At 39.1% G+C, this 280,102-nt stretch overlaps 8 protein-coding genes across 9 annotated transcripts; 5 read left to right on the top strand and 3 right to left on the bottom strand.

Annotated features, from left to right (window-relative positions):
- Nucleotides 1-1,306: 1,306 nt before the first annotated feature.
- Nucleotides 1,307-36,854, top strand: nlrc5 (NLR family, CARD domain containing 5). Its single transcript, XM_084733515.1, has 53 exons — nucleotides 1,307-1,648; nucleotides 3,380-3,472; nucleotides 4,566-4,751; nucleotides 4,911-5,065; nucleotides 6,534-6,665; nucleotides 7,275-7,590; nucleotides 8,777-9,257; nucleotides 10,743-10,896; nucleotides 11,939-12,069; nucleotides 14,055-14,286; nucleotides 14,398-14,639; nucleotides 16,736-16,819; nucleotides 17,002-17,085; nucleotides 17,217-17,300; nucleotides 17,396-17,485; nucleotides 17,730-17,780; nucleotides 17,921-17,950; nucleotides 18,182-18,265; nucleotides 19,289-19,372; nucleotides 19,494-19,583; nucleotides 19,906-19,986; nucleotides 20,463-20,546; nucleotides 22,010-22,093; nucleotides 22,520-22,609; nucleotides 22,879-22,956; nucleotides 23,087-23,170; nucleotides 23,279-23,362; nucleotides 23,921-24,013; nucleotides 24,177-24,236; nucleotides 24,665-24,748; nucleotides 24,889-24,972; nucleotides 25,771-25,860; nucleotides 26,032-26,088; nucleotides 26,624-26,698; nucleotides 27,027-27,110; nucleotides 27,286-27,372; nucleotides 27,516-27,575; nucleotides 27,836-27,883; nucleotides 28,241-28,324; nucleotides 28,434-28,517; nucleotides 28,617-28,694; nucleotides 29,420-29,494; nucleotides 29,645-29,728; nucleotides 29,876-29,959; nucleotides 31,079-31,165; nucleotides 31,273-31,356; nucleotides 32,392-32,475; nucleotides 33,515-33,598; nucleotides 33,697-33,780; nucleotides 33,864-33,941; nucleotides 34,231-34,314; nucleotides 35,620-35,703; nucleotides 35,927-36,854. The coding sequence occupies exons 1-53, from the start codon at nucleotides 1,318-1,320 to the stop codon at nucleotides 36,006-36,008; spliced, it is 5,781 nt and encodes a 1,926-aa protein (XP_084589641.1). The 5' UTR covers nucleotides 1,307-1,317; the 3' UTR covers nucleotides 36,009-36,854.
- A 2,769-nt stretch (nucleotides 36,855-39,623) lies between these two features.
- On the top strand, nucleotides 39,624-97,089 carry cpne2 (copine II). The gene is made up of 16 exons (XM_084733788.1): nucleotides 39,624-39,838; nucleotides 44,060-44,260; nucleotides 53,702-53,881; nucleotides 55,252-55,326; nucleotides 55,623-55,694; nucleotides 56,352-56,435; nucleotides 56,669-56,758; nucleotides 57,162-57,260; nucleotides 58,854-58,940; nucleotides 61,815-61,874; nucleotides 72,440-72,573; nucleotides 73,417-73,471; nucleotides 73,994-74,045; nucleotides 78,331-78,464; nucleotides 90,947-91,183; nucleotides 95,691-97,089. Exons 2-16 carry the CDS (start codon nucleotides 44,084-44,086, stop codon nucleotides 95,796-95,798), a joined length of 1,644 nt encoding a protein of 547 aa, XP_084589914.1. The 5' UTR covers nucleotides 39,624-39,838; nucleotides 44,060-44,083; the 3' UTR covers nucleotides 95,799-97,089.
- A 4,644-nt stretch (nucleotides 97,090-101,733) lies between these two features.
- psme3ip1 (proteasome activator subunit 3 interacting protein 1) lies at nucleotides 101,734-111,984 on the bottom strand. Its single transcript, XM_084734471.1, has 6 exons — nucleotides 111,848-111,984; nucleotides 111,639-111,737; nucleotides 109,858-109,979; nucleotides 106,373-106,512; nucleotides 105,635-105,717; nucleotides 101,734-102,897 (listed from the first exon to the last, which is right to left on the bottom strand). Exons 1-6 carry the CDS (start codon nucleotides 111,972-111,974, stop codon nucleotides 102,635-102,637), a joined length of 834 nt encoding a protein of 277 aa, XP_084590597.1. The 5' UTR covers nucleotides 111,975-111,984; the 3' UTR covers nucleotides 101,734-102,634.
- A 5,932-nt stretch (nucleotides 111,985-117,916) lies between these two features.
- On the top strand, nucleotides 117,917-128,655 carry LOC146316050 (cytochrome P450 2F2-like). Its single transcript, XM_084733916.1, has 11 exons — nucleotides 117,917-118,147; nucleotides 119,417-119,579; nucleotides 121,341-121,493; nucleotides 121,744-121,904; nucleotides 122,224-122,292; nucleotides 122,400-122,504; nucleotides 122,676-122,814; nucleotides 123,761-123,846; nucleotides 126,502-126,603; nucleotides 127,379-127,520; nucleotides 127,629-128,655. The coding sequence occupies exons 1-11, from the start codon at nucleotides 117,986-117,988 to the stop codon at nucleotides 127,814-127,816; spliced, it is 1,470 nt and encodes a 489-aa protein (XP_084590042.1). The 5' UTR covers nucleotides 117,917-117,985; the 3' UTR covers nucleotides 127,817-128,655.
- Nucleotides 128,656-130,657: 2,002 nt separating this feature from the next.
- Nucleotides 130,658-135,242, bottom strand: LOC146316049 (N-terminal EF-hand calcium-binding protein 2-like). Its single transcript, XM_084734022.1, has 2 exons — nucleotides 134,899-135,242; nucleotides 130,658-130,690 (listed from the first exon to the last, which is right to left on the bottom strand). The coding sequence occupies exons 1-2, from the start codon at nucleotides 135,223-135,225 to the stop codon at nucleotides 130,658-130,660; spliced, it is 360 nt and encodes a 119-aa protein (XP_084590148.1). The 5' UTR covers nucleotides 135,226-135,242.
- Nucleotides 135,243-136,235: 993 nt separating this feature from the next.
- On the bottom strand, nucleotides 136,236-219,823 carry LOC146316048 (hydrocephalus-inducing protein homolog). The gene is made up of 92 exons (XM_084734021.1): nucleotides 219,745-219,823; nucleotides 219,269-219,374; nucleotides 218,423-218,548; nucleotides 217,091-217,210; nucleotides 215,263-215,397; nucleotides 212,595-212,794; nucleotides 212,118-212,242; nucleotides 207,814-208,015; nucleotides 207,162-207,354; nucleotides 206,192-206,291; nucleotides 204,654-204,772; nucleotides 203,274-203,497; nucleotides 203,026-203,093; nucleotides 202,573-202,814; nucleotides 201,925-202,025; nucleotides 201,063-201,198; nucleotides 199,936-200,100; nucleotides 199,530-199,682; nucleotides 195,804-196,042; nucleotides 195,369-195,669; nucleotides 195,105-195,248; nucleotides 194,640-194,783; nucleotides 192,755-192,847; nucleotides 192,098-192,318; nucleotides 190,003-190,153; nucleotides 189,484-189,693; nucleotides 187,927-188,018; nucleotides 187,782-187,845; nucleotides 187,521-187,695; nucleotides 186,864-186,991; nucleotides 185,521-185,648; nucleotides 183,908-184,044; nucleotides 182,932-183,059; nucleotides 182,671-182,784; nucleotides 181,571-181,651; nucleotides 181,239-181,352; nucleotides 180,853-181,092; nucleotides 180,254-180,383; nucleotides 179,689-179,859; nucleotides 178,410-178,583; nucleotides 178,106-178,278; nucleotides 177,800-177,874; nucleotides 177,297-177,480; nucleotides 177,031-177,172; nucleotides 175,721-175,877; nucleotides 175,496-175,589; nucleotides 175,284-175,369; nucleotides 173,492-173,656; nucleotides 172,003-172,203; nucleotides 171,653-171,859; nucleotides 171,138-171,343; nucleotides 170,853-171,035; nucleotides 167,564-167,683; nucleotides 167,323-167,482; nucleotides 166,999-167,171; nucleotides 166,602-166,800; nucleotides 166,246-166,339; nucleotides 165,934-166,027; nucleotides 164,683-164,851; nucleotides 164,386-164,468; nucleotides 163,982-164,125; nucleotides 162,871-162,973; nucleotides 161,863-162,067; nucleotides 161,303-161,541; nucleotides 161,055-161,203; nucleotides 160,716-160,911; nucleotides 160,479-160,584; nucleotides 159,245-159,508; nucleotides 158,096-158,238; nucleotides 157,061-157,261; nucleotides 156,806-156,966; nucleotides 156,620-156,714; nucleotides 156,199-156,427; nucleotides 155,150-155,350; nucleotides 154,922-155,048; nucleotides 153,524-153,689; nucleotides 152,490-152,637; nucleotides 147,666-147,873; nucleotides 147,313-147,534; nucleotides 146,095-146,264; nucleotides 145,743-145,941; nucleotides 143,882-144,034; nucleotides 143,623-143,793; nucleotides 143,246-143,355; nucleotides 142,850-143,072; nucleotides 140,743-140,952; nucleotides 140,421-140,584; nucleotides 139,070-139,220; nucleotides 138,755-138,985; nucleotides 138,444-138,668; nucleotides 137,146-137,427; nucleotides 136,236-136,747 (listed from the first exon to the last, which is right to left on the bottom strand). The coding sequence occupies exons 2-92, from the start codon at nucleotides 219,353-219,355 to the stop codon at nucleotides 136,538-136,540; spliced, it is 14,646 nt and encodes a 4,881-aa protein (XP_084590147.1). The 5' UTR covers nucleotides 219,356-219,374; nucleotides 219,745-219,823; the 3' UTR covers nucleotides 136,236-136,537.
- Nucleotides 219,824-222,009: 2,186 nt separating this feature from the next.
- Nucleotides 222,010-231,502, top strand: LOC146316047 (cytochrome P450 2D15-like). The gene is made up of 11 exons (XM_084733915.1): nucleotides 222,010-222,199; nucleotides 223,283-223,445; nucleotides 224,817-224,981; nucleotides 225,225-225,385; nucleotides 226,154-226,222; nucleotides 227,059-227,163; nucleotides 227,273-227,414; nucleotides 229,606-229,691; nucleotides 230,042-230,143; nucleotides 230,593-230,734; nucleotides 230,831-231,502. The coding sequence occupies exons 1-11, from the start codon at nucleotides 222,038-222,040 to the stop codon at nucleotides 231,007-231,009; spliced, it is 1,476 nt and encodes a 491-aa protein (XP_084590041.1). The 5' UTR covers nucleotides 222,010-222,037; the 3' UTR covers nucleotides 231,010-231,502.
- Nucleotides 231,503-232,513: 1,011 nt separating this feature from the next.
- Nucleotides 232,514-263,259, top strand: hsf4 (heat shock transcription factor 4). Of its 2 annotated transcripts, XM_084734877.1 has the most exons (14): nucleotides 232,514-233,170; nucleotides 237,344-237,452; nucleotides 237,555-237,682; nucleotides 238,714-238,838; nucleotides 242,434-242,475; nucleotides 243,106-243,181; nucleotides 245,985-246,052; nucleotides 247,217-247,316; nucleotides 248,718-248,836; nucleotides 250,168-250,398; nucleotides 250,516-250,633; nucleotides 250,834-250,899; nucleotides 258,927-259,024; nucleotides 260,194-263,259. In XM_084734877.1, the coding sequence occupies exons 1-13, from the start codon at nucleotides 233,045-233,047 to the stop codon at nucleotides 258,984-258,986; spliced, it is 1,368 nt and encodes a 455-aa protein (XP_084591003.1). In that variant the 5' UTR covers nucleotides 232,514-233,044; the 3' UTR covers nucleotides 258,987-259,024; nucleotides 260,194-263,259. The 2 variants fall into 2 exon arrangements, with proteins under 2 accessions (XP_084591003.1, XP_084591004.1); XM_084734878.1 differs by lacking the exon at nucleotides 242,434-242,475 and having other exon boundaries at nucleotides 232,515-233,170.
- The last annotated feature ends 16,843 nt before the right edge of the window (nucleotides 263,260-280,102 follow it).

Below are 280,102 nucleotides of genomic sequence, written 5' to 3'. Positions count from 1 at the left end.
GCAGTGGTGGAAAGAGTACTGAAAATCTGTACTCAAGTACAAGTGCTGCTGCATTACTAAAATATAATTCAATTACAAGTAAATGCACTACTGTTACAAATATACTTAAGTAAAAGTATTATAACTCAGAGTATTAGTAACTTTTAACCGTTGATGTCACAGTCACCTGTTTTTTTCATGAACCAATAGTTGAAACATTAAAAATCATTAATAGTTTATAAAATACAAAACACCTTTTTCTCCTTATTCTATTTTTCCTTCTTTTTTGTTAATTAATTTAAAACAATGTGAAATGAGGTCCAAATTACTGCCATAACTATTGATTAAATATCTATTAATAATGTTAAATCTGGTTACATTTTCATTGATTAATGATTAATCATCAGACTTTTGCTGCTGTAGCGTTTTGTCTTGTTTTTCATTTGTATGTCCTGGTTTTGTCTGGATTGGCTCATTTATGATCAGATCATCTGATTGGCTGCTAAAATGCAGATGAAAGGTTTGAATATTGATTCAAATTTAACTCAGTGCTCAACTATGATTTTAAAAGTAACTAAGTAAATTACATCTTGTAATGCATACTTAAGTCTGAGTAAGAGTACAGACTTGCACATCTGCTCATAAAAATACAAGTACCCAAAAAACCTACTTAATTACAGTAATTTGAGTATTTGTAATTAGTTACTTCCACTCCTGTCGATTAATAGTTGGTTGTTTTAAAATATCAGAAAATGGTGAAAAATGTCAACCAGTGTTTTCTCATTAACATTTAATGTTAGAAAATTGTAACTTTTTTCTTAAAAAGATACTGAAGTCAAGATGATCAAAATAGTTGGTGATTAATTTCATAATCGCTTATGAATAGATTGATGATGATGAATTGATTGATTGTTGCAGCTCTAGATCAAACTAGAGTGTTTGATAGAAGAGTTTTAGTGTTATAAATGAAAATGAACATGTCCATGAACTGGTTGAAGACAAAATAAACATTATTAATGAGGTTCTGTCAAGAAATGAACAACTTTGAATTAATAAATGAGGAGCACTGTTTAGGTCCCGCTCATTAAATTGACTCGTCTACTCTCCTGCATCCACTTGGCTAACGGTGTCTTTCCTTGTGTGATAATGATGTTAATTGACATCAGGTTCATAGTGCTTCTTAAGTTTAAGGAACAATGAGAATTGTGGGTGGCTCCCTAAATTTATGTTGCAGTTTTTTCCTCAGTTAAAGCTGAGGGGTGAGATTCTGTGTGAACTGAACATGTGTGCTTGTGTTTCGTTTTTGCTTGTTTGTGTACCAGCTGATGGAGTCTGACCATGGATGAGGAGGAGGTTGACCCTGATGATGAAAATGTGAAGTCCGTCTTAGCTCAGGAATACTCTGAACTGCTAAACATCCTTAGTGGTCAGACACCCACAGTCATAATGGAGTTGTGCCAAATGATGCCTGGTAATTCTCGGTGGGACATCAACCACCCAGCCCTTTCTGCGGCAGCACTAACAGACACCATCAGAGCCATGTTGGATTACTTCTGCACTTCCCGTGCTGTAGATTGCAGCAACTTCCTGCAGAGCGTGTGTATGTCCTGTGAGAACATCCCCATGCACCTGGAGACAAGGCTCATGTCAGTGGCTTGGTGTGCAGACAGTGAGTAAAATGATGTTATAGATGTTGACAGGTGATGCAAGTCCTTGGCTGAAAGCTTTATACTCAGTGTTTTCAGTTTTTAATTTCATACAAATACATCACATATGATTCTTGTACACATATCTCATGGTTTAAGAAAAAGGATAGCTCAGTGTGTCAATACAAAGCAGGACTGAAAACACTGTGAAAAACACACAGGGCTAACATAAAGTTTGGGGTCATATTTCTTGATCGGTTGAAAGTGAAATGTGTTTTTTTTGTCTGTCTGTGGGAAGTACCTGTTATTACATCATTTTTGCATTGTGGTGCAACCACACAGTGAACAGAGCTGCAGCAGTTTGCTGCCCTGTGAAATTCAACAGTGATGCATTTGCACTTTGTCTTATTAACAAATTAAGAGCACAGTCCAAAAAAATGTAAATGCGAATAGAACAAATTGAGATATTCTGTTACTTTTGCAGAACATTTCTGCACTGTGCTTTGTTTAAACCATGACCTCTGCACAGTTCCAAACCAGAAAGGGTTGATTGCTAAATTTGTCAGACACTGTATATGATGAGCTTAAATGTTAGGGTCCATTTTTGCTGTACAGTTTTTCACCGTGGAGCATGTCAACATGTGAACTTCTAGGTTTTTTATTTAATGCTTCTGTCAAAAGTTTTCTTGGTTCATCAGTGAAATGTTTTATTTTAATTTGGAAAGAAAAACATGCTGTGTGCATTTGTCACCAGTGTTGAATCACCTCTTAATTATGATAGCCATTCAATATTTTTGATTACCATGTTTATTTTTGCATTACTTATTTCTAAGCCACACAGCAGGCTACAGTATTATAAATATTATCAGTTTCTTGGACTGCAATTCATAAAATATTTTCAATCATTCCTGGTGGCAACCTTCTTATTTACAGTCCTTACTGCCATAAAACCATAGATGCTGTGCATTTTGTTATGTTCACTGTATGGAGTGGAATAATGAATAAGTGATACTCGCTCACTCATGCTAGTAAAAAAAACTATCTTTGTGCAGGTCTGGCTAACAGTATGACTTTCTGACTAATTGTTCAGCAGATGCCATACTGTCCCCCGCCACAGAACCAGTTTCTCTGAAAAACACAGGTAGTTAACATTTGTCTCTTAACGCTGCCTGACTGTGAGTGTGAGAATTGTGTGTATGTGTCCATGTAAATAGGATTATATATATTTTGCTTATGTCAGGCTGCACTGGCATGGATAAATAGACATTCAGTCTGCACTACTCACTCAGTTATTGTTCATACTGTGCTTCTGCTGTGTATTTAAATATTGCGCACACTCAATGCAGTGCAATGCAAGCAATACAAAGTAAGGCTAGCCATCCAGTGGTCTGCTTTTAGATGAAATGTGTTTCTTTATTTGGGATTTGTTTCAATATCATTATTTACTTTATGGTAAAGGACCTCTCAGGTAGTCTCATTGACAAAGGACTGAGGAGAATTGAAAGTGAAAGATAGCTGTGTAGAGAAGCTGCAGCTATGATCAGCATGTCATGAGTAAATCTTATGATTTTTCTCTTTTGTTTCATTTTGGGAATCCCCAGAATCTCCAGACAATTTAGAAACTAAAAGTAAGGGGCTAAAAATAGTATCCATCTTATGCAAAATTCTGGTCTGTTGATAGCATTAGTCTTTTTGGATCTTATTCAGTATTTTTATGTGCTGTATGTTTTTTTTTTTTTTTTTTTGCACTGTAGATGCAAAAAAAGAAAATTCCACTGCTAGTGTAACGGATGAGAAGTCGTCATCACTGCCCTCAGATCAGCAGCTCGTCAAACGCCCACGGATTGGTAAAACATGCACAGAACACTTCAACCATGTTACATTGCAGCAACATTCACATGCATAAACCAGCCTGGCAAATGGCCATTCACTGGTTAAAGTCCATGGATTTATCAAGGGAACTGGATACACTGTGGCAGGGTCAGCTTTGCTGGCAATTTGTCTTACTGGCAATTCTAGTGGTGAACAAAAAATATCCTGCACCCAAAAAAGGACTGTCCTTTTGCTGTAGCTGTAGAACTGTTAGCAAGACATGTCAAAAAGCTCACAAGGGCATATGTTACTTTTTGTGATGTGATTTTTTAAAACTTCTGCAGACTTGTTGTGTTTGACATTTCAGTTTAAAACATATGTCATGAGTTATATGAAAGAAACCAGGAAGAGTTAAAATATTTTTGGTATACATGCTGGTTAAGCACCTGTCACTGGAGCAATTGGGATCCTATCTTAAAACACTGTATCCAGTTCTCATAATCCACCTTCTGACAGCTACCAAAATCAAGATCTAACCATCAAGTTGTAAACTGACTTTACACACACAATAAAACCAAAAGTGAAATGAGAAGTTTTCATTCCACAGTGATGTTTTTAACTGGGGGAGTAAACCAGGCATGTGAGCCATGTTTCTTTTACTGGGGATTACATTACCAGGGTAAACGCACTTCTCATGTTTAGTGCTGAACCAAAACAACATTACTTGAATAACTTAGAAACAACTCTCTGTGCCTGTAGTATAAATGTCCCACATCTGATTTATTTTTATATAGGGTGTGAATATTTTGTATCTCATGAGTTATTTTGTTAACCAGACATGTACACATACATTTTTTCATACCTAATAATCCTGTTTCTTGTACTGTGTGTTTTCTAAAGGTTGTATCTTTGTGTGTGTCATTACAAAACATCAACAGAAAAAGAAATTGTATGTTGAAGTTGCAGTTTAGTGTTAAAATTACTGTCTGACCCTGCAGGGTGTAGCCCTTTAAAAACTGATCTGTCATTTACTTGCATCTTTCAGCTTTGTCCCTCCCCAAGAAATACAATTTTCTCTGCAGAGAATCTGCAGTTTTTTATTTGTGTTTTACTGTCTTCTACCCACAGACTACTGGGAGCAGTATCTTCCTGCTGTGGTGAATTTACTGCTGAGGAGGTGGGAGCGACTCAGTGAGCACCTAGTGAGAGAGGTCGCGCTGGAGAATGTGTGGGTCGGCCTAAGAACAGCAAAAAGAGGCAGGGACAGACCTGATCAAACCCCATTATCAGGAGACAGAGGGGGCAGAACCCCAGGTTAGCATGACTTCTGCTCATTATACACCAGGAATTCCCTTAATTTATTTGAAAATCCAACCTTTATTTAAATATGAAATATTTCAAAATACTGTATACATAAGTGTGGTGCATGCACATGAAAAAATACTAAGAAAAGATTTTTTTCATCAAACTCAGAGCCTGATGGGGATTTTGGGTCTATGGAGTCCAAAGTGACATTGGAGACCCTCCTTCAGGGATGTACAGGAAAGGTGACAGTTCTCGTTGGCAAGTCTGGATCAGGAAAAACTCTGCTGATGTCCCGTTTAGGACAGCAGTGGGCACATGGACTTGTAAGTTTACATTTTTCCTCATCATTCAGTAGCTATTAAAAATAGCTGCATTATCAGGGATATTCTGTGCCAATCTGCTGGATTTGTGTCACTGAAAGTAGAACTTGGTCTGCCACTGGCCTTGCATGTACCATGTAAACAGACCTCTGTAACCTGCTCCTCCTCTGCTTGAGGCTAGAGGCTCAAACACCATGCTATCAGCACAACACACCCACATTTCTGAACACACTTGCTGTGGTCCAGTTGCATTGCAGGTAATGTATGTGCCACATTTTGCCTGTGTGGAATGAAAAAATACAAAATTTCTTTGCAGTGCCAAAACTGATAAAGTGCTTTTTCAGTGATAAACAAGCTGACAGTGTGCATCAGAAAGCAAAGCCATCACAGTCTCCTGTAACATCACCCCGGTGCACCCTCTTGGTTTAACACACATTGAAACTTCTGTTTTGTTAATGACGGCAATGAAAACAGGCTGTCTTGTTCAAACTTTTATGTCACTGTAAATACACATTTAAATGTAATTTTGGATCAGACTTGTTGTCATAAAAGAACAGGATCAGGACATACCATACCAAAATGTATCAATTTATGGAAATTTTATCATTGCATCTCTATAACATCATCAGACTGATGGTGGACAAGTATCAGAATTGATGCAGCAGAACCAGCGATTTCATTTTCTTTATTCCATTCATTCTTCTACCACGTCAAAACCTGGCTCCTACATTACCTATAGTGCTACTTGGCCTCTAACAGCTCAATCTGAGATTCAGGTGTGTTATGCTCAAGTGGCTGAAAGATGAACTCAATGTGGAAGTGCCAAAACTGCAGTTCCTCAAAAGTTGCAGTTTTGGTCTCTATAGGTAATTTTCCCCCTTCATGACAATTGTAGGGAGGATGAATTTTTATAAATCTCATTCATTTAAATTATATTAAGGGTTATAGTTCTGCATAATTAAGGTTTGAGTGACTGGTGGGTGCCAGATGGCTAGCTGCTAGGTGTCCTCTTCATTCGGTCGCCTCAGCTACATTCACGCTCTACCTTTAACAAACTATACCCATTTTTGGATTAGCTGGGAGTTACCCAAGTCAGGCACTGCCAACATGGCAACAGCCAGCCACTGTGAGCTTCAAAACAATTCTTCAGAGACTGTGAGTGATGTCACGGACACTCCGTCCACTTATAATTGTCTACAGTTATTCTATTAGTGGCTAATGTAGCCTTAAGCTGCTAACCTTAAGCAGAGACTACCCTAGATGTAGTCTTCAGCCCGACTGATGCTGACATCACTTTAGGCAATGTATCAGATTTCACACTCCTCCAACTGGAGTCACAAAAGGCTTTGTACAGTTTTTTTCCCCTTTAAGTTTACCCTCTCTGCTGAGTTTATTCTCTCATTTTATCTTTATTTTTGTCTCTCCCTCCCTCTCTCTGTTTCCATCTCATTGTCTCTCTCTTATCATCCAGGGCCCTATCCCTTCATCCTTCCTGTTTGTCCTGCTAGAGTTTCGTCAGCTCAACTTGGTGTCCTGCCCTCTCTCCCTGTCTGAGCTGCTATTCCGACACTACCTCCCCCCAAAAGGTGGTGATCATGTAAAGGTATGCAGTTTAGCATAGCAATTCTAGAATAGTACATTTATAAATCAGGACTTCTCAGATGTTATACTGTAAAGTAGCATTTTAAGCCACCCTGTACTAAAATAACTTCATAGTGGCCTCGGGTTATAAGGGGCTGTACTTACAAAGTTGTGTGGTTGAAAATTTTCTTAAAATTGATCTTAAAAAGGAAAAAAACATAGACTTTCTTAAGCAGAGGAGAAAATAAGAAGTGAGAGCAGTGGAAAAGATTCAGACTGAGTTTTCCAGACTGGTTTGGTTTTAGAAGTGGAGGGAAACAATGAAGTTGGTGGGTCTTAAAGCAAAACAAACAAAACATTGCTATTTTCCAAATGTATATATCTTCATATATGTATAAATATTTATGCACATTATAATAATACATTGAGATGAAATTGGTTGTCATGACTTCTATGCTATTGGTTGTCCATTAGTTGTGCAGGACTCGTTTAGAGACACTTAGGTTCATGATTTTTTGTTAATAAATGTAACAGACAAATCATAGCCACTAGTGTCTGCCCAAAAATACATTACAAATACACTGTTTCAGTTATTCTTATATTGTGCAATATATTGTGTCTTTCTGAGCAGAGAGCCATTGTGGATTACCTCCTTTCCAATCCAGAACAAAGCTGTTGGGTGCTGGATGGCTATGATGAGTTTCACAGCAAACTAACCACTCAAGAGATGCATAGGGGGTCACTGGACCCAGAAAACCCTCTGCCTGTTGCAGACCTCATCTCAGGGTTGTTAAATCGTCAGCTTCTTCCAGGATGTACCGTGGTGGTCACCTGTCGAACACGTGATGTCAGTGATGTGGAAGGCATAGCAGATAAAGTGGGACAGCTGCTGGAGTGGGACTGTCATGAGGTTAAAGAATATGTACACAGCTTCTTTGGAGTAAAAGGTAAAACTATGCTTTTATATTCATATTGTGCTAATTGTTATTCTGCATAGATATAGATCTACATTTGTAGGTTTATGTTCAGCAGTTATTTTATATTGAGGCCAACTGCTTATCTATAGTATTTCCAAGTCCCTGTCAAAAACATAGTTGTATAAAATAGGAATTTAGCCAATCACTGGGAGAACTACACAGCTTCTGAAAGCAGTTTTACATGTGTTATATTGCTTTCTAAAGTTTGTGAAAATAACCCCTAATGATGTCATAGGAAGACTTGAAATTGTTGAGTTGCATTATGGGAAATCCAGTGTTTTTGGAGCGTGAGCCGTATTATAAGAATTTTAAGTCATGAAATCTTGGACTCAGCTGATTTTGACCATGTCAATCATCCAAATTTAAGGACATATTTAAGGGGACGGTTCACCCCAAATCAAAAATACATATTTTGCCCCTGGCCTCTAGCGCTATTTATTAATCTAGATTTTTTTTGGCATTAGTTGTACTGCTAGGGAGATATCGGCTGTAGAGATGTCTGCCTTCTCTCCAGTATAATAACAAGCTGAGTGCCAACTCAAAAAATACATTTGGAAAATTCTAAACCAGTCAGAAAGAAAGTAGATTCTAAAGTAGTTCTGGTAGATTCTACTGCAGAGAGAAAGTAGTTCCTACATGAAACTGCTCACAACAGGGTGTGTGGATTAAAATGTATTTTTTGGTGCTTTGAACACCACAAGCTGAGTGTCTTTTAGTGCTATTATATTGGGGAGAAGGCAGACATCTCTATGGAAAATATTCCCAAAACTCCGCAACTCACACCAAAAAATCTAGATAGATAAATAGCAAAGCAGAAAAATATGTTTTTGATTTTGGGATGAACTCTCCCTTCAAGTGTGCAACACTAAATTTCTAGTGTACCCCTTTAATAAATTTTAGGGTGGCTATTTTTTTTTATATCTCATGCTTAAGTGTCATCATAAACAGTTGATTTTCTTACATTTCTTTGAAATTGACCTTGCAACACCACACACATGTTTTAAGTTATTCTAGCTGATCTCAGTTTGAATTTCATGTGTAAACAGGAATCAGAGCAGGGCCAAAAAAAACTAACAGGCAAAGTAAAAGAAAACATCTGTGTGGATCTACTTTACATTTCTATGAGCTTTAACTAATTTATGTCTCAACTACAAAGGTCACACAACAAACAGAGCTGTTGGGGTGCAGGCAGCGGAACTGTTTCTTTCCAGTCAACACCTCCTTGCCATGTCATCCCTCCCTGCCCTCTGCAACATCTGTTGCATCTGTGTGGAGCACTTACTAGCGGAGGAGAGAGCCGCAGGAAGGGCACAGCTACCGGAAGAAAGAAGAAGTGAGTCAAGGAAAGCAGTGAGAGAAAAAGCACTAAAAGGAGTACAGACGCCAGAAGGAGGAAGAGGAGAGGAGGTCAGTAGAGGAGGGAATCATGCACAGAGTGATGATCAAGGAGGAAGAAGAAGAGGAAGTGCAGACATAATGGATAAAACAAATGGTAGAGCCCTGCTACCTCCAGCACAAGTTGAGATACCCTCCACCCTTACCCAGGTCTACCTCACTGTTCTTGGTGCGTTTCTGAGCCGTGATCCTGATAAAAGAGGAAGGAAAGACACACCACAGACCATGACACTTCAACAGAGGTAGCGGCTGAGTAGAGTACTTAACATATTAACACCATTTCACTACATTGGCACAACATACATAACATAAGGTGAATTATAAATGTGACTGTTGACTGTTAAACACAATCAGTATTTTACACGAAGAGGGAAAACCCAAGAAATATTTATTATTTATATATTTAAAAATGAGAAGAAGGTTTAAAAAAAACACTGGCAAATGTTGCTCTTGTAGTGATATAGTGATAGGCTTATTTCATTTTCTGTTTCAGTTCACTCATATGAATGGTTTACTTGCAAAAGCAGTTTGTCTGTTTTAATGTATTTTCCTAAATCATTATCATCATCATCATTTTTTGTGCATACTCCCAAGGACTGTGTATCAAAAAGTTGTTGGGTTGTGTTTTACATTTTCTTAGATCATTTTTTTATTATGCATTCAGGAACAACGTAATATCAGTCAAACTGATGTTGGAGAACTCATTTTAAGAATGGTATTTATTGTTTTTGCAAATGATCATTGATTATACACTGTCTGGCCAACAAATAACTCACCACCTGGATTGAAGAAAAAGGAAATAGGTCAGAGCCTTCCATTAGATGATTACTATAGTGATTAATATTTTTCAGCTGGTAACAAGTTATTGAACCCTAACTGATACAGTGATGAACTTCTCATTTCTTAAACAACCATGTCAAAAAAATCTTGAATGATCGGAGATCACTTAAAAGTTTAGTGAAATCAAATCATAAAAACTCAACATTAGAACTCACAGTTATGTTTAATAGTGAAAGTAAGAGCATTTCCACACATACAATGTGAAGAGAACTCAAGGGACTCTGTTCCAGAGTGATGGGGCATCAGGGTAAGAAGAGAGGCAGATGAAGTGATGCTCCCATCATGCCTAGTGTCTACTGTACAAGCCTGTGGGGGCAGTGTTATGATCTGGAGTTGCTTCTGTTGATCAGGTTGAGGTTCAGCAACAAAATGAGTTCAGCTCACTACCTGAATATACTGAATGATCAGGTTTTTACATCAATGGATTTTTTTTCCCCTGATGACACGGGCATGTTCCAAGATGACAATGTCAGGATTCATGGGGCTCAAACTGTGAAAGAGTGGTTCAGGGAGCGTGAGACATCATTTTCACACATGGATCGGCCTCCACAGAGTCCAGATGTTAACCTCACTGAGAATCTTTGTGATGTGCTGGAGAAGACTTTACACAGTGACTCTCCCATCATCAATACAAGATCTTGGCAAAAAATACGCAACTCTAAACAGAAATAAATGTTCTGACATTTCTTAAGCTTGTCGAAACAATGCCATGGTGAATGCGTGCCATAATCAAAGCTAAGGGCAGTCCAACGAAATATTAGAGTCTGACTTTTTTTTTGGCCAGGCAGTGTATAATGTAGCATCCCAAAACTGCAAATGTCATTGTTAGTTAAATTTCGATCAGATGCAGATGAATGAATTTGTGAGTTTTCTGTCTCTTTGTGCAGTACTGTGTATATGCTGAGTCAGTATCAGTCTGAGTTGTGTGAGCTGAGTCAGCTGGCCTGGGAAGGCTTAGAGGGCAGTAAGATCCTCTTCATGGAAGAAGACGTTTCTCAGGACGTTTTGAAGCTTTCGATCAGAACGGGGCTCTTCTCACAGGTCAGATATGGTTGTACAGTATGTGAATATTCTCTGCATATCTGTGGGCATCCAGGGTTTCTTACCTCTGTCTGTGTGTGTTTGTTTTGAGGGGGAGTTGGGGGGGTAATGAGATTTTCAGGGGCACCAAATAGTTCAGTTGATACAGCGTGCACCCCATGTACTGAAGCTGAGTCAGCAACAGCCAGGGTTCAATTCTAACCTGAGGCCCTCTGTTGCCTGTAATTCCCCTCTCTCTTTCCCCTTTCTTATCAATGTCTAGCTGCATTATCCACATAATGAAAGCAAAAGTCCAAAACAAAGAATTTTGAACGCTTGTTTGCTTAGCATTAAAAATCTAATTATTACACCAGTATGACAGTATGTGTATTGTTGGTAAAATTGTAACACTTTTCTGCCAAAAATCCAGATAGCATGAATATCTGCATTGTTCTGTTGCATGAAGTCCCATAATCAGTTCCTCTGTGGGCATGGCACAAGTGGCTTTGGTGGTAAAAGGTGTAGGTAAAAGTGATGAGGTTTGAGGTTGGAGTTCTCTGTTGTTTGAAGCTCTGAAATGAGAAGCCCACTTTGACTGCTTTTTTCTCAGTAATAATTCATTCGCTGCAATATTTAAAATCAACTGATTGTTGATGGGGATTTGTGGACTGATTGTCGAAGGTAGAGACATTAATTATTACTTATTATGTGGCCTGGCTCCTTCAAATTAACCTTTGTACCATTCTATAAATAACCACCATTGCCCCCAACCCCCACCCCACCACCATCATCACCTCTTTTCGGATAATATCATAAATCCTTGCAAGTTGCTTAATATATTCACCTCTCTGCTTACACACCATCACACATAAAAACTATGTAATGCTGCTACACGCATCTCTTAACACTTTCATGCTCACAAAATGATAAACTTTTTCACATGCTACATATTACTTTACTCTGACATTGTCACTCTCTGGCCAATTTTATACTGACTTTGTGGCAGATGTCACTGGAAAGTGCGACATAATAAATTGCACGCTTGTTTGTATTTTCCTGCCAGGTGGAGCTCAGATCTGAGGAGGGGATGCTCTTCAACTCCTACTGTTTCATTCATCTAACAGTACAAGAGTTTTTGGCTGCCCTTCGAATCATGACCAGTCAGGATGTTAGTGACGCACAGCTCAAGAAGAGGTAAGGAACTGAAATTAGAGAAGCCAATTGAAACTTGGAACATGGTCTACTGAGCTGATGATGATCAGGTAGGCTCTCTAAAGAAGAAACTGTGGCCACTATTTAACAGCAATCACAATAACCGACACGGTGCTGTGCTTGGAATCAATTATAATTTACTAGAACTGTTTTTACATACATCTTTAGTTTGTGAATGTTAACAGAATTACCAAATTATCAGCCGAACCCTGTACTGGAAAAAGATGTATAAATACAGCGAAGTACTTACAGTACTGTATGACCTAATTTTCTGAATACCATCACCTACTGTAACTTAACACTGCCTCATTTGAATGAAACTCCATCTGTTTCCATCTGTCCACCCATATTTGTGCTTTATGACCTCTGCTGTGCACAAAAGACACAAGGAGACAGTGTGTGCACTGCTACTAAAGTAGAGACCTGTAAGCTAAACTTGGAAAATCATCTTAGTGGAGGAAGTATTCAGATTTTTGCTTAAGTAAAAGTACTAACAAAAAAGTAAACTTGAACTGTTTTGAATTAGACGGCTACTAATGATTATTTTCATTATGGATTAGTCTTCTGATTATTTTCTCAAGTAACAGATTAAGTTGATTGTTTGGTTTATAAAATATCAAAAAATAGTGACACCTCAAAACCCCCCAGGCATCAAAATTATTCAAAATAAATTAGAATAATAAAAAAAAGGGCAAGGAAAATCAGGAAATCCTCACATTTGAGAGGTTGGAACCATTTGGAATCTTTACATAAAAATTTCCTTCAGCAATTTAACAACAAAATAGTTGCTATTCATTATCTGTCAATTAATTAATCAATTGTCTCACCAAGCTGTCAGATAAAAGTAGCGAAGTAGAAGTATAAAGTAGTATGGAAATAAGTACAGTACTTGAGTCAGTGTACTCAGTTACATTCCACCACTGCATCTCATATAAAAAAATAATTATATTCAGCATTAAGTGATCTAAGAGCTTATATATAAGATTAGGTTTCCAAATGTCCCCTAAATCAGTAGCATGTAGGGGTCATGTGAATAATGATATAAGGTGCAAAAGAGTGCTAATTAATCAAATAGAGTTAACACTTCATACCAGGAATAACCCAGCTATGGAAAGACATGAGCCGTGTAAGTTGAGACATGCCCGTCCCATCTTCCGTAAAAGGCATGCAAGCATGTGCTGACATGGGCTCAAAGTGGATGATCCAGTCACAGTAGTGGGGGCTCTGGGGGTCAGTAGAAGGGGTGGGGATGGGGAGAGGTGGGGGCACTGACACTGAGACTTGACACAGCAGGAGGTGAACACCGTCACTAAATAAAAGCTTTCCTGTGTATAGCCGCATTAAAAATCATATTAACAGTTTCTGCCTAATGTTTTCCTTGTAAGGAGAGTGTCTTGCTGTTACTTCACTAGTCAAGTTGAGATATAACTGCCATGCAGCTGGTTTCATTCTCTCTAGCTAGAGACTTTTATTTTATGTCATATCCAGTTAATGTTAAGATTTGCTAACCACAGTAGTGCAGGGGTTTTCCCTGATCAAGCAGGCAGTTAAAAGCATTAACTGTTGTCTGTTGTGCTTGTGTTCTATGTGTGTATTGTGGCAATTCATTACTAAGTGTGTGACATTGAAATCCCACAGTTGTGACGCTAGTAAGCTATGAACTACAGCTATGAAAGTGCCTGTTGACTCATCTGCACAACATCTGTAAAAACAGCAAAACCTCTTAGATTTCTTAGTGAAAACTTTTGGAAACTAAATAGTAGCTTGACAAATAGAGAAATTCCCTTCATGCCATTGTTATGTAATGATCAGTAAGCAGTGTACTGTACAACATATGAGTTATTCTCATTTGGCTGGAGAGGCTAGGAACTGTCCTCTACACACCAATATAATGTAGGCATGTACCTTCATCTCAGTCCAAGTTAAATATTGACTTTTCTCTATCCTCTTCCTCATTGCTCTCTCAGATTCAGTCTGAAAACTCGCTGGACAACCAAGTCAGACCAGAGGACTGTGTTTACTGACTCCCTGCACCTGTTTGTATGTGGCCTGGCCTCCCCAAGCTGCACTGCAGCCTTAGTTGAATTAGCCAGGACTTCAGCTGGAGCAGGAGGCCAACACTGGGTCTTAAAACGACAAGCCCTCGTTTTAAAACTGCTAAAAAACCTGTGTCACAACAACACCCTGACTGGACCAAAGGTAGAATATGAACGGAAGTGAATCCTGATAAATGCTAATGTAATTTAACTGTACTGATTTTTTTCTCTCTGTTTCTTATTTTACTGATACTACCTTCGTACATCCTCTCAGATGTTGGAGCTTTGCCATTGTGTCCAGGAGAGCGAGAACCACCAACTGGCTCAGCAGGTTGTGGGTACAAGACCTACCCTGGAGCTCCGCAACATCCGGCTTTTACCAAATGATATTGATGCACTGGCTTTTGTAGTTAACTCAGTAGGTAATAATGGCGTTGGACTGGACTTTGGAGCATGCTCAATGGAGATGGAGTGTTTAGATGTCCTGCCCAGATGTCAGTGCATTCATTACCTCTGGTGAGTCTACACACGGCATGTGAGGCTAAGAACTATTTTTTATTGCCAGTGGCATGGCTCATTAACCTGGACATGCCAGACTGATTCCCCCTTTTTGATTTTTTTTTTGGTTTTTTTTACAAATGTGAATTACAGTAGTTTGGGATTTCTCAGTTCATTTTTTGTTTCTCTGGTGCACAGACCAAAATACATCTGGATGAATGACACGTGAAAAAAACATGCACTGACATGTGTGAGCAACAGATCCAAGTAGGGATGGGGCTTGGTTCGTTTTCAAGCAGGAAAGAAAATGGCACCCTGGTCACGAACTTTGTCAAATTGCAGCTAAACAGCTCACTAAGATGTGTTTCTGGGAACATTTGAGATGGGAAATAGGCAATGCTGCAACAGAATCTTGATTCATATTTGCATGTGGATATTTCTGAATGGAAGGGTGGGCAGATGTATGTGCCAGAGCAAATGAAGCAAGAGTTTGCAGATTCATCTGGTCACCAGATAGAGGTTCACTTAAGGAGAAATTGAAAACTGAAGCTTTAACACACAGTAATGGTGAGGTGGAAGATGTGGTGTTGATGTGTCAACAATCTGAAAACCAGTGTTTAACACCTGTGTTAAGAGAACAGCAAATGTGGAAAGAGTTGCTACTTTGCCTTTGACATTCCTCAGGTGATGGGACACCTGTCCTGCATATTGTGTAACTGACTGAGGTTCTTTATTTCCTGCTGTGTCCCCATGGTTGGCTGAGTCAGTCTGTAACAAGTAGACCCTCTGTGGACTCGAGGACAAAAAGATGACAGCTAACTAACTAACACCTTTAAGGAATATTTTATTAGACTGACTCAAAAGAGAGTGAACTCCTACCTTCAATGGGGAAAGCATCGAGTCCTGCACAGTAGACTCAGCAGCATACTGTACTTGTGCACAACTGTTCAAGTTATGGATAATAACAGGAACAAGACAGTGGATACCAGCAGCAGGTCCTGTTGCCTCAGAAGCTCTAGAGGCCTCGATGCCTAACATATTGGTCCCAGTGTCAGCATTACACACACCCCATTTACACTTGGTATTAAAATGGCATCTGCTATCCGGACATGTTATCCGGGTAATAAATGACCTGATCTTGCCTTGCGTATGCACCTGGTATTTTTAATACGTTCTTGTTATCCTGATTGACATCAGACATCCTCCAGAACAAGACCTCCAGAGTAACCGCGTCAGTAATTTGAGGTGGAGACAAATCAACCCCAGACTCATTTTAAAAAATCACAAAGTTTTGTGAGTTGTCTAATGAACACACCTTGTTATTTCTTAGCATATATCATTCATTTCTGACCTGTATTGCTGTCATTTTCCATGCAGGTCTTTTGAATAACACATCTTCTGGTGTTTCATGGCACAGAAGAGACACCTCTTTCTGCCTTCTTACGCTCCAAATTTGAATGACAACTTATACTTGTACTTATACTTGTATACCATGTTAGCTAAAAATAAATATCTGTGGCTGCCCCTATAACTCAGTTGGCAGAGTGTGCGCACTATGTGTTGAGGCTGTTAGTCCTCTGCAGTGACTGCCAGTTCGATTCCCGCCTGTGGCCCATTTGCTGCATGTCATCCCCTCTCTCTCTCCCCCTTTCCCGTCATACCTTCAGCTGTCCTATCTGAATAAAGGCAGAAAAATAAAAATAAATATCTGTATCAATGTTATGCTGTGTACAAAAGCCAGCATGTTGTATAGCTGGAGTTTACACCTACCTAAGATCTGAACACAGTGCGAGCCAGACTACCTCCAGATATGGTCAGACAGATCTGATCACATTCTGATCATGAGGGATTTACACCTTGCATTAACATACATTTTTCCATATCTAACTTGTCTGGGTACCAGTTGCATTTTAATACCCAGTATAATTGGGGTCACAGACACAGATGCAGTTATAAGGTCCGATACACACTTTTATTTTCTGTTGGTTTTTTATGTTCTCATTCTTTTGTGTCCCTAACAATCTGACATATTTGGGGGGATGTCTTTGTGTCTTAGCTTATCAAACCTTAAGGCTTGTTGCAAATGATTTTTTTCACTATTTGTTTGTTGTCAGCTTTCGTGGCCGCAAGTATGGTGACAAGTTGGCTGAGAAGTTGTCCTCCATTTTGCCAAAATTCAAAAGCCTGACAAAACTAGAGTAAGTTTCAAATGTGTGCTTTTCCTTTTCCTGCCGCATTTTCTCTCTGTTTCGAAACTCTCTTGAATTCATATCTAGCTCATCAAGAGTGCTGTCAGTGTATTTTTTCTTTATAAGGAATGTAGTACAAGCACTTTAACACCCTTGCAATAGTGGCTGATGTTGTCTTTTGTCTTATCAAGGTTTTGTGGAGCCAGTCTGACTGCCACAGGAGCAGCTAGTTTGGCCTCTGCTCTACAGAACTGTCCAGACATCACTGAAATCAAGTATATCTGCTGCAACATTTTTTGTGTTGTGTTTCTGACTAATTAGAGTGCTGACACCTGATATCTAATATACTGTAATATTTTGGGTGCAGATCTAAAATTTGACACCAAGCTTTTGTTTTGTGTTGCAGTTTGAGTGACAACAATCTGAAAGATGCAGGGATCGAACATATTGCCAATGTTTGTACCAAACTACCAAGACTACACTCAGTGATGTAAGTACATGCTGCTAAATGAGAAGCTATTTTTAAATAAGATTTTGCAAGCATAGTTGCTACAGATTTTGTTTCTGCGTGTGTGCACCTTGCAGGCTGGGTCGAAACAACAGCTCTCTGGCAGCATTGGACTATCTCATCAGGAAAATGTCTTCTTGTTTGAACATACAGCATGTTCATGCAGAGTATGACCACACACGCGCACACATACACAGTTACACCCCAGCGAGGTTACAGTTATCATTATTTTTGCAAGATTTGAGTAACACATAAACCAAACAGTCCCAAGCTCTCTGTTATGGTATCTATGCAAGTTTTGGGCTTATTTTCTGTTTAGTACTTTCAACATTTGACTGCATCATTTCTGCAGCCAAAGTATTTTCACAGTCACATGGAACCTTGAGACTTAGTTTTTGTTTCTTTTTGCAGTGCAATGAAGGAAGTGACCGTTACTTTCACCCAGAACTCTGATTTGAACAGGTGAGTTCAATGTTTAGATATGGTTAATTAGTAAATATAAACCAGCAATTAACTGCACAGTGTGTCTGCGAATAATACTGTCATCAAATGAATTCTGCACACACTGAAAGTCTGTCTTATATATACATTCCCCTCTGCAGCCACAATACTAAGTCTGCACCAACAATTAGGTAAGAAAATAACACTCTTATCGGATGACCACTTTCTAGATCTTAACTCAGAGCCTCTTTCCTTGAAGAACTTTGCTCCTTGTTTGTAGTAAACTGATTCTTAACAGGAACAGCCACAAAATCTATTGACAACAGAGCAGGACTAATTAATTCTCTTTTCACTTATGACGTTTAGCATATTTTTTTTTCCCGTTGATAAGTTTTAATCTCATGGTACCATTTGTTCTCCAGCTTGTTGAACCAGAAATGGAGCCAGCCTGAGATGCAAAAACTTGCAGAGACATTGGCACATTGCCCCACCCTGTCTGTCCTGGAGTAAGTAACCCTAAATAACCTCTTCATAATTAGGAAATCCTCTACCAATGATAAAGCTAGTACATGCCCACCAAGGGACAAGTGTTGAAAATTGGCTTAGTCTATGAACACACTTACAGTACATTGGACACTGCTTATACAACTGTCAGTGTTTTTTCTGGACTTGTTCCTTATAGATAAGCTAATAAACTAAATGTACTCAAGTGCTGTATTTAAAAAACAAATTCAAACTAGTATTTTCAGTACATGCAACTTATACTCCTGCTCCACTACATCTTTTTCTTTCTAGTGAAAAACATGTATCTCCAAATATTTCTGATCATCTGAAGGAATAAGTGTTCCTTTGTGGCTTGAGAAAATTTCCTAAGGGAAATAAACTATTTAAAAGCCCTCTTAGATTAGCTGGAAAATGCACCGTCACAAAGCTGAAAACAGGCTTGTTTCTTGAACTCATGAATGATGGTCCTATTCAGTATGATTCATTGGTGTAGATTAAACTACCCAACATTATATAAAGTAGTTAAAATTAGCTCAACCATAAACATCCTAAAATATCATATATAATAATAAAACACTGACAGGGACCATTTTGCTTTTTTCTTTCAATACCTATTGGTACATTTTTCTGATAATACTTAACATACTTATAGTCAAAGCATTGAATACAGAGTACAATAAAAACTACCAGTTATTGATGTGTGTTCTATACCCTGTCCTGAGTGTTGTTGGCAGAAGTTGATTTATGTGTGACATTACTTCCCCTGTTGTCTGCAGGTGTCACCACAGCTTTTGCATGTTACCATTAGGTGCCAGTCAGCACTATCATTTGTTACTGCTTGATATTCTGTCTGTGTATCATATTGTTAATATACAATATACGTATTGTATATTCATTTAGATCAAATGTTAATAATGTTTTATTATATATTATATCAATGTTACATAATGTGTGTGTGTGTGTGTGCGTGTGTGTGCGTGTGTGCACGTGCCTGTGTGTGTACTATATGTGTTTGTACACCCTAGTCTGTCTGGAGGCCAGTGGGATGTGGAAACTCTGAGGACGCTGACTCAGTTTTTGCCAAAGTTCAATGTCACCAAAAAGACCATGTAAGACTGGATTCATTCCAAACTACCTATTATGAAGCACATGATAGAAAAATGACAGTAATGCTGCAGGTGATATGAACAGCAGCAGATTTTTGACTTTCAGATCTCTTTTCTCTTTCAGTGTGAATGACAGCTGCTCTTCAGTGGAGGGTTTGGTGGTTTTGACTGCTGTGCTTTCTGACTGTCCTGCGTTGAAGGAGCTTCATATCCGGTACAAACCCACCTGCCATGTGCATTACATACTATTAGTGCCCACATGCACACACCATGAAACACACTATACCAAGACATGCATGATTATCATTACTCACATCAGGCAGGACCACTATGTCATTCTTCTACAACGCTCATCACTGTGTAAAACAACCAGATTATATTACTTACCCTAGTTTTCTTTTTTTATTTTACTGTATTCTGAGCAGTCACAAATACTCATAGATTGTTTAGTAATAATGCGCAACATATATTGCTTATTAAATTCTTAAATAGTTGTGCCAACACTGTTCTGTATCTGTATTTTCTTTGTGTGTCAGACTTCAAAGTCCTGTCGAAGTGTCCATAGTGTACTCTGGAGGGAGAGAGCACCCTGGGGATGACAGATCTAAAATTCTCTGGTATGTATAAAATACAAAGCATCCACGTGGAGTAGGGCATGCGATCATTCAAAAAATTATGATACCATTACCAATACCAAAGTGATACCGATACCAGTGGAGTACTTTATACAATACCCTTCTTCAATGGTTCGCCTTTATGAAGACTGGTTTTGGTGATTTGCTTTGAGTACATACAAGTAATAATAGTAATAAATAGTGTATTTATATATATTAGATAGTCATAGTTTTCTATATCTGGGTACCAAAGGGTGAATGCAGGTATCGTTTGACTGTAGAAGTATTGATACTACTTGGTATTGGATTATTTCAATTGATACTTTAAAGGTAGTACTGATACCGAGCCATAACAGGGAGTAACAGTAAACAAAACAAAATTTGAAGTGATGGGGAACTTTATTTTATAACTTTGTACTACTGACTATTGGTATAAATAGTGATGCTGAAGATGATGATGAAAATGTTGCCTCTGTCAGTCTCAGCTGCTGCGGTCTAGTGTCTGCTGATTTGGAGAGAGTATGGAGGAGTTTGGGAACCGTCTCTGGTCTCACTTTGCTGGAGTAAGATACACAAAAACACCATCAAATACAAAACATTTACTAACCTGTAACAGTAACTCAAACACACAATCTCTACCAAACATGTATTGTACACTATACTACTGTATATATGTAGTTGATGCCCAAGTAACTGTCAAGTTAATGGCAACAACGACATGTGGGACTCAAAAATGTTCTACATTTTTAAATTTGTGTTAAAATCTGTTGACTTGGATATTATTCCTTACTGACCTCTCATGTTATGTGCTTACCAGCAGTGGCAAACCATGCATCTACCTCAATTCAGCTGCTTCATTTCTATGCATTGTGTGTATGTAAAACATGGCAGGAGCAGAGCTGCAGGAATCTTACACTGCAGGACAAAAGCAGAATCAGTGTGCGCCATACATGTAGTACATGTAAAAAGGGGATTATCTTGCTGCACATGCTTTCAAATTCTAACATTTGTAGTGAGCGTACTTTATTTTTTACTTTTTTCTTACATATTAAACCAGCGTCACATTCAGGTTAAATTTCAGGCCAGCAGCTGAAATCAACATTCTTGAAATCAGCATCAGAAAAACAAATATATGTGTGTCTAATTTATAGTTACTTTTACTTTTATTGATAATGACCGAAGATGAAGGCAGTATTACCAGCATCAACACTGTACTTCTGCATAGACCATTTTCACGGCAGCCATTTGACATGAAATAGTAGTGTAAACACAGGTGTTGCCAATGATAGTAATTAAGATTCCATTCCATTTAGGTCAAACAGAGTCAGGTTGCTGCTATTGTGCATGTTGGCTGACTGGAAAGGCTATGCTACCCTAAATGGAACAGGACCCTGAACTGTGTTGACCCTACTGCAGTTGTTGCCAAATACCGCTGGGGGGGGTCTAGAGTCACACCATGGGAGAAATATGAAGTGAAAAAATTTGAATGAATATGATTTGTGTAAGAAAAAAAAAACAAGTGCTATCATGCTGACCTTTATTTCACTGAAATTCAAACTAGGTCCTTTTTTATTACTGTTTCTTGTTTATTTGGGTTCCCATTAGCGGTTACAGACTAACAGCTACTATTCCTGCAGTCCACATATTAGTCGCTTCCCTCATTATTGTTAATGATTGATAATAGTTGTGGGGTGAGGGACGTGATTTTTTTCGGCTTCTTAAGGAGGGCATGCTAGAAAAAAATTTGGGAACCATTGCCAACTGCTGCCCTACTATTTCATATCAACATGGGTGTCGTGAAAAGGGTCTATTGGGGAAACGAAAAGTTGTAGCCCTTTAGCAACTTGTAGCTCACATGCACTAATATGCCACAGAACCAAAGAACAGAGAGGCTAGGCCTGCAACACATACATGGGAAGTGTGACTTCATTCTCTGCTAATATTGGTTTGCTGCGTCATTGATGTTCAGAATCCCACATGTAGAAAGTCGGTTTCTACCCATGGTGTTCTCTTTGTCTCTTCTCAGTCTGTCCAGTAACAATTTAGGCAACAAAGGTCTGAGGAAACTGTTGGAGTTCCTGCCTCGTTTGAGTAGCATCCTGGAGATCAAGTAAGATTCACACACAAAGTGATAGCAATAGGATTAATGACACACTAAAAACAATTTTAAAATATGAAAGTTAACCTGTGCTCTTTATATGAAAGTAACACACACCAGTATAAGGTTACATGTTGTGCATTTAATAAGAATGAGTGAACATGCCAGCAGGATTTTCTGTCATGGCTTCTGTACTGAAACAGGAGGAAGTGTTTTAATTGAGAGATGAGACTGTGTTGTGTTAGACAGAGCTGATCTAATCTTGGTTAGTTGGCAAAAGCCAGGGCTGTTATTTTCTCACCAAACAGGTTCCAAAGAAAATGTGTCAATGCTGGCAGCTACTTTGTTTACCCTGGGGCATTATTCAGTACAAATGGCTTATTTAGAGCTAAATGATGTCCTTCCCTCTGGCTTATTGTTTTTGTTTGTGTTTTTCAGTGCCAGAAACAATGGGATTGGCATGGAAGGAGTGATGATGCTGGCTGAGGCTTTGTGTTCCCATAACAACTTAACACAAATTCACATCGGGTACTCCTTGTTTTACATTTTAGGAACTTAATCGTTTTATTAGAGCAGCAACACAGTGGGCACCTGTTTCTCCAACGTGTCGAGCTGCCAGTTAGAACAGCTGATAACTGTTATTTAACGGTTACAATTTTAGTCTGTTTATAAAATACAAGTAAATAAGAAGCGTGTATAGAGATGAAATGACTGGGGAGACACTGGTCTTGTTAACATTAAAGTTGTGTTAAAATGTGCAGATGTGCAGATCTGATAGTGTACTGTTGGTTTTATAGTGATGGAGGCAAGGAGCAGGTGACTCTGAAGTTCTGCCCTGACTTTAGTGATGACAGTCAGCAGCTAAAGATGTTCAGGTAAAGTAAGCCAATAACAAGTTTGAAGAAAAACATACATTTGACATGTGCCTAATTTCAGCTTTCATTAAAATACAAACAGTTTGTACTTTGAAAAGAAAATACAAAAATATCCTCTGTTGTGCTGTAGGATACACAACAGCAGCCTCCTGCCATCTAATGTGACCACACTATGTAGAAGACTGACCAAGTGTCATTCCCACTTGGAGTTAGAGTAAGTTTAATTATTGTGTGTCCGCACAGTATTTTTATTTTTATTGTATTTATATTTCAGGAGTATGACCAAGCAGGTAGACATTAATGTGCTTTTATGTTGTGACAGTTTGTCTCACAGTACACTGAAAGACGAGGCTATTGAGAATCTGCTGAAGGTTCTGCCAAAGATGACATCACTGCAGAGACTCAAGTAAGATGTACACACATGCATGTTGTGTGTTAATTAGAAATTAAACATTAAATAATCATGGTCATGGTTGGCAATATCACCAAATAACCAGATGGAGGAGTTGTATACAAACATGGTAGAAATCTGTGGACAGTTTAAATATTTAATATTGTATTGACATTTATTGTTAGTCATTATGATGGAAAAATATATAAATGATGGCACAATCCAGACATGAGTCCACTTCAGTGACATCATTCTGAAAGGGAAAATATAATGAAGTGTGAACGACTGCCTGACTGGGCATCAGTGCTGAGGCTTTTGATGGAAAAAGCTTTTTTTTCTAACTGTGCTGAGTCTGCTTCACCACACAAAAACACGTTGTCATGCAGAGGAAACTTCACAAAAAATTAGTACAAGTCATTTAGAGCCACGGGACATTTCATATGGAATAATTTATGGAACAAAAATATAAGTGTTTGAACTGTGCTTAAAGATATTAATCCCTGTATTTATTGATCAGTAACCACAGTGATTTGATTACCTTCTCATTGAATTTGAAATCCTCTTCTTTCTCAGCGTCAGCATCACCTCCACAACTGGAGCAGTGATGTTGGTCAGTTGTTTGACTGACCAGTCCGTCAGTCAGCGAGTCACATCAGTGGAGCTCAGGTACTTTCCTGTGATGCATCTGTTGACATGCCACATTTGAAAATCAAAGTTTAATATTTTTCTGTATCCACGCTATCCATTCTGTGGTAGCTACATTCAGTAGGAGTAATTATGATAAATACGTCACTGCAGCAATTTTATCTGCTTTCTATGTTTTCTTCAGGCCTCATACTGAATCCTTCATCCATTTTGACAGTGTGAGAGCGAAACACATCAGATGCAGGTTTGTGATCAGAAATTGACATTTTTCTCTACTGGTATAACTAAAAACAAACTTGGTGGGTGTTTGTTTTGTTAACTGCCCAGTTTGTCACTTGTCCAAGCATTCATTGTACATACAGTATATCAGTATGCCAGTGTTTATGGTTCAGTATGAAAATGATCAGAAAACTCTGCCAACTCTGGCAGAAAGTTCTGTCTACCACAACTGAAGACGTTCCTTGGCAGCACATTTACAATTTCTCAAACAGTAAATAGCACATTCTCCTTCTGTGCTTTTATTTTAGTGTTTGACAGAAAAATACACACGACAACTTTACAGTTTGAGTCACCACAAAAATGCTTCCTAACTTAAAACCCTAATCTTGGTCTGTCTATCTATCTGTCTGTCTGACTGACTGACTGACTGACTGCCTGTCTGACTGCACACAGGTTAACTCATTTTAGCTTGAACAGTCACAACGTGGAAAGATTGCTCGAGATCCTACAGCAGAGTCCCCAGCTGTCTGACTTGGAGTAGGTGCAACCTCGAAACATACACACAAACCACAATCTTATTCATACATAAATGCACACCCACTTGCTGTATAAACATACCACTGCTTATTTATACATTATTGGTGCGGATGCTGAGTCATCCTTTCTTTTCCCTGCAGTTTATCAAGCAACCAACTGGAAGATGAAGGAGTGAGGCGTTTTTTGGCTTCTCTACCAAAGCTTAAAATAACCAGCTGCATCAAGTAAGATACATGTTGTGAAATATATATGTTAGCCATTTTCAGTTCTATATTCAGTTCTGGCAGAACAAAACAAACAGGAAGCAATACTTTTTAGTGGGTGCGCCTGAGGCTGAGTCCTCAGCAGTGGCTTTGGTTCAGTTCCGGTCAGTGGGCCCTTTCTCAGTGTCTTCCCTTCTCCTCCTCTTTCTAAAGGCTAAAACTTCAGGGGAAAAAGTAGAAAAAGGGGAAATTAAGTTTTGTCTTTTTTTTTTTTACTTTTTAGTCCATTTATTTAAAATTCAAGCCTGACCGACATATATTCAGCCAGAATGTTGGCAGATAGTTGCAGTTTAGTGTTTATGTTTTTATTTTTATGCATAATTATTTCATTTGCAGTAAAGTTCACTGTTCCAAATTTAATATAATATATTTATTGCCATCTTTGACTGCAAAGTTAATTGTTCAGCTAAAATATTCTGCTTTACATCATGTCTTTGTCACAACTCTTCAATAACTACATAACAACAACAACTACATAATTACGTAGAAAATGCAAAGGCATGGACAATACCAGTAGCAAAATTTAATTCAACCATATTTTTTTTAGTTATAACACGTGTGCTTTTATTGCTTTGTCATGTAAAAAGATCTTCTGTGAAAAGGTTTTTTTTGTCATGTTTTGTATCAACAACAAACATCACAGTTTGTAGATGCAGTCTCGAAAAATGGCTGACACTGATATAACACACAATATTTGATAATAAATGGGTTAAAAACAGAATAACTCTGCTCTTATCTTAAATGTGTCTCCATCCACAGTTTGAGCAACAATAACCTGACCCAGCATGGGCTGTTGGATGTGGCTAGCACACTGTGTACCTGTGATAACGTTTCTGGTGTGGAAGTCAGGTGAGTCTGGACATTGTGGAAATGACAACGAAGGGCCAAGAGCAGAAAACAAGAGAAGAAAGATGAATAATAAAGATAATAAAGATGAAGAAAAGTGTATGAATTAATGAAGTATTCATTCTTGTCTGTCTTTTTCTTTTTCTTTATGGACTTTCTGATGTCTGGTGCTAGTCTGGGAGCAGAGGAGAAATGTCTCATCTGGTTTGCACAATGTGATAAAACTCTCAGGTAGGACAAGGACTATCCAGATTCACAAAAGTATGATGTAGTAGCATGTCATTGGCTTTCAGTTTGGTGTAGAAGTTAACCTTCCGATGATAACCACATTACCACTGTACCCCTTTGAAGTATAGAACACAGTATGTGTTGTGTTCCTGTGTTCTGAACTTAGATTTTCCTGTGATTTTTTTCATATATTTCTACACATTTTAAACGTCAGTAGTTGAATTTCAGCACAAGATGCAAGCACTGACATAAAAACAGACAGGAAGTGTTAAAGTTCACTGAGCCCAAAACAAGCTTAAAATGTCCTGTATGCCATCATCACACGATGGCACAAGTGATGCTACAAAAGGTTAAAGCAAAGCCATTGTTTGATTTTAGCATTGTTTATAGATGGTTATTGGTCCCTGTCGGTTGTCTAATAACTGAAGTAATTTAAAGGTTTCAGTGCACATTGCATTCAGGTGGTATAAATGTTCTCATGTGCTGAGTTATTCTTTGTTTGTTCTCTCCCTTCTCATCTTTTCTGCCTCTCTGTCAGTGTCAGAGACTGTAGTTTGGAGTGTCACCATCTGGTCAGATTGGCAGAGATCTGTCCCAGCCTGACCAAAGTGGGGTAAGTACATCTCCATCTTTAGACCATTTTATACTGTAGCTCTCACTTAATGAAAAGCTTCTCCATGACTTCAGCTTGTAAATAATTTAAGAAAATGAGTGTTGTATTTTTTTCAATAAAATTTTAAAAAATATATTTGTTATATGTACAATGATATCTAAAAACAGATTTCTGTTGATACATGTTGTATGCAGAACACTGTCAAAAACTAGTGGGTAACTTGGAATATAAAAAACAAAGCTGTTGTTAGTTATTGTATTTTTTATCTTGTCATTTCTTTCTCAGCCATTTAAAAAACATTAATGATCACTCTCTGGTTGGTCAACAGGTTCAAGAACAATTTGCTGCAGCCAGATCAGATTGAAGACTTTGTGAAACTCTTGAAGAGCAGTGAGAGAGGTGTCAGTGTCAGGTGAGAAGGAATACAGTGGATGTAGCATGTCCTGTTGGCTCTGACAGGGGGTTGTCACAACAGTTGTGGGAATCATGTCTGTGTTTCTGTCCAAATAGCTCAAGGAAGTGTGTGTCCAACTGCTGAATTAATATTGTTGAAATACTGAGCTGTATCACACTGTCTTCCTTGTCAGTATTGACGAGTGTTGGATCAGATCTGAGGCAGCTGTTAGTTTGGTGTGTCGCTGTCTGGACCTCAACAGAAACATACACACAATCAAGTGAGATATGCAAATGAACACACACGCCCACACATAGGAAATCTATACTTTCTTTGTAGTGAAACACATTCAAATATTTTCAAACTTTCAGCAAATCATGTCTATTTTTATGTGTAACAGTACTGCACATACTTACTTTGCAGGGTTCACTCCACCATGCTGCATCTGTCTTTGATGAAGTCCACAGAACTGACTTCAGTCAGGTAAAACATTTCAAGTTGACACTGGAAGGCTGTTTTCACATTCATCTGCTAAAGGGGTTTAAAGTGTGTACAGTGTGAAGGATTTTGTGAGTTCACAACTACTTTGGAAGCCAGTCTATACTTTATCAGACAAATTATTATCCAAATTTTTATATATCATAAAATATGTCAGGAGGCGTATCTTAACCATGCAATTAAAATACTCATAAAAAATAAAAGTATTAAATTAATCAAATGTTCATGTGTTTTTGTGTTTTCAGTGATGACTCTGCAAATCCATCTCCATCAATGGCCACAGAGAAAATCAGGTACCTTTTCCTTTAACTGCACTATTCAAAGCATTGTAAAATTAACCTCTAAGTGATACATACAGTAACCATATCACAGTCCTGCTGTTCTACTGGAATAAGAGCAAAGTCATGTTAGCTTGCCATGCAAAAACATACATTTAGTTGGCCCTTATCACAGCATCTCCTGAAAATAAATAAAAAAGATTTACAGTTGAAATGATCACACATATTGACACTTATTAATTCCCTCAACAACCGTGGAGACCAACCTCTCCTCTCCTCTCCTCTCCTCTCCTCTCCTCTCCTCTCCTCTCCTCTCCTCTCCTCTCCTCTCCTCTCCTCTCCTCTCCTCTCCTCTCCTCTCCTCTCCTCCAGCCTTGTGGACTGTGCAGTAGAGGGGAACCAGCTTGCATCTATGATGAGCATCATCCAGAGGTGTCCTTTACTGAAAGAACTAGAGTTAGTACTCTCTGTTTTGTGTATGAATATGATATCCACAGGAGATGTATTTATACAAAACAGAAGAAACAAAGCTATATGAAATCATCTTTGTTAACATTATTCACAGGTTTTCCCACAACAGCCTGGGCCTGGAGGGAACTGAATTTCTCTGTTCTGTTCTGCCCTTGTTGCCAAATCTCACTTCTCTCAGGTGACAGCCTTTTTTTCCCCCACATTTGATACTTTTACTAATGCCTGTGTTAAAGCTGGAGGATGACAAGCATGCTTTGCTTGCTTTGATCTTCTGCAGCATTGGCTCCAAAGACACATGTGTGGTTGAGAAGATCTCAGAGGCCCTGCTGCAGGCTACATCCATTCAGTGCTTGAAGTGAGTGACACTTGTCTGGAGCATTTTCATCAAAGCTTTTATTTCTTTCTGAATTTTTGTCTGTGTACAGTGATCTACTGATATACAGTACTGATGATACTGATTTTTAATTTGGAGAAAGTTGAGCTGTAAAGTCAACAGAAAACCAACATTATCTAAAGTCTCTTTAATGCAGGGTTTGTCTTGAAAGTTTTGAAAATGCTTAATTCTAATGGCAGTGTTTTTAAGGTTAGGGATATGTTTGAATTTGAATACGCTCCTTGAAAAATGCTATCAGTGTAATCTGGTATTTCATCTATAAAATCATTCATGCAAACCAATTTTTTTTTTATATTTGTCTTTCATTTATCATATTTGTCATTCTTTGCAAGAAAAGTCCTCCATCAAAAATAAACAGACATATACATTGATTGCTGTGGGTGTAAAGGAATTCTGTCAATTTAATTTTAAATAAATTAAAGTTATATAAGCAACTCAGATATAATGAAAAAGGCTTGGACATTTTTGTAAGAAACTTGTTCTTTATGGGCAAAGCATCAAAGACTTTTACTTGTTGCCAGCTTGCCGGTTCTGGTCCAGTATTTCATGGCTATTTTTTGCAACGTGAAAAGCATTAAAATAATGTTAGCACTGCGTGGCACTGAATTTTATTTCACAACCAGCACAATAGTTTTGTGTTACATCAATGAATTGAAATGGAACCTTCCTTTTTTTCTCTCTCCCAGTCTATCAGGTCATGTGATTGGAGACAAGGCTGCTCAGATTATGGCCAGAGTGTTACCCCGTCTAAGATCACTGAAGTGAGTATTTAACATTCATCATAATAGTTTTTTTGTGTGTTTTTAATGTAGAATTTACTGAACATGAACTCCAGATATGAACATGTACATACAGTATACATGCAGTCTATGAAATTTAGATAATGTTAACATATGGCTTGTCTTCTCTAGCCTGTCTCATTGTGCGTGGTTAGCAGATGGGTGGCTGCAGTTCATCAAAGCACTAGGAGAGTGTGTCCATCTGGAATGCCTGTGGTAAGACACATGTATGCATGTAAATGAACATATGTGTGCAAAAATGTTTGAATACAAATGGACTGGCTACCATAATGTCTTGAAGCTCTAAGTGTGTGTGTGTGTGTGTGTGTGTGTGTGTGTGTGTGTGTGTGTGTGTACCCCAAGTCTGGACTCTTTTCAGGTGAATGAGGAGAGCACGGTGTGTCTGGCACAATCACTAAGGAATATCAGCTCTATACGCAGTCTCAAGTAAGAAGCACAGTCTGGAATTACAACTTGATACAACCTCATATAAGAGTTATTGGCATAAGACATAAGAATAGTTTATAAAGATTAAACTCTTAGAGACATTTATTTTTATAAAAAAAAATATTCAGAATGCAGCATCTGAAGTTTCCAAGTTAATTTTTTGTTGACTTTAAGCTTATTTAATTAACATTTCAATAACACAAAACCACATCATATCAAAACTCAACAACACAATCTCCAATCAACATCAGACAGAGGGAAGAAAATTAATGATAAAATAAATAGTTGAAGGTGGACTAATACAAAAAGAGAAATAAATACAATAGACTAAGATAAATGAAATAACAGTATTAACATAAAATGTTAAGTAAAAAATTGTGCCCATGTAATAATGTCCATATGTATGTCAACCTCGCGTATTCATGACAGTCGCAACATGAGATGTATCCACTACAGAGGAAATGTCTGTATGTTTACAAATGCACATAAGAGCATGTTGTTGACCTTTCCAAGTGATTTTGAAGGCTAATAAAATATAATGTTGCCTCATTTACTGTAGTCTTACTGTAAGTATTCATTTCCTTGGAGCTAAGCCTGTAAAACTATTTCAAGCAGACATCTTAACTTTTATCCGCTTGAGTCGGTCCAACTCTGTTTACTCACACACGTCTAGCACCGCTCTAATAATCTGATCTATTTATGATATCATGCATTTGCTGACACCGCCTCTGCCAGAACGGCTGCTTTACTGCTCACATTACAACCACTTTGGCTGCAGCTCATCATACCAGCGTGTCAGCAGCTCCACATGAAGCTCATCATAAATACCCCCCCCGCCACTGCTCCCTGTTCTCTCATAGTGCTAAGCTGTAAAATGTTACTCACTGACGAGCGGTGAGGTTGGAACTTTGATGGCAAAGGTCGCTGCTGTTTATGCAGCATATAAATACGTATCATTTTTACATTGATATAAATCCTCTTCACATGAGATGTCAATTCTTCCCCTCACTTAATGGATATCCACTCCTAGATTGGACCCAGTATAACAGTTTCACAGGGGGTGGGACTGCTTGGCTGAACAGTGCATTTAATCATTTGTGCAATTTGTGTGTCTGTCAGGCTTAATAAGATTGGACAATCGAGAGCAAATGATGTGTTGGATCTCCTAGCTGCTATGGAGGGACTCACACGAATGGAGGAGATAGAGTGAGTTTTTCACACATATGTAAAGCATGCTGCCCATAAACCTAATTTTATTCTGTCACACGGTAAAAGAAAGGTTGTCATCAGTGATGTTGGATGTGTTGTTTCAGGTTGGATGGCTGGTTGATGGCTGATAGAGGAATAGAGCTGCTGACCAGACTCCTTCCTGTCTGGACGGAGCTCAAGAGGATCAGGTAAGCAGGAAGCTCCTGTTGGGGGAAAATGGTATATAAACCCTATGATAGGCATTTTCATTACTGCATGGTCTTTTATCAACATGTTATTATTAATGTGCCCCATATCAGAAATGATTAGATACCCATGTTTTCTAGTATCTCGCTGTGCATTTTCTTATTTTATTTACTCAAATGAAATTGTTATCAAATGTTGCTTTGTGTCTTGTGTGAACTATTCAAGCAGCAGTTCTATTAGGGACAGGCAATTATAAAAGCAATGTATAAAATTAATTGCCCTTTCTTTTTCTCAGTGTTTTAATTGATATAATAATTTGCTGCTTTTGCATTTTTTGGTTAACTCAATAGTATAGTTAAAGTGCACCTATATATCATAGGCTTGTCCACTGTGTGGCCGTACTTCTATGACGTGACAATTGCTCAAAAAATACCGGCCATTTTATTAGACTGTCAGCACCTTCTTTATGGGGACCAGCTGTTTCCATTTGGCAGCAGCTTCTTCCTTTCCAAGTTTGGAATTGACAGCCTCAAAGTCTTCTGGCATTCATTACACGACGGTGTTGCTGTAATTATTTATTCATTACATTGCTGTATTGAATATGTTGTCCAGTGTCTTGTGGCTGCAAATTGCTTCATGGGTCCAGATAAATCCTGCATCATATGCAACCCAGCCTCTGTGCAATTAACCAATATAGAGGACAATTGTTTTATATTTTTCGTGGTCACATCTGCATGAGTTTTGATTGAAAGATGTAGTGTATATACTTTTATTTTATTTTTTTTTTTTTTATTTATTACTCAATCACTCTTTTCCTTTCGTTTGATTCTTGAGCTGCTGTAACAAGTGTGGGATCAGTAAAGTTTTATCTATCTTATTATCTTATCTAAAGTCAAGAAGTCCAGAATTTAGTGTCATCCAGTGGTAATATCAAAAAAATCACTGTGGCAAATAGATATGCATGCTGCCTCATACAAAACAAAAATAACTTATTTCACGTTTAATGTTGTCTGTGTGTATATGTATCGCTCTTCCAGTCTTCCCAAAAACCTTATCAACGACCAATCAGGAGACAAGTTACTGGAGGCTTTGAGCTGCTGTAGTCGTCTGGAAGAGCTACAGTAAGGACATGTTGACATTTTTTTATCAATGAAGCACCTTTTAAAATGTAAAGTTCTGTCATGTTTTTATTTACATTTGCACTGCTTGAATGTGAGACTACAGAAGTTGTATTACATCCAAGAGAAGAAAAATGGTGACTGGAGCTCAGTGATTGATTTTCAGCCTTTTGACACTACCGTGTCTTCATCAGAGTAAAAATGGACAAAGACGTAAGGCAAACACATACATTGTCAGCATAGAACTTGTGGACCATTATCATTGGATAACAAGTTGAAGAGGATCTATTGGATCTAAAATCTATTGGATAATGGATCCAAGGCTGCCACAGCCAATGTCCAAATGCCAGACAAATGTACAGAAAGTAAAAGTACAGCATCAAGCAAGTGTAATAAGTTGGGAGAAACAGACATATGGGTTCATTCTGACTTTACAAAGCTACCAACCACCAATACTGTGTCCTGGCTGTCTGCTCTAAGTACTCAGACAACAAATACAGCCACATACTGGGAAATAATAAACCATGAAATCCACATGTTGTCTGCATGCTGAAATGTCTCTGTGGTCTTGTTTGTGTTGGACAAACTAAGATAGCTTTAAAGATTTACATTTCCAAATACAAAACTACAAAAAAAAACCAAAAACAAAAAAACAGAAACTGTGCAGAAAGACCACAGCTCTGCAGTGTCATTGAAACTCTGGGAAATAGTAAAAAGGACTGCCAATCAATCAGTTCCTGTTTTTCCCTTGGAAGTTTGCTGTCCTCAACCTGAGTGGCATCTGTTTCAGCTGCATACAGCTGGACGATGTGCAGAGAACCATGTTTCAACTATATGACTCTTTCATTACTTGTTAAAGACTTCACAGTGTGTTCTCTGCTGGGAAAAATATAGTTTACTAAAGAACTATACTAAAGTACTATTTAAAGAACTGTGTTGATTTTGTATTATTTATTATTATGTTAATTGTAGCTTGTGTACTTTGCTTAAAGAATACAAATCAAAGAACAAGATTAAAACATCTGTCTGTGCTCTCTTCCAGTGTGTCTAGTAACTTTCTGGGTGATCTCACTGCTGCCAGGATGGCTCTTGTTCTGCCATCGCTGACGCAGCTCACTGTGTTAGAGTAAGTCATGCACACATTACAATTTCTTATTGACGTATTACATTTGTCAGATTTGTCCTGAGGTGTATGTGTTTTATGCATATGTGTGTGTTTTCTAGTATTTCTGATAACCACATTGGACGTGAAGGGTCTGTGAGTCTGTCCAAAGCAATAATGTGCATGAAGAAGCTCACCAGGATTCAGTAAGACTCTGAAGCTCTCTGATGGATGAATAGATTTGCTGATTATTAGTTTCATAATCATGAGTTTCTTTTGTTGTTTTCAGTCTGACCTCTGTTGGGACTTCAGCGCTGTGTCCTGTAGCTGCCAGTCTAGCCCACTGTCCCCTCATACAAGATGTGGGGTAAGCCAAAAAATGATTGTTTTTTTATTATTTTTTTATATATATAAAATTGTGAAATTGTATCTTTAAAATGGTATTATAATACAGTAGTATAGCTTGGTAAACATAAGTGTGCTATGTGCAGTTTTCTGGCATTAACATGGTACTGTGCATGTAGAAGTTAAAATACATGAACATATTCCTCTTGCACTTCTGATTTCTAATGTGAGGTTTGTCAAACATGATCTAAATATGAAGAGGGATTGTTTGTTTCATAATACCACACAACTCTCTGTGTGTCTGTCTCTAGTCTGGGGTGGAATAGCTGTGGTGATGAAGTGGCAAAGGAGTTGGCCAGAGTTATGCCTCTCTGTCAGAAGCTGACCAGAATAGAGTGAGTTTGTCAACACACACAGACACAATCACACTTGTCAGTTTTAGTTATTTCCACTTTTTATATGTAAGTATGATTTCATGTGTTGTTTTAAGGTTTGTTTTTCTGCCTGTAGCTATACCATTTATTTCATATTTGTTCATTTTGGCAGTGGTGGATGTAACCAAGTACTTTTATTTAAGTTCTGTACTTCAGTACAGATTTGAAGTACAGGGAAATATTGTACTTTTCACTCCACTATAATTATTTGACAGCTTAACAATTTGAGATTTTTGAAAACAAAACGTAAGAAGAGTTTATAAGATATGAAGTTTTGTTATTAATTAAGCCAACAGTTTCTACAAGTTCATCTGAAACAATCGATTAGTTGATTACACAGAAAACCAATTGATAACTATTTTGATAAACAAAATAGTGCAAAAAATTCAAAATGTTTCTTGGCTCCAGAAAAAGATTTGCTGTTTTTCCTTTTAATATTTTTTATTGATTTTTAATCATCTTGAGGTTTGTACTATTGGTTGGACATAAAAAAAAAACTTTGTGAAGTGTCACTTTTGGCTCTGGATAATTGTGATGGCATTTCTTACTACATTCAGAATTTTCACAATCCAAACAATCAATTGAATGTGTAGAAAATAATCAGCCGATTAATCCATAATAAAATGATCAGTAGTTATTATCCTATACAAAATAGTTCAAAATGAGCTCAACCCAGCCAGGGAGCTGGGGGATCAAACTCAGAACCTTCTTGCTGTGAAGCGGCAGTGCTAGCCACTACACCACCGTGCCGCCCGTGTTTATGATCATCAATTTCATATGTAGGTTGAAACGCAGCCATTAAGTGAAATAAAAACAGCTGTGTAGGAGGCTTAAAACTGGGTGAGGAACAACCAAACTCTGCTACCAAGGTGAGGTTGTGGAGGACAGTTTCACGTCACAGGTCAGACACCATGACAAGACTAAATTGATAAAAATGAACAATAACATTTTATATTTTTGAAAGCATTCTTACTTTACAGCATTTCTTCACACCTGCCTAAAAGTTTTGCACAGCACTGTATATTCACACACTTTTACTGAAGTAACATTTTCAATATGCGACTTGTCTGTATTCTTCATCTGCCACTGCATTTTGGATAGTTTGTGAATGAAAGTAACTTTTTTCCACTTTGTTTAAGTTCTCTACTGCAATCAGTAAAATGTGCTCTGTAAGATTTAGTTTTAATTGAGTTCCTTCTTTAGTTGACTTGTTCAAGACGATCACACTTAAAACACAGTATGTCTGTATATGTTTGTTTCTCCCAGTCTGGAGTCAAACAGTGTGAGTGTCACTGGAGTGGAGGCCTTGGTTCGAGCCTTACAGTCATGTCCTGCTCTGAAGCTCATCAGGTAAACTTGCTGTCATAGTGTCTCTCAGGCATGTTAAGACTGTCGATCTTGTTTCGTGCTGCACTGTCAGCTGATGGCATACTGAATACTTTGTCATTTTGCTTTTTTGACTTCAATTTATAATGCATTTTAAATTCCTGTTTTATATTTCAAGTCAGCTATATTTGGATTTTTTTAAATATATGTAAACATTGAAAATATTACATCTCCCAACACTTTTCAGGCTGTGGAGGAACCAAGTCCCTGTCAGTGAAGCTGAGAGGCTCAGGCTGAAGGACAGGAGGCTGAATTTCTCATCCACCTAATGTGAAATGTATTGCTGGATGGTGGCAGTGAGAAATAATATTCTAGTTCTTCAGTATCTGCAGAGGGAAATCACTCCTACAGTAAAGTTGTACTCTAGACAAAAATGAAAACAAAAAGATTTCCCCTGCAGTAATTAATATCTCCATATGATATTTTGTGTTTAAAAATTTAATCAGTTGTGTGCTGGATGACTGCAGCTGCTGGCATCTCTATTAATATGAAAGGTTAAAAGACCACTATGTGGTCCACTATGGGAGGGAACTCATTTAGATGTTAATAGTGTTTGTATATATAAAAAAAGAGTTCTCATCCCTTTTGGCATTTGCCTAAAGTGTCTTGAGTCCTTTTAATCCTAAGAGCTGCTTGCAAGGCAATGTAAGTACAGATGAATGTCTCAAAGATATTTTTAAGAAAAGGAACATTTTGAGCATATTTAAATGTATAACTATGCACTTATTAGCCCTTAGTTTCATGATGGTGAACTGGCGTAATCAGCTGACGGTGTCCCTTTTTCAGTGGGTTTGGTGATCCTTACATGAGTGTGTTACAGATATTACACCTGAGTGTTGAGCTTTAACTGGTGTGTCACCACCTGTGATATACAGCTGGCACACGTGTCTCTTCTCTGTCATCTATAAAGCTTCTGAACAGGACACATAGACGACCGTTCTTACAGTATATTATACCAATAATGTACGAAAAACATATCTTACTGTTTACTATCAGTAACAAAATGTGTTACTGTATGAATTAAAACTAAAGTCATATAAGGACAAGAAGTACAGTAAACTAATTAAATCTAGAATAGAATTACAATTCAGTACACCTAAAGGTGCCAATTCTGATATTGTAGGAATATTGTACAAGGCTTAAAAAGATTAAGTAAGTGAACTAAAGTGAAATTTATTCATTATTATTTTTTTAATTATATAGTTCTCAGTAGCTTACTAATAACAAAAGACACAAAATGGGTAATAGATGATGTTTGTACACTTGGAAATGGATTTAATTAAATAAGACACTTAAGAAACAAAATAATAATCTGAGACATATTTCTTTATTTTTAACATGACTGACAGTCCGCTTTCCGCCAGCCCACACCACCATGACGCTAGAGGCCATAATGTGAAGGGTTCCTTGTTTTTTTTTAATAAGGTTTCAGGTAATGAAAAGTACAACTGCTTGTATGCAGACGCTGATACACTGAGTCACTTTGCACTGTATTTACTGTATTTACGATTATTAGAGGCCACATGAGTGAAAACACAACAAATCACAAACCCACAGTAAAGGAAGAGTTGAGAGGGAGAAACCTCTCTGCTGTTTGCTCATTTTCGGTTGTGGTCTCTATCCAGTTTGCTTATTTATTTCTGCTGTTATCATGGAAAGAAATCATCAGGCCTTTGTAAGTTATTTATTTGGTTGTAATTCTAATTGAGTGTCAAATTTTTACATAAGTAAATTATAGATGCTAATAATTAGATTGACTCATTGTGTGTATTTTATTGCAGAAGTGGGGAAACACCACATTGAGATCAGTACAGATTGGAGGTTTACTGTGGTCATCTCTCTATTTTCTTGTTGCACTGATAATGTTGATAATAGTAATGTTTTTTATGATGCAAAGCAAAGCAAATGCACCTTATTTCTTCCGCTGTTCCTCTATGCATTTTTTTTTTTTTTTAGCTTTTCTTGTTCATTCAGTTTCATTATAATTTCTACGGAGACTTTGTATTTTAATTCACACAGAGATTTGTTATTGTTCAGTTTTTTAAGTTCCTTGCTCAGGTCGAGATTTGAGTTCTCACTTGACATATTGCTTCTGCCTTTGACATTCATTCCCTCTGACTTGCACTGAGATGTCATTTTTTTAGAATAAAAACGACTACCTTGAGATTTGGGTCTTTCTTTAACAACTTGCCTCTAAATTTAATTCCCTTACTCCCTCAAAACAAATAAAATTTCCATATAGAATAATTTAAGGATATCACATTTACTGTTCACTTATTCTTTTAACATACTCTTTGTCTGCCTCCTCTTATGAATAGAGGTAGAATATAGTCACATACACCTGACATGAAGCCTTGTTTGAATAACAGATAAATCATGCCCAAGGAAAAAATGTAACACTTCCCATGTTTGTGTTTTACATAATAACAACAATTATTACATATTTAGCTGTTTAGTTTCAGTGACATGCCAGTATATCCTTGTGTGTATTTTATAACCCACTTTTATTTCACCCTCACCACTGCCAACAAGAGGAGATGAAATGACAGTTGTGCCTGAAAACAGTTACAGGACTCATTCATTTATGTATACCTAGCACTCCCTTGTGGTTAAAACTGGTGGTGCAAATGTGCAGTTGATCCGTCTGTCCTGTGGTGAGGATTCACAAATGCATATTAAGAAGACATAACATTACCCACAATAATCCTGATGTTTCATGACTGAATCTAAGACCCTATTAATACTGTTTGTCCTCATCATTGTCATTAGACAGTAGTTCCAGCAGTATTATCAAGCTGTTTTCCTAATGTCCATGTGAAAAATTGTAGTGGGTAATGTTAAGTGGCACAAAAACATCTACTCAAGTTCAGTGCAATTTAAAGTACTTTTACTTTGCTGGATTAAGTCCATTTTATACCACTTTCTACTTCTTATATTTTGTTGTTCTCTACTACATGTATTTGGCAGCCATACTTTCTAGTTATTTATAAGAGTTTATATGCAACATATTGGATCGGTTTCTAATCCAATCTTATGGATAAAACTGTCCAATAGTTATTCACTAATTACATTAACTAATGCATGTGTAAAGCTCCGGTGTGTGTCTGTGCATGTGTGTATTTTGGTCCTATATTTATAACTGTGAATATTGAATATCCCCAGTGAGTGAGTGAGTACTTTCTTCTTCTTAGATTCATCAACATAAAATATGAACCATAATCCATAGACCTTTCACAGTATCAGTTTTGATACTGGAAATGGTTGGGTAAACACAGGACCATTAGTATCATTGGTAGTACCAGTGTTTACCTTACTATTTCATAACAATATGGCTGCCATGAAGAAGGTCTATAATAATTCATACTATAACACTGAAAGGGTTAATTCTACTATAAAATAAAGTCTTGAGCTTTTGTTACTTTGAGTACATTTTGATGTTATTACTAGATTTATTAATAATGCTACAAGTTTACAATATGTTAAATATGTGAACACTTCTTCCACCGCCGTCAATATGTTGTAAAGTTATGAACATGGGTCGTGATACCTGTATTAACCACAAGAGAGTGCCAGGGGAACAATACATGTTCCATACAAGATTTTAGAATCCCATATTAATATCACAGATGCGTTGTTGTAATTTAGAGTATAATCAGCAGAAGGCACATAAAATATGCATACATGACTGTCAAGTGTATCCGTATTACGAAAACTATATCTGGACGTTTTTGGTTTTTATTTTATAAATCAAACACTTCAGACGGAAGCGCTTTGCATTCGCTTGACAGTGACGCTTTTATTTTGTAGGTAAACACGCAGTACTTCCGCTCCCAAACTAACCCGGGTAGCTTGATTGGGCTCCGGACATCAGTGGCTCTGAGCAGAGAGAGCAGGATCCAGGTGGTTACGAGGATGATTTACGTTCGCACACTGTTGCGCCTTTCAGGATACTCGGGATAAAAATGTCAACAGTAACTTCAGTTTCCACTCTTTGGTAGAAAAAAAAGCTTTTGGGGATATTATTTCTCCTCACTGTGCGCAGTAATTAAAGAAACTGTCAAGTGAAAAGCGGCGAAGAAGTTGGACGTCATTTACTGAGGTGAGTATGACATCAGTTTTCACACAGTGCTCCTCTTTGACATTCATTTGTAGAAACTGTAACAGTTAGCTGCTGTGTAGTGTTTGCTGTTAGAAGGATATTGAAGGGGCTTAGCTGTCAAAATGACTACAACCAGGTCAGTCTTCTGGTTAGAGAGGTGAAGGAAGGAAGGATGTGGCATTTTGAACCCCCTGCATGCAGGGTGAATATCAAAGGAAGCATACAGAAGTGCGTTTGTGTATGCATGTATGAAATATAGAGTTTCTGTTTTTATCTATTTCGTGTTCAGTTCAACTGGACTACATCTCTTCATAATTGCTGTCTAATCAGTCCTTTCTATTGGCCACTTTGACAATGACAAAGTGGCCAATAGAAATGACTGAAAATTAGACTTAATAGCAGAGCTCACTCTGCTGTTAACAAGTATGAAACAGCCTCCATGCTGCTTTGCACGTCAGTCACACTAAACCTGCCCTCTTTGGCAGCCTTTTCTTCTTTGCTCTGACCTCTTGCACAAAGGTGAGTCAGGTGTGGATGTGCAGTGTGACTGGGTGTTAACATCTTCAGCAGGGTTTGTACAATCAGAGACCTGGACAAGGCTGCCATAATGTGGTTTGGTTGTTTTTTTGTAGAACCCTGTGCATGTGTACCTGTAATTCATGTAAACATATAGTGCTGCTCTGCTCTGCTACACACAGTGTGTGAATGGTCTTTACATAATGGCACACTGAAATGGAGGTGATATGGCCTGAGTAGTAGGTCCAGTTTTTTGCAGCTGCAGTGAATCATTTCCAGCAGCGATGGTACAGCAGGTTATGGCATCAATAGCTTTTGGATTACCATTGGAATTATGTTTTTTTATGCCTGCAGCCTTGAAAGTTGGGTAGCATCCCTTGTTTGTGTTTCTGCCTGATCAAACTAAACACATGATAGAAAACATACCACAGAAAAATAGCAAGGACCACTTGAGCAGTAGAAATATTGTTTTTTCTTTCCTGATGTCAGCTCTATTTATCAAATGACAATTAAAGGCACATTTTATATGATATTCTGCTTTAACAACAGCCCTAGTGCATTGTAACATCATGTATGAATTGTGTAAATAGTATCTGTTAATGGTAGTCTTTAATTTTTATGAGTTCGTCATGGATAAAGGCAGTGTAATGGTTTCTTATGTCATCCATTCATCATCCATGAACAATGAATGATTGAGTAAAAGTGTTTCAGCCAGTCAAAACAAGCTTTTCATTACCTCTGAATGACTGGGTAAATGAATGAAAATATTACACTGGTATTTTCAGTACATCACCACTACCAGTGTGACATCACAGGAGCAGAACAGGAGGAGCACGCTGGTTATGACACATTAGTATCCTAGCAACAGACAGCATCCTTTTAGCTTGCCGCTCTGAGAACAAAACCACCTTTATAGACACAAGGTACTGTGCTGTTTATATTGGTCCTCAGAGCATCTAGGGAATTATTTCAGATGTGACACAAGTTAGTATTGTGAACAACATGTTTACAGCTTGTTCAGACATGTACTTTTTATCACACCCAAAAAGTGTTTATGTGGGTTTATGTGTGTGACTTTTTCCACTTCGTCTTTGAGGCATCTCCATTTTGGTGGGTTTGATCTGGGCTCAGGGCACTATGTGTGTGTGTGGTCTTTGTAATGTTTAATACTGGATAGTACTCATCCTGCATTGTCAGGGCCTCACTTTCTGTGTGTATTAATGCCTTTGTTTAATTTAATTCTTCCTCTGTGAACATTTCCAGTGAAACAGTATCATTAGTCTAATAAAACTGAGCTCTTTAGGGCTGTAAAACCACACATGGCATATTTTAATAATTTTATCGATTATTTGTAAGTACTTAAATATGTACTTTTTACTTGTTTGTTATAGGCTACATGTAAACACAAACAAATTTCAAACTCTTTTTTCAATATTATTTTGTTGTAATCTATCTAAACTCATAATTTCTGTAAGGAAATACACACTTTGTCTAGCAGCAGACAGACACCCAGTATGTTGCTAACATCTTATTTTCTCTCTGCCGAGGTCTTTCTAGTAATTTATGATTTTGTTGGCTGTCAGTGTAAGACACACTTGTTCCTTTAAGTGTTAGAATAACACAGGAGCCCTAATGAGAAACTGCATGTTATCCTGGACAGCAGCCATCACTGTGTGTGTAACCAGGGCTGGGCGATGTCTAAAGGACTAGCATATGGCGATGTACATAGTGAAACATTGCAATGGACGATCATATCAGTGATATAATTTTTATATACTTTCTTTTATATTTTTCATATCTGTGAATGTTGGATAGTAACACAAATTGTGCAGTACTTTATGCTTTTTCCCCTTAAGTAAATCAGAAGCAAGGTGCAATTATAAGAAACCCATAGATCCGTTCTAAGGCACTTTTAAATCATGATGCTATGATGATAGAGGGCTCAGTGGACAGTGACTGTCAGGCATAGTGATGGACAATGGCACTAACTATTGGCTCTGTGTGTAACCTGTGTGTCAACCTACAGTACAATTCATTTCACAGATGAGGTGTACCTCCCGTCTTCAAATTATAGTGATGTATTTATTCATCCAATGTTTATTACATCAGTGTTTGGCAGATACTTGGAGCTGATACTGACCAATTATTAAGGAGGTCCCTCCCTGATCACAGGTTACTAAAACATTTTGTGATAGTTTGCGATATTAAGATCTCATGACTTGTCAACTTGTCTAGTACTAGTTCTCAGTTGTATGGTGACAAATTTCAGCATTGGTGCACTGAAACACAACTTCATTTTGTACATTCTTGGTTCCCAGACAATGTATCCTAGTGACTTTGGTGATTGCCTGACTTTTACTCTAGCATTATTGTATTATATGTTATTTTGAGGGTTGTGCATTTTCATTACGCAATAGCTCTTGATAAAAACATCTGCTCTTGTCCACATGTCCTTATTCAACAAATAGTGACACCTAAAAAAAACAATGTCAAATGGGGCGCAGTAACTGTCATTATTAGCGAGGCAGACCAAACCTAACCATGAGAAAACCTGTAAGGCTTGGAGAAATGGTACACAAGACATATTATTAGTTAATATATTTTTAATCAGTTAAATTATTCACGGTTATTAATAGAGTAACGATTAATCATTAACATCCCTAATTATATATACTATAAGTTTATATTTTGGTTGGTGGTTGGTGAAATGTTTCAACAACTGGATTTTGATACAGATGTTCATGCTCTTTTTGGGATGAATTGTACCAGCTGTGGCAACCCCTTGACTTCTAAATTCATCATTAGGTCAAATTTTTAAATATGTCCAATATAGAGCTGCACCCATTAATCCATTAATTGATCTGTTGATTGAAAGAGAATAATCGATTAATCATTTCAAGTCATTTGTCAAGCAAAAATAACATACAACAACAATAATTTCATGGTTCCATGGTAGCACCAGCTGTTGAACAAATGCTGGTAAAATATCCAAGTGACTGGTAGATTTCTGGTTGGCTAAATTTAAACACTTAGTAGCTGTTTGGCTTGTGGACAAAAAAAATTAGACCCTGGTTCCAGGTTGTCAAATGTGACAATTTCCACTTTTTCTTGGTCTAACATGATTGAGTATTTTAATAATTTAATAACATATTTTTTTTAATTTCTCACTGTTGTGATTTTAAGACTTTATAGAAAAAACAATCGCTTTATTTAGAAATGAATTTGTAGATCAATTGATTTTGATTTTCTTTTTAATTGCAGCCCTTGTACAATAGTCTGACTTATGACAAACTAACTGATATGCTAACACACAAAACTAAGATGTTGAACATTATAAATATTGTACCTGCTAAACATCGATTAAAGCACCACTGTGCCAAGTACAGCCTCAGAGCTGCTAATATGACTGTGGACAATTAGCCTGTGTTTTTAAATATGTGTATTGATCATATTCACAGTGGAGGGCACCTGTTTGGCTTGGCTAGTGGTTTTATCAGTTAACCAAATTATATTTTGTTGTCTTTTCCATGCTCTAGTTTCAGCCACCAGTACTAAGAAGTTGTCCAAATGTTCAAAATGTGTAATTACATTATTAAGATATCCAGAGGCACCTGCACTCAGCCAAGAAACAGCCAGTGTGGGATGGTGTGTGGGCATGTATGAAACTATTGACTCTACTTATTTCTCTGTGTTTCTTTCCTCCAGGGCAATTTGTTGTGACCTCAGACCATGGCCTACACTCTAGGCTCGGCCACCGAGGGCCAGACACGCAGTGTCGCACCTCAGCACTGCGTCACTCGGGTAGAGTTGTCTGTCACTGCCACCAGCCTGCTGGATCGAGATGTAGCCTCTAAGTCTGACCCATTCTGTGTTCTCTTCCATGAAGTGGATGGAAACTGGGTGGAGGTAAGGATGATGGATAGAAGAAAAATAGGTAAAAGGAAATCAGCAGAGGATGAAACTGGCAAATTGGGGAAAAAAGGCTGAACAGAAAAATAATATATTAGTGTTCAGATCATAAAGAGTCAAACCCATTTCTGGTGCTTCTCCATGTTGTGTGTATCAACTTCAGGGAGGTCAAGAGAAGAGGATAAAAGGGAGGCAGAAATAAAAGCCTCAAAGGGAGGATGGAAGTATACCAAGAATAATTTAATATGCTTGCACTACATTATACTTGTTCTTATATGTTTGAAGTGCCTTCAAGGTCATGTTCACCATACTGACTCTTTCAGCAAAGAAAAAGACTTGTTGTGTATGTTACTTTGCAAACAATATAGCTTGTGAACCAGTCCAAACTCGTTATGTCTTGACCATCTGGCATGAGCCCTGGCGTGCTGAGCCCAGTAGGATGTTACAACATTTCAGAGCGTTCTTCCACCGTTGGTCTGGTTCTGTAGACTTCGTTACAGGCACTATAAGGGCTGCCAAGTTTCATAAGTAGGCCTACACTGATGCCATTGAAATTAGAAGCTGGATAAGCTAAGCTAAGTTGGGTAACTGACTGTTAACAGCCTCATTAGCTCAGAGAGCTTTATTTTCCCTCTTCAGTAACTTTTTATTGAATATAATGTCCTGACCTGACAAATGTCCTTGAAGAGACAAGAGAACAGTAGAGAGAAAGTAATGATTACCACTGTGTTAGCATTAAGGCCATCATCTACAGCAGCCCCTTGGAGCCCCCCCTTGTTTGGATCTAAGGAAAGTTGAGCCCCTGCAGCCTGAACACAGACTTTTGTATAAATTGTAGCTTCACACAGGTGCTGGAAAACCTTTAAAACACTTAACTAGTGGTGTTTTCAAGGTTTAAAAAGTATTTGGATTTTGGATAAAATTAGTGAAATTAGTTAATTTAATTTTTAGATAAAAAATAAAATAAGTGAGATATTTGCTGAGCTAGATTCTATAGGAAGGTAATTATTAATTATTAATTGATTAATTGCCAATAAGATTTTAACTGATTAAACATGTATTAATTGATAATTAATCAATAGTCTGAAAATGGCTTTTGTTGCGCCTCATTTGACATTGTTTTGTGTAGCGGAGCCATTGTTGGGTAAAAAAATTAAATGAGGAAAAAAAACAGAAAAAATATGTGTATTATATCTTATTAATTATTAATGATTCATCAACCAATCATTTGTTAGCATTTTCAACTAAGGAGAATGCACAAATTGTGTAACAATAATAGGAAGCCACGTCAACTTAGAGACAAGTAACACATTTTGACATTAATCTCTCTGTCACAAAACATTTAGCATGATGAAGGGTGAAATAATCATTTTGTATAGAAATATGTCATTTACCACAGCTGTAAGATACTGGAAAAGCTTGAAAATGTTTTAAAAGTGCTTGAATTTGATTTTGGAAATGATGTATGAATCCTGAAATTGTGATTTTGAGGACCTCAGATCAGACAAAGACTTGGGGACCTGCTATGATTTCCGGCGCCCCCCTAAGGGGGGGCCCGCACCCCAGGTTGGGAACCAGTGAACTACAGCAATTTACCTACTAGGTCTGCAAGTAGTCACTACATCACAAAGCTTCCTGCCACACCTATTTTGCATGGTTGAGTGAATGTCACTCTGTGGTGTGACTGCTGCTTTAAGCCTGTGATAGACTAACAAACTATCAAGGGTGTAGACCACCTTTAGCATGTGCTGGGACAGGCTCCAGTCCTGACAGCACACAGCACAGGATAATTTGAAACAGAAGATGAGGATCAAAACCAGGATTTATTAGGAAGCGAAAAAAGTGAAAGCAAGCAATGGTAGAATCTATAATCAGATAATACATATACATATAAATAATAGTCCTGCATCAATCATAGGTTGTGTCCAGGCATTTTGTACATTGTGTTCTGTTTTTATTGTTTGCAGCGCTTTCTGCCTCGCTTTAGTTCAATAAACAACATGTAATATGAATGTATGATGTACAGAATTTCCATCATGAAGAAAAAGAAAAACAGGAGCATTAAATTGAAGATGCTCAAGAGGAGCATGGTGATGAAGTTTTGGTGTGTGTAGGCAGCTGCCTCAAGGCTTTTTTGTAGCGAACAGCTGGTCAACAGGGCAAGCTGGCTTTAGTGTATGTGTGCGCGCATGTGCCTGTGTGTGTGTGTAGGCGAGTGCCTCGGGTTGTAGCTAGCTGTCGGTCAGCAGGGCATGTGGCTTCGATGTGAAATTGCCAACGGTTCCTATGGCAACGGGAAGGGAAACAAAAGCTTAATGCTCCTGGAGTGAGGGAATGATGGAGGAGGCGAAATGAGGCCCAAACCTTTTCTCGGATATTATCCACAGCGTGCTGTTTCTCTCACACCCCGGCTTTCTCACTTTCTGTGATCCCCTCCTGTTAGCTTTGTTTTCTCTTTCCTCTGATTGTCTTTCTCATATCTGTCACCAGCCTTCCCCTCACTGTCTCTCTCTCGCTGTCTGTCTGTCTGCTTTAGAGATAGAGGTGTGAGAAGCAACTGGCTCCATCAGGAAGAAAGGGAGAGAAAGGGAGAAAAAGGGTAAGAGTGTGAGAGGAGGTGTGAGAGAAGGAGATGAGAAAAGGGTGGAGGGAAATGGAGGGTGTGGGGAAAATTTGAAAAAAGCGTTGAGAAGAAGAAGAGAGATGGAGGTGAGAACGTGAATGAGCGACAGAAGTGACGCTGAGCAAGTGGTGAATGAAGGCAACGATGATGGAAAAAATGTGATAGAAGCTAAAACTGGTGTTAGAGAGGCTTTAAAGAACATGATAGGCCTACAGAAATATGGATCTCAGCTATGTAAATGACTTGGCACCCAGTTAGCTGACTTACTTGGGCTATTTTCTAAAGTCCTTTGATTTTTTTTTCTCTCTCAACTCCAAATCCCTCAGCACATGTCATGGACACAGATATATGTCTGTAGCACTGCAAGTGAGAACTTACATTCAAGGTGATGCCAAAATAAGTGGGGTTTAAAATCACATCTTTAGCAGTATACTTCTGTTAAAGTACAGTTTTATGTAGCCTTGTAACATCATTTGCAGGATCATTTTTTGTGATACTGAGCCATGTTTTAATGACATTTTTGCTTTATTAAACATATTTAAATGGACAAAGTTAGTATTAGCTGGTGAACATTGTGGAGCATTTAGCTGCTAAAAGGACAGGAGACTTCTCTCCAGGGATGGTTGAAAATGAACCAGACCAAAGAGAGAGTGAGTCCTGGACATGATTCAGTAGATGGACACAGACAGGACTCCAAAAAAATGTTAATGTTGCTTCCTGTCTGCTTGATGTGTAAATGAGCAGTTGTTCGCTAACATGCCCCATATCAGTGTTTTAAAGGCCATAATACGTAAAATGTGTGTTTAAAGGTTGTTGATTTACCCAGGTGCTGCAGGTTTGTTCAAGTGATTCTTTTTTAACAGCAACTTCTCTGATGTCTGAGTCTTTGAAACCACTTGGGCTTGCCTCACTGATTCAACCCCTTAGCATTGAGTTGTTTGGCTGTGGTGTCTCACTCTTTTCTTTCCTTGTCTAGATCATTCTATTCATACTGGTCATTAAGATTTTTTTTTAAATCCCCAAGTGCACACTCAGCTCTAAACTACATACACATTTACCATAGATAGTCACTGAAGTCCTTTCAGACACAGACACACAGTGTGAATTAATAGTGTGAAAATTTCATCAGTTTCATAGTTTTGGGAAATCAGATTACAAACCCTATCAGGCCTTTGAGTTGTCAAACAAGTCTTCAGTCAGGACCAAACAATGCTGAATAATTGCCAATCAACAAACACCCATAAACAATGGAAAAATGTGCCTGGCCTGGGAAAAACACCTGTAGCAAGCTATTGTTGCATCCAGCTGGTTATATTGTTATTTTTACACCACCCCTTTGTATCCCACAGAAAAAAAAACATGTATAACTGATAGTAAATTTGGACAGAAAAAAAGGAGGGCAGACAGACGACAGGGCTCGCAACTCTCAAACACTGACCATGAGACTCACGCAATTAAAACTTTTCACTTTTTCACTGCTCTCACTCACATTCATTTTCTCATGAGAAAAACAAATTTGTAAGTGACGTCTCTCCCTCTTCTCTCGCGCCATGCAGGCAGGCGGGTAGGAGTGAGAGTTGTTTGGGGGGGGGGCTCTGTGTCTCTGTCACTCTGAAACTTTCTCATGATATAACAGAAGAAGAACAGGGATAAAGACAACGCAGGAGGAGAACAAGTTGGGTGGGTAGAGAACATCTACCCTGACTTGGACACAAAGAAGGTGACCCTACCTACCAGTTTGTTCATGACAAAATTCATGACAAAACTGGGGGGGGGGGGCACCAGATATTGTGTTCATAAGAATGGAATGACCCCAAAACATACTGCAATCTCCTGTTCATTCAATTCAATTCAATAATATTTACTTATGTGTAGTGCTGTATACAATATTACATATGCTTTTGCATTAATTACTTTTTCATGAAATGCCACTTTTTAGGACCCACATACTGGCTTTGAGTTAATCCAGGCGAGAGTAGTCATTCACACCATAAGCTATTTAATTAATTTATCAATTTTTGCACATGGATTATTTTGTCTTTTTAGGGCTCGGGCTCAGGTGGGTCAAATGTCTATACATGCCCCTGGAACACAACTCAATCAAATCCTTACATATATTTACATAGGCATATGATAGTGCTAAAAAATAGCTTGCTAATAGCTAGTTGTGTGTGTATGCGTTTGTGTATGCTTGGTTAACTATATTCGTAAGGTCCAAATACTGCAAGCCCACTATACGTGTTAGATCTGACCAGCTTTGTGTCTCCAAAATGCTGGACCCCACAAGCTGAATGAGCTTCTTGAGGGTTACGACTTGGTTTCAGGGTTAGGGTTAGAATTAGGTTTAGATTAGGGTGGGGGTTAGAGTTAGACATTGAGTTGTGATGGGTCAGGTTAGGATAAGGAGCTTTGGAATTCATTTTGTCAATAGTAGAGCCCCATGAATATAATACAAGTAAGTCTCTGTGTGGGTTTGTGTGTGAGTCAGATGTTGTCAAAGAACACGACTGGGTGATTTTCTGGGGGATGATCCCTGGAGACTGTTTAGATTTGGTCTCCTGATTTAAGCTGGAGGTTGGCAAGTATGCTTATGCTTATTCATCACTGACCATGATTATTAACTTGACTTTTCATCTAGAAATGCTTTAAACTTGTGAATTCGGCTGCTGAACTCCAAACGAAATTCCCTGGGGTTGAGGAGTCAAGACGGGTAATGGTGGTGGGAAATGTCATAGACAGTGTACTCATAAAATGCCCTGCCTTCACCCTACCCAATCTCACTCCAAACTAAACTGGAAGTTTGGCAGCCCTGAGAGGATGAAGTGCTACAAGGGTCTGATTCATTTCCAGAGCCGGTCAGCCAGGTTCAAATCCACAGTAGCACAAATATGAGAGATGCACTTCAGCCTGTCGGGCTGCCATGATGCCCCAGTAATATCAGTTTTTAAGCCACAAAGTGCTGCAATTCTTCTCTGCTCTCTTCCCATGCACCGGACAGATGGATAAGTACTGTAAGCACTGTTAGCAAGCTAAAGTTACAACCCTTTTCCCTCTGAAATAGGTCTGCAGGCTCTTTTCAGTTCTTTAGTAATAACAGTGTTTATAGCCAGAGAAATGTAAGATATTTTGGCTAAAAGCATTCATAATGGCATGTAAAAGGTACATGTTTGAGTCTATATAAGTAGTTTTTTGATGGTATACTCAAAAGACACTGAAAACACTGAATCATGTCAAACAACAGCAGAGATCTGCCTTGGTACCGACAGATCGATCGAAAAAGTGATATATATTTTTTCCACTCTGACCCGGTGCAAACAGTCCAGTTGTACAATGGAAGCAATTAAAGAGACAATGCATGGGTATGCAAAGACACTTTACATAACATCCTAGATAAGTGAACAAGAATTAGAACCTACAGTCTATCTGTACTGGAAGAAACAGCACATTGGTGCTTTTAACTAGCTAATGCTAATACTAGCATGCTAACATGCTCACAGTGACAATTCTAATACTGATGTTAATCATCAGCATGCTACCATTGCATTAGTGCATTATCATTAGTATGTTTATCTTATTAACTATCTTAGATTAGTATGTTAGTGTAGTAAGAATTGCTCATTAACAGTAAGTTTTCCAGATATTTGGTCAGAAACCAAAGTTTTGGACGAAGTGAATTCAGAAGAACGTACTGTATTAATCCCCTTGGGGGAAATTAAATTTTGTTTGCTCCATTGTTAATTATTTCACACATGTGTCGGACCATATACGGTACAGACACGGACATGCAATTTGTGGGAGAGGTGGTAAAATGATGGATGCTGTCCAGAATCAGATGCTCTGAGTGATTGAGAGTTCTGTGCCTTGTCCAATCCAAGTCCTTATGGACCAAGCTACTGCTGCCTCAGATAATGGTGCTAAATTAAAAGTCAGGGAATCACCACAATAATTACAAATGTGTGAATGTCTGTACCAAATTTCATGGCAATCCATCCACTAATTTACATGTTATTTCACTTTAAAGCACAACTGTTAACCTTGTTGTGGGCCTAAAGAAAAAGTCAGGAGAATACCAGCAATAAGATTCAACCTCTTGGAGCAACAAGTGTCTGTAGAAAATTTTACAGCAATCTATCTGGTGATTTTGGAATTTTTTTGGTGTGGACCATCATTGTAGACCAGTCAACCAACTGACCAACCAACAGTGCCATCCTTAGTGCCACACCTCTAGTGTGGCTAAGAAGGACCAGTTGGTGTGGGAGTCATCGCCAGCTCTGTAATTGTGTGTGAACTACTTTGAATCAGCTCACCTAAATTTAGCAACACTTATGTCCTAACACTGAAACACCACATTATATTTTATTACCACTGTGATAATATGACAATAAGCAAAGTAAAGTGCTTTATTTAGTACCTGTGAATTAGCAGAAGATCAGATGTAATTTAGTACTAGGCTGTTGACATTTCATGGCAGCCGTCTCCAATGTATCAGTCCACTGACCATTTAAAAATGCCCTTTATATTCACTCTAATTCAAAAGTGGCATATAGTGACCTCATCTAATGGGGGATAAACACACTATGCAGTGTGTTCTGAGTGAGTCACACTTGAGAGTAACATGGCCAGTGAGTATTAGTCATCCAGCCCCCTGGTTTTGAGGATCTAGAGCAAATAACATGGCTCTCAGTGCTCTTACATACACCCACGCACTCTAATATGTCTGTGTGTTGTCCGAGATGTTTTTTGGGGTGATGAGACTTAATCACTTGTAACACCTCATAGTTGGACAGGCGTGGATCAGGTAGTTGAAAATGAGGAGAATTAAGTTTATGGTTAAATGTTAACATCTATAATTCAGTCAGACAGCTCAAGTTTAAGAATGTTTATTGCAGCAGCAGAACAGAGATTTGCATCTAGGCTCTGACCTCATCACTCCTCTCAAGATTTTGTTTACATAGAGATATTGAGGAATGATGAACAAATATCTTGGATCCCCTGTCGGAGCCTGCAGGTGGTTGCTTGGGTGGTGGCAGGGCTGAATGAACAGGCAGTGATGCTGATGCAAGGCAGCAGTGACATTGACCGGTTTTACCAGTTTAAATAGACCACCAGGTTCGAAGGGTGTGTTTGATATGTACTACAGAATGAGAGGGGTGTCATGTGGGATTGCAGTGCAGCTCGAGTTGACTGCCTGAACTAGCTTGCAGGTATTGCTACATTAATCAATAATTTTTCTTTTCATTTTAACGATGCATCAAATGACAAATATAATGTGAGGCACCAGTGCTGAAGTCAAAGTCAGACAACTCTGCAACTTTAGTGAGCCTTTTGGCCTTTTTAGCTCTTTGGTTTGGTTTTACAGTACATTTAGCATTTGGGTCAGTCTCATAATAGGGCATGCTCACCAAAGTGCTTCCAGAGGCAGCAGGCTGCAGTTTCAACTAAAAAGCTCTGACAAACCCACCGAGCATTACCTGCCCAGCACCTATGGCAAGACAGACAAAGTAAGGAAGTTGTTTTAGCATTTGTGTTGCTGAAAATACTGTGGTGCATGGATGTAGTCAGAAAAGTACAGCCATTTGTCTCAGTCTTCTTTCCTCAGCTTTGAATGAGAACTACAGTATTACAGAAAGGGAAGATAGGGAACACTGAAAACAGCTGTGTTACAAATACTGAATTCATTGTTTCATATAGATATCCTTGCATTCATCGTGCATTACTTCACTGTGTAATGGTTTGCAGTTAAACAAAAACAGATGTTTTATTTAAGCATATTATTGCTTGTATTTCATTACTGGTGATAACATAGAGAAAGCAATCCTCCATCCATCCAGTAGAGTGGTAAAAGCAGTGGAGTCAAGGCAGTTAAAGACTAGAATATGTTCATCATCATCCTCAGCTGAGTTGGTATAGAAATGATTGAGAGATGCTGGATGTGGAGGAGTCAGAGATGAGTCTGCACTGACACAATCAGAAACCTGCCTGAAAATAATGGGATGATATAACCAGTCATGTATCCTAAATATAATCACAACCGGAATAAGACTTAGGGTTTACTGGTGGGCATGTAAAGTCAAACAATTTGATATGTACTGTACAGATTCAATTAAATGGCTCATTCTTACACACACTTCCTGTGCAGCTTGATGTTAAAAGTTAAAACTGAAAAAATCATTCTTTTTAGTGACCAGTGTTACTCAGAAAGTGTAATAAGTTACTTTTTACTTATTACTTCTCAAAAAGTAATACTATTACTTTACTTATTAGTTGGCATTAAGAGTAATTAGTTATATTACTTGTTATATTATTATATTACTTCCGTGCCTTGTTTGTGGCCTTGTCATGCTCTAAAGTTGAACTACTGATCCAGTGAACTGTTTCACAAAAAAAAAAAAACTTACATTGTTAGCCGTCCAGATATCAGCTGTGGTAGAAACAGTCTACCTCTCTCAGTGTGGCCTTCAAAGTAGCTTCTACCACTGCATATTCTTTCTTGAGGAGCCAAACAAACTCAAAGTAATAACAATACTTACACCTATAGAAGGTATGCCTTTCTCCCCTTCCCTCATCCTTCATTTAGCTTTTTGGCTAGCAGCTTTGGGTAGCCTGTCCTGACCTGCCACGTGTATACCTCATCAAAAGATAGCTTACCTAGGTCAAAAGGTAATGCAGAGTTACTTGGATTTGTAAGTGTAATATCATTACTATTTTGGAAATTTTAATCCCTTAAACTATTTATTACTGGGTGAAGTAATAATATTACAGCAATAAATTACTGAGTAATGCATTACTGTATCTTCTTGTTTCTTGTCTCTTAGCTTGGCCGCACTGAGACAGCTGTGAACAACTTGAATCCAGTGTTTGGAGTGAAATTTCAGGTGGACTACCACTTTGAGGAGATCCAGAAGCTTCGCTTTGCTATGTTCGATGAAGACAAGTGTGCCACGCAGCTCTACGAACATGACTTCCTGGGAGAATTCATTTGTACACTGGGAGTGGTATGGAATTATTTCTCGCCTTTCATCCAAACTTTGTTCTGTGTTTAACAGGATGATGGAGTATAAATTGCCATAAAAGGTATTGACTTCATGTGTCTTGCCCATCTTTGTTCCATGCTATTGCTGGGTAAAATAAACTCAAGCCAAAAGTCTCTGTCCTAATTCAGTTTATATAGCATTCTCAAAGTTGGGAATACCCTGTTCACAATTTGGAGGAGGTCATGTGACATGACAACACCACATCCACCACAGATATCAGATTTAAAAAAACAAAAAAACATCTTTGGTGTAAAGGTACTTATGGCATTAACTAGCTTACATCTAGCTGATGTTTGTATGGTGAAAATTAACAAGAACACCAATGCTTAACTCAATACAGTGTTGCAGATTAATGTTAATGACTTAGATTATAAACACTGTTTGCAGTTTCCACAAATCTGCTGATTTTTGTTTTGTTGGTCTGGAAGTATGTATTACAATATATATTTTGTATAATTTTGAGTAGCTGCTTGTTATAAAACAATAAGTTATGGAAAACTGAACTTGTAACTAACCAGTTGAGTCACAGACAGCTTCTATTATAAGATGATATTGTAATAAAACATAAATACCAACACAGTCTGACCACTCTCTGTGACTATTAAAATAGTAGATGACCAGCTGATCCCAGAGCTGTAAGGGATAATTATCGGTGCTGTGTAAATAGCGGTCAGTGTATGTCAGACTGCTGTAGAACAAATGCCCCTTTTACACCTGGTATTAAAATGTGATCTATGTCCAGACACCTTATCCAGATTATTGCATGGATTGCATTTAACCAGAATACCTCCAGATGTGGTTTGGCAGATGTCATTACAGTTCAATCAAAGTAGCATTTAGAACTTGCATTAACGTGTTTTCCCTTATTTTACATATCCAGATACAGATCGCATCTTAATATCAGGTGTAAATGGGGTGAAAGTCATTCATTTTCTTCCAGCTCTGTCATTCTTCCACTCAGAATGTTACATTATAAAAGTGGTCAGATATTTGCTAAAATGTAGGCCCAAGGTTGATCAGAAGCAGCAGATGTCAAACTACAAAATGTGACATTCCCAATTCTGGTGTAGTCGGGAAGTTAAATTGCTAAATAATGGAGTTGGAGCGCTTCCTTGTTGGTTAAACGTGTATGATGAATAGCTGAAAATAAGTTAGTGTGGGGACTGGTTAACTTTGAAATTAAACCACAGTGTCTGAACTGAGTTCAGATTATATTTTAGAATGGAATAGGAAACAATAAAGATCTTCGGTGGTTCAAACCTATATTTCTTTGTGTTTTGATTCTCATCTAAATGATTCCTGTCCTGTGTCTCTCTTAAACTGTCCACTAGATTGTGTCCAATAAGAAACTTCACAGACCGTTAATCTTAGCCAATGGGAAGCCAGCTGGCAAAGGATCCATTACAGTAAGAATCAGTACTGTCTTTTAAAAGAACTCTTGCTCTCTGTATCTTGAACTCTTTCTTTCTGCCTGTCCTGTTGCCACACACTAATACACACAGTAATGTTGGTGTTTGCTATAGTGGCTTATTTCCTATTGTTGTTGACGATGATGATAACGATGAAGATGGTACTGAGGCTGCTGTTGTTATTGTTATTGATGGCTGTTGTTGTTGCAGCCCCTCCTGCTGATGTTGATGTAAATGTTAATAGTTGCCAGGATTTTCATTGCAGCTAATGTTGTGTTGTAATGTTATTTTAGATAACAGCTCAGGAGCTGTCTGACAACAGAATCATCACTTTGACCCTGAGTGGGCGAAAACTGGATAAGAAGGTAGGCAGTTAGACCTACACACACACACATACACACACACACACACACACACACACACACACACACACACACACACACACACACACACACACAAGATGCAAATGTAAGCATGCACACACATGCTCAGAGTGCAATAGAGCAACACATACTGCTTTAGGACACACAAGCAAAGCCCACACAGATAACATTTACAGTAAATGTTTTCACACCCTTCACCTTTGTCTGCCAACTAATGGGCTGTCAGCTGCACTGATACTTGGAAATGAAAATCCTGTGGTATTTTTTATTTATTTTTGTAAGAGTTTATTTTGCTGGTCTATGGTGAAGGGAAGAATGACGGTGGGTCAGAAACAGCACAGCTTGAATTGTAATTTGAACTAATGCTGATGTGTGCTTGCTGTGCACCCAGTGGTTAAACCACCAGGATACACACAAAGCAGTAATTGCAGGAGCTTGGAGTATCTTTTAATAAATATGTTAATTAAACAAATTAAAGACTTCGCAATTGAATATGGTGCATGTTTTTTGGACACTGTAAATTAATTAACTATAAGCATTACTGAAATTATTATACATGTGTTGGCTGAGGAAGGAGAGGAAGAAAACGGGATTCTTCCTCAAAAAGACTTGACAGCAAACTCTCTCTGTTCTGTGCAGGACTTTTTTGGGAAGTCAGACCCCTACCTGGAGTTTCACAAACAGGGTGAAGACGGCAAATGGATGTTGGTGCACAGGACAGAGGTGAGTCATCAGTGGGGATTAAAAGCACCTTCATCTAACTGTCATTATTGTCAACCATGAGCTGTCATCGTCAGCAAAACCAGGTCTTACAGAAGGTCATACACTGTAACTTAAACAGTAAGTGTAGGGGCCTGGATGAAACAGATTGCAGCCCCAAATTTAAGTAATTCTACTGCGGCTACAAGTGCATTATATATCTGCTGCTGTGACTATTTCTGTGTCTGTGACTTCAGGTCATAAAGAACACTTTAGATCCTGCGTGGAAACCCTTCACTGTGCCACTCATTTCTCTCTGCAATGGGGATGTGGACAGAAACATTAAGGTTTGTACTTCGAGTTTCATATGTCACAAAACTGGTGTGGGGGAGGGGGATTTCTACTTCATAAAATGTTAGCATTGCAGATTGCCAGTGGAAAGGACAGGACACTGCATGATTATGCACTGGTTAGCATTGCATCAAAGTCATTTGATCATGTTTTTTCAATGCTGTGTTATAATCACGACCTTAGGACTTGTAAAACAGTGTCTTTGAGTCCAAGTTGAAAAAGGTTTACTGTCCATTAAAATATACACATTTTCATAAAAGTTAACATTTTAGAATAGAGAGTGTTTAGTTTACGATCATTTGTGCCCATGTGACACATATGGAGAAGTGTAAAGCGGGTAAGCTAACCACATCATGGAAAAGCTAATGGCATGATGTGATGTGTTCTACACAATGACAGGTCCTGTGTTATGACTATGATAATGATGGCGGCCATGACTTCATAGGAGAGTTTCAAACCACGGTTGCCAAGATGAGTGAAGCCCAGAACTCAGTAGAGGTAAAACATAGTAAACATATATGTGTGTATATATATATACATATATATATATACACACAGTATATATATATATATATATATATATATATATATATATATATATATATATATATATATATATATATATATATATGTATGTATATATATACATATATATATATATATATATGTGTGTGTGTGTGTGTGTGTGTGTGTGTGTGTGTGTGTGTGTATGTACACACATTTGTTAATTATATTGTTGATTGTATTGATTTTGGCTTTCCTGAGTGTATGTTATCTTTTTAGTATAACTTTTTTGTTAATAACAAAAAACAGACTTAAAAACTTTAAAGATGAATATGAAACAGAGGGAAGATGAATAATGACAAAGTAATGGTCATAGCCTGAATTTAAACAATTAAATTATCCATGTCATGTTACACCACAACTGCTGAGGGTTTCAGGTATGAAACAGTCATTTTTTTTAAATCTAAATGGTATTTATCTTACCCTGCACAAAGTAACTTTATCTTTTCGGCATACTGAATTGGCAACAACTCTGCCCCGTACTGGCTAATTTGCAGTTTAAATGCATTCAGTGGCATCTATCAACAATGAAGCCAGAATAATCATGCATAGATTTGTATTGCTGTATTTTTCACACATTATGGCCACTGAGGACTGGTTGTGTCTTAAGACTGAGCTGCTAATGACTGAATTCTACTGAGATTTATTCTTTTCACTTTTGCATTTCTAGTCTGCCAAAGATGTAAGGATGTAGGGATCAGAACACCGTTCATTCATTAGTAACTCTGTGTGTGTTTGCATGTGCATCTGTGTATGAGCAAATGTGTGTGTTCATTTGTGAAACTGCGTGTGTGTGCCAAAGCAGCCTCATGACTTGTTCTCCCACTGAGTCCCTTCATGTGTGGTAATGTTGTGGGGAGAAACGCAAAATAACAAGCAAAAAAAGACGGCGGCAGGATGGAGAGATGTGTAATGGAGAGAGAGAGAGAGAGAGAGAGAGAGTGTGAAAAGAAGGATGAGAAAATGAGAGGCGCTTTTGAGATGTAAAACAGCCTTTAGCTGAGCCCTAGTAACACGACAAGGCATTTAGAGCTACCTGTCATATGAATCACCAGCTGAGTCTGTGTAGTGTGTGTGTGTGTGCATGTCTGAAATGTCTCTTTTGATCAAACACATTTCTGTCTAATGTGTGTGTGTGAGGTGCGTTATGTAAGACTTCTATCTACATCTTCATTACATTAAATCAATTCATAAAGTGTTTTTAATGAACAATATTTAGATGAGTACCAATAAAGACTGCAGACTACACCACTATAAAATAGTTAGCTTATGATACATCTCCAAGTTTGACTGTCAAGTTGTTGTTACTGTAGGCGGTGTGTGGCATACATGCAGATCCAAGTCACAGTCTCTCAGACGTCTGCTCATTTCCCCCCAGCCCTCTGCCACTCTTTCCAACTCTACTGTCATCTCAACTTTTCCCATTATTTTCCCCCTTCTTTGTAATCTTTTTTCTCAATTTCCTCTCTTCTGATACTAATGCTTGTCATCTTTGTGATCTCTGCAATTGTCTTTCTGTCTCTTCAGGTGGAGTTTGACTGCATCAACCCCAAGAAACAGAAGAAAAAGAAGAATTATAAAAACTCTGGAATTATCATTGTCAAGTTATGTAAGGTGAGGCTGGATGGATGGATGGATGGATGGATGGATGGATGGATGGATGGATGGATGGATGGAGGGATGGATGGATGGATGGATGGATGGATGGATGGATGGATGGTGCTTTGGTCTTGTCATTTTTCCAGCAGCATCTATGTTTTCTTCACAATCGTAATCTTTGGTTGTATCTAAAATGTGACCACTGTCACTGTTTTGGACAAACAGGATAAAGTAGATAATAATGATGGTTGAGTTCTCAGTGTTTGACTATAATTAGCCTGGCACATAGACACATAGCACACTATAATAATTAATGTCCACCTGCTCTCTGTTAAGGTTAACATAGGGAAACAACTGATTTCACTTTATAGAATAAACTAAAGAAAATACAATAACAGGGGCAAGAAACCTATGGCTTAAAATACTAACTAGTCTCTGTGATTTAGAAACATATTTCATCATCCCATGCTTTGGTTTACTGGCTTGAAGACGGTTGATTGTTGAGTCTTATTCCTAGGTTGTGAAATACAGATGTTGTGGAAATGTGACTCAACAATCAGCTATCTCACTGACCTGTGATGGGCCAAAGTCAGTAAACTGCTACTCCAGCTTTAAGAAGTCTTAAAGTAAAAGTTCTAGATTTTTTTTGGTGTGAGTTGCAGAGTTTCAGATATCAGCTGTAGAAGTCTGCCTTCACTCCGTTATATTGGAACTACTTTCTTTCTATAGAAATAAAGTCGTTCAGGTAGATTCTACTGCAGAAAAAAGTAGTTCCAACATGAAACTGCTTGCAAGGATTATTGTGAGGAAGTGGGTCATGATTTCTAGAAAGAGATACTGAATTTGTATTTTTTTCAAACCCAGTGCCATTTGGTCCCATTGTATTGAAGAGAAGGCAGACATCTCTATTGCTGATATTACTAAAACTCTGTGACTCACACCAAAATAGTATAGATGGATAAATATTATGCAAAATATAATGTTGTGTTATATAATGTAAATGTTATATAAATTATATATTTTTAATTCTGGGTGAACTGTCCCTTTAAATTTCATTAACTTTAATATTTTTCTTGCCCGCTGAAGGCGGTCTATTATTATCATTATTGTGATCATCATTATTTATTTATTTTTATTATTATAATTATTATTATTATAGTTAAACAAAGTTTTGTATGTGATTATGGGTTGTTGGGAGATACATCTACATCTATATACTACAAGTGAAACTGGTGTGGCAGTGGACTGTGCATGCAACATGCTGTTCAATCCTTTTCTGTGGAGTTTCAGTCAGCACCATCTGACCTGTAGCAAACACTGTTACTACTGCTGGGCAGCTCAGTGCCTCATGTGGCATTGGCAAGTGTTAATTTGAGCAAAACCTTTTTTAACAGGTAAATCTTCCATTCATTTTCTACTACCTTATCAAATATATCACTAGGAATTGTGCCTGTAAAAAAAGTGATATCAATGTCAATAAATACATTCATGCACTTAGGACTTAGCCATACATTAGAGTCTTTCTGTGTGCCAGCTGTAGAACAAAAACAATGAGCTAATAGAAGGTAAAAACTGCAGAGGTACGGAGTTGGATGATACTTTAACTCAGCACTGGAGTGACATTTCATTTGATTCAGTTATGGCTGCAATTACTTTTTTTTTGCTGATTAATTGTTTATTTGTCTTGTCTGTGTTTGAAAATTGTGAAAAATTTTGTTTGATCATATTCCGTTTACAATGATATAAAACAGAGAAAAGCAAATCCACACATTAAATCACATTATTAAAATAGCTGCTGTTTAGCTTTCTGTCAGTTAGTCAGTTGATCAGTTGACTAATTGTTTCAGCTCTTGATTGATTGTTAATATCAAAGATATCACTTAATGCTGGTTTAAGCTACTTCAGAGATCTTTGTTGTTTGATAAAGGTGAATACACATTTTAATTACAATAAGTTATATTCATCAAAATTCTGTGCTAGAACAACAAAATGAACTTACATGTCTGTAAACCAACTCATTCGGTCTCTCCTCATGTCTTGACACCTCATAATGACCCATCTTACACTTGACTCAATGAAATATTTGATTAAACCATTGTGGTTTAGATCAGCTGACACACTTCTAACTGGGCGTTCATAACACCCTCTGAATAACTAATTAGTGCGGCAGCTTTGAGCCCCACAGAGGACACATTAAGCTGGAACATTGAGTCTTCAGATGCCTATTGGAATGACATTAAAGCTCTGTGCATATGATGACAAGCTTTCATAATTGATTCTTTTCCTTCCTTTCCTTCTTCCTCTTTTCATGCGCACAATCATGTTCAAGCCTTTGTACAGGCATGTACACACACATACGCATCCAGCACATGCACAAACCTGCTAATACAGTAATTATATTTGTTGGCTGCCAGCAGGGATTAGACTAATGACAGTAAAATCCATACTAAATATTCATTGTAATTGGAGTGGAAATAGTGTTCAAACATGATAATAATTGGTGCTCCATTGGTGGTATCTGAAAAAACATGGCTGTTTTGTCATTTTAAAACAAATTTTAGGGTTCTGCTTATGAAAAGACAAAAATAATTAATTAATTTTTACAGTGTTCTGTGTTTAGTTAGGTTGTTTACTACATTGACTGTGGTGTAAGAATTAGTCAATAAAATGCTTTCAAAGAACAAACTGGACCAGACACTGCATCCTAAATTAAAAACAAAACAAAAGTCTGTGTTTTTTTCTCATAAAATGATTAAATTGATTTGATCAGATGCAATTTTTAACATTCTGACTCCCCTTTTTCCTCAATAGATCAATACCCTCCTCTTGTTTTGCTGGGTGTAGCTATTTTCCTGAACTGTTTTCTTACTTTGTCCTTTGTGATTCTAGATTACACATGACTACACTTTTCTGGATTACATACTGGGAGGATGCCAGCTCATGTTTACGGTGAGTACAATATTAGCATGCCTGTTTTTCTGCCACTGCAATGATGTGATAATGAGAGACATGTTTTCCCATGCCTTTTCTACAGAAAAACAGATAGAAAACATTCAGATTTTTTATTTTTATCTCCTGGGGTTACAGTTGGATCACAATCATTTACATACAGAGGAAAAGTGTGAGGGACTTTTTATGAAACACTGAAATGTGGGCACATTTGTTGAATTGTGAAAACAGCAGGGCAGAAAGAGAACAGGGGAAAAGCAGCCAAATACAAGAATTGTTTTTTTTTTTTGTTTTTTTCTTAAATCAAAATGAAAATAAAAACGGGTAAAGAAAGGGACAGAGATTTTACCAGAGGGAGGGAGAGAGACGGAGAATCATCGTAGTCTATTTTCGTGTCTTGTTTGGAGAAACTCTTGTGTGTCCCTGGTGATGTCACACCTTTGTGTGTAACTGAGTGAGTGAGAGTCCTGTTTTATAATAGCTGATCTCAAGCACACACACACACACACACACACACACACACACACACATACACACACACACACACACACACACACACAAAGGCACTCAACACATTGAGTTGTTTTTATTATTACCGGGGGTGTTTTTGTCCAACAAATACAACCACCCTGCTGATCAATCTCAGGACTGCTCAGACTGGCTCGCTGTTACTGTAACACACACATGTAAACAAATTATGAAACCACATGCACTCTGGTAAAAATGCAAAGACACATTTACAGTGCATATACAGTGCGCACACACATACACTCTGTGTCAGCTGCAGGATACATATGCACATACACAGTGGCTCTTTTTTCAGCTCTCCATGTCTCAAACAATTTGCCGGCTTTGTGAGCTAGAACCAGGCTCCAGATGTAGCGGGGTTTGTGGCGTTTCCCTTAAAGTGTGTTCTGAGATTAGACACCTGTGCACATTCTTGTTTTTTCATATTTGTCATTGCATTTATGCTCAAAGAATGTATTTGATGTTTTTTTGATGTGAAATTGTAATTGAGTTTTTAATCTCTCTGTTCATTACTAAAGATAAAACCTTCTGGAAGTTTTGAAATTATTAAGCACAAAAACACCAGCATCTCCCCAGATTATTTCACAATACTAAAGCATCATGTTAACACTGAACCATAGCCCCTAAATTGATCCAAAATGGATTTGAATTTCTAAGAAAATACTTGCCAAACATGCCAAAATATATTATCTTTGATTTTTCTTGAATGAACAAGAATTATTTGCACATTGTTTGTAATGGTAGTTTGTAAGTTAATTCAGTGGGTAGAATTTCGAACCGGTAAACACATGACATTGTCTGTGGAAAAAAAAATGAATGGTATATTTCCTTTGGGGGCTGTGGCCAGTTATTTTAACCCTGTCCACCTTGCTGTGGTATTGGAAAACATTGCTATACAGAGATGTCCTTTATAGCATCTTGTATGTTGTATCTGAAGCACTCTCCTTCTTGTAGAAGGTAAAGCTGTGATTATGTGGAGTATATTTCTGGCTCAAGGTCTTCGCCAAGTACAAGAGAGTTGTTGTGCAGAGGTGACTTTACTTGTGTTCTTGTGCAGTCATGCTGCCAGTGTCAGAGGATGTGGTCTGTGTGTCTCCTGGGAGCAGATAGCCGCTAGATCTTTGGTTAAATTCAGGGCATTGTCAAGGAATGCGCATGTGCACGCATGCACACACACACACTCACACACACACACACACACACACACACAGTCAAACTCAAACACAGACAATGACAAGCTTCGCTGTCAGCCTGTTATTTTCACCTTATCTTATTGTTAGAAATTAGGCTTAAAGCAAAGAACATAGTGGTGTTGCTATAGTGATGCTTTGTGCTGTTGATGACAATGTTTGCATCATGATGAAAAAGTAAGGGACAAAAAAAATGCACAAGAGCATGAATAAGAGCATTGAAGCAGATTGGTATATATTAATTAATATTGGTAAATAGGAGCACATTTGTAACTAAGCAGCCAAACAGGTTTGTGTTTGAATAATACAACATTTTGGTTTTACATTTTTCCTTATCATGCTTATAATACTCAGACCGAAAAGCTCTACACTGCAACACAGGAACAATGCTAGCTCTTTTTTTTGTTTTTGGCTTTTATGCCTTTAATTTTTATAGGACAACTGAAGATATGAGAGGAAAGAGGGAGAGACAGTGGGGGAATGACATACAGCAAAGGGCCGTAGGCAGGAGTTGAACCCACAGCTGCTGCAGAGGACTCACAGCTTCAGTATATGGGGCAAATGCTCCACCACTGAGCGACCAGGCCACCCAATGCTTGTTTTTTTTTTTCATGTTTTATACATGAATGTACTGGTGAGGATGCAGACTTTTTTTTCCGCAGACATGTAGCTTTGGAAAATACCATATATACATAAATACATGTTTTAAAATTAATCACAGGGGAAAAAAAATTTCACCTATTACCAACAAAGCAGGACTTGGCTTAGTTAGCTACTTAACTATAGCTAATAAAATTTGCCAGTGACAGATGTCATTTCAGCTGGCAAAATTGACATTCTGCTTAAGTTTGAAACCACCAATTCATTGTTTCAAACATTACTAGAACTTAAAGTGATAGATTTGCCAAACTGGATTTGTTCTCTGCTAGAACAGATGAATTGACAGGCATAGCAACAGTAAGTAAGCAGTTGTCCAAATCCCATTCTGTTTGTCACAAAAATTAACTGTTACAGTAATAGATAATATATACAACATATGAATCACTTGTAGGCTATAATTTTGTAAAATATCGAAGAATATTACTGATGTGTTTTCACTTGTTTATTGCACTGATTAGGCTATTATAAATAACAGATTGTTGATGTCATTTGACCAGTTTAAACCAAATGACCGAGAGTGCAGGTGCCACTGCCAGAGGAATTTGTGATGAAAAAGTTCTAAAAAATGTGTCTGTAGGCTCCTACGGCTTAATGACAATCTGATCTGTTAAAAAGACGTTGTCTAGAATCACAGGACAAAATAAGAAAATGTATCACACCTGTCAGCTGTGCATAATGGTTCATCACCCCCAACTCCCCTGTCCCTAATTTCTTCCATTCTCCTCTGATCATTCTGCAGCCAAATGTCTACTGAAGATGTGTCTAGATAGGAAAATTGTTGTAACTTAAATGGATATTAGACTCCACACCACAACTACAAAGTTGCAGTCCGCTCTTTGCCACCCTCTTGAGTTATAGTGATTTTTAAAAAAATATTTTTATAGTTAAAGTTCTTAGTGTTGACGGCCCTTAACCCTCTGTGTGTAGCTGTGCACTTCCTCTCATCTATGCTCTTGCCAGCTCTTGATGACCAGTTAAAACCAAAGTGGGGAATTGTGACTTATCCAGCTTGATGTGCTTTGAAGCAGTAGGACTCTCTACGTCCATCCTCCCCTCTTTTGGATGGCTGAGGTGAATGAGAACCACTCCCCTACATCATCAGCCAGCAGTCGAGTGCCTCGGTAAAAGGTTGGACAGTTTTGGGAAGCTCTCAGCCATGTTAATATTTCACTGCAGTGTGAGAATCAGGATGTTGCTAAAAAGTCAAACATCCAGTGTGCTGTGTTAAGATAGAAATGTTGCAATTTGTAGAATTTGCAAATGGGTGCTGGTAGTTATTGATTGACCGACTGATTTTCTCTGTCAGGGCCTTGCTCGTTGTAATGAGCAAAATTTCAGTTCGCCTGTTCTAGTGGTGGTGAGATGAGCAAATTTAAGGCAGAATGGGAACTCTTAAATCCTCGCTGCTCTCTCCTAATCTTTTGCCTTTTGTCACAGACCTGCAGCTCTGTCACTGATGCGCAGACACACACACACTCACACACACACACACACACACACACACACACACACACACACACACACCTAATACTGTCTTAACACAGATACTTCTCCTCTCCAGCTTATGAACTCATTTACATACACACACGTGAGCACAAACATATAATATCCTCGTCACACTCTTGCAACAACCGATTTACATGCAAACTCTCAAACCATGACACATACACTCATACGCACACACACACACACATCAGCACACACAAATCCAAACACAGTATCTTCCTCAGACAGACATTTTATCACACATACCTCGGCACTCTGAACAAGATTTAAACTGTAGGTGTGCACACACACATATAATATCTTCAAACATGCACCTTCCCAGCTTATACGTACCGACTGATTTAGACATGCACAAGCACACATAATCTCACACAGAAGCTCAATCATCGCTGATATCTTCTCCTCATGTACACGCTGCCACTTATATTCACAGATTTTACATGCACACAAATACAGTAAAAAGCTGTTGTGTACAAAAACACACTTGCGCAAACACACACGCACGCACGCAGAAAGAGCTGTTTTCTTCTGTGTTCAATCAGACTTAGTATGGCTCTAATCCTAATCTCTAGGAAAGGAAAGTCTCCTCAGGGCTGTGGAAACTGGAGGCAAGAGCAGTATTTCTCTGTTACACACTCCAACACAAGGAGACAGCCTGTGACTGCTGATGGGCTGTTTGTGAAAGACTTATTTCAACTGAATTACGCTATTATTCATATTTTATGTTTGATATCATTCAGTTTTGTATGGAGCGTAGTACTCATGTCCCTGTGGATTCATGGAGAAGACAAACATTTCATGAATCAGAGCACAGACAAGCATCTTCACAGCTTAAGATGTTGATACAGACAATACCAGTGAGGATACATTTCTGTTTTTTCAATTTCCACCTGTTTTATACTTCAGTTTATTTTTTATATGTCATTCTCACAATAGATCTCAGGGCTTTATCATTTTATGCAGTGAAATGAGGCCATGTGACACTGCCAAAATATTAGATTGTGATGTGTTTCTTAATTCCCAAAGCCTGGTGGTATCTGTTGATATTTGAAATTTCTGTTGAAATTACATTAATATTAAGTTCTACTTAAACACACAGTAAGTTATACTACTTTTTATAATATTTTATATTTGGTGTAGTGTATCCTTGTACACTCATACTCACACCCACTTCATTAGGTACACCTTACTAATACTTGGTTGGACCTCTTTTTGCCTTTAGAACTGCCTTAATTCTTCGTGGCATAGATTCAACATTGTGCTGGAAACATTCCTCAGAGATTTTGGTCTCATTGTTGTGTTCAAGAAACACAAATTATCCTGATGGAAGTACCCATCAGAAGATGGGTACACTGTGATCTTTAGATTATTTATTTATTTATTTTTTTTATGTAAAGCTGCATTATGAAACTGGAGGTGTGGGGTTTAAAAGATCTCAACATTAAGTGGGCAGGGAGAGTCTAATGAAAGAAGTTTTGAGATGCATCATAGGAATTGTAGGATGCAGCATTTTTATAGCTTGACAGACAGTGTGCTGGAAAATAAAAGTCAAGATAACTTGACCTGCATTGGTACGTGTGTTTTTTCAATTGATTTTCCTTTCAGAAATGGTTGCGTAAAACTCGTCATAAAAGAAGAAGACATACTTTATTAATCCCTTTAGGGAAACTACATTTTTCACTCTGTTGTAACAGTGGCAACCTGTGCAGCTCTGGTGAACTCCATGCCAAAGAGGGTTAAGGCAGTGCTGGAAAATAATGGTGGCCACACAAAATGTTGACACTTTGGGCCCAATTTGGACATTTTCACCTAGGGGTGTACTCACTTTTGTTGCAGACGGTTTAGACATTAATTGCTGTGTGTTGAGTTATTTTGATGGGACAGTAAATTTACACTGTTATACAAGCTGTACACTGACTACTTTACATTGTATCAAAGTGTCATTTCTTCAGTGTTGTCCCATGAAAAGATATAATTAAATATTTGCAGAAATGTGAGGGGTGTACTCACTTTTGTGAGATACTGTAAATATAGTCAGGTGCCCCAAGCAGGGGTTTGGGTCCTTGCTCAAGGGCAGTGCCCAGGAGGTGAACCTGCACCTCTCCAGCCATCAGTCCACACTCCATACTTTAGTCCAGGCAGGACTTGAACTGGCAGCCCTTTGGTGTCCATGCTTAGTTCTTACGGACTGAGCTACTGCTGCCCCAAGAGCAAATATCGGCCAAAAACAGTAAAAGTCTGGCAGTGGACAACAGTTCCTGGTTATCTCTGTGTATACCTCAGAGAGAAACAGAGAATAACTCCAGAAAATGTTCACACATAGTTATCCATCCAGCCTCCCCTCCATCCATCTTTCTGGCTGTTTAACTGCAAATGAGTCTGAGAGGTCCTGGCGTGAGAATTGGCTGATACTCAACGAGGCACAGCTGAGAAAACTCCAATGTGAATGTCAGTATGTCAATTATTTGACAGTAATTTGGCAGTTGTGGAATCCCTCTAATTTATTCCAGCCACAGACGTTTTCTGCCACATTGCTGCTCTGAAATGTACAGTAATGAGATGCTGCTCTGTCGCCCCCTATTCATTCTAAGTCTGTGCACTTGCTTGTTGGAGCTGAGTGTTTGTCATTTTGTGTTAAGTCTACTTGTGTGTTAGCAATTACTAATAGCTTGGGGCGAGGAATAAGTTGGAAACAGAATGGTGTCATCTCCCACTGTCATCAAATTTGCAGCCATCAGACTAAAAATGTCTGTCACCGGAGAGGGCACTGGAGGAAAAATGCCTTAATAGTTTTTTGGATGATTTTTGCCATCAAGTTGTCAGTTTGGGCATACATATTTTCAGGTTCATATTAAGACAAAATGATACCGGGGCTGAAAAATGAATATCACTGATAACACGCAACAAGAACAGACTTTCCTCCTTAGCAGTGTGCACATCCATGCATGGATTGAGGAGGTTAGGAACAAAGAACATGTTTGCCAATATAAATTTATTTTGTGTTTCATTTGTTAATTCATATTGTCCAAGTACAGAGCTATATAGCCACTGACATTTTAAATGGATGGAGATTTTGTAAACAGCCATTATACAATAGAGCCACAATTTTGCTTGACTTGAAATTGGCTTAAGTTACCTAATATCCTCCCTAATAGAGGTATGCCAAGTTATTTTCAGCATGCTAGCTGCCTGTGGACATCTATAAGAAAATCCTAATGCAATTTCTCATCACTGACTACTAAGGTAAAGGAAAACAACAGTGTAATTTTCAGACCAAATAGCAGGCGTCCTTTCTGAATTCAGGCCTGGGAGTGCTGTTCTGAACTGAAAGCCTTCTAGCTGTGTAGTTGATGTTGAGTATGGATGTTACATAGCAAACACAAGCCGAACAGATGGAAGTTCATACTGTAAGTACATGTGATACTGAGCTCCTTTGGCAAAAGGATGGAGGACAGTTCCATGTCTAAGCAGCTAGTGCTAAAACATTGGAATTCAAGTTTTTATTGGTTTTTGAAAAGGCTAGGTACATGGCATACATATATTATTGTATTCTGCGTGCAGGAACACAAGGCACATTGTTTATATTATGATATAGACTCCAGTAGATAAAGAAAAATGAACAAAGAAACGAATAAAGTCTAGAGGGAAAGAAAAAAACAACAGAGAGGAAACATGTCACACATACATCACTCTACAGGATCATAAAGTCACAGAGCTAGTTCATATTTATTTAGACCTACCTTCCATTGTGAGCGTACATTCAGAAGATGCTATTTCCACCATTGCGTGCATTCTTTGCACTGAAACATTTTCAAAGAAGCAAGCAGCAACAAAGTACTATTTAGCAGATTCTGAACTGTGATAAATTGTCTTCCCACTCAGTGTTTCAATTTCTGCTCTAATCCACAAACTTTTTTCATTTTTTATTGCAACGAACAAATGCTTTCAGCATCAATTTATGTATATATTTCTTTGATAATCAATTAATCAGTTGCTCTGTAAAACAGCTAAATCTATTACAATATATAAAAAATGCCTATTACAATATCCTAGGGCACAAGATGGAATCATTTAAAGCCTTGTTTTATTGACTAACAGTCCTAAAATGAAATTTTACTAGATTGTGAAACCTAGAAAACCAGCAAATTTGCACATTAGAGAACCCAGTACCAAATATTTGGCATTTTCTTTTGATGAAATGAGTAACTGATTATCAAAGTAGTTGCCAGCTAATTTCTTTTGATTAACAAATTCATCAATCAATTAATCGTTGCAGCTGTATTTGACTTTTCTATTTCTACTGTAGATGCTTTTCTATTTGTCATTATTACTGCTTGTTTTGCTATAGAGGTTTATGAAGTGACAATTTGGAAATGATTTGTTCACTTGCCACCCTGAACCAAGAGTAGTACGCTATACAGGGCTTTTTTCACACATATGTTGTTGCAGGATTAACACACATGCTCACACAGATACAAAACACACAATAGCACCCTAATTCTGTCACCCTGCATCTCTGTGTCCGTCACTCCTGCTGCTCCTGCTGCGCTTTATGCTCCATCCTGTGTCTCTGTCTCCTCTAATTCCATTCTTCACGTCATTTGCCCAATTTTCTCTCTTATACTCACACATCCACCACCTTTGCTCTCTCTTCCCGCTTCTCCAGTGTCTTTTTCCTGGGTCGTTGTCCCTATTGAACCAGAACATTGTTGTTTTATAACAGTCCAGACAAAGAGAGAAAAAGAAGGAGATGGTTTAGGCTATCTTTAAGCTGAAAGGAGGGAGGTGGAGTTTCTGGGTCGGGTTCTTGTCAGCCGTTATCCACTGCCTGAGGAAAAGCTTGTCATTCTTAATCTCATATTATGTTAGGCTGTGTGTCTCTGCATGTGTTTGTGTGCCTTATCTGTTTGTGCCTTTGTGCTTTGGGTACATGTGTTCAAAGCATCTGTGTATTCATAGTTGTATATACTGTATGTTATCGCAGTGTCACCCTGTGGTCATCCGAGTTAAAAATATGCCTCTGCAGGGTATCAGGGCTGTTCTGTCTTTTTTAGACACAGCTGCTCTACAGTATTTATTTTATTTGTCCTCAGATGAAGACCTTGTATGTCCAAGAAAGAAGAAAAACAGATGAATTCCTTGGCTTGGTGACCTTGACGCCTTGAAGTTACAATATTTTTAATGTATTTCATGGATTAGGAAAGTTGCTTAGTAGACAAAAGATCATATGCATTTTTTTTTAATTAAGTCAAATCTCAAAATTGCAATCACAAGGTTTGACAGATACAGAGGCTGTAATAACATCAAGGCACAATATTTTGTAACACAAAAAAGCAAGGACAGACATTGTGGAGGTGAAAAATGAATCACTCTATCAACTAAATCATATCAATTGGCATGTGAATGGTGCATTTTTCTTAAAATTAGACTGTCGATGCTTTCTTAGGCCAAGATAATGAGATACTGCAGCTTGGACACTGTTTTAAAAATTTTAAATTACCAGCAGCTCCTGTTTCTCTCTTTTTCTATAGACCTTCACTTCACATTGTGTAATGCTGCTACAATATTATGTGTGTGAACCTTTTGTTGTGTTTACACTGAACACTTAACATTTTAGTTTTCAGTGATTTATCAAGGCATTCTTTTTGCAAATGTAAACGTAGATCATGTAGAGATACATGATGTCCCTTTAAAAGTTAACTAAAGTATAGAGTTTATTTGGCAAAAAGGGCAGGTCTGCAGTTTCTTGGAAAGAGGGGATAGTACAGTCTTCTGTAGCATCACTTTGAGAATCCGGACATAGAAACAGTTAGTTGTACTTACTGCTCTTTTTAAAGGAAAATTGAAGGGTTGCCAGTTCAAGTTCCACATGGACCAAAGTACAGAGTGTGGACTGGTAGCTGGAGAAGTGCCCGTTCACCTCCTGGGCGCTGCTGAGGTGCCCTTGAGCAAGGCACCGAACCTGCTGGGGGCGCCTGACTATATGTATGTGTGCAGCCCCTTTGCTCTGACACCTCTCTCAGATGCATATCTGTATGTCCTTTTTCTGCATGTGTGTGCCTGAGTATGTATGTACAAAAAATTACAACATTGTGAAAAGAATGTAATTTCCCCTCTGGGATTAATAAAGTATGCCTTCTTCTTCTTCTTCTTCTTCTTCTTCTTCTTCTTCTTCTTCTTCTTCTTCTTCTTCTAAAAGATAAACTTAAAGCATTAGTGGTTTCAGTTAAAATCATGGAGGAATTAATGAGAGCAGCATGTATCTCATTAAAAGCTAACATTAAATTCCTCATGTAGGTGATCTACAGTAAAGTTGAACTGAATAACATATCATAACTTACAGCTTGTGTACTTCCCAGGTGAATCCAGAGTAAACTGTGGCACAGAAGGAAAACAATAAAACTGGGCTCCTCTTCCCATTTTTATGTTTACAGAGATTCAACCATTCCTGTTTTTAAAGTTTGCTGCCACTGCCTCTACTCACCTGTTATTCCATTATTGTAGGTGATTCTGCTTTGTTATACTTAGTGGAGAGGGAAATAAAGGAAAGATATCATAACCCACAACAGTTACAGTATCTTGGGCCCAATAAAATCATCATTGTTGTAAAAACACTTCACCTCCAGGCATAACAGGTTTCTAAACTGACCTCTAATCTGTTACTTCTCTGTTTCTCCATAGGTTGGTATAGACTTCACAGCATCTAATGGGAACCCTCGAGAGCCGTCCTCCCTCCACTACATTAACCCACTGGGCAGCAACGAATATCTCGCTGCCATTTTAGCTGTGGGGCAAATTATACAGGACTATGATACGTGAGTATCTAATGCAGCATCGTGGCTGTTGGCCATGTTAAATGGCCAAATGTTATAATCTGCATTCTAAATATAATATTAAGAGATGAGTGAGGTTGGTGATGTTGGAATGTTTTGTTTTTCTAAGGGTGATCACATTAACTGATAGCATGAGATAGACCTGGAACCTCATGAGAAAGACAGTGCTTGGTCTCAAAGAGTGTCTCTACAAACACCAAAGTGACTATTCAAATATTTCAGCCCTGGAATAGAAAGTTAACAGTAACAAAGAAATGGTTTCCCTTCTTTTCATTTCCATGTATGTTGTTCCATGCGACCGTGAGCTTAAAACTGGTTTGTCAGTTCCACAATATCCATCTTAATCCCATCATCTACCCAAGAACCACTGAGCAGAGCTTTAACATGGGTATCAGTGGTGCACGCAAATATCTGTTTTGTCAAAAAGGAGATTATCTGAGTGTAGACCTAGGTTTGTCACTGAAAACGTACTGTAGATTTATACAGGATTTTAGGCATTTTATTTTACATCACAACATCCAAGATAATTTAAGATGGATTTTGTCTGAATAATTGTTTAGGTCATGAAAGTCACTAAATCAGAAACACAATGTGTATAAATTTTTGCCCCACTGAACACAGGGAGAAATGAGAAGCCATTTTACAACATTGCTTAATTTTTCCACCAGCTCTCTGCTTGTTTCTCTGTAAATGTCCTTGAATGTGTTTCTCTGTGAATCAGGTAACCGGATTTCAACTGCTGTCTAAATCCAGCTTTTTGAATTTGGATGAAAAAAAAAAAGGTTAAACTAACGTTCCAATCTGTTGTCATGGTTTCCTCCTCAGCGACAAAATGTTTCCTGCTCTGGGATTTGGAGCCCAACTCCCACCAGACTGGAAGGTATGCGTGTTTGTTGGTGGTGTTGTTGTTGTTGTTATTGTTGTGTGTTTGTGTTTGTGTTTGTGTGTCCTAGACACAGATATGTGAGATCTATGTATATGTGTGTGACAAAGAGAGAGAGAGAGAGAGAGAGAGAGAGAGAGAGAGAGAGAGAAGGGGGGTGGGGGTGTTGTCATATGCAAACTTAGAGTGAAAGCAAACCTACATTACATATACATACTTTATACACACTAACACACATGCACACGCAGACACACAAACACACATGCACACACACAGATAAAACTGTAAGCATTATACATGCATATTCACATGATTACGCAACTGTCAACCCATCTGTGTTGCCATGGCACTGAGCTGATGAAAAGGACAAAGGAGAGAGCAGTGAACAGAGAGAGAAAGAGAGGGTGGGAGGGAGAAAGTGTGGGAGAAATGGACAATATTTCTCAAAAATATTTTACAGTGTAGTGAAGTATCATGAATCACATATCACATTTATTCTCTGCATTCTTGTCTCCTCAGGTGTCACATGAATTTGCTATCAACTTTAACCCCACCAACCCCTTCTGTTCAGGTGAGTTCATCATTGATGTGATTCATGTAGAACATTTTGTTTTTTATTTGGAACATTACAAGCAACCAGGTGACTTTACAAAAATATAATAGATATAGAAATCTACATTTTTGGAGAAACTCACAAAAGCTGAAATTCTAAATAATTTACATTTGATGTTGCCTATTCAAAGGTCAGAGCCTGCTTGTCTCAGTTGAACTTGTGGCTATTCAGAAGGTTAATGTTTTGGCATAAAGCTGATTGGATTGCCCCTAGTAACTGAATTTAAATCCAACAAGTAGAGGTGGAAGTTATAAAGAGTATAGAGAGTACAGTAAAATATGAAGGGATGGTTTCTCTTGTTGTTGTATTTGTATAGTTTTGTACAAAGAATATTCCTTTGAATAAAATATTATTGAAAAAAGAAAGTACACCAGTATAAATTTGGCCTTTTTGTATGAATTTTGATACTGTGGTAGAGCCGCCACTTTGCTTGACCAAAAAGTATGATAATAACTTACAACTAAACGTTAAAAACACAGATACTTGCTGAATTGATGGTTAATGTTTGTTTTTTTATGATCGATTGATTAGTCTGAGTACTGTCCTTCTTTAAAAAGGTCAAGGTTCTGAATCTGAGTGATTGATGCTGCTTAGGCCCTATGTGATGGTGGTTTGGATGTACCTTAGTTGTGAACAGGGGGGACAGCTGAGGGCGCTATTTTGGACCTTAGAAAACTGTTCATTTTTCAGTATTTTCTGACAAGTAGTGGACGGATCAGCTGATTAGGGTTCAGGAAGATGATCAATAGGATTATTGGACAATCTTTGGTCTTAGATTGTAGCCCTTTGTATCTATTTATTTTTTTTATATATATTTCTTCTTTTTGGGTTAATGAAGCAAGTTGACAGCATACACTGAATGTAAATGGCTGTATTTCATACTGTTAAAATGTTAATAAAAATATTGTGGGGGGAAAAAAGCACAGATATTAAAGCTAAGCAAAGTCAAACAGACTGCCAGAACTGGAAAAAAGGCCAGTGTGACTGCCATTATATGATTCAGGTTTAACAATCAGACAAGCACAAAACATGCAACCTGCAAATCTTGTCAAGACACTGGTTATAATGTATGGTTATGGTAATACATGATATATTACCACCTCTTACAGATGAGAAAAAGTTTTGTATTTTTTCTATTTATTATTCCAGTTTTGCTCATTAAATGTTCTTAAAATACCTTTGCAACGTGTGAAATATGCCAGTAATACAGTTAAGATTGCAAAAATAGCTGCCATGCAGTTGTCATACCAGTACTTTACCCTACAGTACACCATTACGTACATTACCATCACATGAATACAATTAAGCTCATTGAACCCACATGAGTATCAGCTTTCCAGTCATACACAATTATGCAATTCCAAAACTGCTGAGGGACCCCAGTATGCAGAAATATCCAAATACACTAGTATGACCATTATTAAGCTGGCATGACATGGTTGGTACCAATGGATTCCTTATGTCATTTAGTTTCATAGGAGACCAGTATTTTCACTCTAGCTTTAAAACTGAGACTTCAACAACCTACAGAAGATGGACAGATGCAAGTATGTCACACACTCACACACACAACCAAGATAAAAAAAAACAAAACTATGTAATGATCACTTAAACTACAAGTGCAATATCTTTTTATTGGCCAATATATATGCATATGCAGAGAAGACAATATTGTACAATGTATCCATCTTCATAGAAACTAATGTGAGTCTGTGACGTTGTATGTGATACTGATACAAATAAACTTGACTTTACTTAACAATTAACAAGAAACAGCTTTATCTGCCTGCTCTTGATGCGTCACTAATGTGCTGACTTGTTTTCTGCTTCAAATTGCATTCCACATATAGCATCAGCTGAAAACACTGTTTCTTATCTATTCTTACTGGTTATAATCTTCTTTGTGGCCTGTGCCCACAAAGCTAGCAAGCTACAATATTGTCTCCAGTGATACTGTCTGGCATATATTGAGGTAGGACTTCACTACAGTTGCAACAGCAAAAAGGTTGCTACCACTGCTTGAAAGATCAAATAAAAGGACATTGGAATAAAGTTCAATGTTCTCTGTAATTATCTGGGTATAATGCTGCATGCCATTGTGATTGCAGGGAAATTAATTGAAAACTACAGGGGAAAAAACTTAAATATCACTGCAATAGAAACTAGAGTATTCTTCAATTTAACAAGAATACAGGGCACCAAGTAAAAAAATAGATGCCATCTCCAGATCATGTGACAGCAGCAGGTGCTGCACTCCTCTTTGAGTGTCTTGCTGAGTCTGAGTAAATAACACTTTCACACTTCACCTACACTTTTACTTAGGGCGTTTGTCTAAATTGGCAGTGTGAACACCAGTGCACGCTATGACACCAAACAGTTGCTCCTGACAATTTAGACCAGTGAATGATCCAGATAAGAGCATTCACATTCATTTTGATTGTGTATAACTCTAAAGAGGTTAAATGCTTGGGACTCCCTACCAGTTAGTCACAGCTGAGGAAGCTTTTCAGATGAGAAGGAACATGTCTTCAAGAATCTACAGCAAGTCACAATTTCTTTGATTGAGCACTTCAAGATAGCATATGATCTGGAAAACTTAGAATCTATAAAAACATTTTTATAGATAACATTTCATTGCCCCACATTTTTGCCATTGAAAAATAAACAGTTTGAGGTTTCCAGCTGTATAGGTTAATAATGTCAGGCTAATATCAACCTAGCTTGGCATGCTGCATTCTAACAATGCACATCTTATAAAACTATTTACAAATAGTTTTTTTTTTAGCTACATTAGCAGCATGGTTCTTGCTCTGGTCAGTGCCAGGCAGTTAGTCAGTTTGTCATTCTGCTTCTTTGGTCCAGACAGAAATGTGAATAATTATAACTTTGATGATCTCCTGACCCTTTCTCTAGCACCACCAGGAGTTTGGCTTGTTTTTTTTTTTGTGAAATGTGACAACTGTTGGATGAATTCCTATGAAATTTGGCAACCACATTCGCGCTCCATCAGGATGACTTGTGACTAAAATTTGTGATCCCCTGAGTTTCCTCTGGCACCAATATTTCAATTTGTCCAATGCTTTGGTTTATGACCAAGTATTTGCAAAACTAATGACATTTCCAGCTGCCTCAACTGTAGACCTATTTTTTGGTTAGTGCTGATTAGCAAATTTTAGAATACTAACATGCTAAACTAATGTGGCAAACATGGTTAACATGAACATCATACTTAGTAAATATTATCATGTTACGGCATAGTAGAGCATCATATTTGTTAGGATGGCTGTAGATTCTTAGTCTTCTTTAAACATGAGTATAAGTCAGTATGTTACTCAGAATAAATACATGCTGTAACTAATGTTTCCTCGTCACCTAGTTCAATTTAAACAGATTTGTAAATTTCAATATCTTGCACCTTGTTTTGATGAAACCCAAAGTTAGAAGTTCTTTTTGTTATGGTGCATTTGGATCTATGAACGCACCATTAGCATTTGAAATGTGTACGATGCAAATGTGTTTATTGACTAATGCAAATGACTTGAGTGCCACCTGCTGAGAACACAACTGTGAGACTCAGAAAGCAATTGTGTAACACATGTTTTAGCCTGACAGAGGCAGGAGGTTATGCTAAATAAGAACATTTATACTCAGCCCTCTGCTGAAAAAGACCTGTGTCAAAACATTAAGTTCTGTGTGCTGCTTCAAAATAGACTCCAAAACACCCGTGTTTTTAAGGTTAGGAGATGAACTACTTCTTGAAAAGGCCACCACGCCCTTTAGTGTACTCTAAAAAGAAAAAAAGAGTTGTGGGGCACAAACCACTGCTATGACTGCTTTAAAAACCTTTTTACATTAAAAGGCAGCCATCCTAACAAGGTGTTACATTTGAGGCTGTTTGTTCTCCTCTATTGTACAGTATTTTGAAATATCTATTATTTTTCTAACATTTTTTACTCTGAAGGTGTGTATTTTTATCAAATTGAGGTGTGAATGAGGAAAACATATATTATGTCAAGAAATAAACATGAAAAATAAACAACTGTGTTTTAGTTGCAATGTTGATTTCCAAGTTCCCTTAAAGACAATAACTGATGAGAAACAATATGTTTTATCAGCTTCTGGCCCTTAGAAAATGGCATGCACAAACACCATCCTCCTCTCTTCAGCCCTCAGCAATTTTAACCTTTAAATTTAAGATGTGTTGGAATTTAAATACTTTCTCTTTGTCTTTCTTTGTGTGTAGGTGTGGAGGGTATTGCCCAGGCTTACTCCGCCTGTCTCCCTCACATTCGTTTCTACGGCCCGACAAACTTTGCTCCAATCATAAACCATGTAGCACGTTTTGCCGCCCAGGCACTTCAACAAGAGAAAGCAGCGGTAGGTGAAATCAACTTACCTTTTTATCTGCCTCTCCCTGTTGTAGGTATTTCTCAGTTGGACCTGTATAATGCAGACAAGAAAGGGGAGACCCGATGGATAAAACAGTACGTAAAACATTTGCAAATACACCGGAAGTATCCCAGTTTAGCTGTGTATTGTCACACACTGCTGCTGACCCTAACCATGACCACTACAAATCGATGCATAAATACCGCCAGCCATTTATCATAATCTGTCAGAACAGCCTCTTCTGTTGGCACACCAGACCGATGAATGAATGGTTTACATGCTCATTTTTCAGACGTATACTAAAAATGCATGTACCCTCTGTGATGCTACTGATGGCTGTCTTAAGGGAATTAGAGAATAATTGGAGGAATGGCCACAAAATTAGGCTTACAAAATAGGCTTCATCATCTGGGGATATTTGATATTGGCATATTTTGTGCCAGTCCCCCTAATATATATGCAGGTCATGACCGAAAAAGGAGCCTCTGAGGAAAATGGTGATCTGCTTGTTAGATATTTAGGTTTGTTATGCTCAAATGGAAAATTTGGCATGTGGGAAAACAGTCAAAGGTCAGTTGGGATTTATGCTCATGGGAATTTATTTGGCTCTATATTTTATATGGGTTTGGACTTTTTCCACTTTTTCATACAGGATGGTAGAAGTGTTTTTTTCTTTGTTTTTACCTGCTGCTTTTTTGATTTGCTGTTATAAATATATTTTATCTTGCTTTAATGCCTATGAGGCCTTTGTGCTTAATTCCTACCTGCCAAACCTACTTTCTTTGGGATTAAAATGAAATTGAAGAGAAAGTTCCTGTGGACTAGATGGTGTAGACTGAACTATTGGACTAATCTGCCAACCAAGAAATCAGCCATGGCAGTTGCTGTTATGTTCTTGGGTACCTTTATGCTGCATTTACTCATAAAGGGGTAAAGTGACAGTTAAGGTTTTTTGAACCGAGGTCAGTGGATTACTTACAGTGGATGGCGTTTGGCACATACCCAGTTTGGTATACAAAGCTAAGTAATGTACTGCTGTGCACAGGATCAGCTGCAAAAAGTATTTTAGCCACCAAAAGTGGCAGTTTAAGTGTATATATTTTGAATATTTTCACCGCTTTACTTTGACATTGGGCATCTGTTATATAAGCTGTTATATTGTGCTCTCCAACGCCACCAGACTCCTTTGACAAAACAGTAATTTTACCTTGCAAGAAGACACAGAAGTTGTGGGGCACTCTGATAACTCACTTGCCTTTTCCCCTACTTTCAGTCTGTACTATCAAATTAAAGCCCCCCCAAAGCCCCCAAAATAATTTAAAAAAAACACAGGAGTAGGTTGTCTTACATGGATAGGGTCAGTGAATCCAAACTAAACCTTTAAAAGACTGAATACAAGAAAAGACATCCACAACTGTGGATCTGTGGAAAAGTAGTTTGATGCCTCAGATTCTTTTTTCACATTTTGTTACAGTATCTCAAACTCTTCTGTTTATTTTTAAAGTTGCATTGTAATTCCTGCTCTTGTTGCTCAAAGACTACTGCTCGTCTCCTTGGCAATGATCTGACAACTGACACATTGTATAATGCTCTCCTTCATTTCATCTCTTTGCAAGAGTCTGTACCTTTCTCAGTGCTCTCTCTCTCTCATCATCTGATACATCACTTGCTTTGTTCTCTGATTTACCTTTAGCCGGCATGGTGCCAAATCAGCATCAGGAGATTCCCATTGTCTACTAGTACTGGACCATTCCCTTTAAGTCTGTCCAGTAATAATTTCCTTGGTTTCTTGATTCCTGTTCTCTGTGGCAGTTTGCTTTCTGTCAGTATATTCATACTTTTTCCTCTGAGGACACTGGGACACCACCCTCTCTTCCTCTCTGCCTCCTGTCACTGCTTCTGTAATCCTTAACCGTTTAGTGCACATTCCCAGCCACAAAAATGTTTGATTATATTGGTTCTCATAATCATTCTATAGAGCAAATTCCAATGAGATAACACAAACATACCACTAAATAATATGAGTAACTCATCAGTAGTAGTAGTAGAAGAGCAGTCAGAAGTGAGGGCCTGTCAGGGGAGTTTATACTCACAATCTCTCTACTCTGTTTAGCAGCTTGATGGCTGTCGGGACAAACAAGTGTGTGCATCTGTTGGCTCGGAGCCCTGGCATGTTGACCAGAGTGTCAGGGAGGAGGGTGACAGACTGGAGTGACAACTTCTGCCCTCTCTTCCTCCATCTCACACCTCTTTTCAGTTGAGACACTGACCAGGCATTTCACACATTTTTGGCCTTAACAGCATAATAGGGAAGCATCCTCCATCTCATTTTCTCCTTTTCTGTGTCACTTTATCTTTAGTTTTCTTCCTCTCCACTCACATTTTTTGACTCTTGTATGGTAGTGGTAAGGCTCGAGGGATGGCACTCTTGGTCAGTCAGTCCATCACTTTTGGTTATCCCAACAACTACTGGATGAATTTCCAGAAAATTTGAGACAGAGAATGATCTTAACGATTATTATGATCCTCCGAGATTTCCACTAGCACTACCGCACTGGTTCACATTTGTGGTTGTTAGGGAAACATTTCAACAACTACTAGATGAATTGCCGTACAGTTTGACACACACATTAATGTTCCCCTCAGGATAAATTGTTATCACTTTGACTTTTCCTCTAGTGCCATAATTTCAGCGTGCTGTATTTCCATGTGGTGAACCACTGGATTTTGTGTGTGAGGCATTAACACATAAAATCCAAATTAAGAAAAAGCCTAAGGCTCAGTCTCACACCCAAGACAGATTTATTTTTTGGTAGCTTTTCTTGGTAGGAAGTGATACAGTATTCCTTTAGCTGTGGTACATAATATAGGAACTGTTAATAGGAATTAACAATAGCAGTGTTGACAAACAAAACAAAAAGGTTGTGTTACCACACAGAAATCAATCAGGTAATATGGAGTCCATGTGGAAAACTTATCAGATGCCAAAATGTTTTTTTTTATTTGTTATTATTGATATCCTTTGATGCTAGATTTGTCCCAGAAAAATGAAAGCCACAATTTGCTCCTCTGTTTCAATGAATGAATGAATGAATACAGTGCCACATGTTACATAGTGCTATGTGTGTATTGGTGTAAACCTAACACACTAAATATCTGGCTTTCAACACACCTGTTTTTCCTTGATTTTGCACAGATTTTTCACCTTGTCTGTGCTTGGCTCGGCTTGAGCTGCTAAGAGACTAGTCACTTCTGTGGCTCTAACACAGCCTCTTAATCAGTCACTTGGGGACCCAAATATGAGTGAGGCTGCAGTGATTAGTATTGTCAAAGGCCCTGGGTCCCAACTTCAGTAAGACCCACGATGGTGCAGCAGGAGAATCATATCAAGCCAGTACATCTGTTTTAATTTCTAATTGCATTTTTCATTTTTTAAATTCTTAGCTAGCAATCCAAAACAAACAGAAGTTATCATTCCATAACAAAAAGAAGCAATCCTTTTAGAAGCAGCAGGCTGTGCGGTTGAAGCTGAAGCTTGTCCCCATCCATTGGTTTGGTTTGTGCACTCCAGTGGTTTGATGGTTTGTTCATATTTCAGGCTGCATGCCTGCACTGCAGCTTAAATAAGACGAGTAGGGACAAAAACAGAAGTCTTGCACATATTGCTGATATCTGTAGGGCAGCTAGACAACAAACAGCCAGACTCAGGTGAGGAATTACATTATTTGTGGGGCTCAGTGTAAAGTTTCCACCGGAATCGTTCATGCAAAAGAAATGTGTAGACGCATGACACTCACTCAGGAGCTTGGGATCTACAAACTTTCAACAAATGGTACATGTCCCCTCTTGTAATCCCCTGGCACATCTCCTGCCTAAATCTGAAGAGAGTGCAGTAGCTGGGTATCATTATGCTCCCACGGTGCTTTTTGTCCCTAATTGTATCCTGTCACCCTGTGAAGAACAAATACATGAGCGAAATGCACAAAGGATTGTACTCTTCTGTGTGGTGTGTGCCAGAATCCCTTTGTTTCTATAAGGAAATGATTGCAGACCCTTTTCTTGTTTCATATTACAGTGAGTTCAAACAGGGGTGGGATATAGGAAGGAGTAACAGACAATGATATTTGACAGACGCAGCAGAAGTACGTGTGGACCACATACTGTAGTTAGACTGGTGTGTGTGTGTGTGTGTGTGTGTGTGTGTGTGTGCGCGCGCGCTGGGGTAAGTGGGCGGGCAGGTTGTAGGCTGCACAAATCGGCTGCTGTTCTGTGCTCAGTGTTCTTGTTTCTCAGATAATGAGAGAACCTGCGACTGCCGACTGTGTGACTGGGTACAAACACACTTCTGCCACTGACAGACACACACATAGGCTACAGGCCAGTGCAGTTTGTGCCTGCCCCAGTGTGTGAGCGACCCTGTCTGTCTGTGTGATAATGATTCTCTAATGAGCGCTGCTGTTAGCACATTAAAGAGACAGGCTTCAGAGCCCTCCCTGCATGTGTGTGCGTCTGCGTGTGTAACATGGAAGTGTGATTTTGTTCCGAGTAAAGTCAGTGTGTGTCCTCACGTTGTCTGTTCTTATTGTAGGGTGACCATTCACATTCTAGTATGCAGAACTGATGTATGTTCTTTGTGAGCGTTTCTGTCTGTATATGATGTGCCTTCTATCAGAAAACGACCAAGAAGCAAGTTCAACAACAGGCTTTTTGAGAGCTCCATCAAACATTAGTGCATTCTTTGCCGAAAGTAACTGTGTAACCATTTCCTATAAACAGTCAATTGTGTTTGTGCAATGTCTTTGAAATTCGCCAGTAAGTCCACATGGGCTTAGGGCTGTCCCATTGTCAAATAGTCAAGTGCATGAAAGTCCTATCACAGACATTTTTTAACATTAAGCATTGTGATGCTGAAAAAAATAGATAAAAAAAAAAAAAATACACCACATTAATAATCTGACCTCTGACCTCTCCGAATATTTCACATTTTCATTCATGCTGACTGCATGGATGGATGAATGAATATCCAGCAAAATGTTTTGCATACAGTATATGAGCAAATAATAAATACAAAATAACTAAATGAGAGTCGGGACTTAACCACCTGTGGTATGTTATTAAACTGGCAGCAGAATTCGTTCTCTGACAAGTGAAATGAGGCGTGTCACAGTTCTGCGTTATTGGTCACCCAGCTCCCATTCCGTAGTTTTCAATATATCCCACCTCCATGCTTCTCTGGCTGCCAGCCACTCCTTCCTCATCAGCCAACTCCCTTCACCTGTGCATGCAGCTGCTTCTCATCTCCAGTCAAGCCAGTATTTAAGCCCATGCTTCTTAGTCACTCATTGCCAGATAGTTCTTCACCACTCATGCAAGACTCACTAGCACTTAATTCTGGACTGATTTCCTGTTGCTGGCTCTGCCTGCCTCTGACCTACCTATCCCGGTAAATGAACCAGCATTCTCTCCTTGACCTTGAGATCTGTTTCTGCATCCTGGGCTCCTGTTCACCTGTGGCTGGTTGGTGTTACCATCCAATGATGATGCTACAGTGTGAGTGTTCCTGTCTGCTTACCTGTGGTTGGCTGTGATCCAGAGACTTTCACTGTGGCATCACACTTGCCTTTGTGTGTGCATCCTGTGAGTACTTACCTGCTGGCCTCTCAAGCCTCTGCCTGTCCTCGGCCTACCTTCTGCCTGTCCCCTATTTGTTTGTCTGCTTGGACTGTGGCTTACCTGGTTCTGGATGCTCTGCTTCCACAATTATGTCTTCTGTCTGCTCTTCTACACTACTGCTGCCTATAGCAGAACTGTACTGTGTGATTAGGCAAACATCACCACCCACTCACCTGTTTCTTGGTCCGGTTCAGCCTGCCGAACCAACCGGGTAATCAGAGACTCTGTGGAGATTCACTGCTGGAATGTTGAACTGTACTTTGTGCTGCTTTACCTGCCCAGCTGTGTACTTAATAAGATAGGCATTAAAGGTCATTACCAATTGTGCCTGGTCTCCTGGGTGCGACAATTGGATCCTACCACCACCCATGACAGTACAATCTGACTAGTCAGGGACCCAGCGCATGTCTTGGATCAAGGGTGTCCTCCAGCAGCACGGGGCGCTGTTGGCCACTCACCTCTGCAGAGGCACATCTGTCGGCAACAGCCCATGAGCAGGCACTACCGATGCTAGCCACCTAGTTCCAGCAGGGAGCAGCAGCCCTGATCCAGCTGGCAGTTGCAGCTACTCCTCCTGCTCCACTGCTCCAGCACCCGCACTGTCAGGAGCTGTACCAGAGCCCCGGGCGGGACCCCGGAGCACTACGCTGGAGATCCTGAGGGTCCAGTATGGTGCAACTGTGGGGTACCGTGGAATGGGAGAGACACAATCGCAGCCTGCTCTTCCTTTCTGGCTTCCTCTGCAAAGCTACAAAAGGTGTTCAGTTTGGTTTGGTGAGTCAAAGGAACCAGAGTATTGCGAACTATGCCATTGACTTTAACACAAGAGCCTGCCTAAGTGACTGGAATTCTGTGGCTCGGTGCAACACCTACCAGAATAGGTTAGTGGAGTATACAAGGGACAAACTGGTTTCTTTTGATTTGCCATCCTCCCTTGATGGATTAATCAAACTGACTTCTAGAGTGGATAGACTTCCAGATGAGGAAGTAGGAGCAACGCAAGAGGGGAGGACAGATTGCTGCCCATCCACCCAGTCACAAGGTTCTCCAGCAGCCACCAGCATCACATCAGGGCCACAGCCAGGGGGTGCTGAATCCATGCAGGTGGGATGCACCATTTCACCAAACTGGATTTGCACAACGCCTACCACTTGGTCCAGATCTGGATCCAGAGGGCGATGAATGGAAGATGGCCTTCAACTGGACAATATGACTATTTGGTAATGCCTTTCGGCTTCACCAACACCCTGGCTGTGTTCATCCTGGGTCACAAGCTGAGCATCTTGTGGTGGTCACTGATTAAGATTTCAATGGCAGTTTTCCCTCTCATGCACTGTTGTGGGTCATTGGTGATCCTGGATAAAGCATATCTTGAAGCTGGTTATCAAGCAGTTCATTTAGAGGTTCAGCATGTAAAGTTTAGGGGGGTCTGTTGGCTGAATGTGGGAGAAATTGAATATACTTTTTGAATGTTTTCTTTTTCCAGACAGCTGCTGGGAGCACTCATATTTTGTACACATGCAGAACAACAACAAAGATTACATCACTGCTGTGAAGCAGACCAGTGTCGTGCTATGTTGCTTGAAATAAGACTATACTTTTCCTTTCTGTACAAGCAACTGTAGAAATAAGAATAATATCAGGATCAAACAAAATTGTTAAATTAGTCTAATTAAATACTGTATGAAAATAAAAATAGATTGTATCCTTCTGTACAGCCTAACCAATTATGTTTTCCATTATAGTTTTTAAAATATAAATATTTCTAGGTTGCCACTTATTCTTGAAGGGTTATGAGGGGCTGGAGCTTATCCCAGCTGACATTAGCTGAGAGGCGGGGTACACCCCGTTCAAGTCACCAGTTCATTGCAGGGCTGGCTGTTGTGACAGTGCTAAGTAAATATGCGTATAAATGGGATAAGTGCCATTTGCAAAGTCCATCTCCAGTCCATGAAAAACATTCCCGCTTATTCCAGTTTATACAGATACAAATTTTTGTACTCAAATAGTTCAGTGGCCCCATGTGCCTTTTATGCATCCATTATGCATAACGTATTGATTACAGCATGCTATGTTACGGCTGACAAAGTGGAGGACCCAAACGCAGGCAATGCAGGAGGCAGAGGAGAGCAGTTCAAAAAGGTATATTTAATCCACACAAGGGTCAACAAAACTTACATGAAACGAGGCAGGTGAATCCCAAAAAACAGGCTAGGAGAAAAAACCCAAAAAATCCATAAACAAGACAACACTAGGGAACACTGGAAAGCACGGAGACCAGGACAAGCGAGCAAGTGAGAGAAACAATGAACCGACAAAGGAAGAGGACAAGACACAGGATTAAATACACTAGGAAGGGGAAGGAAAACAAGACACAGGTGAGGGCAATCAGGAACAGGTGAAAACAATCAGAGATCACAAAGGGAGGGAACACAGACAAAGACAGGAAGTAAAACCAAAACACATGAGGGAGGAACAGAAACTATCAAAATAAAACAGGAAACAACCAACCAGAATCCCAAACCATGACAGTACCCCCCCCCTTAAGGGACGGATCCCAGACGTCCCTTCATAAACTAAATCAAAACTCAGTCCAAAAAAAAAAAAAAAAAAAAAAAAAAGAGTCCAAGAGGAGCAGGGTGGGCGGAGGGGGTCCGGAGGAGGGCAAAACAAAAATCAGTCACAATCTCAGGCACCCAGCCTGGCAACAAAGATCAGAAGTCCGAGTTCATAGGCCCCGGGGACTGGACAGGGGCCAGACATGAAGGCCTGAGGGCCAGGCCGAAGCGAAGGCGAGAAGCAGAAGACCTCAGGCGGACGGCCAGAGTGAGGGGCAGAGGCGAAGCAGGAGACCTCAGGCGGACGGCCTGAGGGCGGGGCAGAGGCGAAGCAGGAGACCTCAGGCGGACGGCCTGAGGGCGGGGCAGAGGTAGGGACCTCAGGCGGACGGCCCGGGTGCAGGGCAGAGCAGGAGCAGAGCCCTTCTTGAGGCCGGCGACGAAGGCGAAGGCAGAGCCCCTCTGGAGACGGGCGACGAGCAGGAGGCCGACGGCGAGGGCTAGACCACTCTGGAGACGGGCGACGAGCAGGAGGCCGACGGCGAGGGCTAGACCACTCTGGAGACGGGCGACGAGCAGGAGGCCGACGGCGAAAGCGGGACCCCTCTGGCGGACGAGCAGGAGGCCGGCGGTGAAGGCGGGACCCCTCTGGCGGACGAGCAGGAGGCCGGCGGCGAAGGCGGGACCCCTCTGGCGGACGAGCAGGCGGCCGGCTGTGCTGGCGAAGACGGAGGTGGAACTCCTGTGGCAGTTGTGGCGACAACTCCAACGGCAGCCCAGCCACAGCAGGAACTGGAGGCTGTGGCGATGGCTGTGGCGATGGCTGTGGCGATGGCTGTGGCGATGGCTGCGGCGGCCGCCCAGCCGGAGCAGGAACTGGAGACGGCGGCTGCGGCGGTGGCCCAGCCGGAGCAGGAACTGGAGACGGCTGCGGTTGCCGCGGCAGCGGCCCAGCCGGAGCAGGAACTGGAGACGACCCAGCCAGAACAGGAACTGGAAATGGCTGCGGCAGCGGCGGTGGCTGCGGCCCAGCCTGAGCAGGAACTGGAGATGGCTGCGGCAGCGGCGGTGGCTGCGGCCCAGCCGGAGCAGGAACTGGAGATGGCTGCGGCAGCGGCGGTGGCTGCGGCCCAGCCGGAGCAGGAACTGGAGACGGCTGCGGCCCAGCCGGAGCAGGAACTGGAGACGGCTGCGGCAGCAGCGGTGGCTGCGGCCCAGCCGGAGCAGGAACTGGAGACGGCTGCGGCCCAGCCGGAGCAGGAACTGGAGACGGCTGCGGCAGCAGCGGTGGCTGCGGCCCAGCCGGAGCAGGAACTGGAGACGGCTGCGGCCCAGCCGGAGCAGGAACCGGAGACGGCGGCTGCGGCGGTGGCCCGGCCGGAGCAAGAACCGGAGACGGCTGCGGTTGCCGCGGCAGCGGCCCAGCCGGAGCAGGAACTGGAGACGACCCAGCCAGAACAGGAACTGGAAATGGCTGCGGCAGCGGCGGTGGCTGCGGCCCAGCCTGAGCAGGAACTGGAGATGGCTGCGGCAGCGGCGGTGGCTGCGGCCCAGCCGGAGCAGGAACTGGAGATGGCTGCGGCAGCGGCGGTGGCTGCGGCCCAGCCGGAGCAGGAACTGGAGAAGGCTGCGGCAGCGGCGGTGGCTGCGGCCCAGCCGGAGCAGGAACTGGAGATGGCTGCGGCAGCGGCGGTGGCTGCGGCCCAGCCGGAACACGAGGAGATGATGGCGGCGACCCAGCCGGAACAGGGGAAGGCTGCGGAGACCCCATCGGAACACGAGGAGATGATGGCGGCGACCCAGCCGGAAGAGGAGAAGGCTGCGGCGGCCCCACCGGGACACGAGGAGATGGTGGCGGCGGCCCCACCGGGACACGAGGAGATGATGGCGGCGACCCAGCCGGAACAGGGGAAGGCTGCGGAGACCCCATCGGAACACGAGGAGATGATGGCGGCGACCCAGCCGGAAGAGGAGAAGGCTGCGGCGGCCCCACCGGGACACGAGGAGATGGTGGCGGCGGCCCCACCGGGACACGAGGAGATGATGGCGGCGACCCAGCCGGAAGAGAAGGCTGCGGCAGCCCCACCGGGACACGAGGAGATGGTGGTGACGGCCCCACCGGGACACGAGGAGATGGTGGCGGCGACCCAGCCGGAACAGGGGATGGCTGCGGAGGCCCCACCGGGACAGGAGGTGATGATGGCGACGGCCCCACCGGAACAGGAGATGGTGGCGGCGGCCCCACCGGGACAGGGGGGGATGATGGCGACGGCCCCACCGGAACAGGAGATGGTGGCGGCGGCCCCACCGGGACAGGAGGGGACGGCGGGGGCGACCCAGCCGGAACAGGAGATGGTGGCGGCAGCCCCACCAGGACAGGGAAGATGAAGGCTGGGTTGCAGGGCAGCGAAACCTCCGTGGCGCTGGGCAGCTGAGGCTCGGGAACGCTGGGCAGCAGAGGCTCGGGGACGCTGGGCAGCAGAGGCTCGGGGACGCTGGGCAACTGAGGCTCGGGGACGCTGAGCAGCTGAGAGGCACGACGCCGGCGACCGCCACGCCCGCGTCTGGGAGGCCTCCCAGGCAGTAACTCAGGGGCTGGATCAGGCAGGTCACTGACTGGCTGAGGTGCAGGCCCCAAACTTACAGGCTCGAGGCCTGTGGGTTGACAGCCGGCCAACTCAGGTGCTGGAGTGGGGGGAGAGCTAGCAGGCTGAGCAGGTGGTTCTTGGCTAGCAGAGTCCAATAGATCAAGGTAGATCTGTAATTCCCTCTTCATGTTACCCAGTCCAATTAGGAGCTGAGCAACTGGGGGGAAAATCCAAAGTCTGGGTCTAGACGACACGGTCTTTTCAATTAATGAATAAAGAAAAAGCTTACGCCTGGGATCCGTGCATCCCTGAATGGCTGAGAGGAGCTGGCCACTTTCCTCAACAGTCTTCTTAAGCTCCTCTGCCAGTTCCACTGACACAAAAGAATCTGCTGGGTCCATGTCTGGTCGGTTCATTCTGTTACGGCTGACAAAGTGGAGGACCCAAACGCAGGCAATGCAGGAGGCAGAGGAGAGCAGTTCAAAAAGGTATATTTAATCCACACAAGGGTCAACAAAACTTACATGAAACGAGGCAGGTGAATCCCAAAAAACAGGCTAGGAGAAAAAACCCAAAAAATCCATAAACAAGACAACACTAGGGAACACTGGAAAGCACGGAGACCAGGACAAGCGAGCAAGTGAGAGAAACAATGAACCGACAAAGGAAGAGGACAAGACACAGGATTAAATACACTAGGAAGGGGAAGGAAAACAAGACACAGGTGAGGGCAATCAGGAACAGGTGAAAACAATCAGAGATCACAAAGGGAGGGAACACAGACAAAGACAGGAAGTAAAACCAAAACACATGAGGGAGGAACAGAAACTATCAAAATAAAACAGGAAACAACCAACCAGAATCCCAAACCATGACATGCTACAGGATATTTAAGTCTTGTGCCAAGTAGAGACACCTTTCCCTCATGATTTATTGCAAATTGTTCACTATTTGTTCTTCCTTTTTTTTCTTTATATTTCTGGGGCATTTTTCCATTTAGAGAGAACAACCGAAGACTTGACAAGAAAGCAGGGAGAGATGGGGGGATGACATGCAGCAAAGGGCCACAAGCTAAAATCGAACTAGGCTTGCTGCAGAGGACTGATAGCCTCAGTACGTGGGGCAGATGCTCTACCAACTGAGCTATTGGGGTGCCCCTTGCTTTCTTTTTTCATCTCTTCCTTTTTTCATAACTGGATTCATTTTTTTTTTCCAGGAACAGATGGTGTACTCCGTCATATGAATGGAGCCCAACTTGCTGTAATACTGAAAAGCTTTCATTCTGGTTTCTATTTTTCTCTCCCTTGTGCAGCTCCTGTCTCCTCGTCACTGTCACTATCTGAAATGTCCTACTGATTTTTTTTTTCTCTTCAGTTCTGCCTTGTCTCTTTCTTTGTCGTAGCCCTCCTTCTCTCCTTCCACAACACTATATCACTCTGCTTACCATTTTTGACAACAAAATCATGATTGTAACAGATTTTTGCTGTTTCCTTTTTTTTAAATGTAAATTTCTCTTCAAGTAACTTTATAGAGATTTGAGATTTAGCATTGACATCACATGGAAATGGGATTTCTCATGCCTTTTTGTGTCTTCTTTCCCCCATATCTGTCCCCATCTATTCCCTTCTACCATCCCTCTCCCCCCCTGCAGCAGTACTTCACTCTCCTCATTATAACAGACGGTGTCATAAGCGACATGGACGAGACGCGTCATGCCATTGTGCAGGCGTCTAAGCTACCCATGTCCATCATCATCATCGGTGTGGGCAACGCAGATTTTGCTGCCATGGAGTTCTTAGATGGAGATGCCAGCGTTTTGAGGTCCAACACAGGAGAGGAGGCTGTTCGGGACATTGTGCAGTTTGTCCCTTTCAGGGATTTCCGTAATGTGAGTATTGGTCTCAGGCTGTTAAAAAATGAAAACCAACAAAAAAAGAAAGAAGGAAACGGCTAGATAGTTTGTAGCTAGTTAGATACAAACAATTAAAAAATACCCAAGTATGAGTACTTAATTCACTACACTTACATTACAGCTTTGGAGTGTCCTCAGTAGCACTGCGTGGAAACATGAGGATTCAGAACAAAATACAAAATCATCTCTTTAAATGGAAGAGAGTTTGTGGTGAATCATTCAGTTTAACAATCATAGAGATCTCAGTGAAGTTTGACTTCTGCCACTCACCATTTGCTAGGATGCCACTTAAGCTAATGTTTCGACTTGCTGATGTGATATGCAGTGTCGCTTTGACTCCATCTTAGCTCTAATGACGTGATATCATGCTGTCTGAGTGTCAGTGTGTTACCAAATGGCAGCCTGTTGCTACTCAGATTGTAGCTGTGCACTCACTACACACATACCGAGTCTGCTAGATGAGGAGAGCTGCCTGGTTATCTCAGACTCAACAGAGACATTATGAGTGTCTGTGTGTATGTGTGTGTTGTGCTTTGTTGATGAGCATACATGCAGAACAAAAGTGTTAATGTGAATATATATGCTGAGGTTGAGTGCTAATTTGTGTGTGCACATTTGTAGGCTGTGTATGAGAGGCATTTTTAGTCATTTTTGTAAATGTTGTGTGTGGGTTTGTATGTGTGGGCTGGTGGTGGGCGAGCTGACTTCCTCTCTAGTGGGAGGAACAGACAGTGTTTGCTGGCTTCATTCCAGTTTGTTGGTGGGAGGGTGAGAGACAGCAACAGACATAATAGAGAGAAAGAGGGAGAAATCTGAGACAAAGGAAATGTAGTCATAAGAGTGATTCGAAAAGATTAAATATTGGCAGGCTAACTTTCGATATGAATTATTCTTGATCCTCATAATAGTTTGTAGTGGTTTGATACTCTGAAAGGCATGGATATGATGTAATGGAATTTATTAGCTTTTTAAAAAATGTTAAGAATAAGAACAAATCAAAGCCATATTGCATCAATAAAATTGTAATAAACATCTAGAACGAAGAAATTTGAAGACTGTTACATAATGTAGAAGCAAAAATTCAGTCACTCTGAGTCTTGAGCTTTTAGTGGGGCACATCCAAGAGCCCTTCTTCTGTTGACCTGAGAGGACCTGTATGGAGAATGAGCACCTCACTAATATACAGTTTGGATATATGGTTACATTTTCAAAGGTCTGTTTTGGCACAAAGATCAGACCTTTTATGATTTGTAACTGCAGGAAACTAAGAGACATCAAGGTATTAGTCTCATCGATGACCAAAATGGAATAATTCTGATTGACAAAGGAATAATAACCAAAAAGAGTAATGCTGCAAGGCTAGCAGGATTTATTCAGAAAACAAAATGTCATCTGAAGTACAAGATGGACAGTCAGTCAAAAACACAATATGAAAAAGCCAATTGTCCTCTCAGATTTTCTTTCAAAGAATAGGGACCTCATTTTCTTTTCTCTGTAAAAACCTTAGGGCAAAGTTTAAGTTGTAATTTTCATTTGTTCAACTGAAACTTAGGAGACACATGCACATATTTTGATATTTTTAAACACTGTCATCACTGTCATAGACCTATCTGACTGTTTCGTTTTGTTTTGTTTGATATGCCAGTTTCTCATGATACACAAACCTACAGAGCCTCCTGGTGTCAGCTGAAACAAGAAAGAGCCATGTTTAAATCTGTACTCTTAACAGTTTGCAAAACTGTAGGCAAGGTTTACATATCCATGGACATGGATTTGCAATTAGATTCCATGTACATGGTTTTGCAATTTGTTTGCACAGATTGCAAATCTATTTCTTTAAACTGTGGGCACTGATTTGTAAAGTACAAGTTTACATGTGAGTCACATGGGTCTGTTTTTTTTTAGAGGAAAGACCTGTGGGGGGCTCTGTACAAACCAGATTTCATGGAAGCTATGTCTATGTCGATAAGGTTAACAAAAGTAATAATTATAATAATAAGATACTAATGATAATAATAATAATAATAATAATAATAATAAGAAGAAGAAGAAGAAGAAGAAGACTTTTGACTGTAAAACTCAGAAAGTTATGGATGCTGTTGCACCTGAAAAAGTAAAAACCTTTGCAAGTAAGCAGAATGCATTGTGGAGAAACACCTCAACTGTCACAAGTCAGAAAAGAGAGGAGTCTTGAGATCCACTATGGCAACTTCAAAGACAAGCTTATTTACTATTAAGAATCTAACAAATCCATAATCCATCGTCAAACAACGGAACCAGACCACTGCATCAAATGCAGAGACAATTTGGCTAGATTTGGCTAGACCCTCTGTGCTACCAATACTAAACCTCTGAAGAGTGTAATGAAGCATCTTAATTCCACCTGCTGTTTTGACGCCCTGCCAGACGGGTTATTTAAGAAATCAGTTTCTTGTGTGGATAATGTGGATACACTGGGCCTCATGCAAGAACCACTTGTATGAACAGATTTGTTCTAAAATGGTGTCTATTCTCGTATTTTGAATTTTAATCTTAGAACACAATTTCCAACTGGTCCAGACCTGTCGTAAGAGTCATGGGCAGTTAGTCTGCTGTTATCACTAGTAACTGTTTATTAGTGTGAAGACATTTGAGTTTAAATAATAAATTACACTTATGTCTACATATCCTGTTTGACTGCATTTCAAATTATAATATAATTCTAAATTTACACATAAAGCCCAACATCATTATTTTAATGATCTATTATTACTGTCGGCTGAATTTGCCCTATATTTTCACATGCAAGTTTATGAAGTTGCTATCCATGGGAACATCCGCACTTATCCTGTTCTCTGTGATTAAAACCTCCCCTTGAACTTGTGCAGTCATCAATTGCCCCTTGCTGTGGCAAGGTGTTTTTTTTTTCTTTGAACCCATTTTCAAATTGAGACATTTCCTCTTTATTTCCACGGCAGCCCGACCCTTGTCCCATTCTTTGCTTTAGTAGGTCCTTCAATTGCACTGTGTTAAAATAAAAGATGTTTCTTTATACATCTCTGAAAGCGCAACTTCAAAGTCCAAACATTTTTCTTTTTTACTCTTTGATGTCATTTTCATGAATGAAAACTTCCTGGCATAAAGGGTCAGGAAACGTAGCCTTATATATGGCATTACTGGGGCAGTAAATATACTAATTTACACGTCTCATGCATGTGCACAGGTGGATCATTTACACAGTTATCTGAAGTTGCAACCCCTTGCTGAATCTGATGTTAAGATAAGAATATGAAAATGTTCCTGCATGAGGCCTGTCATTCTTATTTATGAGCCAGATGTGAGAAATCCCCTTCATGGCCAGATGGATATAGACACCTGAACATTACACCCATATGTGCTCCCCACTGGTTTGAGACTACGCCAGATTTTAAAACCTGGCTACAAAGATTTTCTCCTATTCAGCCACATCTGCACAGTGAGGTCAAGCATTGATGTTGGGCACAGTTTGCATTACAGTTCATTCCAAACATGTTGGATGGGATTCTGGTCAAGGGCTCTGTGCAGCCCAGTTAAATTCTTCCACACCAAACTGGGAAACCCATGTCTTTGTGGAACAGGTTTTGTGCAAAGGCTCACTGTGATGTATCCTGGGTATGTTGAACCTGCGTTGTAGTACACGCCCCAGGTCTGTCCATTCTAGGTCAGTTGGTATTGACAGTCAGCAGATAAAATCACATAGTGTCTGATCAATCTCAGAACCCATGGGCTATTGTCTGATGATGATGTAGACTCTGGGGGCAACGGCCAGTGTTTTGGGGCTTCTAGTGTAGTCAGCGGATAACATATATTGGAAATCCACATCAAGACTTCCTCTTCTGTGTGCTGGTCATTGTTTACAGTCCAATTAGCAACTTGAGATGTAAGAATGGAGTTGTAAGCTAATCTCGATAAACAGATTTCTGAATATAGAATGCAGATAAATTAAAAAATGTGTATAATAAAAAGCTAAATCCAATAACAGGTGGATTCCGTGATTGCCAATGTGTTCTGCATCTTTTGCTCTCCACACCAACTGTTAAGCTGCATGCCAGCAAAGCCCACTAAAATGTGACTGGTCAGCAGTAATTGGATTACATACTGGCTACAGAACAGAACAGAAACCAGAACACTGAAATATATCTATTTGTAGAGATCAGTGTCTAATATGTTAACATTCTAATCTTGAGACCTCAGATCCAATCACTGCTAGCTGTTATCAAAAATTGTTTTAAAGTATGTTTGATATTTGTGACTGAAACTGATGACATCGGTAAATAAACAAAAGATGAATGCCAGCAAAAATGTTTATGGTGTGAGAATGCACTGAACAAGTGTAATAGAAGAAACCTGAACCGTAGCAAGCCAATGAATGTCTCAACAACTTTTTTTCAACACTATTCTAAAATTCATGTTGCTTTTTGTTTTTGTAGAAGTGAACGTGCTCTCTCGCTCTTTTCTCTGTCAGGCACCCAAGGAGACCCTCGCTAAGTCGGTCCTGGCGGAGTTGCCTCAGCAGGTCACCCAGTACTTTAAACAGCGGAATGTACCACCCATCAATCCGGCACCGGAGTGAGACGCCCCAAAGACGAGAGCCCACATGCTGTACAATAGCTCAACAAAACCTCTCTTCTCGTTAACAGCAAACAACAACAGAATGAAAGTGTGTATATCAGCTGTGAACAAAAATAAGTCGTGGACAAGAAAAAAAAAATCAAACATTGAAGACATCCCTGCCATTATATTTGGAAAGTTTTTACTGGTTAAAGAATGTTTGCTCAATATCCAGTGTGAATCCATCAGAAGTGATATTTCTGTTTCTTTAGGCTTTCCAGCGCACAGAACTATTATGATGTGTAAAAGACCTTGCATGTCTACAGTGATGGCAGGTGTCTCCAAATGATATGGATATGTATGAATATGCAGGTAGAACACTGGCCTTTTGTAGAGACATGAAAAATATCTTGATATATCAGGATGTAGTTTTTTTGTTTTGTTTTATTTTTTGCATGTGTGTGTCTTGTGATTGATACCATGTGATACATAGAACTCCTTGGTGTACAGTCCCTTCTCAGCTGAAATATATCAGTGGTTAAATACCTCCTGTTGTCATATGGAGCCTTTTCAGGTAGTGGATGAAGGCTGTTTGCATTTGTGCTCAGTCTGAGACCGAACAGAGCACTGTTTCATCACCCCTGTCAGGTTTTTAAGTTCTGGTTACCAGTAGTCTGAGAGGCAGGTTTTAATGCTCCACTATGCTTATTTGAAGATGACAGACACAGAGGAGGTGAGGCCATACAGCAGTGGCAACTGTAGCACTAACACAGGATAGATGTGGGATATGGTGTGAACTCATTAGGTTGTTAAATATGGGGCCATTTTGCTAGCTTTTGCAAAATGCTTTGATTTCAAAGGACTTTGGTTCATCCTGCATGTTGCCAATATCTACTCACTGTTTACAAACGGACGCTGATTATCACATACGCATGGTTTTATTTTCTTCTCAAATTATGTATTTATCAGATTTTGTAAATATTTTGAGATTCTGTTGAAACGGAAGGAGGTGTTACATGGCACAGAAAGTATGAGAGAAGGCTGTCAGTGTCTGAGTTTTAATGAGTGGAAGCAGAAGAGAAGTTTCTGATATGCATATATATCGAATGTATATTTATATGATGCTGTTTATGTTCTGATAAGCCAATGTTTCTGACATGTTTTTAATGTACTTTTTATGCAGTGCTGAATTGTGTACTTAAACAACTGCTATGTGTATTGCTGTGCATCTTTGTACTAAATGTGTTGCTATTGATTTTATAAAGTTGTGTCTATGTCTACACTCAGGTTAATAAACTGAAGGAAATGTCACATTTCTGCTGTGTCTGTGGATGTAGGAACTGCACATCACAAAAAGACACACAACCACTAAGAGATCACAAAATGATGCAAAAGAGAAAGAGGCACAAAGCAAAGAGACAGTGTCCACAAAGACACATAATGCCTGCAAAGATATGAAAAATTACTGCAAATAGTCGCTGTTATCTCAGTTATGTTTCTAGTGGTTGTTTTTTTCATTTTCAGTCATTGTCTTTATTACTGTGTGTAGTGTTTGTCTGTCTATGTCTGATTTAGAGTGTTGTAGCTTGCGTTTTATCCCTATGTACATTGCATCGGTTGCATTTTTTACTTAAATGTAAAAATGCCCTGTCAAATAAATAAATAAATAAATAAAGTATACACAAAACAACTGCAAATGTAAAACACCCACAAACAGAGGCAAAGGACTACAAAGAGATGCAAAACCACCAGAGACACAAAATAACAACAAAGACATGTAAAATCACTATAAAGAGAGGCAAAAACAGAGAAAACAACTACAATGACAAAAAACGACTACCAAGAGACAAACACAAGGACAAAGAGACAAGAAATGACCACAAAGAGGTGCAAAATGATACAAAACAAGAAAGATAGGGGTGGGTGGTGACAAAAAACACTAGCACCAGATTTGTTTTACTCTATATGACTCAGCTCAGATTTTTGTTTTTTTATTATTTGGACTGAAGAGATAATGAAATACAGCCTGCTGCTACCAGTTAAACGGACCGAGTGAATTCAGCTTACACAAAATGTGGCATTGAAGAAAATCATAGTTGATAAAAGGACAAAACAAACAACAACAAAAAATCAGTCCAGATTTCATTCTCATTGCACCTCCATTCCTCCGTCTTTATGGGAAGTATGTGGATTACTTGGTGCTCTTGTTAAGTGCTGCTGTGTTCGGCACAAAGCACATTAAAAATCACATTGAACACTAATATTTGTCAGATTGAAAGAAAATGTGCTAGCTGGGGACTGGAGATTTTCATCTAAAACGCTTGTGTTTGGTCCATCTCAAAACTTAAATCTTTAACTGATCTTTGTGTATGTTGGTTATATTATTTGTTGTCATGGGAACTTTTTTCACAGCTACATCTGTCGGTTAAACCGAGAAACCAACGGCTGCCTTTATGATGTCAGTGAACTGTCCTCAGACAAACCAGAATGCTTGTTACTGGCCATGAACACAAGCTAAAATTATCCTCCAGTACCATCATCACTCTGTTTACAAAGGCTTTGAGTCACTCATACACAGATTCACAAACAATGCACTGCTTAGGTTGTTTGATGACACTGAGACTTCAGTACATTTTGATATGATCTCACCTGGAGTGCCACCCTGTTTTTCTATTTCAATAAGATATCTGAGCTCAGTTTCAGAGGCAATATTCTACTGCCAAGGTTTTAATGAGAACTGAATACGCATCCGAGAATCCAATTACCCAAATTAGTTTTGATTTAGTCCAATTTCTCACATTAATTTTACGGTTCATGTAGGCCTGGCTCCAAGCTACGTCTCAGATCTTTTAACCCCCAACAAACTGGCCATCCATGTCTTTATAAAGAGTCCAAGCATAGGCAAGTTTTTACATCGCTTAGCATTCAATATTGTCTTCCTCTTTCAAATCTTTTTCTTCATACTTTCAAAACCAAAAAAGAAACTTTTTGATATATTTTTCTATCAATACTCTATGCACACTAGGCTGGAAGCACATTGTTTTTGTTTGGTTTTCTTTATATTTTTAGATGTCATGTAGCCTTCTATGCACAAGCAGCAAAAGAACACAAATCCACAAGATGGTGGTGCTGTAACAGCTTTATATTTTGGCCTGAGCTGAAGGTCTTATTGGATTACTTTAGACTAGTTAATAGGTTAGGACTAACTTAAAAGTTCTTAGAATCAGGTTCCATTTCATTTTTTTATGAATTGTAATAACTTTGGTGGTCCTCTGACTTCACCATTAGCAGGACAACATTTTACTTCAATTTATGATCAAATGTCTACATAAACAATTCCATTCGCATCAGCCTCAAATTGACTTGGTGCATGCACTTAAAAAAATATAATTTTGACAAGGAATAAGAACATAAGGAGTGTTTCTGCTGCATCATTTTTTTATTCAGTGTGCCTGAGGAGGCACACTATATATAATCCTCCATACTTTTTCTTATTATTATTTTTCTTCTGCTGGATTTTCGGCGTGTAACTAGTCCTGCACCGTTTTGTACACGAAAAGCACATCAAAATGTGGAAAAATCAGGACAAGTGTGCTATGACTTTTGTTAACGATTTGCTAAACCATTTTCATGAAAATCGCAAAAAACTGCAAAAAATTTCCCATTCAAAGTGAATAGGATTTTTGTGAAAAACACTCAAAAATCACCCCTTTGATGCCATGCGGCTTCGCCACAGTTTAATGTAGAAAGGTCATTCAAAGTTTGAATGGTTCACCAGACTGTGGCCTTTATTCACAGTAAACAGCATTTTCATAGCTACGACGGTTTTAATGAAATCACAGTTTTTGTTTTGGGAGATTTTCAGTCTGTTTCAGACTTTATAATAGGTGTGTATTGTGTGCAGTTGTTAGAACTACAGTGGAGAGGAGCTGTAAAATCAAATAGACATTTTCTCTTAAACTCATGACCACAGTGTTCTCTCAACATACACAAATTGTACATCAGATTGTAGGAAAAGTTGTGCCGGTCACAGAGGTGTGACTGCTGAAGCAAAATGGTTTTGGTTGGCCAAGGTCTAAAAGGACAACAAGATCAACCAACTGCCCCATTCACTCCCATGTTAAACAAGAGCCAAAATTTCTGGAAGAAAGCAGATGATTCCAGTTTTTTCCATCGTGGTGGTGGCCACATTTTTCATACCACAGGAATAAAATTTGCACCATTGCATTCGGCAACCTGTCCTCTCACTCACCGTATGCGGTTTTTAGCTGTAGCAATTATTGTAAACTGCTGCAGTTAGAGAGGTATGTTGTCTCAATTTTTGTCTTTCTTTGGAGTATTTAAAATTGACTGTGCTGTTACACACATGTGATTGGCCAATTTCACCAACCTGAGTTCTTACCAGTTAAAGCCTCATACAGAGACAATTACACCTGAAGCAGCTCAACGTTTGAAATTATTAACAGTTTAAAATGACCAATTTTGACATTTTTGTCTGCAGTTTATTTCAACTGTTCATAAATTCAAACCTTGATCTGCTTCAGGTTGGTGCTTTCAGTATTCAAATTTCTTTGTGCTGTAACATACAGGTGATTGGCCAGTTTTACCAACCTGAGGCTGGTCCTGTCTTCTGATTGGTGGATTGGATTGAACTAAAGCTTTTTGACAGTTAAAACCTCATACAGACAGAATTACAACCTGAAGCAGCTCAAAGTGTGAAGTTATTAACAGTTTAAAAACACTGCCACTCTGTCTGTCTCTGTCTGTGTCTTTCTGTGTCCAACTTGGACATTTTAGACTGCAGTCTTTTTTTAATTGATAATAAATTCAAAGTTTGAGCTGGTTAATGTTAAATTCATTCACTCATTCATGAAATACCCATCTTGCCTACACAGTGCATACATGTCCATTCATGGTTGCTGGGCAGAAATTGACAAGGCTGATTGTGATTGGCTTAATTGAATGTCTAACTCTAAGTCTAATATCCATGGCTGCCTACTGACATTTTTAATGTCAGACACATTGTTCTTCTATCCCACTTACTTACACACCTTCTCATATACACACACACACACACACACACACACACAAAAGCTGTTCTTTGTGTTTGTAAGGGAACTTTTATTGACATACACTCTCACTCATATACATACACACGTGTGACAGTGCATGCATGTGCACACAGACACATGCAACCTCAATGATACATCTACTGCTAGTAATACTTCTGGCAAAATGGTAGGGATACTAGTCGGCAGCGAGCATCAGGCACACTCAAAATGTCATTTGAAAATTTCTAGTTTTATTACTATGCTTAATTTTAAACCATCCAACAAGAGTCTGACAATTATGTTTACACCCCTAGAGTATGTCCGTGAAATTATATTCTGAGAGTGTTATCTCAAATTGATTATCTAAACCACTCTTTTAAATACCCTTTTAGAAACTCACCACATGCATGGTACATGGCTTATTTTGTACTGAGTAGAACGTTTCTTATTTATTGCTTAAGTTATTACGCTGTTTTCCTTATCCAGTGGTATCCTAGTGGGTCCCAAGATAAATCTGAGGGACCGGAACATGACTGGGATAAGCATTTGGAACCAGTCTTAACATTTCATTTTTCTTGTGAAATACTGGATACTTTTACTTCTTTAGACCTCTGACACTTTAGATGACACAACTTGTAAAGGAACAACCAGTTTTAGGTGCTTATCATTTATGGCCACACACTAGTGGTCAGATGTGGACAATATCACTATCAAATTGGTTGAGAGCTACTGACCTGAGGAAATGGTGCCATGTACAAGAAAATAAATATTGAATTAATGCAATATATACTATTTCCAATCCATAACTGGTCCCTGATAATAAAAAGTTTCTGAGAAATCCCAGTATTCTGCAAATACACCAGCTCTGTGTCTCTGCCATACACAAATACACACAGTGAACACACAGTAGGGAAAGCTCTTTATTTCTCTGCTCAGACTTTGACCAACAAAACAAACCTCAAATGCCTGAGACAGCAGCAAATAGTCCATCCAGCATCTTTCCAGCATGATTCGACTGAGACAAAATACTAACGAGAAAAAACACATTACATCACACAAATAAAAACATTACTTTTCAGACCATTCCAACTTTGCATTGAACCCATAGAGAGTGAGAAGCATATCCTGCCCCAGCTCTCTCTCCTCTGCTGCTGATAGCTAAAAGGTGTGAGTCATGTGACACAGTCTAAAGCAGTCTCTTCCTTGCTCCACAGCTGTCAATCACTGTTCCCTCAGCCAACAGCACAGCTTGCAGTCGCTGTGGTTTGGGTTGGGAGGGGGAGGTGTAGGGGGGGGCAGGATGTCATCAGGGTAGGCAGTGCGGGATTGGTTGCTCGGCTTAAACTGCGTGAGATGTGATTGAGGGAAGGAAGGGTGGAGGTGTCATGTCTGAGTGCCACAATAGCAAAAATCACAAATAGATACACAGATTTGTTTCAGAATTGGTGTTACTGATTATTAGGATTATATTACTGGGCTGAACTTTGTCTGATGACAAAGAGCAACAGTTTAACTCACAGCTGTGAAAACAACAGGAATACTGAAAATGTTTGCCAGTGTATAACTCACATGATATGAACTTGTGTGGTCTGCAGGTAGGCTCTGTCGTGTGTGTGTGTGTGTGTGTGTGTGTGTGTGTGTGTGTGTGAGTACCCCTATATCAGTGTGTGTATGTATGACCTTTAATCTGTCTCTGTATGAATATCCTAAGTGAGGTTACCTTTTCTGACTGTTTGCAAGCCATTCTGAAGGCATGCAAACATACTCTTCAGGTTGTATGCATGTATGTGTTGATGTTGTTGTGTGTCTATCTGTAGGCCCTGCTGTGCCGGGGGTACGGCAACATGATTGCGTCCACGCTACCTTCGCTGTCCGAGCTGCTGTCAGAGTCGCTGCTGCCAGAATAAACCCAGAGTCCCGGTAAAACGCCAACGCACACAGCTGCTGATGGCAGGTGTAACACGCCTTGACCGGAGCTCAGAGGAGCTGAGGGGGTCTTCGCTGTCAGGCCAGGGACTATCTGTTGATCTTCAGCTCCCCCTTCTCTTTCTCCTGCTCCATCCTCCTGTTCTGAACAGTACAACACACTGTCAGATTCAGAGCTTGTTAATGCAGACATCCAAGAATCAGGCTCTCTCTAAAAAGGTCAGAAATGAGAAATTTCTGAATTCTGTAACCAGGGACAGCCAAAAGTGAGATATAACTGTCTTAACAGGCATTTTCAATGCCTTACTCTGTATATTTTCAGTTTATATGGAGTAATTTGTTCTGCTGAATTCAAAGTCTTTGCTGAATTCAAAGTCTTTGCACGCATACATATACATATGTATATGTATATGTGTATATACCATACACAAGTGGTTCTAAAACTTTTTTTTTAAGTTCATGCCCCACACAACACAATTTTCTTTATCAATCAATAACAATGATAGGGCAGGCAATTAATAAAAGAGGATGCAAGCTGAATTTTTGTGAAATGAGGGTCAGCATGATAGCATCAGCAAACTTTTCCCTTACATAATTCATATTCATTCAACTTTGTTTCACTCGATATTGCAGTGGTCTATGCCCCAAACGTGGGGCTTGCTGCTAGGAACCACAGCTTTACACAGCACATAAGACAGACAGGCAGGCAGTTTTGACCTAGAATACAAGAAGAATGGAACTACCAAGTTGTAAGGAGAGAAACGTTCCACTGACTTCAAACTTTAATTAGAGACATACAGTATATCAACTAGTAGACCTGTTAGTTTAAAGCTGCGCTAATCAATACTGTTACATTAAGAATGGTTTAAAATAATGATGTCAATGTGACAGGTGTTGCTTGTAGTGACACATCCAGAGAAAATTTTGCAGGTCCCCTCAGCTCTACAGTACACTTCAGTTTCTTTCAGCTCATTGTTCTGGGATGTACTTGATTGATCATTCTTGCTATTCGCATCAGCCTTGATCCAGCAGCTTTAATAAACTCGAAGTACTACCTGCTCAGCATCAAACTGCTGTCAGACAAAGTCAATGACTAGTTGGTGAAGCAGGTAGCATTTAGCACCTCCAAAGCCAAATATGGAGTTAAAGCCATATACATACAGTACAGTACAAAAGTTTTAGGCAGGTGTGAAAAAAATGCTGTCAAGTAAAATTGCTTTTAAAAATATAAAATGTAATTGTTCCTTTTTTTTAATCAATCTACAAAATGCAAAGTGAGTCAACAGAAAAAAAAACTAAATCAAATCAATATTTGGTGTGACTACTCTTTGCCTTCAAAACAGCATCAATTCTTCTAGGTACACTTGCACACACTTTTTGAAGGAACTCGTCAGATAGGTTGTTCCAAACATCTTGGAGAACTAACCACAGATCTTCTGTGGATGTAGGCTGCCTCATATCCTTCTGTCTCTTCATGTAATCCCAGACAGACCCATGATGTTGAGATCAGGGCTCTGTGGGGGTCATACATCACTTCCAGGACTCCTTGTTCTTTACACCGAGGATGGTTCCTAATGACATTGTCTGTATGTTTGGGGTCATTGTCCTGCTGCAGACTAAATTTGGGGCCAATCAGACGCCTCCCTGATGGTACTGATGATGGATAAGTATCTGCCTGTATTTCTCAGCATTGAGGACACCATTAATTCTGACCAAATCCCCAACTCCATTTGCAGAAATGCGGCCCCAAACTTGCAAAGAACCTCCACCATGCTTCACTGTTGCCTGCAGACACTCATACACATTGCACTGCTGTCCAGCCCTTCGGCGAACAAACTGCCTTCTGCTACAACCAAATATTTCAAATTTTGACTCATCAGTCCAGAGCACCTGTTGCCATTTTTCTGCACCGCAGTTCCTCCGTTTTCATGCATAGTTGAGTCACTTGGCCTTGTTTCCATGTTGGAGGTATGGCTTTTTGGCCACAATTCTTCACTTATGGCCAGACTTCCCTGGACAGTAGATGGGTGTATCTGGGTCCCACTGGTTTCTGCTAGTTCTGAGCTGATAGCACTGCTGGACATCTTCTGATTTCAAAGGGAAGTAAGCATAATGTGTCTTTCATCTGCTGTACTAAGTTTCCTCGGCCGACCACTGCATCTACAGTCCTCAGTGTTGCCCGTTTGTTTGTGCTTCTTCAAAAGACCTTAAACAGCTAATCTTGAAACCCCAGTCTGCTTTGAACTCTTTGCCTGGGAGAGACCTTACTGATGCAGTATAACTATCCTGTGTCTTGTTGCTGTCCTCATTCTTGTCATGGTGTCTGACCTGTGACATCAAACTGTCTTCCACAACCTCACCTGTTTGGTATAATTGGTTAATCCTACACCTGACTAGGATCCTACAAAATCCCTGACTTTGTGAAGGTGTACCTAGAAGAACTGATGCTGTTTTGAAGGCAAAGGGTGATGACACCAAGTACTGATTTTTTTTTTCTGTTCGCACACTTTGCAATTTGCAAATCGATAAAAATAAACAATTATATACTGCACCTATACAGTACTGTATATTGGTGATATAGGCTTTCTGTAGTTTTACTTTTTCTTAGGTTTCTATTATCAGATAGACCTGCCTATAATTTCAGCAATCAGGATCAGTCGTCTTCTCAAATAATAAAAGTAATTCCAACTCTGCATGTAGAAGAAAAACACACTCTTCATGTATGATTCAATCACAAGCAGTGAGCTGTATATGAGTTTGTTTCTGTCTGGTCTGACAGTTCTATCACTTAGTAATTCCAGGAATTGTCAGTGAGATACACAACTCAATTTCTGCCCACATCACAGACATTCATCCTTACAAGCCTCAGGCTGCAGCCCACCTGTGTGTGTCTCTCCATTTCCTGTTGTTGTTGTTGTGATTTCCACCTTCTGTTTCTTACTGCTGTCTGATGACTGTGAGGAACTGGGTAAGAGAACAGAGAGATGTTGAGGATTTAAAGCTGCACTAATCAACTGTGCAAAAGTGAATGGGGTAATTCGCAGTAACAAACCTACAGAGAATTATCTGCCATTCCTCTCAGCTCCAGAGCATTTTAATGTCTTCCAGCTCATTGTTTTGGTTTTATGACCCAGAACTTTATTTCAGCATGAAGGTTTAGTCTTGACAAACATACACAGGGTTCATTTCCTTCCTCAAGCTTTCAGCAGGTGGACCAGGGATATAGCCAAAAGTTTCAGGAACACCTAACTAAGTGGACCTTGACTTAAATTTTTAATCACAGTGTAATCACCATAATCAAATCATCATTTAATGATGATTAATCACCATTTTCCATTCACCTTCACCAGTGACAGCTTTGTGCACAACAGGCAGGTGTAATCTGTGAAAAAACTCTGATAAAGCAATGCTACCTGCCCAACACCAGTCAAACAAAATCAGTTAACATAGTGGAGCACTTAGAGAAAATACTAGTCTAAATGTGGAAACAAACAAAACATGAATGCATGCTAATGTTGCTCAGTATCTGCAAGATGTGTAAATAAGAAATTGCTTGTTAACAAGTTCACCACATCAACTGTACAAGCTGATATGTGTCAAATATCAGTGTTGGGTGTACCTGCGTCTCTTGACAGCTCCAGCCAATAAATGGGCCTGAGACAGGTGGCTGGTTCTTTGCTCTGCCCCTGAATGCTTAGTTGCTACCTTCTTTTCAGGCTCTTTACGGCTTTCGGTGGTTGCCTGCTTCACTAGAGCGCTGTGAAAGTACAGAGTTAAGGTGAATAAACCATACTGGAGCTTTTAGGAGAGGGCAAATATTGGGATTCAGGGTCAAGAACAGAGACATGATCCATTCAGCAACAGTCCATTCAACAAGTAGCATTCTGTCCTCCCTTCAGGGGGAGCCATTACAACTTCCCATCAGTGCGCTGGAAAAAGTGACACAGTTCTTAAAGGCTAAGAAAAGCACTCAGGCAGAGAGAGGTGACACAGATATAGAATCTAAAAGAAGACCAGGAGATGGACAGAGCTCAGGAGACATGAAATCGGGTCGAGAGGCAGAGACAGAGCAGAATACACCAAGAAACATACCAAAAGGCAAAGCACACAGGGTATAAGACAAAAGGGACAAGTGGACAGGAATCAGCAGACAGAAATCGGGGCATTAGGTAGATGTGAGCTAAAGACTAGCAGTCCTGAGTTTTCACTGCATTAACTGAGGTCTGCACCTGTATGTGTGTGCGTGTACTTTGTGTTCACAGCAACTGCTTTAAATCGTCACCGTAGTTACCAGCCTATGATACAGTTTCCACGACAACCCATTCTCTTCTTCATCTGCAGACAAACCTGTCTGTCAGAAACCTGTCTGTCCGCAAAGACAAAGACAGAGTAACAGATGAAAAGCACAGGGAGCAACAAGTAAAAAGTATGTCCTAAATACATGAATTCTTCCCAACTGATTATCATATCAGTATTAATTAGATGTTACATTTTTATTTTCATTAGAGGACAATAGCTGAGGGACAGCTGACAACTGTAGACTGTCTCAGAACAGAAATGGAAAAGACTGGGGAGCGGACTGACCGACTGTAAACACACAATGCTCCTTTTACTTCATCTAATCACTATATGAATGCAAATATCTTTTTTTCCTGCACTGTGCTGGCATGCTGTGTGGATAACCATGATGAAAAAAAAACATCAAGAAAAAAACTGTTTACCAGTGCTTTCTTAACATATGTTTCTTTGCCATGCTAAAATTTGAGGTCGTTATGCAGCGATATAATGTTGATAGGAATAGGCAGACTCCAGACCTCTGAATTTCTGCTCACATTTGTTGAGCAGTTGCACCCACTCACAGATCATTCCTCAGCCAATAAGAGCTTAGGAGGTGGGATTAAAAATGGCATTAAAAACATGACATCTTTCTACAAAGCTAACCAGCAGAACAAGACAGGCCAAGCTCGTATATTGGTCGATATTACATTACTGCATTGTGGTATTCATCAGATGACAAGTAACATGAAATATCAGCACAGAAATGCTAAACTAGATTTGAGGTAATTTTGGAACAGTCTCACAATAACATTTCTTCCAACAGAAAAAAAAAATCAGCCCACATATTGCACAATAGTACAGGTAGTGGCCTCAAAAGTATTGGTTGTGATTATACTAGGTAATTATTAATTATTCTAACTTAATTATTTAGAAAAGAAGAAGAAGAAATCCCTTGAAAATCACAAAGACATTACTTGTAATAATTTTGTCCTTCATACAAAGCATGAAGGACTAATGCATAATGTGTGCAGCATGGCGCTGTTATCACACGAGGATGGACACGTGTACAAGGTGTGTTTGTGTAATGTATGCATGGTTCAGTCCCAGCAGCAGCTTGACTATAGTGAAGATGTGTGTGCCTCTGCCAACACACATAAAGGTGCTTATCATATAGGCACCGAGAGACTCCCAATTATCAGCAGGCGTGCCTTTCAACTGTTAAAAAAAAAGCATGAGGTGCAAAAAATGAACAGAAAACAGCTTCATTTGTAAAATGTAAATAAAAACAGACTGCAATAATTTAAAAATCCTTGGACCTATATTCAATTGAATACAACCTGAAGACAAGATATTTAATGTTCAAGCTGCTTTTGGTAAATATCCGCTCATTCTGAATTTGATGCCTGCAAACAATTCCAAAAAAGTTAGGACAGGGGCATGTTCACTACTTTTAACAACACTCAGCAAGTGTTTGGGAACCGAGGACACACATTTTGAAGTTTAGTTTTCAAAGTTCAACTTTCAGCACACATTTTCAATGGGATCCATAACTGGACTGCAGACAGGCCATTCTAGTGCCTGACCTTTTCACCACTAAGGCAAGGGACGGTGTCTTGGCATTGTCTTGCTGAAAGAAGTGGAGACGGATGACAACATATGTTCCTCCAAAACCTGTATGTACCTTTCAGCATTAATGGGGGCCTTCACAGATGTGACAGTTATCTCTGATGCCATGGGCACTAACACACCCCTAGAACATCCCAGATGCTGTCTTTTGCACTTTGTGCTGGTAACTGTCTGGATGGTCCTTTTCCTCTTTAGGCCAGAGGAAATCAAGTCCATGATTTCCAAAAATAATTTGAAATGTGGACTTGTCAGATCTCAGCACAGTTTTTAACTTTGTGTCAGTCCATTTCAGATGAGCTCAGGCTCAGAGAAGTCTTCAGCATTTCTGGTTGTTGTTGATATATGGATTTCATTTTGCACGGTAGAGTCTTAACTTGCAGATGTAAATGCAGCGGTGAACTGTGCTTACTGATAACACTTTACAAAATGTTCCTGAGTTCATGTACAATCATGTGGGTTTTTAATGCAGTGCTGCCTGAAGGATCAAAGGTCATAACATTCAGTGATGGTTTTTGACCTTGCCCCTCACTTGCAGAGATTTATCCAGACTCACTGAATTGTTTGATGATATTACAGATTGTAGATGATGAAATCTCTAATTCCTGCAGTTCTGTGTTGACAAACTTTGTTCTTAAGCTGTTGGACTATTTGCCTATGTGGTTTTTCACAAAGTTGTGTTATCATACCGTCATTGCTTGTGAACGAATGAACCTTTCGAGGACGTTCCTTTCATACCTGATCATGACAGTATCACCTGTTACCAATTAACCCATTTACCTGTGGAACGTTCCAAACAGGATTTTTTGAGAATTCCACAGTCTTTTGTTGCCCCTCTCCCAACTTTTTTGGAATGTGTTGCAGGCATCAAATTCAGAATGAGTGTATATTTAGAAAAAAACCTTGAGATTTAGCAGTTCAAACACTGAATATCTTGTTGTTGTGATGTATTCAAATTGATATAGGAGGATAAAAAATGATTTGCAAACCACTGCATTCTGTTTTTTATTTATGTTTCACAAAGTGTCCGAACTTTTTTGAAATTGGGATTGTAGCTTCAGTCCCAAATGTCTTATCTTTGTTTATCTTGCCTGTGCCAAGGTTTCCATGCTGAATTCTGTGACTAGTCCTCCTGATTTCACAAACAACACAATAAACATTGAGACACATAAAAATAAAGGTAAAATAGATAAAAAAGGATATCCTGTATTCCAAGAGCTCCTGCTTCTCCTCTTCCCTTCGTTGCTTCTCCACCAGGCTCTGTTGCCGGGAGACCTCGTCCAGGAAGCTGGTCTCATCCTCATCCAATCCTCTCACCATGTTCCCTGTAACCATGGAAACAAACATGCTCTCAACACAGGCAGTACAGCGATGGCATTTTTCAGCATAACAGTTTATTTTAAATCCACATATAGGTGACCTTTACTGTACACAAATCTGGAACACTAACACAGTCCATTTTTTAAGCATAGAAAAAACTGTTTTATGAATGAGAGTGTATTCTTTCCCTATGAATCTTTTTACTAAAATCTGTAAAATAATTTATCTGAAGGAATGTGAGATACGACTTTGCATAGTTGCAAGTCTGTCTGCTTCATATAATACTTCATCAATATTTTTTAAAAAAAGAATAACTTTTGAACAATACTGGTAAGAAAACTTTAAACAGATACCGTTGTGTTGTCTATAAATATTTTTATGATCACACTGTGGCAAACTCATGAAAACAGTAAAGAAGCAAACAAGCTACAAAGAGCATGGCTACAAAAATAACACCCATACATGCAAAGTCAGAGCAGAGTCACCAACACTGCTGTAATACAATGCAGAGGTAGTTAATGTTACATGTTATATGATTAGTAAAAAAATAGTGCCAAAAAAAAAAAAACAGTACCAAAGGTAAAAGAAATCATTATGCAGGAAATGTGAATGTAAAGAAACAAAAGTTATGCCTACATTAGAGATGACATGATATGAATATTTCAAATCATGATTGTAGTTATCATGGTCATCATTATTATGGCAGTACTGTTAATCTGTGCAGAAAAAGTTTTATTATAAAAACCTCTTAATTTGAAATGGCATCATTTTCTTTGAGATCCCAGTGTTGTCACTGACTCAAAACAAACCCACGCTGCTGCTGTGTTTGGGAGACTGTTGCTAACTTTGGTTGATCCTGGATAGTATTTAACATGAGTTTTTGAAAGCACTAATTACCACGATAATTAAAATTTGAAACAGTGATACTAATCGTCAGGGATGGTTTATCATGAAACCAATAATCGTTTCATCCCTAATTCAGTGTTGCTCACTAAAACACATTCCGTGCGTCTTTCAGGTCTAACAAATGTGTTCAATACATTTCCTCTGTCATAAAACATTTGTAAAGCTGATTTTTTAAAAGTATTTTAAAGTCTACATTGTTTACATTCGTGTCTACTAGCTTGCAGTCATGTTCTTCCCTGCCTTTACTGGCACATTGCTGCAAATCTTAACATATTACAGCCACCTGTAGGTCAGCAGAACAGTGTGATACATGCAGAATAATGTGATTCAAACTACTTTGTTTCTAGTAGAAAAGAAATTAATTTTGGTAGATTGTACAGCAGAAGAAAGTAGTTCCTATATAAAACTGCTCATAACAAGCTCTGCGGATTATCATGCATCACCAGGTCATGTTTTTTGGAAAGAGCCACTTGTTTTGAATTTTTCAAATGCATTTTTTTTGTAGCTTTGAGCACCACAAACTGAGAGCCATTTAGTCCCATTACACTGGAGAGAAGGCAGACACCTCTATGGCAGATATCTCCAAAATTCTGCAACTCACACAAAAATCTTTAGATGGATAAAAACCACTATAGACCAGGGGAAAAATATGTATTTTTGATTTGGGGGTTGAACTTTCCCTTTAATTCAAAACTGTATGACAAATGAAGGTTTTAGTCCAACTGACAGATATAACACAGAGATATAGAGACACTCACTGAATTTGAACTGCTCCTCATATTCCTCTTGTTTCTTGTCTTTCTGCTCCTGCAGTCGCTCATAGAGGGATCGTGGGTCATACTCCTCTTCTGGGGCCTCTGAGGGGTAAACAGGCAAATATGTGAATTCACACATAAATCAGCTGAATACATTTCAGTGGTTTGATGTGTTTTGGATTTTGTGTGAATGCAGACAATGTGTTTCTTACCCTCTGGGTCGTCAGGTTTTCTGACTTTCTCCCATTCCTCTTGTCTCTTCTTCCTCCTCTCATCAAGCTCAGCTTCTGACACAAACTTCCTGCTGAGGTCGACGCCTGCTGCCCCTCCCCCTGCCATTACAACTGATCTACATACAAACACACAGACACACCTGACTTCAGACCAAAAAAAATCTGGTTTTTTTTCTTCTTTCTTATTTTTTAAACTCAAGACAGGATTTTAGGTATTTCTGCTGGGCCCTTCTAAATAACTAGGTGAAGAAGAGTAGTTTTTCTCTCTGGACCCATGCTGAGAGTCCATGGCTTCAATTAATTTATTCTTTTCTATGTAGAAGAACAAAGCAATCCATTAATACTCAGCTTGCTGCTACTGACTTCTGCACATAGCCATTATACCTGAGAGTGTTCCCATCAAAACAACCTGAGACTATAATTCTACGATGCCTTAGTTGAATAAAAAGCACCTAATAAACTTTTGACTTGTTAGTGCAAACTTCATGTGGGCAAATGTTGTCACAGTAATGGAATTTCTCATTTTGATACAATACCTTGAAAAATATTGATATTCAACACCGTTTCCAATAACAATGGGAAAAACTGATATTTTAGTGTAAAATTTTAGTTTTTTATTAAAAGATAACTGTAACAAAGCCATAACATGACAGACATTCAACAGGAGCAAATGACAAGTGACAAGAAGAAGACAGCACCGTGAGTAAGTGAGAGGAGGTGGATCTATCTCTGCATTCCAAAATGCTGTTAAAATACAATTGGGACATTACTACTTCCTTATAAGATGGCGGCCTGAACTTTGACCCTCTGGCTCATATACCCATCACAAAGGATTGTGGCTCAGAATAGCCAGAAAAGCATGCTGGCTTGTTTACTACAAAATGAGACCACATGCAATAAGACATCCTGGTATTTTCTGCATACTGCATTTAACATACTATGTATCGTGACATACTAAATCTTTTTTCTGGTATATTAAATAGTATGGTAGTATGGGTACTGGAACACATAGCCTGTGGGACTGCAGCCATATTTATGTCAACACACTGTCTGAGAAAAGAGAGAGTGTGAAAGTAAAGCTGGTAATGGAGTATCAATACTGCAAAACAAAAGTACTAAAATCATTTCAAATATTCAGTATCGATATTTTTATATTTTTGACAACACCAATACAGATCTAATGTCATATTTAACACAAGAAATTTTGTTTTACGTGATAAACTATATTTAGTTTTTGTTGAGATTGAACCGGAGATTCAGTTTACAGTGTTGTTAAACCAGATGCACACTGTATGATGTTATTTTTATATTGTATGTTTATTCATTTACGTGGTAACACATTACTGCACTGAAATTACCAGGAAACAAGAAATGTAAACAATGACATCTAGATAACAAAATCATATGTGAGACTTTTTAACTTTATGTTTTAAATACAGTTATTTTAACAAGACTAAACTGAACTCGATCTGTGAGGTTTTGGCTCCCTCTTGTGCTCGTATTTAATCATTACATCTAACTGTAGAAATGATAGCAATTTAACGTTTGGTTTCTCCAACAAAGACCCCCCAAGAGAACCACACGGACACCGGTACCGATTTGCAATGAGGTGTCTACCGAGTCAAATGTGAGGCATTTTTATGGACCAAAGCATTTCGTTTGTATCGGCCCTGTTGATTCACTCACTGCTAAGTTGCCAACGGCGACGATAACATCGGTAGCCGCTAATGTTAGCTCTCTCAGTCAGAGGACACACTCGGCAAACGACACAGTGATTCAATAAACCAACCAAATTGTATTTCAGTATTCAGACTCACTGGCTTCCTATAGTAGCTTAGATGCTCAAGAGGTAAAGCTTTGGACACGCAGATGCCTTGTGTGCAGCAGTCCCCAGCTAGCGTTAGCTACTTTAGCATTCAAGCAAGCTGTTGTCACCACTGCTAGAGACATAACATCGTGTCATGTTGGAAAAGCAATATTTTCAGATGCACAGCCGTGTAAATTTGAGTCTCCGCGTTTGAATTATTTCTGTGTCGCTTGAACTTACCAGGCTCAGCTACTCGATTTGGTATGCAGTTGGCATTAGATTTTCTGTCAACTGTGAAGGTACCGCTTGCGCATGCTCTGCTCTTGCAGGGGGCTTCTTCTTTTAGGCGGACTAGCCGATACATTGGCGCGTTGCTGCCCTCTACTGTCTGTTGTTAATGTTCCTTTTAACAGTCATTTATATCATGTTTTTACATAGTCCAACACAATGGAGATATTCAATCTCTGCGTACAGAAAAAAACAGTTTGAAGTTGATTGTTGCCATGAGAGCGTTTTATATGGTATGCATTGAATGAATTAATATACATTGCCCTCCAGCGGTCAAAGCATGTAACTACATCTAGTAACAGTTTTGTTTTGAAAATTTAACCGGAAATATCCCAATGTTATTGTGTTTAGCTTAATGCCTTCTGTACTGTTATAGATACACGATGTGCCCACAAGAGGGCAGTACATTCATTGCTGTAAATTGTAAATATATGAGAGTTGTTTATTTCTTTAACAAACGTTAAGTAGAATTCAAACAATGGTGAACGTGGCAAGTTGATTTCCGTCTTGAGTTTAATTTCCAAGTTATACCGATAGTTGGATGGCTGAGTTATCCTCCCATCATCCTTTAAAAACGAATAGCCTAGCTAGCAAGAAGGCTGCTAGAAAGTGCTTTAACCTACAGCAACACACGCCATCAGCGTCCTGTCTATCAGTTCTTTAGCTAGAAGAAAGAATTAAGTCAAACTCAAAGCGTTTATAGTCATATGCACAATTAAAATCAAGTTTCCCTGTACAATGATTTTTTCCCCTTTATCTTTTCCTCTAAATGACGTTGAACATTGCCAACATTACCATTGTTAGTTATCACAACACGCAGTAAAACTAAATGTTTTTTTTGTTCACATTAAATGTACCAATAGCACATATAGCATATTCAGCACTATAAACCCAAAGCCTTAAACACTCGAACACATCTACATTGCATAATTGTCTGACCTGCTTAACCACCTTTTTCTTCTATCTTCTTTTTCTCATTTTCTCATATTGTATTTTGTTTTACTTACCCCTTGGCAAATATGTACATAGTTTTTTATTTTTTATTCAGATTAGCAATAATGCACCTACTGCCCTCGTAGTTGAAGTTTATTGTTGTCTTATATTGTAATCATAATGTGCCCTCTTGTGGTGAAAGCGCGTAACTACAACTAGTCCAACTTTTATTTTGAATATATTAACCGGAAGTATCCCTACACTATTGTGTCTAGCTTGATGCTATTACAGTGCAGTTGTAGTTGCACAATATGCCCACAAGAGGGCAGTGTACCTATAGCTGTAAATCATTATTCGGTAAATGCACGAAGATAAAGTTTGGGAAAAGTGACACGTCAAGGAATGGCGGATGTGGTAAGTTGATTTTTTTCTTTTGAGTTTAATTTTCAACTTTTACAGGCAGTCGTATGGCGTATTTATCAATTAATCATCCTTTTACAGTACGATGTGTACAGTATGAATAACCAAGCTAGCAAGAAGGCTAACACAGACTGCCGTAATTTACAGCTACAGATGCCGTCCGTTTACTCTGGCACATCACCCCGTTTGTTTTCAACAGTTAAGTGGTCTCTGAACACCAGAAAAAAATACTCAGATATTTCCTAAAAATACTGATATCACGATTGTTAGTAATTACCACAATAGTAATCTACCTAAAATTGTGCATATAAAAATAATATTCAGAAATATGAGCGTTGCCCTCCAGTGGTCACAGACAGGAACTGCAACACTAGCTAAATTAAATTGCTCAATATCACCATGTCAAGTGAACCTAATCTCCGTCACGTTAAGGCAGACACAGAACATACCACCACTACATAACTAGGCCTGGGTGATACAGCTGAAAAACTTACTACATTGGTGAAGTTTCATATTGGTCTATATCGATAATTATTGATCATGTAGGTTGTGACTGATGGTGTGTTATGTGATAAAATGAGTTTGCTGTGTTATTGCTGGGTAATGTAGACAAAATAAAACTACACAATATTTTTGACCAAATACCTTAATACTGATATTGTGACAATATTGTAGGATGACTATTGGTGCTTTCACAAAATATTAACCCAATTAGATTTTTTGATAAATAATCACAAGAAATGTGGATATAATGAAATACATCATTTTACTGTAATCCAGCCTTTATAACCAGGAAAAGACAACACTTATGCCATATCATGATATATCGATGTCCAACATCTATCATGATATCTAGTCATGTATAGCGATATCAGTGATGGGCTAGTGATGCCTAGCCCTGTATACAACTTTTCGGGTAAAAACCTTAATGAATGAATAGACCTGTGAAGTGTAGGGGGCATGAACTTTTTTGTCTTCTAAAGGGGGCCATGTCACAAAAAGTTTGGGAACCTCTGATCCAGACAAAAATGTGACAGATATTACAGAACTGAAGGTTGAAATACCATTTCCAACTCTGGTGCACGTCCAGAAAGGGGTAGGGAAACATAATTTTTTTTTTGATACTTTCACTCTTGTTTGTTTTTATCTCGGTTTTTATATTTTGGTGTGAACTTCAGTCATTCAGTCAATAAATGAGAAACTGTCAGGTTGAAATTTACAGGAAAAAAAAACACTTCACATTAATATATTTTTTCTGAAGGAAAATTTTCACAAGATAACACTTCTGAATTCAGTTTTCTTTTTACTTTTGTTTATTGGAATTTTGCAGTTTATACATCACATATCACCTTATGAAACAATTCCAGTATAATCCTCATCCCTCACCTGCTCTCCATCTTGCCCCCCCAGCGGCCACATGGGGCAGCACTCAGCCATTCACCCTCAAATAATTTGACAAGTGATACACTGGTGAGAGTTATGCTTAATTATAGTATCCCTTTTTTGCATCATGGGAAAAATAACAAAGGTCTGTGCAAGTTTTAAGCCGAGCAGATCATGCAAAGGCAGTCTGCAGCAAAGGGATGTGTAAGTTTATTTTAGAGCAGGTTGACAGGGTCTGGTGAAAAATTGAACTTCTGAAAATAGAATGAGCTTTTCTAAATGTAATAGTTTTCTTTTGGAAAACATGTTCTGATGATGATGGTTTAATGATTTCTTGTCAAAAACTTTTAAGGCTTGTTTGAAAAGAATCTCAAAAGTTTCAGCAAAGTCTTACTGGCCTGGGACCAGCAGGATATGCAATCATGAAGATATGAGAAAATCATATCATGCATAAATGATTTTGATGCTTCTATAGTTACAGTTGGCAGTATGTTTACCATTAGGTCATTTGGGCATATATTAAAATATATAACTGTAGCTAGTGCTGGAGGAGTATTCAGATCCTTTAATAAAGTAAAAGTACCAATACCAAACTGTAAAAATACTCTGACACAAGTAAAAGTCCTGGATTGAAAATAAATGTTGTCTCAATGCAGAACAATGCCCCCTCTGACCATTATACAATTATATATATTGTTGTTCAATTATTATTACTCATGCATTAATGTAAAAGCAGGATTTTACTCTTATAGTTGGTTAAGGTGGAGGAAAATTGTAACTACATTTTGTATAGGACTGCAGTTGATTATATTTTCATTATGCATTAATGTGCTGATTATTTTAAAATTAATCGATTGTTTGGTTTGTAAAAAGTGTCACAAGTAGCCTATTTTATAAGCTCTTCATATATATTTTTTTAATTTATAAAGCAAAAAAGTAAAATATTTCTGTTTGAAGTGTTGTGGTATGAAAAGAAAAACTCTCTTGTTCTTTCACAACTCATTAGCTTTCTTCCATTCCAGTGACAAAACATGACATTAGTTAGCTTTGGGGCAAACTAAGGAACTAATTTAGCAACAGATAAACTGATAAGGTATAGTAGATAGCTGAAGCTTCAGTCTGTCAGAACTCAAACCTCTCAGGGTGTGTGACCTGTTTATGTTTCATTCACCTTTAATACAGAAGAGCAAAGTACACATCCAGAAGAGGCAGGGCTAAGAGCTGAGCTACTCTTATAAAGCAAGTAAGTCAGCTCGTCTCTTCGGTTCAGTCCAGTCCTCTCCACCATGTTCGCCTCATTCTTCCTGCTTTGGGCCTGTGTGTTCTTCATCTTCCTTCTACTCAAATCCCAGAGGCCCAAGAACTTTCCACCAGGACCCCCCGTCCTGCCGATACTGGGAAACATTTTACACTTGAGTCTAGAGAACCCCTTGAAGGACTTTGAGAGGGTAAGAAACACACTGAAATGAATAATGTTGCTCTTCCAATGCCTTAACCTGTTATGATATTGATGCAGTTCCTATTATTAGCGGTCAGATGTGTCTAAAACAGTTAAATACTTACTCTTGTGGCCACTGTGCTGCTTTTCCTGACGGTAATCATTTCAGGAGTTGTTGCGCCACTACACTTTTACACTATAATATGATATATCATGTAAAATAAAACAGGTATGGGTTACTGAAAACAAGCACGACTACTGACTTCATGTGATTACGTAACACATTGTCCTTGTCAGTACACAGGTGATCGCACATGAACTTGTGCTGTTCCCAACTAGTAGTAACGGTCACACACAATGGGGATTTTCTAACTTACACTCAATACAGCACATCACTCAATACAATACAATACTAGACACTGTTTGTACAGTTATATAAGAAGTCATGACAAGGGTTGTAGAAAGAAACACTGCTGTTGATTATTTATTAATGTAGTTTTTTTTTACTCAATCCAGCATTACACTACAAACATTTTTTTTTTTTTTTATAATTTGCTTTTACTTAGTGTTTCCAGTACATTTTTGTGATTTTAGTGAATTGTCCCTTTAAAGAGACAGTCCACCACAGAATCAAAAATACGTATTTTTTCCCTGGCCTGTGGTGATATGTTTTCATCTGGACTTTGTAGTGTTCCGGAGATGTCAGCCGTACAGACGTCTGCCTTCTTTACAGTATAATGGAACTAGATTGCACTCAGCTTGTTGTGCTTAAACCACTAAACAAATACATTTGAAAAAAATCCAAAACCAGTGTCTCTTTCTAAAAATCAGGACACAGTTTTTCAAGATAATCCACACACGTTGTTGTGAGCAGTTTCACGTAGGAACTCCATTCTTTATGCAGTGGAGTCTAGTAGAACGATGTCAGAATGTACATCAGAACAATGTTCTTTTCTGGTGGAAAGAAAGAAGTTCCTATCAGAAACTGCTCACAACAAGGTCTGTGTTTAATCTTGAGTAACTGGGCCATGACTTTTGGTTTTGAATTTTTCAAATGTATCTTTTTGGTGCTTTCAGCACCACCAGCCAGGTGCCATTTAGTCCCATTATATTGGAAAGAAGGCAGACATCTTTACAGCCGATGTCTCCAAAACTCAAAAAAATATGTAGAATGGATAAATAGCACTAGAGACCAGGGGAAAACTAGATATTTTTGGGTTGAACTATCCCTTAAAAGAGTAGTATTCATCTAAAGTTATGTGTTGTTATCTTGTCCCAGCTGAGGAAGTCTTATGGAAATGTCTACAGTCTGTACATCGGCTCCAAACCTGCTGTAATCATCAACGGGTTGACGGCCATGAAGGAGGCCTTAATAACCAAGGGCAGTGAGTTTGCTGGACGACCTCAAGACCTGTTTGTCAATGACACCACCCAGAGGAAAGGTAGAGCAGATATGATATGTCATAGGGCATATAATGTATTAAAAAGGTCATCATGTCATCATCATAAAAAGGTCGAAATTTAAAGACTGTAAGTCAGTAATGTGTCTCTTTCTGGGCGTGTGCTGTATGTGGGGATGACACTGTTAACTGTTTATCTAAAGGAGGGGAAAAGAGGAAAAAACAAAGGCAAGGGTTAAAGTCCATTTCTGAGTTCACAATGAGCATGTGTATGTTTGATCAGTGTACAATTTAGTTTGCCAGAAAAAAAGTAGGTAGGCTGTAACTGATAATCATCTTTTTTTATCAAAAGCATCCAACCAGGCAGTTGATCAGACATGAAACGCCTGACGGGCCAGTCAAGAGTTAGACCACTTTGATTGTGAACAAATCCTCCTCAACGTCCTCAACGCTTTTCAACTGTTAGTCGAGGTTTAAACAGCTGAAGGTGTAAGACAGAAGACAACAGCAATAAGAAAGGTTTGGCTCTGGCTGACTGGCTATTTAGCTTTATCAGGTACCTTTTGTTGAAACACGTTCAACTTTTCATAAAGTCGATCCACTCGTCAGTGGCACTTTTTGTGAACCGACCAATCACAGCCTGTGTGTATTCCTTAAACTGCTGTAGGCCTATTGCACATTGTACTTTTTATTTAATGTATGTTGTTTTAATAATACTGTTTTACTAATAAACTAATCACTCAGGTTGTGGATAGTGTCTCTCCAGAAGCCTACTATTGTGCCATTGCTGTATGTGTTCCCTCTAGCCAGCTTTGCTGTATTATCAACACAAAAATTCTGCCATTGATCAACAACAAATCCAACACACAAGGCCCTTGGTTTCACACTTGGTTCCCCTCCCTTGTCCAACTATTTCTCTACCTTATCAGGACATTTTTTTTTCTCTCCTTGTCCCTCTGTGCTGTTCTGTATCCACAATGACCAAAATGAATCCAAAATGAAGGAATTTAACAATGTGAGATGTGGTAATTAGGCCTAGAAAGTGAAAGAATATTAACGGAAAAAAGATATGAACATCAGTTCTACCTTTTTTTCCCCTTTAACTTTGCACACATATATGATGACAACCAACACATTTGCACTTTGTCAGTGGAAAGAAAAAAGTAAATTAAATTCTGAATGTTACCAGCCTCAAATTTGTCCAAATACATTGGGTTCTTGGCATTTCAAGAAAGACAGCATGGAAACAGATGTGGGATGCCTAAATTCCCCCAATACACTTAGCAATAATTAATTTATTCGAGGCTATCTTGGGCTTCTTGTTTCTCCAAAGAAAACAAAATGAATATGGGAACTCTGAACCAGGTGAGAGGAAATCTGAGGAGTTTAAAGGGATGACACCCAGGCATCATAACCTTAACTCAGAGAGACTTTCTGTTATCATATCTCATTCTAGGGCCAGTAAGACAATATATATTGTGATACTGGAAATTATATTAAACCCAAAGTACTTCAAAAGTGGGCACCCCTGTGGTCAGATTTAAAGGTGGGGATTGTCTCAATGTGACTTCAATTGATCTGCTAAACAACATTTTATGCTGGTGTAGAAGAATCTGCTAATATTGAGAAAAAATCCTCACCATACATGCTCAATTTCAAACCAGAACCGCTGATGACTGCTGGAATAGGACATCAATAAACACACTGGACAGTGATAGTTTGAGGAAATGTTAAACTGGATGACCTGTAAGCTCACACTGTATGCTCTGTGTGTCACCTGTCACCTGTGTACACCTGGAATAGGAGTGATTCTGGCAGATTATGGCCCTAGTTGGAAGGAGCATCGCCGCTTTGCTCTGATGACCCTGAGGAACTTTGGCCTGGGGAAGAATTCCATGGAGGAGAGGATTTTTGGAGAGATACAATACATCATTAATACACTGCAAAAAAGCATTGGTATGTCATCTGTGGGTCCACACAATCCACATCTATGTTGATCATCATAACCTTTCCATTATGTTGGTGGATTTTAAGGAGATCCTTTTAAGGAGGCCTCAGCTGTGTTGTGTTGCTCTTCTCTTCACCTCCTTGCCACTTTCTCCTCACTGCATGACCATGTGTTGCCACTTTGACTTTTGCATTTTGTTAATGTTCTGTTGTGTTCCTGTACAGTGCTGTTCTTTAGTCTACATTACATGTTTTACAGGCAAAACCTTGAGTCCTCAGCTTTTGTTTCATAATGCTGCCTCCAACATCATCTGCCAGGTTCTGTTTGGTACACGCTATGAGTATGATGACAAGTTCATCAAAGAGATTGTTCAATGCTTCACTGAGAATGCCAAGATTGCGAATGGACCATGGGCTATGGTGAGTCAAAGCAGATACCATCCTGGCTTGGAAATATCAACAAGACTAACAGTCAACAGCCATGCTAACAGCTTGGTTAGACCGTACACAGCAGTTCTTTGAGCTAAATGCTAACTTTAGCATGCTAGCATGCTCACAATGCCAGTGTCAACATGCTGATGTTTAGCATGTACAATGTTTACTATGTTCACCATTTTGGTTTAGCATATTAGCATACTAACATTTGCTAACTAGCACTAAACAAACAGTACAGTCTACTGTCAGATTCAAATAAAGTAATGATTTTTTTCTTTTCTTTTTTTTTTTTTTTTAAATACAGGTGTATGACTCTTTGCCCATGATTCGTAGCCTGCCACTGCCCTTCATGAAAGCCTTTAAGAACGTTGAGGTATGGTAATTGGGCCAAGAAAGTTATTGGAAATATTTATAATTAGTTATGAAAGCAGTCTGAAAAAAAATCTATAGAAATTATAAATGCTGACTTCTGTTTTTCAGATTTGTCAGGGTCATGCAAGACGCTTGTTGGCTGAGCACAAGAATACCAGAGTCCCTGGAGAGCCGCGAGACTTTGTTGACTGCTATTTCGATGAAATGGATAAGGTGTGTGTGTGTGTGGAGAGTTAAGACAGTCAGCTCACTACCAAATGCATACATGTGTGCATGGTAGTGAGCTGACTCTTCATACCCCATAGTGTGCATGTGTGTGTAACACTAAGGTATAATTGCATATAGTGTGTGTTCGCCTGAAAACAGTCACTCTCCTCTTCTTAGAGAGGCGATGATGGTTCTTCATTTTCAGAAGCACAACTGAGTATGTACGCTCTGGATATTCACTTTGCTGGGACAGACACTACCTCCAACACCCTGCTTACTGCTTTCCTCTACCTCATGACCTACCCACACATACAAGGTATGTCTGTATATATGGCTTATTATGTGTTGCACCTGTTTATTTACTTGTGCGCCTACTATTGTCTGCCCAGGAATTCTTTCTTTAAAAATAAAATAGGCCTTTTTCATAGCAGACATGTCAAAATGTCCTCACTCTAGTCATACAAGGACAGTACAAGTCATATCATCTGCTCAAGCACCCTGCAAGTCCTGTAGTAAAAGCACATTTTAGCACAAGTTTTGTCCCCTCTGTCATAGTGGTGTTTAATTTCATAGGTCTCTAATCATAATTCACTGTGTATTCTGAACAAAATTTATCTATGTTCTGGAGGCATGCACAAGGCTCACTGAGAGAAAAAAATGCACTTGGAGACACTAAAATCTGTCTATATCTTAAATACAACCCCTCACAAGTCATCCTAAGGGACATGTGTTATGGCTTGATTCCATTATGCATGGCTATGTTGCGTTATGGCTTTGACATGTCCCTAGGAGCCAATCGCAGCCACTCTAGACAACGTTTGTGGTTTCATCAGAAGCACTGCCACATCTCAGAAGTGTCTCGCTGCTAATTTTTTTCTTTAGATTATTTTATATATGACATTATATTTTGTGGTTATGGTGATGCAAACACTACCACTTTTGTCCACAGGGGCCTCCAAAATCAACACGATAGTTCCTTTTAGTAGCTTTAATGTATGCTACAAACTTATTTCTTTAACGTTTTTGCTTGTGTCAAAGTACATAAAATTCCAGAGCATCAGCTGTGTGGATTGTCACTTGTTGAAATGTGGAGCTCTGTTGTTCACCCCAGCGGCTTCTTCTCAACTGCATCTGCTGATTTGGCTCCTTTCTTACCTCCTGGACTTTTCACATGGCTTTTGTTTTCACTCTGTAATGGAAGCAATATGATGCTAACAGTATTGTATTCCTCTGATCTCCACCCCCTTTGCTGTATCTCTCAGAGCGTTGTCAACAGGAGATAGACAAGGTGTTGGAAGGGAAGGATCGGGCCACTTTTGACGACAGACACCACATGCCTTATGTGCAGGTATATCATCAGATTTCTTTTTTCTTTATTTTTTTGTGAAGAATTTTTTATCTGATTTTCCACAAGGTTTGGAAGTGTAGTACATAAACAAATAATCTCTGTCAAAAAATAATATTAGAATGGATAACAACAACATCAAATAAGTACATTTTTCACCTCTTATTATATTCATAATATTTTAGTCACACTAGACAGTAAAGGGTACAGTATAAATCAAGGATACATCAGCACTTTGTTCACTCCTTAACCCTAACCTACCCTTTTACCATTGATCTTCCACTATACATGCAGGACATTTCCTGACAATGAATTTGATAAATTAGCAAAATTAGCAAGACTGAAGATTTATATCATGTTTCTAGGTTCGTTGAGTGTGTCAGATATTCTTAGCAACAGACAACTCCATAGATTACATCTTTATCAAAGAGTGATTCCACTGATAAATGGACAGAGTGTGCAGTGGTTGCCACCTGACCACCAACTCTTTGTAGCAGCAGTGCCAACCGACAGGCACAGCTGTCTTTGACTATAGTTGAAGCCATTGTTCACCTGAAAATGAAATTTCATTCAGTATCTCCTCACCCCTGTGCTGATGTGAGGATGGGTGCAGTTCACAAAACACTCCTGGAGCTTCATCAGAAAACAGCGTTGCAGCCAAATCCAGTACACTTGAAGTGAATGGTGACCAAAGAACACAAAAAACACAAAATGTCTCCATACCACTTGTGTGATGTAATCCAAGTGTCCGTAAGCCACAACATTAAAATTTGACCCAAAAAGACACGAGATATATGAGATCTCGTGATACCTTCAGATCTGTGTTTACATGCTACCTGGAAGAGACTCAGACAACAGAGAGAGATCTGTTCAGAAATAGTGACTTGTTATGCGCACAGTTGACTTTGTAAACTTTCAACAAAGAAGAAAATGTCCGAGGACTTCGACATAGAAGAGGAACATCATTTCTTTGCTGCAGCTGCACTGCTTGAGCGAGAGCTTGTGTACCTTCTTCAGGCGTGTGCACGAGGATCAGGTCTGAGAGGCTACAGTTGACATTTAGACTAAAAACATGGTGTAAATGACGTCTTTTCGGGTTAAATTGTAATGTTGCAGCTTACAGACACTTGAATTACACCACACGAGCAGTATGGAGACATTTTGTGTTTTTTTGTGTTCTTTTTTTACATTTTAAAACTGGTCACCATTCACTTCAACTGTACTGGATTTGGCTACAACGCTGTTTTCCGCTGAAGCTCCAGGAGTGTTTTGTGAACTGGAGATCTTCACCCATCCTCACATCAGCACAGGGGTGAGGAGATATTGAGTGAAATTTCAGTTTTGGGTGAAGTATCGCTTTAAAATCCTGCACAGATTCATCATTCAACAGCATACATTCTGGTTAATGTCTAAGTCACATGCTTCAGATAGACATTTTGTTACTTGTTCCCAGAAACCTCTAATTTATGGACTCTCCTACATGATGTGCAAAAATGTCCCGTTTGGTTCAAATCAGAGAGGGTACAGTTTGGAGATTTGTTATATTCATCATAAAATGCTGATTTGCCTCAAATAAGTTTAATATATGAAGTTTAAGTTTGTTAATTTATGATGTGGGTTTTGTGAAGAAGAAGAAATGTTCAAACTCTGGACTAGATGATTCCAAGCAGTCTTTATTCCATGTATTTATTGTAATTAATAGAGTCTGTGTATGTTCTAACAGTACATCAAGTGTTGACGTGTGAGACATATCCTTTAGTTAATCCTGATAGTTTCTTAATTAAATCCATTATCTTATAAATAAGAGGCTGCCTGTCACTCAAAATACTTGCAGCACATACCGCAGAATGTAACTGTCAATATACAAGTGAGTTGAATGACAAATTATATGTTTCCCTCAAATCCTGAAAGCTTCTTAAACCAGTATCATTCATCATGTCTCTCAAACTATGCCTGAATTATACCATTGGGGTGATATAAAATATTGTAGTCCAGACTTTAATTAGCTATTATAAAGTGTTGGTGTTTTATCAAGCCATTAAGAGTTCCAATTACATGTTATCTATTAACTGAAAATTCTGCTACTATTAGCTATTATTTGACCTACATTTTCTAATAGAATGCCCCCTAAACAAAATGTTCTTCAATGGAACTGATGCCACCAACCTCCTAATATTGTGCCACTAAGTTGAAGTAGTGCCACCAAACCACTGTATTAATAGATGAAGGGTGGAAATACAATTTAAATTGGTAAAACTAGGTCCCTCCCTCTTAATTTGTAGGCTGGCTAATTTTATGCTTGTCTTCGCCTCCATTAAAGTGTAATAATAATAATAATGCTATGTATTTTGTCCCAGTATCTCAGAGGGTTTGCTAATGGATCAGACAGATTTATCAGGTAGGGGATAATTTGCAAAAGTGCACAAAGCAAATAACAAAACTGGTGAGTGAATCAGTTAAGTCAAATTCAAGTAAAATAAAAATTGCTCAAAAAAATTTGGAGATCCATTTTCATCCCTGCTTTTAACATTAATGATGCTCTTTTTTGCCTGGTTGTCAGCATATTGCTGGCAGCTTCCTACATTACAACTTTATTGGTCTGGATTTTGTTGCTGCATAAGCATAAGAACATGTTTTTTAAAATCTCCCTCCATCCAGGCTGTGATCCATGAAGTGCAGAGGGTGGCCAACACTGTCCCACTCAGCGTGTTCCACTCCACAACCAAAGACTCAGAGCTCATGGGATATTCCATTCCCAGAGTAAGAAGCAAATAACGTTAAATCATTTTTGGCAATAGTGACAGTAAAATGTTAAAGAAAGAAACGTTGCAGTATTGTAAAATGTGGAAAAAGCAGTTTTTACCTATTCTGCAGCTGGGGGCAAGGTAAGGTAACCTCTGAAGGAGCAAGGTTTAACATGACTTTCCTGCAAATTATAATTCTTATTTTATCAGAATTTGCTTGATTCACTGATTGTAAGAAAACAATGAAGTGTCTTCCAATGAAGGCAACAGATTTTTCAAGCAGACCATTCTGTATGTACTGGCTTTAATGATAATTAATCGACAATCGATTAATCAGTCATTGAGAATTTCATCAATCGACTATCAAATAAAGATCTGAAATATAAGAGATTATTTTTATTAGTGTACCCCACATGTTATCTGATATTTAAGTACCTGTATTTTAGATAGCCAGCTTTAAGTCTTTATTATGATTCATAGGCTGTGCAAATGCTGTCAGAGAATATGCAAAATGTAGCTGTGGATATAGAGCTTTGACTGAGAGACAAGAAAAGGATTTGAGATTTTTTGGTATAAGCAAAATTTTTATGTTTTCTTAATAAAGATTAAGAATAGATGTTACCAATGATTGACTAAGGAAACCTAGTTTAACCTAGTTTGTTTGTACCTTAAGTAATGGCAACATTACCTTTATTTAGGTCGCTTAAATAATTTTAATAATTTTTAACCTTATACAAATGTTTTCTTCCTTCCTTTATGCCCTTTCTTCTTTTGTCTCGCTCTCTCCTCAGGGTACAATGATCATCCCTAACATGAGCTCTGTGCTGAATGAGGAGGGACAATGGAAATTCCCTCATGAATTCAACCCTGAAAACTTCCTCAATGACCAGGGAGAGTTTGTTAAACCAGAGGCCTTCATGCCTTTCTCCGCAGGTATGAGAGCATAAAGAACAAACAGCAGTATGGGTCTCATTGTATGTTCAGATGGGGTGGGTTTAGCCCAACTGGTGAGTTGAGGTTTTTTTTTTTTGTACCTCTCAGGTCCTCGTATGTGTCTTGGAGAGGGTCTGGCACGTATGGAGCTCTTCCTTGTCACGGTGACGCTGCTGAGGAAGTTCAAGTTCATCTGGCCTGAGGATGCAGGAGAGCCAGACTACACTCCAGTCTATGGGGTTACTCTGACTCCCAAACCTTATCGCATGAAGATCCAGCTCAGGGCAACACAGTAAGGCTGTCTGTAGACACAGCAGAAACACAAAACGATTGACCCAGGTGATAAAAACAATAGAGGGCTTTTTGTGCTATCCTTAATGACAGTTAACAATACACATAGTACCAGAAGATGGGTTAGCATACTAATGGGAGCCCAGAATTAATTACAATGATTTTGATGATCATGAGGCCCTGCAGTGGCTATCAGACTGTGCTGTCAATGTACTGAGAGGACAAAAGATGGCATTAGAGCTCGGCAATATATTAATATTACATTGAAATTGTGACATGACACTAGATATTCTATTAGATTTCGTATATTGTTATATCGTGATATGGCATGTGTTGTCTTTTCCTGGTTTTAAAGGCTACATTACAGTAACGTGATGTAATTTTCTTACCAAACTGTTCTGACTGTTGTTTGCCTTTACTCACTTCGTCATTACATCCACATTACTCATAATTACTTATTAAAAATCTCATTGTGATAATATTTTGTGAAGGTACTATTGAAGTTATCATGTTATTTGGTCAAAAGTGTGAGATTCTGTCCATAACACCAAGCCCTACTGATTGGTAGTTTATTCTACAGCAATGCATTATATTCTATACAATTATGACAAGTTTGCACTATTTGTGAATATATGGTTTGTAATTTTAGAGAAAATGTGTTTATTGACCGTAATATAGATACATTACTTGTAAGCCCTATAGCCCTGCCCAAGCTGGTCAGACAGCCTCTACTGAATGGACCTTTGATTCATTGTTTTTCATCACAAACTCAATATATCTAAGCTTTCATAGACGTTTTTACTACATCCTCCCATGGTGGTGCTAGCTCCACAGAATACACACCCCACTAAAGGTGTCTTTTACCAGCTGTATTTCCAGGCTGTCAATCTTTCCTCAGTTATCAGCTGCTCTACAGCAGTCACTATCTGATGCTAGCTATGATAGCCACAACAATTAAATAAATAATGATTTATGCCAACCAGGTGTCATTTATACATTATATCTGCTTAGGTTAAGCTAGAATCTGTTGTTAATGTGCTGTATATGCAAATAATCAATAATGGAATACACAACAAGTATGCAGTAATTTGAGACTGTCCTCTCATAAAGAACAACAGCATCAGTTGTTTCAAGAGTCCAAAAATGACATATGTTTACATTCAACTGACAGAGCCCTCTGGTGGGTGTAGTAATTATGATGAGAGGAAGGAGGAAAGGAGGATTTAAGGTCATGTTCAAAATAGGGAGGAGGTTGGGGTGAGTGGGTAGATGTGTCAACAAAACACTGGACTTTAACACAAAAGACTGCAGTTGTCTCCATTTCAAACCGATTCGGCTGTGTTTTTTTCCAAGCATGATCACAACTTAACCACACGTTTATTACTGTAACAATGACAACAAAGGTCCCTTAACATGAATGAAATAGTCATTTTAACCCCAACCAACAATGTATTTATTTCAACCCAAACCACAGTCTTTCTCTAAACCTAACAGAGTTGTTTTTGTGCCTAAACTCAACCAAATCTTAACTGTAACATTTCTTGTACAGTAGTATAACAGAAGTACTGTATACGTATTTTAATGATATTCATTTATAAGTTAAAAAATAAACTGCAATATTAACAGAATCTATGTGGTTGTCTTTCCATTATGTCTCTTGTTTATGCTGATAGACTACATTAAATATTAAATGGCAAAATAAAAGCTGAGGTTGTGTTTGCAGTTCTGACACAACCCTCACACGTGGGCTGGCTTTTTTAGGAGTATATCTCTATTGGCTAGTGAGATTTTGAGTGACAGCTCAGTGCCCTGGAAGGTGTTCAGTGCAGCAAGCACTAAAAACAACACAGACACCCCAACCCAGTGTAACTTGCAGGTTGAAAACTGCAAGAGATTTCCTACTGGTTTTGTTGTGTTTTTAAAAAAATCATCTTTCATATTTGTAAATATTTTTTGTTCAGGGTGCACAAATTCCAGTCTGTGAAATACACTTCACTAATGAGGAAGGAAAGGATGAAAAAGAGGGAAGATGGACAGATCAGGAAGAGATGTAAAGGGAGAAGAGAAATATAGAGATGAAGTGATATTAGAGAGAGTAAAGTACATGTGATGCCAGTGGGTATAAACAAACTGCTCACTGGCACAGCTACACAGAAATATAAACTTTCCCCTTTGAAAACACTTTAATGTCCCAACATGCTAAAAATACAGCAGAGTGTAGCAGCAGCTCAGACAGCAGACAGACAGGGAGAAGTCCATGTATCCTGCTATACAAACGGCTTCAGAGACAACAGATCTTACGTTTGTTTGTTCAAACAGTCATCTGTCTGGAAACCGACCCAGTACGGTCAAAATAGTTCAGTAACAGGTCGTTTGTTAGATTTACTCCTTGTGGATTTTTGCATCTGTAAGCAAAACTGTAGATGCGAACTGTACAAAAACAACACTGAACTAGAAAACATTCAGACAGCATACTGTACAAATCTCTGCCAATTCTGTGAAACCCTCCAAGTTATTTTACTCATACACCTTTCTTAAAAGTGTGACAGTGTTCAAAAATACCCTGTCTTATGTTCAATGTTGAGAAACCCGTCCTTGGTGGGGGAAGTCATAATAATGTAAATCCATCTGAGAATATGAGTTCTGTAATCTGTGCATAAAACTGTGACTCCTCTTAAATCAAATGACGTCCTACTGTTTATCAGCATACATCATTTTATGTTACAGTATTTACTGTTTCTGTATTCTGTAATGGATAATGTTCAATAAATACATAATACAAACTAACAGTTTCAAATGCATTTTCTCTCCAGGTCTGCAGAGAGCATTTAAGATAGTCAATGAATTCACTCACCATCTTTGTCAGCTCTTCTGAATATCTGTGAACAGAAAGAGAGAAAGTATAGTTAGTGTCACTGGTACTTATATTACATTTAAAGTAATATTAGAAATAATATGCAGAAATATATATTAAAAAATATACTATTACAGAAATTGGTAGCTAATTGTTCAGGACAGCAGAATAAGGGTTGAGCTTTCTAAAGAGAAAAAAAAAAAACAGCTAGGGCATGCTCAAAACAATATAGTGTCAAGTTGGTAGCCACAACCTGAAGTTATTTAACAGCCATTAAAATACGCCTCTTTCAATATTTCCATTTGTAATTTGGTGTACATCTCTAAGTACTGTTTTTGTGTTGGGTCAGCACGTCATTTCTGAATTAAACTAAATTATTCTGACATCTTTCTCTAAAGATTCTAAAGATTCTCTAACAAACTGAACATCAGCTCAACAGACTTGGTTTAAAAGTTATGGAAATTTAACATGAGAAACAAATGGCCACTTCAGATGTGCTGTATTTTGAGTTATATTTCTGAAGCAGAACAGAATGACTAATGTTTTGCAGTAAAATCAGAACCCAGTGGATGAATAACTGCAAATAGAAATGTTTGGTCTTCCATTCAATTTGTTAACCAGTGCGGTCGGTACAGTGAGTCCACGCAGAGACTGAATCACACAAACGCACCAGATAAGGTGCAGTGGTGTGTGATGAGACTTGTTAGGAGCAATGAGACCAGAAAGTTTTTTACCCTTTTGTCCAAAGGGTTACAATTCACAAAAACTCTGTTCACACAGACAGAGAAAACAGTCACTGATGATTACACGATGTGTGTGTGTGTGCACCACATTCTATGAACACACAATTCTGGGAGCTAATTTATGGCTTCAGTGGAAGCCTCTCTCCCTGTGGAATTGCAGGAAGCAGGTCTGGTACTTTCATCAGTGTTTCAGAGTGTGATATACGCCAGAAAACAACACAATGACAGGAAAGAGGTGGGAGATATGGTGAGGGGGATGCAAAAGATGAAATGAAGAGACAGAAAGAAGGAGGGAGGGAGGATCCTCATTTTCTTGCTGCCAGGCTGGCAATCAGGTATCAGGTTTAAGCTGCCTACACAGTTGGGTGCAAATTGCTGGAGATGATGGGGGGAATTTCCCTCTCTGCTTTTGACATCCATCCCTGTAGTCATTCATTTTTTATTCCCAGTGGGGATACATGTTATCCCTGCTTCTGGTCAGACTGAATGTATTAAGCCAGGGCCACACTACTCAATTTTAGCCCTGATCTCCCATTTGCCAAAATTTTTTGGATATTGCTGACAAACCATCCCTGATCAGAGGCAAATTGCTGCACGACCCCGAGAGCGAGGATCATGATGTGTGAACTGTTCAGAGATGTGATCTACAGCTCAGTGAGAGCTTACTTGTGACTCGACAACGCCTAGACAGATATCAAGCAGGTTTAATATCTGTTCATATTGGGGACAACTTGAGCTGGCAGACAGCAGCTGATGAAGCTCTGATGCAGGGTTGTGTGTGGAGAATGACAGGCCTGACTGTGTGGAGACAACAACATACTACACACTGATGCTGTGGTATTAATCATCTATAACAACAAACAGCGTTTGTTTTCATGACAAAACATATTTTGGAGAACAGACAGAATTTTAAGGGATGCTTAAAATATCACTTTTTTGAATGAGAGGACTGAGTCATCTCTTTTGTGCCAACTGCACAGAATAAGTCACAATATGCCTATGCCTATATTAAAACAGTTACATTTTGGGGGGACCTCCAGGCCACTGTCTGCTGTTTTAAAAATTCGCCCAAGGCACAGAAGAACATTTAAAATGTAACTCAACAAAATTCTTTATAGTTTGTGTTACATCAGATGCACAATATACAGAATTTGGATCTCAAGTGTTGTCAGTTAGCATGTCCACCTTCAATCCGCAGGATGCAAAATACCAGAAGTGCAGGTATTGTCATGTTCTTCACAGATTTCTCAAAAATGAATCCAGCAATGCACTGCTTGCTTGTTTATTCATTCTCTCCCCTTCAAAGTACTCGGAATTTGTACATTCATTTGTAATGTTAAAGTTTCAACCCACAGTCAAGCAACTTACTTTGCTTCTCCATTGTCTCTAAAGTGCAGAATCTAGTCTGAAGATCCTTTACAAGTTTAAAACTGAGAGTATGCAGTGCATTCAGGCAGTGACTGCAGCCATCTGAACAGGCCAAAGTGAAAATCATTAACTGCTGAGATGTGCGATGTTCCAAATGACAAGCTGTTCTGCATTGTTCTGCTCTCCGGCTGCACCCTGGGGCGCACTCAACTCCACAGAAAACAGCCAACTCTGGAGCTGCTGGAGACAGACAAGCTCGGAGAAGAAGGAAAGTGTTGCAGCAAGGAGGCGGTGTGTGTTTGTGTGTATGAAGAGAGAGTTGTAACAGAAACATGAAGTGAAAAGAAAATGAAAACAGAAAACAGAAAATAGACAATGATCGAACAAAATAGAGACAACAGAGGCAGAGTTTAGGGGGAGTGTTATTTCCATCTCCTAATCTTATTAAGAATGGATGTTTTCTGAGGAGAGAAGAGGAGAGGAAGAAAGAGGGGGAGAGTACAACTGATTAATGGAGTGTAAAGAATAGAAAGAAAGGTGCATCAGGGTTAAGATTAAGGAGAAGATGCAAGCAGCAAGCAGTATGGGTCTAATGAGGAGAATGCTGCCTGTGGACACACACACACACACACACACACACACAGAAACACACATCTACAGCAATGACTCCAATCCCTTTGGTGTGGACTCCTTCACCATGATAATAATGCTGGGGTCAGTCATGTTGGAAAATGGTAAAAACGATTAACATTTCAAAGTTCAAGCTGCTGCAGAAAGTGAGCTGGAGGAAAAAACCCAGAAAAAGTTTACTGTTGATGTCAGAAGGCGTGGCTCGACCACTCAGTGTGAGTATAACTGTCAGGCTCAGGGCATCAGGTAGAATGCAAGAAAAAAAGAAAGATTTCTGTTGAAAACATAAAAAGTTCCCAAGAAATGAGTGGGAAGTTATTGCAAAAAAAAAAAAAAAATCCATGTTGATGGCTGTTTTTGAGCAGAAAACCAAACCTGCCCTCAAGTGACATAATGGGTGAGATACATCGATTGTTTCTCATTTGAAACTTGGAGTGAAATATGATTTTAATGTAAACCAAAGTGTAGCTTATGTTTCAACTCTGCCTCAAGAAGTACAAGAATTTATGCTGTACATAAAATGTTGAGAGAAATTTATCATTGTCTTCATCAATTCAAACCCAAACTTCAGAAATGTGTGTCTGATATCAACCCCTCCAGACACACAGAATTAGTTTACTAGGGTACTGGGATGAATTTGCCCTCTGGTTTTGATCGTAATTAGTTTTCCATGGACCCCTTCTTTACTAGTCTATCGGTGTATTTGGGTCGTGGTCAGGGTCTGCACAAACTGAACTACTTTTCTCTTTTGTTTTCTTTAAAGCATAAAAGCAGCATCATCAGCTGATCTCCAGGGGAAAGATTTAGTGGGGCGGTGATGAAAAATAACCCAATAGTATTGATGAGCTGACCTAAATTGTCATGGCGCTGCGTAATTGCCACATCCAAAAAACGAGGGCTGCATCTGTGTCCGGGTTTATCCGCTGGCCTCTAAGATACGATAGTAAGACCTTTTCATTAATAATTAAAGTGTTGTGATAAAAGTGTCTTAAGCATCCTAACAGACAATCTGACTCACTGCTGCTGCTTTAACTGCGGCTGGAGCTGCTGAGCCGAGAAGTCCGTCGGTGCGCGTCGGACTTTCTTTGGACTGACCGTAAAAGCATCACTTTAAGTAACACAACACTGAGCTGCGTTTCGCATGACTGCTGTACTGCTACAGTAAAGTCTACAAGTGAAGCCAATCTTCAATTGACTATTGGTCAATAAGATGCAAACAGTGTTTTTGCACAATGATGTGAGACTGTCCAGTCACCGGGAGGTCACAGGTTTGATCCCCGACAGCCTCGTACCTGACCACAGTGTCAGTTTGAAACAGGCAGTTCCTGCTTTGCTCGAGCTACAAGCGTAAACAGTAAACTGTAGGATCGTCTCTGTGCGTAAGTGCGCACTGCACCGGACCGTACGCACTGCTCACTGGATGTCTTCATCCCGCACACCCTCCCACCCAAACTGTGAGGCTGACCACTCTCTGCTGCCTCTCCATACTCACATCCAGAATAACGGAGATGCCTCTCCGCGGCTCCGGGGCGAAGAACTGCTCCTGAGCCACGGCCACCTCCTCCTTGCTGGAGGCGTACTCCCGGCTGGAGATGTTCTTGTTGTCGCTCATTTTGGTGACGATCCAGCGGACGAGCCCGTCGATTCCACCGGGCTGGGCGCCGCTGTTTCCGGACTGCGCTGCCGTCGCGGACTCGCTGTCCTGACCGGCTACGGGTTTGGGCTGCTCGCGGCTTTCCTGCGCTCGAAGTTTGGCTTGTTCTTTGTTGAGCAGTTTGTGGACTCCGTCCCTACAGTAGCGCGCTGCCTGCTCACACATCCTTTTGCTGCGGAGCGCTCATGCTGCGCTCTATGGGGGAGAGAGAGAAGCCCCCACCCCCCAGCTCCCCTCTTACATCACAGCATCCACCCCAAAACACACCCACCCATCCTATATACCCAAAATACTGCCTCTATAATCACAAATAGTCATCATAATTTAATGGGGACTAATAATAAGTGCACGATATATTTAGGAACGTTTGGAAAGTTTTTAATGACTTTCTTGAAATTAGCTGTTTATTGTACTACACTACCATTAGGAGTCAGCATCCATCCCTGTTGTAATAAAGCTATAGAACAGTTAGACAAGGCAGTGCATCCACTTTGCTTTGTCTTTTGTTTTATGTCTGGATTTCTCTTCCTTCTCTTAAACCAGTCTTGTGCCTAACTTGGAAAGATCAAAAGATTTTGACCTGGAGTAAGAGGAGTGTCTTAAACTGTCAGTCCAGCTCCTCATTACAGCTCTTCCCTTTCAGCTGACTAGCTAGTGCTGCTTGTGATGTGTCTACCAGCACACAGGGTAGTAGAACAAATTAACTCCTGGTGACCAAAAGGCAAAACTAAAGTAAATCATTTATCTCCCCCATCAGTGGAGCACTGCAAATGGTAAACTCACTAGACATGATTGCCCCCATGTGGAAACAAGTGTGCACTGACAGACCTGTACAAGTTTTTGGCTTTATTAAATTATCAAAATATTTATTAAACACATTTGTAGCAAATGCATATTAAAGGCCCAGTGTGTAATATTTACACAGGTTTATTGTTATTATTTGTTTATGGAGTATAATATTCATAAGTATGCTTTCACTGGTATACAATCACCTAAAAATAACAATCCTTGTTCCCAGAGAATGACCCATTTATATATATGTAGAAGGTGCAGGTCCTCTTTTAAGTAGAACCAAACACTGGCTCTAGATACACCCTTTCATGGTTTGGGTGAGTTTCACGGTCACCATAGGTTCTCCCACATGCTTTGAAAGTGATAGTGACATTAAGCACCTGGTAAACAACAGGTGGCGTGGATGATGCAAGTGGCATTGCTTTTACACATGCACAGTTCTCATCTTCCCCATATTTGCAAGACAGCAAATGAACTTGTGCTTGTCTGTGCATCCATGAGTAGGTGCTCTAAAAATAAAGGTGTGGCCAAGTGCACTATTGCAGCTGAAACCATTTGTGCCACAGACCTGCGAAAACCTGGTCAACATGTAAAGTCTGTGTGGTAGTGGGTCCATCTGCACAAAAGGGCAAACTTTTGTTTTGGCATGTAGTGTATTTATATTCTTTGGTGTACATATCTCTCACTAAGATGACTCAGGCCGGTAGCCTTTCAGGTAATAGACCCAAGAACAAGATTTGCTGTGGCCCTCAGAGTGCTGGCTGGAGATGGTCAGCTTCCCAATCCACGGCCCTGGAGAGCCTCCTGGAGGGGCTTCAAAGGATATCAGGATGTTTTGTGTCTTTTTAGAGAGGATGGTGTCCACCCCTTTGACAGTAAAACAGGCTTTGTCCACCTAGGAGCAGGGTAAAAAAAAAATCTTCAGTTAAATTAATCACAGGCAGAATTTTAAGTGAAGCAAATTAATCAAAGCTGGAGGTGTAAAGAGTCACAGTCAAAACATAAGAGTATAAAAGCCAAACTGAACTATTCTTTTTACTGGAACTGATCCAGGCAACATTTAAAGGAGCTTGCTTCATAGTGGTTGGCAGGGCACTCATTGTAAATGTTTGAAAAGAAAGATTTCCTTGGATTTAAATAAATGCATAACTTTCTGCACAGTGAAGTGTAGAATATTACTGATCACTTTCATTCTCAGTTACACAGATGCTCCTTCAAAAATATATTTTGAACTTTTGCTCCACTCTTTGATCTGTTTTTTTTCCCCTGGCCCTCAGGCCATTGGGTCTTTACCTGAAGGGAGAAAGTGGTGGTCTGCAGGAATACATTTTTGAAGGGGATGGTAATGTTGCGACCGGCCCTGATGCTAAATGGGCCCTGGGCTTTGGGAGGGAGGCACATTCCATGTAAGGGAAAGATGTATTCACCGCCGATTCCTGAGGAGAGGCTGAGCTGGCCTCTCACCTCCCCCAGCTGATGAGGTTCAAAACAAACCTCCACACTGGCCTCTGACCCTGCCTGGGAACCTGGCGGAGCAGTGACACTCCTGTCCACAGTGAAGCAAGGACCATCAGTCTGCAGAGAGAGCATCGTATGGCAGAAAATAAATCACTGTGATCACATTGGTATTTTTGTAGTTCTGCCCTCTACTGGACTCTATGATTAAGAGCAATTACTGAGAGTATTAGGGTTTCAATATTGTAGCATTTGTTTTGATACATGAATTGTTCTTTCTGAATGAAAATTTCAGTCATCACAACTCTGATGTCACAGAGGTTTGATCTTTCATTACACTCTCTCCAATTTAAAATGCACCATGGTAAATAAAGCAAATGTCAGCATGGAAGTCCCACAGCACATTTTTAGCAGTTCATGCAGTTTTCTCTGCACCGTTTCTACAAATGAAAACAGCATAATACTGACTAATTTGACTGTATACTATATACAGTAAGTGTACACATTACTGTTTTACAAGCATGAAGGTTGAAGAAACTAGAAGGACATTCTCCTTTTGTGTTGACATCTAAATAAAACTTAAAACTTTCTAAAGTTTTGGATACATTTATGATTCAGTTAAACAAATATACATTGAAAAATAATTTTTAACACTTTGTCATAAAGGCTGACAATGCCAATATATACCAGGCATCATACTAATGTACCAATATAAAAACACAACTGCTAAATGAAAATAAACGATCCTTTTAAACACTTCATGTTGTGTAATTTTTTTACTGGCTGAGAGACTAGTAATACTGTACAAAATGACACCCTTAAAGAGTTACTCCAGCAATTTAGTGATGCACTTCCACAAAGACTGGGGACTTAATAAGAGACATTTTTTTTTTTAAGTCAAAACTGAAAAACTTGCGATATAGGCTATTGACTTTTAATCCCTATTTTTAGGTCAGGTATGATGATGACATCATCAGGGTTATTTACTCAGAGATGAAAAAGTTCTTCTGGAGTCACACAACACAGTATACAACTGTTTTCACAGGCCGACAAGTAAACTGATGTATATGTGTACAATTGGAACACTACAGCATCGTGAGAACATGTGCACTTTAACATGCCTAATATTTTCTTACCTTGCACGAGTACTCAGTTTTGATATGGGAGTAGTTGGTGAACTTAACGAGAACTGAGTGGCTGCTACCGAGAGAGGTGTTGAAGTGGACAGTTTTCTCTGGTGGTGGAGGCAGAGCTCTGAGAAGTAGATCATAGTGGAAGCAGCCCAGATCATTACTCGACAGAGTCAGCCTGGCTGTAGACTCGCCTGCACGCAGGGGCTGGTACTCAAAGCTCAGAGAACCCTAAAGAAAAGATGGACATAGAGTATCAATTATAAGTTTGTTTGTGGACACACAGCAGTTAGTGCATAAATGTATTCACTATCCACCTTGGACTGTCCTGGCACAGTGTGCTGAGGTGGAGCACTAATGTCAGGGCATTTACACTCCACGGTGAGGCAGGTAGCTGATGTCAGGGGGTTCGCCACCTGTACAATGGCTGAGGTCGTCCGGCGAACAGCAGACACCAACTCGATGGTGGACAGGACTGCTGGAGTTGTGGCCTCAAAGGTAACGAGGTAGAACAAGTACTCACCGGACACCACATTACGAAACGTCACCTGAGGAGAATAGTTCAAGGATGACGTGAAAACAGCTCTGAAATAAATCCACATCTAGTCACAGAAATGTGCATGTCATCAAACCTTGGTGTTGTACTGTCCCTCTCTGTATGTAAAGAAAGACATCTTGTAGTCTCTCTTGGACAAAGCAGGGACATCAATGTATTCTAGACCCTTGAGGGACACCGTAGCATCTGTCTTGTCCGGTTTCAGGATCTCTATCAGCACACAGAACCTGAGCACACAGACACACTCATGACTCTACTGTACAAATGTCCTATCACGGATTGTATCTGTCACCTCATTACATTTCACCTGTCATTCACATTCAGGAGAACTTTTTAAAATTCAACAAGAGTTTTTGTTAAATCAAACGGGTAACATTTGATCCACTTTACATTTCCCATGGCTAATGGAAAACTTCGCAAGCAGTGGGTATATACATTAAGTGCAGTGCCTGGTCACTGCACTCTTATCATAATAGAAAATATTAATACAAGGTACTGTTTTCACGAAAAAAGCTCTGAAAAACCCAATATAGATGACCTGCCCAGCATACAACTAGCTGGTGAACACAGTGGAGCATTTAGCTGCTAAAATGACAAATGTTTCCCTGAAAGTTGTAAGAGACCACAAAACAGAGCTAAAAGGAAAGTGAAAATTGGGCTTACATTCATCAAGTGGCAAGAAACATGACTGCAAATGAATGATCATGTGGCTCTGTTGGCACTGCTGAAGAGCGACTGTTTGCTAGCAAATTCACCACATCAGCTTAAACAATGATGATATGTCAATGTTGTGCTTACTTTTTTTCAATCAGCTACTGCAGATTTAAGAATTGTGTCAGGATTATATTTAGGCAGTGTGCAAAATACCTGCTGGCAAGTGTGGGGTCCCAACTATGAAGTACTCCTGTGTCATTCTAAAGTCTTAACACAGACTCAATAAACAACATTTCATGGATGCAAACCAACACAATCATTTAGCTCCAGGTGTCTCCACTACGTTTTCATTGTTATTTTGATTCAGCTTCTTAGAAATAAATCCAAAATTTAGCAAGAAATGAACTTTGCTTTCTCTTTGTTTCCAACTTAATGTGTACTGAGTCAGTATTTTAAGTTTTTGAGTGTAAGCATGAGGTTGAAGTAGGAAAACTATGTACTGCCTTTAAGGGCTTTAAAAACTACACAACAATATTTTTTCTAATTCATATTTATGAATAAAGGTTTTGCAATTTGAGTAATGAAGACTGGACATAGAAGCAAACATTTTTAAAGACAAAGATTTTTTAAAATGTTTTTGTAGAGACCCACCCAAATTTTGCTGCTAATGCTTTCAGAGAGTTCCCCTGAATCCCCTGTGTTACACAACATGCATTCAGTGTTTCACATGGCTTGATAAAATGGTGACTTTAAGGCGTATGTGTGTGCTGTACCTCTGTTGCTTGGAGAGCCAGTTGTGCACAGGGAGCAACTGTGTGTGGTGAGTCTTGGCAGGCAGTTCGTGCACAATGATGTCCTCAGCCTTGGGAGGCTCAGCAGTTCCCTGCAGGGAGTACAGCACGCCGGTCCCATCAGGGAAGGAGAAAAAGACTGATCCCTGAGGAAACAAGAAGGAGAGATAGAACAAGTTAATGCCTGAGATTACGTTGATGTCACACTTTGTAGCTTACACTTTTGTTATGTGCTGCACTGCAATTGCACAAAGGAGGCCACATATAAGTAAGTGATTGTGTTCAAATGGTAAGTCTCCTTTACCACATGTTTCTTTCCATCAGTAGTCATCGTCAGTGGTCGGTACGTGATCTCATATGTCTTGTTTTGGAGGGGTTCAAGGATCACGCAGGGCGCTGCGCTCCACTGCCTGCCTTCGATCACAGGCCTGATGCTGCAATGCTGGTTTGTGGGGTTGGACACTGGCAGGGTCTGAGTGTGAGAACCACGTACTGGGCACACAAAATTCACCACCTGAAGAAAGAAGTCAAAAGGAGGTAAGAATTATGTAATAGGAAGTACAAAGACAGTTACAGTGTAAGTAATGCCTGTCACTGAAAACATAAGCAAAAAACCCTACAGTATTGCTCACCTACAACTTATTCTGACTACAGCAGAATATGACACACTATAAACCCTTTCCTCAGGCATTAGTGGCTAATCAGCTGATCGAAATTTCACTGATGTTTAAATCTGCCAACACTCTTAAAAAGGAGCCAAGACAATGTCTCACATTATCTGCAGCAGGCCTTTAACCATCCCTACGATATCACTATAATTTTTTTTAAACCTTTCAGTTCAATTGCTTTGTAATACATGGTACATAAATCAAATGTGATGTTTCATATGGTTTGTCATTGTCAACTGTTTGTCCCTACATAAGGTAGCACCTAAAATTTTGTTTTGAAAAGTTAGTGCAAAGACACAGGACACAACAAAGTGACATTTTATTGATCCCCTTATGGAAGATTGTGGTTCATCCCTGGATAAAGAGGGAGTTCACTGGTGCTGTTAGTGTCTATTTTAAGAAAATGTGCTGAGATGAAAAATGTAACTCTACAGTCTACGGTCTTTTGAAAAATATACTCTGTCAATACTATGTCACCCTGCCATACCAGCTATTGTTTCTTCATAAACAAAGAAAAATACACTCTTATTGTTATTGCAATGGCACATATCATAGATATCACTTAATATTCACAATTTTCTCAATTTGTAATGTAATAATAATAATAATAATAATCTAACCATGGGGATATATCTCAATAACAGTAAACTGTGCAAGTAATCTTGTTTTGATTTGTAGCTGCAAATCAATGGCCTTTAAGAAGCACCAGAACACATCTAGTACCTACAATAAGTGTGATGCATCATCTCCTCTACTGCTCATCACATACAAAAACCAAACTGAGCAACTGTTTGAATCACTGACTGTAAATAAAGATGGACCGCACGTCTTCACTTCTTATCACTGTGGAAAAATGAAGCCAAAATATGTGAGATACTACTGCTGCCATCTTGCACTGGTGACATCATTTGGAGCCACACTCTGTGCAGTAGTGATCAACATGTAGAGCTCAGACATCAATCATGACATAAAACCCCCTCTTTACAGCATGAAATGACTCATTCAAAATAAACTTAAAGGGATAGTTCAACCAAAGATGAAAATTCAGTCATTATCTATTCACCCTCATTCAAAGTCCAGACAAGCCATTTGCACACATCACACCACACACACAGTTCAGTGTGCACGTGAACGTGGCTCCAAGATAAGGATCCACTGTGAAGACTTTTTTAGTCAACTTGGCATGTCGGGGCTTTAAGCAACTTGGATTACACCAGATGAGCAGTATGGAGGCATTTTATGTTTTTATTCTGTTGTTTTTGTATCTTTGAAAACTGGTCACCATTCACTCCCTTTGTTTGGGAGATTCTGCAGTGCTGTTTTCCTGTGAAACTCGTACAGTGTCTTGTGGACTAAAAAACAAAACCCCACCTTCTATTGGCATGAGGATGAGTAGATAATGAGTGTATTTTGATTTTTGGGTGAACTATCTCCTTATAACACTTAAACAAACACCAACACGATTAAGAACTACCCAAACTGACAGAAATCACCTTTGAGAAAAAGTCATTTGATGTGTAATTTGAGTTTTTTAGTTTGGTCCTTCTCTCATCCACTAACATTGAGAGGGCTGGCTTTATGACCTATACTGCAGCCAACCAACCGGGGGCAACAGAGATGTTTTTGCTTCTCTTTTGGAGAGCTGTCATGTTGTCCATCTTTATATATGTCAATGGTAAAATGTATATTGTAGATTTTTTATTTCACTACTCAGCATTGTGTATAAACGTGCATCAGTCAGACCTCTTTGCCAGTGGAGGCTACGATGCAGGAGCCTGTCACAGTGAGGGTAACAGGTGAGGAGGAACCCTCCACACAGCAGGACAGGTTCTCATATCTTGTGTCAGTACTCAGAGCCACGGGTGCATAAGTCACTTCACAAGGAACCTTCATGCCTGGACAGATAGAGCCTTTAGCTGGTGCGATGGACAGCTCTGGAGGAAAGTTCTCTGTTTTCCACCGGAACCTGGTTACAAGGTAGACAGGTAAATAAAAAACAAACAATGTATGAAGTGTAGCTTGTTTAGTGCACCTGCACGTTTGTGTCCCCAAGTGTGTATGGATGTGTATGTTTCTGTTGTAATATGTTCACATCAAGATTTTATCTCAGATAACCACTGAAATTTCAGTTTGGATCACCTGGCACCAATGTCCCCAGAGTTCATCATGACAATCTTCTTCTTGGCCTGGCAGTGCTGGACAACAGCTCCAAAGGCAAGGTGGTCCTGGTCCAGCTGGACCTCCACACCCTGACAGTTAAAATCAGAAATAGTGGTTAACATGACTTTACACAAACATTTATTGTATAAACAGTTGCAATACAGATTAACTTTGTCTCATTCATCTCAGTGTAATTCATTTCAGCACTTTCAATGCACATCTGCCTAATTTGTGTATGAAGATAATTACTGTAGTAAACTTACTTCAAAACAGAATTATGTGCTTGTCAAGTAAATACATAAAAAAGTGCATCATTTGCAGCAGTTTTGTAAAATGATCTTTACTTCACAGCCTACCTGGCAGCAGCCTTGGATGGTCAGCAGGGGGTGTAACAGGCCTGCAAACTCTGCCTGCAGCTCAGCAGTGAAAGGAGGTGTGTGCTGACGAGGTGAGAACTGGATCTCAACATTACATGAACCACCACTGGCCATCAGGGTCAGCTCACCTGCTGGACTGATTGACAGATCCTGGAGGAGGAGGTGGAGGGGAGAGGATGATATTTAGTTGTTCTTGCGTAAGCCACTGTTTATCAGTATGTGCATGTGTGTTCCCTACCCTTGGGTCCAGCGGTGTGTTTGTATTGAGCAGCAGAGTAAAGGAAAGGTCTAAAGGGCTGCGGTTGACCAGAACCACTTGTTTCTTCACCTTCTGACCCAACATCAGAGATCCAAGCTTCACTTTCTTCTGCCTGGGATCTGCCACCTCCAGCTAGGACAGAAGGATATATATACAATATATGTATTTAGATTAAATACATCAGATTTTCATAACGATAAAGTCAAATGGATAGAGTCAGTGGAACCTGTGTACAATGGGGGGAACCTGGCATCTCTCACTGGCAGGCAGGTTTACAAATAGCAGGAAGCAGCGTTCCTGAGACACATGTTAATAAGGGACTGAATTCCAAAGCTGTGAACTTTAACTTTTCTAAAGAAATGCATGTAGTGTGTAGAGTGTAAGAAAAATTCCAAAACTATCTAACTTTTAAATGTACAAAAATACATTCTTTCTCATACAAAACACAAAAGTTATAAACTTTAGCAATGAAAATAGTGCATAACGTTGAGCCTAACTTCTTTTTTGCCAGCTTCAGCCTATATTTGTGTGGTTTGTGTGGTATAAAATGGTTGGGTACAACCACCCTAACCCTTAACCCTAACCTGGAGTGTTATAAGTGAGAAGAAAAGTGCAAAATTGGCAAAAAGTTAGGAGGCCTAAAAAAGTCATCAAGACATGAGCATGACTGTGTAAAATTGAAGAGTTGTTTTCATTTAGCAGAAGCACAGTGACCACTAATGCCAGCCTTACATCTAATGACTTTTGAAGCCATCTCACTGTTGTAGACAAATTATTAATATCAAAATACATAATATCAATTGTTCAATAAAATCTAACATGTTTAATATCATTACAGGTCTTGGCTCATGTCAGTAGTTCAATGACATTTCCCTCACAGTGGGCAGAGTGTGTGTGTGTGTGTGTGTGTGTGTGTGTGTGTGTGTGTGTGTGTGTGTGTGTGTGTGTGTGTGTGTATGTGTGTGTGTGTGTGTGCGTGTGTTTGACAGGAGGACGCTGCTTGATGCAGGAGAGAGAGAGTCCAGTTGTTGTGAAACTTTCTAAAACTTTCCATGGACATGAACTTGTTTAAGTGTGAGTGAGTTTCTCTCACTCTTTCTCTCTGCATCAGGATCCTACAGCTGGTAAATATCTAAACAGTTGTTTGAGCTTCTCTCTCACTCTCTGTGGATCTTGAATGTTCCTGTATGGAGTCATAGGTGTGCCATATAAAAAAGAATAAATGCGTACAAAAAGAATAAGAAAATAAATGTGGAAATAATTATACTTAGTTTGATTAAGTAAGTGTAAATAGTCCATTTGCTCTTCTCCCTCCCTTTGTAGACTTTTTATTACTTTAAATCTACAATTTCCCTGCAGCAAGTTTGTGATTATTTGGCAGAGTGGACAAAACCTCAAGCCAAACATGTCTTCTAGTGTCCTGTATCTAGTCACTTGGATGGAAAAATCCAACCATGTGAATTGTAATCTTAGTGGAACAAATTCACATGTTGGGTAACACAAACTGTCTGTTGTCACTTCATTTCACTTTTACGTTACCTATATAGCAAGTGCCATATCCAAACTGCAGGAAGTGCAATTTAATAACAAAGATAAAATGAGTCACAACATACAATTATAAATGAAGCATTGTGGTGATAGAGAGATGCCCCGGCCAACCAATCACATTCTCCATGTGTAAGGGAACGTGATTGTTTGATATAGACACTCTCATTACAATAGTGAGGTACCCTTCACCACTCAGTATCAAGTTAAACTGTTGTCTCTGCTCAGCAGAGGTTACACAGCCTCATAACCTTTAACATGATTATTTTGGTATGCACACACTCTTCTTTCTCACCTTCATCTCGATGCCTTGCCCCAGTATGTCCACCTGTTTCGTGACAGAACTGTTTAAGATGAAGGTGAGTTTTTCATGGTAACGGCGTGCCTCACGGGGATAGAATCTGACTGGTACCTCCGTCACAGCACCAGGGGACAAAATATCTGGTTGGAAATCCATCTCTAGGTAAGAGGTGTTGCTGAACTGGCACTGGACACTAAGAAGAGGGAATTAGAGCACAGTGGGTTTTCAGATCAGACTTATTTATTAACTGTCAAACTCTTATACTCAGAGTAAAATACAAACATTTCCTTATGCAGTTAACACTTTTAACTCCCCCTGACATATGGAGGAAAACACACACAAGTACCTGATGTCCCTTTCGCCTTTGTTCCTGATCACTAGAGTCTTGGAGGCTGGCAACATGCCGGGATAGAACAAGAAGCACTTGTCAAAGTTGTATGTGGTGAAGGAGAATTGAAGGCTAGGTGCTACAGCCCGGCCTTTAATGGCAAAGATAAATGTTGGCCCGTGTTTCACCTGACAAAAGGAAACAAGAGGGAAAAATACAGGAGAGAGAAGTGAGCTATGGACCCAGAAAGGATCAAATCAAAAAATCATACTCATCATGGCATGTCACTTATTAACTAAACCACTCTATCTACAGTACAGTACACATGTGGCACTGCAATTGTATTTGGAAAATACACCTGACTAACCAGTCATTAATGCTGGGGAAACAGAAGCATTAGTCTCAGTTTCATCACAGGTACAGCTCAGGATCTATTTGAGGGTTATTTCCACCAAAAGACCAATGAGGATCGAAAGCTAAACCTTCAGGTGTCTGTCTTGATATCAAAGTGGCTATTTGGAAGGTTAATGTTTTGCCATATAGCTGATTAAATTGCCCCTCACCCCCACCCCAAGTAACTGAATTTGATTCCAACAAGTAAACAATATTATGTTAAATTTTTCACATTTATAACAAACAAAATCCTGAAAATTTGTTCTGAATTAAGTATGTTACAGTTGATTGTGTGTTGAAGTTTGCATTTCCCATTTGTTCACTAGCTGACCTTGAACACTACAATATTGCACCTGCTCAGATGCATAGAGGAGATGGCAGCGAAGGTAAAAAAAAAAAAAATCAAAACAGGGATTTACAGAATTAATCTTGTACACTGCCTAACTTCAAATGGATCATAACATATCTGGTGTGGAATTAATCTATCTAAGCTTCGTTTTAAGACTAAACAAATTTTTTCTATGGATGTCATTTTTTGAGCCACAACAAGGGCCAAACATTGTCACAACACATGAGGTAAGCTTTGTTTTTAGCCTAGTAGTTGGTGATGATTTGTGGGGACTGCCAGCCAGTAAAGAGCAGATAATGTTGTCATACTTTAGTTGTAATGTTCATATGTGTCTCTAAGATTATAAGTAGAGCTAGTGAGGAAAGTTTGATTACACCATTACTTTTCTAATATTATTTCCATGTCATCTTGCTAAGGCATTTTCACTGCACTTGGGTTGAGGGAAAGTCTTTTTTTAATTTGCAGGATGAGGCCAAACTCAAAAAGAGATCTACCTTGATACTCAGTCTGACATCCTGGAGGTTACAAATTCTCCGAGGACAAAAGAAGAGTGACAACTGCAGCTGCCTCCCAACTTCAATGGTAGCATTTTGTGGTTTCATTTCCAAGTATTGCAGCAGGTTGCTGGGACCTGTTAGGTCACAGTTCACTTCCAGGCTGAGTTTTGCCAGATTGAACACCAGGAAATTAAAAGTGGACTGCTCTGAAATCTCCACCTACAAATAGTACATACATAGACACATACAGGAAGGTGACTGTCAAGTTTAAACTTCACATGTAAAGGCACGTGGCTGACGATTGTGCATGTGAGTATTTTAGTGTGTGATGTGAAAGATGTTGACCTGACCTTGCTGAAGTCCAGAGTGTCTTGTTGGTGAGGGCTGATCTCTCTGAGGCCTCTGCCTGGCTCCTCAACTTGAACACAAGTGCTCATAGTGAAACAATTGGCCTTAACTGGGAGTGCAAGTGGCTCTGACTTCCTCTTCACCCGCAGAACCAATCTGAAGCTCACATGGCCCTCACGGCAAGGTGTGAAAGACACTGACAAAGGCAACCTGCACCAAAGAGTTCACAACTATTGACAGGTATACTGCTCTCTATGACTTTCCACATTATACTACTACAGAGTTGTACTAATGTTAATCAGCATCAACGTAACATACACCTACCTCAGAAATCCCATTTTAATGACCTCATGGCATACATGATTCACAAGTCAGTGTTTTCTAAATAATGGACACTTGTGTATGTTTTAGAGTAGGGGTCCCTAAGTGGCGGACCGCGGTCCGGGTCTGGACCCACACGCCGTCCTATACAGACCCAGACCTATAATCAATTAATTATTAAGATATTTTAAATATTGACGGGACGCTTCTATTTTAACTGGCGCAACTTTTCTAGTCTTTCCACCGCTGGTTTAGCTGATCAGGAAACACACAGACCAACTGCAGAGAAGCTGCGTGTGGAGGAGACTGTTGTTAATGACGGAGTTTATTACAACAGAAACTAACGTGATGGTTAATGACATCGACACCAACCAGATGCACTTATAAAATTAAACAACTGTATAAGGAGGCCTATATGTAAAACAGGAGAGTCTGTGTTTCTCTGTGAGAAACTTTCAGACCTTCTCACAGCAGAGTGAACAGGTGAGGGAGAAGAGGAGGGCAGACTGATCACTAATCAATCACTGATACCGTCGTCCTCTTGGACTGATAAAAAATTAAAAATGACAAAATTGGTGACAAACCAAACCTGGGTGTCCACACAAATAAAGTCTTTGTGTGAAACACTGCAGAGTGTAACATCGTGCTGTTTACAGACAGTCTGCTGTCTGTAGTTTGACAGAAAGACAGAGAGGGTTGTGTCTAGAAGGGAACCCTAGACCCGCGAAAGATCGTGCGAGTTTGATTATTTTAGTAGAAATAACGGACATAAATCTCGCGAGAGTTGTGCAAATAAAGAGTTACCTTCTAGACACAACCGAAAAAGGTGCGCAGCTCCAAAAATAGAAAATCATGTCATGGTGCAGATGTTTTTAATGTGGCGGGCCGCCATAAATAAAACATTATTCACTGATGCACAGAGAGTCACTGAAACACTGATCACTGACCTGCTGTGATGGAAAAAATACTCACTTAATTAGGTATTTTTTCATTGTGGTATTAGTGTTTTTACTTAATTACAATTTAAATATTTTGCATGTTATTGTTTCCTTTTTTGAAAAATCTAAATTTTTATTGCTGTTGTTGTACTTTAATGGTATTCTTATCGTAATTTTTTGATTACTAAAACAGACCTGCAAACTCATAAGAGGAGAAAAAGGTGGCATGTTGGTAAACCAGTCCCCTGTCGGGGGTCTGGGAGCGTCTGTCCTGCTCCAGAAGAAAAATGTTGTGATTTTAACATGTTAACAAAACATTCTGGTGACTGTTTCAGTTCAAAGAGTTAGTTCCATCTTCTCTTTGTGGTTTCTGCAGACATTACTACCTTTACTTTTACCTTTGTGCTTGAAAAAAAAGGTAAAAAGTAAATACAGTAAAAGTAAATCTACATTGAAAGTAAAGTTACTTCACTGAGTATTTTTACTTTAGCAATTTATAGTTGTTCATTTAATAGACCTGTCTTATCTTCTCTTTTGTATATTACCATTGTTCTTAAATAAAGCAAAAGTAATGTAACAGAAAAAAATGCAGAACACGCAATATTTATTATCTGATTGCTTGATTAATCAGCAGAATAACTGATAGATTATGCTTTAATTTTACTGGTCCAGCCCACTTGAGATCAAACTGGGCTGTATGTGGCCCCTGAACCAAAATGAGTTTGACACCCCTGATGTAGACGTCGATACAACTACTACATTACTTCAGTATATAACACTCTCATAACACAAGTTAGACATTATGATGTTCCGGACCTTTGCTTTAGGAAATTTTCTCTAACTGGACCTCTCTGAATTTTAGTTGAATACCCCTGACATAGAGAAATGTCTGATAATAACTTCCTAGTAGCAACCAGCACCACAGCAACCAGTGCCATAGCAACCAGCAAATTGAACATGGTATTGAATTGTGGGAGAACGGGGCATGAGCTGTCAAGAGCTGTTGACGCTGTCAACTTTGCTGCCCAGCTCTGAGAAAGGCAAGAGAATCACCCAGTCTTTCCCTGTCGATTAAACACAAAATTTAATTTATTCTAGTCGATCAGTAAGAAAATACTCAGAAAGCAGTTAAAATTGAACACAGATTACTAACTGACAATGTTAAACACTGTCTGAAAAAATACTTTGTGTATTAAGAGCCATTTGAAGCATTTAATCACAGTCTATAGGCGCCAAATCATATTTTAATGTGCTGTGAAATACGAGTATTGCACATTAACCTACAAAACATGACAATATGTCACTAAATGCTTTGCCTTTTCAGACCGAAAAGGATTAGTGTGTGGGGGTAAACAACATAGTCTACCTGGAGCTAATGTTAGCTGCCAGCCTGCTACACATTGTGGCTAATATTAGCAGTGCTAGCGGCAGCAGCTGCTCTGTCTGTAGGTTAATGTCAGTGTCTGTGCTTAATGTGGTCACACATCACTCCAGTTGAGTGGTTATGTATCAGATTATTCTGTCACAGCCTACATTCAACTTTACTTCCAGTTTTCTATATCAAAACACGCTGCTTTTACGAGCTGTCATCTGTCCGACTCTGCTGATTAAAAACATCAGAGGGTGAGTGGGACATCAGGACGAGAGGGGCTGCCATCCAATGGAGCTGCAGCCCCGACTAGTGGCCGGCGGCTGCATAACACCTTAGAGGCAACAGTTAACCAGCATTGTACATGAAAAAGATATTGATAAATAGTTACACCAACGAGTATTTCTGGTGCCGTTTAGCGAGGGTGGTGATGTTTAGTCTTGTACATCCCTAGTTGGTGGTAAGGCTGCATTTAACAATTATTTTCATCACATCATCATTTCATTTCATTATTTTCATCACAGATTTGGTCTGTAAAATGGTGAAAAATGTTGAGCATTGTTTTCCAAAGCATAGTGGCATAGGGTGGCATAGTAAATTTCTAAGAGGCCAGTGAAAAAGTGGTAGATGGTCATTTAATTGTTGCAGTTGGATGCAATGCAAGAACTGAAGGTGTTGGTTAGTTAGTTTTTATTTGACTTTTTTTTTGTTATGGGAGAAAACCGGAGCACCTGGAGAAAACCCACACCAGCATGGTGGAATATAGAAACTCCATACAGCATAGCGCCCTGTTTGCTCGATGAGGCCAATGATTGTTGTAAGAAAACATTTAATGGACTTAAGGGCCTTTTTGATGAGCTTCATGACTAAAGCTGTGATGAGGATTTTGATTGTCGCCGTTTCTAGAATCTGTTCTTCAGACATCTGGGATATTGTGCTCAGAGTTTGAGACATATTTTCTTTGGTTTATTTGAAATTTATTGTAAATTATAAGTAATGCGAATTACAAGTAATGTGTGTGGTCTAAACAGGTGTCAAGGGTGTGTGAGTGAAAAAGGAATGTTAAATTATGAACCAGGCTTACTATTTATCCCAGAATGTGACGTCATCAAAGGTTCCAAAGATGAAAGGCCACGGGATGTGCGCATGTGCGTACGCATGTGCAGGGGCGTGTGCGCATGCACGTAGGCACGAATGTGCGCGTGCACGTATGCACGCATGCACACCACCAGACCTGGAGAGGTTTAGACGTGAATCTTTAATCTTCTTCTCACCTGAAACATTTCAGGAATTTATCTTTCATGTCATTCTATAATAAATAAATTGTCATATCATTATGTGAATGAATTTCAGACTTAGAGGAGACATATTATGCAAAACTCACTTTTCCATTGCTTTAGCACTTATATTTGGGAATCTGGGGTGTCTACCAACCCACAAAATGTGAAATCAAACAATCCAGTGATGTTTTTTGTGGTCTGCTTGGATGTGAATACAAGGGATTCAACAGGCTGTTCAGGATTTGCTCGGCTTGTTACGTAACTTGCAGGCTCAGAACGCTCTTATTTGAATATCTCCATCTACGCTTGACAACCACCTTCGTGAACGTCAACCATTCATTTTCGGCGCAAGCATCGGGTAACCAGACCAGAGGGCACAAGTTATGTCTAGGCGAAATAAGCAGGGAAACTGCTTGGTTGTTGGCTGCACCAAGCAACACAACTCGCTTCATTTGCTTCCAGCCTCAGCAGACAGAAGAGCTGAGTGGATACATTTGGCTCGTTAGCCTCGGAGAACACACTTCATTTAAACTCGACAGAAAAACATGTAAAACTCACCAAAACCATCTTTGATAGTCTGTCCACTCTTCCAACAATCACCAGCTCTGGTATGGTCAAAATAAATCCTCACTTTACGGCGTGGAAAGATTAACTCTACAGGCTGTTTTCCTCTCACTCGTCACCCAGCTCAGCGCACTCATGGTCAGCTGAGAAGGTGTGAACTAGGCCGCTGGATGAGAGCGCAGTGCAGAGCAGAGGCTGTTGCTCTGCAGACTATTAGCTACATTAGCAAAATAAAATGACAAATATCGTCCTATCATCGGGCAAAAAAAGGCGATGGATTCAGCCCATCGTGGACAGGCGATATAGTCGCCTGTCGCCCAGCCCTAATCTTGTCAACACTCTAGAGCCATTTACCTGTCTTTGGCTGCCACTGTACCAGTCATGGGTTGCAAAATGAGCCTGGACTGCTGGTCATCACAGAGAAGAGATGCCTGCATGACAGAGAAGTGGAAGGGCTCTTCCTCTCCATTCACCAGATCCACTGTCTGTTCCACTTTGTGACCTGTTCACGCACACACACCCGCACACACACGCACAAGATATTAACCTGTATTTAAGTAGACTACAGCATTCCCTCAATCTTGAAATCTGTTATGGTCACATACACTTGGAAATTGAAAAACTGTGTTTGAAATCCAATAGTACTTATTAATACATTATTAATCTGTGTTATTCATCTGATACATTTTTGTATTTAGACTTTGAGCATCACACACTGTTCAAATCACCTGGATGCACAAAACAAGCCTGGCACAGTAGTTGCCATATGCATGCCTTTCTTCACATGGGAAGCCGTTCTGTAAACCAAATATCGCTCTCCCCAACCAGACTCAACCAGACTCCTTTAGCAAAAACATTTACCTTGCAGGCCACAGGAGTTGCTGGTCTGCTGCTGCCTCAATCAATTAGTTTGTTTGTGTTACTGTGTGACTTCAGTGTTTTAAAAGGTTAGTTGAGATTCACCGAAGTCACATAATGACACAAACAAACTAACTCCTGTGTCCCATGAGGTAAAATTACTGTCTTAGCTACAGGAGTCTGGTGGCTTTAGAGAGAGTGATATTTGGCTTATATAACAGCAGTTTCCCAGTGGAAAAAGCTGTCTAGTGACTAGGTGAAGCAGTGAAAGTATTCTAAATATAATGTGCCCTTAAAGTGATATTGATTTTTTTTAGGTGGGCAAAATACATTTTGCTGCTGACTGTGTCGACAGCAGTACATTGCTCAGCTTTTGTGCTGGTTCTCTGTACTGCTGTTTCTTCAAACTGGGGACGTATCAACCGTGATTAATTGTCGGCAACACACTGATTAACTATCTCCTTGATATGCGCTCTGACTAGAATGTGTAAATTCATGTATAAGTGTGTGTGTCTATGCATGCTACATACCAACAAGCAGTTCTTCAAAGTCAAGGTGAGGTCTGTTGAGATAGACAAGTGGTTCTCTGGCAGTGCCCACACACAGGAAGGGGACAGACAGTGACAGAGTCTCTATCACAAAACTCCAGAGTGACTCCACTGCCTCCAGCTGCTCAGCTACATATTTAAAACATACCTGCACACACACACACACACACACACACACACACACACACACACACACACACACACACGAACCACAGGGTTACAAATGGCAAACACTTTTTATGAAAAAGAAAAGACATGAAGAATTGTCTGAAAGAAAAAAAAAATGTAAGAAGGGGTGAAGGGAGTAAAGATGAGGAAGAGTGGAAGGGAAGAGTGATGATGAAACTAGAACAGATTAGCTCAGATGAGTTGAGCAAGAAACTGCTAAGATTAAAATGATATTTGATTAAATGGAGGGAATAAGATTAGATTTGTTGTGATAAAGTGGTACACAGAGATGGGAAAACTGAAACAGTAATGAAACAGAGACCAAAACTGTAAAATGAGGAAAGAGATTGAGAGTGACTGATGTGCAATGAAATTAATAACAATGGGATGAGGTGAACTGGACGACAAGCTGAAGGAAACTGGAAATCAAATATCATAAGTTACTACCACCCCATCTAGACATTTCACTGTGTGTGTGAGTCCCTTCTGTCAGCTGCTCCTGAGACTTACTGATCAAACAACACCCAATACAGCTCAAACTGCTTTCAGACTACAAACAGAGTAAACCAAATTATTACATTAACAAAAGATGCCTATCTGGAACACTGGACTAATCAAACCAAAACTCAAAACAAACTGAGCTGCTATCTGGCACTAAACACCTGACAGATGAGGCAGAGACAGATGCACTTCCTGCTACATTGTAGGAAATGCGAGAGAGTTCTTCACAAAAATTATGTGTAAATTCAAACATTTTGATGTACTCTCTGACCAAACTAAAATGCAGTACCTACTGGGAGAAAATAGTAACATCACCACAGAAGCAGCAGATTATGTTTCTTGATTTAAATGTATTGACTGATGAATTGATTCTAAACAATTATTTCTAAACAGAACTCCCTCTGCACAGCCAATATCAGGGAACAGGTGCTGGTCAGTCACAGGTGAAAACATCAACATAAACCACCGCATACTGAACTGAGTTACTGTGATTTTATATGAAGCAACAAACAATTATTTCTATTTACAGTAGACCTACAATACACACACACAAAATTTAGATTGGCCAGTTAGATTAGCCAATCATCAATGTTTTTATAAACACACACAAAAACAGGCAAAACACACTTATTGATGTGACGGGAATATCGTTTATATGACATTAATGCAAATAAAGTCTGGTGAACTGAATTTAATTGTTTCCGTCCTTACTTCCACTTTCTTCCCAGGAAGGATGGTACCACACGGGGTGAGGCAGCAGAATGAGCTGCTACCTGTGTCTTCACACCTCCACTTGAATGAGTAGGGTTTATTGGTTGGGTTCCACACACTAAAACATCTGTGGAGTAAACCAAGATCACACACATATATTGTTCATATTCAAAGTGATAGTGCTTACACTAATACACAGCTCTCTCTCTCTCTCTCTTTCTCTGTTACCTTGTTGATGGCGCAGACAAGCCAACAGCGTTGAACTCTATGACCCTGGTGTTAGGGTCCAGAGAGCCCCTGTATTCAGGGTTGGAGTAAATCCCACTGATATAACCTGAGTCCTCCAGGTCAAAGTGGCAGTGGGGCAACAGACTGCGGCCACACACTGAGATACAGGGAGCCTGATCCCCATCCTGCAAGTTGGAGATGCTGAAAGAAAAGTACGCATATACAGAGAGAAAAAACTAAAAATGTGTGTCATTATTCTTGTGACGACATCCATTCTCTCCAGGGATGTATCAAAGAGGTAAAGAAAACTACCAATAGATGGTGATATATGACTATTTTCATGAGTCTGGGTGCAAGAAGCAGCCAACAGATCAAGCCTCAGGGTAGGCCAACTCAGCGTGGGCCTACTTCTATCATGTAATCAAACCACATAACCCGGGTGGGAAATTAGGGCCAGCCACCAACCAAACGCTAGTAAAATATGACAGTGTCTGGTAGATTTCAGACACAACTTAATGATGGTAATGAATGGTGAATTTGAACTTAGATGTTAATAGTGTATGGTAGATGTTCACATTTTAATAAGTTAATTTCCCACATTGCAAGTACCTATCAGCTGTGTGCTCAGACTTGAGACCTACCCACTCAAGTAAAGGGAAGGTGAGTACTTGGAATCTTCCTGTGTTTTTTTAGTTTTTAAACAGAAAACACATTTTATAGTGGGATATTTAGATGTTTCCTTACTAGAAATGACATAATATACCCAACAGCTGATGTTAGCGATAATCAATTAGAACAGCAAGCAAGTTAGAACATTCATGCATTTTGTCATTGACGCTCACGAGCCTGATATTCAGGTAGGACATGGTGTAAGTCTAGGCTCAAAACATGGAAAGTAAATCAGATACCTCTTCCCTTTTAACTGTGGCAATTTTCAGTATGGATGAAGTTAGGGAGCTCTGCCACAGAATATTCACATCTTCCCTGTTAAATAGTTTGTTTATTATTTGTTCTTTAATATGTCAATTATAAACAGCAATTCACCGTACCTGCAGAAGAGCCTGCCCTGAAACTGGGCCACATCCAGAGGTGAAAAGCGGATGCTGAAAGTTTGCACTGAACCAGGCTCTATGGCCCCTATGCTGGGCTCAACGCTGAAGGGTGGAAGCTCAGGATTCCCCATCAGAAGAGGCTTCATGCTTGCCAGAGCACGGGCAGGACGGGCTCCAGTTAACACCTTTGCTGACCTGCTGCCTGGTCGAGAGGTGAGGGTTTCATCTGTTAAGAGACAACAATTGCTCACATTTACACACTTTCAAAAAGCACTCACATGTGAAGAGGTATTTCAAATATTACCTTGGAACACAGATAGTAACAGCAAGAACAGTTTATGCTTATCTTTTATGTCAAATCAAATGCTGACAGGTTGATATAAAATAATATTACAGTCCACATATACAGGATATATACCTCCTTGGTCATGGTTGACAGTGCCATTGTTTGGACTGATGAGGACTTGAAAGGAGAATTCCACTTTGACACTGCCATCATTCACTATCTGCAGTCTGCACACACAGAAACAGACAACAAACAAATAAACATAATTTTAATTGGGTTTACATGTTTTTCATGTAGAGTATCCAGAGCCTGACTTACTGGTGTAGCCTGGTCTGGTAAAGCAAGGTGTCTTCAAAGTGGATGGTGTCTGTGTTGCAGCTGAACTTCACATAGTCACAAACTGCGCTGATACGCAATTCCATTTCCTGCTGGGAGCCCTCTACCACAGAGCAGCAGGGCTCAGGGTCTGTCTTTATCACCTGCACGCAAACATATCCATGTTTGCTCAACTGTAACTGTGAACTGAAAACTCTCTCTTTAATATCTCTTTCACATCACAGTCAAGATGCTTACCTTATTTTTCACATGCTGCTGTGGTGCTCCTGAAGCCACCTTCCTCTGTCGGTCATCCCAGTCAGCCACCTGCTCTGCTGGCTGCTGGAACTCTACCTGATAAACCTTGCATTTCATTGGCTGGCTGGTCAGAGTCACTGGCTGACTGGAGCAAAAGGTGACAGTCACTTCCTTAGAACAACCAGCATGAAGGTGTCCCACCTGTAAGGAAAAGCAGATTCTTTATCATCATGAGTACCAAGTATCATCCTAAGTGAACAATAAAAAAGAGCATAATTTTATACTACCTATAGCTAAATGTTGTAATTTTGGTTTGAAAAGACTGAGCCAAGGCTGAACCCCCCCCCCCCCCCCAAAAAAAAAAAAACAACAACAAAAGAGACACAAAATGCCAATAAAGAGGTATTAAACAACAAAATAGCAATAATGAGTCACAAAACAACCAAGAGGAATCACAATACAACCACAAAAAGACAAACCACAAGCTACAACTTTTTCTGTCAGACACCCCCCCCTTCAGAAGCCAAAAAAAGTTCACACCTCCCACACTACATTTTTAAATCAATCATTCACAATAAATGGGGAAGCAACTGATAAAAAAAAAAAGGTTCAAGTTGAATTTTGGTGTAATAATGTTATAATGATAGCATCAGCAAAGTCCTGTTTGTATATTTTCCCTACAGAAATCTTATTCATTTAACTTTTCTTCACTCTGTAATCTCCACACACCCCAGTTTGGGAAACACTGAACAATCAATGCAGTTAAGTTGTGTTGTGTTGTGTTTTGTGTCTCACTCAGTCTGGGTGTGTTGCTCCTGTGTATAAGGGGTGGGGTCCTTCTACATTCCCGTGTGTCTATAATCAATATCTAATTTATTACTGCCTAAAAGTATAGCTTTAAATTTAAGTCTTAACATATTTTTAATCACTGTACAAATGCACCCTCATTATTTTTAAACTGTGCCAAGTCTGGCCCCCTTATTGAAATGTTTCTAACTCACAGCCACATCTGCATTCATTCCTTCATTGCTTTACCTGTGGTGAAAAGCAGATATGGGGTCCAGCAGGAGGCCACTCAAACCTCATCACCTGGCTGCTGCTGTGGTTGGTCATGGTGAAACTCTCTTCGTAGGGATAAGCTACATGACAGTCACCAAAATTCAGCACCTCATAACAGCCTGAGAGAGAAAAACAGACTTTTTCACACCGGGGATGAAATGAAAAACGAAAGGAAAATGCAGAATATAGTTGACAATTTTTCACATTCAAACTTTTCACACCAAGTTCAATATGAATATCCACATTTTGTCCATTCCATGTAACCCACCAGAAAATAAATCTATCCACTGTCACAAAATCATAGGATGGGGAGTTTATTGTCTGTCTTTTGATTTTTTGAGTTTCATTGCTTGGTTCAGGAGCTGAAACTTGATATACACACCATTGTCATACTATAGCTCATTTGTTCTTCTGCTCCACACATTGTCTTTGAAATTGTTGTCCATTGTTTCTCTCCTTTTTATCATGTAAATGGAGGTGTGTGAAATATGCCTTAAACAGTCGATCTGTCATGTTGAATGTTTGTAATGTAACATCATCAACAATATGCATTTTGAGTGGTCAGATGTGAACATGAAACTAAAACTTCAGAAAAATCAGCCATAATGTGAAAAAATAAAAGCCACAAAATCATTCAGTGAAATTTAACGTGTTAATGTGAAAGCCTGCATTAGCATACAGGTTTGAAAAATATACAACCAACATGCAAATTATCTGCACTAAAAAAACATGTCTGGTTTAAAAAGGCCTTACAGGGATAGTTCACCCAAAAATGAAAATTCAGTCATTATCTATTCACCCTCCAATTGAGGGTTGGGTTTATTTTGTTAGTCTGCAAAACACTGTTGCAGAATCTCCCAAACAATGGAAGTGAATAGTGACCAGTTTTCAAACATAAAAAAACAACTGGGAAAGAAACAAAAATGCCTCCATACTGCTTGTCTGGTGTAATGCAAGTCTCCTGAAGTCCCAAAATGCTGTGTACGTGTGCATGTGAACGTGGGCCCAAGCAAAGGATCTACAGTGAAGCTTCAATCAGCATGAGATTGAGAAGATAATGACTGCATTTTCCTTTTCGGGTGAAGTATCCCTTTAAAGAAACAAAGTTCCATGTTAATAAATCACCTTGCTCCTCCTTTTTTTTCATATCCTTTTCATCATCTCCCTGATCTATTTCCTGCGATGATCTTCGGATGTTGTCAAGAGAGACGATCTCCTGGTAAAACTCTCCAGTCACTTGTATTATCATATTGCTGTACTGGTTGTCCTTCACCTGCAGTGACATATTGGCCTCGGCACTCACTGGCTTGTCAGAGCAGAAGATGACCTCAAACTCCACCTGCTCATTAACATTTAGCCTCAGGATGGCTCTGTGAACCAACGGATGCTCTGTGGAAGAAAGAAAAATGTCACCAACAAGAAATATAGGGAGTCATTGTTGAGCTCATTCCATTATTCACTTTTACTGCAAATACAGCATGACTGGTAATTATATATGTTTTTCAATAACAACAGAAAAATCAAAATTCTGTGTTTTAATTTGGCTGTTTGTGGATACTTCCTATAGTTGCTGCAGTGCTGGCTGTGTTGTTAGGTCACTGTGGTGGGCAGCCAGTTGTTGATAAATTACAATCCAAGTATGACAAATGACATATGATCACACAAAGCCCTTTGGCTTAATGAGGATTGAAATTGTCTAGCAGATAATATGCCAAATTATACTGTTTGTCAATGCACACTCCTGTAACATGCAGTTGAGGGATCATGTAAATTAACCGTAGCCATGAAATGCCACTGGAATTAAAGTGGAACTCCACCAATTTTATACATCAAAGTCCATTTACAGGTGTTGGTGAGTATTACTGCATATGTGAAAAAGAATGGATAAAGCCTTTTGTTGCATCACAGGGAGAAGCTGAAATCTGATTAAGTGCCTCAAGTGATGTCACTTGGCTATGTTAGCCACTACTTGTATAACAAACCCAAACCTTTGACCCAACTGTTGTATTGTAGTTAATGTAGTCTCCAGGTTTTGACAAGGAAGAAGAATCCTCCTTCCTTCAGCGCAGAAGAATGGCTTCCCAACTCAGGAAATGGGTTCATTCAGTGACTATATGAATGCAACAAGAGTCTACAAGTGGATGGTGGGGTAGAAGAGGGGCTGATGCTATTCTGTAATACTATACAGCAGCTTTAATGGTAGCAATACTGCTTGGTAACTGAGCAGTAAACAAGAGCATAGGCCCACCCAAGTGTGCATGAATTCTATTGTGCATATTTCTCGCTACTAATTATTTAAGTGAAGAGGTGATGCGGTCTACTGTAGAAAGTAGCAGAGTTTTACAGGTTAAGGCTGTACCTGAATCAGTGGCCCCCTCAAGCTGAGTGGAGTGGATGGATGAAGTGTTGCCAGGAGCAGCTTTGAGAGTGAACACTCCATATTTATCCAGCATGTCAATCTCAACCTATACAACACAGAAAGCCACAAAGCATCATTATTACATAAGTGTACAGTACCTTATCTACTGTGTTATGTTCATGTGAGCACTGCAAATGTAAGTGAATAAAAAGGACAAAGGAATATGTCTCCATTCACCTGAGCTGGAGCATTTCCATCATTTAGCAGCACCAGTGGCAAGGTATGTGTGCGTCCTACCAATACCCGTCTGAACTGCATCATTGGGCTTCCTCCATTATTCCTCAGAGCTGGATGCACCACACACACACTGGGTAGAGAGCCCTCTCCCATTAAGTGGAACTCCAGCACCTTACTCTTAAATGTGGGTGTCATTCTGGATCCGACAGAGAACAGGGTAGGTGGGCAGTGGTCAGCAATTATTCTCTTACTATAGTCAGCAGCAGCAGTATAAATAAATGGACAAGCAAGCAGCAACAAGAACACTACAGTAGCAAACGCAGTCATGCACACATATACCTGCTAGTTCCCTCCAATGTGGCCTCAAACACAGCACTGTAGAGCTGCATCATCTTTGGTGTGAAGGTGACCACAGCGAATGAGTGTGACTGGCTGGGAATGCTGAGTGTTGCAGCAGACAAATCAAAAACCTCCACATTACGGGTTGTCTGTAAGCAAATAGAGGACAATCACGATGTACTAAGTACCATCTACCATCATCAGTTATGTCATGTACAGATTTATCCATGTATCTACAGAGCCTTTACACGTCTTACCTTAGCACCATATTTGATGGCCAAGCTGAGCATGCAGGGCACCTTGCTGTTATTGGTGAGTTTAAAGCGGGCCCGAGCAGTTTGCCCCACCAGGATTTTGTTGAAAATAAACTTGTTCTCCTCCCTGATGTAAATTCCTTCAGCATTGCAAAACTGCTCAGAGGAGAGCTGACTGCTGCTGTTGCACAGATAGTGTTCCTCAAAGATGGAGGTCATGTCTAAAACTATGCCTAGGAGACAAAAAAAGAGGAGTAAATTACAGTAATAGAAAAGGAAAGGAAAAAGAAAAGCACTTGATGGCACTAATCAACCACTTTTCTTGATGTAGCGTCTCGTCACAATGTGACAATGTGTTATGATGTAAACTTTCTTTCTGATGACTTTGATAATATAAGATTTGAATTCATATTGTCATTTGGCACAAAAACAGCAGTAAGCACTCTTCTTTCTGATAGGCAATAGTGATCTCAGGATCATGCATATGACATAACATCCATAACTATAGTCAGATCTATTAATCAGATAAGAGAATAGGATCATACAACTCTCACCTGGCTTGCAAACTTCAGCCAGCAGTCTGTAGGGTATGCCGTCAGGCTGGTCTGAGGGGTCACGGTCGCTGATGTCAATGAGCAGACCCTGGTTCCAGTTGCCCACCTGTTCAGCTACACAATTTATGGTCACCACCTGCTGAGACCCTGGTTGCAGACTCCCTTTGCAGGGAGACACTGAGAACACTCCCATGGCAAGGTTATTCTGGAGAGAAACATGAGAGGATCAGAGAAAACTTGTCACAAAAGGAGACACATTCAACTGATTTAAACTACATAAAAACAGACATGAAGGCATGTTTCTTTTAATGTTTTTTTCAGTTTCTGTTGTGCACATGAAAAATTAGTTATAACACAAAAAAGACAAAGCTCTCCTGCTATTTAGACATTATATCTGAGAGTAAGTATCTTGCTAACCTGAACCATCACAGTCTTGCCAGCATCACAACTTTTTAATTTACCATGAAAACAATCAGACAATAGAATCAAAAATCAAAATCAAAAATTTCACAGGAGTCTTTTTCACTTGTCATACCAGGAAAATCACAGCTAATATTATTAACAGCTCCATTCCAACAATTAATAATTAGTTACACCTGTGTTTGTGGCAATGCTGCTGTGAGAAATGCTTCAATAAATGTGTAAAGATCAGATAGTATTATGCATGATCATTCAAAATATAAAATATTGTTAAGCTTTATTGCAATTAATTGTGGTTAAATCATAATAGTTTCAAAATACATGTCTAACCATCAGTTGCAAACTCTCTTTTGCTGTGCTATGCATGTCTTGTATTTACCACAATGAAAACAGTATCCAAAATGCAAAAGGGCACACAGCATGGGAGCTAACAAGCGTGTTATGTTTTTTCAATGGGAAGCTCTGTGAGAAAATGGTTAGCACTTTCCTATGAGCTCTTCTCTTCTATTAGAAACAAACTTTCAAACAAAACAAAAAATGCACAAGTACTAATTATCACTGTGGTAATCTTCACTAGCATTCTCTCACCTGTGAAAGTCTTGTGTCTCTCTGGATTGACTCCCGTCTCACTTTGTTACTGGCACCAGTGGGTCTTCCTGAATGGCTCTCTTGAGGCTTTTTACCTGGACCCCTGAGACCAGCACCCAAGACACAAACCACAGTTTAATTTAAAGTATCTTTAAGCAAACTGATACTAGAAACAGACTGTCAGATTGTCATGAAGTCAGACAGCAAGTGAGACAACTGACAGTTCACAGCATTAATGGTGGACAATAAATTAAGCTCTCTAGCATGAATGTATGCAAACAAATACTATTATAGAGGTGGGGTTCACCCTGGACAAGTCGCCAGTTCATCGCAGGGCTGACACATAGACAGACAACCACTCACACTCACACCTACAGGCAATATAGAGTCACTTTGGACTGTGGGAGGAAGCCGGAGAACCCGGACAGAACCCTCGCAGACACGGGGAGGACATGCAAACTCTGCACAGAAACGCCCTGCCCCGGCAAGCTGGGGGATCGAACTCAGGACCTTCTTGCTGTGAGGCGGCAGTGCTAACCACTGCAACCACTGTGCCACCCTGAGATGTTTTCTTATTTTTAAAATTATACTGACAGTAACAGCCTGCACAAGCAACATTAGGTTTTATAATCCCTTCTTTTTTAGGTCCTCCAAGTCATTTGTGTGTTCTGCTACTGTAAAGCCTCCACCATCACCAGTATCTTGCTCATGTTTAAATAGGAATTACATATACTTAAGAGATAGAAATAAGCAATTTTGATAAATATTGCTCTGATTTTTAATTTATTTCACTTTTCTTCTAGTCAAGGCAACAATAATTTGCAGAGACCTGCGACACAATGATGCTTCACTGAAGCTTCATTTATAATGTACATTGCATTCTCATATGGGATTTGTCACCTACAGCAGCACACATGGTTTAGTATGTAACCGTATCCCATCAACAATCCAACAACACCTGCGCTGAGCTGCTACATTTACATCTTTTACTTTTAAATTTAGTTTGTCAGTTTTAAAGCACGTTTTGTAAAATAACTGCTTCATCACAACTTAGAAAAGTGTTAGCCTTCGTGTGTCTGTGTCCATGTTTGTGTGTGTTCTGTTCTCCTACGGTGGAACAGGGTCCGCAATCATGCGGCAGATGGAGAAATGGGTTTCAAAGGCTCCAGTGTTCTCAATAGTGAAGCTCTGGCTTTTCTTGCAGCCGTAGACCAGTGGACCGAAGCTTAGGTCACATGCAGGTGTGATCTTGTACCTAAAGAAGGCAGACACAGCAGTTCACTATTTGTGTTCAGGTGGATTCTCAGAATAATCTCCTATCAACAGAATAATGAAGCTTGTAGATTATGATGAGATTGTAACTTATATATTCTGATAACTTCTGCAAAGCAAACATGTACTAACTGTGATGTCAAATGGTACAAAAACAAGGAAAGATGATCATCCAACAGAATCCAAACATAAATAGGAGTTTATAATACATACATATATACACATAAATATATAAATATTAACCTGGTGAAGACAGACTTGACTGAAACCTGGATGGCTAAGATGGCTATGGTTTCTCCTCCATTCCCAATGTTGGGTTCAATCACCTGCAGAAGAGGCAACACTCAAATTATGATTTGAGTGTGTTCAGTAGCATCTGGTAAATCAGCAGCAGTTTTGATATCACAAAGTAAAATCAAATCAAGTTTTGGTACTGAAAAATTAGCCAACAAGGTTAGAACCTCCTTCTCCATTCCTCTATGACCTTAATATATAGTTGAACCTGTAGCTCTGTGATCGTTAAGAGTGTCTGGCTCAAACCTGGCAGGACAGAACAGGCTGCTCTGTGATTGAGACTTCTGTACTGGGTCTGCAGAGGATCTGAACTGTTGTGGGCTTTTCATGAGGCTTCAGAGTACCAATCTCGGGGGACACTGAAAAAATGGAGTCTAGGTTTGGCTGGGTTGGCTCAGTCTGCTGCAATGTAAACCTTGTGGAAAGAAATGAATGCAAGTGAACAACTTCACTAGTTCCATGGTGAGATAAAATTCACAAAGGGTGCTTTCACACCTGTAATTCAGTTCATTCGGTCCTGACTAAAGGAAATAAATGATGCATTGCTGAATTCTGGTTCAGCTCCTGTTCACAGTGACTTAAAAGTAATGAATAAAAAGTTATACAGACTGACAGGTAACTTGTTGATTGGGCAGTTTTGGCAATTGTCATCCTGCATCTAATTCTGGTGGCTGACAGAAGATTATGCAGCGCTGTAATGTTTCTGATGTGTATATTTATTGTTTGATGTTATAAAAAGAAATAACTGATTATTAGCGTTATTAATATTATTAGACATGTTATGGATAATGACTAACAAGGCAGAGAGGAGGCATCTTGTACAGTAATGATTTACGCTTATAACTGTTAGATCGCTGTCACACTTTTTAAGGTTAAGTATGTAACAATTAGGAGGATCTTACAGCAGAAATGGAATATAATATTCATTTAAATGTTTTCATTTGTGTATCATCACCGGAAAATAAGAACTGTTGTATTTTTTGTATTTTTTTGGTCCCCTCAGAATGAGACATTTTAATCTACATGACATGGGACCAGAGGTCCTCTTCCAAGGAATTCGCCATGTTTCTACAGGATTTAAACACAAAACTAAACATATGGAAGATACAGCGTTTCACATTTATCGTGGCCACCGTAGTTTCTCCTACAGCCTTGACAGGCAAGATGGTTTAAGTCTACTATTTCACCACCAGATGCTACCATAGACAATAAAAAGCACACAGTAGAATACAAACAAAGACATTTCACTCATTAATCAGGGAAAATACTCGAGCTGACATGCATCACATTATATAGTGGTTAATATTATCTTTGGTTTGACAGCATTCACACCAGTCCAAACGAACCAGACTAACCTGACAAATGCAGTTGGATCTGTTTTAACCGAACCAAACAGGTTAGGTGTGAAGGCGGCCAAACAGCAATGTGGAACTCAGAGTGATACTTTAATAGTATGGCGCACTGCCAACAAGTCAAAAGTTAGCAGTTCAAACTTACTTGTAGGTTATTTCATATTTTCCTTGGTTTTTCATCCTGAGAGACAGTTTGTTCTCTTCAAAAACTCTGATGGTTCCAAAGTCCAGACAGCCATCTGCTACAGAAACAACAGTATAATAGTATATTATATTTAATCATACTGACTGCTTCTCAGTCACTCAGTGGTTAACACCATCACTTCACAGCAAGAAGGTCCTGAGCTCAAATTTCAGCCAAATTACATGTGCCTTAATAGAATTAAAATCCATGCAAGTTAGAGAAGTCCCAAATTGGCCTTCACATGAAACGTTAGAAAGCTCTACCACTTTATACCTGGTGAGATGTCGAGAGCGATATCATAGGCTTCAGTAGAGACCTGTATGTTTTCTGTGTGTACGATGCCTAGAATCTTCTCCACATCAGACACCTGAAAGAAAACACACATCACATACTATACATACACATACATACATACATACATACAAACACGTGAAATACCCATCTTACAAACCTATCTGCCTCGGCCCTACCTATTTCCATCTGATTGCTCCACATTTTACAATCATCATTGAGTTTGACTCTGTGCCTATATCAACATTGGAACAGCACAACCATACTGAACTTGGATCTAGTTCATAGTGCACCTCATATCCATTTGTGGCATGTGTACTTTTATAGTTTCACTCTACCTCCAGTCGTAAGATCTTCTTAATGTGGACTGGCCTCTTAGCCCTAAAGTGCAAGCTCAGAGGGAAAGAGGAGTTAGAAGAGATGATGCCCTGATCCTGTGGCACAGTGAACTCGTCACCCAACTCCTCCACTCCCCGCAGTCTCCACGACACTGGCAGAGCTGTCTTATTATGCAACATCACACTACGGCTCTCCTGCCTAGAGAGAAGAATGGAAGAAGGTAGGGTGAGCAGAGAAAAGAACAGAGGGATGGGCTGTTATTGCTGTAATTGATGTGCCTTTAGCATACTACTTCTCTCTTTGGAGGTGGTTCACTGTGTTTTGTGACAATCACTTATCAAACTATGGTGGAAAAATCATTTGTCTTCCCCGATTTATTATTCTGTAGTCTGGTACCTGTGCAGCAAACTCCTGCCAAACTGCAAAAGCTTGCTTTCCAGCTTCAGCTCAGGCCGAACGCCACAGCAGGAGAGGTTGATGATAACAAGCTCTGGATTGTCCTTGATACAGCAAACGATACTGTCCTTCATTTGTCCCAGTTTTGTAGGGTAGGCCCACACTGTCAACTCCTGGCAGGACAGAAGAATATTTACATGAACCAATATAGTTACATTCATCTGTATTACTTTGATAGATCAATCTAATATTTCTAGTTTGCTCACACGCTATCAATGATCTGAATGAGAGTAAGAGCAGTGTTAATATGCAGTGGTTTGACACCTGTTTCTGGTCAGGTTTCAGAGTCATGGCTGGTGGGTCCAGCAGATAAGTGGTGGCCTGCGTATCATGCTGGAAACGGAACTGGACCTCAGCCTTCAGACCGGAATTGTTATGAATAACCAGACTCTCTGTATTCTCTGGGTACCTATTTTCCTTGTATCTACAAAACATGTGAATCAGTAAATAAAAAAGACTGATATCAACACACAAAGACATTCACTGCCATCACTCTGCCTCATACCTGTCTCTGCTCTTGCCACAGAGTAATGGTCCAAACTCAAAGTACCCAGATTTGATCATGTAAGTCTTCTGGATCCCTTCTTCCATTTTTGGCACCTTCTTACTGAGGGCGAAGAGAGTCCTGGGGAAACCACATAGGTATTGCTAGAAGTTTTTTTTTTTTTTTAAATGAGTACTTTGAAAAAAAAAAATGAGAGAGAGGAGTAGAAAAAAAGAACCACAGAGGCATCTAAATCGAACTAAAGCCCTCTTCACAAGAGACTAGTATTTACAGGGGACCTTATGATTTTGAGATTATCCCCCCACATCTGTGTATCATGTGGTGCATTTGCAGAAGATAAGTCAAGTCTGTATTTTAATCAAATTTACTGACATTGTCCCCCTGCTGGAACTTCTACCTCCGCGACCTGACATCGGATAAGTGGTTGGAGATGGATGGATGGATGTCCCCAGGTATGATGTCAAGGCTCTGTGTAACATCAGTATTTCTGCAGTGGAGCATCTGCTCTTCAACAGCCACATTAATAATATGGTTCAAAGTTGTTTTTCCATCTTTCTGCATGTGTTACAAGCATCAATATACATTTTGAGCTAACCTTCTCTATCATTATCACTCATTTTAAATGTCAATAAAGGCATTCATACAGCACAGCTGCTGACTGTTGTTCAACATAGTTTCAGCCTCGATCAAATTTCATACTTGCTCAGTTGTCTGACAACAGAAAACAGATGTAAAAAAACATTATGACCCCAAATTACCAAGGTGCAAATTTGGCCAGGAGAAATATTATCACATGACCTCTCTGTTTCATGAAATATGGCAATTACAGAAATGTAACTTTACAAATTACAAACATGGCAGATTTGTATGGGATTAAGTTCACAGACAACCTCTGCAATTAACACAAACTATGAGAAGTCTCTAAGCAATATTAGTCTAGTGCAAAAAGGTCTTAAGAGGAATTTGCATGTACCTTGACAGGCTGTTTAATGTGCTGCAGATGAGCAGCTCTTCCCACACAAAAGTTGTGAACTATAAAAACAGACTTGACAGGAGACTGTGGGCACCTGTACGTGAACTGCACATGGTGAGGTGGTGAATTGACACCAGGTTGTATAATGGGATCTCTCTCATATCACGTTACTTATAGATCTACATTATCATCAACATTCAAGCTTTCATACAGCTCAATATTTCATTAGCACTGTCTCTCCATCCTGTTCTCAACCACTGGAGTGCAAGAGACAAGGATAAATTAGAGAGATTAGATCAATTAACATTAAATAATTGCATAGAGCATCAGTAGTTTTTAATTATAAATATAAAATGACTGTTACACTCCATCGGTTACAGTAATATTAGACAGCATCTACACACTCTCTGCCACCTCACCTGGTACATCTTGACCACAGTACCTGCATATGTATTGTTTAAAATACCAAAATCTAGAAATAAAGTCTGTGACAGGTCTCGAGCAATTGTTACACTGTAACCTCGTTGTCAATCCTAATCAAAATTCTATTCATCATAACAAAACAAAATATGATTAAAAAAAGTCTATCAAGCTTTTATCTTCATGTGACATCAGAAGTTGGGGGATATCACTGATTGTCGTGATAATTTTGGCAATGTGTGAAGCATCACTCTTATTGTTGTAAACATATTACTGCAGAGACACAGGTGTGTAATTCCTCTAAGTTGTTGCCATGATTCAGTGTAAATGACCACTGATCAGCAGACTCTTTTCTTTGTGTCAACATCCAAGAGGTGCTTTGCAACGAGGGCAGAATATTTTTTAGCATATGTACATTTCTTCAAAGGCATATTTTTTGGGCAAAATAAAAGTTCTTAATATATTGACATGAGTGATTCCAGTGATAAATTTCTGTTGAGAAACATGTTTTCACTTAGACATTATTTTTACAGAGGAGTACAGAGGACTGATAGAGAGCTGACCTTTTGGATCTAAAATATCATCACCTCAACATTTTATCCTATTAGACATTTGTATGAAATGCTGTCATAAATAGTCTGTGATTTCTTGAGTTATGGCCAAAAATGTGTTTTATGAGGTGACAGTGTTTCTTCACCTTTGACCTCCTCCTTCAAATTCTTCTCATGTTATCCTTGAATCCAAGTGGACACTAGAGCCAAGTTTAAAAAAATTCTCTCAAGGCATTCTAGAGATATCATGTTCACAAGAATCGAATGGACAGACAGATGGACATTCCAAAAACATAGTGCCTCTGGCAGGGATGTGAACAATTATTATTAAATTTACACACTTTTACCTTAAGTAGGTTTAGAAGGCAGAACTTTTACTTGCAGTGGAGTATCTTCACAGTGGGGTTTGGTTATTACTACTTTTCCTGAAGAAATGTACCTAAATTTATTTATTTTATTTGTTAATTTTACAAGGACAGAGCACAGCTCCTTAGCTGTACCAGAGGTAGCTATAAACTAAGTTCTTCTACCTCTGCTTAGCACACCCACAGCCTAACTCCACCCACAGCCTGATAACACCTGTGCGCGTTATTGGCCGCACATTCCCCTTGAAGGAACATTGCCTAGCGGATAGCCTGTGTGTGTGACAGAGTCTAGTGGGTTTGAGGTCAAAGTGATCTAAAGTGAGTGTAATTTAGTCAGCAATAATAATAGTTACTGAATGTGCCTTTTCTGGCTTCCTCTTGGGATACAGACAGTACAGCTCTATGTTCATGGATGGACTACAGACTGAATGGAGAGAGGCAGCACTCAGCGCTGGCACAAAGCTGGTGAATCAGAGAAATAAAACTTTATGTTCCGATTGTTTCACAGCAGTTATGACCTAAACACAAATAAACACCCCCCACACCACAGCAATAATTCTGTCTGAATGTGATGTTAAAATAGCTTCACTCCCTTCTCCATGAATTTTTTTTCATATTTCCAGAGAAATCCGGGCGTGGCAGTATGAGGACTGCAGACAGTGGGCACAAACCTGTCAGTTTAGAATGATTCTGACTTACTAATACATGCACAGTGGTAAGAACAAAACTGGCCAGTGTGCATGTTTCATGAATCAGATAGTAATTTTGTGAGAGAACAGTAAGAACATTTCTACACACATGTGATTCCATTTCACAGTGCACTTGGGAACAGAGCTACCAGAGTCGGAAAGATCAGAAGATAGATAAAGTGTGCATGAGGCATTCCACTTGCCCAAACAGAGTTTACTTCTCCCGGGGAAGTGGGCAAGCATTAATGTCAAGCCCTGAGGACGTTACATTATTAAACAATGCTGACTAACCTGTAATCTTCACAGATGGAGGGGTAGGTGCAAATTCCTCTGCACAGGAGCTGGTAGGGTCTCTGGGTCCCCAGCAGCTCAAAGTTGAATGTCTGTTCAAACTTTCCTGGGGAGTCTGAGTAGAACCACATCTTCAGAACCACCTCACCATTGGCTGGTACAACCCAGCGAAATTTCATCAGGCTGCACACAAATATACACACACACTAATAGTAAAATAACAACAACAAAGCCAAAAAACCCATAATGTGTCCTTGTAGAGTGTGTCTGTGCGTTTTCCCTTGCCTCTGGTTGCGTTTTAGCTCTAAGGTTTCTTGGTGTTGGTCTTGTTGTGTTGATTCGGAGCAGTCAGATGTGGAGGCGACAGGTAACGGGGTTCGTCTCTTGCCCCTCTGACTCCTTGGTCCCTTTTTCTCCTGGTCTTTTGTCATTGCACTCTCCTTTATGCCACCTTTACCGCGAACTTTGGGAAGTGTTGCTGTTGCCTCCTCCTGAAGTGTGCACAAACACATCCAAACACCATTCTGATTTTAAAACCTTTCATTTAATTTTTTTTTTTTAATGAATTTGTATTTTTGATTTTTATTGGTGTCATAAAGCTGTGTGACCATAATAAAGATGAGTGCTAGCTTGTATTTGATGGGGGGTGACCTCTTCGCACTAATTCTTCCTAAAAATAATACCACAATTCCTTTAGATTCTGCTGTTTGTTGCCATCAAAGGATCATCACTTTCACACTGCCAATTGTGCATTTGTGCATGTGCGTGTTTATATGTTTATTCTTGTGGCATGAAATTACCTTTACAACTGATGCTTGTACAGCTTCCTCTGAATCTTTCTTCTCTTCGTCTTGTTTGTCCGGCCTTGAGGGACCCAGAAAAGTGAAACAGTCACAGCTGAGTTTACTCTCAGACTGCTGCCTGTTTTTGGGGAAAGGAACCATGGAGAAGGTGGTAGGAGGAGGGATAGGTGGGCCACTGGGTCCCAACCCCAAATCATCCAACACCTAATGAGACCAAAAGAGAGATGGAAACACATAATGCAGTGATGATAAACTGATGAAAAAAGTGATCCGGGAAGTTACATCCAGTTTATTATACAAACTACAAAAAATGAAAAAAAAACAACAAAAAAACAGGTGAGCCATACCTCATCCAGCGGAGGCAGGCTGCTGCCTTTTAGCAGCTCTGTGACACTCGGATAGTCTTTCCCTGTTACATTCAGCACAATGTGAGGGATGATGTCTTGTGGAGACACCTTGTCTCCTGCATCAGCTGGTGGTGCCACCTGACTGGACATTGGAGACATGGCCTTGCTATTCACTTTTTTGCTCCTCTTGCCAACAGGGGTCTGTACACAGGGTGATGATGGATTAAATTTAATTTTAGTTGTAGTAATACTAATTACTAGAGATAATAGCTGTCTCTGTTGTTCATCTGCACAAATGCACAACAAAAATATCACTAAAATAGTTTATTATGACTGAATGCATGTGTTACCCCAAAATATATGGTAACGAAACACATTTATTGACTGTAAATGCAAACTAGACCAAGAAGATCCCCTTCACTCTTTGAGACTGCTGGCAAACCAGATTTGTTTCTCAAATCAGATCTTTAAGACACGCTGTTGCAAGTGATCAGATCAGATTTGTGGGTCAAGACCAACCTACTGACATACGCATCAATAACTACATACACTCTGAAAACAGGTTTGATTGGCCACACAAACTGCATATGCCAAAAAACAGATTTGGGCTATGTCTGTCTGAAGAGCTGACTGCAGCACACGCTTGAAAACTGCGGGCAGTCAGTCATAAATGCAGTTGAATTCACAGTCAATTGTAGTGCCTCTGACAGCTAGCCTGACTGAAGTTTTTTTTTTATTGTTAAAGGCTGTCTGTCACAGATTGTGTCAGCAGTGATAAGCCCTACTCATTGATCTGCCCTTAAGTTATGACTGCGCAGTTGAATGTTTTTTTTGTTTTGCTCATATATATATTTTTGAGGCCTTTTATGCCTTTATTGATAAGACAGTTTTAGTTAGGACAGGAAGGGGGGAAAACAGTATGGGGATGGCACGCAGCAAAAGTATATGGGGAGCATGTTCTACCAACTGAGCTACTGGGGCAGAACATTTTTATATTTTGTCACAGACAATGCATCTCCATGTCAAAAATGAAACATATCCCTGCAGCTCCTCATAAATCATGACAGTGCTTTGCACAGTATTGGCAGGTCTATGTTACCCTCCTCTGGACACTGAAATACGTTACACCTTATGTTTCACTTGGTTTTTTGTGCATTCTGTGATGATTTGATCATTCAGACAAGAAGCAAAAGTACTGATTTAATTATGATACAGCAGATGCATACATTAAAATGAAATACCTGTAATCCACTTTCTTTCTTAGTTTGATGTGTTTTTTAAGGGATCTAAAGCCTCACTGTCAACCAAAAAGTACCACTGTAGGAGATAACCATTTGGTTGGGTTTGGAAGAAAGGACGGGGTATTCCCCAACCAAAATATTAAGAATGTAACAGACACTGGACACTGGTGGGCAGCAGTTTGTGAGAATCTAAAAGAATTACATCGTAATAACCAGCCGTGTTACCCTAATAATTAGAGAAAATGCACCTGTTTCTCTGTTGTGGCGTCCTTTGACACCAGAGGATCTTCTTCACCGGGGAACGGGACCAGCAACAAGCCCTGAGCTCGGTCCCAGTGCTGTAGGATGTGCACCACTTTTTCCTGGTTCTGCTCGTACACACTGAACTGAGACTGCAGCTCATCCATGGTGGACTGGATTGGGGATCAAAGGTGAATTGTAGAGACAGCAAGAACATTACAAATACAGTATGTCACCTGCAATTTAATAGTAGTTTTTGCATTTCTTGAGTGACAGTGACAGTTTTCAACACATTACACATCAGGTATAAATGTAAAGAAGTTCAAATTTAGATGTCATTACAGTATATCAATCCATATATCTATAATAATTCCAATTGTAGATCAGTTCATAGTGAAAAGGAACTGCTTTAGATTACAGTGAATCAATTGACAGTGTCACATCTGAACCAACTGTGTAGCAGTACAGTACGTACTGGTACATACACAGGACGGTATACGGAAACAAGATGTCAGGTTTGAAAATTAGGGAGTAACAATCTGGAAACTTGAAAATAGTTTGTACTGTAGTTATACAATACAAAGTATATGAACATGACTATTCTTGAGAGCTACAAACTAGTGATGAATAAGAGTCTACCCTCAAGATTTTCTGGTGAAGTGAGTGCCAGCTACAACTGTCTTCTGTGGAGCAGTTGTTGAGTGATATTTTACAAAACGTATACTCATACAACCATCAGGACAAGAACGGTCAAAAGTATACAACGCTGGCATTCAACAAATCCACAAACAAATCACAAAGTTGCTGGGGAAGAAACAACGAGAGTCTTTAGGAATTTATGTTTGAGAAGCCAGGGAACACGCTGTGCCCTGATGTTTTGTTGGAGAAATAGCCCAACGTTACCAGTTGCTCCTGTTGCCCAATTCACCAGCTTTTATCTCCACTCACATTAGACAAACTACATCAACAAATCATGGAAAATAAACAATGGAACTTCATCTAGCTTGCATGTAAGAGAAATCATGGGAGTACATGAATTGTCCTTGCAATTAGCACACAAACTACAAAAACAGAAGATGCTGGAACAATAATGTTATCCTTGACTCAAGGACACAATGTTAAAACACATCTGTCCTGAATGAAACAGCCCTACCAGCAAATAGGAGTGGTGACATAACTGAACCTCGACAACTTTAACCATTCTTTCAACTGTATCTGTCTGCTCCTATTTCTGTGTGTTCCTTGGCAACTATCCTACTACATTTCTTATTTGTTACCAATAAATTACTATTTTTTTTGTTGCTGTGCATTTACTTTATGAAATATTGCCAAAGATATGTAGAAAAAACAAATCACAAAGAGGCCATGAACAGTTACAGGGTGTTGTTAGGCACAATGCAAATCTGAGTGGATTAGTTATTTAATGAGCATCTCAAACATAAAAATGGAGCTATGTAGTTTGCCTATCTTCTTTTTGTTTGCATCTGTCTCTACTCAGCACTGGTAAGTAGTATAAAATGACTTTGAAATAATTCACAGTGGATTCATAAAGTGCTACAGATCTTCCAGTTTTGTTGATCAGCAGGTTATATGGTAACACATAATATAAGAACAGGTACGCACAGTTTAAATTACTATATTAGTACAGTATACATAAAATTAAAGCTGCCTTTTTATTCCCTTTCTTCATCAGTACTTGATTACTCTGCTGTACTCTGAAGTGTCACCCAAATATTTCATAATACAAGATACTGACTTTGTGATATGATGTTGAATGTGTCACTGCAACAATAAACATACCTTTTCTCTCTCCAGCTCGTCTTGAGGTGGAGGGGACTCTGCCTGTAATGCTGTGGTTTCTTCATCAGTCTGTTTGCTATGATGCACTGTAATAGCAAAGAGAACCATGTGTCAGCAACTAACCAATCAGATTACTGTCTATAAACTTTCACTTAGTGTGTATTATTCACATTGTCTTTGTGCCAATATGCTAAAAATCATTTAAAATTAACCTTCATTTAAATTTTGTTCCTCTCTTTGTTCCACTAGTGATTCTTTAGAGTTGTCACAGGAAGACATCCTCTGTCCATTTGATGCATCTGTTGACTGGAAATGAAACAAATGAATCTTATGACCACCGATTGGGAGACTGGAAGTGTGTAAGTGTGCTGATGGGAGCTTGCATGTGTTTGGTTCACACATTTTGTTCAGAGAAGTGTTCACAGTGAATCACAGACCTGCTTTCCCTCCAGCGAGCTCTTCTTTCTTGACACTTCTTTACAATCCTTCTTTTCAGCCTTTTTGCTCTTCTTCTTCAACTCTTCTTCCCTTAACCTCTTCATCTCCTGTTGGTTCCTCTTTTCTTCCTGCTCTTTCTCTATTCTCTTGAGCTCCCTGACACACAGGTGGACACACATGAGTACAAATATACAGCACACAACATGAAAAACTGTTCAACCTGATTATTTGTTTTATCATATCTTTATCTATATTATCCTATTTAGTTTGTCACCTGGTGTAGGTCTTTATAATCTGTGCTGCTTCTTTAATTGGACTGTCTCATTTCAGATTCAGATTACTTTATTGTCCATTAAATTCACATAAAATGGAAATTCTTCTTTGGCACAGCTGATGGAACAAAGGATTTCTTGTGACCATTCTTCCTGACCACTGGGACCTGCAGTCTGCAGCCTGATGGCAGTGACTGAAATGCTGGATGGAGTGGATGGGTGGGGTCACTGTAGGTTTAGACTGCCTTTTTGGTTGTAGAATGAGTGAATAAGTCCTGTAGTTGGAGTTATTTATAATCAATAATCTTGACAGTCTGGTTGACAATCTGTGTCTGTTTGTTCTTTTGTTTTACTGAGAGGTCTGCGTCTACAAATCAAGCCAACATTCATTTTATGCATTTTCTGACATTGGATAAGTTTGAAATATTGCAGAAAGTAATGGAAAAGGAAGGCACAGCCACAGTGAGCTGTTGAATGAAGAGCTCACTTCAATGGATCCCTTTCCTTATGCAGGTTGAGGGACTGTCAGCTCCCTTTTACCACCTCTCATATTAGTCATGGAAAGATGTTTTAGTGTCTAACTTCAGGTCCCATTCTCTCTATATGTCTATCACAGTACAGCTCTGCACTGATGACAAATCACTGGCAGCTGTGCTGTTAATATTTTTTATTTGTTTTGGGTCTCTTACACCACCTCTGGCACTGTTAAACTTCTCATCCCGGTGTCTGCTAATTTTTGACAGCAGGACTAGAAGCTCTGTGGTGTCAAAGTCTTCTTTTTAATCTTCTGTAGCATATTTGTTACTGAAACTTGTCTGACAACAGAGGCACGTTTGATTATGTTGATGATGAAATGTAATGAACCTGTTCTTCCTCAGGAATGAGTGGCATTCATGAAGCTACAATTAGTAATTTAGGACAAGTTTGGAACACTCATACTTGGAACAATCATACAGGCAAACCTCACAGAAAAAAGTAATGGACTTTTGGGATAAGAACATGAAAATGTTCATGTCTGCCCATTTTCCAGTCAGTACCTGAGTTTCTTCTGTCTGAGTTTCCCTCTGTGATGCTGGAAAATACGCTCCTTTTGCTCCTCTGGGAGAGCGTCATACTCCTCATCATCCAGCTCTGGCAGCCACTGCTCCTCCCTGTCAGCTTTCTCTTTCTGCAGAGCCTCTGAAGGACACATACAAACATTTCCACATACTGTACAGTGTCATAAACCATGAATTAAAATAACAATTTAGTAACTCCTCTGCACTCTCTGTGTATGCTATGCGTGAGATGGTGCATTTTTTACCCTCAGTTTCTCTCTGTGCTCTCTCCCGTGCCTTCAGGGCAGTGTAGGAGTCAGACAAGTTGACTACATAGATGTGTTTGCGGTTATTAAGGGCCTTGAGAACAACTTGCAGCGTGCTTGCTGGGCACTGAGTGTACACAGACTCCAGGCCACAAATCACTACACCACGGTGACAATCGCTGAGCTGTTATCACAAACAACAATGACAACACAGAGACAGAACATGAGAAGGCAAGAGACATTTCAGTGAAACGTAACACCATACACGTGATATCTGACAAAAAGCTGTAAGTCTTACTGCTGTAAGCATGAAGTATTTTAATCTAACTGTCTTACAGTATGTCTTGTCTGCACTATATGTTAAGGTCCTGAAACATTGTGCTCTAGCAGTTATTTTGATACCATGTTGTAATGTCTCCCAACACTACTACAAAATACTGCATATTTACTGCACACCATTTACTGGCACCATCTTTCTGAACAGAAAAACTGTGTTAACTAACCTGAAACCTTTCCACCAGGATATCAACCAGTAGCTGTTCAGGCAAGAGATTGCTGAGTGTGGTCACATCTCCTCCCTGAAGCAAATCAAACCAAAGGATTTGGTTTATCAAATTTAATTATTTCCCTTATATGCAATTTTCAGATTTTGCTTGCAGAGATAAAGATGTATCCAATAGGTTCAATTTATAGAGAAAAACAACATATACAAATAATATTTCCATTTCCAAAACCTGGATTACACAAGTTAAACAACCCATTGTGACACTAAAACACACTAGAGGACCTGAAGACTTGAAAAAAATTACCAGGCAAAGAGCAAAGTGTGTGTTTTCAGTGTCCTGAGGATCCCTGGAGTCATTTCTACTGCTGCTGTCCTTGCTGGGTTTTGCAAGAACCTCCACAACATCATGCAAAGCTGGAGCTGAGGCCTCAAGATCTGCTGCAGGTCCTGGGTTTGTGGTTTCTTCAACAGACTGAGCTGGAAGCAATTTACTTTCATTTATCAATTTAAACTAAACATTATGTTCTTCTGCAGTGGTGTCGTAATGCAAAAAATCCATCCAAGTATTTAGACAGAATTGTAGAGTATGCACAGTGTTTTGAGCTTACCAGCCTCTCCAGCCTTCCTCTCGGCATACTGTGCAGCAGCACAGTCATAGAGTTGTCTTGACGTCTGGCTAACAGGTGAAGTGCCATTTATCAGCACATCTGTAACCACAGCATCAACACTCAGACACGCCCCTCTGTAGTGACATGCCAGAGCAGCTGCTGTGCTGCTCTTACCTGGAAAAAGTGGAGGAACAGGACACACAATTTTACATATACATACTTAACCATTCCAGCTAACTCAGTATGGTGGTTTATGTTTTTAACATTCTATACTTTATGCCTTGATTCCACTGGGCATGTCAAGTCTTCAACACAGTTTTGATCCATCCTCCTGTTATGACCGTGGATCATTTGTTGTGGATGTTGTTATTTGCTGCAGTTTCATCTCTCTTCCCCTGAGTGTGTGTGTGTGAATGATCTCTCTCTCCTCTCAAGACTATCTATATAATGGTGAACAGGTAGGACCTAGAGATTGGCCCACTCGGCTTGGTTGCTGCACGGGACTGGTCAAGGGGAGGACAGTAGTCTTTTTGAACCTGCAGCTGACAGCACTCTGTCTCTTTCAGGCGCCTTCTTCCAAGAATTTATAATTTATAAAGTTTTGTTTGTTGTGTTGGCTATGCTCATCTCTAAAGTCAAATAAACTGCTACACTGGACTTTGCTTACTTGTACTGCTGACCTTCCTAAGGAGTGGGAAGAATGGAGAACATGATGTGTCAAGGGTTACCCTAGACTGGGACATAACACCTCCACGCAGTTTCATGGCCCACCAGGAGCTTTTCAGAGGTGAAGAATTTTACGAGCAATGTAGTTTCGTTGTTTGTTGTATTTTTTCTTGAATTTTTTTGTTGTAACCATGGGTAAGTAAGCGACAGACTTAAACAGTTTCTTTTTTGTCTGTTTTGTTATGATGGTGAGACTGCATGGGGTCTTTTGTTTTGGAAACCAATGGGATTCTCTATGCTGTGCAGGTGTCTAACTTCCTCCCTGGCTCAAACAGTACAACTTGACATGGCAGCCATCAAAAATAGATACAGTGTGTATTCTTTGCAAAACAGAGCAGATAGTGACTTCTGGGATGTGCTGTGGTGCTTCTGGTGGCATCACAAACATGATCTAGAATGGCCACTATCTGCTCAGGCAGCTGCAGCGCAACCAGAATGTGGCGTAGTCATGCCCAGTGGAATCAAGCAGTTAGTCTTCAAATAATTCTGCAAATTAGGTGATATCATTTAACTTGATCTATAATAAAGAATGGACTGTTTTAAATAACTTCACCTGTCAGTGGGGCTCCACATACAATAATAGCAATTCCTCTGCGGTTGCGTGCAGCCAGACCCTCAGGTGAAAGGTCAACACACAAATGGCGAGCGATTGCTCTGTAGACAGGATTCATCTCTAGCTGTCCCAGTCTCGCACTGCTTCCCTCTTTGGTCATCTCTGAAACAACTAAATGTTCAAAGGATGAACATTAAAGAGAAAGTCATAAGCTCAAAGTTCTCTTCTAGGATGACAAAGTTAAACTGAAGCTGAAGTTAAGTTTAAAACACACAGTGCCAGTAGACACAGTGAAATACTTGCATGTTACTTCAAGTTCAGCTTCTGAAATAGTTGTACTCACATAAGTCAGCTGGTGTTACACTTTTGCGTACTTCTTCTTCTTTGCTTTTTTCTCTCTCATGTGTGTCACCCGTCCCAACGTCTTTTTCGTTCAAGCCTGTATTCTGCTCTGCTGCACACAGGTAGATTAGATTAAAACAGGTATGCACTGATATGGTATGCAGACACTTTCAGGTATAGGGTGTCAGTGCTTGCAGATGAACATGGGTATACTTGACTCTACCATCATCTTTCTGCTGGGAGCAGTACTCCTCATAGTGGTCAAGCAGTTCTTTAGGAAGACTTTCTCCAGGCACCCTGGGAGGCAGCAGTAATTTGTTGTTCTCATCATAACCTTGCATCAGACACAGGATCTACATTGGATGAAGTAATGGGAAAAGGACACAGGACCATAAAAAGACACAAAATGGAACACACAGAAGAAAACTGAATGTTGACAATTAGGTGAGGGGCCAGATGAGGAGCTATGAAAAGACAGGAGACTGTCAGGAAATGGTGCTGGGAAAGGAAAGAGTGGAAGGAAATGCTAGGTTAAATGTGTAAGCTAAAACAAAACTAATGTGATAATAATAATAATGATAATGATAATAATAATAATAATAATAATAATAATAATAATAATAATAATAATGATAAACTTTATTTATATAGCACTTTTCTTAACAAGGTTACAAAGTGCTGTACAGAAAAAATAAAAAATATGAGCAGCCAAGTAACACATATAAGATCTTATATATGGTCTAGTGTCTGCCTTTTCAGGAATGTATATGACCAAAATAAATTGGTGACATTATTTCTATAACTTTAGAATAAGGGAGCTACCTTCTCCTCCCCGAGATACTGTGTGTCCAGCTCCAAGGAGTAAAACTCGATGGGAAAAGGACAGGGGTTTTTGACGGTGACCTCAGCTTCAACCTCAGTGCTGTAAGGCAGGCAAGGCCCCAGCTCCAGCACAGACGGACAGAACTCAAGCTGTGGCTCCTCACCCTGGCCCTTGGCTGCAATGAACACCTTCTGGGTGCTCTCAGCCACACAGACCACAAGCCGCCTGCTGTAAGGATGCTGCACAGACATACACAGTAGGTTGCTGTTCTTCTACTTGTTTTGTAACTTGTTTTACACAACATTTCACACAAGAAAAAAACAGGTAATGCCATGCTGCTCTGCTATGCATTGTACCAAACTCTACAATCAATGTAGCTCTTTACCCCCTCTGCAGGGCTGAACTTTATCTGCACATTAACTCGTTCACCAGGGTACAGCATGCCAAAGCTGGGAATCATCGTAAATACCACTGGAGGTGGTCGCTGCTGCTGTAAGATCTTTTTACGGTGGTGGAGAGGCAGGAACTTATCGATCTGAGTGAAAGCAAGACCAGAGGCAGGTGTCACTCTAATGCAGTTATGTCTGGATTTTTCTCTTTTACAAAGCACACTTTGTTTTCTTAAAATTAAATATGATACATGTTTTTGTTAAGTGGATATCAAATTATTAAAAAACATTAAATTAAAAATACCACATGAAATGACAACTGTTGTACCTTTTTGAAGGGCTTCACCTCCTCAGCAATCACCCAGCAGCAGGGCACAGGCTGGCAATTGAACAGCTGTATTGTCTTCATCTGGTACAGAAGGGTAAGATTTAGAAGCTTTTCAACAACAACCTGAGTGCAGTCTCAGGTCTGTTTGAAATGAAAAGAATGGATAGATTTTCACGGACTTCATGTTGCTTCAGCATAAATCACTAAGTATAGTTTTAAAAAAAAGATTAAGCACTTCAAATGTATCAACTTAGTAAGAGAGGTCCAAAGAAATGATACTTATCTCGATCTGACAACAAGAGGGCACCATACACTCAGCAGTGATAAACTGCATACAGCATTTGTGTTTTCACCTACTTTGATAGGCTCCTACTTTTGCATGTTGATAACACACACTAAAATAAAATGAGTAAAATTACATTCTTCTTTTTATTCTATCCTATTAAGGTCCCTACAAACACTGTAAAAGGGATGGGAAAGAGCTCTGATTCACTGTGCAGTATGACACGTTCAGCACTGGTCAGCTGCTCTGTGTCACTCACAGTATGTTCTTGCAGTGAGACAGTCTCATCCACCCATTCAATTTATTTGGATACAGATATTGTTTTCAATCTGAAAGCTCATTCTTACCCTATTATGTACAGGAATATACATATATATATATACATACATACATATATATATATGTTTATACACACACACACACACACACACACACACACACACACACACACACACACACACACAAGCTATACCTCTTTTTTTTTGGGCTTTTTGCCTTTACTTGGATAGGGACAGCTGAAGATATGACAGGAAAGGGGGTAGAGAGAGGGGGAATGACATGCAGCAAATGGGCCACAGGTGGTAATCGAACCAGCAACTGCTGCAGAGGACCAACAGCCTCAGTACATGGAGCAAACACTCTACCAACTGAGCTATGGGAGCACCCCAGCTATATCTCTTTTATATATATGTATAAAAGCTATATCTCTCTGGGTCTTCTGTAACTTTTTTATTCATTCAATCATAGAAAACAACAAGTGACCCTTTAAGGGCTATAAAACAGTATCTGGTAATTCCACATAATCATGCTGTGTTACCTGACACATGCCACACTGCACAGTGTCAAAGTGCAGCGTATCCGTGGAAACAGTCACGGCTGGCTCAGACACCACTGCACAAAGCCGCACCTGAACCACTGCACCACCTGTAACCTGTAAAACCAAACACATCCTCTTAGGAACGAGGTCATATTGATACTGACCATCAAAGTAGACAAAAACACAGTAATGTAGAAATTTCATGCTGAATCAAAACAAACAACAATGCTTGTGCACATGTACATGTTTGTGTGTGTGTACCTGTATTGGCATGACAACACTTGTGTCTCCCATCTTCAGGTTGGCTCCTTTAGGATCGAATGTAACTATGAAAGTCTGTGTCTCACCACAGGGCAGGTTTTTCACTCTTTTAAATTCTCCATAGAAACCTTTGAAGAAATAAAAAAACTCATTCAAATTCATTTTATTTCACCAAGAAAGTGTAGAACATTGAGAAGACATAAAAGCCCAGTGAAAACACAAAGATTAATATCACAAGATGAGTAGAATATTATAACATTACACATTACATTACACCATGTGGCGCCCCTCCCATGAGACAAGATACATGAGACATGATACATAATACATATTCTGTTCCTCTACTCGTCTATTCTTTAGGATAGAAAGTTACTCACTTATATCACTTTCAAGCACAGAATATGGAAGAGTATTAGGGTCTGGCATGAAGGGAAAATAAATAAGGAGGGCAAGATTGTTTTTTTGCATTCAGAGAATAAAGTTACAGTGTTGAGAATTAAGTTTAAATGTTAAGTATAAAGTCAGAATGTCAAGAATAAAGTTGAAATACCATCACAACTTTATTCCACTTTATTTCCTTATGCCTAGTACTAAAACTGAAAGTTCACCTTTCTAAATAGCTGTTTTGACAGTGTACACCTGCTTCAAAATTTTATGGACAAATATGAAAGTGGTATCAATCTTCTCATTTGACTCTTGACAAAAAAATCAAATGAGAGCGTTTCCAAATATCTCAAACTATGACTTTACTATTAACGAAATAAATTATTAAGAGATTTTCACAATTTTTTATTTTTCTATTTTCCAGATTAATTATGTGCATAATTGTACAAATGTTTGTGAATGTAACTCAAAAGAAGCTGAAAATATTTCTGTTTGTGTTTGTATTTCTTATGTATATCACGTGAAAATAAGAAACATGGATGAAGTACTGACCATGCCACCAGACCTTAAGTAAAGTAATGTAATGCATTACCTGTGCCAGTTAAAAGTCTGTGATCGGCATGAAAGGACACATCCAGTGACCCAGTATTGGTGACATTTACAGTGTGACTGAGGACTGTGTCTGGAATGACATAACCAAAATCCAGAACGTACTCTGGGAGCAGGACCCTGAGGGATGGAAAGAGGCAGGGGTGGAGACGTGTTAGACAATAAAAAGAAACATCCACGTCACACATCAAGTTTGTTTACTGAAGCCGGGTTCAACAACACTTGCGCAATATTGGATTTTTGCTGATATCTGATATACTGATATATTCATTTTGCGATTGCGATGGCTGATACTGATATATGGCCACATTGTTTTCCACCTCATTACAGAGGAGGATGGAGTCTCTTCTGCAGTGGAATTAACACATTATTATGCTTATTCTTATCATGAAGGCTCACTTATACATGCAGATATAAACTACAATAATTTTCCAAATGCACACATTCACTGGGCAAACTTTTTTTTCCCCAGTGGTGTCTGTTTCTCTTTGTTCTTCACAAATTTGTCGTAATGATAAGGATGATGGCTTTCAAAATGGGCAAGTAAATTTGTGTTGTTGAAGGAATATGATTTGGCTCCTCCTCCTACGACAGATGCCGAGTAATCATTGCAGATATCAAATTGGCTGTCGGTTTCGGACACTTCAAAAAACCTCCACACCACAGACATACTCAGGAAATTAAATTGTCATTTTATCAGCTTGTTATAGCAGCAGACATGTTAATTTCATGCAGATACTGATGACGTACCAATATTATGGTGCATCCCAAACTTCAGTTTTATAACCTAATGAGATTCAATAGAATTGTTTTGAGTTGTTATGATTGCATTTTGTGATCATGCTACAAAACTATGTCACTGAAATGATAAGTATTGGCTTTACATGTGTGAAGTGTTCTTTTTTTTTTCACTTGTGGAACAAACTTCCAGAACACCTGAGGTCAGCTGAAACTGTCGGCTCATTTAAATCAGGGCTTAAAACATTACTGTTTACTGCAGCTTACCAGTGAAGTGTATATGTTACATATTTTTAGGATAATCTGTAGCTATTGTTTTTATATCTGTCTGCTGTTGCTTTTGTTTTTTACGTTTGCTTCTTTCTTTAAATGCATTTTCTGTAATGTTTTAAACTATTTATTTTCCTGCTTTTAGCTTTTGTTTTTAAGTATCTCAAACACAATTTTAATGTTCTTTTAATGTTTCTATTTTAATGCATTTTCAAGTTCTGTAAAGCACCTTGAATTGCCTTGTGTATGAATGTTGCTATATAAATAAAATTGTCTTGCCTTGCCTTGCCTTTATTTCAATGGAAGACAGTTCCATTCCTTGAAAATCAATTTAATTATTTTATAACTAATAGTCTGCAGTATAGATTTGTGTAAGTTAAACGGATCACAATATGATACAAGTGAAAACAGCCAATGCACACCATGACATCCATACATTTGCTGAAATACTGCAGAACAAAAACATACTCAGCCAGTTATTATTTAGAAACCCAAACTCTCTCAATTCCACCACACAGATTTCACTTCTGTCCAGTGAGTGGGCCATCTGTTCAGCTAAATTGTGTCTGTGTGTGCGTTTGAACATACTTGCTAAGTTTGTGCCACTTTCTGGAGGAACCTTGCGAGTCTCTGTGCTCCAGCAGGCTGCTGGTCACAGCGAGAGCGTTCTCTTTGACCAACGTTCTCTCCAGCTCCATGTGAAGCTGCTCCTCATACTAGACACAGCAGCCAAAAGAGAAAAGAAAGAGGGAGACAGGGACAGAAAGAGGGGCACATAAAGTTAATAAAAAAAGAATTGAAGAGTTACATAAGTAAGAAACAGCTCTGTCACAAATGATGATGGAAAATAAAGTAATTAGAATGATCCCTGAACATAGTTGAATATATACAAAATCTGTCTGTCAAAACTCCCTCCTTAACCGGTCAGAGGGTCTAAGGATAGGGGGTGTCATTTCATTTGCTGTCATATACAGTTTGTAAAAGCCTATGAGGCAAATTTGTGTTTGTCACCTATATAAATAAAATGTATCTGACTGACTACAAAATGTAATTACAGATATGTTGCTATGTGACTGTTGCTGTTCTGGCAAATCAAAAATGAATTGCAGATATCTGTATTATATAACAGGGCAGCTGCTGTATGATAAAATGGCCTCATGATATATGTGACATCATTAAAGACCTGAAATATTTTCTCTCATAAAACTTCAACTGCAGATATTTTTAACTGGTGTCTTACTCAACATATCATAAGTGCAGATTTCTTGAAAAATACACTGACTTTACAGATGTCTCAGTATATCAATGGATAATCAGACTTTTTGCCTTTTTCCTTTTTACACCATAACAACATCAGACAGAAAGTCATTGAGGTCAAGGTTTTGTTTTTTGTAGTTAAGGTGTAATATTCCAAGGGAACATGGTCATTATCCTTATCTGCAAAGAAAATGTTGATGAGGCCACACACAAAACCATGAGTAAACAATGAAGGGATGAGCAGAAAATAGCTCATTCTGTTGTAGGTCAATGGTTCTTTTCTATTCCCTGTAAAATCAATACACAGATAAGAAGTAGGGAATGCCCCACAAAAAGGCTGGTTACTAACACTAGAGAAATATGGAAAGAAAATACTTGCGCAGTTTGTACATTATATATGTTGATACAACATAAATACACACACACAATTACAACTGACATGTAAGCTATTTAATGTTAAATTATTTTTTTTTCTTCTATAGTCACTTATTCTTCCTACACTAGAAGAAAACATTGTTTTCACTACGCTACAGTTTGTTTATTAGAAACCTACAAGACCACAATTTCAGGACAAAAACATACTATACGAGAACATGCTTACTAATCAGATTTGCTTTGTCCTAATCTTTAAAAAGAGCATGCATAACATTAATGTTGTTTATTTAGTTACTGACTGTGGGTGTGCAGGCGGCCTCTGTTGTTGCTCCTCCTTCAGTGGTAATTCCATCCCTAAGCTGTCTGTCTCTATTTGCCTCCACAGCTGCTCTGGCCCTCTGCACCACATCACTGTAGCACTCCTCTGCTGCAAGAGAATCACAGCAGCCTCACACCAGCGCAGAAATACAGACTTGTACTTGTGTCTCAGTATTTGTTAGCAAGGAGAAGTGATCACTGGGGGGACATGTCCATCAACCGTAAGATATAGGTTCAATGCTTTCTTATACAAAAGAGAACAGAAAGCAAATCAGCAAAACATGAATTAGGTTCTAGGGAACTGCTCTGTTCTGTAGCTGACTCTGTTCTCTGACAAATTCCTAATGGAGATCAATCAACTATTACATTAGACTTTAAACACTTTGTTTACTGCTGTTTACTGACTTGCTAACTTTCAAATAATTCATTGTAATGCACAAAGAACAGTTCTTTTAAGTGACACCATAATTACATTTTGAATCAATATACAATAAAGCTGTCAGTCTGTTTCTGATACTGTGGTTTTGCTTGAAAGGACAGGCAGAGATAAGATAATATATTACAAACTTGTGTGTCTGTAACTTTGTTGAGTAAGGATACGATCTTGTCTGTGTGTATGAGTGAATGTCTATACATACACAGGTTTCGTGGCAAGTTCAGGCTGATTCTTGGGAACACTGCCTCTCCAGTCAGAGTGATGTCCTGTGGTGGCAGGTGAGCCACCTGAAGCTGGAGCTGTTTATGAAACACCTCAGGGACTCCCGGGAGGTAGAGCACACAAACACTCTGCTCTGCACCAGCTTCAATGTAACCCTGACACACACACAAAAACTGGTTAAAAAACACTTTACCCATTAAATGACCACCCCACATCTGACATAATTCCAGGTTGAACTCACCATGGGGGGGATGACCACAGGCCGGCCAGGTCTGACCTCCTGGATATTCTTATTTTGGTCATGGCCATTTTGCTGCTGTGCATCTGGCTGCTGCTCGGCTTCTTCCAGGGCTTTCTTCTCTCCCTCTGCCTGCTCATCTGCCCCTTCCCTTCTTTGAGGGTCTATGATGCTAAATTCAAAGCCCATCTTGCCAGTATTCCTAAGGATCATGTGAGCTTCCCCTTCATGATCAAACAGCTGGGAGAAAAAGAGGGAAATTCAGAGGAGAGTTTATTTTCACTGAAGATGACGTGAATTAGCTCTATGGCAAACAGAAGGTTTTGATCAAACTACTCCATCTAGTATCTTTTGTGTGAAGTGGGTGCCTTGTAATGGTGATAGAATAAAAAAATGACTTTTTTTCTTTCTTTTTTTTTAACAAAAGAATGCACAATGTTGGCCTCCATTTGCACCTTCAGGTTTATGGCATTAATACAGACAAGAAAAGTGATACAAAAATGTGGAACTGTTCAGTTAGTGACTTAAAGGAAATTGTTTCAGAACTTATAAACTAGTAATAAACAACAACAACACAGAGGGTGTTAAAAGAGAGAGAGAGCAAGAGAAAGAATAGTGCTGAACAGACAGGAAGGTCAGAGAAATGTTCTGCTGAATTGCTCATTTCAACTAAATCAAAAATCAATACATCCTTGTTTTGAATATCAATGATAACTGGTCTGGATGGCTTGCATACTTAAAGAGGGAGAGGAAGTGCAAAAGACCAAAGCATGAAAACTATGCAGTGACATTCAAAGTTAATGTCATTCCTCTCACCAGCTTCTTTAAGAGAGGAAACTTTTTGATGCCACTCTCAGCAGTAGATTATGTCTTTATATTATGCATATCCTAATGACATACAAGAACTTATTCCACTATCTGTCCATCAGTGTTAGACTCAAAGATAATGAAAAGAAGTGAAACGGGGAAGAGTATGTGTCAATTGATAGTCAAAACACTGATCATAAAACAAACTGAAAACAAAATGCAGCAAACATATCCTCATTCACAACTACAAACAAATCTGTCACACTGCCAAGCGAACAAATTGAGGCAGTGGTAGTCTACCAACTGTCCCTGAGAGATAAAATAATGTTTTAGCCAAAGGAGTCTGGTTGCTTTGGAGAGGGTGATATTTGATTTATACAATGGCGTTTCCTATCAGAAAAGTCTGTCTGACACCAAGGTAAAGAGATGAAAATATTCTAATTATATCATACACAAACTGAATTTATTTTTTAGGAGGCTAAAATACGTTTTGCTGCTGATGCTGTCTATAACAATTCTTTGCTTAGCCCCCTACACTGGGACTTTTCTGCTGCTTCTCCCGACTGGCAGCATGTCAACCACCACCTACTGTAGGTAATAAACTAACTATGGATAAGTACCTCAGCTCCAATTCAAAAAATCCGAACTGTCCCTTTAATATGCAATAATGGTGAGTAGCTTAAACCATAGCAAAAAGAGAATTTTGCCGAATGAGAGAAACTCAAGCAGTGGTAAATACTGCCTCCTCTTCCACTACCAGTAACTACAGTTAGGTCCATTACCCTGGCCTTAACGATATGCACATACTAAGCTGAAACATCGTTATTTGATTGGTAGAGCTTATTGGGATGAAGAAGTGAGAAGCTGAACTCTGGGTAAAGGAGCCCTGTGTACATACCAGCAGGCCAAAGTCAACATGGGTTGAGTTGAGGCTGTAGCTGATTACAGAAGATTCTCCTCTAAGTTTGATTTTGTACGTAGGGCCTCCCTCTACGTGACACTGTGCCACCACCTCTCTGCGGACGTTTTGGTGGCTGTAAAAACAGAGTGTGACCTCCTGCTTGTCCCCAGGTTGCAGATGACCACAGTTAGGCAAGATTTCGAACACCTACAGAGACAAAAAAAAACAAACAAACATAGTAGAACTTACAAGATGTTTTTTACCGATTCTTCCAATGTTCTGCTGTACTATTCCCCTTAAAGGAATAGTTCAACATTTTGGGAAATGCACTCATTTTCTTTGTTCTCATGATGAGTTATTAGATGAGAAGATTGATACAATTATCATGTCCATACAAAGATCCAAGTGTTAAAATGACATGCTGTGTTTTTTTAAATTATTTAAGGGCTGGAAAGACTGCATAGACTGGAAATCTAAGGGAAACCATGATTTGTCTACATGTGAACATTTGCCTACATGCACAGTGCTCTGTGTGCTGCTCTGTTCATCTGCACCCGGCCCACGGCTGGGAGGAACTGAACAGGCAGGAGAAGCTGCTCTAGAGGAACTCCCCCCTTCTTCAGGCTCATTTTTGGGATTTCTCTCCTCTCCCTCTGCCTCGGTTGCTCTATAAGGACAAAAGCACAAAAAACATCCCTGAAGTTAAATGTTTCTTGTTTAATAAAAGTAAAGCTGTATAATGAAACATAGAAGAATGCAACATAATAAGAAAAGGCAAAGAAAAATCTGTGTTCCAGCTTCAAGATAATAGATAATTGAAAGCCTCAAGCTGTCCATGACGTAGCATGAACACATAAACACCGAAAATGCAAATATATAAACATGTATTGTACATCTAGTGTATCATAAACACACATTATAATACCCAAGTGGAGAAGAGAATCTTTAACACCCAAACCCCAAAGAACTCTGACACTCATTTTCTCTCTCTGTTCTACTCTCTCCTTCCCTGTGGGATCAGACTCAGTGCATCCATCAAGTTAATTAAACAGAGTGTTCTATAATTAAGAGGAATTTTAATAGGCAAGCAGCAGGAAACAAGTCAGGATAGATTGCAGTGAAGTGCTGAATAAACATGGAAGATAATGAAAGAGATTTAGTGAGTGAAGCCATCTCAAAGAGGGGCTGGACAAGTTCTGTATTAAATCACCAAACGCTGGCTATGTTATTGCCATGGTGTTTGTGTATGCCTGTGTGTTCTCAGTGTGCGCATACATGGCAGAATTCACACAGATTCATCACAAATTACTATGTCCAGCAACTTAAGATGGAAGTGTGAGCAAATACTGTAGGTCAGTGTCCTCAACATTAGAGGTGAGTAGGGTGCGTTTTTGGTGGATGCCAGGTTGTAAGAGGTCATAAAAACCATCCCTCCCCCCCGTGGGGAAAAAAGAAGCTTTTTAGGACGCGGGTCCTCTAAGAAAGTGTTTAAAACCTACCGGTGCAGACGGACGAACAGATGGTGAGACAGCAGATGACAACTCTATAAGAGCTCGGCTCAAAACAGAAATAGCCTTCCCCGACATTCTCACATCTGTCTCTCTCTCTCTCTCTTGTCCACCTATTCTTTCCTTCATGCTCACTGTGGCTGTGACTGTGTTTGACCGTTTTCCTACGTTCAGTCCTACTAAAACCCACACATCAAAGACCACTGAACCACAAACATCCCACCTCCTGCAGACTGCTGGAGAAAAATGAGTGATAAGGATCGAGCATTAGAGAGATTGATGCTGAACAAGATTATACTGGCATTATGGCAGCTGACGCTTTCAGTTAGATTAAGTCATATTTTTAACAAGTGAAATCACTAACAAGGACCACCAGTTTCACTTCTCTCACATGCAAATTAGCTTTTTCAAAGAGTTTGTCATTTTGCTCATACAAGAGGGGCTATCTTCATTCCCAGTCATGTATAACTAACTATGCACATTTATTCAAGTACTGTATTTAGGTACTCTTTGCATGACTTGTACTTTTCAATTTAGTGCTATTTCAAAATTTTATTTAACTGTATTTCAGAGGGAAATATTGTACTTATTTAGTGACATTCATTTGACAGCTGTAGTTACTAGTTACTTTGTAGAGTAAGATTTTACATACTATCCATGATGTATGAAAATGCGTTGTCAGTTAAATTACTCAACAGTCCACAGTAGTTCAATTTAGCTTCAGCTTGACCAGCTTCAACATTAAAATGCTACTTGCACATTTTAACACGAACATATTTTCAAATCTGTCTAAGTGACCAACGGAGCCAGAGTCTGCACAGTAGTACACTGTGTACCAGCCTTCAATTCCTTAGCATCCCTTGCTACATTCTGATCTTATAATATCTTTTCATGTGAAAATGCAGTGCGGGGTGCTACCCAGGCTCCAGTATACACTGTACACCCACAGGGGTTTTGCATTGTATCTCTGCTAGACTAATACTGCATGTAATTTTACAGTACGCACCTATACCTCACTTACTATCATTTATAGTGTGTTGTAAACACAAGAATAAATGTTAATTAATTCAACAATGAGGAAACTTTTTTCAGTATTAATATACCTTATGGTCCTGTGTTTCTGGTCATCAAGGAAAGTCCAGTGGTAGGACACAGGCAGTGGGGAGCAGTTGGTGATCCTGAATTTTCTAGTAGTGTCTGTGTAGTTGAGCACACAGCCAAAGTCCACGGTGGTGGAGGAAAAGAGCAGGTTGGGAAAGTGGACCTCAGCATGCAGCTTTACCATGTCTTTCTGTTGGTGTCCCTGGTAGTGGACTTCAAGGAACTGGAAAAAATGTCAAGGAGATATGTATTTGCCAAAAATACTTGATATAATAAGAAAATATTTCAGTGTGAGTAAGTAAATAGAGATTGTTTTCACTTAATGCCAGTGGTTACCCATCTTTAACATATTTTTCAAGTTTGACCCCTTTAATGCTACTAAGGACCCCAAATAACCGGTTGATCTGAGTGAGGAGTGATTTGTCCTTCTCAGATTTCATTTTAAGTATTTTTAGAGGCCTGAAGAGGTGAAAAATATTCATGTTTGAAAGTTAAAAGGTAAAATTAAAGAAAAGACAGAATTTTCTTTTTCTTATCCGCTTAATTATCTTCTCAACTCAATTTGACCCATTCTGAATGAATTCCATATGTGCTAAAATGGATACAATATGACCTCAGAAAAAAGCAAAGCATTATGTAAGAAACTGGATCATTGTTACCTTATCAACAACTCGTGACACCAGATCCAGACAGTCAGCTGGATTAAAGCATACCCAAAACTCAGCCTGGCTACGGTCACCTAAAACCATGGACTGGAAAAAGACAACAAAATATAGCAGTTAAAGTACATAATTTAAAGATATTGCAAATCACAGCCATGAGTCTCATTTGGAAGTTAAGAAACATTTGTACACAGATGTCCACTACAGATAAAACAGTTGATAAAACTATTCTGAAGACAAAGCTTGTTGCCACCTCAACAACATTTTCTTTCAGACCCTTTTAAACACACAAAACAGATCGATCAGTCATCAGCATTTTTGTTGACTGTTCACACTCATAATAATGTCCACTTAGTCACAATTTTAAAGGGGTGGGGAGGTGATTACAGTATATAGTGTTGGGGTACGATGGCCCTGGCACATCACCAAACTGTATTTTAGTTAAACCCAAAAAAGTCAGACTGAACACAGAAAAAAGTTTAGCGGTCTAACTCCACAGTTCAGTACTAATTAGTTCTCAGTCTGTTCACATGTTTTCTACAAACAGGTTCTAACATGTATAATGTGTTCAGAAGAAAAAAAATCCTTTTTCCTTATGCATAGATTTTAAGATGGGATGAGCTACAACAAGCATCAATAATTTGACACTGCACAAGCTGTTTTTGTCTGTTTTAAGTGTATAGTCACAATCTGTGATATAGACATGAACAAACAGAGACCCCACTACCACAGATCACAACACCACACAGAAAACCATTATCCCTCACATATTTAATGGCTGGTGTTACCCATAAACACATATCAACATATGAAAGTAGGCAAAGGGGCAAGCTTTTAAATATCCAAAGCATTCTGGTTTACGATTATAGTCCATTTTTTGCACGAGTAGTACTGACCAATCACATTTGAGCTGACTTTGGTTGCATGAAGGTAAACAGTCCGCCTGGACAGCAAAAGGGGTAGAATGCAATATCTGAAATGCAATCTTGGAACCCACTGGCTATTGTCTGGTGATGATTTAACGTCTTATTATTTTTTTAGTTGGTGATGATTCGAACCATTAGTCAGAGCCCCCATAGACGACTGAGATTCTTCTAAAATGCAGATAGAGAACACTTGTTTTTATATGTGTCACTATACACAGAGAAATGTAACAGCATGACAGGCTGTAAACTTCACAAATCGATTCTCTAAATTACCGCAAACCACAAAACTAACTGTGATGGACATGTAGAAGGGTGACAGAAATACCAAACACAAACTCATCCAGATGCACACGCAGAGTGTGCAGGTGACACTTTTAGTAAGATATGTTTCATTTACCCAGAAACAGTTGTTTAATTGCTCTTGCCAAACTCACCAGACTGCTTTTGCATCATCGTCAGCTTCATTAAAACTTTACAGAAACTAAATAAAACTGACCAGAAACATTGAAGTTTGTCTTTTCACTGTTCCAACAATCAACAGCTCTGGTTTGGTCCAAATAAATTCTTCATTCACAGCGTAAAGGAGCGCTCAACATGCAGCACTGGTGATGTTGGACAGCAGCTGCAGCCTTGGAGAGAAGCTTGGCAGATCTGCTGATTTTATAACTGAACTATAGCAGGGCGCAAACTTTTAATTTCTCTGACTGTGTGAAAGTCTGATATTTTCACATTACAGATGGTGAAGACAGGCATTAAAACGTGAATCTAACTGGTAAGACATACTCATTTAGGCTCATCTAGGAATTTAGTGTGGCGCACTGAACAGCCAAATGTCAGTGTCAGGTGTCAGTGCACATGTATGTATGACAGTAAAATCAGAAGGTGTCGTTCTCATCAACTTCCTTGAAAAACAAATAAACAAATAATCCTGAGTTGATTATGAGGGAGGTGTGTACCTTAGTTGTGGCTGAGCTAGGGGCTCCCGGAGCCTCACACAGAGAGAACGGCTCTGTAACAGCGAGCTCCAAGGACAGAGACAGAGATGATGCATTCGTCAAGATCAGCTTCTCATATTGGGGCATTAGACTCTTTGTCGGGACCTGTAATACATATACACAGTTAATTCAATATAAAGATGTGTTTGAGGATCAGGAATCTTAATTAAAAGGCTTCTTTGTTTTACACACTGACACCTGATAAGACAAAACAGCATCCACTTAACTTTACAGAGTTGCTAAAATTCTCAGTCATTCCTTTTAATTATTTACATTCCTGCCACATTATCTCCAAAAGCTTCCTGAATTATGGTATGTCTACATGACAATAAGATAACAATGTGTGGTCAGATTTCTGCAAGGTAAAGATTTAAATACTAAAATATACAGTTTTAAGTTTAAGTTGCTCATGAGCTTTTGATCAACCTTCTCTGTGTAGAAGTTCAGCTGCTTCGGGGAAATGCTGAGCACAGGAGCCACAAAGTGACAGGTTACATCCACAGACATAATCTGCTCGAAAGGGCCCTGGTGACCTACAATTGCATGGCACATCAGACGCTCACGTACAACCTTGGAAGACGAGAACATACAAAGTACATGCATTACAACGTGTACAATCTTATGGACAACACACGGTGCTTATAAAATTCTGACTATCAGTTTTGGGCCTGCAAAAGCAAAGTGTCTCACCTTGGGGGAGTCTGAAGATCCCATCAGCACCATGTCAACTGAGCAGCCTGGGAAAAGCTCCAAACGAGAAGGGCTGAGGCTGAACACTGACTTCTCTCTGCTAGACGAGACCTCACATCCACGGCCTAGAATGTGATTCCTCCTAGGAGAGGAGATGGGGGGCAGGACGGCTCGGCCGGAGAAGTTTCCCCTCTCGCGGGTTTGTACGGAGGGCAGGAAGTCTGCAGCAGTCCGCCAGTACAACCGGTGGGTTCGCTGGCCACGGTTGGTCAGCGTGAAGTGGTACTGGACTGACTCATGGCTTACAGGACATACAGAAGACAGCAAGGACATGAGGCATTCTGTTTTATTACTACTACATTTTTAGTTCTACATCACCATATAATTATTATTAAGTCAAAGTCTGACCCAGGGGTGTGACCTCTTTCACTCTACCTGAAGTATGTGCCTAAATCAAGGCTAGGAGCAAAAGGCTTGTCACTGACAATTGTGGTGCCGGTGCCAATGGCAGACAGAGCAACAGTGTGTGTTTGACTGTGCTTGATGGATACTTCCAGCCTGTCCTCAAAGTGAAGTGTGTCCTTCAGGTGTGCCACCACCCTGAGCTCCAGCTGGTTTTCTGGTGGTACCTCCCCCTCACTGGGCTCAACACGCCAACAGGACTTTCTATGGCTCTGAAGAAACAGAAACACAATCAGACTTCATGTATAACCTGGACTGGATGAGCTCAAGTGTTTGCTACAACAGGATGCGTGCCTTTGCATCAGTAGAGTAGCACAGTAACGGTTAGAGCAGCCAGTAACATGACTGAAACATGATGCATGAAAATGACTACCTTCCACATTTCAGTGCAGCATGAAATCCTGGAGGTACAAGTAGAGCAGTGTCTCCCTGCCTGACATAAGCGAGATGAAATATCTTCCCATGGTTATGATAATAGGTAGAGTATGACATACAGATGTACACTCCTACAGAGGAAATGACTGTGTCCTCTGTTAAAATATGGTGTAAAATACATTAAAGCCTTAACACACAGACAGTTTAAAAATGAACAATATACTCTCTTCGATGTGAACATTAAAGAGGAACTGCTGCTCAATAATTATACTTTTTCCCAACTCTCATCTCCAGTCCTTCGACAAAGCCCTTCACTGTGCTCAGTGTACTGTATATATATCTGACCAAGCAGTGGTCGGGATCATAATCAATGTTCTATGCAGCATCTCTATTGATGAATGGCTGGAACATGAAACTTTTAATAATGTTCTTAAGGCTGTTAATTGTTGTCATGGTTACTACTAGCATTACTATGTTTGTTATCACTAGGGGCATCTCAAGGAAATACACAAACCTATAAGAAGAATATGAACAATATCTCTCTGGTGACAATGAATGTGAATGCGCTAAACAATCCACTCAAAAGAAGTAAAGTAATTCTGAAAATGAGAAAACTCAAGGCCCAAATTATCTTCATTCAGGAAACACACCTATCTCAGGAAGAACATGAGAAATTAAAGAAATTTGGTTTTAGAAATACATTTTATAGCACATACAGGCATTGTCACAAAAGAGGAGTGGCAATACTTATACAAAACTCGATTAAATTTGAATGCTTAGAAGAAATTAATGACAAAGAAGGACGGTACGTTATAGTTAAAGGAATATTGGAAAATGAGATGGTCACATTGGTTAATGTATATGCCCCTCCAGAGAGTGACAAACATTTTTTCAAATCCTTATTTGCAATCATTGCATCAGAAATAGAGGGCATCGTGTTGTGTGCGGGGGATTTTAATGTGACATTAGATCCAAGGATAGACACAACAAGTATAAAAAGGAATAAAACTCAATTGAGTTAAATTATGAATGTATATTTGAAGGAACACGGATTGATCGATGTATGGAGAGAACTCCATCCACTGGAAAAAGAATACACACATTACTCCTACGCACACAATACTCATTCTAGGTTTGATTATGTGTTTATGAATACCTGGGATCTGCAATTGGGGTGGCCTCTCAAATCATAATGCAATTCACTAATCTATACATTTGAACAGAAGACAGAAACATACCACCTGGAGGCTAAATGTTGGCATATTGAACAACAAAACAGTAACTGAACAAATTAGAATGGAAATAAAAAAATACATTGAGGAAAATGATACAAAAGGGAAAGTCTGACTATTCTATGGGATGCTATGAAGGCAGCCATATGGGGGAAATTAAAAGCCATCACTTCACTACAAAAGAAATTAAAACGCACTGCATATCTAAATTTGGCTGCAAATTTAAAAAACATGGAAATAAAATATCAAATTACCCACAAAACAGAGCTCCTACAGGAAATAAAAAACACTAAACGGGAAATAGACGATATTTTGGAAGGAGAAATTAGATTAGACTTAGATTTGTGAAACAGGAGTACTATGAAGAAGGCCCTAAACCCACTAGACTACTAGCAAGGCGCCTTAGGAAACAACAGTCCCTACACACTATACATAAGATCAGAGACCCCCATTCAGGCCAACTGAAGCATGACACAACAGAAATAGAAAAGACATTCAAAGAATACTATAAGATATTATACACACAACCGCCCTCCTCAAGCGAGGAGGCAAAAAGGCAGTTTCTCAACTCTCTTGATTTACCAACTATTGGGGAAAAGCAGAACAAGAGCCTCACAGCTCCTATCACACCCGAGGAGATATCTAAGGCCATATCTAGACTTAAAGCTGGTAAGTCACCTGGAAGTGACGGTTTTCCCTTGGAGTGGTATCGGGCCTTTAAAGAGGAGCTGATACCTCTTCTAACGGCATCCTTTAATTGGACTCTTAAAGAGGGCCAGTTACCACACTCTTGGTGCAAAGCAATCATTTCCGTAATACCCAAAGTGGGGAAAGACACAGAATACTGCAGTAATTTTAGACCCATGTCTATCCTTAATGTAGACTACAAGATATATACATCTATTTTAGCAAAGAGATTTGAGAAATTTATAACTGGTTTAATTGATGAAGACCAAACTGGTTTCATTGCCAGACGTCAAACACAAGATAGCATCAGGAGGACTCTGCAAATAATTAATACAACAGAAAAAAGGAAAAATAGTTCCATCCTGGTAAGCCTTGATGCCGAAAAGGCTTTTGACAGTGTCAATTGGAACTACCTGTATCTGGTTTTAGAACGGTTTGGGTTCAACGAAGACTTGATTAAGTGCATAAAAACTATATATCTAAACCCAGCAGCTAGAATAAAAATAAATGGCAGTCTCACAGAAAGAATAATGCTTAACAGGGGCACAAGACAGGGCTGTTGTTAGTCCCCTCTGCTCTTTGCTTTATACATTGAGCTGTTCACAGCTCAGGCTGTGAGGCAGAGTGAGGAATTAAAGGGAATTTATATTAAAGGACAAAAACACATAATTTGTTTATTTGCGGATGATATTATAATATATTTAGACAACCCTAATACAAGTTTTCCTCATTGCATCATGCATCTTTTAAACATATATGGAGACCATGCAGGTTACAAGATAAATGTAAATAAAACACAGATTTTATCTTTTCATTATACTCCATCCCAAGAAACAGTGGAAATTTCCCACTGAAATGGAACTCAAAAACAATAAGATATCTCGGTGTGACTTTAACAAAACAATTAATTCATCTATACAGAACAAATTATGATCAGATTCATTCACAGATTAAAAGAGACACTGAGAGATGGTCAGCCATCCCAGAAGACTTTTCTGCAAGAATTGAAGTAATCAAGATGAACATCCTCCCTCTGCTGTACCTCTTTCAATCGCTTCCCATTAAGATTCCCCAAGAAAAATTTAAAATTTGGGATAGAATGATATCTAGACGTATATGGAATGGCTTGCTTGTGTGTGTGTTTCGATTCACTTGTGTGCATGCAGCCATGTTCACATGCATGCACATCATCTGAACTGTGTGTGTGTGTGGTGTGACAGTGTGCACACATAAGTGAACAGCCTGTCGGGGCTTAAGGAGATTTGGATTACACCAGATGAGCAGTATGGAGGCATTTTATGTCTATTCCTTTAATGTATGTCATAAGTGTTTTATTTGTTTATTTATCCATATAAAGCCTATAATGATACTTATACGTGAATGCCTGGTTGGTGTGTGTTCATACCATGTGAGCAGTAAAGTGGGCTGGAACAGGTGACTGGTTTGACAGGTGCAGGATTCTAGTGCAGTCTGTCAAAACCTGGACTTTGCCAAAGTTCAGCTGCGGACTCAGAACATGGACTACTGGTCCCTGCCCAATACATGACAAGACTACCTCCTGGAACAGAACAGAGGCAGATTTGAGAAAATACATTTACCAACATATACAGACAAATATAATGATGATAATAATAATGATAATAAAATAAATATTCATTCATTCATTAATTTTCTGTAACCGCTTATTCCATAAGGGTCATGGGGCTGCAATAAAATAAATAAATAAATAAAAATAACAATTACATTGACATGCATGCTGTATTCTGTAACAACACCGATATTCAGAAGCACACACACAGACTTCCACTGACCAAAGGTGGCTTGAGGCTGCCAAACACAGTGAAGCGTAGGATGTGATACTGCTTTCCAACGGCCTTTGCTCGCAGAAATACGGGAATTTCTTCTGAACTGTGAGGATGAATCACTCCTCTGGGTTTGGAACTGCCACAAAGTAGTGACAAACTCTCCTCATATTCCTGAAAAAGATGACACAGGAAGAATTTACTTTTTTCGTATATATAGATTCACAACTAAAAGACACATGGTTTTGGAGCTAATTTATTTTCCATCCCCTTGTAACAGTTTTTGCATGAGTGGACAGTTATCCTCCTATTTGTGATCCTCCATTATGTTTTTTAATGCCTTTTTTTAATTTTATGTTATTATTGTGATTCTATGTATTTCTGTCTTTCTGTTTTTGCATATGTTGTCATTTTTACACTGTAAAGCACTTTGAGTTGCATGTGATGTATGAAAGGTGCTGTATAAATAAAGTTATTACTATTATTATTATTATTATTATTATTATTAAGAAGTGATTATTTTGACTCTAAATTGTTTCATAATTCAACATGTGACTTAATTTTCTTGCTGTGATGATTCCTCCTGTTCATACTGCCCATTAAAAGATCCCTTCCTTATGTGCTTTCAAAGATGGTGTTCAAAATCCACAAAAAATAAGATGTTAGCATTCTGACTTGGTCTAATCAAGTGGATATCATCGAAGGTTACTATGTTTTTAATAAAATAAATGAGATGTTAATAACTAATCTTTAGTGGCACTACTTTAGTAGGCAGACTTTGTTACATTTGGACACGCAGTTTGTAGTCATTATGCTAAGTTAAACTGTCGTTTCATTATTACCAGCCAGACTTTAAAGTTTTGCCGATCTTCTCATCTAAATATCTGCAGGAAAGCAAATAAGTGTCTTTCCCAAAATGTTGCACTATTCCTTTAAGGTGTTATTTTTAAAGTCATGTCACTCACCTCTACCGTGCAAGTTTTGCTGTATTGAGCTGGAAATGAGCCATTGTTTTTAAATATGCATTGCTCTGCTTTTGCAGGTTTTGTGCTTGTTTATCTCACTTTTCTATGAACACGCTGCCACATACAGTATACACACACTAATAAATTATTTACTGCAATGATCTATCTAACCTGATCAAGCACGCCATAGCAGGCATGCAGATTGCTGTCGTTGATCAGCCGTATTTTCTGTTCATAGGGGTGATCAAGGAAACACCTTTGAAAGTCCAACATCGAAGTGTCCACCACAATATCAGGAACAACACACCTATTAACAAAGAGAAACAGAGGGGAACAGAGAGGAAAAGATCTGGGGCTTCTTTACGAATCACAACAGTAATTGCTTTGCACCATGCCAAAACTGTCTATTAATTAGACCTGATTCATAAATTTCAAATGACGGTGATTGCTGTGAGGAAGTCAGATACCATCGCCCTATTCTGAGTGATGATGCAGGTGACATTCAAATGTATTATTATGCAAATTGTGTTGTGAATATTTAACACATACTCCAATCATTTGTCAACACCAAAAGCCAGTAAGTACAGTAGAGCTTACTGACAGAAAAAAAGACACTTCACTTTAAGAGAAAGGCTGAGAGGAGAGCAAGAGGAACCTCTGCTGTTTTATGGCATCCTGTGACACAATTCTAACAAATCTCATGTCAGAATATATTTTCATATTTAACACCCATTTTAGAAGAAGAGAGGATATTCCATCTTACTAGGACAGAGGGATGGTGATTCATTTTTATTCAATCATTCATTTTTCATGAAGTCTGTTTCAAAATGGAGAGGATCAAAGAGTGCTGTGGCACAAGAGAAAAAATACAGGACTGCTACTCCAATAATCTGTTTATGGCCTTGATGGGCAAAGTCAAACTTAACTTGTTTGTGTTGCAAGACAACACACAACTAACATCAACAGATGCATGTCTGAGTATGTCTGCATATTAAAGAGAGTGTGTATGTTCATATCCATAAATGTGACTGACCTGGCATTGATAGGCAGAGTCCTGATCATCTCCCCGACACCTGCAACATCCACCACCAGTGCCAGCCTGTATGTCCTGACTGTGTTGGAGCACAGTGTCACCTGTACGTATAATACACATAAACAGTACTGTTCAAAAGTTTGGAATTTCCGGCCACAAAAGCTTGTTTCTGCACAGTCAGATGGCTGAGAGGACTACTATTTTTGAAGGGCCTTTCAGGTTTTTAGGTTGTAACAAATCCTCTTTACAAGTAGACAATTTTTTGGGTTTGCAAGAAAAGTAAATCAGAGTTTTAACCTATTCAATCTACCCACTGAGGAAACTGCTCAATTCCAAGCACCATTGTGGTTCAATAATGATAAAGCATCACTGAGGCTTCTCTGGACTGGAAAAAAAAATCTAATTCAAACTACTATTTGGGAGATAACATGGTTACCATAGTATTCTCCTGTGCCATGACAAAGGGGATGCAAAGCTCTCTTTTGCAGCGACACTTCCATCATTTAGAATGAAAATATGAGCATGTTTCTACACAAACATAGTGCTTAGTACAGCTTTGGCATACATGTTTGCAAGGATTTGTAATATGTTGCTGAGACGGCAAAATTACTTTAAACAGGTGTTGCTCCATTTGTTAATTTACTGTACCTCGATGGTGATACGTGATGAGGAAGGCACGGAGCCTGCAGCAGGGCTGACAGTGAACTCAACAGGCCGCTTATGAACGTCTGTTGCAGCACTGACTCGCCAATTGTTCCTGGACATGTCAGACAGCCGTTTGTCCCAAGGCACGCTCGGAGACCCCAACCCGTCTCCCAGGACACGCAGGGCAAAGGTCAAGGGCACATAGGAGGTGTTGATGAGAAAAAAGGTCATTGTTTTGGGGAAACCTGTACAGAGAGATAAAGACAGAAAGAAAGAGGACCAAGATGAGAAGAGAAAAATTTAGGGTGACCAATATGGAACAAACGAGAACATAAAGCGGAGGCTGAAGTGGAAGACGTTTTATGAATGTTGGAATTCTCTTGACTTCAATACAATTAAATACAACCTAATAATTAATAATTACAGATAAAATAAGTAATTCACTAAGTAAGTTACCAAAGGCTACATCTCCAAAACTGAGGTCTGAAACACTGAAGTTGAATGTGGGACCAATGACACGACCCCTGAAAGAGAAGACAAACACGAGTCATGAGAAACAGCAAGTTGAAGGATTCTAAAAAAACAGTAAGTACTGTGAGTATCATAGAAAGTCATAGTTACATTAGTAACACTGCCACTACTTTTAAGGCTGAGTTTTTATATTTTCTCAGATAAATAAGAGTTGCTACACTCTCTAACTTCACCTGAAGGTCAAGGTAAGCGGTTCAGGCTGTCCTGTGACGGTGAGCAGCAAGTCCTCAGAGAAAGTTCCCAAGATGGGACAGTGGAAGGTGACTTCCACAATCTGGCAGGACCCAGAGGGAACAACACCTTCCTCAGGACTTAGAGAGAAACAGCGGCCAAAAGTGGTGTCTGGGCTTGACAGCCTGAAAGGGGCATCAATCAGTCCTTTGTTGATCAGCTTCACCTGGACAAAAAGAAAAAGGGTCCACTGATTCAAAACTCAAGTCATGTTTTTCTTTTATCTTGTGACATTATCCACTGTGGTTCAACTTTAAAAGGAAAACAACAATGTAAACAGTGCTAGACAGGATTAAAACGACATAAGAACATAAGTTGTTTTTATGTTGAAAATTTTCTCTGTTTAGTTAGTTTAGACTTATTTACAAGAACAGACACCCAACAAGGATGATGTAAACACCAAATGCAACTTCAATACATTGTTCATTCTCACAACACATATATTGTCAGTGATTAAGATATAAGACAATGTCAATATTATTTATTCAATTAGTATATATAATTTATACATTTATTATTATGAGCAAGTATTGAAAAAAATGTATAATATCTATTTTTGTCAAATTACAGAAAACATGGTAATTCCTCTTGTTAAGCATCTTTGCCTGCTGGGTGGAGCACAAGATATGGATATGTTCGGTAGTGGACAGAAAAACATGAACACCTCACAACATATCATCAAATAGAATAATGAAACAAACTATTATAAGCTTCAAGAAGGGAACATAATTAAGGCATGGCTATCTCATTGCATTATATTTTATAGGCATTTCCCCACTGTATAGTTGACATGACTTGTTGTTTTCTGTGTTTCTGTGAGTGTCTAATTTGCACATGGGTGAGAATATTCACAAGGCAAGTACTTTGCTATTTACACAGGATCCCTAGTTTAACAATAAAGAGCAACAAAGTCTCTGTAGAGAGGAGAGTGTGGTGGATGAATGGGTTCAACAAAATACTCTCCCTGGGGAGACCAGGCGTGGAGTCTTGGGGACTGGGGTTTGAGTTCTGCGTGACTCTAGAAGTCAGAACTTTAACTTTTAGAATTATTGAGACTTATTTTCTTTTTTTTAATTCTTAATTTATTTTGAGTGCCAACAGCATTTGCATTTTTAATTTCTATATTTAAATTTTATCCCACCATTTTTAGCAGCCTAAATTAGATCAAAAGACTTACCATAAAAGGTAGAGAGACTAAACCATATTCATAAGCTGTTTACTACATTCAGATCCTCAGTTTAACACATGTACACTGCACACATCAAGCTCCCCACATTACTAGCATGTCTTAACATTTTCTGAAGGGACAGAACCTTTCTTACCTCATAAGAGTCTTTGTCACCAATGAATACATCTCCCATGTTCATCAGGTTATAGCTGAGCTGGAGTCCAGGTCCCATACCCTCACCCGTTATTGTGAGAGGTAACCGAGATTCACAGCCTGAGTACAGACACAGACAGATTTATAACATAATTTAAGACAGATAAACCAAAAAAACTATACTGTTGGGTCGGGAGGAACAAAAGAAATAGATAGGTGCACAACACAACTATACAGGAAGTGACAATTTGAGGAAAAAAAACATTGTACTGAAGTTATCTGACACTGACAGATTCATGCAGCAGAATTGTAAAGGTTTCTTATGTTTATAGTTTAAAGGGCTGAATCAAATATTAGTCAAAATGCAAATGTCAAAATACTAGCTAAACATTTGCTTTGCCACAGCTCCTTTCTACTTCACTCTCTGTGCACTTATTTAAGGGCATTAGAGGTCTACCCTTCAGTTTTGCTTCGTAAGCTTTTGAGGACTTTTGCAAAGGAGGGATCAGGTATAGTACAGTCTCCAGTCCAGCTGTCATTGACCTGGACTGGTCAGGTTGTCACCCGCCTCAGAAAACATGGACATTAATGTAAATCTGGCCTTGTGACTGCATTGTCTAGTATGAATATAAGATCAAGAAGCACTGAATCATCCAGTGGTGACAGCATTTAGGAAGATTTAGGGACGGTGCTTCAACCAACTTTGATTGTGGATATCATCCAGGAGAAAGAGAACATAAAAGAGATCCAGCTGAGAGGAGCAGTTGTCCTCCGACAACAAACAAACTGACTGACACGGTGTGCGACCTACAGTAGACTAAACCTTAGAGTAGAGTAAACCTTTGTCTGCACCAACCCACTGAGGGGAGGAGAATCTTTTATGAAAAAGCCAAAGCTATTGATTTACAGCTGGAGTACACAGTCTGCTTGAAGTTGTTAAAACAGTCAATTCCAAGATGTTGAAGAACAAACAAAAGAAAAGAGCTATCCTCTAAGAGAGTTTTGGTTCATGACACAAGTTGTGCTTTATGTTTGTGTGAGTCAACTCAACGCCAAATGTATCCTCATTCTAACATAGATAATTCTGGAAATTCACTATATGTTTATACAATGTTTTAGACCTCTGGCCATGATCAGGCCAACTATATCTCTAGTAGAGAAGGAGTAGAAGTAGTAGATTAGAGTTGTAGCAGAAATGGATTTTGTGACAGATCTTGCAGTAAAATTAAATGACGACCCATTAGGGGAACTTGCTTCCCTTTTCATATTTGATTTTATGTTTTTCAGTCTGTGACCACAGATAAATTGGAGAAATCCCACATTTGTAAAATACACATGGGAGTCCAAAGAGGAAGAATTGTACAATATTTCTATCTGGACCAACGTGGTGGGCTAACTGACTGAGATTGCCCTCCTGAGCCCCATGCCAGTAGCATGGCTAAAAACTGGTTTTGTTTGGTTGTTACTGCATTACATGCAACACTGTGCTTTTGTATGTGAAACCTAAATGAGTGTTGGATTTTCTAGATAGGTACTGACCTGTGATATCACAGTATATAGTCTGTTGGTACAGTTTGGCCTCCTTGGGCTTGAAGACAATGGTGAACTGTGCTGTGAGTTTGGGCCATATTTCACCCTCCTGAGCCATGTAAAGAAAAGAAGAAAACAAGAAGTTAGTTTACTTATAGATTATAGAGAAGACACACACACACACACACACACACACACACACACAGGTCAGTCCATGATCTTTCCTGTCATTGAGCAGTCAGGCTGGTTTTACAAATGAACCACAGAACCAAATTTTAACTCGTTGTGACACATCTAATCACACATCAGAATTTTTCAGAGGGATCCACAACAGATTCTCATTTCTGTCCCTCCAGCCACAAGGTAGCATAGGTGGCAAAACATGTAGTGAGAAGAGTCCTTTAACTTAATTTCAAACATCCAACCTGTTCAAGTGCCCTTGGACAAGCTACTGAATCCCTGCTAGCTCAGAGAATACTGTATATGTATGTTTTCCCCCTTGGCATTAACAAAAGTATTAGATGATTTAGACACATCATGAGAAGTTATTATCTCTGCAGCACAGTCTTTGCAGCACCAGTGTCTGTAAATAAAAGATGGATGACATGTCTCCACTAGTTCCCACTGTACAAAAGTGAACCCAGAATATCCTGGAAACAAGTGCTGCCATCTTGCACTGTTGACGTCATTTGGAATCAGACTCTGTGCAGTAATGATCCAGGTTAGAGCCGTGATACGCCCTGCCGACCCAACTGGGAGCAGGTGTCAGCTGTCAAACATGACATGAAACGCATCAAATCACTAATTAGTGTGGTAAAATGACAGAAACCATCTTTGGGAAAAAAATATTTGACATGTACTTTGATTTTTTAGTTTGGCCCATGTCCCATCTGCCAGCATGGAAGGGGTGGGGTTTATGAACTGTACTGTAGCCAGACACCGGGAGCAGACAGGATATCACACAGACACACAAACCCACCGCTGGTTCCACAGTTATGCAGCAGTCTGAGAGGGCCAGGCGGTCGTCCTGCACAGCCTGACTTCTGCGTTCCTGCAGGAATCTGGACAGCAGTGGGAGGCGATGGATCGCTGTTGGGTCAGACTCACACTGAGAAAGCAGCTGGTCCTTTTCCTCCTCCTCCTCCTCCTCCTCCTGGAGCACTGAGCTCTCCCTGGAGAGGGACAAAGGAAGGAGAGACAAAAAACAGAGAGAGAGAGAGAGAGAGAGAGAGAGAGAGAGAGAGAGAGAGAGAAAGAGAGAGAGAGAGAGACAGAGAGAGAGAGAGACAGAGAGAGAGAGGGGGAGAGAGAGAGAGAGAGAGAGAGAGAGAGAGAGAGAGAGAGAGAGAGAGAGAGAGAGAGAGAGAGAGAGAGAAATGAGAGGGATCAGAGAGAAAAAGAGGCAAGAGAATCACAAAGATTTTGACACAGAATGATGATAGACACCTGAGCTATTTCTGTCTTTCTGCTATTTCTGCTCTGCTAAGAACAAAAGAAAACAGCAGGTAATTTTCCTTGCTAGATGTATGCGCAGCAACAGAGCTTATAAAACCCACACTTTTAAAATAATCTTGCCAAAGCCATATTACTGCAGTGTCTGTGTTAAATCATTTGTGTGCACACATACATACCTCAGTAAGCTCAGGGCCTCCTCTTGCAGGTTGGGCCATGTCGTCCAACAGTACTGGAGAGTGATGTCACTCGTGTTGGTGAGGGACACTGTGCATACAGTGGACAGGGATATGCAAGTCTTCTTCAACACGACAGAGTCAGACTCAAGATTGATGTCCAGTTCCTTACAAGCCCCATACAAGCTGATGAACACATCTTCACCTGGGCAGAAGACACAAAAACACAAACAGGAGAACAACAACTGAGTGGGGAGACACTGTTTTCCTCATATATTTCAACCATGCAAAAATAATTTAACTACCAGTAAAAGAAGAATGTGTGTTAAAATTCTGATTGACTGAAGTTGATTGACCAACTGTTATTAATATATTTGCACAATCACTGTCATCATGTCCACGTAATGGCAGCTATTAACCCACAGCCTTTAATATAGCAGCAGTGCGATTCTGTGTGCCAACCCATTTCAGTCTGAGAAGTCCAGCACCAAATTATTATATTATTATTTTGTCCTTTGTCTTTGCCTCATGTTTGCAAAACTTCACCTTCCTAAATAGTTCCTGGATAGTTTTCTGTCTAACCGCATATTTAACAAGCAAGCTGACTTGGAGCTAGTTCTCAATTAATGAATTTCCCAGAGGATGTAGTTTCACAGGGGAGAGACATTTACACAGAGATGTGCTGTACACACAGTTCTCAACGGGGTGCCGCCCAGAACAACAACATTCTATCCTTTGAGCAGCCACTGCTGCCCCTCTGGGAGTCTCAGGGCCTAATGTGGGCAGTGGATAGAGGAGAAACTCAGTGGAGTCAAGGACACACTGCAAAGTCTGGCTTTAAAGGCTGGATCTGGATCTGGATCTGGATCAAAAGGAGCCTTGTAGAGAGATTAAAATGGCTCTCAAGATATCCTGGAAACCTGGCATCTAAGACAACTTAATTTATTATGCTTAAGTTTCAAAACCACAAACCACAAGAGACAAAGTCCTCAATGGTTAATAGGACATCTATTGAGTCTCTGGGGTAGTAACTAAGTGCCACCATCACAGCATGTGCACATCGAATAGTGAAAGAAAGAGCAACAATAACCAGCAGCAAAGATAAGATGCAAAGCAAGGTTTTGTATAAAGCAACCAACAACAAGGGCTCATGTAAATTAAGTGAGTGTTTGTTTACATTCAAATCAGATGGACTGGAGCTTTAGCCTGTAGAAACACGCTGCTTAACCTGAGATTATTTATATTTGTATACCTGCAGAGGTTACATTTTTCAAATAAGGATAAATGTCCAGCATAAATCTAAGTCAGCACACACAGGGAACATTTTTGGATACAGTCTAAGGGGATGTCTGAATTCTGACTGAGTTGTCTGGGCTCTGCCGGACTCTGAACTCTACAGGGTTCTCCCCTCCATGTGTTTCTCTGGTTTATCATTTCATTGATAAATCATTTCCCTTGCATGAATGAAAACAAATACCTTGGTCAATAAAATTACCAAAAATGAAAACCGAGATCAAAGTGAGGATTTGCAAGGAGTGCAATGAGTCCAAATTTTATTTTGATTGTTGAGATTTTTAAAGCTCATCTCAAAAACAGTGATGGAAACTTGCCACTAATTATTTTTTGCTGATAATTTTATTCTCCCATGTCATTTGTTCACAGAGTGCACAACTGAATGGAGTGAACCAAATTAGTTGCAAATGCTCTGGGAATTGAGGATTTTTCAACAAATGACTGGGAGGATTGACAGTTAACCTGCAGCAGGATGGTGAGTGAAATCCTGCTCTTGGCTAAGGATTTGAAACTTGACTCTGGTTTGACAGTGCAAAAAAAATGAGGTGTGCAATGGGCCAATAGTGCAATTCCACAGATGTGAGTCCAACAATGATTAAATAAACAAGGACACAGTGTCATTGATGCAAAGGGCCCAAAATGAAGCAAAATGTCATCAAGTTGAAAAGTTGCAGCACCAGCAGGCTCTGAAATTATGCCTGCAATCAATGATTGTTTTTTATAGCTACTCTTACTGTTGTTTATAGCCACTGAAATGACTTACAAATACAATTATAAATTCTTTACAGGCTAACATTTGTGTTTTACCACCACATGCTGAACTGTATTTCTATTGGAATAATTAAGAGCCGTGTGGCACAATGGTGTTTCATTATGCTCCTTAATTTTGTCTGACAGGTGAAACAGCCAACAAAGTGTGCCTTGAACATACACATGAAAAACACCATCCCATCTTCCCCCAACTCGCTTTTCCCTCCCATAACTTCTCTATGTACACAGTGAGAGAACTTCTCAACCCCTTCAGCTACCTTTGATTGCAGCACAAACAGCTGCTCTGCAGTATGTGTGTGCACGCACATGCGTGTATATTTTGGGTGTGTGTATTTGTTAATGTGCAGCTTCTTGCTGTTCCTGTGTGTGTGAGAGAGAGAATATTAAATGTCTGCTATCCATCAAAGTGGAAAAACAGTTTTACTATACCTTCCATTTAACTATACCTTCCGCAAAGTTAATGTATGGTGAGAAAAAGCTTAATTTTTTTGCTGTTAGGTGTGTGGCTAATTGTGCATGCAACCAAGGCTACTCTAAAAAATATATGACTACTTGTAAGAGTGGGTATCACTCAAAACAAGATTATCACAAATGAGCAGATTTATCAGAAAAACAGAAACTTGGAAAGCACCGATAGTAAATCAATTGCCATTAAAACAAGCATTTTTCAAGCTAAAAAGAAAATGCTTAACAAATAAGAAAACAGAGGATAAATGATTGATTAGTTTACTGCACTGAGCTGAGGTGAATCCCTACAGTATTCATCTAACTTTTTAGAACATAATTTACATTTTAGTGATTTGTTTCCATGGAATGACAACATTTTCTGTAAAATCACAAGAGATACTTGAACTGGCATCATACTGTCAGTCGCACTGCTGTATCAGAAGCCCTAGTCACTGGTTTTGTCTGCTTTAGTCGGAAAATAATCAAGCTGTGAGCAGGGATTTGCAAACAGTGGAGGCAGTATGTTCAATTTTCACTTTCAACACCGTACTATACAGAGAGAACCAGATGCGCAGAGATAGTGGTGAGTTAGTGTCTGCCCATTAAGATATAATTTGAGAAGAAACCAGAGCTGAGACAGAGGAGAGGAGCGATAACAGACCCTCAGAGAAAGCTGCAAGTAAACACAATACACCACAGCCATCATGGAATAACTGCCCACTGTGTTCACAGTCCAATTCCCAATGAAATCCCCTCTCATTATCATTACTTATGTCACCTCTGACTTCATGACCGCAAGCAAACACACACAGACAAGCTCCAAAGTACCTCATTAGTGTCTACTCATCTGCTGCATCTAAGGTTAAAGGATCAATCTGAATCCAAAACCAGCCATGTTCATACAAGAAAATACAGTCGTACACCCAACGCATTGGGTTTCAATCAAGAAGCAAAGAGAAGACAATTTGGAGAATCTATTTGTGCTGGGCTGCTGTAGAGATGTCAGTGGATGAAAAATACAGAAAAGAAACACATGCAGCAATGAAACAAACTGGCTTCTTGTCTGACAAATGAATGTCCATCAGCTACTATCATCAAACTCTGGGCTGCACTAAGGAATTTACAGTAACCATTGCTTTGTGTGTGTGTGTGTGTGTGTGTGTGTGTGTGTGTGTGTGTGTGTGTGTGTGTGCCGGTGGGCCCTGTTCAGAATTCCCGTTCTGCTTCAGGGTCACTATTTCTGCAGAAACAGAATCTCATTATGGTGTTTACCTCAGTGACTGTAGTAAACACATCCATCCTTTTAGTTCCACCTCATTTGACACTGCTGATTATGCAAACTCCTTTTTTGGTAGATTTTTGTCAAAAATCTCTGCTCCTATCTGTGTGTGTGTGAGTTCATGTTTGTGTGTACATAATTACATTGATACAAATGTCAGATTTTGATGAAGCCAAATGGAACCTATTTGTGACACTCTTATGAAACACCCAAATAATAAAGAACATCTGAAACTTCTGTTCTATGGAGACATTTAGAGTTTAGTTTACACTAGAAGCTAGTTTCTGAAATATGCTAAGATGGAAAAATAACACAGCTGGCAAGAAATGCACTGCAACAAGGTCAGCTATGAATATTTCACTACAGCTCTGAGAAACAGAAATGACTCATTATTGACGCTTGCTCTAGTAGAAACTATGGTCATGATTTCCAATTAGTTACTAGTTAGTTGGTATTTGTGTCACTAGCTCACATACAGTTTTGTAGGGTTATTTTTAGTGGCCTGGATTTTTCTCACCAGTATGGTAGTGCAGACGCAGGTCCTGGCTGTGCTCTCCTACTGTCATGGGATTAAAACCCACAGTCACCTGCACACTCTCTCCTACATCAAGACTCCCACAGGAGGGCGTCACTGAGAAGGGCCTGGAAAATAAAACAGAATACAATTTCACTGGGTGGAATCAAAAAATTATGATAAGGTATAGTGTTATGTTGTTTTAGAAACTGTCAGAAGAAAGCCAAATGTTCAATTAAGTTTAACTATAATTACTGGTAATGAAGAAGAAGGAGTTGCCAAGCAAAATGTTTGCTGTCAAGTTATAATTTTAGAGTCTTAATGTATAATTTAAATGTTTACACACTGACAAATGTGAGTGTATTTATTAGGTATTTCATAAAGGCCTTGAAGCCTGAAACGATCTGCTGTATAGTAAAATAAAGTATGTTAAATCATTCAAACACAGTCAACATAAACTTATCCTGCACTAACTCTCACCTCTGTGTATGAAGTGTGAACTTGGCCTTGCCGTTTCCAATGTTGCGAACAAGGTGAGTTTTCTCAGTGGAGGCTTTAACAGGACAGACGGGTAAAAGGATCTCGTCACGAAAGTCAAGAATGGCACGTGGCCCAATGGCATGGATTGGGACCTCAAACCGCTCTCGCTCTGTCACAAATACCAGCCTGTGCTGGTAATCCTAGATGAACAAAATGAAAAAAATGTTCACACTCAATCTCCATATATGTTATTAACAAAACTTAAGAGTCTAGAGCCATGCTAGCAGCTGTGTGAAGCTGTACTTCAATGATACTTTGAACTAGATGCCAACATCAGCATGCTTACAGTGACAACACTTGCATGCTGATGATTAGCAGTTTTTTTTTATAGCATAGGTTTAATGTTGGACCTTCTTCAACATCATAGTTTACCAAGTTCAGTTAATTAAAGGGATCAAAAATATCTAGTTTTCCTATTTTTGTTCCTTTACAATTTTCACCCGATGATGGCGCTAGGTCAGCAGTTTGAGGTGAAGAGTTATGCTGTGTTCCAGAAAATGTTGAAGGTCAGAATTTTCACACTTATTACAAGGTAAACTACAATGGAATGCCACTCAAAGTCAGAGTTCCTACAAATCCATTTACCCTGCCTTCATGAAGGGGTCTGATGACACAACAATGGCAGCACACATTAAAGCCTAAAATAGTATATAGTCATATAAAAAAAACTGTTCTGCATGTAAACTGGTGTCAAAATATGTTGCCAACATTAATAAATACTGTTTAATGAAACACGTTGAAACGTTGCAACATTATTTTAAAGGTAAGATAATCAGAATGCCATCTGTTATCTCACATGTTGTCATTCCTCCTTTGTGTTGTTTATGCAAGGCAGATGCACTACTGAGGCTTCAACTGAGTGTGTACTTGCCTACAAAAGTCACAAGTTTTTTGTTTACTTTTGGCAGTGTGCACCTGGAAGGCTTTAAGTTCGGATGTTGGAAATTTGTATTGTGCTTTGCTAACATCTTGTTACAATACTTCCCCAGTGTTCAACTATCAGTCCCACTCTATAAGGCTAGCACTAGCATTAGCCTTAACACTAGCATTAGCATGGTAATCTAGCATTAGCTAGCAGTTAAATCATTTCAGCTTGCTGTGTTATACATGTCAACAGTAATCACAACCAGGTGTAAGAAACATACACAGCAACACACAGTTTTAACTTCAGGGTCAGTTATTTGGATATTTTTGGGTTACCAAGTGCTTTGTCTGTTTTTTAACCATCTAGTACGTCCTTCATGCAGAGTAATCTGGTCCAACTATCAAATAGAGATGGGAGAGTCCAAAGCCTTTTATAGAGGGGGGAACCCAGAATGTACCATTTAAAGCTAGTACAGAGGGGTGTATCCATTAGTACTATAAAAGGCTCTTTTAGGGCACTGGATAAGTATGCATGCATGATATTTCTGTGTAAGCGTAAATGAATGATGTGTTGATGGGCACTGAAATGTCTCTACCTATGAATATTACATAATGTTGCTTGACTGATTTTAATTAACTGTGGTGTGTTCTGTAGGAGGGGCCTCCAGTAGAACTTTCCATGGGGTCTTCTGACAAGTTTGGTACCTAGTTTTTCTTCTTAGTGTATTACTCAGCAGCAATGTCACTTGTGACATTGTGTTTTATTGCTTGTTGGTTGTGTTCGATTTTGTATATTGTGCTTTAGCAATACTGTATCATAGACATGTTAATAGGGCCTCTTTGATTTGAAATTAAATTGCATTTCTTGAATTAAAAAAAAAAAAAAGAAAGAAAGAAACTGAATTGCATTTTGTGGGTAAACTGGAAGTTATCACTGTATTGACATATATTATTTCAGTGAATAAAAATAATAAGTGGGAATCATACTGTCTTCACTGTAGTGTTTTTACAGAGATACAGAGAATTGATAGATTGTGTTTTTGCAGATTATATTACAGTGAAGTTGGCCTTTGACCTTTTGGATATAAAATGTCATCATCATTTTATCCCACTAGACATTTGTGAAATATCTTCATACTGTGGAGCAGCTGACCGACTGACAGTCTTTGACATCACAAAAACCACACTGATAGCAAGACTGAAAACAGCAAAGTGTGGTGACCACTGTAAAACAGCCATGACACATATGAGGGATTATCTTACCTTTAAAATAATGTTGCAACGTTTTATATTAACCCACGCTTCTCACGTTTCAATTTTAACCACAGTATCAGTAAAAGAGACATGAAAAGGATGTGCTGGTGTAACTTAATGCCTGACCCTGACCCCTAACCTTCTGACTCTGACTTAGAGATTTGTTTGTGAAATATGAATGCAAAGTAAGTGCATCCATTTTAATGTAGATACAGCCATTGATTTCATATCATATACTTAATTTATGTATTTTTTCTGTGGTTTTGTCTTGAGTAGGAGTGCTTACTTTGAATATTATACATAATTTTACTTACATTCTATCCTCTGTTTCCCTACAGGTCTGATCACAGTGTTATCTAATAATCTAATCTAAATTCTATATCAGTCTCTTAAGTACATGTTACCTTAATACCTCATCATGCTCCCTGAATCCAGCCTTCTGTGTATGATTATTCTATGGAGCAGTCAGACTCCCCTCTGTCTACAGTACCTTGCTCTCCTGTGGGGTGAAGCAGACAGTGAATTCAGCAGACATTCCCTGTGCAACTTTGCTCCCAGCATCCTTTGGACCAATCACATGGAAATAGTCTGAGTCCTGCAGCTCCAGCTTCACCTGCCGTGAAACCTTGACAAACAAAAAAACATGCAATCTATAAATTTGCACACCCCACACAGAAATAAACATAGAGCCAGGTACACACACAACTGATGATTTATTCATCATTACTTGATAGTGTCTTGTGCAACTTGGAGTGACATGTATCCTCCAATCCCTCATTACCTTTTGCAATCATTCCACTGTCTTTACACACAATCCACACTGCTCTATTTTCAGCTGTCTAAGAGTTGGACTGTCTGTTTTTCCATTTCACAGCTGTTCTGAACTGTAACATGTCTGAGACTAACTTATCTGTATGGTGGCCAACAAGGGCAAACACGCGGCATATACAGAAACGTGGTGCAAATACAGAAGCACACTGCATATAGGAAAACAAATGCAAAAGGAAACGCTGCAAATACAGAAACACACTGCAATAAGAAAACAAATGCAAAAAGAAAACGCTGCATATCCAGTCATACAACAGGAGCGCTCCAGGCCTTTAGGGGCAGTGCTGGAGCTTCCACCTGAGAGACAGACAAGGGATGTATCAACGTATGGTATGGAGCAGATGAGCAGATACATATTCTTTTTTTTTTTATCTTCTTCTTTTCTTTCTTTTTAACATTTGGCCTTAGTCTTTTATGGTATTATGAAAGACCAAAAAATCTATATGCAACTTGTTTCTGTATATGTAACTTGTTTTTGTGTATGCAGCGCATTTGCCCTTGTCGGCCACCGTACATCTGGGTTCTTTACTCCTGCATCATGATTCTGACCCTTTTTGGGTGAAAACAACCACTCCAATTTGACTGGTGTTCAATGCAGATTCCAAGGTCTTTGCCGGTTTAAATGCATAAAATAAGACAGCTGCATCACTTGTGAGCACTGGGAGCCCAAATCCTATGATCAGTGAGGTGGACAACTATGGTATGTCTCTGCTGATCAGCGATCAAAGTAGGGGTTGATGGGTTATGGATGGGTGCGTTCAGTCTGCCTCCTTCAAAGTGGATGAACAACCCCACTGAGTGGTTGGAGATGGCATATCCTGACATACAAAACTACCTCATTGAATCTCCAGGTAGTGTATTTCTGACATCCGTCACTTTTTAAGGGATAAATCTGTAAGTCATAAAATGACTGTGATCTGCCATCAGAAATGAAAGCAGGCAGTAGCCTTTGCCTCAAACAGGCAAACAGGGCTTAATTGTACATTGACAGACAACTGACAGTTATAAAAAGCTGATTAACACAGAGTATAGGACTCGTTGCTGCTTGTTATTGTCAGAATATAATGTTCCCTTTCTCTTGTGGTCCTGCAGTATTCCTGCAGCCTACCTGAGCTTCCCCAAGTCCAGGGAGGAGGGTGCAGGGGAACACAACTTGATTCAGCCATAGATTGTATATTAAATAGGATTTACGCTTAATAAATATACCGTCTATGGCTCCAACTCACTATTTGGACTGCTGTACTCATTTTTGGATGCACAATTACTACATATTTCTCCTTTAAGACTGTATTTTACTGTTTTAGTAGTCTGTCCACTGTGGCATTATGGTAAACTAATTACACTGCCCACATTAACATGCATGTGAATGACACTAGTTTTGTCAATTTAGCACTGGCACTACAACAGTACTTGTTTTCACCCCAAAGAGGACATGGTTAAGGGTCGTGACTTATGACTATTCTATTTACATTCATCACTCATTTACACACCTTGTCATTGTTGAAGAGAAGTAGACGTAAATTGTAGGTCTGTGTTGGAATGAAATTCTGGAAGATCAGTTCTGATGGATAGGGCTGGAAAAGTGGCTGATCCATATCCACCAAGGACAACTGAAACACACACACACACAGACACGCACAGTATAACAGTATAAAATAACACCAGTCAAAGTGTGATTGTCCTAAAAAACACAACACATACAGTATTCATTACCATCCCTATCATTATTCCAGTAAAGATTACTGTTCTTTGCTGAAACGCAACAGCGGGGTCAGCTGTACAAATGGGAAAGGGCAAGAATCGAGTCAGACTCAAGTGCTGCCTGAGCTGCTCTGTGGACCAGGGAGAGTAGTTGCTGCATCAGGAGCAAACTTGTACAAACTTGTACAACTCCACTTTTTGATCAACTTAATATTTTCAACCATTGGAATTTTAAGTAGTTATATCTGGCCATTGCATATGTACTATATGAACTGAAAAATAAATTTTGTTCTTTTCTAGTCTCTTACAGACGGAGAACAGCTAGAGAACTACATAAGACATGCCACATACTTAACTGTGTTCTGAACAACTGTCTGCTTGGTTTTCAACCCTTGTGCTGCAGTCGCATCTGTAAGGTGGTCATAAAATATAGTGCGAGCTGTCTTAAATAAGTATTTTTCTTGTCTTGACATATTCATAAAATCAAACATGGAAGGTCGGTGTACCCTCTCCAGCACCAGATAAGAAGGAGCAAATCGTGTACTTACTTTGGTAACAGGTGAAATAACTCCTCAAATATTGTTTACACCAATATTATTTTGGTGAGATATCTTAATTTTTAATTTTTGAACTGGTTCTCCTCTGGGGAGTTCAGTGGATTATTTACCCCGGAGACCGCAGGGAGCCTTGGTCTAAGTTAATCAATCAATAGCTGTTTGTTTTGAAATGGTGAAAAATGTCAATCAGTGTTTCTCAAAGCCCAAGATGATTTTTGTCCATGACTCAAAGACATTCAGTTCACTGTCTTAGAAGACTAAAGATACCAAAAAATATTCACATTTAGGAAGCTGACATCATGAAGACTTTTTTTCTTAAAAACTTGCTCAAAACAATAAATCAATTATCAAAATAGTTGTCGATTCATTTAATAATTAATTAATAATTGATTAATCGTTGCAGCTCTAATACATTAATGCTCCAAATGTACAGTATAAGTACAGTATAAATATTATACTGTGCAAGCATTTCTGGTTGCGTCTTATTAGAATTCATTTTGTGGAGGGTGAAAGCATAGCAAGTTATTCAGTTACAGTGGTATCACAACACTGGCTGGTATTTACTTTATGATGAGTGGTCTTGCTCATGTCAAGCAGTTCCAGGATGCGGGGCACGTGCACCTCGTTGGTGTTATCCATGCGCTCCTTTGTAGACTGCGACATCTCCTGAGTGTAAGCAGATGGAGTTACCTGCAAACACACAACGGTGCAGTGACTGTTACTGTAACTGCACTGATAACCTGTTTCCAGTCTCTTAATTTAGCAGTGATGAGGCACCACACCAAACAAGACTTTTACCACTGATGGGATGGAAAAAAGACAATGAGCACAAGAGCCAGTCACCTTAAAGCTGTCATCTGTGACACATAAGTACATGAATTAATTGCATGTGCTCAAAGAATATTAACCTTCTCCACCTGCAGTACGCCATCTGCAGCATTTGGTGTTTACTATCCTATCCACACAATAATAATGACTGAGAAATATTATAAATATTAACCAATAATATTTGTGATTGTGAAATCCCTTAATAAATGCCACTGAGCTTGTAATCACTGTGGTGTAGGTTACTAGGGGTGTGAGAAAATATTGATACACTTGAGATAACTAATGCTTAATTATACTGTAGATGCACTGCACTTGACTTTTGTTGTCAAGCAGACAATGAGCACAACTAGCTTTGTTATATGATTAAAATGATCTGTCACAAAACTTGAAATCAATATTCAACTGTAAGGGCAGAGCATCAGTTTCTCGTGGATCTCAGTTAAGTTATAGTACACAGCAATGTGTCATTTGCAGCAGCTTTTTCAAAGAACGAGACGAGGTCCAAAACGTTGGTCTTAGAAAAAATTATAATTCATGAGAAAAAAACAGGATTCAGCATCTAATTGCAACTGCATACTTCACCTTTCTCGGCTTGTCTTCCTTCAGAATAAATTTGTAATTCTTCAGCGGTGACCTCTTTATTCTTGAGGGAAACTGCGAGGCTGTCATTTTGGATTTCTTTTGAAACCTGCAAAAGAGAAGAAATGGACATAAAAGAGAGAGACGTTAGTAACTAAATCTAAACTAACTACCTAGCTGCGCCAACCGTACCAACCGTTTGTCTTTGATATGATGCTAACAACAAGCAACAACAACAAACCCCTCCGCCAAATTATGTTAAATAGCTATATTACGTATAATTACAATTACTCCGACGTTGTTTAGCTAGCTATATGATATACTTCGCTTTGCTGATGTCTTCATCATCCTGTGGATTTGAAAAAGCTTCTCTACGTGGCTAAAAACATCTCTCCCGTCACTTAACGTTACTATAAACTTACTATGTAGCCTAACTAAACCCCCTCCCTGTAGCACTGGCAAAAAAGAGCAAAAATTACCACTCCGTTGGTGAGTAAATGGTGGTCGCAACACTTTATGTGGAAGCTGTCCGACATTCACATTTTATCGAGTCCACTTTGTTGGAGTATGTTGCCGTGGCAACGCACTCCACTACAGGGTGCTGCTATGGTGCGTATTTGGCTCACCGGAAATGCTCTGCTACACAAGATTGAACAGGACATTATAGTATGTTTAGCAACACCTGTGTTTCCCGATCAAATTTATATCAATATGTCTGCTGAGAAAAAGGTCTGTGGCATTATGGAGTAAAAATAGAGGTCTCAACTACAGCTTGATAGAGATGGTTATGTTAGCATCAACGCCTCACTGCCACAGTTTCAATAGAAACCATACAAACTTAGTTGTTTTTCACGAATAAAGGGAGAAGAAAACGACAGTACTTTATACAGCAAACAAACTTCTTAAACATACTGTAATTTTGCCACTCTAATGGATACATTATATTGTACATCTACAAAACATATTTTTGAGTCAACTATGAAAGTGGCATGAAGTGTTTCTGTTTTTTCTTCCTTCTTTAAAAGTCAATATAAAAAGACAAAGGTAAAAGTATCCTCATTTAACCATAGTACACAAAGTAAGCAATATGTTTAGTAAAACACATTATAAGTGTTTTAAAGTCAGTCACAAAAAGTTAAAGTTAACAAACTGTTAGAAAGTACCTAAATTAACAACCATGTGTCAAGATAAACAGCTTTAATTCGCATAGCCATAGCACTCAGACCCATGACCCTCCACAGCAGACAGATACTGCTCCCTTCAGTGAGACTCTTTCTGGGATGTAGGAAAATATGCATGAAAACTAAGCTTTGGGTTTCGCTGCCTGTGGTGCTGATAAGATGTCATATCTCCTAAAACAGAGCCTTTGCTATCTTTTCAAGAGTTCTCTTGAGCTGCAATTACTCCTGTGTTTGTATGAAATTCACCTTTGTGGTATGTTTAAAATTGATTTTTCCAGTCTTAATATAATTAGATTCCTTAGATCATTTAAATGTTACTGTAACAGTTTAACTCCTGAAGTGTAGGAGGAAGTGATGAATACATAAGACAGCAGATAATAAATGGCTCCCTCAAGTGGACAGTATTAGGTAATGTTTTAACATTCAAGTTAACCCTGATCATGCAAATTGTTTTATGTACAAATCTAAATATATATTATATGTATGTTTACTGCCATGCCAGATGCTGAAAAACCCCCAGCCACAGCCACAATTTTTTTTTTATTATCAATTACTAGCTATGAGGGTGCAAGAGTCAGTACTGTTGTGTACAACTTACACAATAACAACATGCAAATTGCTTGCAGAGCAAAACTACTAAGCAGGTTCTCAGTGAAACTGTCAAACACTTCACAGCTTTATTTGTCTCTGAACAATTATGTGTTGCCCACAACAGCTTTGAATTTCTCATCTGTTTTGCTAATTGTCTATATATGACTTTACATGAAAGATCAAGGGTGAAAATTTCCTGTTTGTACTACATGTAACCAGGGGTTTAGTGGGGAGACCTCTGTATTTTTCTTCTGGCAATTTTGTCTGTTTATCTGTTTCTTACATACTGGAGCATGAAAATGATCTAAGTTGGTAATTGAGTCCTTTCCTTCACATTTTTGATATTTGTTCACATCTGAAACAGCACTTTTTTTTTCTTTTTTTTTCTTTTTTTTATCAGTTTGATGCTTATTAAATCTGTCTCGGTATAGGTAGGTGTTGTTAGGTTTATATTCTCATTGCCAGAGGAGTACATTTTGCTGAAAATCCTTGACTGAGAGTGAAAAAAAAACAAGAGCATATGGACTGTTTGTTTATTCTTCTATAGTATCTTCAGTTTAGTTTTTATAAACAGTATATTTATTGGTAAGTTTACTTAAAGACCAAATCCAGTGTATGACCCAATTACGAGGCCAGTGACGGGGCCTGCGTGCTGTATATACAGAAGATAAATCCAACTTTAGGAGCTCTGAAAGTTGTTCACATCAGATAGGAGGGAGGGTTGAGGCATGTCCAGCAAGGGTCAATGTCTCCTAAATTCAAGTTGTTATATTATATTATATATAGTTGTTATTTTTATATTGTTATATTGATGTGTGACTGATGACCAGACTCTTATCTACTCGTTACTTAATATATATAGGTCAAATCAGGGCTTAACAAATAAATGACAATGCAATAACTCTGCAGGTCACATGGCTGTGCAAAGGTTGTGTTTCTAAGTCTAATATAAATGCAGAGGAGAGTGTAAATTGATTAGACTGTCATCCACAACTTCATCATGTTTGCATCTGTGGCTCTAGTGTTTGTGACCGTTTTGCTCTTCCTGCTCCTCTTTCGGATCAACAGGGCTAAAAATTTTCCTCCAGGCCCCCGACCCATCCCCATCTTAGGAAACTTGCTGGAGCTCAATCTGGAGAACCCCATTTCAGATCTGGAGAGGGTAAAGTTGAATATTGTGACCATAAGAACCTACAAGCTTCCTGTATTTATATATTAAATTCAAGTAGTGGTGGATTTAATTACCTAAATGCGTTAAAAGAGTGATACAGTCTTTTAATCTAAAAATGTTCACTGTTTTTACATCACTGTTTTTCCAGCTCATGCTGCATGTGTTTGAGTTTACATGATCTCTATTTTTTACAGTGTTTAGCTTGGGATCAGGAAAATTGTGGATATTACTTGGTACATTTAATTAAACAGCCTCTGTGTCACACCAGTGGCAGAAAATGCTGCTGCTGTTGTTCTATCGGATTTGTCTGGTGAGCTGAGCTCTTAAAACAAAATGATGCATGACATTCACCTCGGGGGACTTATTCTGTCATCCTATACTTTAAGTGAGGTAGCCAAATCTGTTAGGTTAGAGATATCTATCAAAGTTGAGATATAAGTACAAGCTTAAAAATAAAGTTGCTCATTTTATTGCTACGAATAAGAACTTGTTAGTATGTTGTGATTGAGTCTTTGCAGTGTCATGATTATCCAAATCCACAATTCAATTATATATATATTTTTTTCCAACACTGACAGCTATTCTATTTTTGTTGGACTACTGAGTTCTCACCTGCAAAAAACCACCAGCTTGCCTTTCAGGAAGGAGGCTTTGTGGGTAACCTGAACCCTAACATTTGACATGGGGGTTTGTTGTAGGAAAATTCAGTAAAGTGCATGCTATAAAGGGTCTTAAACCCTCTTCAAATAGTTTTTTAACTGGTCATGCATTAGTCTGAGTTTAACACTGATGCCTCTATATAAACTATATCTGCAAATGACAACATCAAGAAGACTGGTCATTTCTATATAGTTATTCTGCCAGCAGGTCAGAATGCAAAAACAAAAATGCTGGAAGAATTTTGCTTATCCTTACTTTTGATCATTGAAATCAAACATTGATTTTAGGTTAAGTATTGAATTTGTGACACCCCTTTAGGTGACTGCCCTAAATACAGGTCACAGGTGACTGACCTGTATTTAGGGCAGTCACCTAAGCCCCAGTATTTATAATCTCCTGTGGCTCTTTCCTCAGTTGGCCAAATGTTATGGTAATGTCTACAGCCTTTTCATTGGTCCAAAGCTTACAGTCGTCATCAATGGGATGGAAGCCTTGAAAGAGGCCCTGGTCAACAAAGCCGCTGACTTTTCTGGCAGACCACAGGACCTAATGGTCAATCATTCTGTACAAATGAAAGGTACAGAGTGACCATTTGCTGATTTCTGACTATCACTGCAAGCCACATGCCTTCCCCTTGTGATAAATATGGAATCCTGTCACCCTGTGCTATTATGAGTGAATGTCACCAGTGACACAGTCATGACGTCACATAGTAATGTATTATACTTAGTGGCACAGCACAAAAATCTGCAATTTTCTAGCCTCCCCCTCCCCTTTTAATAGATCCAATGTCATACAAATGCATATAACTGTATTATAGACCCCCTCCAGTGAAAACCATTTTTTAACCATGTCCATGTGGTGTTTTTCATGTGTTACAACATATATCAGGAGCAAAACAATTAGTAAACGTCAAGTCTTTGCATTTCTTGCTTTGAAAATGCAGTTAGCAAGAGTAGTCTTAAACAGATTCAGTCAGGCTGGGTATCTGACATCATAAACCTAAGGAACCAATCCTGTTAATTGTGGGGCTGGTGCTATACAAATAATTAGCAGTGATGCCCAGCCCACAGGAGACGCTGGATGTAGCTAGTTACTGTGATTAGTTAGCAAAACAGAGGAGAAGGCAGGGACTATTTACATGTTCATGAATCCTTAAATACTAAATGAAGGCAAGGTGTAGAGCTGTATATAAGCCATTTTAACAAAGTATTTGAATTAGAAAAAAAACTTACAACTGAAAAAGACTTAATTGAAATCTATTGTTTTTACGAATTGAATTAGTTTCCAACAAGTGTTAGCTCAGTCTGTTGTAACTTTTGAGGAATTGAGGTATAAGCAGTGGTTGTCAAATGAAATAGCTTATAGCGGAGGTAAAATATATATATTATTATATATATATATATTATATACTGTATATAAATATATATTATTATATATATTTCCCTCTGAAAGGCAACGGAGTATAGTTCTGAAGTTGCATTAAGAATAAATAGTCAAGTTAAGTGCAAAATTGTCTTAAGTACTTATTGTACTAAGTTCTACTTAGTACTTATTACCTTTCACCACTGAGACTGTTAGTGCAAGAAAACTACCTCCCTTCTCACCACTATGTACTATCATAGCAGTGATCTGTTATTAAAACATAGAAAAGAAACACAGTTAATTTCACAGAGAAATAATTGCCAACTAATAACATAAATACCCTCAAATTGACTACATGTTGAATTTAAAAAGTTATGGCACCATCTGGTGGTAGAAAGGTGGAAGAAGTATTTAGATCTTTTATTTATAGGAAGAGAGTTTTTTGTAGTGGGGTTGTATGAGGTACTTTGCCATAGTCACCATGACCTAATAATATAGACATTAAAACTGAAACTTCACTCAGTGCATTTAAAACATGTATTTGAAGGTGGACTAAATTCTAAGTTGACCTTTTCGAATGTAGCTCATGCTCCTGGAGTGATTCTAGCAGACTATAATCCTGCCTGGCGAGAGCAACGACGCTTTGGTCTGATGACCCTGAGAAACTTTGGTTTGGGGAAACACACCATGGAGCAGAGAATTCTGGGAGAGACTCAGTGCATCATAAAGATATTGGAGGAGAGTGTCGGTAAGTCCGCTCTGCAACCAATGTGGCTAAATGTTGAAATCAAATATGACATCAGGATCTAGAGATCTTTTGAAGACTGTGCTGAAAACCAAAGAACCCTATATGTTTATCTATTTTCTTTTTTTCTCTCTTTTTCTTTTTCTTTTTCTTTTTTTCTTTTTAAAACCTTATTATATGTGATTTAAACCATTAGTGACTATATTTCAGTCAAATTCAAGAGGACTGCACATTTTATTTTACCAGGTCAGAACATGAATCCTCACCTGATGTTTCACAATGCAGCCTCCAACATCATCTGCCAAGTTCTGTTTGCTAAGCGGTTTGACTATGATGATGAGTTCATGAAGTTTTTTGTTGGCCTTTTTCATGAGACCTCCAAAATACTTAACGGACGCTGGAGTATGGTGAGTCACATTTTTGACAGCAAAACCACTCAATAACATGGTATTGCTGCTATAAATCTAGAGTAAATATATATTATGCAAACCTGCTCACTAAAAGCAGTGTGACGTGATGAATACCGAATTGTTTTGTTAAACTGAAAATGACGGGATAAGCTTACATATAGAATGTACAAGAACAAAAACCAAAGTCATCTCAGTTCCAAAGTGCCATGTCCCTTTTACAGCATAGTTAAGTCATTTCGCAAACCAACCATTATCATCACATTGCCACTGAGAACTGCAGTAAAACGGCTCTCTACAATCAGAGGACGCCACTTACTTCAGCAAGCTTGCACAGACCCAAGGATGTAATTTTAAAAAAGCCCTTTTAATTAGGGCATGTCAAGGATAAAAACCTCAAAAAATGGCAACTGGATTCCAAATTGGGTCCTCTTCAGGGTATGAAAGGAAAGAGGAGTCCTTCTCATGGAGTCCTCTTTCCATTCACTCTTAAGAAGACCCACTGTGGGTCAAAATTGGTCGGCATTTTTTTTTTTTTTTTTTTTTTAGGTTTTTAAGCTTGACATGCTCTAACCGACAAAGGCTTTTAAAACTATATCCTTGACTTTGTGCAAGTGAGCCTGAAGTAAGCCTAGTGGCTTCCACTGTTTTCCTAGTTCACCAGTTCGATCTAAGAGCACTTTGCTTTCACCTGGAGTTTAGTAATTTATCTTGTCTCTAGGAAATGCTCAGAAAACAATAGATTCTTCATTTTTCTCTCCCATGCAGATTTATGACTCTATTCCCCTGGTGCGCAGCCTGCCACTGCCTTTCCGTAGAGCATTTGAGCTGTTTAAGGTATGTTTTTTTAAAGCATTCATTTAAATTTCTGGCAAACGGCCAATAGTTATGTCTAGAAGGGACCCCTTGATGAACAAACTAATTACATTTTATAATGTGACAGTGTTGTGGTTAAGATCTGTTTAGATTTAGGGACAAAATGCACTTGTTTAAGGTCCAAAATGGTTAAAATGATCATCCCCAAAGTGCAGCTAAGGCTGATGATATCATTAGTTTTGCTGGTATTAAGTCATAAACCAAAATATAGTATATAAATATAACATTGTTATTGTCTCACTGAAATGGCATGCTGGGAAATTATGACACAGGCAGCCTGTGCCAATTTTTTTAGGTTTATACCAACATTATAAATAAAAGATGGATGATGCTTCTCCACTTCCTCCCACTGTACAAAAGTGAAGTCAAAATATTCCGAATACGAGTGCTGCCATCTTGTGCTATTGATGTCTTGAACAAACATCAGCGTGACGAGAGCTTCCTAAAATGACGGGAACCATCTTTGGGAAAAATGTATTTGATGTGTACTTTGATGATTAAGTTTGGCCCATGCTGCATCTATTAACTCTGGGGAAGCAGGATTTATGACCTGTGCTGCAGCCCACCACCCAGGAGGTGAGATGCTTTAGCTTCATTTTTATGGAGCTCTGATGTTGTCCATTTCTCTATATATGTTTATATGGTTTATAGATTCAGTAGTGTATAAAAAGAGGCCACTTATGGCCCTGGAAAATAAAGCATAAAAAAATCTGTATGCCCAGAAGTATTAATTTGAAAAATGTTTCTAAAACTTGATGAATCTGTTTACTTATATCAAAACTTTTTTTTCTTTCCAGGGTGCAAATGAAAGACATATGGAGATGGTGGCTCAGAACAAAAAGAACAGAGTTCCTGGTAAACCACGACATTTCATAGACTGCTACCTAGATGAGATGGATAAGGTGTGTGTGTATTCTTTTCAGAGCAAGAATGAACTAGCCTGTTGCTGATAGGTAAGATATTTCAGCTGTGGTGGTGGTGATAGTTTGCTCACTCTTTGCCTTTCTTCAGAGAGGAAACGACGATGGCTCATCATTCTCTGAAGACCAGCTTTGTGCATATCTTTTGGATCTTCACTTTGCTGGGACTGATACAACCGCCAACACCCTGCTCACTGCCTTCCTCTACCTAATGAATTATCCACAGATACAGGGTATGTATATCTGTTAATCAATATTTTGGACATTAAATGTCACATGTGGGACATGTAAAAGCATGTGTGAGTCCAAATGCATCCCATGTGGTTTTCCAGCTTTTCTCATGTCATGCATTTCGAAGCCATCCATCCATCCATCCATCCATCCATCCATCCATCCATCCATCCATCCATCTGCTTGTCTGTCAGTGTACGTGGTTTCTGAACATTTCATATTTAATGCATCCATCCATCTGTCCTCCCGTCTGTCTGTAAAATGTCTGAAAACCACACAGGATGCACCATCTATCCGTCCATCCGTCAGCCCATCCATTTTCTGCTTATCTGAGGTCAGGTGGTGGTGGTTATTTCAGCACTTTCCAGTTCCTCCTGGAGGATCCCATGGCATTCCCAGGCCACGTGAAATATGTAATCCCTCCTGCAAGTTCTGGGTCTACCATCTTAATCAGATGCCCGAACCACTGTAGCTGGCTCCTTTTGACAAGAAGGAGCAACTGTTGTATTCCGAGCTTCCTTTGGATGTCTGAGCTCCTCACCCTATCTCTAAGGCTGAGCCTAGCAACCCTACGAAAGAGATTCATCTTGGCTGCTTGTATCCAAAATTTCCTTCTTTTGGTCACTATACAAAAATCATGACCATAGGTGAGGGTCAGAGCATAGATTGACTGGTAAATTTAAAGGTTCACCTTTTCAGTTCAGCTCCCTACAATGGTGCAGTACAGTACCTGCATTACTGCTGACGTTGGTCCAAACAGCCTGTTGATCTCATGCTCCATCTTCCAGTTACTCATGAACAAGACCCCAAGAAACTTGAACCCCTTTGTTTGGGGCAGCAACTCACTCCCAACCCAGATGGAGTAATCCACCGTTTTCCAGCAGAGAACCATGGCCTCAGACTTGTGGGTGCTGACTCACATCCAGACTGCTTCACACTTGGCTGTAAACCACACCAAATGCGTGTTGAAGGTCAAAGTCTGATGAAGCCAACAGAACCATGTCGTCTGCAAAAATTTAGTTCTCAGGTTCCCAAACCAGACACTGTCCTCATCCTGGCTGCGCCTTGAGATTGGACACAGGATCAGAGACAGTGGACGGCCTTTGTGGAGTCCAACACCCACTGAGAACATGTTTAACTTTGTGCCCCTCGGTGCACCATATTCCAGCATTGCCCCCCACTGGATCAATCAGGGGACAAGGTTGTAGGCCGGATGGTCAAACTCCCATGACCCCCCTAGTAAACCCGCAAGGGTAAAGAGCTGGTCCACTGTTTCATGGCTGAAATAGAATCTATATTGTTCCTCCTGAATCTGGAGTTCGACCTTGGAGGCACATGAGGAATGAATTTCATGTGAAATTCACATGTGAAATTTCATGTGACATTTCTACTTGTGACACATGAAAAATGTCATGTGTAATGTTACATGAAATATTACATAAGAGGCATTCAGTGGCACATGTGGTTTTCATACATTTCATATTGACATTGCACATGATATTTTAAATGCATCACACATGAAAATTCTGAAAACCATGTTTATGTTAATCTTCAAATTTGATGAGTAACATGCTTCTTTCATAAGGGTATGAATGCAGATAATATAAGAAAAAATGAAATAAATGAATAAAAAACTAAATGGTCATTATACGATAGCCAGTGGTTTCCAAGGTTGTATCTCAGCTATTGTTTTCTCTCCTATTTTGCTCTCCACTTTTTAGCTGCATGTATTCAAAGCCAGCTCAGACAAGATTGGTTGGTTATTTAATCAAAGCTACCAAGCAAAAGTTACTGACTTTGTAAAAAAAAAAAAAAAAAAAAAAAAAATCATCAGTACACTTGTTCACTGGTCATACAGTATTCTTAGAAAAGTGCAAGGAATTACAGCCTTGGTTGTCTATACAATGTCCATCAGTCAAGAGACAATTAAGGGTAAAATAAAAATAATTTTTCTTTATAGCCCAAAATTGTTAGTAGTTTCATCAACTACACAAAAATGGCCAATTAAATCACTTTGCCCTGCCAGCAAGCTACAGCAAAATGTAGTTGAAACACTAGTTTAATTACATTGCTGATGTTAGCATTTAGTTCATACTTCAGGCTGCCATGTATCACAAAAAGTGAGAACAATCTTTTGCTGTCTCACCCTGTATCTCCTGATGTGCATGCTGTCTATCTTTCTGTATTCTCCAGAGCGTTGTCAGCAGGAAATTGACAAAGTTCTGGATGGGAAAGATCAAGCCAGTTTTGAAGACAGACACCAGATGCCCTATGTGCAGGTATGAGGATTCCATATTCATATTCATATTAATGCATTTGATGTACACCTCTATTTTGTATCTGATATTTTATTTACTTAAAAATGTATAAAAGCTAAATACTTCTGCTGTCTGCAAATGCCAACCATGACTGCTGTTGTTATACCAGGACTGACACATCTACTCTCATACATTTTATTTTATCCTTTTATTACAGCTGCTGTTATTACTGACCTGGTCTTCTCATCCAGCACATTTAATTGTACCGCTGACCATGTGTTAACCTATACTTATGTTAACCCATATGACTAATAAAACTCAACTGAACTGTGATGCAATGCAACGCTCTAACAACAGCCTCTGTCACGCAGGCTGTTCTTCATGAGGTCCAGAGGAAGGCTGACACTGTTCCTCTTAGTGTTTTCCACACCACCACTAAAGACACAGAGCTAATGGGATACTCCATACCCAGGGTTAGTATAAAATATTATTTGTCTCAGAAAAGGCTTTATATCATAGTATCTACTTGAGTACTTGAAATTTACTTGACAGCAACTGATGCTAAAGTTTCCCATGTAGCTGTCCTGTGGGTGGGTACATCTTTATAACCACCTTCACAATGTAATTCTGAAATGTAATTCTTTTGTTGCCCCATACCAACTTTTTGAAAGGTGTTGCAGGAATCAAATTCAGAATAAACGTATGTTTACAATAAAAAAATCACTTTGAACAATAAATATCTTGTTGTATTTCAGTTCAATTGAATACAAGTTGCAATGGTGTTTGCAAATCATTGGATATTGTTTTATTTACTTTTTACACACTTTGTCAAAGTTGTAAAAGTGCAGGAACAAGGACCCCAAGTGGTGAGGGAGCCATAGTTATATGTTCATTTTAACAGATCTTTGTTTGTGTTCTTCAGGGAACAGTAATCATCCCCAATCTGTCCTCAGTCCTGATTGAGGAGGGACAGTGGAAATTCCCCCATGAATTCAACCCTGAAAACTTCCTCAATGAGAATGGAGAATTTGTGAAGCCAGAGGCCTTTGTGCCTTTCTCTACCGGTGAGTGAACATAATGATCACGTTCAAAGAAAGATTGATTGGGAGGATTAAATAACATAAGGTCATAAAATAATATGTGGGTATTTGAACCTGCAGGTCCTCGTATGTGTCTTGGAGAGGGTCTGGCTCGTATGGAACTCTTCCTCATTGCGGTGACTCTGCTGAGAAGGTTCAGTTTCATCTGGCCTGAAGATGCAGGAAAGCCAGACTTCACTCCTGTTTTTGGAACAACCCAGACACCCAGGCCTTATTGCATAAAGGTCCAACTCAGATAAACTACTGAGACAAACTTTTAAGAAAGAGATAATCCAAATATGGTAATTTTCTTATGAAAACACTGAACAAAATTCAGCTCTTCAACATAAAATCAGTCTGTTAAATCTGCACTATTTTCATATGATCAGTGAAATGACTGTGAATGTGAATGGGCACACTGGCAGTGACAAATCCACAGACAATTTCCACAAACTGCAGTTTCTCTCTGCTGCACAGACTTTATCAGGTCTTTCAGCGTGTGGTTTTGGTTTTACAGCCCACAACTATGAATGCCAGTATTGTCCCTTAACAGCTGTTAAGCAACAAGATTTCCATATCAACTTAAAAGATCATAATATGTCATTTTTGCATTACAACTTGGTTGCTACAACTTTTCCAAAGTCAAATTCAAGCACTTTTTAAGCATTTTCAAGGTGCATTTTTCAGCTGTGGTAAATAACATATTTGTGTACAAAATAATTATTTCACCTCTTTGTCGCTTTGCTCCAAGGAAAAAAGTTTGGGAACCATGGCTGTAGTTTACAGTTTGTGGGAGTTTGTAAATTGTAAAATTATGAAACTGTTGTATAAAATAAATAAGTCTGCAATATCAAATCATGTGTAACTGCTCAACAAAGAGTGTTGGTAGAGGATACCCCAATCAGAAGTGTCCATAGTATGTTCATTGTCTAGGGAGCATTAAATTATCTAATAAATTCAATGGGAATCTGCCCCCTCTGCCCCCTCTGCCCCTCCCCCTTTGATATGTCTTGTGTACAAGTTGAAATTTTGACCCTACAGTGCCACAAAAGAAAAGGTCATCGAGTCACCAAAATCACCAGGATTAAATCTCTCAGGATTCTAAACATCCACTGCGAATTTTCCTGTAGGTATAACCAGTTGTCAAGATATCTTAACTGCTCTACACTAAAGTAAGTGAGGAAAGTTTACTTATTCAAATGCTGTATCACAATATCATAACACAGACAGAAGCCATTCTGCCAAATAATGAGCACTTTTGATACTTTAGATTATATATTGATAATACGACTGCACTCTTCTGTGGTTTTATTACCTTTCTGCCACCACTGAAGAAAGTGTTGTTCAGATTGGCAGCAGTTTTAACTTATGCTGTCATGACCCCTTTCACGTGGGACCCTACACTACCCCATAATAAAATAACATGAACCTAGATTTTAAGACACTATAACATCTCTCAGTTAGGCCTGGTTAAAAAGTTGAAAAAGGCCAGTATAGTTGCCTTGATGTTACTACACAACCAGTACAGTATGTCCCCTCCATAACAACATCAAGACATTTATGATAATTCTCATAAATAATGAGGGACTTGTCTTTTCTACCTGGCTTACAGGTACACTGAACCATGCACTTTTCACTTTAACCAGTAGGCTTTTGATGGGTGGACAGTGGTGTATTATTGAAGCTTTTGTGTTGATGCTGTATTGTTTTACTGGGCGGTCTCTTGATTGTCAGCTGGAGGCCGGGGATAGGGGGGTGGGCTTGAATGGTGTGTGTGTGTGTGTGTGTGTGTGTGTGTGTGTGTGTGTGTGTGTGTGTGTGCTGACGTGGACCTTCCTGTGATGGCATTCGGTTGGATGACCGGTGGAGCAGGGAGGACAGAGAGAGGAGAGCAAAAGAAAAAAAGAAACTGAAAGAGCAACACGAATAGATTAAAGGGGGTTATATTAAATAGAGACATCAAGAAAAGAGAAATAGCAAAGCAAAGACAAAAGTGAAGATTAGATACAAAGTGAGACTGTGTCGACAAGGACGTACAGGGACAGTTTGACAGACTGAAATGGAATCAATGAGACTGAGACAAACTTGGGATTATCAGTAACGGATCATCAGAAGTGGAATTTCTCAAACATGGACTAGTCTGGGAGTCTGCACATACATACGCGCACACAGACACAGACACAGACACATACACACACACACACACACACACACACACACACACACACACACACACACACACACACACACTTGGTTTCCTGTTGTGAGCCGTCTTGGCAGTTGACAGGTGACAGTATGCAGGAGTCTCCAGGTGCCATGGGTGTAGATGGCAGCTACGCCAGCAATGTTCCAGCCTTTCTCACTAAGCTGTGGACCCTGGTGGAGGATCCAGATACCAACCACCTCATCTGCTGGAGTGCTGTAAGTCAGTCCTCTGAACATACTTTTGTAACTTTGGGAGGAACGTCATTTCAATGGACAAAAAAGAGTATCATCTCGGAACTGTGTCCTCTAAACCATCATCGTCCTTCTCAGTAAACACATTCTAGTGTCAATGTTATTTGTCTACCTGCTGTTCTCTGTTCAGGAACAGACCAATTCAATGATTAGCAAGTGCAACAAAATGTAAATTTTTTCCATTTCACAGCATAGTCGTAGCGAGGAGCCATTTTATGTTTTGAAAGTATCTAAGAGTTATCTTAATGCTAAATAAAATACATATTTTTCAACCAAAATTCTTATTTAGCTTTGATTTAGAAGAGCTATGGTTGAGTTGACATGTTATGGTTGAGACACATCTGATAGCAATATTATTTAATGAATTTGTCCATCAAATAAAAAGTGCTGCTTTGAGCAGTATTCCTGCCTTTTCTAAACCAGGAAGTGAGACAGAGCTGATGGAATTCTGGGACACAGCTTAAAAAGGCCAACATTTTCATTATAAAATGTATTTTAAAACAAAGATTATAAGAGTGCATTTTAATACTTCAAGTTATGAGTAGGTATTTAATTTTCAAAGCTTTTAAATAGTTTAGGTTGTGAATACTTGTCTGGGACAAAAGTGTTGTCTGGCACAGAGCAAGTTCTGAAATAAAAAAAATAAATAAAACATTTCAGAAATTATAAATATTTCACATATTTTTCATATATAAATCCTTAATAATATATCCTAAATAATACATTGTAATTCATTTTTAAAGTTTTTGTTGTTTGTTTGTTTGTTTGTTTGTTTGTTTTTGGTAGAACATGATTTGTCCCAAGTCTCTAGAACAGCATATCTCACAACCTGAAAAGGAGAAAAGTCATAGTTCTATGACATGAGGAACAAAAAAAAAATATGTTTAGCTTGTAAACTAGTAACTTCTCCTGCCAGTTTGTCTAGCTAATGAATGTTTAGAGCTCACTAACTAACTGTTATTTCCACAACTGTTGTTAACATCATGCTTGTTTACCAAGCTAACATGCTAACTCTAAGTGCGATGGCCCCTACAAAAAATAAAAGCACTAGCCTGCTAACGGGTCTAACTTATCCTTTATAATATAAATATTATACAACGTGATGTCACTCATTCTTTAGAATGCTTTTTTTCTGTCAACTCAGTCTGGTTTTTTTTTTTTTTTTTTTTTTTTACAAAAACATGATTTAATCAGGTGTTAAAATTGTTAGATTCACTCTCAGGACCCTTGTCTCTCTTTCTGGTTTTAAAAAAGGCTGGAATACATTACATTAAATAATATTGCTATGAGATGTGTGTCAGCCACACCGTGTCAACTGTGTAGCCCTTCTAAATAAAAGCTGAATAGGAATTCTGGTTTAAAAATGTATTAGCATTAAGATAGAAAAAAAATAAAATAAAGAAAATTGTGACATGTTGTCAGCTCTGTAAGACACCAACTCAATCAGATTTCCCATTTTATTCATCACTAGGAGACTGAGCCCATCTACTGAGGCTGTGAGTCCTTTACAGCAGCGGGTGGTTTGACTCCCGCCTGCCGCCCTTTGCTGCATGTCATTCCCCCTCGCTGTCTCCCCCCTTCCTGTCATATCTTCAGCTGTACTATAGATGAAAGGCATAAAAGCCAACCTTTTGACCTTTGACCCCTGATAAATGGCTGTGTTTTATATTCTGTAGGCAACTAGACTTAATCATTCCTTAATTGTTTACATGAAGAAAATATATAATTTTCAAAGTGAATTTTGATAGCATTTTCTAGATGATAGAAAAGGAAGAGCATATGTGGTTCTCTGTGTTTATCTCTTTCCTGGGGAATCAGGGAATCATCATACAGGAAGAAGGCTGCTTCTCTGTTCTTCTTTGGAGGGAGACAAACACACAAGCAAAGGGCTGTCCAGTCCCACGACATCTATAGTTAGAGTGTGCAGCATCAGCTGTTGCATTGTCAGACTATTAGTAAGCCAGTGAGCATCATTAATGTCTTATTAGAATAGTCTTAATTCTATACATTTCACACCTGTTGTGCAAAAGGTTTTTGCTAAATCCCGATTATGTGCAATAATTTACCCAATACTGCTTTTCAAAAGTAAAGGAAAAGATGCAGTTGCTTAGTAAGAGTGTAACATTGGGAGAGAGAGCATGACTCATCACACACAGTGTGAGAGAGAGTTTGTTTGATTGGCTGACCGAATTTGGCTGCTGATGAATAGACCCTGCACATGGGGGAAAATCACCATCATTCAGGTACCATTATTTCACACACAATATCCACCTAGTAACAGGTGGTGAATCATGTTCATGACAGTGATTACTGATGAACTCTGGGTTTGTGAAGGTACATGTTTCTGGCAGCATTTTTAAAAGCATAAAAATAGAAATGCTGTAATTTTACCATACCAGTAAAACAACAGAAATCATGTCACTGTACACAGTGTTGATGTGCAAATGAAAAGGCTACAAAACTGCTCTTTAGAAAGTATAAATGACCACAAAATTACATCAAACAGGTCATTCAGAAACTGTAATCTGTAATCCGTGTTTCACAGCCAAAGCCTTTTGGTGTTGATGAAACATAAGAATCTCAGTTATGACCCTTTGGGATAGGATGTTTGCATTAAATACAGAAATACCTGGTTAACATATGTCCCTGTTCACATGATTATAATATGGCAGTTTAATGAGCTAATATCTGCAATTTCTATAATCAGAGGCACAGAGTGTTGCAGAAGACGGGAAACTGGACAATTAAGCATTAAATTATTCTCAATATTAAAGGAGAAAATCAGTTATATAGTTACTGAAATATATCATAAAATGACCACGATATGGTATTAGAGATTAGAGAAACAGGCTAAAATTAAATACTAACTTCTCTAATGACAATGTTACAACTGTGTTGTGCTCCTTTAAAATTTAGAGTTCAAATTAATTCAGAATGTTCACTGAATGAGTAAGTGTCTGTTTTTGAGTTGTAAGAAATCATTAATAATCTTTTAGAAGAAACAGATATTTATAAGGCTTAAATCAAACAGTGTGTTAATGAAGTCTGGCAGCAGTGAGACAGGCAGTCACTTAACTCAAACTCTTGAGTGTATATTTCCAGAGCAGCGGGCTTTTGTTTTCAGGATCACAGGCTTAACTTTACAGTGACAGACAATTGTCCGTTATGAACAACTGATCAACCCAGTGGAGATCTTGTCATTGCTTGTTATTGTCATTTTACAATCAACCTATTTAATACCATCCAACTCACTAATCGGAGTGCGGTACTCATTTTTGGATGTACACGGGGTCAGACTTTCACTTTTACTGCCACCTTATGGCTTAAATTGTTTGTCATACATTTTTGCTTACCTGCTTTCCCAATACTTAATATAAGGTGCCAGTGTGCATATCAAATATATTTGGCCTTTTTCTTCATTTCTGTCCCTCTGGACTGTCCTTACCTTCACCAACAGCCTTCAAAATACTGTTATTACTGAAGGAGCATGCTCAAAGGAGCATGCTTTTCACAACACATGAGTTTCTTCGTCTGGAATCTGGACTGATTTTGTTTTGAGCTCCTTATCCCTGGAAAGATCTTCACTAGAAGCAAATTACTGTATTTACTGTTGTAAATTATGTTTTTATCTATAAAAAGCATAATGCCACTTTTTAACCTGGCACTTCTTAGAGCAACAACCCTTCCATCTTTGTAGCATTGTAGCAGTTGGAACTTCTGACTCAACTTTAAATCAACATGAAACATTGGTGGTTTTCATTAAGGAATGATGTGTTTTCAGCCACACAGAGTGATAGTAAATATAAAGAAGTAATGAGTAACCAGACAAGTAAAAAAACATAAAGAACACACTTTGATTGAAGGTCTCTCTCCTGTCTTGTCTCTACACTACAGTGGTGGTACCTTCGACCAAGGTAGTAATAGTACACAAAGTAGTGAAAAAAGAAAAAAACAACACAAAATACCAATATTTGTTATATTATATATATGTATATTATATTTTTATATTGTTTGGGGGGGTGGTGTGACTCCAGACTCATTGGCCCCTCTTGGCACCTCCTAGAAGTGCTCCTGCTATACCGATTATTATGAGATGCTGTTAACTACCTTTGCATTCCTGACTATTGTTTCTTTCAGACTGGGACTAGTTTCCATGTGTTTGACCAAGGACGCTTTGCCAAGGAAGTTCTGCCAAAGTACTTTAAGCACAATAATATGGCTAGCTTCGTTCGACAACTCAACATGTGTGAGTACACTCTTCTCTTCTCTTGTATTCTCTTCTCTTAATTCCAATATGTACTGTATTTACTCTGTGTGTGCGTGTTTGCTCTTAAATGTGTGTGTTTAGATGGTTTCCGTAAGGTGGTGAACATTGAGCAGAGTGGTCTGGTGAAGCCTGAGAGAGACGATACAGAGTTCCAACATCTGTACTTCCTCCAGGGACACGAGCACATGCTAGAACACATCAAGAGGAAGGTATGTACACACACACACAAACACACACACACACACACACACCCACACACACACACACACACACACACACACACACACACACACACACACACACACACACACACAAATACCTACAAGACAAACTGGTTAGAAAGTGTCTTACAATAGTGGAGGCTTTATATTTGTAGCACTGGAGAAGTCAGCACAGAAGTCATTTGAATGAGGATGCCTTCACCACATCTTTGCCACACAAGTCACCTACACTCCTAGGGTAAAGAGGATTCTATCCACGCCATAAAAGATTAAAATGCTTCAGCCTTTCATAAACGAGGAATCTGTAATACCTTTTTATTTCATCAGAAATTAAGGAAGCAGTCTAAGTTGGAGTAATTGCTAATGTGACAACAACACTACAGCAGTGGTGTCTGCTTTGAAATGTCCATTCCAGGCTGAAATAAATGTTTTTGTTTACCCATTTCACATTAATTAGAGTTCAAATTAGAGTGTGTATTTTCAGAGCAGTGGGATTTTGTTTTCAGGATAACATGCTTAACTTAAAATTGACAAACAACAAATAACTGATCAACTCACAGTGAAGGACTAGGTGTCGCTTGTTATTGTCAAATTGTAAGGTTGCACTCGTCTTGTATTCCTGCAGCATTCCTGCAGCCTGCCTGAGCTCCCCCAAGCCTGGGGAAGAGGGGGTGGGGGGAAACAACTTGTTTCAACAATAGAACATGCATTCAATAGGATTTCAACCCATTTAATATACCTTCTATGGCTCCAACTTGTTATTTAGACTGCTGTACTCACTTTTGGATGCATAATTGCTACATATTGCTCCTTTAAATCTCAGTTTTGTATTTGCTGTTGGAGCAGCTGATAACAGCACAGAACAAAAAAAGATTCCCAACTAAAGCGCTTAAAGAGTGAAGCCTCTCAACAAAACAACAGACCCACACTACCATCCCTAAAACTTCTTCTGAGGTCTCTGTTCTCAAATGCAGCAGGTTGTACCTGCTAGATCTGAGTATTGTCCTTTGTGTGTTCAGGTGTCTATAGTGAAGAGTGAGGAGACCAAAGTTCGTCAGGAGGACCTCAGTAAACTGCTGTATGAAGTCCAGCTTCTCAGGACACAACAAGACAACATGGAGTGTCAGATGCAGGACATGAAACAGTGAGTACAGAGGTTTAGTGTGTGTGTGTGTGTGTGTGTGTGTGTGTGTGTGTGTGTGTGTGTGTGTGTGTGTGTGTGTGTGTGTGTATGCCATGGCACCACAAGTCCTCAGCCTTCAAATAAAGTCCATCCTCTTTGCCTGCTCTCCATCTGTCACTGACATGAGCATGTGCATAGGGTGACCAGATGAAAATGGATGAAATTCAGGACAGGGAGTTGAAGGTGGGCGTGTCATGACAGAGGGATTAAAATAGAATAATTCAGAGTAACATCCTTTGTCATTAATATGATTTAGATCAGTTCCGGATTCTGAGGATGAAATGAGATCCTGGCACAGATGATAGGTGTGGTTCATGTGGACCTTTTTTTCAGCAGCTAAGATTGTCATTAAGATGTAGGAGCTTACAAACATTTGCATTTATTTTAACCACAAATTCCTCCCAGTGGGAGCTGCATACTCTGTCATCTGATTTGAAACAGGTCGAATGACATCAACAATCCTTTAATTATGATCATCAGATTGCCTTATTAGTGTGATAGACAAGCGAAAACACTAACAATAATCCTATATATTGTTTAAAAATGAACGGGACTTTTTTAATGATTAAAAGCAGGAATTATAGCCTTCATAAGTCATGGTTATCGTAAATGTGCGCCACGTTTGAACATCAGTTATATGTTCTCCTATAATTATACAGTTAATATCTCCCAAATTCTGTCCTTGATTAGGAAAACAAATGACATCAAATGAGCCTTGAGCAAGCAGCAGCCCTCTGAACAGGACTACAATAGTTAATGGTAGTTCCCAGACTGGATTACCAACCAGGCAACTGCCCAAGTTTATATCAAGTGGTTGTATGTCACATGGTTAAATGAATATTTGTTTCGAAATTTGCAAAGCTAGAACACAAAACGGAAGAAAACAGGTCCTGCATAATGTTTTGCCACTTGATAAACCTTCAGCTTCATAGATCTAATCTTATTTAAACTGGACTTCCTGGATCTTGTTTCATTACCTCACCATCACTTGCCACCAGATCCACAAAAAAAACAAAAAACAAAAAACACTTTGCCGCTTGAGCTGGTAGTGTGACTATGGTGTGAGAGTTATGCAAACAGAAATCTCAGGTCAAGTCAGTTTGACACGTAACAGTAGAGCACAAGAGGGACAAAATATTCAACACTGATGAGTATGACTCTGACAGGCTGCACTACTTTAAAACTCAAAATTATAAAATCTTGCTCTATTTTTTGTTAAGAAAATACAGTTGTGGTGCTACATAGTTCATGCCCAATCAACCTGTCTATTATTCCTCTTGCTAAGTTGGAACAAATCACCCAGTGGATGAACAGACTTTTTCTCTAGAGGCTATTGTTGCTGAAAATAGCTGCTGTGTGTCTATTGTGCGGTGGAGCTGCTTTGTGCTCAGTATTGTTTGCTAATGAGAGGAGAGAATGTTCACCTGCTCACCTGACTGACACACACACATACACACCAACAACGACATTCTTAGAAAGGATGACCAGATGTGTGCATGTGCACATGTATGGCCATACAGGCAGGCAGGCCTGGGCAGGCCTGGGCAACGCTCTCTGAACACAAGCTTCTCCCGCTAACAAAGCTTGTCAGGCGTAGGCCCTCAACATGCGCTGCAAATTTGCATAGATGCTCAGTAAATCAGAATGACTCACAAGTTGTCCCTGTTTGGCTGCAAACTTGTTGTCTTTCAGTAAAATTTGCAATTTTTCAATGTACAATATGGCACCCTAGTATTCTGTGTTGATCTGTAGATTTTTTTTATTCAGGAAATACGGGGTCCACAGTCCACCTGGGCAGACACATTGCACTTAATGCAGGACCTCATCTTTGTAAGGAAACTGTTTTCAGTCGCTGTAATATGACATGTTACTGTTTAACTGAGCTTCAGTAAGCATAACCTTACTCAACATTAGCTTAAATGTTAACCACCTCCCATAAATCTGCTTCAACCTTCTGTCCCAGTATTTTTAAAGGAGAAATGTGTCATATATTTAAATCATTGAATTACCATGTTGTCAGAGATCAATTCTGTCCCTCTTTGAAATTTCTATTCTGTGCTGGAATAACTTGTTACTTTAACTTTAATTAGAGTTCAAATTAATGCCGAGCGTCTGCCAAAAAAGTAAGCCTGTGTTTATGAGTTGTAAGAAATCAAAATCTTGTACAGTTAAATTGAGCAATATGTTAATGGAGTCATTGCAGGCAGTAAGAAAAGCAGCCACTTAACTCAAACTCCAGAGTGTGTATTTTCAGAGTAGTGGGCTTTTGTTTTCAGGATAACAAGCTTAGTTTTACACTGACAGACAACTGACAGTCATAAACAGCTGATCAACCTACAGCGGAGGACTTGTTATTGTCAATCTACAATATGCTTGTCTTATGCTACTGCCAGCCTGAAATTCTCCGACTCTGAGGATGAGTGAGTGGGGGTTAAACAACTCACTTCAGCCACAGATCTTATTAAATAAGAATTCAGCCTATTTAATGTACAGTCTGTGGCTCCAACTCAGTATTTGGATTGTAGGAGGGGTGGCCTCATGGCTGTGTAGTGTGTGAGCACAAGAATCTGGGGACACAGGAGAGACTGACTGATCACTGCTCAGGACATAGACATAGGCAGAACTAACCAGCCATGACAAGCAACTGTCAGACTGTCCTTTTCTCTGCAGGGTCATCCATGAACAAGAACCTATGTGCAAAGTGAAAAAATATTAATTTAATGTGACATGAAGTCCAATTCTCAGAATTGTCACTATTGTCAGCCTGTTGGAGATTATAAATCTAGTTTATGGATTGTAATCCTTCTGTTGCAGAAAAGCAGAAGGTGGCTAACCAGAAAACTAGAGCAGAGGTTATCAAGGACCCCTTACAAGATAAGGAATATACTAAAGACCCCGTTACTTAAGCATAATTTTGTGAAGCAATAACCCAAGAGAAATGTATTAGAATGATTTTAGAAAGACATGAGACATGTATTAAAATATTTCCACCACCAATACAGAATACCCATAAAATATGAGACTTTAGGGAAAAAACATGTTTAATATCAATATTATTTAAATGAATTAATGAATCTGAAAACCTTTCACAAAATATCTTGCATTGTACCATGAACCCCTATTTGAGAACCACTGAACTAGAGTAAATATTTGTAACTGTTCTATTTAGACAGGTTTCACTCTCTGAGTCTGGTGTCTACAGGCTTAAGTGCACCTCCTGTCATGACACAACAGACCATTTAGCTGAGCTGAGATAGTGATTAACAAAACAACAAAGAAATTAAATGTGCACATACACTGTATCACATCATTTACCATTGATGTGGGACACACAAAACAAAAATCCCCAAAATAAATATTTTTCCCCTGGCCTGTAGTGCTATTTATCCATCGAGATTGTTCTGATGTGAGTTGGAGATGTCTGGAAGTATCAGCCATAGAGAGCCATAGTCTGCCTTCTCTCCAATATAATGAAACTAAATGGCACTCGGCATGTGGTGCTTAAAGCACCAAAAAATATATATTTGAAAAACTCAACAGAAATGTCTCTTTCCAGAAATCGTGACCTGGTGACTCAAGATAATCCACAGACTTTGTCGTGAGTACTTTCTCGTAGGAACTTTTTTCTTTCTCGAGTCAAATCTACCAGAGCTACTTTCTTCCCATTATATTGGCTGATATATCCAAAACTCTGCAGCTCACACCAAAATTATCTAGACTGATAACAAGCACTACAGGTAAGAGCAAAAAATATGTATTTTTGATTTTAGCATGAACTGTCCATCATGAGCCTAACATTGTTATAGGAGTGCAACGCTACATTGGTGGAGTGCTCTTTTAGAGTTTGGGTTGATGGACGCACCCTTCAGTGTCAGATTAGAGGGTGACATCTGTATTAAAAATGCCCCAGACTGGACTTCCTGGAATTGAAGGCCAGAATTATGAAGAAGATTTGGAGGGTATTTACAGTTATTCAATATATGTATATGTAGGAGGCTTTATCATTAGGAAATAGTTTGGACTTAAACAGATTCTTGTTTTAGTGCTGATCAACTGACTGCTGGTAAGGTTTTAATAGGCATCAAACTCTTAACCAGGTGAAAATGAAAACAATGTTTACAACAAATCTTTTTTTTTTTTTTTTTTTGTTTTCGCTAAATATGGTTTTGTTTTCTCTGTTTCTCCTCTCCACCACCTCCATCTGTCACCGTCCTCCATCTGTCTGCAGGCAGAATGAAGTGCTGTGGAGAGAGGTGGTCTCACTGAGACAGAACCACACACAGCAGCAGAAAGTCATGAACAAGGTCAGTCTGTGTGTATGTGTGTGTGTGTGTGTGTGTGTGTGTGTGTGTGTGTGTGTGTGTGTGTGTGTGTGTGTGTGTGTGTGTGTGTGTTTGAATGAAGAAACACTCTGGGGGAACTTTTACAGGCAATGGAGTAGTGTAGGGTGTGTGTGTGTGTGTATGTGTGTCTGTGTATGTTTTCTTCAGTGTGCACCAAGTGTGTTGGAGCAATAATCCAGAGTTACATTTATGTAGTATTACTACTTCCTCAGTTACCTCTGAACCACCACCACTTCTACTACTGCTCAGGGGTGGAAGTAACTAATTACAACCACTCAAAATACTGTAATTAAGTTTTTTGTGTACTTGTGCTTTTCTGAGTATTTTTTCAAGTCTTTAATTTTACTTGTTATTAAGTATGCATTACATTACGTAATCTACTTAGTTTCTTTCAAAATCATAACTGAGTACTGAGTATCATCTCTATCATCCAAACCTTTAATCCACATTTTTGTTGGCAATGTAGCTATCTGATTGTAAAAACCATGACATGCAGATGAAAACAAAAAACACAAACCCTGCAGCAGCACAGGTTTGGAGAGGTGAGCGTGACCACTGAACAGAACACTGAAGGAGTTATTTAGACTGAAGATTTGGAGAAACAGAAACCCCTTTGATTAAATGTCTGCTATTAGTAATGCATAAACATCAACTGTGAAAAAGTAACTATATTCTGAGTAGTTTTGGGGGAGCATACTTTTAATTTTTACTTAAGTATTTTTTAACAGCAGTAGTTTTACTAGGAGTTGAGTAATATTTTGATAATGTGACCTGAGTACAGACTTCAGTCTTCCACTGCTGCCACTGCTACTACCACTATAATTGATGCAACTAGCCAGATATCTGCGATTTTGTGAACTGAGTACAAAGTCCCTCTCAGTTGTCATTGATGGAAGTTGCTGGGTTGTATATGCTATCCTGTGATCTTGGTTGCTTGTTAGCTTTACTGTGATATTCCTATCACACACAAGTGATGAATATTGTTCTCATGTGCTAAGCTATTTAACTTTGTGTAATATGTCCAGTCCCTCCAGGAAGTTGTGATGTTGCAATTGCAACAAATTCAACCAATCTCCTTGCAACCTTGTCCAATCACAGCAGCTTTTTCTGTAATTTCTGATCAATCATCATAGCTAAATGCCTAAAAACACTGCAACATGCATAACAACTTTTTTTTTTAGCTTTGCCATGAAATAAGGCATTCTAAGCCGCAACAATGCCAAAAAACAGCTTAAAGGAACTGCACAGACCTTTTTTAAAGCAGTCATATTGACATGGAATAGTTGGGTAAACACAGGTGGTACCAATGATACTAATTAAGATCCCATTCCATTTAGTGTAGCCTCTCCAGTGAACTAGCAGCACTCTGTTTGACCTTAATGAAGCAGTATCACTGGTAACACTTTACAGCACATTCTGCCTTACAGTGACATTTCACTCAGAAGGATAACAGCAGTGGTGGGAAGTAGATATGTCTATATACTATACATAAGTACAGTTTTGAGGTACTTGTACTCTACTTGTGTATTTTGATTTTATGCCCCACAATAACAACTGTTTGTTTGCACAAAGGGACTACAACTTGCATCCTATTGTGCAACCCTGTGTAGAAGAATGACGAAAAAATTAACCTTGATCCTTGGATTAGATTTCAGCTAGAAACATTGTTCTTTTTACCACACATTTATTTAACAGAGATTATTACCAGTTACTTTGATTTAACAAACAAAACATACAATTAGATTATTTATAAAATATCATGCATTATTATACCCATACAAGTGTTATAATATTTTGGGACTCTGTGACAAAAACTATATCAGGTTTATTAGTATAAACTTGTATTAGTGTAATTCGTATTTATTTTACTCTAGCAGAGGAAGTATTTTTTCAGTGTGGTATTTCTACCTTTAAAGCCGATGTATCAAACAGTGGCTCATTTTATGTGGCCTGCTTGAGCTTACATAGAATATAATTTATATTCAATACATTTCTATGCTTCTTTTATTGTATTACAGATCCCATAAACAACATGTCCCAGAATGCATCCAGATTTTGTTACCTGTCCATTGAAGGAATCTAGCCGCTAGATGTCAGTGTATGTTAGATAGCGTCTTAATATCATGTAGCCGTTTCCAGCAGTGGCACCTTAGCTGAGTGGTTGCAGCTAGCAATGTTAATAGTAGCAGCCTAGCAGAATCCTGTAATTTCAGAAAAATATTTTGGATATGAAACCTTGCATGTAGGCTACACAAACTGAGACAACCTTTATTGTTATTTTGACTTTATTATGTATATTTGATTTCTTTTTATTAAATTGTGTAACAATTTTCCTTGACTTATACTTGCAGAGCTAATTATTCATTATTAAGTTGATCCTAAAAGCAAAAATCAAATGCAGAGGCATGGAGTAAATAACATAACAAGTATATGCATTTATATGATCTACAGACTTTTATCCTGATAAATCCAATAATTCATAGTGCTCAAACTGTATGTTGGAAATGTTTCAAAATCAAGGTCATTTTGATTTGTCAAGCAATTTTTCATTTTAAAATGCAATATGAGGATTAACCCCTCGGGATGCACCATCTCATTTTCAGGTATATGCCTGGGGTTGTGGGTCATGCAATTTATTTTCCCTTTCTTGTTTTTTTTATGTTTCAAGAAGGAAATAATGGGTCAGTGTGAGTGTGTTTTCTGTGTGTGTGTGTGTGTGTGAGGAGGATGCTGATTCATGCTGTGCTTTTTCTCTCTTTGCCAGCTGATTCAGTTTCTGTTCAGCCAGATGCAGTCCAACACACCCAGCACTGTGGGCCTAAAGAGAAAGCTGTGAGTACATGCACGCACGCACACACACACATACTGTACATACACACACATATACACACACACACGCACACAGTGGAGCAATCAACAAAAGTGAGACAAACAGGGCCACAGTGGGGCAGAGGGAAGGGCTGGCTCAGCTGACAAACTGAACAATCTAACTCAACAAGCGCTGTGAATGGAGACAAGTGCTGAATCAGTCAGTCAGACACACACACACAAACACACACACATTGACACACAGTGAAGGCAGAGCAGAGTGCATGACCCTGCTACAGCCTGTGTGTGTAAAATGCTGGTTCAGCTTTGCTGCTGAGTGTGAACAAGGCCGACACGAGAAAGGAAAGGCACGCTGGAACACAAAAGTGCTATAGAAACGTGTACTGTGCTACCTGGCAAAGGTGCAGTTTTGCTCCATGTTTTAATGATAGTCATGTAAGGCCTTCAGGCTTTCAGACTCTCTGAATACCCACTATTTCTGTTTAGCATCTACCCCCTGAAGGCAAGAACAAGACAAAAAATCAGCACACTGTACCAGTTAGGGGTGTCACCATATCAGTATTAATTTGACAATCATTTGAAATGAGCTTTTAATTTCAGTGCTTCAAAATAAGTCAACAGTATGTCAGAGAACTTGAATTTAACAGAAAATTGGCAGAAAAATTAAAACCAAACACTGGCTTTAGGTAGGATCTTTTGCATTTTTCCCACGTTTTGCAGCCACTGTTTGTCACTCCTACACACTGAGAAAGAGAGGGAGAGGTGAGATGTTTGCAATCTGCAGCCTCACCACTAGATGCCACTAAATCCTACACACTGGTCCTTACTTTGCAGTTTACAGTTATAACAATACCACAAAAAAAATTAGATGGAATTGTTGAACAGTACAGCAGTGAAGTAGTGATATACACTAGAAGTCGCAGATCCTGACCAGAATCCTAATAGACTAAGCATTAATATGTGTACCATTCAGCACCTTCAATAATAGGAGAAATGCTTCAACTAAACTGAACAGACTGTCTACCCAATGAAACTTCCATCTGTAATAGCTTCTATTTATTACTGTAATTAATTAGTATTCTGACTATGATGTCCTGCTGTGTTTGACTCTCTGTAGCTGTTGTGACTCCAGATGTGTAACAGATTAAAAAACAATGTTCCCTCCAGGCCCCTGATGTTGGATGATGGTTCTCCCAGCCCTCCTGCCTCCAAGTTCAGCCATAGCCACCCAATGGAGCCCATGCATGAACCGTTCTACATCCAGTCGGTGAGGAAACATGCCTAATGCCTGTGTCTACCACTCTTCGTAACTGCTTCACAAATCATGCATTAAATTTGTCAAATTTGACACCTGATCCATTACGCTGTGAACTATGATAAATAAACTAGTGTGCTCCTGATGTTCCACATTCAGCACAAACTGCTCTGGCAGCCACATGCTGTAAACATCAACTTTGAAATTACTGGCTGGCCTTCAAGTGCTTGGCCATGTTTGGATTTTAGATTTATCTTTAAAGTTGAAGTTGATTTAGCATGCCCCATTCCTAATAGAGAATTAATCACTTATTTCAGCAGTTCAAGGCATTAATTTGAATGTAAATTTTATTTGAAACATGGCATATCCTCTATATCAGGGTGAATATGGACATAAATCTTTAACTTGCTGCCATCGATCTAGATGTTATGTTGTATCACCACTAGAGGGAGGCAGTGCACAGTTATTTGGGAGCTACAGATGTATGTGAGTGTATAGTTCATTATTACAGGCTGGACAAACTCAACCAGTTATATTATTATATATGTGTATTAAAGGAGAAATCTCTAAATAATATCTACTGTAATAAATCAGAAAATTACCACAATCTGTCATCAGACATCAAGGAAAATTGTTAAATTGAAATACTTCCTTCTCTGACAATGCCACAGCTGTAACATCCTCCTTTAAAATTTAGATTCCAGGCTGGAGTAGCTGGTTTGGTGAATGTTTGCAGAATGAGTAAGTGTCTGTTTATGAGCTGTCAGAAATCATTTATGATTTTATAGAAAGTGTAGATGTTTATAAAGAGTTAAATTGAGCAATATGTTAGTGGGGTCTGGCAGACAGTGAGATAGACACTCACTGAACACATTGTCCAGTGAGTGTTTTCAGAGCAGTGGGCTTTTGTTTTCAGGATAACAGGCTTAGCTTTATGCTGGCAGATAATTAACAGCTGATCAACTTACAGTGGAAGACTTGTTGTTGCTTATTATTGTCACTTTACAATGTTGTGTGCATCTTGCACTCCTGAAGAGCTCCTGCAGCCAGCCTAAGCTTCCTCCAGTCTGGAGAGAATGAGGCAGGCAGAAATAAGTTGCTACAACAATACATTGTAAATTGATTTTGGCCTCACTATTTGGACTGCTGTACTAATTTTTGGACATGCAATTGCTATATATTGCTCCTTTAAAGCAAATGTTCATAAAATTAGACTCCGTTGTTTAAGTTTGACCATGTTTTTAGGGCAGTTGAGTATTGCAAATTTGTAACATTACATTAACAACAACTTCATTAATTCTTCTGAGCAGTGGAACCAAAGAGGGAAATGTTAGCAAAAGAGAGTTTTTACAATAAGAGAAGACGGGTAAGAGCAAACCCACATCACAGTCCTCTCCTCTTCCTCCTCCTCAGCCATCCAGTGATACTGCCTCTTGCTCTACCAGTGGACTGACAGGAGGGCCAATCATCTCAGATGTTACTGACATGTCTCAGGCTGGCATGGCCCTCCAGATGCAGCCAGATGAAACCAGGTGAGTGATGCTACATATTTCTAATTATTTGAGTATATAAGTCTAGAAGTCCACTTCTGCAATGACCTCTACATCCACTGCAGCATCTAACAACCTTTCCCCCCAAGAATATTGTGAAAGAGATCATGGATATTGGATCATTGGATATTGATCGTTTATCATAGGCAGTGTCTGCAGGCTTGGGGAGTAATGGCTTACATGTAACTGGATTACGTAATTAGGATACAAGAAAAGGAAATTGCATTCAATTACAGTAACAGAAGAAAAGAGGACACACACATTACAACACTTAACAAGTCTCACAACACCACCAGGTCACAGTGAAAACAAGACTAATCTTACAGTCAGTTCATTATCGTGGTCGCTGGTGAAAACATGCTGTCACTGGTAAAATATTTTTGCCTTTAAATCAGAAAATAGGAACAACATCACAGTAAAATGACAGTTCTGCTTTCAGCTGTGAAAATACTGTCATCATCCAAGGACATTTTAAGTAAGACCAACCAGTACAGTTTGCTACACAGATATCCTGTTAGCATTAATAATACTGCTTCTGAAAAATATTTTGGCACTGTAGGTGGTGATGCTTGTGACCGGGATGGTGTGTGGATAAAAACAGTATACTTTATGTTTGAGTGTGAATAGCACACTGTGACATAACAAAATACACTGTGTAAATGTGCATAATTGCCACTATTAATCTAAATGTGAATTCACACAGAACAAAGCAAACAATTTTTTTTTTTTTAAAGGTTATTTTTTGGGCATTTTTGCCTTTATTGACAGTGACAGCTGAAGGTATGAGAGGAAAGGGGGGTGAAGAGACAGGGGATGACATGCAGCAAATGGGCCACAGGCGGGATTCGAACCTGCAGCCGCTGCAAAGGACTAACAGCCTCAATACATGGTGCGCACACCCTACTGACTGAGCTATAGGGGCGCCCCAAAGCAAACAATTAATAAACATAAAATGAAAATGAAACATTATGTTATTTTAACAATTTCACCATATTTAGTACAACCCTAACCCTAATCCAAAAGTAACAGACAGAAATTAAGTTACAGTACTTTAATATTGTGATGCTTGGATTAGGTTACTGACTATATTTTTAACAGGTAAATCATCAATGACATATTCAGAGTACAGTGACTATAATTACGCAGTAGGTTGGTGATGCATCAAACTGATCACAGTCTTAATAGAGGTGAGTGTGGTAGCACGTGGCAAAGAAAACACAACTGACCCCGTCTGAATGTTGTCCTGGCTCAGTGTAAGCTACTGGTAGTGAGCAGCACTACTTCTGACTGACAGGATGTGACTCTATTTACAGGGAGAAGTGCATGATGCTTATCAAAGAGGAGCCTGTGAGTCCAGGAGTGAGAGGAGCAGGGAAGGGAGGCAGTGTAGGGGGAGGAGACGCTGTGGCATTGACCTCCTCATGTGAGGTGTGCTCCTCAGAACCTCCAGTCCTCCCTGTTGCAATGGTCCAGTCCGTTCTGGAGGGGAGGGGCTCTGTGGCCTCTATGGTGGAGAGGAGGAATAAGAGACCTGCCCTGGACAGGTAGGCGCTCACACAAGATCACATCCATAGAGAATGCAATGCACACAAAACTGCACACACACTGATGCATTTAATGACCCTGTTTATACATATTCCTGTGTGTGTGTATGTGTGCAGAGTGGAGGTTTCAGATGCTGTGGAGAATGTGGATATGAGCCTGGAGGAGCTTCAGCAGCTGCTGCTCAGGAGCCATCAGCAGAGTACTGTGGAAGCTGGGGCCGGTGCTGTAATGGATGTCAGTAGATCTGTACTGCACACACACACACACTTAGAGAAACACACTTATAGACAATCTTTTTAACTGCACATAGATTCAGATATGTCTGATATTTGATGTTTCAAACTGGTGGATGTATCTGACACTGCTCATACAGCACACTATCCCTTCATACTGACCTGCATACATTCTTTCATTCTTTCTCTCTCCCTCTGCAGCCCTTCAGTTTAAGCCTGCCTCTGACTGAGTGGAACTTCACAGAGATGGAGTCCAACCTCAAATCAGTAAGTCATATAGTGTGACAACAGTACAAGCTTGGAGGAAGATGATTCCCTACTGTGCCTGCACCTTTAATCATAATGGATCACATGAAAGTCTCAATTAAATACTGATGCCTTAATATGACCTATATACGCTAACAAGACCATTTTCAGACCATTTCACAGATTCTGTGAAAAATCAGATAAAATGACCCTTGCATTTTCCAAGCAAAATCACAGTGAGTTATATATTAGCCAGTTAAAAACTGGACTTTTATCTTGATAATTTTATTTTTTATGTTATATTTGGTGGATATGGCAGTGGAAACACTACTGCTTTTGTCCACAGAGACCTCTAAAATAAAAAAACTATGTAAGTTCCTTGTAGTAGCTTTAACTACACTGTTATTATCCCAACATGTATAAATAATACCTCCTTATTTATTAGCTTACTTATTGATGACAAACCGTGAACACAACATTGACATTGTGTTGATATGGCGAACATGTTAGCAAACAGGTGCCTGTTTAAACATCCAGCAGACACAGAGCAACATCAGCATTTGAGTTTTGTTTGTGTCCTCCTGACCAAGGTGTGTCAAATACTCACTCTACTTTTAGCTCTGTTTTGGTCTCCACCAACTCCTGAGAAAAATGTCTTTTTCTAGTCTGACATAATCTAACTGATATTTGGCACAAAGCATATAGGGTCTAGTAGTTAGTCTTTTTTTACTGAAAACAACTTCCTGCTGTTGATGAGAGCTGTGAGACTGACAAAACAGAACAGTTAGGAACCTCCAAAAAAATAAGCTGGAAGATACTAAAACACTCTGTAGCGCCGATGGGACTTGCAGAAATGTGTAATAATTCTTAAGACACTGATTATAGCAGGCACAGCTTTGCCTATCAAGCCAGCTCCTCCTCTTGCATAGCCAATTTTGTATCACCTGCCATCCCACAATTGGTGCTGAGTCCTTCCTCTGAACAGCAACTGTCCGATCATAGATTAGCAACTGTAAATTGGGTGCTGCAGGCCTGTCAAGCTTTGCATTTCTCTCCATGTCAAAATGGTGTGCATGGGGTTCTGAGAAGAGCGATACTCTGTGTTTCATGAGTCTGGATGGTGGTGTCTTTTTTTGTTGTTTCTCAAAAACGTAAAACACAAGTGCACATGAGTGTGAATTAAACTTTATCTGCTTTAACGTAAGCTGCAAATGTCAGCATGTAGGTAGCTTACCAGATGCAGTAACACTGGCTTCAGCCATACTTATGTTACCACTGCATTTGCCAAATTCATGGTTTATTCGTAGTGGTTACAGTGGGTTTTGCTATGCGGGGGGTTTAAGGAGGAGGATGTGGACAGGTGGATAAGCCGAGTTAGCTTAGCTCTTATCCCAATCCTGTAGCTGAGTTGATTGTGGTCTGGCTGGGTGACCATCTCAGAATCTGCTGCACTTATCTAGTCCTTGTGCTTATTTTTCCCATGTTAATGAGTGTTCTATCATAAACATATATATGTCATATTATACCATCTGACCAATGTTTGCAGGGATGCAAGCAAGCTTTAGCGCCAGTCTTTTAGCATTAGTTTTATATCATGTAGGAAGCTGTTTAGTACCTTTACATAATTCAGAGCCCTTTAAAGGTTTCTTGTTTGAAAATGTGTCAGATAGAAAGAAAAAAGTAGCTCATTAGGCAGCTATATTTATGAAATCTGCTGGTGAGAGTCACCACTTTAGCCAACAAAATCCAGGATCGTCAGCTAGAAATGAGAAGCTGCTTCGCTTTACTTCAAGGACCAATGTTTCAACAGTTACTCCTGATTCAGTGTTAAATCTGCCATTGTTTTCACTGTAAACGGCTCATATGCAGCGTAAGAACGGAAAGCTTGACAGTGGAAGCAACAGTAGCTAAGGAGAGCGGGGCTTAGCAAAGCATCAGTTCCCTTAGAAGTAATTTACTCATTTTCTATATCAAATAAATAACTGGACATCTGCCTTCACTTGGCCGTGGCTGGGGGCTCTTCGCCTTTTCTGGCCATCCTGAGATCCACAAGTTTCAAGGATTATGAAACACTCATGGCAGAAATCATGTTCATGGATGAGATAATATGAAAGTTATATTTACATTACGTTTAGTCACATTCACAGACTTTCTTCCTCTCTCTGTGACATGTCTGATGTATCCTGTAAGTTAAAACGACTAATGGCTAGAAAGGAGATGCACCATTACCTTGAATAAATAATAGTTTTCTCTGGGTTTGGCCAGCATTTTCAAACATTTTTTTTTAAACAGAAATGTGATATATTATAGCTTTAATGCCAGTCCAAACACAACCTTAGACCATCAACAAAGAGGCCTCAGTTTATTGCATAGATTCGATGTAAACAACACTTGCGAACCAGAGAAGCGATTCTACACACAGCAGATAAAAGAGTCACTTCTGAGGCTGAGGATGAAGGTCAAATCATCCAATGTAACTCTTAGATTCAGAGTCTGTTACAATACAAACAGGAGCTTTGCTAAAGATTCTACCCCCACCCTCCTCTTCACAGTTTGTAGCTCCAATGTCAGAGAGCTCACTGCAGAACCTCCATGTGAGCCAAGTAATCAATAATGTCATTGAAGTCTAATTTTTTTTTGGCCGCCTCACAGTGAACAGACAGGATGGTGAGGCTGTTCAATCTGTCTCGACACAATATGGAGCTTAAATAGTCTTTAATGTTACTCACTTTGTGAAAAACTGTCACAGGGAGCCTAAAAGTAAACAGCACCTCTCCAAAAAGGCTTTGCATCTGCATTTTAAAGACTGCATTTGACAGCCCAGTTGGAGTGAAGTTAGGTGGAAAATTGGCAACATGAAATGATGAACGATTTATAAACTGGTTTCAAATCATTGTTTTCCTGATAAGCTTTATGAAATTTGTCCTCATCAGTGACCCTGAAGGTCAAACAGCAGCTACTTAGTTAATTTTTTGCTGTTTTGTAATGTTTGAATGACTAATTATGCTATTGCAAACCAAAACAGTGTGTTGCAAAAGACAATCGCTGCACTCTCTTGAACTCATGTCTCTTGAACTCATGTTCAAGAGAATGAAAATGTTTTCTTCTCCTGTGACAGCTCGTGTGTTGTAGACATTGGGACGCAACATCTGTCTCGTTTGTCACAGTGGTGGCTTCTACATCAAGACAAATATTTGCTGATTGGAGAATATTTCTGTCTGTGCACCGCATAGAAGGGAAATATGATACCAACAGTTGGAGTGGTCTGAGATGCAGGGAGAAGAGCAACCAGGCATATCCTTCAGGACTGTCCATCACTCAGACTCTACAGGAAAACATTGTCAACATTTCTGGGCTACAAACAGAAATGTGAAAAAAAAGTACTCACAGTGGTTTTCACCTTCTGGAACTACAATGCATTTGCATCCACCTGTTTTAATGCACTTTTTAATTTGCAGAAGTTGGTGTATCGATAAATGCAAAATGTGGCATGGAGCGATGAGGAAACTAACCTTGTACAGTGTTTTGGTCATTTAGGGTTTGACTGGTGGTTTTTCTCATTAATCTAGATTAGGTTAATCTAGAATTACTCAGAGTGAAAAGACAGTTAAATGTATTTTCTAAACATGTTATTTAACATTAATAATAACAAATTTCCACCTAGAACCATCATAAAAAAATAATCATATGGGAAAAGGCTAGTTCAAAAATAAAACCAAAAAAGTTGGAAACATTGCTGCTTGTAATAAGTAAGGGTACTTTGTTTCAAAATTTCAGAGTAGTGAATTATAAATGCTGAGACAAGATGTAGTACAACCGTCCCTGGTCTCCCATACCTTATTTTTAGTTGAGATTAATTAATAAATTATTTGTATTTTAACGTCGGGAAATGAGAAATTGATACCACTTGTTAAGTTTTATTGATAGAGACAGTGATAGCTTCTAAGCAACCAAGATGCATCTCCAACTGTGCGGCAATTTCTGTTTGGTCACTATGACCGCTTATGGCTGAAAGGTAAAAATGATTACATTTTCTTTGCCTTTTGTAATTTATTAAAAAAATATTTTAAATGAAAACTCAGACACTTTTAGGAAAAAGCAGGTACCTGCAGCATTGTATGTTTTAATCCAACAATGTTATTGCACATATATATTTGGTCAAAATGACCACCTTGGCTGTTCTTGTGTTAAAGATATGAAAGGCAAATGTGTCCTGTTGGTGGAGAATAGCCGGAGAGGTCTTTCACAACTTGAAAATCGCAAATTGTTGTCAAAAATTATGCATTTTCATTAAGTCATAAACTTCCCAAAACTGTTCATTGATCTTTCATTCACCCTTTCATTTATCACGGGCAGAACATTTTGCAATATGGGAGAAGCTGTTTTTAGAGTCTTCCCTTTAATGCCTCACTTTTTGTGAGTGCTTCTGTGAACGTGGATCAAAACATGTCAACAGCTCTCGCATACCTAGAAAAAGTAATTATCACCCATCATCCAGAGCAGTAGTTGTCCTTTTAAAATGCAGATTCCTCGATACTCAGTGTAATATCTCGTGTAAAGGAGAGCTCATCTCTCTGCTGTCTCTGTTTGGTTTTGTTTGTGCAGCTGACAGTCAATACTACTCCCAGTAATTAGAGAGTGCTGCAGGTTTTTCCACTTCCAGTCACAGTCTGCGTATGCCTTGTTTGTACCATGTTCTGGTAATTCATTGTATGTTCTGAGACGTTTACCCACAGACATTCAGTAACCATCTGCACTACTTGAAGATCTTTTTTCCCTCATGAGGGACAATCTAATGGGGGAGGCATTATAATGCACTGGTGCTTTCACTGAGTATTTCTCAGCCCCATTACATCCTCGTCCGTACTTTGGCTGACTCTGTACACTAAAGATTACTGAAGAAATGACTTGTTGTCACAATGCTCAGCAGAGGTAGAAGTATACACATTCTTTACTCAAACAGAAGTGCAGATACTCTTCTTTTTTATGTTGTTTTTGTCATGTTAGGTCTCTTAAATCGTTTTTGTCTTTTATGTTATTTTACATTATTTTAGTTCATGTTTGTCTTGCTCTGTCTATTTTGCTATGTTGTAAGTCTCTCATCCTTTGTCTTTTAGGTCATTTTTGTCTTGTTACATCTTTAACGTTGTTTTTGTGTCACAGCTTTTTTTTGCCTTGTCATGTCTTTTTCCTATTTCATCTCTTACGTCATTTTTGTCATGTTATTCTTAAGTGTTATTTTTGACTTGTTACATTTACATAGTTTTTGTCATATTACAGCTTTTTTGCCTTGTTACATCTTATTTATCCTGTCTTTTACATCATTTTTGTCTTGTTACATCTTTAACTTTGTTTTTGTCCTGTTACAGCTGTTTTGTCTTGTGTCATCTCTTACGTCATGGTTGTCATATCTTTTTTCATCTTCTTACATCTTTTATATAGTTTTTGTCTTGTTGCATCTTTAATATTAATTTTGTCTTCTTCCATCTTCCATTGTTATTGTCTTGTTGCATCTTTTACATTGCTTTCATCTTGTTATGTCTTTTGCATCATTTTACATCATTTTATGTCATGTTTGTCTTATCATATCTTTTTTGTTTTGTTACATCTTTTCATCCTTTGTCTTTTATGTTGTTTTTCTCTTATTACATCTTTTACATTGTTTTTGCCTTGTTACATCTTTCATGTAATTTTTGTCACATTATATCAGTTGAGTAAAAAGTACGGATGTTTGTATTGAAATGTAAAGTCAGAAGTCAGAAAAATAAACAGAAAAATGGAAAGTACAGATACCTGAAAAATCTACTTAAGTATAGTAACAAAGTATTAATATTTAGTTACTTCCCAGCACTGATACTCAGACTTTTCTGTGTTAGGTCTGCCTTCATACTTGTTTCATTCTGTAACATTTACTTCATTTTCTGAGTAAATTGGTGGCGAGTCAAAGTCAAGTCAAATTTTATTTGTATAGCCCAATATCACACATCACAATTTGCCTCAGAGGGGTTTACAAAAGAATCATAATGCACAAAATTGATACTTTTTAACTTTCCCCATGGCAATCAGTTTCCTATTTTTTAAAGTAAACTTAACTTGTTAGAGTTTGCAGTGAAGTGGTTCATCTCTGTTGCCTGACTGGGCTTCACCTGTCAGATATGCCAAGCACTGCAGAGAAGATATGCACAGAGAGAACCACTGACACATTCATGGAGCTGAAGAGGAGCAGTTTAATGCAAGAGGATGTGGTGGTTACACTGGAGGCATTTCAAATTTGTGTTAATGTGCTTTTAGAAAATAGTCGTCCAGTGTCTGTGGGTTTGAATTACCCCTGATCAGGACCATAGTTGGGGGGTAAACCCAAGTAAACTCTGTTCATCTACCTCTTTGAAATGAGTTTACTCATCTATTTTCAGATCAACTTTATCAATCAGTGAGGGGAAACAAGGTGGGTAAACTACCCTGCCCCTGACCACACAGCCATATGATCACAACCACCTCCTCTATTGGCAGCAAAGCAGAACAACAAGCACTGAACCAGGGTCAGATAACAGTTATTACATGTATAGATAGAAATATGGGTAGAATGGGCGCGAACATTCTATTATTTGTTATATAGCTATGATTATAGGTTAAAAGTCTTAAAAACACATAAATGAATTAAGTCAGAACAAGTTAGATGAACACAATTGGTTTGCGTCAGATATACTTAAAGGAAAAATATGTTGCTATTGCTTGTGCAAAAGCCAATACGGCAGTCCAAATAGCGAGTTAGAGCCATAGACTGTATATTAAAGAGTTTGAAATCCTGTTTAATATACGATCTATGGTTGAAGCAAGTTATTTGCCCCCTGCCCCTTCCTCCACAGACAGAGCAGAGAAAGGCAGGCTGCAGGAGCTCCATAGGGAGCGCAGGATGCTCGGAACCTTGAAAACTGACAATAACAAGCGATGAGTCCTCCACTGTATGTTGATCAGCTGTTTATAAGGGCGAATTGTCTCTTAATATAAAGTTTAGTCCATTATCATAAAAACAAAAGCCCACTGCTCTGAAACAACACACTCAAGATGATGAGTTAAGTGGCTTCCTGTCTCGCTGCCTGACCAAACTCCATTAACATTTTGCTCAATTTAACAGTTATAAACATCTACGCCTTCTATGGCATTATGAATGATTTCTCGTGACTCATAAACAGACATTTACTCATTCTGCCAAAATTCTGCATTAATTTGAACCCTAATTAATATGAAAGGGAAACAGGAAACAGTTATTCCACTCTGGAATGGAAATTTCAAAGGAGCAGCATTTGTGATGAGTGAAGCGAGTATTTCAGCTCAACATGTTTCCTTGATCTCTGATAACACATTGTGGTCATTTCATGATTCATGATTTCATGATGAATTTAACTTAATTTCAAGGCAGGTCAACTAAAAAGTTCCCAATTTTACAACTCAATTATTGCTTATCCCAAAAGTGAAATATGTAATAATAGTATGCTCCTTGACAACCTAATGAGATTCAGGAAAAGTTTATATATATATATATATATATATATATAGTAACCTCAATCTATTATTTTAGTTTGTTAATACAATCCCTTGCATTAGCCTGACTTAACATTAGCTTTACTTAATGATAACTGGTTTGGTTAAGTGAGTTTACGAAAACTTAAACTCAGGCGGGCCATTTATCTACATAATATTGGATCACAAAATTTAAGTTTGTCTTGTATTAGACTTCCCTCCTTTCCAAGTTACCAAGAGAAAATGTCAACTCATTGGCAGGGGGAGAGCATTTGGAAAAGACATGGCGTCATGCTGTGTGAATATATAATACTAAGGGAAACCTAAATGATGTGCTTTTGCTGAAATAAGAACAGCAGATTAAAAAGACAGGGTGTAATATCAAGTAGTTATAGGCTAATTCACAAATGTAGACTGCCATCAGTGGAGCAGAAAGCTGAATGGGACTCACTCAAAACATTACTTTACTTCAGCTACTATTGAAATACACTATTTACAGTGTACATGTGTGTGTTTATCCTCTACAGTACATGTTCCAGAACCAGGAAGCAGAGGCTTTTCCAGCTGCTGGCTGCGAGGAACAGTGATCGATCTGTGCTGTGGACTGTCCTCTCTGAAGTGGAAGGTAACAATCCAGCTTAAGCTGTTAATGAAGTGGTCAGTACTATTATTAGGGTCTTTTCACATATAGTTAAGTTTAAAATGAGCCAAAGTGGACCAAGATGTGGCAAAACAGAAAAGGGACCCAGTTCTTTTTGCGTTCGCATTATCAATTCATTTGAAAGAGGACTCACTTCTCTTTCTGGTCCACTTCGGCTCTGATGGGGCCTCAGTCCTGTTTTTGATCGCACCATGTATAGTTCTTTTGGAGCGCAGGCTCTTCCACACAGGATACCGTCCAGTATGTCATGAACAGGGCAAATTGAAAATTGAAGGAAAACCTTAGCGTTCCTTCCTTCCATATTTGGAGAAGAGAGTAGTTTCTTCAACCATCCACATAAGCAACTAACAGCTTATTTCCAGGACAACAGAGTTAAGTCTGCTTTTCCTTTGCCATGGCAACAAGCAAACACTATGAACAGTTATACTGCAGACATATGGCAGGTCAACATTTTTATATTACAGTGGATAATGAGCATCTAACGGTATGTTCACATTTTTCAAGTTCACCTCAATGCAGTGTTTGTACAGTGTATGTCATATATATGTTGAGAGAGTTTAACTTGACTCCATTGTAAAGTTCATAGTCATCGACTAATATGAGCCAGTATGATATCTGAGTTAGAAAAATCCATATACCTACCCAAGCCAGTGCATGACTCCCATCTACATATAAAAATCACCTTGTCATACCAACAAATTCTGTTTGTTTCATCTGGCTAAGGTCCTTGCAAAATGAAGTGCAAATTAAATTGGAAATTACAAAATAAAAGCAATAAAACAAAAGTCACACAAGACCTTGTGCAGTAATCATGAAACCAACTGTGTATTGGGATCACTGGAGTTTGTAATTGCACAGAACAAGGACTGTAGATTTTGTCAACTGTTTTTTTTTTAAAGTGTAGTCATGATAGGAAGGGATCACTTTACAACACATACAAAAACACTTCATCTGTACCTGTATGGTCTTAAAATAAGTGCACTATTATATTTGCTTATTGAGAGATGAAAACTTTTAAGTTACAGGTTATTCAGTTAACTGAAGTTTTCCTCAACTCCAACTCCTCCATGTGTAAATATGGAGGTGCTGTTCAGGGCTCACAGGCTGACATCTCTTCTTGTTTCGTTCCTCAGGCCACAGAAGATGCTCTTCCCCTCATGATTCCACTCTACATGAGTTTCATCCCACAGCCCTGTCAGGCTTTATCTACCACATGGCTTTATTTTTGTATCTACAAAATGCAGCAACGAAACAGCCTGTATCTTTATATTTCCTGGTTAGCTGACTGCCAGTGGATGTAGGAGCTACCAGCTCTGTGGGCATGACCGCTGCACGCATGAGGACGGACGCTGGTCAAAGTTTATCATAGTTACCCAGACAAACAAGTGTGTTCTGACATAATTACATCTAGACTCTTATATTAAGCCAGCTGGATGCAGACAGTGCATTCTTGGCTCCAGCACTTTAGTCTTTGTGTGAGAGGGAGTTCCTGCTTGTGGAAGTGACTTTTTCTTCCTTCTGTAAAAAGAATCTATTACGGATGTACAAATGAATATTTTTATTATTTTATCCTTATTACAAAAATACTGTATTTGTATCCACGAGAAAACTTTGGCAAAAAAAAAAAAAAAAAAAAGTCAATGTGAAAGAACATAATATGATACAATGTAGCATATTGTATATTACAAGTTACGTGAATTTTATCAGTCTGTGAAAGGGTGTAAAAAATATAAGGGCTCCTCATATACTTCAATGCATTTCAAATTGTGTTGAGATAGATCAGAGGTGAGTTAGCCTTCCATGATATGAAAGGTTCCGTGAAAGCAAAAATATGGATTCAAGCCACTCTTAAAATCCACAAAGAAACCTTTCATTTTTTGAAGCATATCATGACAGGAGGTTTTACACACTTAAGCACCCATCTAATGTATCTTTGCACAGGCCTGACATGTAGCCAGAGACTTAGAGTTCCTTCTCTTCTGTCCATTTAAATGTGAAGTTTAAAGGAAATATTTAAAAAATAGACTTCTCATTTGACAAAACCATGAACAACACTGCATTTTTGCACAATCTGTATCACTAGTTATTTATAGTTATGATAACAGGTCATTTATTTTCTGTTTGTAGATGACCAACACTTTGTTGCTCTATACATGCATGTCTAAAAAAAGATACTGGCCTCAATAGCAGGGTTTTTCAAAACTCGAAAGCAAAATTTAGTTTTGGAGACATGAGGTCTCTGAACGTTACCGCTGTTTTCATTTGGAAACAAAGGCCACACGTTGACTTAAGACGTGAGTGTGCATAGAACGTAGAAACTCTGATAAACAGTCGAGACAGTGGGATGCTGCTTTTAATACTTTGTTAAAAAAAAAGAAGATGAAAGAAAAGAAAAAGAAAAAAGGAAAGGAAAAGGAAAAGAAAAAGAAAAAGAAAAAAATACTCAACTGTCCAGGAGCCAGTCTTTAAAAAGATTTCATTATGGTTGGCTGCATTTCATTAAATGTCTGGTGGGGTGGTTACTTGAGAATTTAATCTGTTATAGAACCATGAATACCTGTTTGAAAAAAATGCATATTGATTATCTGGATTACTAAAAATCATTAATAACTAATAACTGATTATGCCATTTGATGTAAAATATGAGTCTTCATCACTGGTTGCAGGCAACAGTTTAAAAGTTAACTTAGTGCTCAGTATTCTTCTGGGAAACTTCCTGGAGATGAGTTGAATCGTGCAATACTGTACAGAACTGTGAGAACTCACAAAATTGCAATACATGGATGACCATGGGAATGTAGGAAACAGCAACTGTGAGTGGTGGACTGGAAGACACCATAGTGAGATGCACTGTGTAAGGACAATGTTAACCTGTGAGTCTAAAAGCCCTGCCAGCTCTTTACTCCTGAGCCGGACGAAAGCCTCGGCTTATAGCTTCAGTTTTTGGGGAGGAACACGGCAGAAACAGCTTAGCCTACAGCGTAGCTACAGCGACTGTATGTGTAGCTACACTATAGCTTTAGGAATGCGTTTTTGCACAGACTAGCTGTACATTTTGTCCCGTTTGAATCTAAAAGCCCTGCTTGCTCTTTACATTGAGGTAGACCAAAAGGATCTGAACTACCTGAATAACCATCCAACCAGCCACTCCATCGTCGCAGTTACACACTGCTGCTAGCAAGGCAAAAAACACGGGGTAGTTATTTGCATTAGTTTTTTGTAAGCATTGCATTTTGGACTGAATTTACGAAGCTGTAATGCTTTGCTAACTTTGCATCTAAACTTTGCATGATTCTGCAAAAGTTGGAAATTTGGACTTTCTTTGACATCGACATGCTTACAATTAAGTCTGTCTGCATGAAAAGAGAAAAAAACAGCCAGAGTCAGATTAGTGTTCATATTGTGTAGATTTACCTAAACATTATACTGAATCTGACAAAGTAAAAAGCTAATGCAAACTGCCCCCCACAGGTTAACATTTCTGTGACAGACAGTCTTTCCTTCATCAGTGCATGCTTCGGGAAGAGGGGAGTAAAAGCAAGCTGTGGTGTATAACAAGTGAAATTGCACTAAAAATCACAGTTGTATGATATTTGAGAGTATACAGTACATTTTAGACATAGCATTTATTCTTGTTCCTCATGATGATATGAGTGTTAATGATTTTTTTTTCAAGGAGTGATGAATACATACATTCAGTTGCTGTTGTGTTCTTAATTTATTCTGTTTTCCATTTTAATCATTTGCACTGGAAATGAATGGATGTGTGTTCAAATGACATTCATGCTTGTCAGGATTGCAGATAGAAGGATGTATATTTTGTTAACTGAGTGAAAAGATCTCTGCTGTAACAAAGCCTGGCATCCCAAAAGCAATTCTGCACTATGAACGGACAACAATAGCCTACATCATCTTATGAATACATACTATGATATGTGTATATCAACCAAAAATAGACAGCAAAACCCTTTCTTGTTTCACCAAAGTACACCTGCTGTCAGTAAAGACACACAGACGATCTTAGTGCTTAGCTGCTTTTGAAAGTGGGCCACAACCTGCTAAAAATGTGAAATGTTTTTATGGTTTTTTGCAAAGACTAAAGTGTATTGTTACAGAGAGTCAAAGAAACTAAGCATGTATTCCACCCGTGTATGAAATATTTAAGTTGTTAAAAACAAATAAAAGTGAAAGTAAGCAGACTAAGAGGCATTTTGATCACTTTCTTTGAATTAGTGCTTTAATTGTTGTGCAAATACTGCTTGTCCGGCTTAGCAACTGTAAGTGGGCACAGCAGGTCTGTCAAGCTTTAGATGTTAAAGTGCTGTACATGAGGCTGTATTACTCAGTATAATACTCAATATACCAAGAGTTTGGAGAGTGATGTCTTTCTCTGCCTTTGCAAAATGAGAATGGATTAAATACGGTGCTTTATTACATAGAGCAGCATGTCGAAACATTAGCTAATTACATTATGATGATGGGTTTCAGCTTATGCAAGATAAAGCACCATTTAGGACAAACACACTCAATCCATGGGAGCTGGTGTAAGATCAGTCCACTATATCAGAGTTTAGCAGTTTCCGACCAACTAATTTACTTACATAGCTAGCTAGGAACAGCTAAAAAAATATACCAGATACCATCGTTTTTATTCATCAGAATCGACAGTCACTGACTAAAATGTGAAGCCTGCTCTTACCTCCATTACTACACTCGAGAGATTGACAAGGCTAGCAACAGTTATGTTATAGTAGTTTTTTGTGAAACAGGAGTATAAAAGCTCCAGTAACACTTGTAGTGGTAAGAAGAATTTAACACATTTCATTTGCTGGTTTTTATCAGATGACCACGATGAATGCATATATAAAGGACTCATATAAAGCAGTGGTCCAAGAATGGAGCCTTGCGGAACCCCTGATAAAAGTTTTTTATGAGTCAACAGATTTAAAACTACTGATAGAAACAAAGAGAAATCTCAAGAGAGGTCCAGTCCCTTTAAGACTTTACAGAGAGAGGAGAAAGATGTTAAACTATTTAGCAGTAGAACAACATAATGAACTGGTTTCTATGATTCCATCTAGCTCAAATTTTTAGATCTATGTGTTAACTGTAACAAGACAGGAGCATCACTGATACAGTAAATATCCAAAATAATAATGTTTATACAAAAAAAATTCAGTTTGCACTGCAACACGAATGCAACATAGCTTAGTTGTAATTTTGATATTTATAGATGTGTTAGGTTTTAGAAAATACATTTTTAACCTAATTTCAATAAAATCTACAAAAGAAAATGAAAAGTTAATGCATGTTGACATCCACTACTACACTTTGAATATTTGGAGTTTGTTTGTCAAGATCAGCTAATGGTATTAAATCATTACAGAAGACGATGCAAAAAGTAGCAAAAACTTCATTAAATTAGCTCTAATTAAACCACAAACGGTGAAAAACTATGCAGAAAACACAATGGAAATATGGCATTTATATTTGTTTTATTTTTTTAATCTGAGGAATATTACAGTCTCCTCATGTATGTCATGATTTATTAACTTTTTCTGCACAAATTGAAAATGTGGATGGAAACCCACCTCATGCCTTTTCTGTCTGTCTGTAATATTTTGGTTTGCTTTGTCCACTTCCACCTGTTTTGTTGTCCTTGTCATTGTTTCATTCCATGAATCGTGTTTTCATTTTATTTACATTGCTGTTGCTTTAAACTCTAATGCACAAAAACCCTGTTTTGAGCAGCAAAAAGAGTTATTATCTTCACATGATGTCTGAGGACATCCAACAGAAGCTGAGGTGGGGTCATCTGTAACAACCAGCACACAAAATGGGTTCACAAAGCATGCTTTTTTTATTCAGGAATGTCAATTATCTTTTTTCCTTTATGTGACCCAGATAACCAGCACTTTGCCACTGCCAAACTGGACAGAAGCATGTGCTGTTTTAGACAGACCTTCAGTACTGTGTTTGTGTGTGTGTGAATGTTCCATGTTTAAATATAAATATAAGTATTAAATGTTCATGTTTTGGGGAGAGAGAATGAAACAGAAAGTGTGGGCATGTGTGGGCATATCTGATGTATTCTCATTGATCCTCTGCAGTATCCAAAGCACTGACTACAGAGACTGGATTCCAGTTGCATGACTTGAACTCAAGTCAGACTCAAGAAATGAATCAGTCACCTTTAAACATGACTTGAAAAAAATCATAAAAGATTGATATAATGACTTGATATCCTGTCCAAGCCCTACATTTTCCTGACAAGAGATGTACTGAGAATCAATCAGACATCAGACATCTTCATGTTGGGCAAGAAACAAATGACATGTAACTGTAACTGTGTCATGGAAATAATATCTGGAAATATTTGGATAGGTTCACATTTTTCAAGTGTACTTACAGCTCATTGTAACTGTTCTTAAAATTTCTGGGGATTTATTGACAGAGCCAAGCCAGTGTGAACAGACGGAGCAAATGAAGCAGTGAGCAGCATGTTCAATGTTCATGTGAGCATCTGAGTTTTGAAAAAAATGTGAACCTATCCTTTAAAGTTTATGTAAAAGTTATAAATACTAATACTAAAAAAACATTCATTATTAATACACTTAAAACTTGGCATTAGATTTGGTATTGTCACTAAGTCTAAGTCTAGGACTTAGACTTGACTTGGAACTTTCATAGCGGATACTTATGATTTGTAAAACAATGACTTTGGCCAGGCTGTGATTGACAGTGATGGCTGACAGCATAGCTGTTACGAGCAGTCATTTACACATCTTTGTTGTGCCACAGTTCCATCTGGTAGTGTTGTGTTCACTTCCCTCAAACTCACATTGCCCACTCTTACACATTCTCTTCTCAAAACCAGGAGATCTGCCTCCTCGCTTGAAGATCTTTTCTCTTTGTTTCCTCCCAGCAATTCCACCATCATTCTGCCAACACTTTTGTTCTCGGCACAGCTGCTACTTAAAGGTGATGAGAGCTGACTTTCCGATTGGTTTATTATTGCATGTTACACCCAAAACACACCCATGAATTAATCAAAGCATATGTGCACAGCTGAAAAGGTGTATGCTGGGGCACAGGATGGGATACCCCTGTGCATCCATAAAGCAAGATAGCAAATGTGAATTTGGACATGCCTTGGATAAATTCAAACCCTTGTGCCTTACACTTTGAACCATGCACTTTAGATTGCCTTAAGATAGGGGCCAGAGGCACACAAAGGCATATGAAGGCACACACACACACACACACACACACACACACACACACACACACACACACACACACACACACACACACACACACACACACATGCAGACACAGACGGGAAGTATATGTGCTATAAATACCATATATCAATACCTCTGCTCTCAATTTGTGTGTCTCTCAGGTTCTCTTCTCTCCGTCTTGTCTTCTTGTCTTCTTGCTTCATGGTGGTGGAGCTGCACTCCTCTCCAGTTACACCTCTGATGTAGCACATATTCCATTTGCAAATCCCCCAAATTAGATTTCAGCCCTTTTAACCAGCTCACAAAGATAAGTGTTGGTAGTTGGTGGTGGGGGAATCACTGTCAAAATTTTTCTTACAACAATGATGTCAGATCACTGGCACATCAGGTATTAAGCAACGTATGTGCAGGTAATACTGAATATCACTGAAAAACTAGATTTCTTTCTTTTATTGTGCTATTAAAATGTACAAATGAATCAGTGACTTTTCAAAATTTGACCCTCAGGTTGCCATTAGTCATGTTTTGAATGTTTCGAATCCTTTTGTTGTAGTTACTGTTACTGTTTAATGTTTTAATGAAAGCAACCTTAAGTGAGGTCAGTCCCATTAGCTCCCATTATTGCTGCTGTTTATGTTTACTACACCTTTCATTAATGAATTAATGAATTAATTATGTAATTCATGTCTGCTTCACTGAATGATTCAAACAACAAAACCTTTTCTAGCATCTAAATATTTTGAATTCAACTAGTTTTTTGGAGCTAGTCTGTTCAGTGGCAATATGGCAAATATTTAAATAGAGTGACCAGGAAGATGGTGTTGTCTGTGCTTTGCCGTCAGTTTTCAGTAGATGTAACAGATGCTTTTATCCAAAGTGACGTACATCTGAGAGCTGATACAACACAAGCAAGGGTCTCGTCAGGAGAGAGCAACACAAGTAAGTACCGTGAGGCAAAGTTCAGCAAATGTTTGGTGAATGAGATTTGGGAATATCATACCTGATCAGTTTAGGCCTGTGGATATTAAATCAGTGATATAAGGGAGACTTTTTGTCTGCCAGAAAAAGGAAAATTTGTTCTGCAGTTTAGAATCCTTTTTTTTAATCTTTCATTTTGGATATTAACTTTACCTTGAGGGATCAAGCAAGTTTATAATCAGACAAGTGTGGCAATTCATGCTAAAATCTGTTTAAAACTGGTGAAAATAACACAGAACATTAAATCTGCATTAAGTGGTTTACCTCTAGGGGACAGCACAACAATCTGACATGTGATGTGTTCTCAAATATTTGTCTACTTACACATGTAGGTGACATTATCAGGTAACATTAACATTCATTTATAGTCCTGTTTCTGCCAACCTGGGGAACACAAATCCAACATGCACTGTCCTTTTAGTTTAGCTTTAGGTCTCCACCAGCAAGTGAGGGAAATGTGCTAGCTTCTAGATTCTTCACTAAGTTCACCAGCAGTCACTAATGTTGTCCAGCTGCCATTTGGTGCTGGGCATGTAGTGTGAAGTGGGTTTTGTGTTCAGTGAAAATGATTCCCTCTACAGCTGTGATTTATGCATATGAGAGCAGTGAGAGTTAATTTAAACAGAAAAGTTGCAGGCCATAAAACCAAAACAATGAGCTGAAAGACACTAAAACGCTTCACAGAGCTGAGAGGAACTGCAGAGTCAGGTAATAATTGTCTTGTCACTATGAGTGACTCTCTTCATATTTCACAGAATCATTTCATGCATTGTTAAAATCAAACTGAAATTAAATGACTTAGTCTGCTTGTAACGAAGGGCACTTCATTACGGTGGACAGATGACTTTGGTCTCGGGAATATTGCACAGTGTGGGTCAGAATTAATTGCACTTTCTAACAAACAATGAAACTATGCATAATTATAATGGCACTTGGCACTTTGTTAGCGATATTTGCACTATATTAGCAGAATTGGCACAGAATAATTTAATTTGCACGTTGCATATTTGCACGTTTGGTAGCATATTTATTGCTCTATTTATTGGTATTATTGTCATTTTGAACCATGAGTGATTGTTGTGTTTTCTGGCAGATACGGCGATCGATACACGGCGCTGCCTGAAAGAGTGGAGTGATATTAGGCTCCGACAGTATCGTGCATCGGTTTGTTTTGGTTGACGAATAACAATTATATTTCTGTGCTGAGTTTTGTGCAGCAATACAGATGTGCTAATATTAGGACCAAGTGCGTGCACTAGTGCATAAGTTTAAACATTGTTTGCATTGTGTCTTACTTACCTGTCTTCCTTGTGTCCGCTCCAGGGTGCCCGGCCAAAAGAGTCCCCCCGGCTACAAGGGGCACATTAAACGTTCCGGGAGGGAACCAAGGAGGGAGATAAGGGGAGGGGGGTTTGGAAATGGATTGTATTTGTAAATATTTATTAATATTAATTAGGCTTGGGTGTTTATTAATCGATTAAACAGCATTTAATGGGATTTTGTATATATTTTGAATTTGCCACTGTTTACATATGGTTTAGGTACATTTGCACAGCAAAAGGATTTTTGATAGCACCTGCTGATGGTATCTTCCAATCAGGTCTACCAGGGACGCAGTATTTAAGGCGCCAGTTCCCATCTATCTGTGTTGCTGGTTAGACCTCACTTGGGTTGCTGTAATGCTATCAGTGATGCTGTAAATATTGTCAATAAACACCAGATGCTTGGGATGCTCGACCTCCTTTGTCATCATTACTGCAACGCCAGCCGCTAATGGTCGTCCTAACACTGCTTCACCACTGGTTTCATCGTGGTCTGTTTTTTGAAGTGGGGCTGTATGAGGTAGTTGTCCATGGTCAGTGTGTTACCTACAGTAGATGGCAGTCGACACACCACCAGCTTCAAGAAGCAGCATTAATACTGGCGTGAGAAGCCAAACAATATACTGCTGTGGACATATTAAAATCAAAAGACCCAACTGAAAAACCAATATCAGTTTAATGACACTGTTTAGACGATTTATAGCACATGGTCCAAAGTACATGGCGCAAGGGGATTTAGAGCATGTACAACTCCACTTTGCTATTCAAACAGTGCATAATCTGGGTATAACGAAAGGCTCAAGGCACAAAGAGGTCATAGGTGTGTGTTTCAGGTGTAACATGAATGAAACTGATCACAATGTCATGTCCCATTACCTTTAAGAGTCAGGTGCGCCTGCCTCTGGCGCATTGCTATTCTAATGACAGATTTGGCAAGTTGGAGAAGCTGAGATGCTGAAATGACCCACAGGTAGTGATGCAGACACTGCAGTTTATTTATAGCGTGAGTGGGCTGGGCCATAAAAATTAACACTATGACTAACAGCGGATGACCCATGGGCACTGACCGGCATAATTATTTCACCCAGAAGTGTTTTGGATAAAGTATGAATCCACTTGAAATTTTGTCTGATATTCCAAATGGTGCAGCAAACCTCAGTCCTGCGCATTTAATGCCTTGTTGGAGCACAGCGCACACTTTTCATCCATTGTTTAATTTTTTGAAGAATTTCCACACAGGGCTGGGGACAAACACCATGCTGTGTTTAATTCAGATGGCAGAGCCACAATTTACTGTATTAACTGCATTAACGGTCAGACATATTTGAATTCATGGCGCTTACGTTTGTTAACTTGGCTGGTAACATAAAAGATGCACACTATGCCTCATCACGTAAATTAAATATGAGGAATTATACAGCATATGCTATGACTCTATTAGAGGTTTTTTCAAATGCCGATGAATTTTTAAGTCTAAGGTAATCTTACAACTGCTTTTTCCTGCTTTGCCTCAGGATTGGGAGGTTGTTGCACCCCCATCTTGAACTATGGGGTTGAAGTGGCGGGGGGTGTGGGTGCACACAATCCCAACTGCATGCATGCACACAGTAATGTGACTGCAGAAACTATCATTAATATTAAACCGAAAAAACAAAAAACTGTAGTTATAAACTTGACAGAACAGAGGGAATCATTATTTCAGACAGCTACAATGGAATTTCACTGTATGAACTGTGGCTGTGTGTGTGTGGATGTGTAGAAGAACACAGAATATTAATTAACATCAGATCCTGACTGATCCTATTGGATTTAAATAATCATTACAGTTACAGCTGCTGTGCGTACATGTGCAGTGTCGCTCTCTTAGGCGCACACAGATTCATCCTGTTTCACCCACCTGCAATCATCCTCCATTAATCAGAATGTTTATTTTTCTGATCCATGGATTAACTGCAGTGCCCTAGAAGCAGAGTGTGTGTGAGTTCTGAACCTGACTGTGTGTGCACATCTCACTATCTGAATAATGCGTTCATTTAATAGTAGGAAAATACTGCACCACCAATTTCAGCTTTCAGCAATTTTCAGCTCCACCAATAGGAGCGCAGAGCTGTATATGAAGAGTTATTATTAGACCTTGAGAAAAAGATTTTTGGCTTTCAGAAAGTGAGCTCTTTAAAAAAAAAAAATGGAACTACGGCCAAGTGGGAAATGATTCTAACATCTGAGATCTTTTCTATCTCACTGAGTATCTCTCTCCTGGCCTCCTTTGTCTTTCCTCTCCCCTCTACTGTTCATCACTCCCTTCTCGTCTCCTCTTTTCCTCTCTCCTGCTGTCTTCCATTTTTCTCTACTCTTTACGTACTGATTGCTCGTATTTTTCATATCGTATCTTGCCTCCACATCCTTCTCCACTGTTTTCTGTGCCCCTATTTCTTCTTCATCACTTCTGCCACCCTCTTCCTCCATTTCTCTCTTCTTCCCTCCCTCTTCTGTGTCACTGTGAATCAGCCCTCCTCCGCATTTCCCCTCCATTTCTTGCTCCCCCTTCATCCTGCACCTTATTTCCCCAAATATTTTCTCCGCCTTTCACTGTGCTTGCTTCATTCGGCAACTCTTTTGCTCCCCACTCGCTACACAATCTCTCTGTCCTCTAATTCTTCCTCTTCTTCTTCTCTGCACCTCCTCCTCCTCCTCCTCTTCCTCCTCGTTCCACCCTCCCTCCTCCATACTGCTGCATTATTCAGACTGAGTGCTATTTGGAATGGCTTGTGTTGTCCCTGAGAACCTCTCCTCTCATTGCGCTCCATGGAGCATCACTCTGGAGTTTAACCCCTGCCTGCAAAACCCCCGACTGCACCACACACACACACACACACACACACACACAAACACACACACACACACACACACACACACACACACACACACACACACACACACACACACACACAAACAAACATGTATCAGGTTAGGCCAAGGAACACAAGTACACCTGTCAAACTCATGAATTCACACATGCATCCAGACTCCCTACATTCGGCCATTTTCCTGCTCATGCCGAGATGAATGTAAATAAGTTCTCGCAATTGTCATGTCACACATGTTCCTTCTTTTCTCTGTCTTCCCCAAATACCAGCCAGGGGTCCTCAGAGATCACTTAAACAGCAGCTGCAGGCAGATGCAGGGCCAGACTACAACAGAACAAGGCGTCTTTTATTCATAACTACCAGCAGCATCAAGCTGAAGCACTTCAACTGCCGGGGCCACAGCCTTTACAATACAGAGGAGGGACAAGATCCTGCACTGGTGACAAAAAAAGGAAGAACACGAAACATGCCGGCATATTTAATCACTTAAAAAAGCAGAGAAGGAGTCGATGAAAATACAAACAGATACAAAGAGGTGCCTCACAGAAAGATTCTGCATCTTTAGTGATGTGTAAAGTAAAGGAGGGGGAAGAGAATATATGAGAGGGAGGTGAGAAGAGATGTAGGAAGATAAAAAATGGTTGCACTTTATTTTGCAGACCATAAATAAGACATAACAAGTTGTACTTTGTATTACTTTGTATTACTTTGTATTTTGTTTTATATTTGACCATTTAGTATTAGACCATATTAAATTATATTAAAAGGTAATTAGGGACACAACATAACTATGCTGTAAACAAATGTGTATCAATTTCCACAGTTAGACCATTTTAAGACTTTTTAGTTTACAGTACAGTTCTGCTGCAATGTGTCACATGTACCCTCTAATTAAGTCTAATAGGGGTCCAACAGTGGAGAATAATACACTTTAGTTTACAATACAGTTCTCTTCTAATATGTCCATAATGACCTTCTAATAGTCTAATAAAGGTCTAGCAGTGGGGAATGATACACTTTAGTTTACAGTGCAGTTCTGTTGTAGTGTATCCCTAATGGCCCTCTAATGAAGTCTATTAAAGGTGTATTAAATGATCTAATACTGTCTAATAAAGAACATATATATAATCTGATACAAACAAAAGCTTGTTAAGTCTTATTACTGTATTGTTGGGTGTATGGTGTCTAATTAGGGTATAGCTGTGTTTATTATGTTATTTCTAGTTTTTGTCTAATTTGATACAAAGTATGGCTTATCACATCTTATTACTGTACTGTAAAATAAAGTGCAACCCAAAAATGTTGCTGAAATGTGCAGTGGTGTTTGTTAACAATCATCATTTAAAAAAACAAAAAAAAAAAAAGTATAATATTGAGTGAAGAAACTGTTTTTCAATGAAGGATGCATGGTGATGAAGTGTATGTGAAGGTCATAAGTATGAACTGCTCAGACAGATAACCCTTTGAGCTGCTTTTCCTTAAAAATTCGCAGCTTCAAGTGGCTCTCAAAGTGTTTTTTCAGTTGTCTCTTTTATTGAGTTTTCTCTTTTTTCAGCAAAGCGGCCTCTGTGGCACCTCAACTATCTCTCTGTTCTGACAGGAACCTTTTTATTTCCTGCTTAATTTTTGCCTAACCGCTGTGCAGATCAACTACAGAGAACACATCTGAAAGATATGAGCTATGAATGTTCTTGGAAAAAAAAAGTCAGGTGGTAGTGGTGATGTGACTGGGGCATCAGGGTTGAAAGTCTTCTGCATTTTTCATGCAAAATGTCTTTTTATAGTCACGCTCGAGTTGTGAGGATGCAAGTGAGATGGAGTTACTGACGTCAAACAAGACTGGGACACAGAATTAGTGATGATTTATATTTCCTTACAAAAGATCAACATCTTAAATGCCAAAACCTTTGAATTCATTCACCATGTAGAGTCTTAGTAACATTATTTTCATGTGCAACTGCAATGAGCCATTTCACCATCACTTTGCTATTTGGATCATAAAATGGACAGGATGTGGCTGAAGCCATTAAATAGAGCTCACAGTGTGAATCCCTGACAGCCACACACTTGTTGTCAAAGTATCAATGTCAGTTTAGTTGTTGCTGACTTTGGAAGAGCTGTTCATGTTCACAAATTACACTTCTTGTTGAAAATAACACAAGCTCATGGCAACTGATAAAAAAAAATAAACAACAGGACACATAGAAGCCCTCTTTTTGCAAATTCTGTCTCAACACCAAGCGAAAAAGAGGAGACCTAAAGATTATGTTAATGTTTTACCGTTAAGGCAGCAAAGAAGACATTTTAATCTGAAGCCTCAATAACTTGCCTGAGTAAATATGACCATTAACAAAAAAAGTTATTTCTAAGTGATTCTGCAGGGCAAAGCTGAACTTTCTTAGCATAACTTTTAAAATTAAATCACAGAACAGAAATTGTTGCTCTTAAACCAACAAAAACTTTTATTTTTCAACATTTGCAAAATATACTTTGGTCGAATGTAAAAGGTGAATGTCACGAATGGGTGAAAAGTTATGTGTGACATTGTGTGACAAATGCCATGGCTTTTGGGTCAGTGTACTGTCTGGCCAACAGATTTTCATTTTAAAATGAGAAAACCAAAATCAAGAAACAAGCTGATCTCAGCATCACCCTGGATGTGTGTGTTGCCTCACCATGATAAGCACAGAGGCTGCAGATTATGTCACTTTTCATTTTTGTTTTATGCAAAAATATTACTAATTAATGAATGATACATTTCCATAGATAAACATTTATGTGGCAAGCGTTTAAAATTCCTTTTCCAGCAACCTTTATAAGCCATGTGCAATCAGGTTTGGTGCTCTTGAATCCACTCTTTCAACACTATGCCCAGTGGTGGAAAGAGTACTGAAAATCTGTACTCAAGTACAAGTACTGTTACATCACTGAAATATTACTCATTTACAAGTAAAAGTACTTGTGTTACAAAACTGCTTAAGTAAAAGAAAACACCACAACACAAGTATTCTTTTCAAAAACTTGTCAAAGTATTAGTTTTATTGTTGTTACATCGTCAAAAGCAGCATTCAATCCAAAGCTTCACACGGGGGTCATAGGATCTTCTTGAATTTAAGGGATGGAAGAAAACATAAAATAAATATATGCCTATATCTCAGCATTTCTTTCAATTCTGTGAAGAAAACTAAACAAAATTATTACTTTCTTTCTAGACTGTTATTTAAGATATAAACTAAAAAAAATCTCACAGGATTCTCACAGGAAATTAAATTCTAATCATAAATTAATAACTTTTTGAAAGAAGACATAACATATTCTTCCTCTTACAAACAGAGCTCAACAGTGAGGTTCTGGAAGTGAAAATCCTGTTCATACTCTGCATAGAGGACTCAGATGATTAGCCACAATCTTGTAACTGTCTAATGTGGACTAGGGGCCGGGATATTGTGTTTTATGCTCCTGTAGATGACACAAGTCTGTATAATGTTTTATTCATAATGTCATGGAGAAGTACTACAAGACTTACAATACTAAAGTTTAATAGCGAGGTCTGTGATTGGCAGATCATCCCCTCCTGGTTTACGCCTGGCAGGTAGAGCAATTACTGTCTCACCACTCTGTTTTAATGAAAGAATGTGATGAAAGGAAATAAAAAAATCTCCAAATGGTCACCAACCTACTAAAGCTTCAAACAAATTCTATGTCTCCCTTCACACTTGGTTGTTTATATTCACTCTTTCTAACCAACCAAAACAAAGACAACTTGGCGAGCCGTGTGGTAAATAAGGAGAGCACAGACTGATTCCACTGCACAGCAGTGAGTGTTTGTAAGATGAAGCGAAACGAGGACACAATTATTAGTATGCACTATGACCAACGGGTGGCACAGTGGCTCAGCGGTTAACACCGTCGCCTCACAGCTGGAAGGTCCTGCATGTGAATCCGGCAGATGGGTTCTTATGAGGAGTTTGCATGTTCTCTGCATGTTCTCTCTGTCTGCAGGTGTTCTGACTTTCTCCCACAATCTAAATATGAGGTGAACTGGAAACTCTGGAAAAAATTTCCCATAGGTGGAGTTAAATGTGGTTCTCTGTGTGCATGTGAGTTTTAGACAGACCTGCGGGGTGTCGCCTTCCTCTTGCCCAGTGCATTTTGGGATAGGCTTCCTGAAAGAAAGGAATTGTAAAAACTAATGGATGGATTATACTCAATATGTTAGTGTGATTGTAAAAAAAAAAAAAAAAAAAAAAAATCAGTAAATTTAAATCTTGCAGGACCAGTGTGTGGGATTTAGCAGCATCAGTGAACTTGCAGACACCTTTTCTTACCTTCCTCCTCCATGCAAGCAGGAGAGCCAATGGTGACCGCAAAATGAGAACTCTCTGTATCTTAAACCAGTGTTTGGTTGGTCCTTTCTGGGCTGCTGTAGAAACATGGTGACGCATCATACTGGACTCTGTAAAAGAGAACCCACGCACTTCAGATGTAGCCCATTTAAGTCAACAAAAACAATGATTCTTATTTTTAGGTGATTGTACACTAATGAAAAACATCCTTATGGATATTATCCTCCATTTCTGACATATTCTGACAATTAATCCCTGTAAACCTTACACACTGGACCTTTAAAAGTTTGAAATCATCAATATGGATGTATCAGACTACACCTTACACTGCACCTTCCTATAGAAAAAGCTGAAACTATGCCTTGAACCCCAGTTAAAGCCCTATCTTAGCTTTGTCCCATAGTTTGAGAGGAATTACATCTTAATTTAATTTTGATTTTAATTTAATTTAAACAGCTGTAGCTCTATGCACTTTGGTACAAACCCCAGCTGTCTAAAATACTGTGAAAATTAAAGCTCAGTGTGACTGATATCTGTTATTTTTTCGTAATTTCTTGTTCATGTCCTTGATTTGATTCACCAATGCTTTCTTATTTTTGCTCTTCTCACTAATTGTTTGTCCAACACAAGGAAACACAAGTTTAAAGAATATTTACATATTATTTTTATATTATTATTATTTATAATAATAGTAATTACTATTTATATATAATTATTTGTTCAAATTATATTTCAAATAGTTATATAATAATCAAACAATGAAAGGATTCACCTTTAGGGGAATGACTTTAACTGCATCACAACATGTGATTTTCACTACTGCTGAAGTTCTTCCTCTTATAGACATTTATCATGGTGTCTCTCTAGTTCTTGGCGATGTGCCAGAGAGTTTGTGCACTGCAAAACACCTGTCCTTATGTAGTGTTTAGGGGCGTTATTTATGCTGATAACAAACAGTTGGCCACATCCTTCCAGTTTATGATCATGTGGGATTCATCATTCACTACAGGAGAGTAAGAGTGGATGCAGCTGGTAAAGAATGTTTGGTGCATCTGGACTTGACTTCTCTTTCTTTCTTAACTGAAATTTAAGAGAAAATATAAGAGACTGTTTAAGAATATGTTGCTGCTGCAAATATGCCTATTATGTGTCATATTTCTGTTTGACTGAATATTTTTTACCACTTTAGTATACATGTAGGACCTCTGATTCTCCATAATATCTTCTCTCGTTTCACCTAAAGGCAAGATGGTCCTCACAACTGCACAGAAAATACACACATGCGCACACACTTGTGCACACTCATCGCCCATTGACTGTTTGCTGTTTGTGTGGATTAACGGGGATTACACTTCACGGACACATGCGTCAGTGCCTTTTGGGGGTTTGTGTATTTGTGTGTGTGTGTTGCATTTAGTGTTACTGTGAGTTCCAGCCTTTAGCTGTCGCTGTCTCACTGGGTGTGTATGGCTGCAGCCTGCTTGAGTTTATATTTGGCAGTCTGGGTCATGTCTATAGGTTGGTAGTGAGGGGCCGATGACAGGGGTGTCCTAAACACAGGCTAAAGCACCTCCGAGGTTCAGCTCTGTCTCATTCACTATATTTGGAGAACAAATCACTGCCGTCATGTGTATATCTAATATGTCATTTGTGAGAATAAGCTTTGTCTGTTTCGGATGAATTGCAGCACATATCTGGCTTTAACATTTAATTCTTCAATTTATTTAGACGCATGAAGATTATTTAAGCAGACAGCATCGATAAATTTAAGTAATAGTATTTGAGTGTGTGAAAGAGAAATGTTGTGTGTGCGTGTATATTTATATGTCCACTGGCACTTCCCCTTGAGCATGTACAGTGCTCTTCACTTTTAATGCATGGAGCAGTTTCTACGAAAATACCTTCAAGATCAAGAGAGATTAAAACACAGAGCATGTAGTCATCCTCAGAAGCTTTGAGCGATAAATGTTTACATGAGGGCTCTGGCTTTTGTCAAGCACTTTTTTTATGGGATTTTATGGTTGAGTCTGTTTCTTGGTGTAACATTTTTACACTGTCTCAACTTGCACGTTCAGCCTCCAGGAGAACTTTTATTTGGTCAATGGCCACAGATTTCTTTCCATTCATGGCATATAGCATTTGTTCCTCTTCCCTTAAAGTCTTTGCTTTTAATGTAGGCCTTGAAAATTAAAGGAAAATGTTGGTAATTTTCAAACTTGGGCGTTAGTTTCATAATTGTGGCTGCTTTGCAGGGGCGGATATTTCATACCACTATTGGTAGGGACAATAAACATGTAAATAATAAAAAATATATGCAGAGAGGTGCTTAGAGACTGAGACTACAGCATGCATGGGAATAAAATACAAAATAATTGATTTGTGTGTATTACTCACTTTCCCCTTGATGGTCTTAATAACTCACTAAATTTGTTGTTATTTGCTTTATTCATATATTAAATATTTTGACAGTAAAGGAGGCCCACAGCGATTGGAGGACAGTGGACCAAACCAATGTAGGGAAAGACAATCTTACTAAACTTGAAAACACATGTTTTGCCATCTATAATGAGCACAGTTGCTTTGTCATAATACTGAACAGTTACACTAGTTACAACAGTTATATTAAACAGTGATTAGACAGTGATTTATTGCAATTATTTCAAGGGACAGTTCAGTAATCCCTAGATATTGGCAGGGACATGTCCCTATCCCTACCCAATTCCACACCCTTGCTGCTTTGGCTATGCTAGCTTTGCACTTGCACGAGTAGGCTTGGACGGTGTCAGGGTATTAGGGTATACCAGGGTATTTAAAAGTTCCAAAGGTATGATTTTTAGTACTGTCACTGTGAATTAAGTTATGTAAAACATACTGTAGAAGTTGCAACTGTTTTTTATGTAGTGGAAATAAAAGCATAAACTGAAACAAATTTATTTAAACAGCCAACAGTTACAACAACAATTATTTGGAGGTAGAAAAGAAATAATTGGCTGATCATTTCTGCTCTATAGATATCCTAGCTAATCAATTAATGACCAGCTGTGGAGTCATAAAAATCTTACCATTTATAACTATCTTGAGATGACTTCTTCCAGCTACAAAAACAGTTTATCAGCTACAGGATTTTATTCAACTGCTGATTGGTGACCATTGATTAACCCCACATGATGTGTTGCATATGCTGCAGCAAAGTGTCAGTATTTCCTATTTATTAATTCTTCTATACACCCAGCAATACTTTTCTAAGTAGGCTAATTTCTTATTAAGACACATGGAACTGAAGGCTAAATAATGGCATACATGATACAATGACTTCTATCACCAGCAACTCAGTTTTTATATTATCGTTGGTGTGTTTTTTTTACACAAATGCTGTCATATACCGGACAACCCAATGACACATCAGGAGGGTATGAAGGTATGACAAAATAGATACCACCCAGGCCTAGGTGTGAGCCTTGTAAAGCTTTCCATATTTGAAAAAGTGTACATAAATCATTTGAAAGGACAGCCACCAAAAGTAAACACAGAAATAACTGCCTTATATTGCTGACCTCTTTGTTCCTTACACACTAGTACGTACCTTGAGATCCACAGGCAAAGGTCTTATGTCTGTTCCACAGGCCCTGCTGAAAACTGAAGGGGACAGACTGTTTGCAGTCAGAACCCCGAGGCTCTGGGACAATCTGCCCGAGGAAATCAGCTCAGCCAAGTCAGGGATCTCCTTTATATCCCTGCTTAAAACATACTTTTATGGAAGAGCCTTTCCTGATTCGACCTGAGTTTTAATTGCTTTGTCTGTTATTTTCCAAAACTACTTGTATGTCCCTATTCTTGCCTTTTACACTGCATCAGTTTTCAGACACCAAATAGTTTTTATGTTTCTTTTAAAACTTAATGATTTTATTATTTATTTACTTTTCATTAAATATACAGTGTGAGTGTACTTGTGCAGACTTATTTATTTATTTAATTAATTAAAACAGGGACAGTGCATATTAATGAACATTTACATGTAAATATGCAATATTATAGCCAGAGGCTAATTTCCATCTGTAGTCCCTTGGCGGGCTGATGTTACATAACAAACTTCACAAATTACAATTCTACATAAACTTCACAACAACAGAAAATAAGTAAAACAAGAAACTGAAAATTAGTAATAACTGTAAAAAGCTGTACTGTAACACACAAAGACACACAGTACAATATATGATTATGAGATGTTGGCCAAGACAAACCAGGAGAAAATGAGACTGTTAGAGTTAAAGTGCTTAAAGTGCTA

Source organism: Lutjanus erythropterus, chromosome 13 (assembly GCF_056507025.1).
Source record: "Lutjanus erythropterus isolate fLutEry1 chromosome 13, fLutEry1.hap2, whole genome shotgun sequence".
NCBI lineage: Eukaryota > Metazoa > Chordata > Actinopteri > Lutjaniformes > Lutjanidae > Lutjanus > Lutjanus erythropterus.
Note: the sequence above shows the minus strand (reverse complement) of the source record. Positions and strands in the feature narration are given on the sequence as shown.

What these genes read in the sequence shown, in the direction of transcription:
- nlrc5 (XM_084733515.1), top strand. Translation starts at nt 1,318, where the DNA reads ATGGATGAGGAGGAGGTTGACCCTGATGATGAAAATGTGAAGTCCGTC. An exon ending in AATGTCACCAAAAAGACCAT is followed by an intron (nt 19,373 to 19,493) that starts GTAAGACTGGAT and finishes TTTCTCTTTCAG; the next exon opens with TGTGAATGACAGCTGCTCTT. An exon ending in AGTAGCATCCTGGAGATCAA is followed by an intron (nt 22,094 to 22,519) that starts GTAAGATTCACA and finishes TGTGTTTTTCAG; the next exon opens with TGCCAGAAACAATGGGATTG.
- LOC146316048 (XM_084734021.1), bottom strand. Translation starts at nt 219,355, where the DNA reads ATGACAGCCTCGCAGTTTCCCTCAAGAATAAAGAGGTCACCGCTGAAG. An exon ending in TGAAACCTGACCAGAAACAG is followed by an intron (nt 167,172 to 167,322) that starts GTGTCAAACCAC and finishes CTGTCCTGCCAG; the next exon opens with GAGTTGACAGTGTGGGCCTA. An exon ending in AGGGACAGTACAACACCAAG is followed by an intron (nt 138,986 to 139,069) that starts GTTTGATGACAT and finishes TATTCTCCTCAG; the next exon opens with GTGACGTTTCGTAATGTGGT.
- cpne2 (XM_084733788.1), top strand. Translation starts at nt 44,084, where the DNA reads ATGGCCTACACTCTAGGCTCGGCCACCGAGGGCCAGACACGCAGTGTC. An exon ending in TGGATGGAAACTGGGTGGAG is followed by an intron (nt 44,261 to 53,701) that starts GTAAGGATGATG and finishes CTTGTCTCTTAG; the next exon opens with CTTGGCCGCACTGAGACAGC. An exon ending in GATGCCAGCTCATGTTTACG is followed by an intron (nt 61,875 to 72,439) that starts GTGAGTACAATA and finishes GTTTCTCCATAG; the next exon opens with GTTGGTATAGACTTCACAGC.
- LOC146316047 (XM_084733915.1), top strand. Translation starts at nt 222,038, where the DNA reads ATGTTTGCATCTGTGGCTCTAGTGTTTGTGACCGTTTTGCTCTTCCTG. An exon ending in GAGCATTTGAGCTGTTTAAG is followed by an intron (nt 226,223 to 227,058) that starts GTATGTTTTTTT and finishes TTTTCTTTCCAG; the next exon opens with GGTGCAAATGAAAGACATAT. An exon ending in TGGGATACTCCATACCCAGG is followed by an intron (nt 230,144 to 230,592) that starts GTTAGTATAAAA and finishes TGTGTTCTTCAG; the next exon opens with GGAACAGTAATCATCCCCAA.
- hsf4 (XM_084734877.1), top strand. Translation starts at nt 233,045, where the DNA reads ATGCAGGAGTCTCCAGGTGCCATGGGTGTAGATGGCAGCTACGCCAGC. An exon ending in ATGCAGCCAGATGAAACCAG is followed by an intron (nt 248,837 to 250,167) that starts GTGAGTGATGCT and finishes CTCTATTTACAG; the next exon opens with GGAGAAGTGCATGATGCTTA. An exon ending in AAGAGACCTGCCCTGGACAG is followed by an intron (nt 250,399 to 250,515) that starts GTAGGCGCTCAC and finishes GTATGTGTGCAG; the next exon opens with AGTGGAGGTTTCAGATGCTG.
- psme3ip1 (XM_084734471.1), bottom strand. Translation starts at nt 111,974, where the DNA reads ATGGCAGGGGGAGGGGCAGCAGGCGTCGACCTCAGCAGGAAGTTTGTG. An exon ending in AAAACCTGACGACCCAGAGG is followed by an intron (nt 111,738 to 111,847) that starts GTAAGAAACACA and finishes TTTACCCCTCAG; the next exon opens with AGGCCCCAGAAGAGGAGTAT. An exon ending in GGAGCTGTCAAGAGACGCAG is followed by an intron (nt 105,718 to 106,372) that starts GTACACCCAACA and finishes TCTCTTACCCAG; the next exon opens with TTCCTCACAGTCATCAGACA.
- LOC146316049 (XM_084734022.1), bottom strand. Translation starts at nt 135,225, where the DNA reads ATGTGTGAGCAGGCAGCGCGCTACTGTAGGGACGGAGTCCACAAACTG. An exon ending in GCATCTCCGTTATTCTGGAT is followed by an intron (nt 130,691 to 134,898) that starts GTGAGTATGGAG and finishes TTCTGTTCACAG; the next exon opens with ATATTCAGAAGAGCTGACAA.
- LOC146316050 (XM_084733916.1), top strand. Translation starts at nt 117,986, where the DNA reads ATGTTCGCCTCATTCTTCCTGCTTTGGGCCTGTGTGTTCTTCATCTTC. An exon ending in GACCTACCCACACATACAAG is followed by an intron (nt 122,815 to 123,760) that starts GTATGTCTGTAT and finishes TGTATCTCTCAG; the next exon opens with AGCGTTGTCAACAGGAGATA. An exon ending in TGGGATATTCCATTCCCAGA is followed by an intron (nt 126,604 to 127,378) that starts GTAAGAAGCAAA and finishes CTCTCTCCTCAG; the next exon opens with GGTACAATGATCATCCCTAA.